The following is a 205,012-nucleotide window of genomic DNA, read 5'->3' on the forward strand; positions in this document are numbered from 1 at the left end:
ATAGATAGATAGATAGATAGATAGATAGATAGATAGATAGATAGATAATCTTTTGTATGAGTATACTCAGGGTTCTATCCTGGACCCACTTATCTTTTCTCTCATTGCAATCTTTCTTTAGGTGAATCATCATCTTTCATGAATTCAACTATCATACAACTAGCCCTCATATTTCTCCTGAGTTCTAGTCTCAATCATTTGTTGCTTCTAGGACTTCTCTACCTGGATTCCCCTGGGTCTAACAAACTCAACATGTACAAAAGGGAACTCATTATCTTTCCTCCTAAAGGCACTCTTCCCAATTTCTCTATTTCTGTTGAGGGCATTACACTTTTTCCAGTCATTCAACTTCTCAACTTTGGAATCATTCTCCACTCTTCATTTTTTCTCACTTCCCCAATTCTTCAATTCATGTTGATTCTTTAAACATTTTTTTAAAAAGGATTTATTGATGCCTTTCATTATCTCCAGAAATGAAAGCTCCACTTCAACAAAGCAAAATACTTTGAGCAAAAATTATTTAAAATAATGACATTCTGCTGAATGTAGTCCCCCTATTTCTTCTCTGAGAGTAAAGAGATTTGTTAAATTATCTGTCCTCTAGAATCAAGATTGTTTACTATAGTTCCTCATAGTTCAACTTCTTTTAGTTATCTTTCCATTTATATTATCACAATCATCATCTATGTTATTCTTTTTTTTTTCTTTTCGGAGAGCAGTTGCAGTTAAGTGACTTTCCCAAAGTCACACAGCTAGTAAGTGTGTCAAGTGTCTGAGGCTGGATTTGAACTCAGGTCTTCCTGACTCCAGGGCTGGTGCTCTATTCACTGAGCCACCTAGCCACCCCTATGTTATTCTTCTGATACTGCTTACTTCACCCTTCATGAATTCATACAGATTTTCATACATTTCTCTGAAGTCCTCTTATTTATCATTTTTACTGAACATCATGTCATTATACTCATATACTAGTTTGGTCAGCCATACCTCAAATGATGAGTACCTATTTGTTTCCAATGTTTTGCTTCCTCAAAAAGTATCACTATAAATATTTTCTTATATATTGGACCTGACCATCTACCTATCTTTGATTTCTTGAGGGTAAATATCCAGTACTGAGAATATTGGGTCAAAAGATATAAACTGTTCAGTCACTTTTCTCATATAACTCTAGATAATTTTTTGGGAAAATTAATTTCAATTCACAGCTTTACCAACAATAAGTGTGCCTCTTTGCCTGTAGTACCTTGTTTCTGTTTTTTTTTTTTTGTCATCTTTACCAATTTTCTGGGTGAGAGGTAAAATCTGAGTTGTTTTATTTGCATTTTTGTTATCATTAGCGATTTTGAACATGATTTAATACACTAATCGATATTTTTCCATTTTTTAGAAAATCATTCTGTATCACCTATCAATTGGGAAATAACTAACATACAGTTGTGTCTATTTCCTATATATTTTAGATATCAGATTTTTATCAGTGATAGCTAATTCAAAGGTTTTTTTTTCCTTTAATTTAATGGCTTCTCTTGCATTGATTTTTTTCTTGCAAAAGCTTTTAAGTTTTATTGTAATTGGATCATATATTTTGTCTTTTATGATCATCTCTATCCCTTGCTTAATTAGCAGTTCTCCCTCTACCTTTAGTTGTGAAAGGTACCACCTTCCTTCCATTCCCCATTTTTTTAAAATCATGTGACCTTTTATATTCAGGTTGAGAATCTACATGGAATTTCTTATGACATATGGTGTATAATGCTGGTCTAAATTTTAATTTCTGCCAAACTTTTTTTTTTTACTTTTCCTAGTAAGACAAGGTAAAAACAAGCATTTATCAAGTGCTTATTTACAATGTTCCAGGCACTCTGCTAAGTGCTAGGGATACAAAGAAATACTAGCAAAAAGAAAGACAGGCACTGCCCTCAAGGAGCTTACATTTTATTAAGGCTACACCCAAAGGGGAGCTGAAAAGTAGAGGGAGAGTAGAAGGGGAGGAAAGAGTGCTCCAGAGCAATTCTTATCAAATTAGAAATTCTTCTAGTAATTTGTGTTCATGGGTTTATTAAACATTGCATTATTGTATTTGTTCACTTCTTGTTCTTGCTTATCTAGTTTGTTCCATTCACGGACTTTTCTGTTTTTCAACTGGTACCATATGGTTTTGATTATGACTAAGTTACAATGCAGTCTGAGGTCTAATAACGTTATGCCTCCTTCATTATTACTTTGTTCATTATTTCCCTTGAGACACTTGTCTTTTTGTTCTTTTAAATGATTTTTTAAAATTTCTTTCTAGCTTTATAAAGTATGTCCTGAAAGTCTTAGTAGTTTTAAGCTTTAATAGTTATTAAAATTAAATCTGTATATTAATTTAGGTAGTGCCATCGTTTTTTATTACATTGGCAAAGCAGCATCACAACCACTGATTATGTCTTCAATTATTTGTTTTCCTTTATGTCTGTAAAGGGTGTTTTGTGATTTATATAAATGGTTCATCCTACTTCTATAATATCTTTAGCATCTGTACCTTTCTCTCTACTCTCCATGGCTTTCCCCACTTTAATTCAGGCCCTCATCAATTCTCAATTGGATTATTGCAATAGCTTTTTAATTTGTCATCTGCTTTCAGTCTCTTCTCTTTATAATTCATGCTTTATACAGCTCCCAAATTGGTATTCCTAAATCAAAGGTCTAATCATGTTATTTCCTTTATCAAGAAATTTCAGTGACTCCCTATTGCCCCTAAGATAAAAGTGAAGATTCTTCTGTTTGACATTTAGCCCTTCACAATCTTGTTCCAGTCTATCTTTCTAGATATTTCACATTAGCCTCCTCATGCCAGTCAAACTGGCCCACTTGCTATTCTTTATATACAACATTCCATCTTCTACCTCTAGACTTTTGCATATACTCTCCCCATGTCTTGTAGGCCCTCATTTACTTCATTGGTTTCTTTCAAGGTCCAGCTCAGGTGCTATTTCCCATTCCCATTTTCCTGATCTCCCATTTGTTAGTGCTCTATCCAATACCCCTCCCCCCTAAATTACTTTATTATTTACCTTTTATACATTTTGTATTTATTTATTTGTATATATGCTTTTTTTCCCCCAGGAGAACATAAGCTTTTTGAGAGCAAGTTCTATTTTATTTTAGTCATAGTACTTGACACAGTACCTTGCATTTATATTATATCTGGGAGTTTTCCTTTGAATAAGTTTGTAAAATTGAAATTTTATTTTAATTCTATTTAGCTAAGATGTAATCAAGCTGGTTTTAATATTCCTTTCACTGTTCCTTCCCCTGATAAACTTTACCCACAAACCACAACCCAGAGAAACTTGATTAAGCTTTTGTCTTGTAATTACCCCTACCTTTGTAACCCCACCCATCACCTACTTTCCAAAGAAACTTGAATAACCTAAAAGGTCAGGTCTCATCCATTTAAACTATTGTAGCTACTATTTCAGAAGAACCTTTGTCTTGTGACTCAAATCACTTATTCTGGCTGTGGTTAAGGGGGCAGCCAGGTGGGCAGGAGGAAGACTCATCTTTCTGAATTCAATTCTGGCCTCAGATACTTACTACCTGTGTGACGCTGGGCAAGTTACTTAATCACACCTGCCTCAGTTTCCTTTATTTGTAAAATGAGCTGGAAAAGAAAATGGCAAACCACTCCAGCACCTTTGTCAAGAAAACTCCAAATGTGATCATAAAGAGTCAAACAAAACTGAGTAACAACCACAAGGGGATTTCAGAAGGGGAGGAAGAAATGATATAATCTCAATTCTATGTCATCAACAGCCAATCAGAAGACATACCTATGTTGCTTAAGATTTTGCTCTGTCATCTTTCTAATTGTTATAAAAACCCTGTCAGTCCTCACTTCAGGACTCTGGTTACTGAGAGGCCATAGACCCAATTTATTGTTTCATGTTAGCTTAACTAATAAACTGATGATGCCTGAAACTTTGTTTCTTAGTTTACCTTAATGTAACAAGTTGAACCAAATGACTTCTGAAATCTGTTGCAACTCCGGGATTTTGTAATTCTATTGATTAAAGTTGGACTTGAAACTGGAAGAGTTTCAAGAATAGATCTTGTGATGGGCTCTATAGTTGTTGTCAGAGAACCAGTTTAGCTAATTTTAGAGAGGTCTATTATCTAGTTGGCCAAAGAGTGATGAATTTTTGGCCATGGTAACTCTGAAATACCATTTATGAAATTATAGAGGTGTAGTGCTCTACAGCAGAGAAGGATATACACACACTGATGAAATTACAGATCTTTGAGGTATTGACTTAAATAGAATCTCCCTTGATTCACATCATCATGGATATGTAAGCATTCAATAGCATACTGGAGCTGCAGCAGGAAAACTTGGATGCAAATTCTGATTCTGACATTTACCAACTATGTGACTCTGGCAGTCACTACCTCTTTCAGCCTCATTTTGTAAAAGTGATAGTGATACCTATATGACACTTATAATTAAATATTTACAAAGCAACACATCAATTAAGATACAAATAGAGTTGTGACAAAGACCAAAAGAGATAATGTATGTAAAATACTTTACAAACTTTGAAGGGTCATGTAAACGCAAGTTATAATAATTATAGCATCTACCTCACAGGTAGGTTGTTGTGAGGATCAAGTGAGATAACATATGTGAAGCACTTTGTGAATCTTAAATACTATGTAACAGCTAATATTGTCATTATAATTGTAGCAGCTGTGCCTAAATAGGCTTCTGTGGTCCCCTAAACTAGGACAGTGCCCTGAAAATGTGTATATGCAAGGAGATAGGACCCCAAAATGGCTGAAAGATTTCTGGGAGAGGGACTCATGAAAGTCCAGTTAAAAAGGCTCAGACTTTGAATGGTAAACAGGAAGCTCTCAGAGGGACGTGCAAAGAAACTAACACATACTTTGATTCCTAGCACCTTCCAGGGGAGCTGAGATTTTATCGCTGTCTAGGATCACAGAGACCCTTCCCTTACTCTTAATTTTTTTTTTTTATCACATGCACTATTTTTTGTGCGTGTAATAGGGTTGGAAGGAGAATTAAATTGGCTGATATTAAGCATATTCTTATCTTTTAGGTTGGGGTGGTAATACTTCTCCAGCACCTTATCTTCCTCCTCTCTCCCCTAACAATCCTGAACTCCAAGAAGTCATACCACTAGACTGCAAATACAATGAAGGATACTAACCATCTTCTAAACAAAAATGGAACTCCATTCTCCCTGAGATGCATTCCTGATCTATCTAGAAATCCCTGCTACATGACTACAGCCTCGGCCCATGTTCCACTGTGTAGAACATGGTGTAGTAGCCACCAGAAAATTGTTTGATTTGGTCACTATTGACGTCTGTTAGTTGTATGACCCCAGCAAGTCTCTCGACCTTCTTGGGTCTCAGTTCCCTTATTTCTAAAAATGAGGAGGGTGGACTAGGTCGTTTAATTCCTTTCCATCTCCAAAAGTCTTTGAATCTAACTAAAGTAGCGCCTATTGTTAAAGCAGCTCAAATCAATGATGTTATCACACAAAACTTTTATAATAGCAGGCGAGATGGGAGAAATGCTTTCTTTTCATCATGTAAAGACTGGGGGGAGGGGGAGGAGGACAGCTTTAACTTCCTCAAGTATCTGCAAAGGAAACGTTTTTTTTTTTTTTTTTCCCGACCTGCAAACAGAAAAACGAGTGCCTCTTGTGGTGCTACCCCTTTAAAGTTAATGTTGCAGGTTGCTGACTGAGGCCAGGTGCTATTGACTTGGGCCGGTTCAGTTCCTAGGGTGCGCTCCTCCTGAGGGGATATGGGTGGAAGGTATGATAAGAAGAGGTTTCAGACACAGTCCTTCTCCCAGGGCCTTGTGTCACGTCCCATTCGTTTCCGTCCAAGAACATTTTCCTTTTCTGCAGCTAAGCTGTGCCTCGGGTTTCTCCAACTCAAGCCAGCATTTTGGCTGACGGACTCGAAAGTCAGAGCCACGACTTTCTCCAGCGCCCTTTCCCAAGTCTCCGGAGTAACTCCGCCCCTTCTCAGGTTCAGAGCCCTTCTCACCTCTCACTACCATTCCTACCCCACTTCCTCCTACCCTCCCGACTGCTGGGGAGACCTGGACAAGTTAAAGCTTTAAATCGTAGCCGTGCCCAGTGGTCGCTTTTGCGCATGCTCAGAGAACCGGCTTCGGGGTCAGGCGGATTTCTCCGCGGTGGCAGTGGCGGTGCTGCGCGCGCTCCCGCAATAACGTGCGCGTCTGTGGGGAGTGGGGGAAGCCTCTGAGCGCGTTACCGAGTATAGTGAAGGGGGGAGTGGATGTGGCGGCGCTGCGCGTGCTCCCGGGCATAGTGACGGGGGAGGGGGGGGGCGGGGGCGCGGCGCCGCGAACGAGGGGACGGCCGGCGCTCGTTCCCGTGGAAGGAGGTGTGGGGTTGGACCCAGGCGGTGTGCGGTTCGGGGTTGAGGGTTGGGGGGGGGGGGGGAAGGGGGCCCCGGAGTCTGCGGTCTCCCCTGCTCGTGGGTCCGTGCGGCTGCAGGCGGCCTGCACCGCTTGGGGGCCGACGCCGGGGCGGCTGCCGCTGGGAGATGGCAATACTCGGCTCAGAGGGGTGAGGAGACCCGCCGCCGGCTACTGAAGGGAGAGGAGGCGCCGCCGCCGCCGCCAACACCACCACCACCACCACCACCTCCTCCTCCTAGGCAGGCGAGCAGGCAGGCGAGGGAGGCGGACTGGCCGCGAGCCTCGGTAAGAACGCGGCGCATCGCGGGGCTCGGGTGGCGGGGCCGGCGTCCCTTCCCGGGCTGGGCTGGGATTCGGGGCTCGGGCCCTCCCCCTTCCCTGGCCGCCCTCGTGCCCCCACCCCCGCCTCCCCGCCAGGCTGGGAGGGGGCGGGAAGGCAGGCTCAGGGCGAAGGGGAGGGCGGTGCTCGTCCTCTTTCTTGGGTGGGTTCGTGGGTCTGGTCCTGAGTGAGACCCGCCGGAGGCCCGTGTTCATGTCCCGGAACGGGGAGAGCGTTTTCGTGACCCCCGCAGTCCCCAGCTGCCTGCCGGCTTCTCTTGCCTCGTCTTCTCCGCTCCAGTTTTAACCTCTCCTCTGACTGCCTCTCCTCCAGTCTCCGGTTTAATAATCTCTCCTAACAATTCTGTCGCCCAGGAGCAGCCAGCCTGAGCAAAGCCTTTTCCGTGGCATGTTCGTGTTGCTCCGTAGACTTCGCCCCGCAGCTGCCCTAGCGCACCCCCCGTTCTGTGACCCTGCCATTCCCCATGACCTTGTAGTTTTTTCCAGTCACTATTCTTCATCTCATCCACAATTTAATCTTCCCTCTTCCCTTCCCCCTCCAAGTTTTTCGTCATTGTCATCTCTCCATCACTTTTTTTTAACCTTCATTGCTATCATTCTTTCCATCACCCCTTTGGTATTGGAGCACTCTTTGCTTTGGATTATCTTCATTTTCGAAGAAACATTGTCCGTTGCTTTGGCGTTTCTACTTCTCTACTTCTAGTAATGTGGTTTTGATTTCTCCTTTTAAAATGTTTTATGTTGTGTAGGCAAACATGAATAAAGTGTGAAGTGATTTCTGTTTCCACATAAGGTACATCAGAAGTATTTGTGAAAAAGAATAGTTACAAAGAAATTATTTGGCCTGCTATAACTTGAAGCATCTAGTGTATACTGCACATATAGGTTTATATTAGTCTATAGCTTCTTGAAAAAAATGGCATACATTGGGAACTATTAATTTAGGTTCATATTGTCTCACTAAGTCCCTGTTTATTTAAACTAAATCAGAAGCTCAGTATATCAAACATTCAAAAGAAAGTGACTTTCAAAAAGGCCTTCTTTGATTTTGGTGATTTTTTTTTTCTTTTTGGAGGGGGGAAGGTAGGGCAATTGGCTTTAAGTGACTTGCCCAAGGTCACACGGCTAGTTGTTGTGTTAAGTGTTTGAGTCCAGGGCCGGTGTTCTATTCACTGTGCCACCCAGCCGCCCCTGATTTTGGTGATTTTAAGTAGCAAATTAATTTTGGTAGAAATGACCTTTATAATAATTCCTAGCTAGTTACATTTTTAAAAATTAAACTTAATAGTGAACTGATAGGACTGCTCATTGGACTCCTTTGTTAGTCTAATAAAGCCTATGGACCTCTTCTCAGAATAATATTTTTAAATGCACAAAATAAATATATATAAGAAAGAGGAACAAGCATTTTAGGCAGTGGGGAGAACAATCATTTATTAAGATCCAACTATGTACTGGGTACTAAGTGCTTTTTAAATGTTTATCATTTAATAAATTAAATGTTTAACATATCATTTAATAAATTAAATGTTTAACATTTAATCTTCAGAACAACCCTCTGAGTTAAGTACTTTTATTATTCTCATTTTACAGTTGAGGAAACTGAGCCAGAAAGAAGTGATTTGCCTAGGATCACACTTGAAATTCAGGACTTCCTGACTCCAAGTACAGTGCCCTATCCCCTGCACCACCTACTGTCTTAAATCAGAAAACCAATTATATTGAAATACAGTTATTTAAAAAAAAATTTTAAGTTTGTGGCTCTTGGAAGAAATGTGAAATAATGCATAAAGTTTTTTGCTTTATTTTCAACATTAATAGTATGATTATGATCTAGTATTTATATGACTGAATATAAAAAAAGATTTTACCTGTCCCCCAAAACCATAATCTGGAGTTACAGTAAATCAGTCAATCAGCAAGTATTTATTCAGGATCAGCCATGTTCCAGCCTCGTGCTGGGTGTTGCGCCCGCTATGTGCCAGGCACTTTGCTAATGCAGAGGATAAAAGGAAAGGCAAGAGACGATTCCTTTGGAGTCCACTGTGTACAAACAGGATAGATGCAGGTAAATTGGAGATTATTAACATAGGGAAGGCACTGGCATTAAAGGTAATCCTTAAAGTCCCCTTGTAGAAGACGGTGGGTGCTTTAGCTGATAACTTGAAGGAAGCCAGGAGGTGTAGTTGAGAAGGAAGCATTAAGGTTGTGGGAGTCAGCCACTGAAAAAACTTGGAATCCAAAAATGGGGTGTCAAGTTCAGAAGGGGAAAAAAGACCAAGGAGGTCAGTGTCACTGGATCTGAGTATGGGGGGGGGGGGAGGTAAGGAATAAAAAAAAATGGAAGGTAGGAAGGGGCTTGGTTATAGAGGGCTTTCTAAGCCAAAAAGAATTTTGTATTTGATTCTAAGGGTGATAGGGAGCCACTGGAGTTAATTAAATGGGGGTGATGACGTATAGGAAGGACAGCTGAGTGGAGGGTAGATTGAAGTGGGGAAAGCCTTGAAACAAGGAGAGCAATCAGCAGGGTTGTTGTGGTTGTGCCTTTTGAAGAGGATTATGGCATTGGAGAAATGATGACATGACTTGCAATTGACTTTGATCTGAGTGAGGAAGGGCTGTGCAAGATCACCAGGCTCACTTTCTCCTCCAGAGCCATCTGTATTCCGTGGCCAGATATCTCCACTATGACTGGAGATGAGCCAGGATACAGTGGGAGACCCTGGACCCTTTAGGCTAAGGCCTTTTCACATACTCACTTAAGAGTGAGGTAACACCTATTCAGTGAATTGGCCTTTAAGAAGTGAGTCTAGGGATGGCCCCTTTAATTAGAAAAAAAGAGAAAAAATACTGCTGGGAGGGGAAGACCCTCAGGGTTGCTGTTCCAAAGAGAAACTATTACCGTTGACATTCACTCTAAGCCTGTAGGGCCCCAAATACAACCATTATGTGGAGCTTGGACCGGGACCTGTTGTGGTCCTATAGAGTGAATTGGGTTTAAAGTTTTGTGAAAGAAGGGAAGAAAGGTAGAAAGAAAGGAAGAAATCTAGCCAGTAAACCCCAAGTTAAGTGGGCGACTTTTGGCCATGAAAATTTACCTTCATTTGGAGAGGAGAATTGGAAGGAGAGGACGGGGGAGAGGGAGATAATGAGTTGAGTTACCCAGCTTGCTGGGTCCCCATTCAGGCAACTCAGTCAACTCCCAGGTTGTATTTGTCCTTTGTTTTGGGAGAGGACCATGGCATCAGGGAAATGATGATGACTTGCAGTTGACTTTGACTTCCTAAAGAGACCCATTCACTGAATGGGTGTTACCTCACTCTTAAGTGAGTATGTGAAAAAGCCTTAGCCCAAAAGGGCCAGGGTCTTCCTTTGCATCCTGGGTCATCTCCAGTCATCCTGGTGAATATCTGGCCACTGGATTCAAATGGCTCTGTAGGAGAAAGTGAGGCTGGTGACCTTGCATAGCCCTCCCTCACTCAAATCAAAGTCAACTGCAAGTCATGTCATCATTTCCCCGATGCCCTGGTCGTCTTCAAAAACAAAGGACAAACACAAACTGTGAGTAGGGTAACTCAGTTTGCCTTCACCGTCTCCCGTCCCCCTCTCTCTTCTCCTCTCCAAATGAAGGTAAATTTTCATTCATCGGGGTATTGTAATAGTAGGTATATGAAGTAATAAGAACATGAACCAGGATGGTGGTAGTGTAGGAGGAGAACAGGGGGCCCATGTGAGAGATGTTATGAAGGTAGAAACAGTACTCTGCAATCAATTAGATATGGGTGAGTGTGGGGGATTCAGGATGACATTAGGAAACCTTGTGACCTGATGATGGTACCTTGGAAAATAATAGGAAGAAGAAAAGGTTTAGGAATAAAGACAAGTTCAGTTTTGGATTTGTTGAGCTTAAGATGTTTACAAGACATGAATTTGAGATGTTCAATAAACAGTTGTATGTAAGCATGCTAGTAAGCATAGATGTGAGAGCTGGATAAATAAGTTTGAGAATCATTTACATAGAGCTTATAATTGAATCCATGGTAGCTTAGATCACTAAGTGAAATATAAGGGAGAAGAGAAGAGGGCTTAGAGCCTTGGGGGAAGCTCAGAGTGCCAAGTGGATGAAGATCTATCAAGGGAGACTGAAGAAGGGGCAGTCAGCCAGATAGGAGAATCAAGAGAAAAGAGTATCTAGGAAATGAGTAGTTGACAGTATCAGGACACAGAAAGGTTCAGAAGGATGAGGATTGAGACAGAGCCACTAGGTTTGGTACTTAAGAGATCACTCTGGAGAAAGCATTTTCTATTAAATGCTGAGGTTGAAAGCCAGACTTTAGAGAGTTAAGAAGAGAGGGAAAGGAAAGGAAATGGAGGTATCTATTGTAGACAGTCTTTTCCATGAGTCTAATCAGACACAAAAGGGAGAAGAGATAGCTAAAGGATGAGAGTTATCAGGTGTAGAAAGATTAAGAAAGGGGTTTTTTGGTTTTGAGGATGGGGTAATGTGGGTGTGTTTATAGTTAGTAGGAAAGCATCCAGTTGGTCGAGGGACAGGCTGAAGATAAATGAGAGCTTGGGAGTGATAGAGGAGGCAGTCTGCTGAAGAAGACAAGAAGGAATGAGGTCATTTGTGAATGTAGAGGTTTGCATTGGCAAAGAGAAAGACCAGCTTTTTGTGTGAGACTGGAGTGAAGAGAAAGTGGTAGAAGGCATCTTAATGACATGAAATGAGAAGAGGGGAAGAGAGAGCTTTCCATAAATGGCCTCAGTTTTTTTCAGTGAAATATGAGGCAACGTTTTCTGCTGAAAGGGTGGAGGGCTGGTGAGCTATGGGAAGTTAGAGGAGAGATGTAAAGGTTTGGAAAAGCTGCCGTATTGAGTGGGATAATGAGTCAATTAGGGAGGTGTAAAAGGATTGCCTTTAATAAAGTAAAGTCTCTTGAGATTAGGTAACATAAATTTGAAGTGGACTCGGACAGCATAGTTTTTAGAGAGCTTACATTTCTTTATATTAAACAATGTGTAAATATATAAGAATATAGAAAATAAATACAAGATAATGAAGGGGCAGGCACTAGTAGGAAGGGGAGGGACTAGGTCATATTGAAAATGGCAATTGAACTGAACTTTGTTAGAAACCCAGGATTCCAAGAAGAAGGACTGCATTTCATACATGGAGAATTCAGTGCAGAGCCAGAGATGGAAGATGAAGTATCATGTGTAGAGTGCATGAAAGGGAATAATGTGTAATAATGCTGGGTTAGACTAGAACAACATTGTGAACAGCTTTAACTGCCAAACAGGAGTTTGTACTTGATTATAGAAGCAGTAGTAACCACTAGAATTGTTTGGTTTATTTTTGTAAACTGGGGGAGTAATGTGTTCAGGCCTGTGCTGTTGGTTCACTTGGCACTGTGTGGAGGATAGATTGGAAAGGGCAGAAATTCTTTTGTTTTATTCTGAACTTAACAAACACCAAATGAAATGGACATTTCCATGCACATAGAACAGAAGATAATTGAATGTGAAACTGTGAATCACTTTTAATATATTATCAATTCAACATGTAATTTTCAAAGCTGTACTGCTTGTCTGTGATTCTTTCTGCCCTCCCCTTTTTTCTTTTTGTGCATTAAAAAGTCTCCAGTGACCCTCTTTTTCATTTTCTTTCTACTTTTTTTTTGTAGGGGGTCCTGTAAGCCCTGTAGCCTACCTTGTCTTTCTCTTTCTCTTTCTACTTTCTCTTTAAAAAAAGTCCTTGTATGGTCCAGCAAAACAATTCCTATATTGGTCATTACTTCTCTGTTGGGAGATGGGTAACATGTTTATGTCCTCAGGAATCATAGTTCATTATCTCAGTGATCAGAGTTCTAGAGTTTTTCAAAGTTGCATTTCTTTGAAATGTTGTTATTGTATAAATTGTTCTCCTGTTTCATATCACTTCACTTTGCATTTAGATCTTGAAGACAGGAGAGACTGAGGCAGAAAGACTAGTTGGGGGTTACTGCAGTTGTCTGGGCCAGAGTTGAGGGCCTAGAATACTGCTCATTTAAGAGAGAAGGTGTGCAATGCAGGAATTGTAGAAGACATAAGACTTGGCAATTAAATTATCTTGATCTGTCAGTTTCTAAATGTTCCTTGGGTGATCAAGTCTTCAGTGATTTTGCATTCAAAATTCAAATCCTAAGCTATTGGTTTTATTTAAAATTTTTGCATACCTGTATGCATGCATGGATTCATTTAATAAACATTTATTGAGTGTCTCTTATAATAACAGGTCACATAATTATAATGTAGAGCTTTAATGAACCTTATAACCACCCTGTGAGATAGGTACTGTTATCTCCATTTTACAAATGAGGAAACTAAGATTCAGAGAGATTAACTGATTTCCCCAGGGTCACATAACTAGTAACTGTCTAAGACAAAATTTGAAACTAGGTCTTTGTAGTGGCAAGCACCCCAGCGTCCCCAGGGTGGCTGCCCATACAGGTTCTTACATCTGCTTTGATGAAGGAAAGCAACTCAAAATGGGTTAATAAGCTTACTTTAATCAGTCAAACATATATCGTTTACCTAGTTCAGGGGGAAAAGGTCAGCACCCCGAACTTCAGAGTATACTCACAGAATTATCAAGACAGAGAAACAGATCAAGTAGACAGTTTCCAAACTGTCCAACCATTACATCCATACCAAATCAACATCTGGGTTTCAAGATCTGTGTTTTTCAAAGCCGGGGGGCTCTCAACGACGGCTTCCCAGAATCCTTTTTCCCAATTCACAGAACACTTCTCAAAGTGAGCCCCAAAACAAAGCTACACATTAGGGCTTATATAGCCTTCTCCTGGCTCAGAGAATGTAACAACCTTATTGACCCACTGGCCAATCAAAAAGTATCTACTGAAAAACAAGCCTCCTACCTGAGGCTCCTGGTGCACTTTAGCCTAGAGGCAGGGAAGATCTTAAAAATTTACATTCCCATTACAGTCTTCTGTCAACATCCATCAGTTTTAGCTGATATAACTGGTACTAATAGCAGATCCATGAAGTAGGTGATACAAATATCCCTATCTTAGAATGGGGTTGAATATATAGATATGGGAGCCATCTGTGGTAGCAAAGAGATGATTGAATAGATAGAAAAACTGATGAGATTTTGGAGTTGAGAGTGAAGAAGGAAAGGGAGAGTCTAGGACAGAATTCTATACATGTGATTGAAAAAGAATGATAATGGTCTTAGAAAGGAGACTTGAGAATGTGAAAAGTAGAAGGAAAATTGAGAGAGCAGTGTCTTAGGAGAGAGTATCCAGGAAGAAGAGGAGGTTAATAGGGTCAAAACTTGTAGAGAGGTCAAGTCGAATGAGGACTGAGGAAAGACCAGTCTGGTGTACTTAACAGTTATGAGATTGTTGGCAAACTTGGAATACACAATTTAATTTGAATTAGGGGTCAGAAATCAGATTGTAAAGGAGTAAGAAGTGAGAGAAATGTGAGGGAATGGAGGTGGTAAGTACAATTCCCTTTTAGTAGGGTAGGCAAACGTTACTAAAAATCTCATTGAGAATATTACTTGTTGCCACATTTTCAAAATTATTTGACCCTGAAGGAATCTTCAGATATGCATGTTGTACAACTTCCAGTTCAGGGACTTGATACTTCACAACTGTACTTTTACAACTAATATTACTCCCTTAGAGAACATAACATCTTCATTCAATTTACCAGTAGTGCCATTGTATAACTTGAGACTAACTCAGTATGTTAATCATTTGAATTTATAAGTTGACTATATTTAAATATTTTGAAGGGAAATCAAAAAAAGATGTTTTCATCACTTCATCCTTCTTATTTGATCACATTTTGCCTCTGTCCCAATAACCTTAAAGCATCATTATGGAAACGACAAAGTTGATTGGGGTTAGTTTGGAGAGAGTGCAAGAAAACTATTCTTAGTCTAAGAGATGTTAAAAAGGAAATGTTGAGCATTGTTGGGAATGCAGGGATATGACACAGTTTCTGCTTTCAGATATTTACCCCTCAAATATATTTGTTATTAAATAGCTACTATGTAAAATATCCTTATAATGTAGAGGGGAGAGGATAATAGCTAACATGCTTGTATATTGATTTAGTAAGGATACATTATTTAATTTGATTCTCACATCAGTGAAGTAGATGAATAGATGATACAGACTGGAACACAGGTTTTCTGATTCCAAGTTAAATTTTTTCTAAACTGTACCATTAAGGTGTATACAAATAGCTTTTGTAAAAGGTAGAATGTATAAATACTATGAGATACCCTCAAGAAAGTGCTTTTGGGGTTCTGCAAAAGAAATATCCCATAAATGTGTTGTGATTAAGAAAGACTTCGTGGAAAAAATAGCATTTAACTGGGCCTTGAGTGATGGGATTATATTCTAGGGTTCAACTCAAGCATTTGTTAAGGTTTAGTATGTAGAGCACTGTTAAGGGAAATACAAAGTTTAGATAAGGTAGTCTTCCTGGAACTTACATACTCTAATAGGGGAATATAGCACAAACATAACTATAATACAAAGTGATAAATCTGTGTGTTAGAGGTAATCTCTGTCATTTGTTCCATAGTCTCCTAACCCCTCAAAAGAAAAAAAAGAAATTCTGAGGGAAAGATCTTTGACAACTTGTAAAAAGGAGCATATTGGACTTGGAGTTAGAAGACCTAAGTTTGAATTTCTGGGCTTCTATTTCTTAGTTATGGGACCTTGGGAATCACCTATGTAAAATGAGGGTAATAATTACCCTGCTTACCTCACAGAGTTGTAAGAATCAAATAAGATGATGAATATAGAGTACTATGTATTTGTGAGTTATAATTATGGTGAGAATTTAAGAAGGCTGAGATATTAGGAAGGAAATTCCAGGCTATAGGTACACCTTGAGTAACCATGTGGAGGCTGACAAAGGGAGATATGCAAGCGGAAAAACTGGAGACCTATTTGGTTGGTTAATGGGGGAAGGGCATTTTAGGTGGAGATAACAAAGCATTGGAAGTGGGAAAGTGGATGGTTTTTTGAGGCCACTAGGTATAGGCCAGAAAAGGGAAATGAGATTGAAAAGGTGGTTTTAGATGAGTATGGAGAACCCTGAATGCTAGGTTTTAGACTATAATAGGCAGTGAGGAGCCACTGAATGTTTTGTTTTGTTTTTTAAACAGTAAACTCTAGTGGTTCTCTATTACTTTCAGAATTAAATATAAAGTCCTCAGTTGGCTTTTAAAGCCTTTTATAACTTGGTCTCTATGTTTCAGTCTTCTGATTTTACTCTACTCCATGTACTTTGCAACCAGGTGACAATCGTTTCCTTACTGTTCCTCACATATGACCCTCCATTTCCTGAGTCTGAACCTTTTCACTGTCTAACTCTCTCATGCCTGGAACTCTCTTCTTCCTCATCTCCACCTTCTGCCTTTCTTCAGTTCCTTCATATCTCAGCTGAAGGCCCACCATCTGCAGTAAACATTTCCCAGTCCTCTTTAATTTTAGTGCCATCTAACTGAGATTTATCCCCAGTTTATATGTTTGTATATTGTCTCCCCCATTAGACTGTGAGCTCCTGGAGATTGGGGATTAATTGTTGTTTTTTTTCCCTTCTTTGCATCCCCAACCCTTAGAGTAGTACTTAGGACACGATAGGCATTCAATCAGTGTTTGTTGCTTGTTTGCTTACTAGGGAAATAACATGATCTGAATCTGTGCTTTTAAAAAAATTGTCTTTGGAGTGGTGGGCTGTATGGTTTGGGATAGAGATTGTAATCTGGGAGAGCAGTTAAAATGAGGGGGACAGGAGACGTGCTCTATGTTCCTTTCCAGCTCTGAATCTATGACCTTATTGTAATGATCCTAGTGAATAGTAAGGATGGACTTAACACAACAATAAAAATGGCATTTACTCTCATTTACATAACTTAATGAAAAAGGAAATGGCAAACTACTTCAGTATCTTTGCTAAGAAAACCCAAGGATAGAAGTCCACTGGTCACACAGAGTCAAACACAAACTGAACAACAACAATGTTATTTAAAGGTTTATAAATACAGTGCTGGTACTATTATCGAACCATGTCCTACTTAAGTTCATTATCAGATTGGTACAAGATGAATTTTTTAGCTTAGGCAACTTTTAAAGACAAATTTACAAAGTTATCTCATGGTAGATCCTTGAAATATTCAAGTAAAGTTTGCAAAGCACAAGTCTTTAACAATACCCACAGAGGTAGGCAGGGCAGCTATTATCTTTCTTTTACAATTGAAGTAACTGAGTCTCTGAAAGGTGTAAAATGACTTGCCAATGATTATATCTAATAAATGTCAGAGTCTGATTTGGAAACCAGACTGAACTATGAGTCCAGTTTCTGATTTACTACTCTCACTTCCTGCTGGTTTCCTGGTGGTGGCAGTGGAAATGGAAAGAAGGCTATGGATGTCAAAGAGGTTTTGGAGATAAAACTGTCAGAATTTAGAGGTGATTACTGTCTATCCATAGGTCAAAGGACTCTGAGGTTTGAAGCCAGGGTACTTAGAAAAAGAATGCTGTCATAACAAATAATAAAGTCAGCAAAAGATCAGGGAGAGAAAACATGAGTTTGGTTTTGTATATATTGGGTTTGGGTTCTAGTTGGTATACCCAAATGAAACTAACTATTGGAAATTGGAAATGTGATCCTGGATATGAAATAGTAGGCTGGGGCTATTGTTTATTATTGTACAATTATTGGAACCACATAGAAGTGATAGTTGAGAGGCGGCTAGGTATAGGACACCAGCCCTGGAGTCAGAAGATGTGCCTATCTTCCCACACCCCTGCCAACATTAACTGTTAGGGTTTTTTGTTTTTTTTTTGTCATTTTGGTCAATTTTGGCAATGTGCCCTTCCTAGTTTTCAAGTCTTCTTATACTTTATTCCCCACTACTCACTCTTCAATCCAGTGACACTAGCCTTCTTGCAGTTCAGTGAACAAAGCTCCAATTCTCTGCTCTGGTCATTTTTTCTGGCTTTCTACCATGCCTAAAGTGCTCTTCCTCAATTCTATGTACTGCCTTCCCTTAAGTCTCAACAAAAATCTCATCTTTTACAAGAATCTTTTCCCAATTCATTTAAATTCAAGTGCCTTCCTTCTCTTAATTATTTCCTGTTTTTTTTTCTATATATGGCTTGTTTATGTATATATTTATCTCCCTCATTAAATTGTAAACGCCTTGAGGACAGGGGCTATCTTTTGCTTTTTTTGTATCCCCAACATTTAGCACAATGTCTGGGAAATAGGTGTTTAATAAATGTTTATTGACTGGTATTTGTTGTCTTAGTCTGCTAGGCAAGTGTGTAAGATCTTATACTAGTGGGCAGTCATGTGTTTCTTTAACTTTTAGAAAAGTTGGGAAAAGGGGTTGTGCTTTGAAGACAAAATTTACAAAGTACAGGGTTTGTTTTTTAACCTCAAAGGGGAACTGTTCTTCATATATGAAGATGAAACTATTCGTTCACCATAAGTATGTGGTAGTATTATATTTGTGTTAGATTACTTCATCTATATACCCTTGTGATTTTTGCTGACCAGCATTAGGTCTAAGATAGGTGACTGTGATACATATATGAATAGCAGATTTGTTGATGGATCTGTGGTACTGTTGATGCCAGTATTCTCTCCAGCCCTGCATATCACAGCCTATCTATGCCTTCTTAACTTTGTTCTTCTTCCAGTTCACCTCAAGGGGTCTACCCAGTTAAGCCCTTTTCTCTGTTTCTCTTGCATTGTGTGGGTACTGGGGCAGCTAGGTGGCACAATAAATAGAGCACCAGCCCTGGAGTCAGGAGGACCTGAGTTCAAATGAGGCCTCAGACAGTTAACCCTTACTAGCTGTGTGACCTTGGGCAAGCCACTTAACCCCACTTGCCCTGCCTTCCCCCCTCCAAAAAGACAAAAAAAAAAAAAAGAAATTGTGTGGGTACTAGAGGAGCATAGATGTCCATCTGTCATCAGCTCTAGGCCTCTGGGACCAATCATATAAGTTGAGTGATTCTGACAGTTACAGGTTAAGACTAGAATAGTATACTGGAGAATGCTGGATTTGGAACCAAAAGACTTGGGTTCAAATTTCGGCTCTTTCACTTATGTTTGTGACCTTAGATTACTTAGGCTCAATTTTTTTCTATAAAAAATGAGGCAAGGATCTCAGCAGAGAAAGTGGGTGGAAAGGGAATCTTGAGAGGTCTGAGGAGGAATGAAAAATTTTGGAAGAGTGATAATGATTTAATTAAGGAGGTGTAAAGCAACTGTTTAGCAGCCGTGAGGGCCCAATTAAGGCTATGTAACATAAATCTTTATTGCAGTCAGAACAGTTATATGATTTTTTCTACATTCATTCAGGAGTATGTATATACAATGAAGGCAGGAGACAGTGAGAGTGATACAAAGCTGAGGCTTGGAAGGGTACAGCTGACAAGAGGATAAGGGAACCAGGGACTCAAGAAGGGGACAAGGTAGAGTTGAATTGGTTCACTAAGTCAAGATGGGCAAAGAAGAGTGTGGCTAGTTTAGGGGTTATGGCCTAAAAGAAAACTGAGGGGTTGAGGAATTGTCTGCAGTGTGGACAAAGAATATTTTGGTATAGGAAGGCAGAGGAAGGGTTGGAAAGCCAATAGTTTGTAATCAAATAAGAGAATTTCAGAGTTCATGAACATGGAGATAGTACATTTTTGAGATGATAGCAAGATCAAGGGCAGGATGGTCTTTGTGTGTGGATTAAGGTAGGATGGAAAAGTAAGGTCAGGGGAAATGAACAGTTTGAGAAGCTGGGAGGTTAGGGTGTTTTAGTATGAGAGCAGGAGTTTAGGAGGAAAGACCATGAAACAGATAATGAACTCAGTGGGCAAGTAAGAGAAGTGTTCTAAAGGTCTATAGATAATAGTTATCAGGACTTTGACTGGGTGGTAGATGTGAATTCCATGAACTTAAAAAAAGGATTGATTGTGATACAAGAAAAACCTCAAAGTGGTAATGGGGAACAAGGAGTATTCCGACTCCCTCACCCTGACAAGGGGAAATCAGTGAAAGTGAAGCCAGTACTAGAAAGTGTTATTCACACTTCTTTTACTTTATCTTTGAAGGTCTTTCTTCTGGTCACTTGTAGAATTTGTCATTTGTCAATGAAACTGTTAAATTTAACTACTATGTGTCTTAGAGTATGCAGTATAAGAGTTTTTCCTGTGTCTTAGAGTATTCAAGATCCAAGTTTTTTCATGAAGACTATATAGAGCTATCAGTTGGTAAGTTCAGAAGTTCTAGGCACTTGTATTGTTTCTTGCATTATATTTGGTTTTTTCAACTTGTGTTCTTCTGGGAGAGCTATAATCCTGGACTTTTCATATTGTCTTTGACATCAGTTTAGTTTACTTGTTAAGAGATCATATTTTCTTTTAACATTGCTGTGTTCTGTGTCTCCTCTTTTAGATTGTCATTCATATGATGTATTCCCAATCATTTGTTTTCTTTTGTTTCTTTGGTGAGATTTGCTATTATGGGTTCAGATTTTTCTGTTCTGCTGATTATTTCTGTTTTGATGGCCACAAGTTCTGCTGTCATAATTCTTCTCTATTAAGCCATTCAGGAGCTTCCTGCTATGCATCTTTTCCCTTGGGAGAATCTACCAGGCCCTCTGGCTCATCAGGTGTTGATTCATTTTCCTTTTTATTGCAGTATTTATTCATGCACGTTTATATTCCTTAGATGATTAGAAGCCATATTCCCTTCTGTTATTAATATCTTCTCTGTTGGTTTATCTTCTTGTGCTCAAGGTTTTTAACTGGATTTTCTTCCTCCTGATATCTGGTCATTTCAGTATTTTTTTTTTAGCTCACTTCTGATTCCTTGTCCTTTGATGGAAGTTTCCCCAGGGATTGGACCTTATAATTCCTCAAGCCTCCTCCCACCCAGGGGAATTCACTTTTTACTAACTTAAGTCTCTGCCCAGGTAACTTCTCTGGGGACAGAGTTTTTTCAGGCCTCATTTAATCATTCATACACACATGCTAGCATGTTCCTCAATTCTCTGAATGAGCATTGTTACAGCACCTAGCATTGCCACACTGATCTCCCAGGAAGAGTAACTTCTTGCTTTTGACTATCTGTGAAAGAGTTCGGTTCTAGGCAGAGTTGAGTTCTGTTGCAATTTCTTATGTCTGTTTATGCAGCCCTGTTAGAACATGGTTTCTGGGGTGGGGAGGAGGAGATGTTGAGTTAGCAAGTTAGGGATTAACTTTCTCTACTCTTGTTTAATAGGGACAGCTACATGGTACAATAGATAGAGTACTGGGCCTGAAGTCAGGAAGACCCATCTTCCTGAGTTTAAACCTGAACTCAGACACTTACTAGCTGTGTAACCCTGAATAAGTCACTTAGCCTTGTTTGGCTTAGTTCCTCATCATAAAATGAGCTAGAGAAGGAAATGGCAAACCACTCTAGTATCTTTGCCAAGAAAAAGGGGTCACGAAGAGCTGGACATGACTGAAATGACTGAATAACGATAACATCGATTAATTCTTTGAGTTTCTACCTCCTTGGGTTTCTTGGGGTTTTAGATCTGAGATACAGAATTGCTTTATCTCTTGCATATGATTCCTGGTTTGGAGAGATCTGAGAGGGCATGAAGGTCAGAAAGTATCTAGTCCTTCACTTTGTTGTTCTGGTTATCTGGAAATCTGTTCCTTGTTTTGCAAAAATACATGGAAATACTTTACAAGAGAGGCCCCTTTATACATCAGTGTTCATATTTTAAAGGTTTTTTATAGTTCTTTCAGAATTTCTGGCTTTCTTTTCCTATTACATTTACCATCTTTTTTCACATAAAGGAGAAGCATTTTAAAGCTTGCTTAGTTAAAAACATGTGACCATAAAAACATTTAGTTAAATGGTAGCTTTATCTTTTGCCTTTTGGTATATTGCATTCTAAGATCTCTTCTTGGTTATGATAGAAGCTACCAACTTTTATTAGATTCTGACCATAATTTCTTGGTATTCAAACTCTGAGTGTTTGTAGCACTTTTTCTTTGATGTGGGAATTCTGGAATTTGACTGAAATTTCTGGGGGGTTTCTTTCAGGAAGTCATTGATGGTTTCCTACCATTGGTACTTTGCCCTCAGGTTCTAACAGACTCAGTTTTTATTTTTGATTTTTTGAAATATGCATTACAGGCTCTTTATTACCATGATTTTCAGGTAGTCCAACCAGCTATCCCTTTTTTTTTTCTTTTTTGGAGGGCAGTTGGGGTTAAGTGACTTGCCCAAGGTCACATGGCTAATAAATGTTAAATGTCTGAGGCCTACTTTGAACTCAGGTCCTCCTGACTCCAGGGCCAGTGCTCTATTCACTGTGCCACCTAGCCACTCCCAACTATCCCTTTTCAACTTATTTTCCAAGTCACTTGTTTTTTTCTATTAGATACCTTACATTTTCTCCTTTTTCCCCCCCTATTGTTTCTTGCTTTCTTATGGAGTCATTAATTTCTGTTTGGTCCATTATGATTATTAGGGAAGCTGTTACTTAAGTTTACTACTTTACGTTCTGAGCTTCTTAGTTTCTTCTCATTTCCTCAACTTTTATTCTATTTTTTAAACTTCCTATTTCATTTTTTGAGATATTCATGTAGTCCTTGTGCAAAAGCCATTTTTTTCCTCTGAGTCTCTCTGCTTATAGAGTTATTCCTTCTGGTTGAATTTTGGGGTATCTCTACATCTGTTATAATTATTTGGTTTTCTCCTCTTTCCAGCCTTAGTTGGGGTAATTGGGGCTTTATGCCAGAGCCAGGCTTCACCTCCTGATATGTTTTTGAACAGCGTGGTTGGACCCTACTTAATCTCAGTCTGGATCCCTCTGTGCTAACCTCCACTTCTTAGGGTTGGTCCTCCGAGATCTTTCAGGTTCAAAGTACTGGATCTTTAGTTCTTTCTATGACATCTCAGAACAGAATGCTAGGGCATTTGGAGCCCATAGTCCTGGACTGTCTTGGACAGGTTGTTCTTGTTCTTACTAGCTTCCAGTTCCCATACTCTGTGGGTTTCTGACCACTTTAAATGAGCTATCTTCACAAGGAGTGAGTCCACTATGGTAGTTTCTCAATCAGAAAATAGCTATCAATTTAAAAGATACATTCTGCTACATATAGTTAAGTATTTTCTATTTAAATGTAATTTATGTTTTTTTCCTCACAACTTGGATTCTGTTGTATATTTTTGGTAACATCTCAGTTAACTTGTTGCTGCAAAAGTAAATAGAGCTTTTGGGGGGGCTATATAGACGTCCCATGCTAATTGGTTTTTCCAAGGCAGATGTTTTAATGTATTTAGCTTTATTAGCATTTAGTTTAATTTCTGAAATGGAATTATGTAAAGTAGGAATGGGATACCATTTTTCTGTTGAGGGTCACTAACAAAAAATATCAATCAGGGATCACATAGGTAATATAACTTCATTCGGTTATGTTGTTTCTAATAGAGGAAATGCTCTTTAAGTCAAAATATAAGCTTCTCTCATGTTTTACAAGTGAACTTGTATTCCAAACCAGTGTTTCACTTGACAAGAAGGTGAAGGGCCAGCTGACTCAGGAAGTTTGGAAGCTCTTTCATCTTGCTGACTGTTCTGTTTTGCATTGGTTAGATTTCTTTAAGAAATAATAAGAATTAATATATACACTTTTGTACATTTCTTACTCTTAGAAGGTGCTTCCTTGCCAGTGTTCTCATTTGGTAGTAATGTTGTCCTTTAACTCTCCTTTGCTTTTGACCTTGCCTCTTGCCTTACTAACACAATTATAGTTGTCTGTTATAAAGCTTCCTTACCTCCTCTCCTCCACACTTTAAATCCTCTCTACATCTCTTCTTTAGAGAGGCAGCGTGGTATAGTGGAAAGAGCACTGGATTTGGAGTCAGGAGAGACCTGGGTTTGAATTCTACCTCCAGTACTTACTGTGTGACCATGGGTAAGTCACTTAACCTCTCTGAGTATAAATTTCTTCATCTATAAAATAGGGGTAGTAGTTTTTATTTCATAGTATTATTGTGAAGATCAGATAAGATAATGTATATGAGTTCTTGCAAACCTTAACACTAGAAGATCCAGACATGTCAACTGACATAAAAATTTTTATTTTGAAATAAACATTTTCATCCTACTATCTCTATTTTCTTTATGGTTAAAAATATATCAATTGATATAGCTTGGTCCTTCAAGATATTCTTAAATTCCTTTTCTTCTAGTGTTAAAATGCTATATAAATGTTGGGGTAGTGGTGATGGTACTGGTAATAAGAGTTACAGTAATTGTTCTCAAAGGATCAGATGGCCCTTCTCGCTAAGTCTATTCTGCCCATTTTTGCCTCAGAACAAGTTTAAGTCCCTTAAAGAAATAGGGGGCCCTCATCTCATTCTATTCTTCATTCTGTCTTTAAAATCCGCAGCAATATGCAATATCACCAGAGTGGTAGAAACCATTATTTTTGAGCAGATAAGAGGTACCTCTCTTACCAACACTCTGACCCTAGTTCTGTTTGCTGACAGTGATTGAGATTAGAGAGGCTTCCTTGATAACTGACCTTCTTGGCTGTCATTGCCTTCAGCCCTTTGGGTCTTTGTACCAACCCCTTTAGAATTATGATAAAGAGTGAAATGATTGCCCCTATCCTATACTACTCAGAATTAGTGGACAGAATTTTGTTGTTTTTTTTTAATTTAAATTGTTTTATAGTATTATTTTCCTGTTCCCTTTATGCCACTTTAAAATCAGAATTTTGTCCATGTGGTTGGGTTTCTTAACATGAATCTCTCAGAAATTCTGCTCACCCCTATTGCCACCCCTCTGCCCTATTGCCTTGTCCTGTCCCATACTCCTTGAAATTACTTTTATTTATATTCTTTCTCTTTATGTTGGGGATTAAAAAAAAATCCTCCATTTTCCAGCCCAAATAAAAGTATGCCAAATCCTCTATCTTTTCATTCTTTTAGTTTAAATATATTCATTTGGAATATCTTGTTTCTAGTAGTCCTTTAAAAAATATTCTTATCTTTTTTCTTACCTTAAAGAATATTCTAGAATTTAGTTTTTCCATTCATGGGTTTTGCTCTTACACATTTCTCCTGTCACTGTTGTACCTAGTATGGCCTCTAACACACTTGAGTTTTTCTTCCCACCCTAGCCTATCTTCTTTTTATTATAGGGTTTAACTTGAGGATCAGAAACTTGTTTTTTTTTAATATTTTGATAATTGTATTTCAGTATAATCAGTTTCCTTTGTAATCCTTTGTATTTCATTTTTACATTTAAAAACATTTTTTCTAAGAAATGTGGCTTTACCAAACTGCCATAGCAGTAAAGGAACAAAGGTAAAAAGATTTAAAATCCCTGTTATAGTGCAATTTCAGATAACCCTCATATTGCTCTTCTCCCTGTCTGTCATTACTGTTATGTTGTTCTTCTTGTCCTTTTTTGATAGGTTCAGGCAAGCTGTCCGAGTAAAAGTTGCTATCCTGATATTCTTTTATATCTAATGGTTGATAGACATTGTGCAGGTAGATGAAACAGATACTTTTTGCAATTGAATGAGTATTGGGATATAAACTTACTTTTTGTAGATTCACTGTGAATATTATCAGGAATAATTCAGTAACACATAGGATAACAAGGATGATGTTTACCTCATCTTGTTCTTACATGGGTTTAATTTCTTCTTCTAAAGTCTATGTATATTAAAAAGCTTTTCATTTTTTGAAGATCATGAATGTTTAGTATCGTTCTAATGATACAAAAATATTTTTGTTATTGTCAGTATTTTAGTGTGAGCAGTATGATTGAATATACTTTTTATTTTTTAAAATATTGCTTTATCACTTTTGGTACACTGATTTGAAAGTGGTTCAAAGTTCAATTTATTTCCTACTTAGTATTAATGAGTATCATAGATGAAAAAGATTCTTAAGATTCTCAGACCAAATAGGAGAATGGATAAGTATATCAGATATACTTACTAAATCATGATACTAATTTTAAATCTAGTCTACCTGTTATAAATTTGTATAATCTATACAGATTATTGTTGAACTTTGTCTAGCTAGTAAATTTCCATTTTATTTTAGTCTATTCTTGCAAACTAATAGGAAACAGTTGGATTTTTAGCAAATTACTTCCAAACTCAGTGAAACTTCATTTAGAAGATTTTTAAACAGGTTAGAAAATTCTATTACAGAGATGAAGTGTGCAGATTTCAGTTTTTAAGTAATACTTTTTTTTCTTTTCAGAAATAAACTGGTTGGTGTTTTTATGCTATCATTAGCTCAAATTAGATCAAATAAAAATATATGTAAAAGTACTTTGCAAACCTTAAAGCATAATGTGAAATGTATTTATTATTTGATGTCTCAAGGCACAATATATGCTAGGTCAGTGCATTATCTAATCTCTCAAAGCACAACGTATACTGGGTGAGTGGATGCAAATCTATATTTCAAATGTTATCATTTCAGTTTTTGCCTAATCTTACTGGATCTGATTGGGTCATCACTATTTTACCTTCTAATGTGACTGATGAATTACTCATAGTAGGAGTAGAAGTATTTTAGGGTTTTTTTTTTTTTGCTGTTCATTTGTTCTTCCTAAGAATTTTATCTTTGTAGAAATCTTTTTAGACTACTTGTCCATTTTGTTAGGATTAGTTTAGTTAAAACTAGGTAATACTTGCAAATCCATTTAGGTAGGCACACATAAACTGTAATACATCTCAGGAAGCTAAAGACAAATAAAAGAATGAGGACTCTTGTTTCTCAGTGATGTAGAACTCACTCTTTATCTCACATAATTGATTTTAGCTGCTACTGTTAATCTTATATTTTAAATATTAGTACTTTTTCTCTTTTTTAGATTAAAAACAGAAGTTGTAATATTTTTTTCTAGGACCCTAGTGCATTGGGATCATTTACTTTGCTTTAGAGAATATATGAGGATTAGTTGAAGAAACTGGGGATGCTTTTTTTGTTGTTGTTCCTCCCAAGATGTATATAATTATGTATTTGTACTAAAAGGAAAAATCTCGGAAGGACATTCTATAAGAAAAATTCAGTAACTTTGAAGACTCTTAATTCTAAAAATATTTAGTCAGGAGTTTGAAAATGCAGGTACCTTCTCACAGCAGTTCCACTTGTCTCCTAAATTAATTACAAACAAAACAGTGGCTAAATTGTTAGCAGCTATAGCCACCAGGTATAGAACAGAGACAAGTATACAAAGAAACATATAACACACATATCAATATTTACAATGTATATGCCTTTATATATGTATAAAGAAGTCCATCTAAATTTGTTTTTCTTTTCCTTTTTGGAGGGCAGTTGGGGTTAAGTGACTTGCCCAAGGTCACACAGCTAGTTTTTGTGTTAAGTGTCTGAGGCCGGATTTGAACTCAGGTCCTCCTGACTCCAGGGTCAGTGCTCTACTCACTGTGCCACCTAGCCACCCCCATCCAAATTTTTTAAATGAAATCCAACCCTGCTGTACTTATCTTTCACATTTCTAACAGCTTAGATAGATCTGAATGAAATTAGGAGCCTTAAAAGTCAAAACCCAAAATGAATCAAAATAGTACTTTGATGTTATTTAATTAAATCTTTATAACAATGCTTAGTAATGTAAATTTTTTAAAATCAGGCCTCTCATGTATTATATTCAAATTTTAAGTAAACAGTTCAGAATTATGGTTACTGTGTTAAAATGATTTTTATATATGAAAAACCATTGTAGTTATCTTGAATGTACAAATAGGAAAACTGTTTCAGTACATGACCAGGTTTATTTAGTAAATATACTTTTTTTTGAAACCATTTAAGTTGTTTTAATGTTTCTCCACAAGTGATGAAAAATACTAAAGAATAGACAAGGAATAATCATAATGTTGTGGCCAGCATTATAAATAAGGAATACATTTTCTCTGGGGGTTTTTATCAGTCTCTGTGCTCCCAACAATGTTTGCCTTTTTCCTTTTTTTCAAGTCCTCCATGCCCTCCTATTTGTTCCATGAGAAGTCCAACAGGACCTCCAAGTCCTTCTCCTCTTCCTCCACCAAAGCCTCCTTACTCCCTCCCACCTCTGCACATTCATCCAAGATTCCCCTTGCCCTGGTTATCAGGGCCAATCATGCTTTGTTTTTTTTCCTGGTCCCAACTCCTACCCATATATACCCTTGCCACTTGGATAGTCCTGCCAGAATGCACTCTTTTGCCCATAATGCTGCTCTTTTGGCTATGTTGATCTGGAGTCTACCTGTAGGATCCATTTTGGGGGGGATAGCTAGTGAAGGGCTTATATCCATAGCTGCTCTATTGACCATAGCAACTCTGCTGTGTCCCTAGGCATTCAGTTGGGTACTTGATCGTAACTACTCATATGGGTAGAAGAATAGTTGGTTGGAGGATTGTTATTGTTGTTGAGCCTTCATTTTTTAAGAGCACCAATGACAGCATGGGGTGGTATCTCAACTTGCTTGTGAATGAGATTTAAGTGAGGTGGTTTCCTTAAGTCACCAGCCTCACTCTCCTAGTGTCATTAAAGTCCAGTGGCAGGACAAAAGTCAAGATGACTGGTGATAATGGCTCAGGATGCAGTAGACCTTGGTGTCTTCAATATCTGACCAAGTTACAAGTGTTCCACAGAACCTGCTTTAACTGCCTTCATGGCCATTGGAACAAATTGTTCTCATCCACTTATTTTGCTGGAGCATAGGATGGAGGTGTAGTGTTTGCCTTTATGGGTTAACTGTTGGGTACCTGTGGATAACTGTAGTTGCTCTGTCTATCCTAGGCTGGCCTGCTCTATTAGATTGAGGCTGACTAGTCTTATTAGCAGCCTTGCTACCATCCTGGGGTTTTACAGGTGTAGCAGCTGCTGCCTGTGAAGCTGGCTGGGTTCCACATGTAGACTTGTTACTTATGGTGCCTGTATGGTTGTAATTGTAGCAGTGGTGGTATCCATATCCTTGGACAGATTGACTAGAAGCCTGAGGTACAACGTAACCAATATTGGAGTCCGTCCAAAAGAGGTTACAATACAGTCTGCCCGTATGTTGCCCATATGTTGTCTGGACCTGTGTATAGCTGACATAAGTGGTCTGCCCATAAGTTCCATGACTTTGTTGCCCATATATCTATGTGGTCTGTGCATATCCTTGAGTTGGCTGGGCTGCTCTAAACACTGTAGCCTTGTTGGGCTGCAGCTTGACTCTAAGTACTATAATTCTAACCTCATTTTAGAGATAAGGAAAAGGTATTCCAGGTTTACTTGGGTGTACTCAGGCTCTAAGCGCAGCATCTCAGCCACAGCTTCCTTCCTTTGAAGCTCAGGCCTCCTTTGACCACCTTCACTACTAAAGCAGCTGATCATCTCCCTTTAGGGAGACCTATCATGGTTGCCTCTATGTAATTCTTTGAGGGCAAAGACTGAGCTTCATTTATCACCCAGAGGTTCGAAGGCAGCCTATCTTAGAGTCTGGAAGACCTGGGCTAAAATCCATCCTCAGACTTTTGCTAGCTGAGTGACCCCTGGCAGGCCATTGCAGTGGCCTGCCTCAGTTTCTTCTGTTGTAAAAGGGAGGATCCAGTATGACAGTAATGTAACCAAATGGGAAGGGACTGAGCAGGGAAGCACTGTGGCTCTGGGCTGGGGGGATGAGGTGACTGTCCTGTGAGACCTCTCTGGCCCACAACTGCTAAACAGGAAGTAGCAGGTTCTTGGCTAGGTATTTTGTTGCCCATATATCTGGGTGGTCTGTGCATATCCTTGAGTTCAGCTAATGAACCAAACCCAGTGCTGCCCTTGAGGAATTAGAGTTCATGAGGGTAGGGAGGCATATAACTGCCTAGGTTAACTAGGGTCAGGGCCCTCCAAGGAGGGTCAGGAGAAGGTTCTTGTAGGGATGCAGAAGAGGGGCTTTTGGGTATTGCTGTTGATTCCTTCACTTGCATTAATTAGGCATGTGATAGGCTCACAGGACCAGGAAGAGCTTGAATTTAGGGTCATGGCTGTGGGCCAGGTGTGGGGATAGTAAATAAACTTTTGACCTAATGGTTGCCGCAAAATTAACAGTGCAAAAAAAAAGGGGCAGGGCAGCTAGGTGGTGCAGTGAATAGAGCACCGGCCCTGAGTTCAAATGCAGCTTCAGACACTTTTCATACTGTGTAACCTTGGGCAAGTCACTTAACCCCAATTACCTAGCCTTACCCTCCTCCCCCCAAAAAATTATCAGTGCAGCAACTGTATTTCTCAAAAATTACCTACTTTTAACAAAGAAATTTTGAAAGATAATTTGCTTTATTCTATGTACATGGATCCAAAAAGACATAAGAAACAAATTAAACATACTGCCATTTTACAGAATTGCAGCATTCTTTGGAATTTTACAAAACAGAAGCATACTATTATGTTAAGGTCAAGGCTTTACTCTATACTGGGATTAAAAGACAAGACTTCTCTGTAGTTAAAAATTTGCTCAGAAGTATATTAAAGATATTTTCTAGTACTGATCATTTTTGTACCTAATTTTGTTCCAACTTTTCAGATCCTAATCCCCCTCCCCCAAATTGAACACAGTACTTTAATTCCATGTTTTATCTTAAAATGTTTGAAGAGATTGTTTATTTTCTAGGATAGTAGTTGTGGGATTTTCATCTTAGGTTTTATTTTTAAAACCATCAAATTACATTTTAAAAATATTTTTTCTTCAATTATAAGTAAAAACAAGTTAAATTATTTTTTTTTTACTTTTAATTTCCAAATTCTGTCCCTCCCTTTACCCTCCTCTCTTCCTGAGTTGGTAAAGAATCTGATCTTTGGATTACATTTTAAAGTACTTCTTATAAAACTATAGACTAATTCAATATTGAGAAAGTTAAAAATGAACTGGATAAATTGCAAAGTGAAAACCTTAAATATGATGGTCTTTTTGTTAATATAAAATGCTTACTTGTCAGTTACTATTTGAGACCTAAAGAAATGTAAAAAGAAATTATCTGAATCAGGGTTTCTTAAACTGGGGTGAATTTTTTTATAACACACAGTTTCAGTAGAATTGGTTTTCTTTGCAATTCTATATATTTTATCTTATTCATTTTAAAACATCATTCTGAGGAGAGGTCCATAGGTTCCACCTGAGTGACTGCCAAAGGGTTCCATGACAAAAAAAAGCCAAAGACTCCTGTTCTATAATCTTTTTTCTTTTTTTGCTTTTTGGAGGGCAGTTGGGGTTAAGTGACTTGTCCAAAGTCACATGGCTAGTTTTTGTGTTAAGTGTCTGAGGCCATATTTGAACTCAAATCTTCCTGACTCCAGGGCTGGTGCTCTACTCACTGAGCCACCTAGCCGCCCCTCCTGTTCTATAATTTTTTATAAGGAAAGATATTTACACATATATGGATGTGATTTAGTTTCTAAGTTGCTTTCAAAAATATTTCCTCCTCATGTTCTTTCATAGGCACTGATTTTCCATTTTTATTTAAAATAACTTGGGTTTTTTTTCTTTTGTTGATAACAGTTGAAAGTGGGAGAATATCTGAACTTATTTCCCATTACTGTATATATATATATATATATGGCAAAACAATTTTGCAAAAGTGAAATAAAGCCATTTCAAATAAAAAATTTCTGTGTCTATAGTACCTTAATCCTTAGCTTAGATTTACCTACATATTTTATGTAATTAACATTATTTTAAAACATTTTGTTCCAGAATTATATGGCATTTTAATTTACTTTCATACCAAAATGTGTAAATAATTAAAGTATCAACATTATTTATTCTCTGTTAAATTTTCTTTTTAAAAAAGCTCTTCAGGGTGACAAGGTGACATAGTGAATAGAGCACCAACCATGGAGTCAGGAGGACCTGAGTTCAAATACGGCCTCAGACTTAACAGAAAGCTAGCTGTGTGACCTTGGGCAAGTCACTTAACCCCAATTGCCCTACCTTCCCCACTCCAAAAAGCAAAATAAAATAAAATAATAAAAAAGCTCTGCTAAATTACCCCCAAATTATATACAAAGGATAATATAGATACATTTAAGCATAAGAAGTTGGAAAGCTATCTGATATATTTACAATAGTATATGTTTGCAGAAGAGTGGAATTACTTTCTATAGAATACAGTGAAGTGCATAGATGGGAAGATTTATGTCTAGAATGAAATTTTTGGACACTACCATTATACATTTTCTACAACTCATATTTCCACAACTCATTTTCATTTCTAAAATACTTCTATGCCCTTAGTCACTATCATCATCTTCATAATTACAAGTATTATTCAGGAGTACTTCAATGACTAGTTATGTTCTGAAACAGTTAAGTTGTCACATAGCCAAGTTTCCTTCAAGAAAGCAGAAATCACACATTTACTCAGGCTTGGATTGGCTAGGAAGACCAAATCTTTTAAGCATTGAGCTTGTGTACAGCAAAGTCATGCTTGTAGCAGTGCTGATGATTAACAAACATACAGTTGCCTTAGAGTCAGGTATTCAGAGAGCAGTATGTTTATCACTGGGAGTCTTCCCACTCTCAAGAGTAAATCAGTAACACTTATTTATGTGATGCATCTGTTCTCTTTTTTCAGTAGCAGTGGCAGTGTAAACAATAAATGATTTATTTGGCATCTTTTTTTTTTTTTTAAAGCAATTAGGGTTAAGAAACTTGCTCAAGGTTACATGGCCAGGTGTTTCTGGGTGGGTGCTAACTGTCTGAGCCTGGATTCTATCCCAGGTCATCCCAACTCTGGGGCCGGTGCTCTTACTCACTGTGCTACCTGGCCGCCCCTGTTTGGTATCTTAATAGGCCATCCTCCATGGTCCCCCTATTCTTGAATCAATAGTGACATTTTCCTGGGGAATTTTCTTAATAATCAATAGAATGGAAGCATAGTAGAAAAAATAACATTTCAAAATTATATTTACTCTTTTAATTAAAAAAAGGCAATCCGTATAAATATAGTATTAATTTAAGTTGTGCTAAAGAACTTAAATAACATTGTAGACTAGAGTTAATAACCTCCAATTACTTGACATCTCAGACTGTATATTAATAACTTCAGTAAATTTTTATAAATAGGTTACAGTTGTCTTTGGACTAGATTGTAAGGGTAATTTTATGGGGTTGCCTGAAGTTTCTTTTTCGATTATTTAGAAACATTAATGAAAGGATGCTACTACCAACTGGAAAAGAATGATTTTAGAACTTGGTAGTAGCAAGTAGCTCTATTTCAATTACAGAACAACAACAACAAGCATTTCTGTGACACAGATATCTCATTTGAACCTCACATCAACCATGGGAGGTAGTGCTATTATTATCATCCCCATTTTACAGTAGAAGAAAATGAGTCAAACAGGTTAAATGACTTGCCCAGGGGTCACACAGCTAGTAAGTGACTAACATCATTTTTGAACTCAGATCTTCCTGACTCCAGGCCCAGGACTTTGTCCACAACACCACCTTTTATACCCCAATGGGCTTTTTAATTTTATGGTAATCATATGATTGTAGATTTTGAATTGAAAAGTACTCTAGAGGCCATATTTAGAGGCTAGACTTCCCATTATACAGATGAGGGGAAGGGTTCAGAAAGTTTATATGATTTGTTTACATACATAATGACTATCACAGTTTAAACCTTGGTCCTTTGACTACAGAACCTACACTCTTTGTACTGTAACATGTTGCCTCACACTTTATACCATTACTTTACAAACGATCTAAATTATAGTTCTAGATAAAAGTTTTGCAAAGCTCAAATCACTAACTAGTTAATTCTGGCAGGCAGGCCCTAACTAATATATGAGCTTTGTAGATTTCAGTATTTGAAATAGGAATTTATGTATTAATAGTAGTTGTAAGTTAATTAGTGCTTTAGAAGCAAGTCAGTATTGTATAAATATATTTTGTTAAATAGTGTCTCAACTACTGACATAGCTAAGATTTGCCAGGCAAGTAAGTTACTTCCAGTTATTCATTTACCAAAGATTCAGAGACATAAATTTTAAAATATTTTAGAAACTCATGTTTAATTATCTTATGCATTTTTCAGATGCCAAATGGTATTTGACCTGCCTTCTTTCCCTTTTTTCAGTTTTAATGAATGAACATTTTCATAGATGAATGTATTTCCCAGGCACAGTGCTAAGCACTAAATTGCAAATAAAAATGTAGATTACCATCTAACTGAAATGATGATGAGAAGTCTGGTGTTAGAGGATCCTTAACTGGGTAGAAAAGACAGGGTGAAACAGATTGCAAGATGCCTGGGGGTGGGTAGATGCTTGTGATGCTTAGATATTTGCATGGAACTGAGGCAAGCAAAGGTTAAATGATTTGCCATGGGTAACAGCTAGTAATATTCTGAGGCTGGATTTGAATTCAGGTCTTCATTATTCAAGACCCAGTACTCTTATCTATCATACCACCTAGCATCATGAGGAACAGCAATTGAAAACTCTAGAATGGAGTGTCATATACAAAAACAAAACAGTAAGGAAGTCAGAATCACTGGATTGCAGAGGACATAGAGGAAATTAAGGTTTAATATGACTAAAAAATTTGGGAAGGGACAGGTTATGAAACTTACATGGCTTTGAAAGCCAGCTGGGATCTTAACATTTGATTCTGGAGGTAATGGGGAGCCACTGAAGTTTAAGTAAGGGTAATGGGGTCACATTGGTGTTTTAGGAAGATCAGTTTCACAGCTGAGAGGGGGATGAATTGGAGCAGAGATAGACTTGCACTAGGGACACCAAGTAGCAAGTTATTGTAATAGGCCAAGCACAGGTGATGAGGGCTTGCTTCACAGTATCAGAGGAGAGAAGGGGGCATATAAGAGATATGTTAAGAGATATGTTCTAAAGGCAGAATAGGCATGACTTGATGAAAAGATTCCATATTGGGGGTAAGAGAGTGAGGAGTTGAGGAGGACTCATGGTGTTCAAGCCTGGGTAACTTAGAACAGGTGGTGTGCTTGGCAGGAATAGGGAAGTTTAGAAAAAGGAGAGGTTTTGAGGAGGAAAAATAATCAGTTTAGTTTTGGATTTGTTAAGTTTAAAACATCTGCCGTTTGAGATGTCTAAAAGGCAGTTGGAGAAGTGAGACTGGAGGTCAAGAGAGAGTTTAACAAGAAGATCTGAGATTCCACAATTTTTATATCTTTAAAAAAAAACTTTTAATATACAATGTGTTCTTTTGCCACAGTCACATGTTTTACATAATTTAGCATTATGTTACAAAATTTTGGATGGTGGAGTAGAAGCAGGACCTCCGAGCAGATCCGGCTCCCACCTTCCCCAATCAGTGTAAAAAGGAGACTCTGAATAAACTTTGGAGCTGCAGAACCCACAAAAAGAAGCTAAACTCCCACTGAGGACAGGCCAGCAGGAATCGGCCAATGCAGCCGAGCCCAGGGCCAAGGGAGCTGGATGTTTTAGCCCCAGGGTGGGTCTGACCAGCCGCCAGCCCAAGGTACTCCAGATCAGCAGCAGCAGTGGTGATCCAGAATTATCAACACAGAGATGCGAAGGACAAAGTTAGAGGTCAGTGCAGTATGCAGTTTGGGACCCCCAGTAAGTGGGAGTGCTTTGGCTTTTGTCCCCAAAGCGAGACAGCAGCTGAGACACCAGGCACAGCCAGCACCACAGCCAGCCAGTGCCACTTGGCAGCTTCAGCTTCTGGCCTGAAGAGTGTAGGGGGACCAAGCGACCAGTCTGAGGGGTAATCGCTCTTGCTTTAACCTGCTTGGATCTGGATTGCAGTCTAGGGTGTAGGTCCTGCAGTGTGACCAGCTTGCCAGAGCGTGTGGAGACTTCACAGAGGGCACCCATCTAATACCTCTGGCAACTGAGAAAACCCCAGCGTTTGGGACAAAAGCTCCCCTCACTGGTAGCAGAGTCCTACTGTGGCAAAAAGCCCAGGGGTCAAGTGACTGAGGGGAGACATGACCAGGCAAAGGAAACAAAGCAGGCAGAAGATTCCAACATTACACTCCTATTTTGGGGACAAAAAGGAGCAAAGCATGGAACAGGAGGAAGACAGTGAAGTCAGAACTCCTGCACCAAAAGCTTCAAAGGAAAATATGAGCTGGTTACAGGCCATAGAGGACCTTAAGAAGCGCAGATAAGAGAAGTGGAGGAAAAATTGGGAAGAGAAATGGGAATGATGCAAGAAAATTATGAAATGAGAGTCAACAGCCTGACTGAGGAAAATAATACCTTAAAAAATAGACTAACTCAAATGGCAAAAGAGTCTCAAAAAGGCAATGAGGAGAAGAATGCCTTAAAAAGACGAATTTGCCAGATGGAAAAAGAATCTCAAAAGTTCACTGAGGAGAATCATTCCTTCAGAATTAGATTGGAGCAAAGGGAAGCTAGTGACTTTATGAGAAATCAAGATGATGTTAAACAGATCCAAACAAATGAAAAAATAGAAGGCAATGTGAAATATCTCATGGGAAAAACCACTGATCTGGAAAATAGATCCAGGAGAGATAATTTTAAAATTTTTGGACTACCAGAAAGCCATGATCAAAGTAAGAACCTAGAAATCATCCCCCAGGAGGTTCTCAAAGAATTACTGCCCTGATGTTTTAGAACCAGAGGGCAAAATAGAGGTTGAAAGAATCCACCGATCACCTCCTGAAAAAGATCCCCAAAAGAAAACTCCTAGAAATATTATAACCAGGTTCTGGAATTCCCAGATTAAGGAGAGAATATTACAAGCAGCTAGGAAGAAACAATTTGAATATTGTCAAAACACAATCAGGATAACCCAGGATCTCGTAGCTTCTACACTGAGGGATTGAAGGGCTTGGAATATGATATTCCGGAGGTCAAAGGAGCTGTGATTAAAACGAAGAATCACCTACCCAGCAAAACTAAGTATCATGTTTCAGGGGAAAATATGCTCATTCAGTGGAATAGAGGACTTTCAAGTATTCTTGATGAAAAAACCAGAGTTGAGGGGCGGCCAGGTAGCACAGCGAGTAAGAGCACCAGCTCCAGTGTTGGGATGACCTGGGGATCAAATCTGGGCTCAGATACTCAGCACCACACCTCAGATACAAGAAGCAAGAGAAGCATGAGAAGGTAAACAGGGAAAAGAAATCCTAAGGAATTTATCAAAGTTGAACTATTTACATTCCTGCATGGAAAAACGATAATTGTAACTTATGAAACTTTTCTCAATATGAAAATAGTTGAAGGAAATAGAAATATATATATATATATATATGTCTATATATAAGGTATATGGACATATGAATACATATGTGAATGTGTGTATATATGTTTACATGTTTACAGGTATACATAGATAAAGGGCACAGGACCAATTTAATAAGAAGGGATGATACTTAAAGATGAAATTAAGAGGTGAGAGAGGAATATGAGAGGAGATGGGGAGAGACAGAATGGGGTAAATTATCTCATATAGAAGAGGCAAGGGAAAATGGTTACAATGGAGGGGAAGAATAGGAAGGCAAAAGAGAATGGGTCAACCTTATTCCCATTGAATTTGGCTTGGGGAGGGAATGAAATACACACTAAATAGGGTATCTCACCCTACAGGAGAGTAGGGGGGAAGGGGGTGAGAGGGGGGATGATCGAAGGGAGGGCTGCCTGGGGGGGAGGGAAGTTGGAAGCACCCACTTTTGAAAAGGGCTGGGATCAAAGTAGAGAATACAACAAGTGGGAAGTAGGATAGGAGGGAGGGAAATATAGTAAGTCTTTTACGATATATCTACTGTGTTATTGTTTTACATTAGCTACACATGTACAATCTATACTGAACTGCTTATCTTCCTACTATGGGTGGGTGACAAGGGAGGAAGAGAATGAATCTGGAAATCAAAGATTTAAAACAAAATGTTCATATATATATATATACACACACACACACACACACACACACACATACTATTATCAATACCATTTTACATGTAATTGGGAAATAAGTTATACAGGCACTGGGACATAGAGATCCACCTTGCCCTACTGGAAAAGTCGACAGGGATATGGGAGAAAATATGGGAGAGAGCAGCTTAGAGTAGGGGATGTCCTGTGGGACTGCTATTTTGGGGTGGTGGGTAGGGGAAAAACGTGGAGAAAATTTGTAAGTCAAAATCTGGCGGAAGTGAAGGATGTAAATCAGAAGTTAATAAAGCATTTGAAAAATGCAACAAGATTTTGATACAATTTGATATTTTTCATCAACAACTACATGTCATATTGGATGTTAACACACTTTTAATGGACAATCTATTTTCTAAGTTTAGCTTTGGTTATAGCCCCAAATCCATTTTCGGTAGGATTTAAATCATGGAAGTTAGCACATGTTTGTCTCTACCTCTTGGATAAATTTCCTAACCTTATGTGAAATGTGGCATGGCATAAAGTTGTTTTGTAGTATTCCATTTCACTTTGGGAATTTCCTTAATTCAAAAACAATTATGCTTCTAAGCATATCATTATATTTATCAGTTTATTATTACCTCATTGGAGATGAGATATCCAGGCTCACTGAAAGTAAAAAATCTCTCAAACATTTTTAGGTTGGTTATTTTGCAGTCTGATATACTCAGATCTTACAGACACACCTGAACTTCTCTCATCTGTTTTGACATAACCTTGAAAAAAGTTTCATCAATAAAAATAACCTTTTGCTAATCTTTATTACTCTGTTATCTTGCCCATGACACATATTTTTTCTTAATAACAGCAAATTGCACATGTGATCTTGTTTTTGTTTTAACTTCAAGAAGCCTGTTCTTGCTATAAAATTTGCTAATTTTTTTAATCTATATCAATATGTTCAGTTTGTCAGGCCCTTCTGAAGGTCTTTGCTTGTTTTAACCAGTTAATTAGACAATTTTGCAGCAGTAGTTTGACAATTCTTGGCATTGTTTTTTTACTTTTGACTACATTTTCCTTCGGACTTTGGTGTGGCTCATCCTGTTTTATTGTGTGTTTGAATGATCCTTGAAATGTTTGCTTTCCTTACACCAATAGCTGCTATGATATCTCTTAACAGGCATTCAAGTGTACATCAAAAGCTACAACTCTTGCACATTTCCTTAGGTCAGTATCCATTCTTTTTTTTTTCCTTTTTTTTTTTTTTTGGAGGGCAGTTGGGGTTAAGTGACTTGCCCAAGTGTCAAGCGTCTGAGGTCGCATTTGAACTCAGGTCCTCCTGACTCCACGGCCGTTGCTCTATTCACTGCTCCACCTAGCCACCCCAAGTATCCATTCTTTAAAACAGAGCAAAAGAAATGTATATATGACATGGAATCTGGCTGTAAACTGGTAGAGAACTAACTAAAGTTTGGGAAAACACCTCAATTCACTTTATTAGGATATGATCACAAAATCAGTTAGCCTAATATTAGTAGCATCACATGCACATAACCACTTTATTTCACAAATAAAACTATATAAAAATTATTGCTTGTCTCAGCGATTTTACATACCACTGTCTATGTAGATATTTAGTATCTTTCTTCCTAAATCTTTTTTTCCTGACACCTATAATTCTGTCAGTGTCACCATCATTTTTCCATTTACCTTTATTCTTTTAAGAGTCATATTTTATTCTTCTCTGCTCCCATATGAGAGTCAATTAATTTAGTCAATTGACTAGATTAAGAGGGATCAAGGAAAGCTTCCTGTAACAGGTGGGATTTTAGTTGGGACTTAAAGGAAACTAGTGAGGTCAGCTGTTGGAGTAGAGAAGAGAGAGCGTTCCAAGCATGGAGTCTAGTCATATCACCAAGTGTTTTCATTTCTGTTTCCACCATGTCTTCCACTAATCTCATCTCTGTGATTTTCACACTTACCCTCACACCTCACTTTCCTTTTAGCTGGACTACTGAGGTAGTTTTCTAACAGGCTTTCTGCTTTGAATGTCTTCTTTCTTCAGTCACATGCTACTGTCAGATTAATTTTCTGACTACACTGGTCTGTTTATATCAGACTAGAGGATCACTATAGTCCTTTCCAGTTGTAAAGCCTAGCCTACCTCATGGCAAGCAGGCCCTAACTAATACATAGGCTTTGTAGATTTCAGTATTTGATATAAGAATTTATATGTTAATAGCAGTTGGAAGTTAATTAGTGCTTTAGAAGCAAGTCAATATTGTATAAATATATTTTGTTAAAATGTCATGGTAGCTCTCTACACAAAATGCTTCATCCCTTTATCCCTTTTGCTTATTGAATAAAGACCACATTTGTTAGTCTAGGATTCAAGACCCTCTATAATATGGCTGTATTGCCTTTTTAGGTACATTTCAACCTATTCCACCTTCTTGAGTCTACTTTTATAGCATATGAAAGAAACTGATCATTGTCAAATGAAGAGTAAAATAAATATTGTGAAAGTTACTTAAGTTAAATAGTAAACTAGGATTTATTAGATGTGTACTATATGACAGGCACTGAGCTAGGCATTGGTGATGATAAATACAAAGAATGAAATGCATAATGTGTATTTGTGTGTGTACATATAACAAATGTAAAATGAATAAATGCAGATGTGTGCAGAGTAGTTAAATACAGAGTAAATGGGAAGTCTGACCATATTACCTCATTTTTTAATGAACTCCAGTGGTTCCCAGTTTCCTCCAGGATCAAATACAAAATTCTCTTTTGCATTCAAAGCCCATCATAACCTAGCCCCCCTCCTACCTTTCCAGGCTTCTTATACCTTACTCCTCAACATTTATTCTTAAGTCTAGTGACACTGACCTCCAAGCTGTTCCGTAAACAAGACTCTTTATCTCTGACTGTCCCCCATGCTTGGAATGCTCTCCCTTCTCTGCTCTAACAGCTGACCTCCCTAGTTTCCTTTAAGTCCCAACTAAAATTCCACCTTCTACGGGAAGCTTTTCTTGATCCCTCTTAATTCCAGTGCCTTCCCCCATTATTATTTCTTATTTAGCTTGTTTATAATATTTTCTTGTAATATCTCTCCCTATTAGATTTGTAAGCTCTTTGAGGACAGGGACTGTCTTGCTTCTTTTTGTGTCCCTAGTACTCGGCACTGTGCCTGGTACATAGTGGGTGCTTATTTTACACGTTTATTGACTTATTTGACTAAACTAGAGGGAAGCAGTTGAGTAGCAGGTGGGAGGGTAAGAAAGGCTTCATGCAGAAGATGGTCTCAACTGTATCTTAAAGGAGCAGAGGGATTCAGGGATATGGAAGTAAAGAAAAAATGCATTCCAGATATGTGGGCAGCCAGTGCAAAATGGAATGTCAGCATGAGGAACAAGGAGAGGGCCTATTTAGCTAGAACACAGGAGGGGGTACATAATGCCCAGTGAGGCTAGAAAGATAGGTTGGGGCCAATTTATGAATGGATTTAAAAGTTAAACAGGAATTTTGTCTTAGAGGCAATAAGAAGCCATTGGAGTTGATTGAGTAAGGGAGGCACATAATCAGATATGTCTTTAAGGTAAATTACTTTTTTTTTTGGAGGGCATTTGGAGTTAAGTAACTTGCCCAAGGTCATACGGCTAGTTTTTGTGTTAAGTGTCTAAGTTCGAATTTGAACTCAGGTCCTCCTGACTTCAGGGCCGGTGCTCTGTTCACTGCACCACCTAGCTGCCCCTGCAGGAAATACTTATTAAACAGTTTGTATGAGGAATTGGTTAGAGAGGGAACTTGGGGCAGTGAGACCATTTGGGACACTGGCAACAATCCAGGTAAGAGGTAGTGACATTTAAAATGAAGTTTCTTAGAAGAAATTAAATACCGTGTTTCCCCGATAATAAGACACTGTCTTATCAAATTTTTTGGACAGAAAAACACCAGAGGGCTTATTTTCAGGGGAGGGCTTATTTTAATGAACATTGACAGCAATTTTAATAAACAGGTAAATGTGAACAAAAAAATGTACCTTTATTCAATAATGAATTCAATAAAGAACAGGATGACACGCTCACTGCTGCAGCTCTGATTGGATGCAGCTCGGCGTGCGTTTCACCCAGTGTAGCAGCAAGCACCCCAGTGTCCCCAGGGTGCCTGCTCACACAGGTTCTTGGATCTGCTTTGTTAAAGGAAAGCAACTCAAAATGGGTTAACAAGCTTACTTTAATCAGTCAGACATATATCGTTTACCTTGTTCAGGAGAAAAGTCAGCACCCTGAACCTCAAAGTATACAGGCATAATTATCAAGACAGAAACATCAAGTAGACAGATTTCCAAACTGTCCAACCATTACATCCATACCCAGTCAACATCTGGGTTTCCACATTCTGGGTTTTTCAAAGCCGGGGGACTCTCAACAACAGCTTCCCAGAATTCAGATCAAATCACAGAACACTTCTCAAAGTGAGTCCCAAAACAAAGCTGCACATCAGGACTTATATAGCCTCCTACTGGCTCAGAGAATGTAACAACCTTTTGGACCCACTGGCCAATCAAAAAGTATCAACTGAAAAACAAGCCTCCCCCACCCCAGGCTTCAGGTGCACATTAGCCTAGGGGCAGGGAAGATCTTTAAAATTTACATTCTTATTACATTCGGCCCCAAGATCTTTCATGCCCATAGCATAGACAATTTACTTTTGAATTAGCTCTGAACATTTCTTAGGTCACATTTTCAAAGTACTGAACTAAAGTTAGCAAAGTGGCCACTGGGCCTTAAACAAATACAAAGTACATATTCAGTTCAAAACAAGAGTTCAAATAAAGTTGGGGGGGGGCGGGGCGGTGTCCTTCCCCTCACACAGCTCCAGCCCCTGCTTCCAAGTACAGAGAGGGGCCTGGGCAACAAAACCAACAAGGTGGGGTCCTTGGGGGTCCAAGGCACTTTAGCCCACCCACCATAGTTACAAGTCCATCCTCCCCCTGGGTCCCAAACTGTGGGATGCAGCCAGGAAACACACTCAGTGCCCCTGCTTTGCTGCTCAGTTCTTATCTTTTCCTGTGGCTGAATTCCGAACTCCTGGGTTCCTTCTCCTCCCGCAGGTGGCAGCCGCTCCTGGCTTCTGCCCAGGTCCCGATGCAGGCAGCTCACCATTCCCGCTCTCAGCTCAGCGAAGTCCGCATGCAGGCCATTCTTCTCTCCTGCTCCACAGCTCCACAGAATCACAGCTACCACAACTGGGAAACAAACAATTATCCCAGTCCCCATACTTTCCTTTTACTCTGCAGATCCTGCTCACAGCGCCATTTTGTAGCAGCAAGCACCCCAAGCGTCCTCAGGGTTTGCCGCCACCACAGGTTCTTGGATCTGCTTTGTTAAAGGAAAGCAACTCAAAATGGGTTAACAAGCTTACTTTAATCAGTCAGACATATATCGTTTACCTTGTTCAGGAGAAAAGTCAGCACCCTGAACCTCAAAGTATACAGGCATAATTATCAAGACAGAAACATCAAGTAGACAGATTTCCAAACTGTCCAACCATGTCCATACCCAGTCAACATCTGGGTTTCCACATTCTGGGTTTTTCAAAGCCGGGGGACTCTCATAGCCTCCTACTGGCTCAGAGAATGTAACAACCTTTTGGACCCACTGGCCAATCAAAAAGTACCAACTGAAAAAGAAGCCTCCCCCACCCCAGGCTTCAGGTGCATATTAGCCTAGGGGCAGGGAAGATCTTTAAAATTTACATTCTTATTACACCCAGGGGGGGGGAGGGTTCATACAGAGGGTACCATAATGTAGTGTGTAGTGCAGGGGATCACCTTCACTACAGTAGCAATCTCAATAGGGCTTATTTTCGGGGGAGGGCTTATTTTAGAGGAATCTTACACAGTAAGGGGAGGGCTTATTTTCGGGATAGGTCTTATTATCGGGGAAACACAGTATACGATAGTGGTAGCACAGAAAAGGAGGTTTAAATTAGATTCAATGTAACAAAATTTGTATCCATTTACTCTTGGATTATTTTCCCGTCATCTGTTTTCTTTACTCCCGGACTTTTCTGAGAATGATCACTTTCTATACCTTCTTGATACTATATGTGATTCAGGAAATATAATTAACTTTATTTTATTATGTTATTAGTTTCTTGGATTGTCAAGTTTTTGTCTACATCTCTTAGTCAAAAACTAGGAGATAGTAGATTTCTTTTCCTTTACTATTATTGCTATTATTGATAAAATTTAGCAGTTGTAGCTCTGATTATAACATTTTTAAAACTTTAAAAGTGAATTTTTGTCACTTAGTCACATACATGGCAGTTCACAGTTTTGGAAAAGCATGTCAATTGAATATAACTTTTCTGTAGCAAACAATACTACCCATAGGAGGTTTCAATTTGGACTTGATGCCCAGGATTTTATAAAATGATCACAGGGCTGGCTAGATGGCACAGTGAATAGAGCACTGGCCCTGGAGTCAGGAGGACCTGAGTTCAAATTCAGCCTCAGACACTTGCCACACTTACTAGCCATGTGACTTTGGGCAAGTCACTTAACCCCAATTGCCCTCCCCCCCCCAAAAAAATGATCACAGACACCATAAGAAATCAACAGTGATATATCTGTACAATATAAATTTTTCTAAATTAAAAATAGATTGATTAAATAGGGCAATACATCCAATCGATCAGTCAACTAGCATTTATTAAGGGTTTACTATAGGTGAGGCACCATGTTAAATGTTAAGAACTCTAGTATTTTATTTTAGTAATGCCAGTATTATTCTGGACTTAGTCCTCAGTCTTATTTCACCTTGCATAGCCATGCAGTTTTCAGATCTTTCTGTTACTACCTTGACAAGATTTCTCAAATTTTACCTCTATTCACTAACCTAACTCCTACCTTGTTCAGGCCTTCTTCACCTCTTGCCTGGATCACTGCAGGCAAGACTGTGATCTGCTAACTTTAACGTCTTTCCCAACTTTAGTACATCCTATACACAGCTGCCTAAATAATTTTCTGAAAACACAAATCTGACCATGGGACTCCTAGACCAAACCAACTCCAGTAGTTTCCTGTTAGACTTAATATTCAAAACAAAACAAAACAACCCTCTTTCCATTAAGCTTTTGAAGCCCAATCTGTCTTTATAGTTTCACCGTATGGAACACCATTTTGTTCTCTCACCCCCACCCCTGCTGATCCAACCAGACTTTTTTCTCCTTTTTTTCCCTTTTTTTCCTTACATACAACATTCCATCTCACACTTATTCTTTTAATAGTATTTTTTCCCCAGTTAAAAGTCAAGACAATTTTTATCATTCACTTTTACAAGATTTTGAGTTCCAAATTTTTCTTCCTACCTCCCCTTCAGAAAATGGTAGGCAATTTGATGTAGGTTATACATGTGCTATCATGTAAAAATATTTCTGTATTAGTCACAATTGTGGAAGAAGAAACAGATCAAAAGGAAAAAAAAACACAAAAAAGAAAGTAAGTGAAAAAATATGCTTCAATCTGTATTCAGAGTCCATCAGTCCTTTATATGGATGTGGATAATATTTTCTTTCATGGGACCTTTGTACTTGTCTTAGATCATTGTGTTGCTGAAAAGAGCTGAGTCATTCATTCTTGATCATCACACAATGTTGCTGATACTGTGTACAATGTTTTCCTAGTTCTGCTCATTTCACTTTGCATCAGTTGTACAAGTCTTTCCAGGTTTTTGTGAAATCTGCCTGTTCATTATTTCTTGATGTGCAATAGTAATCCATTACATTCATATACCACAACTTGTTCAGCCATTCCCCAGTTGATGGGCATCCCCTCATTTCCATTATTTTTCCACCACAAAAAAAAACCTACTATAAATATTTTTGCATATGTAGGTCCTTTTCTTTTTTTTTTTTTTATTATCTCTTTGAGATACAGACCTAGTAGTGGTATTGCTGGGTCCAAGGATATGCAGTTTTATGGCCCTCTGAGCATAGTTCCAAATTGCTTTCCAGAATGGTTAGATCAGTTCCCAACTCTACCAACAGTGTATTAATGTCCCAATTTTCCTACATCCTCTCCAAAATTTATCATTTTCCTTTTTGTCATATTAGCCAATTTTATAGATGTATAGTGATACCTCAGAGTTCATTTTTTTAAAAATAAAGCAATTGGGGTTAAGTAACTTGCTCCAGGTTCCATGGCCAGTTATTTTGTGTGGTGCTGGCACTCTTACTCACTGCCCCACCTGGCCTCCCCTTAATTAGCATTTCTAATCAGAAGTGGTTTAGAGCTCTTTTTCATTTGCTTGTAGATAGCTTTGATTTCTTTGTCTGAAAACTGCCTATTCATGTCCTTTGACTATATATCAGTTAGGTGATGGCTTGTATTCTTATAAATTTGACTCACTTCTCTATATATTTGAGAAATGAGGCCATTATCAGAGACACTTGCTGTAAAGAGTGTTTCCCACCTTTCTGCTCTCCTAATCTTGCTTGCATTGGTTTTGTTTGTACAAAAGCTTTTAAATTTAATATAATCAAAATTATCTGTTTTATATTTCTTAATACTCTCTCTTGGTTATGAATGATTAGTTTTATAATATAGTTTGAAATCTGGCATTGCTCTAGACCACCTTCCTTTGTATTTTTTAAAAATTAATTAGTTCCCTTGATAATCTTGATTTTTTTGTTCTTCCATATAAATTTTGTTGTTATTTTTTCTAGCTCTATCAAATAACTTTTTGGTAGTTTGATGGGTATGACACTGAATAAGTAAATTAGTTTAGAAAGAATTGTCATTTTTATTATTTATTATATTGGCTTGGCCCACCCATGAGCATTTGATATTTTTCCAGTTGTTTAGATCTGACTTTATTTATATAAAAAACATTTTGCAATTGTGCTTATGTAGTTCTAGGTTTGTCTTGGCAAGTAGACTCCCAAGTAATTTATATTGTTTACAATATAAAATTACTGTTGTTTTAAATGGAATTTCTCTTTCTATCTCTAGCTTCTGGGCTTTGTTGGTTATATATAGAAATGCTGATGATTTGTATGGGTTTATCTTATATCCTGTAACTTTTTTTTTAAATCAATTGGGGTTAAGTAACTTGCTCAAGGTTACACAGCCAGTTATTTTTGGGTGTGGTGCTAAGTATCAGAGCTTGGATTCGATTTCAGGTCATCCCGACTCTGGGGCTGGTGCTCTTTGCTCACTGAGCCACCTGGCCGCCCCTAAGCAGTTGGGGTTAAGTAACTTGCTGAAGGTTACAGGGCCAGGTGTTTCTGGGTGGGTGCTAAGTGTCTGAGCCTGGATTCAGTCCCAGGTCATTCTGACTCTGGGGCTGGTGCTCTTACTTGCTGTGCTACCTGGCTACCCCATATCCTGTAACTGCCAAAGTTGTTAATTATTTTACAAGTTTTTTTAGTTGATTCTCTAGGGTTCTTAAGTATGCCATAATATCATCTGCAAAGAGTGATAATTTTGTTTCCTCATTGCATCTTGTAATTCCTTCTATTTTTTTCTCCTCTTATTTATATAGCTAACATTTCTAGTTCCATCTCCACTTCTTTGCTGGCCATCTCCCATGCTTAGAATGTATTCCCTCCTTATATTTGCCTCCCAATCCCTCTCTTCCTTTAGGATGCAGCTCAGATATCATCTTCTGTATGGAACCCTTCTTTTTTTTTTTTTTTTTTTTTAAAGCAATCGGGGTTAAGTAACTTGCTCAAGGTTACATGGCCGGTTATTTTGTGTGGGTGCCAAGTACCTGAGGCCAGAACCGATCCCGGCTCTCCCAACGCCAAGGCCGGCACTTTTACTCACTGCACCACCTGGCCGTCCCCGTATGGAACCCTTCTTGATCCTCCCAACTGCTGGTGGCCTTCCTCCCTAAACTACCTTGTATTTAACTGACGTGTATTTGCTCTCTTTATGTTGTTCATATTTATAAGTGCACTTGCCATTACAGTGTAAACTTTTAAGTAGTGATTGTTTTATTCCATGCAGTGGATAGAGTGTTGGGCCAGGAATCAGGAAGATCCCATATAGGAAACTACAATTTTTTTAACTCAAAAAAGAGGGGAAAAAATCAGTACAACTGATGAATGCATTGAAACTGTGGACCTCTGACTTCCATGAAGGGGTGTATTGGGGGTGGCCATTCATCTCTTTATTCAAGTCATGTTGATTTTTATGATTTTGTTGCATTCACTTTTTATGTTTTTCTTTTGGGTTGTTCTTTCCATTTACATTGCTGTTATGTATGTTGTATTCTTGGCCCTACTTAATTCACTTTGTATTGATTTATATAGATCTTTCCATCTTCTTTGTATTCATATACATCACTTCTTACATTACAATAATATTCCATTACTATTGTGTACCATAATTTGTTTAGTCATTTCTTAGTTGATAGGCATCTACTTTGTTAACAATTCTTTGTTATCACAAAAAAAGTGCTGCTATAAATATTTTAGTGTATATGAGGATTTTATTCTTACCAATGGCTTCCTTGAGGTATAAGCCCAGTGATGAACTTTGTTATTTAAAGGAATATGGAAAGTTTAGTCACTTTATTTAGATAATTCCAATTTGTTTTCCAAAATGGTTGTACCATTTCACAGCTACACCAGTGTATTAGTGTGGCGTGACATTCCCTAATCTCTCCAACATTGATAAATGCAGTAATTTTTGTCATGTTTGCTAATATTCAGGATGTTAGGTGAAACTTCAGGGTTATTTTGATTTCTGTTTCTCTTATTAGTTTCTTTGTAGCATTCTTTCATGTAGTTATGAATATTTTTTGCTTTGCTTTGCTTTTGAAAATTGTTCATATCTTTTGATCAATTATCTATTAGGGAATTATTCTTATACATAGTTATTGTTAATTATGTAACTTTGAAACAAATTCTTATCAGAGAAATTTGCTGCAGATTTTTTTTTTAATGTTCAGCCCCTTCTTTTATCCTAGGTAGATTTTGTGTAGAAGCTTTTCAGTTTTGAGTAATCAAAGTTATCTTTATCATTTATAATTGCCTCTATTTCATATTTGGTTAAGAGTACATCTTCTGCTTCTCATTTTTTTATAGTATGCCTTTTAATATTAAGGTTACCCATCTATTTAGAATATATTATGGAATATGGTAAAAGATGTTGCTCTAGATCTGATTTTTTCCAAATTGCTTAACATTTTCACAACAGTTTTTGTAGAATAAGGAGGTGTTTTTTTCTAAGCAATTTATATTTTTCTATTTAATCAAATACTGGTCACTAATTTCTGTTGTTTGATTTTTCAGTCTTTTTGTTTTATTTAACATTTTATAGCATTTAACTTTTTATGAGAGTTGTGTTTACATTTCCCTTCATTTGTCTCTAATGTTGGGTATTTTTTAAAATTATTTTTTCCCTCTGTTATAACCGCAATACTATGTCTCTTAAGTTACCTTAGCTAATCTTTTTAAAGGTGACTTCTTTCCCCTTCAACTTGTCCTGTCCATTAATTTTTAAAATTTCGTGTTTTTTGTCCCTCCCTACGTTAGCTGAATGGCACCATGGATAGAATGCCAGGCTTGGAGTCAGGAAGATTCCTCTTCTTGAGTTCAGATCTGGCCTCAGACACTTACTAGCTGTGTGACTCTGGGCAAGTCATTTTGCTCTGTTTGCCTCTGTTTCCTCATCTATAAAATGAGCTGGAAAAGGAAATGGCAAAGCACTCTGGTGTCTTTGCCAAGAAAACCCCGAATGGGATCATAAAGAGTTAGACATGACTGGCATGACTGAATGAACTACAACAACAAATCCCTTTCCAGAGGATTTCTCTCTCTGTTGTTGACATTTACTTTCTGGTTTATTACCTATTAACTAGTTGCTTTCTATTACTCATGGAATCAAAACTTCTGAGGTATTCATTCTGAGCTCTTTCCTCTAGGCAGTTTCTGCAACTGCCTTATAGAACTTGAATTCCCATTTTCCATTGTATTCTTGTCCCAGAACACTGCCAATCCTTGCATGTCACAGAGGACCTTGTCCCATAGTAGGACTCCTTTACCATAATCAGGTCCCTGATTATCCAGCTAACCATTGATCTCTACCGTTCTTGCCTCAAAATTTTCCCCCTAGGTCTATGTCCTTCTAGTCCCCCAGGTGCCAGTTGCCTCCCAGGAATTTCTCTTCCCCTTTGGTAGGATGAGTGATCTTTTCAAGCACAAGATTCCCACGAATAACAACCAGTACAACATCTCCATTTCCCTTCACAACCCATGGGAGTATTCATTACTCCCTACCAGCAACAAAACATTACTGCCTACCTGCACCAAAACAAAGCCTTCTTTTTTTCCCTTTCATTTTCACTCCTTCCCTCCTCTTCCTCATTCAGTCCCCTGCAGGCTCTTCTATTCTTGAGAGACCACAGGAGTCACCTTCCTTTCTTTGTTGTGCCTCTATTTGATCTAGGCATATCACACATTCACCTCATCTTCAGACTTACAGGGTAGGTCACTTTGGACTGCATCCTGAATTCCATTGCTCTTTAGAACATATTCCATTTTCTTTTGTGTTTTCTAGTGGGTCCAGAATACTCTTGTGTTATTCAAATGGATTTTCCTTTGTATTTGAAGACCTTTTTCCTAATTACTTCCAGGATTTGTTTTTATCTTAATTGAATTGTTAAATTTATCTACCGTGTGTGCAGTCTTGGGCATTTTTACGGAGGTGAAGGCAATCCATGGTTCTTTCAATTGGTATTTTATCATCTGTGTTTAGAAACTCTGGGCAGTTTTCTTATATTATTTCTTGCATTATAGTGTTCTAGGTTTTTGAATTGTCATTTTCTTTTAGGACACCTCTAATCCATCTGTTGTCTCTAGCCATTGTGTCTTCCAGATCGATACATTTTGCTTGTATAGAGATCATATTTTCTTTTAATGTTACTGTTTTTTACTTCTCATCTTCTAGATTATTTTTGACTTTTGTATTCATTCATTCCTAGTATGTATCTCTTTTGTTTTTTTTGGGTGAGGCTTGTCATTGCAGATATTGTTCAGTCATTTTTCAGTTGTGTCCTATTCTTCCTGGCCCCATTTGGTGTTTTCTTGACAAAGATGCTGGAGTGGTTTGCCATTTCCTTCTCCAGCTCATTTTAAAGATTAGGAAACTGAGGGAAACAGGATTAAGTGACTTGCCCAGGGTCAGACAGCTAGTCAACATTTCAGGCCAGATTTGAGCTAAGAAAAATGAGTTTTCCTGACTCTAGGTCTAACATTCTATCTACTGTACTACCTAGCTGCCCATGTCATTGCAGATAACTATCTTTCTATTCTCTCTCTAATTTTTACTGTGCAGAACATGTATCCTCCTCTTAAAATTCTTATTTCTTTTAAACCACTCTGAAACAAAGTGCTCTGGTTTCATATTCTCCTTGAATTCCATAGGGTCCTGTTTCATTATGTATTGGGTCATTTTCTTATATTTTGCAGTTTATACTTATATATGTCTCAACTTGTTTACTACAGCTGGAGGCATATTTTCTTCTACAGCTAATACTTTCCCTGTTGATTTATCTGCTTATGTTTAATTTGAGTTTTCTTCTTCCTGAAGTCTGGTTATTTTAGTCTTTTTTTTTCTTATGTTCATCAGTTGCTCTCTTTATGTTTCCTTTCTCTCTTATGGTCATTTCCCTGGCGGTTGGTTCTCAAAAAGGCACTGCCTCTTTGCATGCTGGGCCATTCATGGTACATTAATCTACATTTCTGCCCCCAAGCAACTTTTGTGGGTACAGAACTGGCCTCAAGTATTGCTGGGCTCTTTCCCTAAGACTTAGTAGAGTGCCACATAGCCATCCTCCCACAAAGTACCTTTTCCATTCCTACCCATTTCTCTGGTCAAGCACTTCATACTGCTGTCACATTGGTACTATTACAGTTTAGGATGATTTTTATCATTTGGACTTTGGCTCTCTGAGGCTCTGGGAATGGGGTAAGATTGAGCTCTATATCAAGCGTAGAAGCATGTCCTGTCCTATGTCCTATGTTCTTCTGCTCTGTTGTAGAAATGTTTATAGCACAGAACCTTGGTATGGTGATAGCCACCCAAGCAAGCCCCAGCAGACTTCTGCGGATCTAGAGTCAAGATCTTCATGGCATTAGAAAGGGGAAGAAGAGGGATCAGGCTGTGGGGTTTGGTCTTATTGCAAGCCCATAGGTTGGTTCCTTGGTTCTGTTGTGTGTAGCCTTGTTATTGATATCATGGTAGGTGGTAGGGGAGGGGATGTTCAATGGGTTCTTTGTAGGTGTGTATTGGCTTTTTTTGTTTGTTGGTTTTTAAGCTTTCTTTTGGATGTCTAGTTTTCTATTCCATGAAAACAACTAAAGTTGCTTTACTTATACTTTCTGTTTTGGAGATATTTAAAGGCGATATTTAAAATAGTGTAGTACTCTATCTTGGTCATGTGTGACTCAGAAGTCTCCAGGTACCAAACTTTAAACAGCTCATTACCTTGGTTCAACTTTGCTTGACTGCAGCTTGATCCACTGAACAATGTCATAATCTTTTGTTCAAGATACCATTGCTGGAACCCAGCCCCACCCATCAATCCCCTTTGGAAGGCAGGCAGAGGCTTTAGACAGCAAAACGACTGACTCTCCTATTTCCTGTTTTCTTTTTTTAATATGCGTTGTTGAGATTGTGATCTTGTGATTGTAGAAAAGCCTAAAACATCCTTCTCCCTGTCCCCCAGCAGATTAATAAGAATATCAGAAGTAAACAACTACATCCAGTAAAGATCTAAACAAAAAGCCAGGAGCCAGTGGAGGTATAGAAAGAGTTAATACTAAGGAAAGTGTAATGCAAGCCAAGGTAAAGTCTGCAAGTGCTAAAAAAAGGAAGCCCCACCAGATAAATGAGTAAATAAAGTAACAAATATAATTAACAAATTCTGTAGATTAAGAAGATGTATGAGTTATAGAGGACACTAAAAGAAAGCGCAGGAAAAAGTTAACCATTTGGGGAAAAGAAATCAGGAAGAAGAGGGAGAAATTTACTATTTCAATAATTGGTACACACAAAAAGAATATTCAAAAATAGAGAAAGGGTTAGGGGAAGCTGGCATCTTCTAATGATCTGCATTACATGTACACAGGTTTTTGTATAGTGTAGCGCCAATGCAATATTCACAGCTCCCACCATCACTATAAATATACCTGCATGGTGCTCAGTCACAAAATATAACAGACTCTGCATATAACAGACAGAACCAAAACATTCAGACACCAGAAAACCAAATCCCAAATCCAGTAAGCTGATTCCATCATAGTAGCACAGAACTTAATAAGCCACAACATCCTTTAGCCTTCCCACAAGCAAGTATTTACTCACAAGCCTGACTGACTCCCTGGGATGTGTCCTGTCCTCCCAGTCTAGCTAGCTCTGATTACCAGCTTCCTGTGGGCTCTGCTGCACTCTTCAGAAAACTCCTACCACAGGTTCCATGTGACTACATTCAACCTATTGTGGGCAGAGTTTATTTTCAAAGCAGGGAAGATCTTCAAATTCCATTTACCATTATATGTAGACATGCATTAAACTCAATCATGAAACAATATACTATGAAAAGATAAGAGTTTGAGACTAGTGGGAGGGAATTTTCTGAAGTAAATTTCAAAGGCTAGATCACCAAACAGGTTTTATAAAGGGAGAAAAAAAAGCATGAGAACTAGAGATTAGTGTTTATTGGTAAAGATACAAAGTTGTAGTGACCAAATATTATAGTTGCACACTATTAATGTTGATTAGTTGCTTTTCTCCCCCTCCTTTGCAAGAGGGTCTTGGAGCAAAGGAAAGAAAAAATTAGAGGATAGGTTAGAGGAGAATATAATTAACAATCATATCTCTGAATGTGAAAAGTATGAATTCACCCACAAAATAGAAAAGGATAGGAGGGATTAGAACATGAAATCTAACTATATGTTGTTTATAAAAAATATGCTTGAAATATTCAGTTATTATGGAGCAGAATTATTCAGGCAGATTTTTAAAAAAGGAATAGCAATTATTTTCTCTGAAAGGGTAAATAAAAACAAACATAGAAAAATAATTATCAGTTTGACTACAAAGTGCTTAAAGGTTCTATAGATAAGGAAATAATATCAGTGCTCAATGTAATGTGCCATTTCTAAACTTAAAAAACCCATAAGGTTGTAAGATCCAATTTCTTTCCTCTAGAAACAGGTAAAAAACAAACACAAAGAGACAAAGAGTGGAAATCTATACTCCAAGGCCATGTGTTGATCTTGGATAGGAATATTCCAAGACTTCTCGAGAACACTACCATGTAGGGAAGAGACAAAAAGACAAAAAATAAAGGATAGGTTCTTGTCAACTACTTTCACTTGAATATTCCACAGTTCTGGCTATGCAGACAACCAGAGAAGGTCTTCTTTATTATTTGATTAAAAGACCAGAACCATTTACAGAATGTTTGTACCTGCTCTAAGAATTTGATCAGTTAAGTGTTTTCCAAGTGCTCATACCTCCCAGTTTTGGAATCTGAGAAATAGACTACAGACCAGTTAATGGTTATTTTTCCAATAATTACTAAACAGCTCTGGGATTTGGAATACTCTCATTTTGAAACCTCATTGTTCCTCATTCTTTGGCTTAAGGAGAAAAGTAGCAGAGATTGTTCAAGGTCATGGTCATTGCTTATCAACCCATTTTCTGGCCCTTTTATGTGCACATACAGCCAGTCACAGTTTCACAGTGGTTTAAGGCATGCTTTTACAATGTTTTTACTTATCTTGTGAATATGTATCTTCTCAAGAGAATGTAAACTTTCTTGAGGGCAGGGACTTAATCATTTTTATATTAGTTTTCCTAGTACCTAGGAACTTAAATGCTCTGATTGATTGATATGCATAGGCTAATAATTTCAAGGCTTATAAATGGTGCTTTTGAATGGTATTGTTCATATTTAATTTTCCCATGAATTTGCTCCCCCCAAATTCTTCTAATTTCTGTTTCCAAAAAAAACATATCTTTTTTTACACTAGTCCATTTTTTGGGTATCTAATTCCCTGTTATTCGACAAAGAAGAAAAATGAGTGGTAATCTCATAATTCTATGGTTTTTGAATAGAGAAAGTACTTTTCCTGTAGAAAAATGGAAAATACTTAATTAGAAGATGTAGCTGATTTTATATGCATCACCAGCTCCACTTAAGCTCATGGTCAGACATCTTCTGGAATTGTTTCCTTAATGACCGTAGGATTTTTTAAGGTGATGTATTTCATACAGACATGGAGATAGAGTGGTACAGTGGAAAGTTCTAAATTTTCCATCAGAAGCTAGAGGAACTCATTTAAAATACTGGTTCTGCTACTTATTTATCTCTGTGACTTTTGTAGGCCACTTTACTGTCTTTAAAACATAGTTCCTCTTCTGTAAAATAAGGAAATTAGATTAGATGAACTCAGATACCCCTTCCAGCTCCGAATTTATGATCCTATATGAATTTTTATTTTATCTGGTATGTATATAAATTGCCACTTACACATATATGAAAAGAGAGATTATCCTCAGGTATAGATTCTTGCTTACTCTAACTTCAAAGGGTTCAAATAATATGTTGTAAGTTAAATATCACCCAAATATATATTTTATGACAAATGAATACATTCTCTCTCTTTTAAAAACAATAGGCTAAAACTGAATACTAGGAAATGGCCACAGCTTCACCACGGTCTGATACTAGTAATAACCACAATGGAAGATCACAACTTCAGGTGACTGGTAAGTTCACTATATTTATAGCTATTTGTTTAGACTCTGTGACTGTTAGTTCAGATTTGATTCTATTTGAATAATAATATAACCTCAGAAATTTATATGCACTTTAAGGTTTTTACATACCGTGGCAACACTTTGAGGTTAGTATAGTATCTCAGTTTGACAGATTTAGAAATTCAGACCTAGAGTCATAGTGACTTGCCCAGGTTCACATAGAGAGTTAAGTTTGTCAGGCAATATTTGAATACAGGTTTTCTTAACTCTATTTTACAAGGTACCTGTTTCAGTGTATTAGTTTGTATTTGTTGGATATTCCTTACTGTAATCTCTGTAATCAGTACTTGGATAAATATATCTAGATACTATCATAAGCTGTTTATTAAGAACACATCTATATTTAGTACTGTGCAAGTCATACTTCAAAATGAGAGCCACTGAATATGTGAGGGAACTTAAACACCTTTGAAAGATCAGCTCAGTGCTTTTGTATGACTATTGTAAGGGCAAGGCCATGTTCCAACTCTGACCTACTTTAGAGCCCTCTGGGGCATCAAGTTCTACTTTTTCCTGGTGAAAGTGGAGATGCTACCCAAGTACCTGTAGGATTTTTATTTACGCTTAATGATCCATTTTAAAGAATTCTCTCACTATTCTTTGGCACATGTTCAGATCCCTCCCAGTGGTTTAAAGAGTTAGATAGACATTTAGGGGCAGCACACACAGGACTTTAAGAATTGGCCATCCTATAGTAGTGGCTGCACTTGAGCTGAGCCATTCTGAATTTCTTCTACGCAATAGTTGTCCTAGAAAGACTTCTGCAGAACTTAAAGAGTCAAATTTCTTTTATCTACCACTTAATAATTTTGTGACCATAGACATGTCACTTTACTGGGTATTCTTAACCTCAGTTCCTGTAACATTTTCATTTTTGTTTTTAAATAACTATTGCAATGTAATTGGTTTTCTTTGTGAAACTAAATATTTTATTTTCTGTGTTTGAAAATAATCGAAGGAGTTCATACTGTCCAGACTGACAAAGAGATCAAGAACTGCTTTATTTAATTTCTCAACTTCATTTTCCTTCTCTATTAAATGAAAGCATTAGATCACTGTGATTCAGTGATTTTTTTTTTTAATCAGTGACTTTGGTTCTTCACCTCCCTACCCAAATTACCACTTTTGTCCATTTGAACAAATTCAGCTCATTTTCTCTCCTATTTGACTTCCAGATTTTTTATTAAGAATAAACTTTAAACTGAGATGCATGGAACACTTTCTTCACTAGCATATTGTCTCCTCCTCCACCCCCACTTTCTCACTAATTTTCAATCTTTCCCTATGTACTGGTTGCTTACCTACTTACACTTACAAACTCACCCGTGTCTCCCCAGTTCTCAGAAAACCTTTATTTGATCCATACATCCCCACTAATTATTGTCCTATATCTCCCCTCCTTTTCATGATTTCTTCTCATTCTCTTATTAACTTTTTTTAGATTGTCTTCCAACCTCATCATTCAACTGAAACTGCTCTCTTCAAAGTTACTAATGATTTCTCAGTTGCCAAATCTAATGACCTTTTTTCAGTCCTTTTCCTTCTTGACTTCTCTAGTCTTTGGCACTGCCAGTCACCTTGTTCTTGATATTCTTCTCACTAAGCAGGTTTTCTTCACCACTCTCTCCTGATTATCCTACCTATCTGACTGCTCCTTCTCAATCTCATTTAGTGGATCTTTGTCTAGATCATGCATACCAAACACAGATGTGCCCCTCAGGTTGTATTGTGGGCCCTCATTCCTTCTCCTGCCATACTACTTTGCTTGATCTTATCTGCAGGTTAAATTATCATTGCTATGCAGATGATTCTCAAATATATTTATCCAACTATAACCTCTTTGTTGATCTCTGGGTTTGCATCTCCAACTTCTGGTTGGACATCTAGAACTGGATGTCCCATTTATATCTTTAAGTCAATATGTTCAAAATAGAATTTATTCCCTCTCCCCACCACCCAACCAAACTCTCTCCTCTTACTAACTGCCCTATTACTGTGGAGGGCAACACCATTCTTCCCATTGCTCATTCTCACAAACTATGTGTGATCTGGCTTCTTCCAAACACAAAAGCGTTCCATCACCCAATTCATTTTTCCTGGTTGTCCTTTATGACTTGAATTCTTTTCTTCCTTGTTTCCACCACTTCACTCCTTGTTTCCACCTCTTCTCTTCCTTTAGTCTCAGCTAAAATCCCACTTCTGCCAGAAGCCTTCCCCAACCCCTCCCCCCTCAAATCCCAGTACCTTCCCTCTGATATTATCTCTAATTATCCTGTGTTTATCTTGTTTATATATGGTTCTTTTCATGTTGTCTCTACCCATTAGATTGTTAACTCCTTGAGGGCAGGAGAGTGGCAAGAATTTTTGCCATTCTTTTTATCCCAGCACTTAGCACAGTGCTTGGTACACAGCATAGATATTGTTTTCCAACTTTTGGGTCTCAAGATCCCATTATACTCTGAAAAATTGTTGAGGACTTTCGAAGAGATTTTGTTTGTGTAGGTTATTTTTATTGATATTAGCCATATTAGAAATTAAAGCTGATAACTTTTTAATATAAGTATTCATTTAAAAATAATAATTTACCCATGTTACATAGTAACATAAATAGCATTTTTTAAAATTAAAAAATTAACTCTTTTCCAGAACAAAAAAACCCCAACTCTTTTTCACATAATCTGTAATCCACTTATGCTGTTATACTTGCTATTCTTTACAAATAGCACTAGAAGTCTTCATCTCATCTGTCCTCCATCCTTAGAATGATCTTCCTTCTCCTCTTAGTTTTCCTAGCTTCCTTCAAGAATGAGCTTAAATCTCACCTTCTGCAGAAGACCTTTCTCAGTCCATCAGCTACTAGTACTTTCCCCTTTGAGATTATTTCCCATCTGCTCTGTATATATCTTGTTTGTGTCTAGTTATTTACATGTTATTTTTCCCATTAGAATCTAAGTGTCTTGAGGTAAAGAGTTTTGTTACTCCATTGCCTGACATGTAATAAGTGATTAATAAATACTTTTTGATTGCTTAGTAGTGATATGGAGCATTCTTTCATACAGTTGTTAATAACTTGCATTTCTTCTTTTTTTGAAATTGTCTCTTCATATCCTTTGATCACTTATCTTTCAGGGAATGAATGACTTTTATTCATATGTACTTATATTATTTCCCTGTGTATTATATTACACCTTTATCAGAGTGTTTTATTACAAAGATTTTTACCCAGTTAACTGTTTTCCTTCTAATTCTCACACCATTAATTTAGCTTGAACAGAAGCTTTCCAATTTTATGTAATTGAAAACATTCTTCCTTTTTTATCTTTAATTAAGTGTGGTGTTGTTCCCCCTCCTTCTCCTCCCACAGCCATAGTTTGAAAGGTATCTCCTTTATCTATCCTCTTTTTGTTTTTTATGATGTGACGCATTTGGATCATGTAATACATTTAGGGCTTAGTGTTATATGATGATTAAGCGAAGAGTTCAGTAACTTTCAAACCACAGACCAATTTCACTGATTTTTTTTTTTAATGGAAATGAGCACCAGAAACTGCCCATAGGTAGCATAGATCAGGATCAGGTATTTAAGCTAAACTTACATTTCCTTAAGTGTTGAACTGCTGGTATATGTTGGCCTGATTATCACAGCCCTTCTGTAAGTAGGAAAATGGTTGTCGGGTAAGAGTTTAACAATTCTGTAGTGTATTGGTTGTAGTTTCTGTGGTGCTTTTTTCCTTTCTGTCTTCATGGATATTATTGTGTATAACCGTTGTATTCCTGGGCAGGTAGACACTTAGGAGTTTGTATGGCAAGTAGTTTTTTTCCTGTGTTCTTGTATGTGGTTCCTGTCTGGGTCTTACACTGTTTGAGAGCCAGGATGCCCAGTATGGCCAAGAGGGACCTGAGAAATTATGATCTGCCCTGTAGGTGTAATATCAGTTACTTCATGAGTTACTTTAATTTTTCATCAGTGTGTTAATATCTTTGTAGCAGACAACAATATAGAAAAACCTCAAAAGCAAGAGTAGAAACCAAGGTTTGAAGAGAATTTCTATTGTTCTTCATTTGTTTCAATTGTGTCTGATTCTTCAGGACCCCATTTGAGGCTTTCTTGAGAGAAATATGGAGTGGCATGCCATTTCCTTCTCCAGCTCATTTTACAGATGAAGAAACTGAGGCAAACAGGGTTAAGGTTAAGTGATTTGCTCCGGGTCACCTAGCCAGCAAGTTTCTGAGGTTGCATTTGAACTCAGGAAGGTGGTGAGTCTTCTTGTCTTTAGGGAGGGTACTCTATCCACTGAGCCACCCAGCTGTTCCTTGAAGAGAATATTGTTTGCAATTCAGTTCACCTGAAAAGAAACTTATAATTTTAGTGAACTTGAAACTCAATAGGATATGGTGGCTAAGAAAACTAGTATAGTTTAAGGCTACTTTGTGAGTCATGGTTTAGGAAGATGGTAATATCAAAGTGTTCTTCTGGTTAAATCATACCTCATACCTCATTTATAAAAGGATATTGATAAACTTGATAGTATCTGGAGAAAACAAACTTTATGGTAAGTTTATTTAAGCTCAGTTATTTGAAAAAGATATGAATGTTAACTTGGAGAAGAAAAGACATAGGGAGGACACGATAGCTAATTTTGAGTTAAAGAAACCAGAAAAGTGAGCCAGAGGGGACTCTCTAGTGGTAGGTAGTGGGAAGTAAGCTAAATAGAGTGGACACGGCTAGTGGCCAAAGCAAGGTAGAAGTAGGAAGTGGTGCTGAGCTGAAATTATCTTGAGGGATCTGTTTGGACATTTGTATTTTGTAATTTGGTATTGATAAATTGGTAGTGATCATTTGTGGACATGGGACACTTTGGAGCAGTGCTTTTCTTGGTGAGCTAGTTGTATGGTTTCCTACTTAAAATTAATTTTAATTTACTAAATAATTATTGGCAAAGTATGGTTAAGAATGTATCTTTCAAACAATGTCTTAGTCTGCCTATCTTCGATCTTCAGCCTTCTGACATTGATAAATTTCCCTCTTTTGTCATTTTTACAAATTTTCTGGATATGAGGTGAAACCTTACACTTGTTTTGATATTCATTTTTCTTACTACTAATGATTTGGAGCAGTCTTTCATATGGTTGTTAATAGTTTGCGAGTCTTCTTTTGAGAAATATTTATCCATAGCCTTTGACCTCTTCTCCACTGGAGAATAGCTTTTGTTCTTAAATATTTGTGTTATTTCTATGTGTTTGGGATATGAGATGCTTGTCAGAGATATTTAAGGCAAAGATTTATTTTTCCCATTTGGTGACTTTCTTATCCTACCTGTTTTGATTTTATATAAAATTTTTAAAATTTGATACAATTAGAATTATCTTTTTTCTTTTTACTTTTTGTGATCACCTTAATTTCTTGTTTGGTTAATAATTTCTTTCCCTAACCCATAGCTGTGATTTTTTTTTATTAAAAATAAAATGTTATTGATATCTTCTGTTTTTGCATCACTTATATTTCCTAAAAATTCCCTCACCCTTCCCCTCCTAGAAAACTTCTCCCATAACAAAGAATAAAAAGAGAAAAAAGAAAAAAAAACATTTCTCTAAAGGTAAATGACGTCTTAAGAGTACATTTATGATGCTTAATCTGGGTAGGAGGGAATTTGAGGGTGGGAAAAGAGGTTTTTATCTTCCCTGAAAGGAGTCACAGTAGTCAATCCAATTATGCAGACATTTATTAAAAACCTATTACTTGAAAGGAACTTATCTATGTCCTGGGATATGAAGAGAGAATGGAAAACAGAGAAGAGGAAAAAAAATAAGCTCCCCCAAGGAGCTTACAGTTGCTTAACTATTAGATAGATAGGTTGTATAGTGGATAGCATGTTAGACTTAGAGTCAAGAAAGATCTGAATTTGAACCCTGCCACAGATACTTTATAGATGTATGACTCTTGGCAAGTCATGTAATTCTTCATCCTCAGTTTGCTCATCTGTGAAATGGAGAAATGAAAAGCAGTCACTTCACAGGGTTGGTGTGAGCAAATAAGAATAATTTGAGAAGTACTCAGCAAATTTAAAAGTATGCTGTGTTTCTCGAATATATTTCTCTTACTTTGCAACACAACCCCCATCCCCACCCCGGGTTGAAAAAGAAAGAAAAATAAAACCTTTGTAATAAATTTGCATAGTCAAGCAAAACAAAACAAATTTTCTACTTAGCCAAGTCCCAAAACAATAATTTTCAACATGCACCCTGATTATGTTACCTCTTTTTTTTTTTTTTTCAGGAGGTGGGTACCATGTTTCATTCAGAGTTCTTAAGTCTTTCAAATTTATTTGTCTTTACAGTATTGTTGTAATTATATAAATTGTCTTCCTGGTTCTGCTCACTTCATTCTGTACCAGTTCCTATAAGCCTTCCCAGGTTTCTCTGGAGCTGCCCTCCTCTATCATTTCTTAGATCTTATTCATCATATTCACTATAATGTTCACATAACATAATTTGTCCAGCCTTTCTCCACAAGTGGATAGTCCCTTAGTTTTCAGGGAAATGAAGAAATTCGAGAAAAAGACTGCTTTTGCTATTTTTGTGGAGAAAGGCTGAACAGTTTGTGACAAAAATAAATAATTTAGCAAAAACATCTGATACAGTGACTCTCTGGAAATATATATATATATATATATATATAATATTCTATTCTAGTAGTCCCTTGCCTCTCATCTATGAAGAGGGAAGATGTTTGTCTGTTTATTTGTTTTTTAATGTTGTTTGGGACCTTTACTGGTTTTTCAGTTGCTCTGAATTTGGCTTGTTTTTAGTGATCCTTTCATTTACCTTACAATCATTGTGTATATTCTTTTGGTTCTGTTTATTGCATTCTATGTCAATTCACACAGATTTCTTTTAGATTTTGTTTAATTCTTCATATTCATCATTTCATATAGCATGATAATATTTGTTAAAAGTCCTTGAGAAGAGCATTAACCAGCATACTTGTCCTTCTGTCAGATTCTGAGACATATAGGACACTAGTTGCTTTAGAACATATAGTATATACATATTTTTTTTGTAAGATATATACTTTAGTAATTGTAATGTTTTTATCAGTTTCTAGTGCCAAACTGAAAAGAAAAAAGAACTGGTTTGGAACAGCTATCTATGCAGAATTATCTGTAGATGGAGAAATTAAGAAAACAGCAAAATCTAGTAGTTCTTCTAATCCAAAGTGGGATGAACAATTAACCGTGTAAGTATTTGTTTCAGTAACTTATATTTATGTATCATTATTTCACCATCAAATCATACTCTGATTCCTCATTATGACATGGAGGTAACTGTGGATTCTCAAAAACTATACAAGTAGTATATAAATAATAATAGCTCACATTCACATAGTACCAATATGTACCTGGCACTGTGCTAAGTACTTTACAGTTATTATCTCATTCAATGTGCACAAAAATCCTGGGAGGTAGATGCTATTATTATTCCCATTTTATAGATAAAGAAAGTTATACAAACAGAGGTGAAGTAAGTAACTTTACCCAGGGTCACACTAGCTGGTAAGTTTCTAAGACTGGATTTGAACTCAGAGTCTTCCTGATTCTTGGCCCAGTACTTTGTCCATTGCACCACCTAGCTATGCTATACCATGCAGGGAAAAGCGTAGAGTATATTCATTGTGAAATACTTACTATTTTCCAAGGACTAGTCTGCCTAAGCACAAAGAAGATCATTGTCAGTAAGTTGACCATTAGGTGATGAATTCTTTGGCCATAGTAACCATGAAATTAAGAAAAACATGAATTGCATTCAGTTCCATGGACTCTCTTATCTTCTTTTGTGGACATTGTGGCACTGTGCCAGAAAAGGGGCCAGGTAGTGCTAAGAACTGCACAAATTATGTTAAAAGCTACTTAATTGGTACCTTAATTGAAAGATCATTATCCACCAATTTATGGTTCCATGTACTACTGGAGAACTTGAATTATATCAGTATTTGCATTCTCATTGTAAAAGAAACCAGAAGACATAATGCTTACTCATATAGTTTCTATGGAGATAGTCAGATAAAGGAGTTGCTCATTAGTGGAGTTGATTTCATTGTTATCTCCAAAGAAAACAAGAAACTTAATTTAGGGAAACATTTGCTTATCTTGCCTTGCAGTGCTGTTCATAAGCAAAAACATGAAGACTATGAAGATGGTTGGAGTTTATGTTATTGAGGAGATAGATAAATTTTGCGAAGAATTTTTTTTAAAAGGCCCTCTGATTGAAATAATAAATTAAATGCTTTGATAATCTGACAGATATAATAATCAGCATAAGAGATGTTGAAAAATATGGTTCATGATTAAGAAACAAAAGAGACCAAAGGATTAGAATTATAGGATTTCAGAGCCACAGCTGGAAAGGATATTAGAGGCCATTCAGTTCAACCCTCTCATTTTCATGTGATCAGATTGAGACCCAACAAGGGCCTTTCAGTAATTAATTGCTTTGATTACTAAATTAATAATAGGTACTTAATAAATGCCTATTGCTTGACTTGACTTGGTCTGTTTTGCTCACATAAGGCTGCTTATCACGTAAAGGGGAAAGTACTGGACTTTTAGTGAGGACATTACAGGTAAATCGCAGCCCTACTATTCATTAATTATGCAACAACACAGAAACAGCATGACTAAACAAGTCAACAGATATTTTTGTCATCATAAATAAATTACACACACTCACACACGCACGTACACACACACACATCATCATCAAATTCCTGGACATTTCAGACCCCATGCAGTAATGAAGACCTAACAGTAGAGCATCCTTTCCTTTGTGCATTCCTCAAGGACCCCAGATGTCTGTGCCCTATCTGTCTTACTTTGGGAGATGGAAACCTTTCCCCTTGATTTTCCTTTATCCCTCTCATAAGCACCCTTGACTCTGAGACCTCACCAGAGAAGAGATGGGGTAGAGCTTCCCTTTTGTTTACTGGTCCATCTTTCCACTATTCTAGACCACTCTCACCTCATGGGGCAGGTAGGTGGGAATAGCAGTACAGTTGTTCATACTACTTGGAAGAGCTGGGTGTCACCAGTTATAAGCCTTCCTGTGAGATGGAGGAGCAACAGGCCTTAGGATCTGTTCTTTTGCTATGTTCTTAAGTCCTCCCTACTTTACCATCTGCCCTAATGCTGTGCCTTCTAGACCCCTGGACATTATTTGAATATATGCTTAAAAGGAAAATCACACTGGATGTGATAAACATTTTCATAGACAGCCCCTTCTTGTTTTGAAGAAACTTTCCATATAGGAATACTCATTTTATTCAGCCAATAATAATTTTTTTTTTTAGGTGAAAATAGGGGCAGCTAGGTGGCACAGTTCAAATCTGGCCTCAGACACTTTAACACTTATTAGCAGTGTGACCTTGTATAAAGCCAAGCACAAGCAGCTTTCCAGAGGACTGCTACTGTGAACAGCTTCAACATTCTAATTGTGTAGTGTAGTGAACTCTCTATTTATTCAGCAGTAAATTAAGGCAAAACATTCACAGAAATCAAAGTACAGCATTCACAGTGTTATGACATGACAACTCATCACTAAAATAGTCACATAGTTTTCACCAAAGTGGCCACATACTTTTAAACAAAGTACAATCATTTAGTAAATCCTTAATTCAGTCATCCTTAAGGAGGTTTGCGTCCTTAATGGACACAAAGTACAAACGTCAAAGTTCTCCACCCCAGGTCACAGTAAATCATAATCTTCTCAGTCAGCATCAGGTACCCAAGAAGAGATCTTTTCATCTTGACTCAAGGCTGGCTCTCAGCTTCCATGGTTCTTCTTCCATGGTCCCAGCTCCTGCCCAAATCTACAAAACTGTCAGCTGGGTTCAAAGACAGGCAGCTCCCAATTCCTTGTCCAGCTCTTTGTCCAGTTCTTCATCCAGTTCCTTGTCCAGTTCTCATTCCTTATTGAAGCTCACAGTGTCCAGTCCACTCAAGTCCTTCACAGTTCCTGTTTCTGGGAAGACAAAGCTTAACAGAGCCAAAACAACATTCATGCACGTTGCCGGCACCATCATCAGTTCACTATCTGCCTGTGAAATCAACACAGACCCACCAACAAGGTCTGAGAACTCAACACAGATCATCAGTATAGAAATCAACAAAGACCCACAAACAAGGTCCAAGCAATCAATACAAATCATCAGTAAAATCCCAGCACCTCCGAAACCCTCCTTCAGGACTTCTGTAAATAGACAACCAGAAAATCCTCTTTCAGGGCTTCCAGTAAGGTCCCAGGGCTTCTGTAGAAAGTATCACAAACAAACATCAACACAGACAGAACAGACAAATAGAGTGCTGGGATACCACAAGTTTTCTCCTTCCCCACCACAAGTGCTCCCTTCTCAGTTCTTCTGTCTTCTCATTTCTCAGTTCTTCTCAATTCTCTTCTCAGTTCTTCTCAGTTCTCAGATCTCTGTTCTGCCACCACAAGTTCTGTTCTCCATTCTGTTCTCAATTCATACCAGTTCTCAGGATCCTAGCAGTTTTCTTTCTCTCAGCAATTTGGGCTCTCTAGTTTGGGCTTTTCCTTATATATGGTATTAGCTCCTCCCTATTCCGCCCCATCCTGTTATATCAGCGATTTCCTTCCACTGTGGGATTCACAAGTTCTGGATCTTAATACTTGACACAATCATGAACTTGAAACAAGGTGCTAAGTATCTGTCTGTTTGCTTACAAGGGTCAGGGAAGATCTTCAAATCCCCATTAGCGTTACACCTTGGGCAAGTCACTTAACATGGAGATAAATACAGTTTCCTTCATGAGGAAGAGAGAGAAGTCCATTTTGACTGTCATAGAGGTACAGGAAGGGAAATAATGTATAACAAGGCCAGAAAGATTGGTTGGGGCCAACTTCTGAAACACTTTAAAAGCCAAGCAAGTTAATATTTTATCCTAAGGCAGTAGGAACCACTGGAGTTTGTTGAATAGAGGAGTGACAAAGTCACGTCGTCACTTAAGGAAAAGTTAGATTGTTGGAGCATAGATTAGAGTAGGGAGATATTTGAGACAAGGAGACCAATTAGAAGACCTAGTCTAGATAAGAGGTAATAAGTCCCTGATTTCTGGTGGTTACTGTATAATTAGAAGAGTTCAAATGTGAAAAACTTGGTAGATATAGAAAAAGTAAGATTTGTTAGCTAACTGGATATCATTGGTATATGGAAGCAAAAGTGAATGAGGGAAGGACTTGGGAATAATGCCAAAGTTGTGAACCTTGGGGATTGTAAAAATTATGATGACCTTGGGAGAGGAGAGGAAGAAGATAACATGTTTTGGACGTGCTGAGTTTGAGGTGTTTGTGGGACATCATTTGAAATATCCAATATACTGTTGGCAGTGTGGCAGTTGAACTCAGGAGAGAGATGAGCTGGATATACATAGTACAGTATATGTCTTGTATGTATATTTTTGCTCTAACCACAGACACATGCACACTGTGTACTTAAGCATATAATATACATATACACATACATATAGATGCAGGTATGTATAAAAACTCTTTCCTGAGATCCACATCCACATCTTTAGCTGCCTATTAGACACTTCAAACTGGTTGTCCTAAAAATATCTCAAACTCAAAATAACTTATTATCTTTACCTCCAAATTCTCCCCACTTCTAAAGCTGCCATCATTTTTACACCTCACTGATATCCTGTCAGTTGCCACACACGCTCATAGAAGAAAAAACTCCTTAAAAATTAAAATTGGGCAAGTGAAAGCTGATTACTCCATGAGACATCAGGAAACAATAAAACAATCAAAAGAAAGGAAAAATAGAAAACATTAGAAAAACAACTGACCTGGAAAATAGATCAAATAGAGATAATTTAAGAATTGTTGGACTACCTGAAAGCCATAATTAAAAAAAGAACCTGGACATCATCTTTGAAGTAATTATCAAGGGAAACTGCCCTAACATTCTAAAACTAGAGCGTAAAATGAAAATTGAAAGTCTACCAGTCACCTCCTACAAGAGATCTCAAGATGAAAATTCTTGGGAATATTATAGCCAAATTCCAGAGCTCTCAGATCAAGGAGAAAATCTTGCAAAGCAGCCAAAAAGAAGCAGTTCAAACATCATGAACCTAAAGATAACAGAATAATCCAAGATTCAGAAGTTTCTACATTAAAGAACTGGATAGTTTAGAATATGATATTCCAGAGGGTGGAGGAACAAGGATTACAACCAAGAATCACCTACCCAACAAAACTACGGATAAAGCTTCATGGAAAGAAAAATGGATATTCAATGAAATAGAGGATTTTCAAACATTCCTGTTGAAAAGACCAGAGCTGAAAAGAATATCTGGCTTTCAAATACAAGACTCAAGAGAAGCACAAAAGGAAAATAGGGAAGAGAAATCATAAGGGATTCAATAAGGTTAAACTGTTTATATTCCTACATAGGAAGATGATACTTTTGTAACTCCTAAGAATTTTTTCTTTACTGAGGTGATTAGGAGGAATTTTATATATATGTGTATATATATATATATATATATATATATATATATATATATATATATAGACAGAGAACATGGGTCTAAGTTGGAATATGATGGAATGAATGATATCTAAAAAAAAATTGAGGTGGGAGGGACTTCAGGAGAGTGGATCACCAGCAGCTATGGTGGTTTTCAGAATTTTCAACCCATAAATGCCAAAGACAAAGTGAGACGTCAGTGTGGATTGGGAAGAAGGGGTCCGGGAGTGCGGTCCAGCCTCTACCACCAGAGGGAGAAGTGGCTGAGGTGCGGCAGCTGCTACTGAGTGGCTGCTTCAGAGCTCCTGGCCTGAAGATTGTAGGGGGACCAAGCGGCCATTCTGAGCAGTAATCACTCTTGCTTTAACCTGCTTGGATTTGGATGGCTGTCTAGGGTAGAGGTCCTGGGGTGTGTGACCAGGGGCCAGAGCCTGTGGAGGCTTCTGAGAGGGCAGCCAACTAATAGCTCCAGCAGCTGAGAAAACCCCAGTGATTTGGGACAAAGCTCTCCTCTCTGGAAGCAGAGTTCTATTGTGGCAAAAAGCTAAAAAATCAAGTAATTGAGTGGCAACATGAGCAAGCAAAGGAAACAAAGCAATCAAACCTTGGATTCCTATTTTGGGGACAAAAAGGATCAAAGAATGGGATAGGAGGAAGACAATGAAGTCAGAACTCCTACAACAAAACCTTCCAAGAACAATATGAATTGGTTACAGGCCATAGAGGAGCTTAAGAAGGATTTTGAAAACCAAATAAGAGAAGTGAAGGAAAAATTGGGAAGAGAAATGAGAATGATGCAAGAAAATCATGAAAAAGAGAATCAACAACCTGACTGAAGAAAATAACACCTTAAAAAATAGACTAACTCAAATAGCAAAAGAGGCCCAAAAAGCCAACGAGGAGACAAATGCCTTAAAAGCCAATTTTTCCAGGTGGAAAAAGAATCTCAAAAGCTCACTGAAGAGAATCATTCCTTCAGAATTAGATTGGAGCAAATGGAAGCTAGTGACTTTATGAGAAATCAAGATACTATTAAACAGATCCAAAAGAATAAAAAAATAGAAGGCATTGTGAAATATCTCATTGGAAAAACCACTAGCCTGAAAAATAGGTCCAGGAGAGATAATTTAAAAATTATTGGACTCCCTGAAAGCCACAACCACAAAAAGAACCTAGAAATCATCCTTCAAGAAATTCTCAAAGAATATTGCCCTGATGTTTTAGAACCAGAGGGCAAAATGAGGTTGAAATAATCCACTGATCACCTATTTAAAAATATCCTAAAAAGAAAACTCCTAGGAATATTATAGCCAGGTTCCAGAGTTCTCAGATCAAGGAGAAACTATTACATGGGGCCAAGAAGAAACAATTTGAATATTGTGGAAACACAATCAGGATAACACAGGATCTGGCAGCTTCTACACTGAGGGATCGAAGGGCTTGGAATATGATATTCCGGAGGTCAAAGGAGCTGGGTTCAAAACCAAGAAATCACCTACCCAGCAAAACTGAGTATCATGTTTCAGGGGAAAATATGGTCATTCAATGGAATAGAAGACTTTCAAGCATTCTTTTTTTTTTTTTTTTAAAGCAATCAGGGTTAAGTAACTTGCTCAAGGTTACACGGCCAGGTGTTTCTGGGTGGGAGCTAAGTGTCGGAGCCCGGATTCGATCCCCAGGTCGTACCAACAGTGGAGCCGGTGTTCTTACTCACTGTGCTACCTCTTTCAAGCATTCTTGATGAAAAAAACAGTTGAATAGAAAGCTTGACATTCAGATACAAGAAGCAAGAGGAGCATGGGAAGGTAAACAGGAAAAAGAAATCATAAGGAACTTATCAAAGTGAAACTATTTACATTCCTACATGGAAAAACTATAATTGTAACTTATGAAACTTTTCTCAGTATGAGAATAGTTGAAAATATAAATGTGTGTGGTATATTCATACATATACCCTCCTATATAGACATACACACATATGTCTATATAGGAGGGTATATATATGAATACATATGTGAGTGTGTGTATATATGTGTACAGGTATACATAGAGGGCACAGGACCAATTGAATAGGGAGGGATGATATTTAAAAGGTAAAAGTGAGAGGTGAGAGAGGAATTTAATGAGAGGAGATGGGGAGAGACAGAATGGTGTAAATTGTCTCATAGAAGAGGCAAGGGAAAACTGTTACAATGGAGGGGAAGAACAGTAAGGCAAAAGGTTATGGGTCAACCTTACTCTCATTGAATTTGTCTTAAGAAGGGAATGACATACACACTAAATAGGGTATCTCTCTCTACAGGAGAGTAGGGGGGAAGGGGATGAGAGGGGTGGATGATGAAGGGGAGGGTAGTTAGAAGCACATACTTTTGAAAAGGGACAGGGTCAAAGTAGAGAATAGAACAAGTGGTGTTCGGAATAAGATGGAGGGAAATATAGTCAGTCTTTCACAATATATTCACTATGGAAATGTTTTGTGTAGCTACACATGTGCAACCTATATTGAATTGTTTATCTTCCCAGCAAGGGTGGGTGATGAGGGAGGAAGAGAAAGAATCTGGAATTCAAAGTTTTAAAATCAAATGTTTTTAAAAAAATATTATTTTTTTTACATGCAACTGGGAAATAAGATACACAGGTACTGGCGCATAGAGATCCATCTTGCCCTACTGGAAAATCGGAGGGGGGATGGAGTAGGAGATAGGAGAGAGCAGATTGGGGGAGGGGGTATAGAGTGGGATCTCTGTTTTAGGGTGGTGGGTAGGGGAAAGATGGGAGAAAATTTGTGACTCAGAACCTTGTGGAAGTGAATGATGTAAACTAAAAATAAACATAAAATTTAATTAAAAGAAAAAAATTGAGATGAAAAAGAGACTGGGAGAAGGGGAAATGGAAAAATAGAATGTGTTGAATTATCTCACTTAAAAGAGATGCAAAAGAGCTTTTACAGTACAGTAGAGGGAAAGATGGAAGAGATGGGGGGAACACCTGAACCTTACTTTCCCTGGAATTGATAAAAAATATGGTGAAAGATGCTGTCTCCCTTCAGAGAAAGAACTGATGGCAATCTTAATGCAAATTGAAGCATACTTTTTTCTTTTTTTTTTCCTTTTCTTTTTTTTGGGGGAGGGCAAGGGGTTGTGTTTTCTGTCACAACATGATTAATATGGAAATATATTTTGTATGACTGAAAACGTACAACCAAATTGCTTGCCTTCTCAGTGAGGGGGAAAGGAAGGAGGGAGGGAGATGATTTGAAACTCAATTTCTTTTTAAAGTTAAAATTCTTTTTACATGTAATTGGAGGAAAATAAAATGTTAAATATACCAACCCTAGGAAAACTTAGATGAAGTGATGCAAAGTGAAAATTAGGAGAACTGGGAGAACATTATACACAATTCTAACAATATTATACAGTGGTCAATTGTGAATGACTTCGCTATTCTCAGCAACGTAGTAATTTATTTCAGAAGGACTTATGTTAAAATGCTTTGATTACATATAATTAAGAAAAAATAAAAATTAAATGTTAATAAAGAGGAAAATTTGTAGTCAGAGAAGGGAAGCTGAATTTTTAACTTTGAATTATGTAAATTGTAGAGTTGAAAAAAAATATTAGAAATCATATATATATATATATATGTATGTGTGTGTGTGTGTGCGTATGTACACACACACCTACACACCAACCTCATTTTACAGGTGACGAAATTGAGACCCAGATAGGCAAAGAGACATAAGAACTTCATGTTAACACCAGGTCTCCATTCTCACTTCACTTTTTTATCCTCTATAGCAAATAAGGGACTTACTAAGAAATTTAATAGTATAAATAAGACTTTAGGAACTGTCAACCTGGGATTTCCCTTTTTTTTTTTTTTTTACATTTTTCCTCTATTTCTCAGATTGGCTCATAGATTGTAGATTAAACCCTACATAGTTAAATCCTACAGAGCTTAGTTAGTAAAGATTTAAAAACTTATTTTGACATATTCTCAACCAGGTGTGAGCAGTGCATTTGAAGTACTTTATAAGCCCTTACTTATATTGAAATATAGTTGCTGTATAAACATTTTTTAGTCTGTATTTTAACATGATAGTTACAAATCATTCTTATGTATTCATTAGCTCTATCCTTATTTGTCATGTTTGTCCATTTCAACTTCTTGTTTGTAGTTAAGTAACAAGCAATATTTATTTTAAAAATATCCTGTATTCTATAATTCAGGTAATTTATTGATTAAAATTTTTTTTTCCCTGACACAGAATTTGTGGTTTTACTACTAGGAAGGGCAGTTAGATGGTACAGTGGATAGAGTGCCAGGCCAGAGTCAGAAAGACTCCTCTCTCCGAGTTCAAATCCAACTTCAGATGCTTACTAGCTGTGTGACCCTGGGCAAGTCACTTAAACCTCTTTGCCTCAGCTTCCTAATATGTAAAATGAGCTGGAGAAAGAAATGGCAAACAGCTCTAAGTATCTGTGCCAGTAAAACCCCAAATTAGATCATAAAGAGTCAGACACAACTGAATGTGACTGAATAACAACAACAGCTATACTAAGAAATTATGATAATTAATAGCATGGAATGAGCACTGGACTTAAATTCAAGTGGGTCACAGCTTCAGATCTTTTCTTTGCTGCATACAGCCCTGTGCTGTAAAATGGGGAATAGTTATTTTTGCAGTGTCACAGTATGGTTGTGAGGAACATGCTTTATAAACATAAAGCACTATGTTAATGTAAGCTATTGTCATTCCTCATATCTTGTATCTTTTTTGTTCTGATTTTTGACTATAGGAATGTGACACCTCAGACCACATTGGAATTTAGAGTGTGGAGTCATCACACTTTAAAAGCAGATGCATTATTAGGAAGAGCAACAGTAGACTTGAGACAAGCTCTTGAAATACACAATAGAAAATGTAAGTCTTTTGTTCTAATTTCTACTGTTTTACTTTACGTTATTTAAATTTTTAAAAATACATGTTAGCAAAAAGTCAGTTGGTATATTTACTATAAAGCTTTATTATTATATGAAGTAATTTCAGTTTTAAAAAAGTGAATTTAAAAATTAATTGCCCACTTTTATCCATCTCATAAATTTGCTGAATAATTTAAATTGTCTAATAGCATCACTCATTTATCGTTTTTAGATGCAGCTATGAGCAAGCAGGGGAGTGGGGGAAGGGAAGTGGCTAGGTAATGCAGTAGAGAGAGTACTGGGCCTGGAGTCACAAAGACCTGAGTTCAAATCTCTCCTTAGACACTAACTAGCTTTGTGACCCTTGGCAAGTCCCTTAACCTCCATTTGCCTCATATTCCTCAACTGTAAAATAGGGATCATAATAGCACCTACCTCACAGGGTTGTTGTGGAAATCAGGTGAAATAACATTTGTAAAGTGCTTAACAGTTTGGGGGATATAGTAGGCACTTGATAAATGCGTATTCCCTTTCTCTCACTTACTCAGTTTTGATGGGTGTTATTTTTTGCTTTGTGTTCATATCCTTTGCCTTCTAGAATATCATATTCTAAATTCTCTATTCCTTTATGGTGGTGTCAGCTAAATCATGGGTGATACTGATTATGGCTCCATGGTACTTGAATTCTTACTTTCTGGTTACTTGCAGTATTTTTTATTTGACTTGAAATTTCTGGATTTCTGCTGTATTGTTCGTGGAGTTTCATTTTAGGGTTAAGAGGGAACTGATTTTTTTCTGTTTTTACTTTGGCCTCTAGTTCTAAGAGACCTTGATAGTTTCCTTTTAAGAGTTTTTGAAATAAGGAGTTTAGGTTTTTTTGTTTTGTTTTGGTTATTTTTGGTCATGGGATTTAGATAGTCCAATGATTCATAATTTTTTCTTACTGTTTTCGTAGTGTACCTGTATGGGTCTGGGGATGTCTCAATATGAGTCTTAGATCTCCTTTTTTTCCTCTTGTACAGCTTCTGCCTTGTATCTCAAGTGCTGCATGCACCATGTCCAACCCCTGTGACCAATGTTCCAAGTCTTTCCTGTCTTCCTATACTATACTAAGCCAAGCCAGATAAAAGGCTCACTGTGACTTTTTTCTGCATTTCCCCATCAGATTTCAGGCTGGTACAATCTCTAGGTCTGTTAGGAGTAGAGAAGAACTTGTATATATTGCTTCCCATCACTCCACCATCTTGACTCCATTCACCCTGTTAATTTAATATAAATTTATTTTAAATATCTAGTCTTATCTACAGGGAGAATAGTTCTCTATGATGTTATTTGATGGAGACATTTATGTGTCCCAAAATATCTTCCATGTTAGCCTTTTCTTAGAACTAACTTCTTCCTAACCATCCCTAACCTTTCTCTTGTATACAGTTTTATGAATGAACTATATGGATAGTTTTTTCTGGCATACTTCTAGTTGTTCATTAATTTAGTAGCCTTGAGAGGCAGTATAGCAGTGCAATAAAAAGAAAACTGGACTTGGAAGCAAAAAGCCTGTTTTTAAAGGTTGTCTTATCTAAGGGATCACCAACAAGATGTTTAATCTCCCTGAGTCTGTTTCCTCATGTGTAAAATGTAGAGAATAATACTTACCTCTCACTAAGTTGTTTTTGATTCAGATATGGTAGTACAGGTAAAAGAAACTTTGTAAGCCTTACAGTGTAAATAAATGTGAGGTGAATTCTTTAGAAATCATAGTGGGGAAGTGCTGAGTGGCTGTGGACTAGTTAGTGTTAAGCCTTTGTAAGGAGTTCAAAACGAAGATGATGGGTGACTAGGTGAAGAGAATCTTTGTGGTATAATGAGAGAATGCCATCAATACAAAGAGTTCATAGTTGTGTCAAATAATAGCTCTTACTAATTAACTATTGTAACTGAAAAACTGTATGTAAGAATCTCTCATATGTATTTCTCTGTTTTATGTTTCTTTATTATATTGATTCATAGAATTTTCAAGCTGCGAAGATGCCTTTGAGCGACAGTTTAAACCGTTTTTAATTTGTAACTGAAAAATAATGCCCAGAGAGTCTCAGACTTACTCAGAGTCATGTAGCTCATCAACTAAGAATAGAAGCCAAGTCTCTTGACTTCCAGTTCAGTTCCAAGGAAAGAGAATGGAGAGCTAAATTTGTAGTTAGAAGAAACCTGGGTTCAAATCCTACCTCTAAAACTGAAGTAATTCACTTATAGGGCTGTTGCAATGATCAAATTAATTAATATTTGTAAAGCTCTTGGCAGACTTTAAAGTGCAATAGAAATTTAAGCTACTACTTAATGTTTTCATCATACCATGCTTCCTTCCATTGCTGTTACTCCTCACATATAGTATAATATAATAGAAGTCCTTTAATAATAGTTATAGCTATTCCCATCATTTTGGGATATGATCTTAGTACCTTTGGGAAACCAGTACTGCAGAGTTTTCAAGGAGGTCATAGTAGAGGGTCACTGCATTTCTGAATTTTTAATATTTCTCTACCTCCTTCCCATACAGTTCTACTTTTGGAAAATTTTATTTTCTAAGACTGATGGAAGAAAATAAAGATTTCTCAAGAAGAAAGAAAAAGTTAAGACAGTGATAATGGTTGAAAATAGTATCACTTCACTCTCTCACCAGGACAGGGGAACAAGTTCTGTAATTGGAACTACTTGGAGATCCCTATTAGTGAATTGTTAACTTTATTTTGTTTTTGGAAACTAGTGACTTTTACTTAGCACAATAAGCATGCTCCTTGGTAACTAAGTAAAATTAAGTTTGCACATTTGGTTCCTAGCTCATTGGAAGTAAAGGAAGGGAAGAACTCTGTTGGTAACTGGAGTATACACATGATAAGTATCAAGTTCATGAACTTGATCACAATCATCAGATCTAGTTGATACTTTCAACAGATTTCACCTTTGCTCATATGGAAATTTTAATTCAAGACAAATATTTCAGAAGAGCCTATATCCAGATACATTTGCTATTGTCTATGCTCTTGGGCTTCCACATGCTGCCTGCTCATTGACCTGCTTATATTCTACAGGGATAAACTTGATGGAAAATGGATAGATGAAAGATGGAATGGTTAAGATGGGAGAGGGATGGCCAGTGATTTTTAGCTAGTAAGTCAGAATTTGGATCTTATAATACTAATAATAAGCTTGTGTGGGGTTTTTTTTTTTTAGAAATCTCATTTTTATTTAAAAATGTCATTTCTGGTCAAAAGCTTCTGAATTTGAATGTTTCTCTTTTTGTAGTGGAAAGAGTGAAAGAACAATTAAAACTCTCCTTGGAAAACAAGAGTGGAATCGTACAAACTGGTGAACTCACAGTGGTGCTAGATGGATTGGTGGTTGAGCAAGAAACAGTAACAAATTGCCCTTCAGCAGCAGCCCGTAAGCAAATTTATATGCCTTTTAAATAAATAAACAATATATGCAATTTTATTGCGGGAGAAAAAAGCCCTATTTTATTTGTTTCTTATTATTTAGTAGAAGTACAGCAGAATGGTGATGCCATGTATGAAAACAGAGAAACTTCAGCAAGCACTGCAACCAGGTTAGAAATATTTAATTTTATATTTGTGCCAGTGAGAAGAAGCACATTTCTAATATTTGGAACTTTTAAAATTTAATATTTATGCTTATACAATTGAAGGTTTCTTATCCAAATATAATTTAAAATTTCCCAAGAAAATAGTAACTTTTTTTCCTTATGAAAATATTCCTTAGACACTTTAGGCATATGTTAAATTTGTAACATATACAATTTAGTTCTGAATATTAGAAAGTGAAAACATGGATCTTTATATAGCTGTCTAAAATATATTGGTCCCATGCTCTGGAAAATATTAAAATAAATAGTTCTATAGAAAATATGATCTTTCTTGCAAGGATTCTTACCCTTTTTTGTGTCATGAATATCTTCTCAGAATACTGTTTTTAATTACATAAAAGAGCATAAATAGTATTACAAATAAAACAAATTATATTGAAATGCCGTTCACAATATTTTTTAAAATAAGTTCTTAGACTTCCAGGTTAAGACCTTCTGGTCTAAGATAATTTTACGTGTATGAAAGATTCTAAAAGACATAATTTAGTGGAACAAAAGCCTAGAAATATAAGAATTAGTAGATTTTTAATTAACTTGTTTATTTTTTAAAGTAGCCCATGAAGAAATTCTGACATTTGTTGAGCTATAGTTATTAATGGTTCTAGTATCCCTATGTAAAAATCTGAAAAGTTAGTGTTAGAGAAATGAGATATTATCTAATGAAAACATTTACCTTAGTTATGATGATACTCAGTGTTGAGAAAATCAAGGCAAGACTACAAAACAAGTTGGAATGGAAAAAAAGTTATTCACCAAAGTAACAATTTATTCTGGTGGTACTATGAATTTTAAAAATTGTTTATAATAAACAGAGAGGCCTTATATGTCATTTTGCTGAAATTCATTATGTTTAGTAGATTTGGTATAAGATAGGTTAGGAACTGAGGATTTTCTTTTTTGAAATATAAAAAAATACCAGGGTGGCAGTGAATAGAGCACCAGCCCTGGAGTCAGGAAGACCTGAGTTCAAATACAGCCTCAGACACTTAACACAAAAAAACTAGGCATGTGACCTTGGGCAAGTCACTTAACCCCAATTGCTCTACCTTCCCCCCTCCAAAAAAAGCAAAAAAGAAAAGAAATATAAAAAATACTTCATAAAGATGTTAGATATCTAACATGTACTCTATTTCAAGGTGTTAATTTGAGGTAACATATGTGCCATATGTTAACATAACTCTTTTGTATATTGTTGTGGAAATCAAAGATTTTGTCATTTAAGTTTTTACCATAGTTTTTTAAAACATGGTGCTTGCTCAATAAATATTTGTTAATTTAATCTCTAGTGTCTTCTTACTAGAATATTTTAAAAGAATTCAATATTGATGTTATTTTTCATAAAGATATAGACACTGGAAAAAGTTTTTACATTTTTCTCCTTCTCTACAACTTATTGTTGATGTGCTTTTATGAGTTTTGTGAGAAATGTATACCCTATGTATTATTTTGCATTGTTATATCTAAATGTTAGAATTGCTAATACTTTTATACTTGCTACTTTTCTTCTGGTTGAAAAATTGAATTTGTAATATAACTAGATACACATTTCTGTTATTTTATGTCTGTGTTTTAAGATAAAAAAAGTTTTGAATCTAAGTATCCTTTTAAGATATCTTATGCCTAATGATTCTTATGTCAGGTTCTTTTATTTGTGTAATGCAATTTTTTTTTAAGATCTACCATCGAAGTTGCTAATGGAGTAGATAACCATACACCTTCAGACTCAATAGTGCAAAATTCATTCTGCATACATGTACTTAATGGAGACAGCACACCCTCATCTCCTTCTCATGTTGCAACCAGACCTAAAAATACACCAGCTTCAAAACCACTTACATCTCAGTCTGCCAATAACACTGGTAAGAAAGGAAAAACATTGAAAGATGGTCTTAATGAAAATCTGTAAAGTTTGAGAGATAATTCAATTTTTAATTTGTCTACTGGTTTCTTGACTTCATTTGCTGAGTATCGTTTATATAAGAGTTTGGAGTTTAAAAATACGGAAAGAAAATCGAGTTGCATTTTCTCATGTTACTTAAATGTTTTGCCCCTTTTGTAATTCTCTTAGAGAAGCTTTGTGTTATAGTGGATAAAAAGCTGCATTTGAGTAAGGAATTCTGCTTTTAAATCCTATTTCTGATATATAGCAACTGTGTGACTCTGGACCAGTCACTTATTTCCCCAGACAGCTCTCTAAATTTTAAGTCACAGAACAGCTGCTGATCTGCACTGATAGAGGGAGCTTTGTCACCAAAAGATTCTTACAGTGGTGAAATCATAGGTCCATACCAAAAAACATTGAAAGAAGATTCTTTTTATTTGAAGTTTTTCTTGATTACAAGAATATTTAAGTCTTTTACTTGTGTTTTCAAATTCTCGTATTAAAAGAAATGTTTAAAATTGTGATTAATTTCCTGAGATATCTTGAGAAAGCTAATTAATCCAGAAATGTATATTTGATATTATTATACACTTGGAATAAAAAATAGTAGAGACCAGGACTGTGTAATGTGAGTAGCCAGGCCAGAAAAAAATTTTTTTTATAAGAATTTCAAAAAATATTTCTTGAATGTGAATTAGGAAAGATATGTTTTGAAAGAAGATCAAAGTGGTAGAATTTTTCTCAAAATTCTGGATGGAATTCTTGGGTGCTACCAAGTGATTTAAAAGTTGATACTCATCTTAAAAATGAAAACTTTCTTGCAGTAGCAGTATAGTTACCTTTTTCTAAAGATGTATTTTCATAGTCACTCATACACACATATAGAGTCCTGCAGGGAGGCAGGCAGGTATGTAGAGACAGCATGACATAATAGATAAGGTGCTAGAGTTGAAATAGGGGAGACCTGATTTTAAATCCTGATTCTGACACAAGGTATGACTGGCAAAATCATTAACCTCTTTGTGCCTTAGGCAACTCCCTAGGACGTATCTACTCTGTGATAGATGGGTTGTAGTCTGTATCACTAGAGGGATTTCCCAGTACTGACAAAATCAGTTTGACAGATCTCATTTTGTGTTAGTAAACATCATTTTAACACCTGAGGTTATTTAGAACCACTCTGAAAGATGTTACAAATGTTTGAGAAGTGAGCTGTCATGTTTGAGAAGATCAAATTTTACTTGTCCAGCAATGCTGTGGCCCCTCAGTCTTCCTATAACTTTGATGTGTTTGTTTAGTTGAGAGTTTTGTCTTCTCACTTCCTTTTATGTTTCTCATAGTATATACTCTTACTGTCCTGGGGGGAAATGTAGAATGAGGCAAAATAAAAACACATAATCTTTAGGTCTCTCTTTGTGCTGTCTATAGCACTTTTCCCATTTCTGCTTCCAAATCTGAGAGGTGTCAACTACACACAGCTGTGACCTTTCATGCCTCCAGACTAGGAAAATGTATCAGGGAAACTGGGGACTTCAAAGAAGCTTTTTCAGGAAACTACTGGTCCTATCACATACTACCCCTTAACAGAAAAGTCCTAATGATCTTCAAAATCAGCGCTTCCTAAACTGGCAAAATTTGGCAACAGTAAAGTATCTGAACATGCAGAGACTAATTAATTTAAAATGAAACTCGTTATGAATCTGAGGCGTTTCTGGCATTTTTTGCCCTTGTTACTTAGGGCAATTTCACTTTAGCCTTGGTTCTGAATACAAAGCATGCACACTTTACACAGTGCGTGCCCTCAGGCTATGCAGAGTGAAGGGGGGGGGGTTTAAGAAACTCTGTGCTAAGGGACAGCACACCATTTAAGTGACTAGACAGCTCTCCTGTCACAAGGGAAAGAACAAAAAAATATGCGGGAGTCTAGATCTTTGCTCCTCCCCATTGGAAAGACTCAAGACTCAAATCCTTATAGTTTAGTCCACATGATCGATCATGCCATGTCTTTGAAGTTCACAGAAGGTGTCCTAATGCATAGTGGTGGTGATGAACCAGAGAAGCTCCAAGAACATCAGAGCCACTGTACAGATGATTACACTTCAGGGTAGCCATACATTTCATCTCCTGATATGAGATGGTAACAGTGGGCAGGAGCAGCTTGAGGAATACAAGAGCCTCTGCGTGGATACTTTAGACATAATTGACAATTGTTTTCTTGCACTATATTGGAATCATCTGTAGTAAAATGGCTAAGAAGTCATAAACTTCTTACATGCAACTTATTTTGGGTTCTAAGTTGATACCAAAGCTCTCCCTTTGCTGTCTAAACCTTTCCCTCCCTAAGAGCTTCATTAAGAGAATGACAAAATCTTTGCTCCCTTAGAGGCCTCTATGGAAGGGTACCCCATTCTTCTACAGTCGCTAAATAAAAACTCTCCCTTACTCGAACTCAGAATTACAATCAAGCCAACTTCGGGTTCTCCTTTCTTCCTAATAAAAATACACCTACTGTAATTATATACCAAATTTTACCTCTTGCTGAGAAAACTAGACACCTTCCCCTTGGTCCCCTAAGCCTTTTCTGGGAAGAGTTCACTGAATCATCCAAAAGGAAAGGAAGTTACCAATTTAGGAGGACCTAACCTACTTCTCCCATGAAGCCCAGAGGGGATTAGCTAGAACTATGTTCAAAAACAGTCACTTCTTATGTACCAAGTGCCTGGTGCTTAATTTTCTGGTTCAGTTTTATAAGTATATTTATGGTTGTTGTTCAGTTATTTTTCAGTTATGTTTGACTCTCTGTGACCCCATTTGTATGATACTGGAGTGGTGTGCCATTAAGTACTTTATTATAAACCTTTTAGGAGACACATTCAGATCTCATTCCTGGGGATATCAACCTGCTTTGCCTACTTAGCAAGGTGGGCTGGGACTCTATAATTTCTCTCATTCCCAGAGTATGTATTTACACTGAAAGCAGTATTTTCCTAAGCCCCAAACTGCCCCAGCATCCTTCTCAAGTTCCAACAGTTGATCAGCCCACACATGTATGATTGTGTGGTGGGGGAGGCCCATAGCTAAGGACTGAAGTCAGTCTGGTGGGGCTTCACCCAGAAGGGAGCCTCTAATTTTGCCCCTCAGATATGCATGAGATATGATAGACCTTGGCTAGGAGAATGATAGACAAAAGAGGAATAAATCCAATCTATCAAACCCATTTCTTTTAGGAATTCCATCCTTTCTCTTGCAAATCTCCATCTTTGAGCTGGCTGCAAGGGGAATTCTTTATAAAGTGAGGTTCAAATAACTCCCCATCTCAGCCACCTAAAAGCATATGCCTTCTAGATACTCTAACAAATGTAATTGGCTCTATAAAAGGATGTCCTAGTAGAGAACCTCCAGGCCTCCAGTGTAAGACAGAGGACTCTTCTGCATTGGTTCCATTAAACCACACCCTTAGGAGCCATTGCTCCAAGGACTCCATAGGTTTCTGTTTGAACTTCTCAGTTCTGCCTCCCCAGTCTTAACTTCTATGCTTACCTCTCAAATTTTCAAGTTCCTTTGAAACATTTCTAACTGCATGGCCAGGATACATCTTAAACTGAACGTGTCCAAAACTGTATTCATCTTTCCCTCTAACTTATTACCCTACCTTCCCTGTATCCTATTCTCTCCCCTGCCCTCCCCCAGCACCACACATATACCAGTTTCCCTATTACTGTCTAGGCTAAAGCTCCTTAAACTTTTTCTACTCTTGACCCCTTCAGACCCCATGTAGGGTCTCAGCCCACAGTTTAAGAAGCTCTGGTCTACACTACTACCATCCTCCCAGCCTCTCAGGCTTATAGCCTAGATGTCATTCTTAACTCCTTACTATCTTTCAACCACCACTCCCCAACCCCATATCCAATCTCTTGGCCAAGAAAACCCTTTGCCCTTTGTTAAGATTTCACCTTTACAACATCTTTTGAATATGCCCCCTTCTCTCCTTTGTTACTACCACCATGCTGGTGCTGGCCCTCATCATTGCATGCAGTAGCCTGCTGGTTGGTCTGCCTTCCATAAGTGTCTCCACATTCCAGGTCATCTTCCATTTAGCCACCAAAATGATTTCCTAAAGAACAAGCCTGACCATGTAAGCCCTCTACTCAATAAACTAGTGACTTTCTATTGCCTCCAGGATCAAATCATCTGTTTAGCATTCAAAACCCTTTATCAACTTTATCAACTTGAAGTAAAGACTTACCAAAGTATCAAAAACTAAGGTCTTTAATGGAGGCAAGGAAATTGCTGTTCAGAGTCAGCATACAGCACTGTGGTACTGGAGTGCCCAAGAGGAGCAGAGGGGGTCAGGGTTAAATACATTTCAAAGAGGAGGGAGTCTCATGTGAGGTACAGCCTAGAGAAGCTGTTATAGAAGTTGTTTGGCATAACAACTGAAAGTCCATAAGGCCTGGGGAGGCTGGGCATGGATGGGCTGATATCTGGTAGGACCAGCAGACTTAGGTTTCTAGTATATAGCTGGGGAAACCAGTTTGGATCTGCTCTAGTCTTGGGTTAGTTGGCATAAAAGTCTGGTAGTCCCTTCTCACGTCTGCCTTCTACGGTCTTTTTTTAAACTAGTTTCCATCTCCCTCTGGCAGTTCACAGCTCTGAGTTCAATTGCATTCATCACTTTCATAAACTATTCCTTTTCCTTCTACCCCACCACCCCTTCTTATTCCCCACATACTCTTCAATCCAGTGACACTGTTTCCCTGGCTATTTCACAGACAATCCATTCTATCTCCCTCAGCTCTGAGCTTTTTCAGTTGTCCTCAGTTCCTGGGATGCTTTCCTTCCTCATATCTGACAACCAGATTTTCTGGCTTCCTTCAAGTCTTAAATAAAATCCCAGTTTCTGCAAAAAGGCTTTCCCATCCTTAGTTCTGGTGCCTTCTCTCTTTTAATTATTTCCTGTTTAAATATATACAGTTTGTATAGTGTTAGTCTGCTTGTTGTCTTTTCCATTAGATTGGGAGCTCCTTGGGGACAGGAACTATCTTTTGCCTTTCTATCCTCTCAGAGGTTAGTATAATACCTGGCACATCACAGATGTTTAATAAATGCTTATTGATTTAATGACTGATCTTGAGTACTTCAGAATTTGCCTGGACTCTTGTTTCTTTTCCCTCAATTAGCCTATAAACAATTAGTCCTTACTTAGGCTCTTCCAACTCATCAGATATCTGTACTTTAGTCTGTTTTTCTTTACTCTTGGATTTCAAAGTGTCTGCTCAGTTCTGGCCTTTTCACAATAATGCTTGGAAATATTCAAATTTTGTTAAAGGTTTCCTTACCTGTGGTAATTACTATACCCAATTTTGTCAGGTTATTCTTGATTGTATCTTTTTTTTTTTTTTTTAGAATATCATTTTCAAAGCTCTCCTCTCTTTCATAGTTGCAGCTTCCAAATCTTGTGTGATTTCTGACTCTGACTGCTTGGTACGTCATCAGTTACTTTTTGGTGATTTCCAGTATTTTTGATTTACCTTGGAAGCTGTAGATTTTGGCTATGACATTACTGGAAGGTCATATGGCTTCTTTCAATAGGTGACTGGTGGATTTTTTTTTTCCTTTTACTTTGCCCTTTGGGTCTAACAGATTGGGCAGTTTTTAATTCTGACCCTTGGAAATAAAGTATCCACATGTTTGAGGGTGACTGGTTATGATTTTCAGGTAGTCCTGTGACTCTTTCCACTTGTTTGACATTGTCATTTAAAAAAATATATTTTCTATCTTCTAATCTTTTGATTTTTTTTTTTGTTTTGTTTTGTTTTGTTTTTTAAAGCAATTGGGGTTAAGTAACTTGCTCAAGGTTACACGGCCAGTTATTATTTCTGGGTGTGGTGCTGAGTATCTGAACCCGGATTTGATCCAGGTCATCCCAACACTGGAGCCGGTGCTCTTACTCGCTGAGCCACCTGGCCGCCTCTAAGCAATTGGGGTTAAGTAACTTGCTCAAGGTTACACGGCCAGGTGTTTCTGGGTGGGTGCTAAGTGTCTGAGCCTGGATTCGGTCCCAGGTCATTCTGACTCTATGGCTGGTGCTCTTACTCGCTGTGCTACCTGGCCACCCCTTGATTTTGTTTTAATATTTTGGTTGTCTCATGGAATAATTTTCTGTTTGGCTCATCCTTATTTTCAGAGGTCAGTTCCTGGGTAAGGGTTTCCCACTTTCTGTTCTAAAGTATTAATTCTTTTTGCCATTCTTTCATCCATTACTATTCCACTTTGTATCTATTTCATTTCTTCCAGATACACTTGTATCCAGGACATTCTTTTTTTCCGTTTACTTATATGACCTTGTTCTTCACTTCCTTTCTTCTTCTGGGTTTACAACTTGGGTTTTTCTTATTCCAAAGTATTCACTATACTTGATGTTTTCTTCTTTTTACTTATTTCTCTAGCTGAGAGTTTCTCGATTGTGGATTTTGTTTGTATTACACTTTGATCTTTTGTACCTGAGCTCAGTGGCTAAGACTAGACGTCACCTTTTATAAGAGTTCTGTGGCCTTGTCTCATTCTGTTGTCCAGGTTCAGACTCACTGGACTCTAGATTGGCCTGTATCTGCTTGGATTATGATCTGTCATTGTTTCCTGCTGCTGCTGAAGCCATTAGGTCACCCCCTGCTAATTGCTGCTTTCTTCCTTTCTCCCTGCCTGGGAGGGGGCAGAGACTTGCCCTAACACAAATTTCTAATCCATAAATAATAATAGCTGGTATTTATGTAGTGCTTTAAGGTTTATGAAATTCTTTACAAATATTATCCCATCTTCACAACAACACTGGAAGGTATGTATTATTTTCTCCATTTTACACTTGAGAAAATTGAGGCAATCAGATTAAGTGACTTTCCCAGAATCACCGAGCCAGTAAATATCTAAGACCGGATTTGAAATCAGGTCTAGCACTCTATCCATTGTACCACCTTGGAAATAAGAACAGGTTTAAGAAAATGTTAAATATAATGAATAAATTCTGTGGACCAAAAGAAGCCCAAGAAAGAAACCCAGAAGAAAGGACATAACTTAAAGAGTTTCATAGAAAAGAATGACCTGACCAAAAAGACCCTTGAAAATTGCTAAAAGGAATGAAATAAGTATTGTTATTGTTCTTGTTTTTAGTGAAATTGGAACTCTTTGAGGAAAAAAAATGGAAGAATAAATAGCTTACAACATAAGTTAGTGGACTCCCAGAAAACAGAATAGGGGACTGGCTACAAAAAGACTCAGGGTCAGCACAAGAAACCTTATGTGCAAGAAGGCCAGTTATGCTCGATTATAAGAGAGGATTAAAAGTCAGGGAGCCTGGAAAGCTAATAGACATGTGCTTTAGATCTAGGTTGCTTCCCTAGAGGTCATATCAAGGATTCCTCTCTTTTGATACTACAGTAGGAAGGCATGGCAACACAATTCCTTTGATGTTTGCTGTCAGACAGAAGAGGGGGGGCCGGCTTCATAGGTTATAATCAAGATGTTTGGTCCCTCCCCAGGTGAAAAACCTTCATGTTACTATTTTTGTAAATCGATGCCAAATGTTTCAAGTTTTTAAAGTCCAAAATTCTGCTTTCTCAATTTCTAGACAATTATGTGTTGCTTAAATATTCTGGCAGTCATTATTTTTTTACCAAGATGTACATCATTGAAGAGATGATCTTTGTTTTATATGTACATGCATTCTTCCTTGTTACTTAATATGATATTTAGCATAAATTGAGTATTTGATAAGAGGTAGTATTTGTCTTAAACATACTGTTGCATTATCATTGCTTGATACAGTTTTATTAATTTTTGTTTTTCAGTCAATGGAGAATCATCTTCATCTGCAGCAGTTGATAACACACCTACTCTTCAGACTGTAGTAGGATCTGAAGAAACTCCCATATCTACTGATTGCACTAATACTACTACTACTACAGATCCTATAATTCAAGAAATTCCTGAGTGCTCTGAAAATAGTGCATACTTTGCTTCAGCCAGTGCAGAAATGGTACATGATGCTTTAAATACTATAGACTCTGCCTCTAATTTAAAAGATAGTTCTACTATTGAAGCCGCCAAACCAAGACAATCTTCTAATGTACCTGAAGAACCTATAAGGCAACAGCCTGGAAATTCCATTACAGAACCTTTGCCACCAGGGTATGTTGCATATTTTTGATAATAATGTATGTGATGTTGTTTGATGTTAAGTATCAAGTGTTTATACTACATCACATATTTAAAACATGGATTCTAAATAGTTTGATACAGACTTTGTTGTTCAATCGAGCAGTTACTTTTAAAACTAAGAATAGTTGTTGACTCAATTGTACAGTTGAAATATATGGTAGTCATCAGACCACAGTCAGATTTATTTGATAGGTCTTTTTTTTTTGGCCTTTTTGGAGGGGAGTTGGGGTTAAGTAACTTGCCCAAGGTTACATGGCTAGTTTTTTTGTGTGGGTGTTAAGTGTCTGAGGCCAGAACCGAACTCAGGTCCTCCTGACTCTAGGGCTGATGCTTTACTCACTGCGCCACCTAGCCGCCTCCCTTGATAGGTTTTTTCATAAAGATAAAGTACTTTTGAGGGGTAATATTTTGGCAAAAGGGAATCTTGAGAATAAGGGTACCAGAAAGACTATAATTTTATAACTCTTAACTTTTCTGGGTCAAATGATAAAAAATAATGGCTAGAAGCAATTTGTCCTAGATAATGTTAATGCCTTGAATTTAGTACTGTAGTACTAGAAATGATGAGTTTTTAGCACTTATAAATCCTCTGCATTTTATGTTAGTGTAATTCTTTTAATCCTAGTCTATTTAATACCAAAATATAGTTAGCCAGTTTAGAAGAAAAGTAGTAAAATAGCTATTTGGAATTTTAGAAGTTAAATCACAACAGAAATAACAATTACTAATGATTCATTTGAGATGAAAAATGAAAAACCTCCAGGAATATTCCTGAGGGTCAGTATATCAACCTATTCTTCTACAACTTTTATATCTTCATTCTTTTATAGTGAAAATTTATGTTCCAAATGAACTGGAACTATGGCAAAATTCTCAATTGGCAAAGAAACATTCATTCACGTTTATTATACTCTACCAAATATAGTGGGAAAATACTTTTTAGGAACATACTGTTTTCATCAAAAATTGAAACTTTAATTCTCAGTTAGGTTTAAAACTAAACTAACCAAAACATAATATCGTTGTTGGAAATTTTACCAAATAGATCAATTGAATCTCTTGCTTTATAGATGGTCCTATGGAATATATCCCCAAAGTTGTCTACAAAGTAAATTCTGCTTCCCCATTGATTTTCTTTAAAATTAATTGTCGGGGCAGCCAGGTAGCACAGCAAGTAAGAGCACCGGCTCCAGTGTCAGGATGACCTAGTGATCGAATCCCGGGCTCAGACACTTAGCACCCACCCAGAAACACCTGGCTCTGTAACCTTGAGCAAGTTACTTAGCCCCAATTGCTTAGGAGCGGCCAGGTGGCTCAGCAAGTGAGAGCACCGGCTCCAGTGTCGGGATGACCTGGGGATCAAATCTGGTCTCAGTTACTCAGCACTAACCCAGAAACACCTGGCTCTGTGACCTTGAGCAAGTTATTTAACCCTGATTGCTTTAAAAAAAAATTTAATTATAAAAAAATTAAATGTTATCATTTTGAGCTGTTTTATTAGGTGACTATAGTAGCAATATTTCCAACATCTAATAGGTTTTTCAAGCCTTTATCTTTTGGAAATTTTGCTTTCTTCATTTTAAGTATATTCTTTATCTAATATAACTAGGCAGGCAATATCCTTTTTTATTATAGGTTCTGGTTTCTTATAGAAGCTTCTTATAGAATATTAGAGTTACCATAGATTGGTTTATTTGAAGAGACATTTTGAAAGCTGCACAAAGGGTGTAGCTTAGGCTAATAGACACAATTTATAAGGGAGGTAGATTTCAGTTGAACAAAGTGAAAACGTTCCAAACAATTAGAAATCAGAAAATGGAATGGAATGTTTTAGAAGGTAGTGAGTTCTTTGACACTGGAGGTTTTCAAGGGGAGGGTTGATGATTGACTCCAACCAAGAGTGTAATAGTTAAGATTCATGTTATGTGTAAAGATGAGTATAGAAATCCTCTGATGTCCCTTCTTACTCTAAAGTTCTAGGATTCTAGTCCAACCACTTCATTTATAAATGAGACCCAAAGAGGTGAAGTGATTTACCCTAAAGCCATAACTCTGATTAGTTCAGAGTTATAATGTAAGTCCCCTAACTTTTGGTATCAGTTGGTTTGTTTGTTTTTTTCACTGTATCACAGAATCCCAGACTTTGAGAGTTTAAAGGGACCTCAGTGATCATTTAGTACAACCCACCACCAGAAGAAATCCTCACTTTAATATACTCCCAAATTGATCATCTTGTCACCCAAGTATAGACATTCTACTTCCTGACTAATAGGTAATGTCTTCTATTATAAAAATTACTTTAATTATGAGTTTTAGGTTATAAAGAATGGATTAGTTTTGTGGTATTAATTTACAACTTAAAAGTCTATAAATTATTGGGTGGTATGTATATAGACACTAGGTTTTTTTTTCTTCTACTTAATTTTCTACCAAGATTTTTTACATAATGAATTTCATCGCATTCCAAATGAAAAATAGCTCAGTTGGGAAGGGCTCAGTTCAAAGGTGGTCTCAGGCACTAGCAGTGTCATCCTGGGCAAGTCATTTAACCCTGTTTGCCTTAGTTTCTTCCTCTGTAAAATAAGCTAGAGAAGGAAATTGCAAACCACCTTAGTATCTTCACTTAGAAAACCCTAAATGCTGACACGAAAAGTTGGACACAACTGAAATGACTCTGCAACAACTGAAAAGGCTAAACCACAGTCTGTTGAAAATGTCAAACCTATGATATTATGAACTTGACTGGAAAAAATTTTAGGCATTTTACTGTTTTTGTTAGACATGTGGAGTTAGAATTTTAGAATATAAATTTTTAAAATATTAGTAATTGTAACTTTTTATGTCTGGCCTCTTGACTTAGGGAATGCTTACATTCCTGAGAAAAATGGCTATAAAGTGAAACATCTTTTAAACTTTTTCCACTTATTTATCTTTTTTAAATAAGACCTATCAAAATACTGTGGAAATGACTTTTAAGGAATTAATTTTCCTTTCTTTGATTACCATTTTCTGTTGTTCCTAATATAGTCGTTGTTTGGCTTGCACTGACTGAAGCTAATGAACTACTAGGCATAAGAGAGAATTTGGTCCCTCTGTTGCCTTGACTATCTATTATTGCCATCTGTTTATCTCCTACTAAGTCATTCTTTAGCTTTCTCCTTTGGGCTTCTTTTTCTTTTCCAGTTTATAAAATCTAAATGTTCAGAGAACAGTTTATTTATGTACAGTGTTGTAAGGAGATAATAATGGGAAAGGACACTTTGTAGTGTGATTTTCTTAAAGCACAAGTCCAGTCGTGTCAGTATCCCTCCCAAATCCCCCAAACTTGGATTCCCTTCAAAACTCCATTGGCTTTCTATTGACTCCACAATCAAATACAAAATGTTTTGTTTGGCATTCAAAGCCTATCATAACCTAGGCCCCTCCTACATTTCCAGTCTTCTTATACCTTACTCTCTGACATGTACTCTAATCCAGTGACATTGGCCTCCTGGTTGTTACATGAACAAGACATTTATTTCATGTCTTGACTCTAGGCAATCTCTCTTGCTTTCCCTCATGCCTGGAATGTTGTTCCTCCTTCATTCTCTGTACTGATCTCCCTGGCATTCTTTAAGGCCATTTAATATCTCATCTTTATTGGAAATCTTCATCAACCTCTCTTAATTCTAATGCCTTCCCTCTGTTAATTATTTCCTTTTTATCTCGTATATCACTTACTTGGTATGTTTATATATTGCCTCCACCATTAAATTTTAGTCTCCTTTAGAGCAGAGACTGTATTTTTGCCCATTTCTTGGATCTCCAGGACTTAGCATGGTGTCTGGCACACAGTAGGCATTTAATAAATGTTAAGTTACTAATTGTTACCAACATGAAAAAATTATGTGCTTCATTGTAATAAAGCAGAATATAAAGTAGAGGGGCAGCTAGGTAGCACAGTGAGTAAGAGCACCAGCCCTAGAGTTGGGATGACCTGGGATTGAATCCCGGGCTCAGACACTTAGCACCCACCCAGAAACACCTGGCCATGTAATCTTGAGCAAGTTACTTAACCCCAATTGTTTAAAAAAAAAAAAAAGAATATAAAGTAGAAAGAGCACTAGACTTAAGATTTTAAAGAACCAGATATAAGTCTTGACCCTGGTGACCTTGATAAATTAAAGCCTCATCTCTCTGGGCCTCTTTGGCATGAAGATGATTTCTGATTCTGTGATACAATGGGAAAGGAAAGAAATGGGAGGAAACTCAATGAGCAAGTTCAGGCACTCACAGAAAGGTAAAGAGAGCATAGACTGAGAAAGAGTGACACTGACAAGAACACTCCTACATACTCAGAGGAATGAATTTTCATGGAGCAGCACCCCCATCTTGTGATGTTTTAGATTATTGCTGCTAAAGGCATTTAAGTCAGTGTCAGATTTTTCAGCTCCAGCCTTAAATGACAATATAATCTCTAGGTATTTAGTGGTTGAAAATAAGCCAAATGGGGGCAGCTAGGAGTCAGGAGGATTTGAATTCAAATGTAGCCTCAGACACTTGACACTTAACTAGCTATGTGACCTTAGGCAAGTCACTCAATCCCAAATTGCCTTGCCTTCCCCCTCAAAAAAAAAAAAAAAGAAATTAAGCCAAATGTCAGGTTTGACATAAGGGTTAGAAGCATTTGATCAAATCTCATCATTTCCATATTATTTTGAATTCTTTTATTGTTCAGTTTTGTATATACTACTGTTTCCTACCTAGTAAATTTGGGGCACTAAATTTTGAGTCAAAGTTCTGAGTTTCAATACTGACCCCGTTGTGACATTGGGCAAGTCTCTTAATTTCACTGAGCATCTATTTCCCCTACTGTAAAATAAGGATAGTGGTATTTGCAGTCCCATTTCACAAATGAGATGATACATAAACTCTATAAAAAGAACCTTATTATTGTGAGTTTCCTATTCTTTCAACTTAGGCAATAGATATTAATGGAAAAGAAATATTTAAGAATGAGCTATAACTGAGGAATTTACAAGAAAAAATATAAATAAAATGTTTAGGTTTTTGTGGTAGATCATTTGTATTGTTAATTCTTTTAGGTAAATATTTTTTGTGTCAATTATATTACAAGATGATGTTTTCTCTTATTTAAAGGTGGGAACAGAGGAAAGATCCTCATGATAGGACCTATTATGTTGATCATAACACACGAACTACAACATGGGAGAGACCACAGCCTTTACCACCAGGGTAATGTAGATCCTTTACATATTTTTAATGGTGTTTAATAACATGGATATTCACATTTTGTAGTAAAAAAATTTTTTTATTTTTTACTCTTCCTATAAGGTTTCATTAATAAACCATTGTGTAGGATGAAGTAGTTTAAGTTTCAAGACAAACTAAATGATTTCTAAAGTTTTTCTGAGATTGAGCATTAGGAGAACTTTTTTTTAAACAACATTTTTCAAACATTTTAAAGGAATACTGCCCTGGTTACTTTAAATTGATGATAGCCCTCTATTTAATATTATCTGGATTTAATCCATTTTCAGAGAGAGGCTAGATGATTTTACAGCTCACATTTACAAGTACCAAACTGAGTCAAATCAGTGTTTAATTTAGTCAGATATGGGTAAAATTCTTTTACCACAAATGTAACCATAAGTTAACTGACAACACAATTCTCATTCTCCTCATTGTCCACAGAATGACATGCAAATTCATTGACTTGATATTCAAGACCATCCACTATCTGACCCACACCATTCCACCTTAATTCCTGTTCTAATTTTACTGTACCTTTACATATTCCTAGCTTACCTTGTGCTATTTTACCATAATTTTAATGCTGTGCCTTACGCATAGAATTCTTTTCAGCCCTCAGCTCAACTGCTACTTCTGTCATGAAAGAGCATAGAATTTAGAGTTAGCAGACTTGGATTCAAATCCTAATTTTTCCACTAAATTCCTATATGATATTGAGGAGGTTAGACTTCTCAGAGCCAGTTTCCTCATTTGTGAAATGATGGGTTGAAGTCTCTTCCATATCTAAATTTTGCTAACTATATTTCATTAATTGGTTTCCTTTGTAATCTGATGTATTTAATTTTATGCATTAAAAACAAACTGAGAAAGGTCCCATAAGCTTTGCCAGATTGTCAAAGGTGAGTTCCATGACATAAGGTTAAGAATCCCGGACACAACGAAAGTGTTATCTCCTTTTTCCTAAATCCTATTATAGGATGCAGGTCCTACCTGCATGTTTGTTGTTTGTTGCATTTGTGATATTTGTCATATACTCTCCTGTATTTTGTCTAATTACATGCCTGTCTCCTCTTCCTCGCTCAGATGATGTTCATTTTTGTATCTTTCATAGTGCCTAGCAAAATTTCTTTCTTGTAGACATTAAAATATATGTTTAAAAGAATAATTATATTACCCTGGTAGATGACCTATAGAAACAATGCTTTTGCCCATGCTGATTATTGAAAATCCCGCACAATTGTTTTTCCTAGACCATATAATGATCATGCTTTAAGGAGGTCATCTGACTGGTTGTTGTTTATACTACTAGTGAAAGAAGAACTGGGTTTTTTTCCTGACCTCAAGTAACACATTCCTTCAGATCTTTTCTTTGTTGAGCACCATTCTTATCTAATTAACAAAACTGCCTAAGCTTCCAAATAATTACCAGTACAAAACATCACATAAACTAGGAGCTCAAAAGAGCTCAGGGATTGGAAGGAGATATGGGTGAACAGTATATGAATGAAACCTCCCCATTTTCTCTATTAGGTTAATTAATTGTTCCCCTTAGAATTAGCTTCTTTAGTGAATATTACTCAGTCCCCTGATGATTGAGATTATGTTAGATATTTGATGTCACAAGAAGTCTTTAAACAGCAGATACTACTAGGTGCTATGGGAACCTAGCCCATCGAGGAAAGTGGTCTTAGGGTCATAAATTTAGAGATGGAAGGCACTTCAGAATCCTTCATCTAGTTCCACCCCTTAATTCTGCAGATGAAGAAATTGAGTTCAGGAGAGGTAAAATGAATTATCCAAGGTCACACAGAGATGGCATCAAGAAAGATTTGAAATATGAGTATAGTAAGTCCCCAGTATGATATTTGTCTCAAAAGGTTACTTCACTTTCTTCTTGGGAATTCACTCTCAATCTGACATCCATGAATTTTCTTAAGCAGTAGTGTCAAACTCAAATAGAAGTGCATTCCTGCCTTGCCATGTTGACTTAGAATGCCACAGATTAACATTATATTTGTTGTATTTTATTTTTATTTATTTTGTTAAACATTTGTTACTTTTTAATCTGGTTTGGGTTACCTGCAAGATTTATAGACTGAGTTTGACACCTCTGCTCCACAGCATTTTTTAACATATTTGTATATTTAGCCAGTAATTTCATTCTTCTTTCTTCAGTTTGAGGAGAAAAGAATGGGACATTAAATTGGTAATGTCTTGTTGCTTCTACAGTATAACATGGCTAGGTTAATCTAAATTTTGATTTGTTGTTGAAATGTTAATCAGTTTGTTCTTATAGGCACCTTTATTCTGTCATTTACAGTTTTTTTTTGTTTGTTTTTATGTCCCCTGTACCTGCTTAGACTAAATCCACTCAAAAGATTATTAAACAAAATTATCCTGTAACTCTCTTTTTAGCCTAGAACAGTTTTCTTTATGACTGTGGATTTTCAAATATGTGAAATTTACAAAGCATAATTGAACTAAGTATTGATAGTTATCTCTTTAAATAAGGTAGAACCTTCTACATATAACACAGTAGTTGCTCAGGACATCCTTATTATCTTCTTTAATGTGTGAAAATAATGATTAAATCAAAGTGACTCTAGGACTAGTGCATATGGTGTCCTAGAAAATCTTGATATATACTTAGTAAGAAAACTATTATAATAATAATGGTAGCACAAGATAAGCAAGGTCTCACTACAAATACCAAGTTAATCTTTACCAATTTTTATGAGGGATATATAATTTTGGAAATTTTGTGTTTCATTAATTCTTTAAACTTTAGCTTGAATTTAAATGCTTTAAGTGCAACATAAGCCACAAAATTTTTAAGAATAAAGGATTTTGTTTCTCATATTATGGGGGGATTGGGGCTTTTTTGTTTTGTTTTGGGGGCAAGTTGGGAGAGAAGAGTTGATGATCGTGGAAGAGTTTATTATGTGGACCATAACACCAGAACAACAACATGGCAGCGACCTACTATGGAATCAGTCAGAAACTTTGAACAGTGGAAGTCTCAGCGTAACCAACTTCAAGGAGCTATGCAACAATTTAACCAACGATACCTCTATTCGGTAATTAGAATATTATAAAATAATGTTTACCCAGGTATTTTGTTTCTTGAGTCTGATGTATTGCCTCAGTAAGCTTGCTAGATATTAGTGAACAATAACTAATTGAATAATAATCCATATTTTAGGTATTTGAATTCTGGTGAAAGAGTGTGTGTGTGTGTGTGTGTGTGTGTGTGAGAGAGAGAGAGAGAGAGAGAGAGAGAGAGAGAGAGAGATGTAGACATGCATAGATTGCTTCTTTAAAAATGTGGGTGGTCTTTATTTTTTGTTTCCTAACCATATTTATTTGTTTTAACAAATTATGGTCACTACATCATATTTGGAGTATTTGTTGTAAAAAATAAGTTCTTTTATGTTGTATCTGTCCTTTACAATACAAAAATGATTTTGTTTCTTCATAAGGGCATATCTTTTTTCTAGTAATGGTAATGCCTTGTCACAGGTATTTTAATTCTAGGTTCAGTAGAATGCCATTTAGAAAATTATTGTACTGCATAAAAAATAGTGGAACTCTTTTTCAATATTAGTGTGAGAATAAATATTCCCTCTATTATTGATGTATAAATAACTGACCTTGTTACATAAGCAGCAAGAAAAAAGATCCTATAGGAAATTACTTAATATTGCAGTACTATTTCGACAGAATTAAATCTAACACATTTTAAAGAAGCATTACTTTAAAACTTAGTAAACACCAAGGATAAATCATCAAGTAAATATATAAAATAAAGGGTGAAATCTTAGGTAAGTCCCTTAGCAATAAAACTAAATAAGCAACCAAAAATTACATTTTCTCTATGGCCTTTATGAAGCCACATAAGGTTCTGCTACCTTTGACTTTGTTTACTGTTAAAAAAAAATTTTTTTCTTCCATTAATGTTGACAACTTAGTTACTTTGATATCCATTCTAGGTACTAATAAACAATGTCTTTGTCTGATAGGACCTACATAAACAGGATCTGGAGACAGTTTTTCTAGGCTTAGGTCTTGATTTCATTTTGCTTTGTGGCCTAGGAAAGTACAGAAATCTGGAACCAACACTATTCAGAGAGTCACAGATAGCATAGTTTATGAGTCTAGTAGAATGGATAAAATACTGGAGTTTAGGAAGAGTTGAGTTTGAATTTTACTTCTGATATTTAATCATCAGCTAATTTTGGTTCTCCAAATTCTTAGTTTTTTAGTTATAAAGTAAGCATTAATAATTCCTAATGTACTTCTCAGTCTTTTTGTGAGGCTTATATGAAAAATAGTTTATATAAAACTTTTTAAAACTTTATAGAAATGTTAGATATTTTGATAAAAGCATGACTAGACTAAGTGCTATTAACCCAGTCTTACCCCTTTTATCACTTGTTTTGTTGTGTTAACTTTGGGCTAGACTTTTTACACATCTTGTATCAGTCCTTTTCTCTTCATTTACATAGCCACCAGCCATGTTCAGTTCCTCTTTATCTCTTATCTCTTGCCTAAACTATTGCAGTAGCTTCCTAATTGGTCTCTCTTTATCTTCCCCGAGATTCCAGCTACCAAAGTGATTTTCCTATAGTATAGGTTTGACCATGGTCAGCCCCATGCTCAGCAAATTCTAGCAACTTCCTATTACCTCTAAGATTAAATATAAACTCCTGTTTGAAATCTAAAGTTCTTCATAACCTGAACCCATCTATCTTTCCAGCTTTGTTGCACATTACTCCTTTGTATGAACTTTCACATCTAACCTTCTTGCTGTTCATCATGCACAACATATTCTGTTTCCATGACTTTGTGCTCACTTTTCCCCCACCTGGAATGCTTACGCTCCTCACTTCTTGTAATTTTTTTATTTCCTTTTCCTCAGCTTAAGCAGTACTTTCTATTTGACCTTTCTTGTTCCCCTGAATTGCTAGTACCATCCCCTGCAAGGTTACCTTTTATCTGTTTTGTCTTTTGGGGGGGAGTTGTGGGGGTATGTACATGTGTACATATATCTGTTAGAATGTAAACTCTTTGAAGGCAGAATCTATTTTACTTTGGATTTTTATACCTGTTGCCTGATAATGTAGTAGGCACTTAATACAACTATACTTGTGTGGTTGATTGGTCTGTAGAAGGAGGGGATTTAACTGCATAATTTTAAGATCTCTTTCAGAACTGTGATTCTATGACTTCTGGCAGCTGAACCCCAGGATAACAAAGGAGCAAGATAGCCTGGGAAGTGAATGGAAAAACTGCAGGACTCAGGGTGGGGAAGGCATTGATTGCTATATCAACTTGTAAGATGAGGGAAGAAAGAAGACAGAAGGAAAGAAGCTACTTTGAAGGTTCTAGGCAGTTAGGCCTCTATTTCTGTAGCAGAAAAGATCTAGTGGCCTTGTGTCATAACAACTGGCTTTTAACTTGCAGGGAAATGAATGTTTTTGTTAAGTTGTTCCAGTCTTGTCTGACTCTTCATGACCCCATTTGGGTTATTCTTGTCAAAGACATTGGAATGGTTTGCCATTTCCTTCTCCAGCTCATTTTTATGGATGAGAAAACTGAGGCAACCAATCCCTTGGAATCGAAGACGCAGAGTCTCAGGAAATACTTGGTTAATTTGGGGACAGGTCCTATTCATGAGAGTTGTGCCCACTTGTTAAGAAATTAATAAGGACCTCAGGCTCCAGATAGGGAGTTTGGTAGAAGAGAAACAATACTATGGCCTATTCTCTTCCTAGGAAAGTTTTTCAGTCAGCGAGCATTCATTCAGTTTCTGCTATTTACCAGGCATGTTTGAGTGCTAAGGTTACAAAGAAAGGCCAAAAAGCCTAAGTCCTTGCTTTGGAGGTGTTCACAGTCTAATGGGGGAGACAACATACAAACAACCAGATACAAACAAGCCAAGAGGTAACGGGAAAAGTCCTGGCATTGAGGAAGATTGGGAAAGGCTTCTTGGAGAAAGGACTGAGTGTCACCAAAAGAAAACTGCTTTTTGCTCCTCTTTAAACTCTTTTAAAGTACTGACTTTAGTACATAAGTATAGTTGTAGTTAGACTGAAGACAATAGAGCAGGAAAAACCACAGTGGATCTGAAGTCAGAATTTGAGTCCTGGGTCTGTGTGATCATTTATCATCTCTGGAGCTCATTCTCTCACTTGCAAAGGGTTGGACCAGAAGTCCTCTTCTCAGGTGATTTCCAGTACTAAATCTATGATCTTGTCTTCCTCTCAGGTTAAACAAAAGATTCCCTTCCACCCATCTATATCACATAATACATGAAATTCCAATGTAGATTTTTACTAATCAATCAATTTATTAATCACTATGTTTATGCTAGGTACTACACTATCCCCTGGGGATTCACAGACAAAAGTAAGGTTAAGTAGACCTTTATTTGGAAAGCAAATGTCTATTTAGAGTTATGTCTTTAACACAATGTTAAAGTTGTGTTACATTCTATTAGGTACATATACTATCTAACATGTACATATACAAATGTATGTGGAATACACACAAAATAAGTTTGCATTTAATGCCTTAAGATTTGCCAGACACTTTATATATAGTCTCTTATTTGATCCTCACAATGCCACTGTGAGGTTGCTGGTGTTATTATCTCCATTTTATAGATGAGTAAATTAATGCCAAGAGAGGTTAAGTGACTTGTCCAGGATCATACAGCTAGTAAATATCTGAGGTGGGATTTTAACCCAGATCTTCCTGATTCCACATCTAGTATGCTTACCTTCTGGGCCATCTATATATAATAAGTTATAATTACCATCCAGGTATTTAAGGTGGAGAGACAGTAGCATCTGGGGTGCATAAGAATGGATCTCATGTAGAAGGCTGCATTTGAGCCAAGTATTGAAGGAAACTAAAGATTCTTCTCAAAGGCAGATTTGAGGAGGGAGTGCATTCTAAGTATGGGGGAAGATGACCCCATAATTCCCTAAAAATAATAAGAAAAAAGGATATATTCACATCTTGGTTTGAATTAGGGCCACTCTGATTTCTTCCTGTTATCTGGATGAGATATGCTTTATTAGGATCTTAGGAATTTTGACTGGGTACTAAGTTAGTAAACATTTATTAAGACCCTGCCATGTGCCAGGCACTGTGCTAAATGCCACGGATACAAAGAATGGCAAAAAGAGCCCCTCCTCTCAGGAGCTCACAGTCTCAGTTCCTTTTAATAGAAAGACAGTATATAAAAAGGAGCTTAAATTTGAGGGCATAAGCTTGTAGAGGGTAGGGAGGAATGAAGGTCAAGAGGGTACCAACACTGGAGCATGAAATCCAGAGTGCTTCATCCTTGGGAATATGAAAGCAAAGGCTGCCCACTGCCTTCTCCTTAAATGCAGGGTCTGGGAGGAACTCTCTACTTTCTCTCCTCTCCAAACAGAGGGAGGAAGGTATTCCAGGGGAAGGGAGTCCTGAGGAGGTGTGAGTTTCAAGGTTGGTAATGGAGGGGTGAATTCAGTGCTTTTGGGCAACACAAAAACACTGAGAATCTGAAAGTTATGGGGAGAGGGTATCCATAAGCAGCAAAAGACAATAGGTGATTGGGTGGAACAGTCTTTTTTCTCTTAACCAATTTCCTTCTGATTCTACAGAAGGGAGAAAGACATCTACTCTCATAGCCCCCATGCCTCACCTGGCCGGTGATGTGAATAGAAACATACCTAAGATTGGCAGTGTACATGCGAAATTTTTGTTGTTTTTAGTCATTGCTGTTAATAACATTAATAATTACTCACATTTAAATCCTTTCTAACTTTTGCCCACATCCTTTTCTTGCAATAATCCTATGAAGTAGGTGGTTCAGGCATTACTATCCCTGTTTTTCAGGAGAATAAAATGAGGCCTCAATGGCTTAGCACCTTAATAGTGTTCAAACCAAGTTTTCTGATTTCGTGTCCAATATTCTTTGCCCTATGCCACGTGTATGAACCAGACTTATGCCAGTGTTTGTGTGTGTATACACATGGCTTTTATAAATGATTTTTATTTATAGTACCACTTAGTAAAGGCTAGAAAGAATGAATAAAAAGCCTGAATAATATAATATTTTGAAAGAAATGTAAGTTAACATTTAAGCCTCACTATTCTCATCTGAAAATGAGGAAAATTGTCAGTGGTTTTTAAGATCACTCCCAAATTTAACATTGTGTTAAAGACATAACTCTAAATAGATATTTGCTTTTCAAATAAAAGTCTGGTTGACCTTATTGAATGACTAGATAACTCAAATGTAATTAGCATCCATTTATTTATAGTCCGTGCCTATAGTCCTTAAAATAACTTACTTTTGTTCTTTGAGCTAAGTATGTCTCTTGAAATTTTATTTAGGCTGCTTCTTGAACATTTTTTTTTCATAAATAACTGCTTAGTTAAACTTCAGGCCATCCCAGATTGCATTATCAGAGTCTGGATTAATAATATTTTTACAATGCTTGTATTTGAAAGAAAAACTATTTGAGCCATGGAATATCTATTTGGAGTTCTGAAATGTTCTAGCAATATATAAAACTAAAAATATCTCTGACAATACTTTACCTACTCCTAGATAATAATGTTACACCATGGAAAAATGAGAATTTGGTTGAATGTTCATTTTCACTACTTGCTAGTTTTATATAGAATCATTCACATATTGGAGTTATTTAATACTTGTTTTATTTGAATTAAATTAAATTACTTCCAAGCATATAGTTCCATGTGACCAAAAATGTTATATGTAGGGCAATTACTAAATCTTTGAATGAATGAATATGTGAATAAATAATAGATGATAAACATTAACCAGAAGCAACTGTCACTAAGAATATTAAATCAAAAATATTTAGAGAGAATAATTTCCAGAAAAAAATATAAATTTAGTACAGGAAAAAAGTAGGAGAGAAGATCGGTAAATTTTTCTAAGTCCAACTTTTTCAATTAAAATATTTCTTTATTTTTTTTATATTTCTTTTATGTAAATTCCTATATTATTAATTTAGTTTTTTTTCTTCTTGTACTTGTGTTACTGCAATCCTTTAAAGGATTAGATATTCCTTTGGTATGGCTATTCCCTCCTTTGATAAAAATCATCACCTCTCCATCCCTTAGCTGTTGGTGTTGGTGAGTTATTTTGGCCAAAATAATTTAACTCTAGATGATGGGCCTCCCCACTTAGCTAGGCCAATCACTATCTGTTGCTAAGTTAGTTTTTTGATTTGGAAATATTTTGGATCATATTTGCTTCTCCATAAATAGTGTGTCTTATAGACAGTTTTACTACAATTTCAAAAATTCATTTAGTTTTTAATTTAAAGTAAGTGATTAAAATCTAAATTATTCAGATGTAAGGGAGATAGAGCTTGTAATTATTAAATATTCCTTTTCAGTTTTCTTTAGCTGTATTCTATTTCTTTAGTAGTTGTCTTTATAACAACTGGAAATAAGTCTGTTTAAAAGCATATCTTCCCCTTAACTTATGAATTTGAACAGGTTTGCCTGGAATTTAATAGCAAAATAATGATTAACAATTCACTGCCAAATTTGCAATTCAGGAATGCATTATTGTTCACTTCAAAGTTTCATGTGTACTTCAGAGCTTTGAGGTTAGGGAGATATTGTGGTAGACTAGGAAGAACACTGTTTAAAATTAGAAACCTTAGCCTCAAACACTTGCTTTACCAAATGTTTTGCTTACTTTGGATTTTAGTTTCCTGATTTGCAGAATGACATGATTGGACCAGATGGTCTCTAAGGTGCTTTCTGGCTCCAAATTTGTGATTCTTTGCCTTTCAGAAGAAAAAAGAGGTTCCTTTTGTTCAAGCATAGATAATAAGCTAATCCAAATTTTTGCAGTTGCTTTGAAAAATGGTGATTTGAAGGAAAAATTTATATCAATCAACTGAGGAAAGAGTTTTTCATGATGTTCTCAAAGGTTAGCTGAAGATAGTATTGTGGGACTAACAATATGTTAACTTATCCTACGTATCCTTGATTAACATTAGCAGAAGCACTGCTTTAATTTTTCTATGCTTGCAGTGGTTACTGAACTTTCAATGAGGTGTCTTAAAGGCCTCCAGGAAGTCTGAGGGAAGATTCTGAACACAGAGGTAGTGTCTCATTAGCGCCTCTCAGAAATATCTGAAAACCTTAGTTGTCTTTCAGATATGATAAATCTATTTAATTCTTTATTCAGATTTTCTAAGGCAGAACTTTGGACATTTCCAAAGTAATATATTAAGGTAGTAAGGTGGTGTAATGGATAGAATGCTGGACCTAGAGTCAGGAAGGTCTGAGTTCAAATTATACTTCATACATTAGCCATGTGACTTGGTAAATCACTTAACCTCTTCCTGCTTCAATTTCCACGTCTATAAAAAGGAGGTAAAAATAGTAACCACCCACCTCAGGGTTGTTGTGAGGATCAAATGAGATTAATATTTGTGAAGCACTTTACAAACCTTAAAGTGTTATATAAATGTTATTATTACGGGGAGAATTTTGATCCTATTAGCTTATTGGTGGCATATATTTCCTTTAATTCCCCAGATAATTATGATTGCAACATGACCGATTATCTTTGTTTTTTAAAATTTGAAATAGAGTACTAAAGGTATTTTGTGTTTTTTTCCTCCAATCTTGACTTAAACACAGAGTTAATTTTTAATGAGTGCTTCTATAAAATGGACTTTTAGAAAGCAAGATTTGTCTGCTTGGCCACTTAGAATATAGTGCTTTACATAACAATTCAAGTTTAAGGCTCGATAATCTTCATAAATCTCAGTGATTTCTATGTGAATCTTGATTTACACTAAACATATATACACACATATACAATTAAATCTAGTAAGCATTTATTAAGTGCCTATTACGTGCCAGACACTGTGCTCAGGGTCAGGGATTCAAAGAAGGGCAAAAGAAGGTCCTTGCCCCCGAGGAGCTTACAATCTAATGGAGGAAACAACATGCTAATAAATCTATACAAAGCAAACTTTATACAGAATAAATAAGAAGTAATTAAGAGAAAGAAAGCAATAGAATTAAGAAGTGTTAGGTACATATCTAGATGAATACAAGTACATACATATTTACGGAATTTTTAGAAAAGTAATTTAAAATATACTATGAACCCTTACTATTTTAAGGAATTTCCTGTAAAATAAAAACACATTTCACAAAAATGAACACTACTCATCTACATAGCTTCTTGTTTGCTCATTTAGAGATAGCTAGATGACACATTGGATAATTTGCTTGGCACATGATAAACATTTATTTAAATGCTTATTCCCCTCTCCTAACTCTTCCCCTAGTTTTTTTTTTTCCTCCTGAATATATCAAGTTTACTTAAAGCAGGAAAAAAAGACCTGTTTTAAAGGAGCTAAATCACTTGTATTTTTATATATTAATGTTTAGGGTACTGCCTTAAAGATTTATTTTTTTCCAAGCTAGTTAATTTTTGAAGGCTGGAAATTATGCTGAAAGTTATTGTATAGCAAAGTCCTACTTATCTGGCATCTAGAATTGGAACAGCTTCAGCCTTATGATTTGCAACCTTAAAAGTAAGAGAAATTATTCTGATTAGAAAAAAGAATAACATAAAGTCCATGTACATAAAAACATGTTGACTTAAGTATTGTGAATACAATTGAGATTACTCATTTAATAATCTCTGTTATCTGATTTCCTCTAGATTTTTTCAGTTTTTTCTAGGTTACAACAGGAAGCTTGGGAGGGATTCCTAACAGCAGACTGCAGTAACAAATTAACAACTGGTATCAGATAGTAAAGATAAAAGAAATAATCAGAAAAGCCTAGGAATTTGGGACCATTCAGTATAAGGGCAGACAGTTCTACACATCTTAAAATTTCATGGGTATATCACTGAATTACAGCACAATGTAATAATTTTCATAATCAACATAATAGTATGAACCTGAGTCATCAAGAAAAGGTTGGAATTATGTTCCAAATTATCTGTTTAAAATGGCAAAACATGTATTATTTGCATTAGAAAATTCTTCATCAAAGTATTTTAATTTTTTAAAATTTCATTACTTGAAGGGGCATACTTTCTCCCCAGGGAAAATTTAATTCATCCAGGAAGTTCAATTCACTGCAAATATTGGTCAAAGGAAACACTCCTATATGAGGTGACAGATATATCCAGTTAACGTTTTATTGTTGTAATTATATTCTTTAGGTGAAAATTTGTCAAAAGGAGTCTTTAGAATCACTTCTACTGAATTATTTGAATGTCACTTAAGTATTTCCACTTTTTTTAAATTAAACTAGTTCTAACTTTAGTGCCTTTATGATTTAAAAGTTGTAGAAACTTTTGAAGATAATTGGACTAGTGTGCCTTTTTTTGGATTATAAATTATTAAACAAAATAACAAATTTTTAAAATCTATTAGTCATGTGTAACAATAAATTGTCTATATTTTCCATTTCCAATACCAAACATTTCCCTTTTTGTGTAAAAATTTAATAGACTGATACAGCATAATTTGAGAATTCCTTTTATTTTTTTTGGAGGGCAATTGAGGTTAAGTAACTTGCCCAAGGTTACACGGCGTGTGTGTGTGTGTGTGTGTGTGTGTGTGTGTGTGTGTGTGTTAAGTGTTTGAAGCCAGTTCCAAACCCAGGTCCTCCTGACTCAGGGGCCGGTGCTTTACTCTCTGCGCCACCTACCCGCCCCATACAGTATAATTTGAAAGACAACCCATTTCTGGTTCTACTTAGACATCTGGAATTCAGCAGATATTGTTCATCTTGAGAGTCAGTAGAATTTTATATCTTTCTCCAGGCAAATGAATTTAAAGAATTTTGTATCATAGAAGTTAGCACATTTGTGAAACTTTGAGACACACATAAAAGAAATTTTTATAAGTCAGTTATGTCCTTATGACTTCCGGGATTAAGACATTTTTATTAGATTCTTTTTTAACATTTAACATTCAACTTGCAATGTTTTCCAGATTTGTTATCTAGTACAAGATATTTTTCCATAAAGTTCTTATTAGCAACTTGATTTTTTTTAAAAAAATCATTTTTCTAAATGTTTAAGAATGCTTAGCCTTTTGGTTCCATAATACTCATTAGAATACTTATTTTAAATTATCCTAATAGTCATAAAGGCATTCTTTGAATAAAAGATTTAGTACTAATACACCAACTTGTATATGTTCCTGAATAATTTTCATGTAAATAAATATAATATTCTGAGATGGTAGTATGGAAAGCACTGTAACAAATTCTAATAGTTTCATCAGAGAGCATTGTGTTAATAGTATAATATATGCAGTAAGCTTGAAAAAGAAAAAATTTCCAAAGTATTTAGCAAGTTTCAGAAGAATCATCTACCAGCAATGCTAGAAGTAACAAATTCCTACATTGACCATGTAAAAAAAGTCTCAATTTATACTTTTGAGTCCATCCATTCTGTATCTGAAATTAGCATAATTCATCATGGGTCCTCTGAAATAGTGGTGGGTCATTTCATTGATGATTATTCCTAAGTTTTTCAAAGTTCTTTGTCTATAAAATATTGTTATTGTTAATCAAATGGGATAATATTTATAAGGCACTTAGCATAATGTTGGCCACCTTTTTCCCCTTATTTAAATTGTTCTCCCACTTCTGATCATTTTACTTTGCCTCAATTCATCCAAGTTTTCCCAGATCTCTCTGAACCAACCTCTTTCATTATTTCTCATAGCACAATAGTATTGTTTCATGTTCCTATACCATAATTTGTTCAGCTACACTTTGCCATCACAAAAAAATAATAGCTGCTATTAATGTTTTTATACATATGGATCCTTTTCCTCTTTGTTCTCTTTGGAATACAGCTCTCATAATGGTATCACTAGGTCAAGAGTAGGCACAATTGAATAGCATTTTGGGCAGAGTTCCAAATTGCTTTCCAGAGTGTATGGACCAGCTAACTGCTTCATTAATAGTGCATTAATGTACCTGCTATTCCACAGTCCTTTCAGTATTTGCCATTTCCTTTTTTTTTTTAAACAACTTTGTCAATCTGATATGATGGATGTGATATGCAACCTTAATGTTGTTTTAATTGGAATTTCTCTATTAGTGACTTGGAACATTTTTTTGTATGACTATTTACAGCTTGGATTTCTTCCTCTGAAAAAGACCATTTATCAATTGGAAATTCTAATCCCATATTTGTAGTTGAATAGAATTGTTTGTAGGTCAGAAGAATTTTGTAAACTGTTCACAAGGCTTTATTTTTATTAGGAGTCTCTCTGGAGCCCTTAAAAAGCAGTACTGATGCTAATGGAAATCTTTCTTCATAACCTCTAATGAAGGGAAACATAAAATTATCTAATCCAATCATTCCATCTTTTCTATTTTTTTTTTTTTAAGCAATTGGGGTTAAGTAACTTGCTCAAGGTTACCCGGCCAGTTATTTCTGGGTGTGGTGCTGAGTGTCTGAGCCCGGGATTCGATCTCCAGGTCTATCTCAACACTGGAACCGGTGCTCTTACTCGCTGAGCCACCTGGCCGCCCCTCATTCCATCTTTTCTACAAGAAAAATAAGTGAAGTTTCGTCAAATGTTTTGCTAAAATTTATGCTAGTTATTTAGCTTTCCCCTGGTCTACCTAGTAATAGCCCTATCGCAAAAGGACATAAGTCTCATCTGGCATAACCTTTTGAAAAAAAATTATTTAGTATTTTATTTTTTCTCCAGTTACATGTAAAAACAATTTTTAACATTTAAAAAAAAAAGTTGAGTTCCAATTTCTCTCCACCCCCACCACCTTGTTGAGAAGGCAAGCAATTCAGTAGAGGTTATACATGTGAAATGATACAAAACATATCCATAATAGTTATGTTGTAAAAGAAAACAGACCAAAAAAAACTCAAGAAAAATAAAGTTTAAAAAAAAAGTATGCTTCAGTCTATATTCTGTCACCATCAATTCTTTCTCTGTGGATTGGTAGCATTTTTCAACATAAGACCATCAGGTTTGTCTTGGATCGTTGTAATGCTGAGAACAGCTAAGTCATTCATATCTTACAATATTGCTGTTACTTTGTATATAATATATTTCATTTTGCACCAGCCCATGGCAAGTCTTTTCAGGTTTTTCTGAGAGTACCCTGTTCATCATTTCTTAGAGTACAATCATAATCACATACCACAGCTTGTTCAGTCTTTCCCCAATTGATGGGTATCCCCTCAGTTTCTAATTCTTTGCCCATGGAAAAGAGCTGCTATAAATATTTTTGTGCATATATGTCCTTTTCCTTTTTTTTTTTTTAATCTCTTTTGGAATACAGACCTAGTAGTGGTATTGCTAGGTCAAAAGGTATGCATGCTTATAGCATTTGTGCATAGTTCCAAATTGCTCTATGAAATGGTTGAATCAGTTCACAACTCCAACAGCAATGCATATTAATGTCTCATTTTTCCCATATCCTCTCCAACATTTGTCATTTACCGTTTCTGTTCCATTAGCCAATCTAATAGGTATGAGCTAGTACCTCAGAATTGTTTTAGTTTGCATTTTTTCAGTCACCAGTGAGAGTACTTTTTCATAGACAGCTATAGATAGCTTTGATTACTTCATCTGGAAACTGATCATATCTTTTGATCATTTATCAATTGGAGAATGGCTCTTTTTTGTAAATTTGACTCAGTTCACTATATGTTTGAGAAATGAGGCCTTTATCAGAGAAACTTGCTTCAGAAATTTTTTTCATTGTTACTATTGCTACCTATATTTCTCTCCATCTTATTTACCACCACTCCATTTATTCTATTTTCTTTCCTTGCACCCTGTACTTCCTGAAAAGTGTTTTGCTTCTGATTTCCCCTTTCATTCTAACACACACACACACTCTGTCTTTCTCTTATCCCCTTCCTCTCCTACTTTCCTGTAGGGTAAAATAGACTCCTCTGCCCAATTGCATGTGTATATTATTCCATCTTTGATCCAATTCTGATGAAGAGTAAGGTTCACTCACTTCCCCTCCCCTCCCCTCTCCCTCTTTTGTAAAATCTTTTTTTTCAAGTGAGATAATTTATCCCATTCTACCTCTCCATTTCTCTTTCTCCAAGTACATGCCTCTCTTACCCTGTAAATTTTATTTTTTAGATTATCATCCCTTTATATTCAGCTCACACCTGTGCCCTCTGACTATAGAAATTCCTTCTGACTACCCTAATAATGCTAAAAGTCTTAGGAGTTGCAAATATCATCTCCCCATCTAGGAATATAAACAGTTTAAACTTATTAAGTCCCTTATTATTTTCCTTTCCTGTTTACCTTTTTCTGCTTTTCGTGAGTCTTGTATTTGAAAGTCAAATTTCCTGTTTAGCTTTGGTCTTTTCATCAAGAATGCTTGAAAGTCTTCTGTCTCATTTGAAGGATTATATTCAGTTTTGCTGAGTAGGTGATTCTTGATTATAATCCTAGCTTCTTTGCTCTCTGGAATATCATATTCCAAGCACTCTCATCCTTTAATGTAGAAACTGCTAAATTTTGTGTTGTCCTAACTTTGACTCCACCATACTTGAATTACTTATTTCTGGCTGCTTGCAATATTTTCTCCTTGACTTGGAAACTCTGGAATTTGACTATAATATTCCTGGCAGTTTTCATTTTAGGATCTCTTTCAGGAGGTGATCAGTGGATTCTTCCCATTTCTATTTTATCCTCGGTTTCTTGAATATCAGGGCAGTTTTCCTTGATAATTTCTTGAAAGATGATGATGTCTAGACTTTTTTTTTTAATCATGGTTTTCAGGTAGTCCAATAATCTTTAAATTTTCTCCTGGTTTTATTTTCCAGGCTACTTCTTTTTCCAGTGAGATATTTCACATTGTTATAATTTCGTGATTTCTCATAGAGCTTCCATTTGCTCCATTCTAATTTTTAAGGAATTGTTTTTCATTGAACTTTTGTACTCCTTTTGACTCTTTTGGACCTCCTTTTCCATTTGGCCAGACCTGCTTTTTTAAAACATTCTTCTCCTCGTTGGCCTTTTGGACCTCTTTTACCATTTGGCATAGTCTGTTTTTAAGGTGCTATTTTTTTTTTTTTGTATTTTTTTGTCTCTTTACCATAATGTTCACTCTTTTTCATTTTCTTGCATCACTCTCATTTCTCTTCCCAGTTTTTCTTCTGCCTCCCTTACTTGATTTTCAAAATCCTTTTTGAGCTCTTCCATAGCTTAAAACCAATTCATATTTTTTTTTTTTGGAGACTTTGAATGCAGGAACTTTGCCTTTGTTGTCTTTTGAGTATGTGTTTTAATCCTCCTTGTCACCATAAGAACTTTCTCTAGTCAGAGGTGGGTTTTTTCCCCATTGTTTGCTCATTTTCCCAGCTTATTTTTGGGCTCTTAACTGTTTCTTGTTAAAGTCGGGCACTGTTTCCAGGGTGGAGGACACACTGTCCCAAGCTTCAGGGTTTTTTTGCAGCTGTTTTTAGAGTTACTTCTAGGAACCTGTAAGTTTTCAGTTCTTCCAAAAGGTATGATCTAAGGAGAGGTGTTTACTACTCTCCTGACCTGTGCTGTGGTCTGTGAGTGACCACAAGTGCTCTTTTCTGTCCTAGAACTGTGAGGAAGATCCCACCCCACTCCATTCTGGTCACAAGTTTTGCTATGCTAGTATACCTCTTTGCCCTGGGACTGCCACCCAGGACTGTGACCTGGATCTGAGTGTGACCAAAGCAACAGAGTCCTGCCTCAGTGATAGCAAGAAGACCCCTGTAATCTCCTTCTGACCAGTTGTTTGACCTCTTTACCATCTGTGGACTGAGAGCTCCAGAAGCAGCCACTGCCACTGCTGAATCAGTCACTTCTAAGGCCTGTTCCTTTGTTGGGGCCAGGGCAGTGCTGGCACAGCCTTCACTGGACTGTACTCCACTCTGATTCAGTTGTGACAGGCATATCCACAAGAGTCTGCCTGTCATGTTATCAGTCTGAATTGGTTGATAAGCAAAAAGAAATTTTCTTCTATGTAAATTCAGATTCTGTGTCCAGCTCTACTAGTCTAGAAATTTACTTTAGAACTTCATCCCAGCTGATTCTATTTAGCTAAGAGGTAGGCTTCTCAGGTCATAATTTTCTTTTTTCCCTGAGTATGAGTGATTTGAGAAGTCAGTTGTAAGGAGGAACAGAAAAGCTACATTGTAACAATAATCTTAACTTTCTAATTGACAGGCAGGTAATTTCAGTAGTGCAGGTTGGTTTCTATCTTACCTCCTCCACATAGACATATAAAAAAGTACCCTTGTGAATAACATGGATGTCATCCAAACAGAAATTACTATAAGGTTTTCCCCCTTTCTAAGCAGTTGATTAATAAATTTCAATTTAGAAATTTTCCTTTTTTAATAGTAAGTTTGTTTTGTGAAAACTATGATATAAGTAAGATCTATACCTAAATCAGAACATTAATGTTTTAATATTGCTTGATTAACATTGTGATGTTTAATGAAGGCTGTTAATATGATGTTGGATGATTGGGGCCTTTAGTGCTTTTAACAGTATATATGGATATAAGTATGTAAATGTAATATGACACATAATACATAGGTAGCTTTTTAAACATTGAGGGACATAATTGAGAAATTTCTCATTGATTAGAATCATGCTGTAAAGATATTTAGTATCTTTTGATTTTAAAGTATTCTCGATATTCCATGGGTACCAAAAAAGGACAAAAACTAAAACCATTATGCATCTTGATTACTTTGATTTTGTGAGCTCTTCAGGGACAAATGAAAAATTTCTAATTTATATTAACAATCTATTATAAAATATTATTTTTAGTAAATTGTTAAAAAAAATTTTAATAGGAAGTTAAATACCAAAGTGCTTAACTATAAAATATCCTATAATCAAAAAATGAATTTTCAAATAACAGTTCTAGATTTATTGCATTCTTTTAAATTTTGGTTTTATGAATTGAACCTTTTTTTTTTCTCCCAGTAAGGATCCATCCCATTCACAGTAGTTAATATTTAGAGGCTTTAATTCATTGAAATGCTCATCTCAAATATAGCACCTTAATCCTAAATTTTCCTCTGTGTGTGTGTGTATACTCTTAAGATTTTAATGCAGCACTTGGGGTTTTTTTTGCATTAATTCTCTCCAGGCCCATATTTGTCACTGAGTTGGTGCCCATTCTGCCCCCCCCGTATTATGTTAATTTTAGATGTAAGATATTGAAAAAAAAACAGTATGAATTTACTGAGTTCAAATAATCTTGTATTTTTAATGATCATTAAGGTAATTATTTTAAATTATTATTTTTTAATAACTGTCTTCTAAAGATTTTACTTTTTAAAAACTATTTTCTTTTAAACATTACAATATTTTCTCAAGTATCTACCTTTCCTACTTCCATTTGGTTTTTGCAGAAGGATCTTTTGGTAGTTTTGTTGCCTGCATATTATGTTTTCTGTTAGGGAAATGAAAATTGTGAAAGCAAGTCTCTACAACTAGTCAACCATTCTTACCACAAATAACATATTTTTATGAGAATCTTCACTTTCAAATTCATTGCTCTGTCCAAATGCATATTTGGATTAAAAAGACCATAGTTACTATGAAATTAAATAGTATTTCTAGATTTCATGATTTTTTAGTTCTTTTTTAAATAAAGAACACCTTCAGATACTTGGCCTTTTGTTGTTGTTGTTCTAAATCAGGCTTCAATGCTGTCTGCAGAAAATGATCCTCTTGGTCCTTTACCACCAGGTTGGGGTAAGTTAACATACTATTTCTAAAGGTAAATAAAGATACTATATGACATAGGACTCAAAGTAAATGCTTATTATTTTATTATTCTCCCTTTTTCTAGAAAAAAGAGTAGATTCAAATGACAGAGTTTACTTTGTCAATCATAACACAAAAACAACACAGTGGGAAGACCCAAGAACTCAAGGGTAAGAGTACACTGTGTTCAGTTTGTATTACATTTAGCTTGCCTATGTTCATTGCAAATATACTAAAATAGAAGATATTTTTAATGTTCAAAAATCATGTTTAACTTCTTTTAATAAATTTATCTTGCAGTTTATTGCCTGAAAGTCCCCTTCCAGAAGGCTGGGAAATCAGATATACTAGAGAAGGTCTTAAGTATTTTGTTGATCATAACACGAAGACAACAACATTTAAAGATCCTCGGACTGGGAAATCCTCTGTGTAAGTGATAAACTAGATTTCTTTTAAAATACTACTTTTTGTTTTGGGGAAAGCATCTAATTTAGTACCTGGCAGTGTTTAAAGTAGGTTTTAGTTATGTTTGTGATATAAAATCTATAGCATTATAAATCTATAGCTTTATATAAATCTATATTAACATATTATAAATCTGTAGTTTTATTAATTCATTATTGATAAGGAATAAGATACAGATTTTTACAGCTAACTAAAGCTAAATTCATCAATAAATATTTGACTATCTATATACAAAGTAGTTTATCAAGTGGTATAAAGGTTAAATAGAATAATGAGAGAAACAGTACCTGCCTTCAGGGACCTTACTTAACGACCTTTTTTTTTATATCAGAATATAGGATAAAATAAACACATGAATTTCTTTTACATAGTTATCCTGGGTCCTCTTTGTTCTGACCTTGTGACTTAACTGTAGGCACCCCCTGAATGTTATACTGGCCTCTCCCTCTAATCCTCAGGTTTTATATTCCTTTATAATCCGGAGTAACCAAGCAACTCAGTGACACTTCTAAAATGCTACACTTAAGGGTATGAAAACCCCATGAATTTGTGAATGTAAAAATTAACAGAAATCCAAATAATAATGTATACCTAGTTTGGTACAGTTTCTTTGGTATCTAGTATTTACATTTCTAGGGGGCAGCTAGGTGGCACAGTACACAGAGTGCTAGGCCTGGAGTCAGGAAGACTCAATTATCTCCCTGAGTTCAAATCTGTCTTCAGACACTTACTAGCTATGTGACCCTGGGCAAATCACTGATCCCTGTTTGCCTTGATTTCCTCATCTGTAAAATGAGCTGGAGAAGGAAATGGCAAACCACTCCAGTATCTTTGCCAAGAAAACCCCAAATGGGCTCACAAAGAGTTGTATGTGACTGGAATGACTCAACAACAACTCCATGACAATAAAATGACAAGTATCCAGATTATTGACATGTCTCTTAATCTAGCTAATTTGGCTAACCTATATCTGAGCAAAACTTTTTTCTACAACAACTCCAAGTGGTAAACCAACTTTGTTTGAAGACTTTGAATAAGAAAAACTCAGAGTACCTGTCCAGACATCCTGTCCTTTGAGATAGCTCTATTTTAGGGGTTTTTTCATAAAATTAGACTAAATCAGATTCTTTGTACTTCTTTTAGTTGTATGTTGTTCTACCCTCTGGACACTACAGAATAGGTCTAGTCCCTCTTCCATATGACTTTAAATATTTGACAATAGTTATCATATTCTGATAAATCTTCTTTTATACTCATCCCCACTTAAAAGAAAGCAGCCAAAGATTTCTTGAGGTTTCAAAGGTGGCTAAGTAGAGTGCTCACACTTTTGACAGTTAATAGCCTCCATGGGGGGGGGAATACAGTTTTGAGGAAGATGAGTTCAGTTTGACCTACTGATTTGGGGTAGTCAGGTGAAAGTGTACAGCTGTCAGTTGGCACTAAAACTTCTAAAATTTTATAAAGATATGTAATATGTATTTCAAATTCCCAAGACATTGCTTGCACATTACCTGAATTTCTTAAACTTAGTATAATGAATTTGATTTAGCCTTTCTTTTCAACTAATTACTGTGATTATAGATTTTTCCTTCTCTCACTCCCAAATTTATTGTCTCTTTTGAGAAAGAAGGTAGTACATCAGAATGTCTTATCTTAGAAATAAAGTCGACTTCTTGCTATTTCTTTATCATCAATGTCCTGATGGTTTGACTAATTGAGTCAAACATTCAATTTTTTTAATCTCCTGACAGCATTACATGAGCAAAGCCCCATAACACAGAATCCTGAGTGCAGAGAAAATGCAACAGAGCTATAGTAAGGGTCAGCATTAGCTGACTCAGTTTCAGGCTAGAAAATACAGATTTCACAGCACTAGAAAAAAAGACATTGATGGAGGCTGGGTAGTATGCTTAACTTTGATTACCATCATAATTCAAGATTTTATTATTAAAAAGATGATTTGTAAGCATCTAGAAAACTAAATAGTTAACTCCAAGAGACAATACAACTTCATCAAAAACATTCAAGACTTTTTTTTTTTGCTTTTTTTTTTTTTTTGAGTGGAGAGGGCAGGGCAATTGGGGTTAAGTAACTTGCCCGTGGTCACACGGCTAGTAAGTGTGTCAAGTGTCTGAGGCCAGATTTGAGCTCAGGTCCTCCTAACTCCAGGGCCAATGTTCCATTCACTGCGCCACCTAGCCACCCCTCTTTTTAATAATAAGTGCAGACTTGGTATACTTATTAGCAAAACATTTGTCAAAGTCTTTTATACTGTTTTGATGGATAAGATGGAGAAATGTGCTAGGTGGCTTCAGAACTGGTTAAATAATCATACCCAAAGTGTAATCTTTAAAGGATCCATGTCAACATGAAAAGATGTCTCTGCAACATGCCCCACTGATCTGTCTTTAGCTATGTCATGTTTATTTTTGGGAAGAAAGGCAGTGTAATATAGTGGAAGTATGGCAACCTTGGATTCAGGAATCATTTAACTATTAAGTACTGACTATGTGCAAGGCAGGATGCTAAGTGCTGTGGATATAAACACAAAAATGGAACAATTCCTGTTCTCAAAGAACTTGTATCTTAATAGGGGTATAGCATATAGATATATGCTATACACACATACACACACGTATATATACGTATATAATATATGTATATAGTATAATATATACAATAATATGGTATATAATATATACATGTATATAATATATATTAACCTTGAAAGTGAAGGCATTCACAGCTGTAAGGACCAGAGAAGGCCTTTTGTAGAAGGTAAAGATTGAGCTCAGTCTTTAAGGCAGCCAGAGATTCCAAGAGGCAGAGTTGAAGAAAAAGAGCATTCTACAAAGGGGGAACATTCATTATAAACACTCAGAAGTAGAAGCGGACATATCCTATGTGAAAGACAAGTAGACCAATGTGGCTGGTCCATTGAGTACAAGGAGAGTAAAAAGGTAGGATAGGGCCAGGTTATATGAAGAGCTTTGAATGCCAAAGGTAGCAGACACTGTAACTCAGACACTGGAATTTATTAAGTAGGGAGTGACATGGCCAGATCTGTACTTTCAAAAAATACTTTGGCAGCTCTGTGAAGGATGAGGAGAAACCTGAGGCAAGGCGATCAGTTAGAAGTCTGTTGCAACAGTCTAGTTAGAAAGTTCCCTGGGCCTGAATTTGGATACTAACAATGTGAGTGAGGAAAGGGAGACCTGTACAAAAGATATTATGGATATAGAAATAATAACTTTGACAACCAATTGAATAAGTAGAGTGAGTGAGTGAGTGAATAATAAATGGTGACATCTAGGTTGCAAACCTGGTTAACTGGAAGGATGGGATAGATTTAGTAGAAGAGATGACAAGCTTTGTTTTGGATGTGTTGAGTTTATGAAACCTTGGGGATATACAGTTTGACATGTTCATTAGATAATTGTTCATATATACCTGGAGCTTAGAAGAGGAAGTAGAAAGAAATATGTGGATCTTGGAATCTTCTGCATAGAGATGATAATTGAACCTATGAGAGTTTATGAGATCAAGTGAGAGTGTGTAGTAAGAAGAGGTCATAAGATACAACTTTGGGATACACTCATAATTAGTGGCTTTGACATGGGTGCAGAAGTAGTGAAGTTGACTAAGGAGAAGCCATAAAGGTAGGAAGAAAAAGAAGAAAAAACACTTGCAAGGGAAACCTAGAGAAGAGAAAGTATTTAGAAGGTAGTAAATAGTACTAGGTGATGCAGGGATGTCAAGAAGGATAAATATTGAGGAAAGGCCATTATATTTGACAATTAAGAGGTTATTGGTACCTTCAGTGAGTGCTAGAAGCTAGAATTCAGAGGGTTTAGAAGTAAGAGTGAGTAATGGAAATGGTGGCACCAAATAGAGAGCTTTTTCAAAGAGTATGGTTAAGAAGGTGAGGCATGCTATAGAACAGGGATGCACAACATAAGGCCTGCGGGCTACTTTCAGCTAGCCAAAGGATTTTGGCTGTCTGATGTCTCATGACCCATAGCAGCCAGCCATCATCATCTGTCTCTAATCTATTTGCAGCCTGAAGAAATTTAACTTATTTTAACTGATCCCTCCCTGTTGCCAAGTTATGCAGATATGGTATAGAATGATTGTGAGTATGAATGATAGGATCTAGTGAGGGTTTTTTAAGGAAGGAGAATCAGTTGATAGAGACTAAAGATGATCAAAGAGAAGAAAGGGAAGAAGGAAAAAGGAGGATGATAGTAGATGTAATCTGTTGGAGAATACATGAAGGGATGGGATCAAGTATGAAACCTTGTCATCAGACTGGAGAGAAAGTAGGGGGTGATGTCAGAGATATACAAGATGAAAAGAGGCGGCTCATCACAGATGGCTTTTATTTTCTCAGTAAAAATATGAAGTAAGGCCCTGGGGAGCAGGGGGCTGCAGGTTCTGTGTGACACTTGAAGAGAGAAGAGGAGATTTGAAATAGTCATTGTGGTGAATGGCAATTGTCTTCTTACAGGAAGTTGTGATTGGTTAATATAAATTTATAGTATTAGCAGTGTTGCATGATGTCTTTTAGCTGTGTTCGGTGTGTGTGTAGGAGCAAACAAGGTAGATGGTAGAAGTAATGCAGGATTGGAATTTCACAAGATCTGTATGACAGTAGGACAAGGGATTTGAGAGTACATAATTGAACCACTCCAATGAGAAGTTGAAATTGAGAAGGAAAGAGTATAACCAGAGCAGGAGTAATTTCCTAGGAAAGTACTGAGGTCACAGTGAAGGCAAAGAATAGGTTTAGGAGTAGTAAGGCTTGGGAAGTTATGTAATAATAGAAATTCAGATTGAAAAAATTTAGAATTGTAGACAATGAAAGTTGCATTATTGTGACTGACCTTTGTGACTTTCCCTCTGGTGGAATAAAGGAGGTCACACAAGTTGAATAGATTAAAGAATTAGAATATTTGAGGCAACATCCGCATATATGTCAGAACCCCACATTCTGAGGTGAGGTCAGGAGTTGGGATGGGAAGGGAAACTGTTTCAGAGGAGAAATAGAAAGTTGTATTTGAGGGACAGCAGTGTAGTTGGATCATAAAATGCATGGAGAGTAGAGTATAAGCAGGTTGAAAATAGAGAAAAGGACAAATGTGTGAAGTTTTAAATGCCAAAACAGGAGTAGCTATTTTATCTGTCATGAGGAGCCCCAGGAGCTTGTTGAGCAGGAAGGCTAACATGGTCCAAGAAAAATTTTCTTACCAGCTTAAAGAGGATGGATTGGAGTGGGGAGAGACTTAAGAATAAGAGCCTATTTAGAAAGCTATTGTAGTAATCCAGGTGAGAAGCAAAAGAGTTGTTGGATATATGAGTCCAAAGAAAGGGAATGTATTTGAGAAATGTCACAAAGAACAATAAGATTTGTTAATGTATTCTATATGTGGGGTAAGGCTCTTATGATTGAAGTCAGAAGGCAGAACAAAATTAATGGTTCACAGGTTCTTCATGATGGTACAAATAAGAGTTAGTGGAATTGGTTTTGTGATATACCCAAAAGCAGCAAGAGATAAACATTTCATTGAACCTTTGACCATCTTGCATTGTAGTACTCGTGATAAACATGAAAAAAAAGCAAACACAAACTTCCCACCCCCACCCCCCAGTCACTGTACAACAACATGGAAATGATTAGAGCTTATATGTCAGCATCTCTTGTAGACAAAGAGAATCAGAGGAATTCTAGAAGTAAATAAATAGATCCTCCAAATTGAGTCAAAATATACTTTAATATTCTGTAACTTTAATGTAAAAGTGAGCATCAGAAGAAAATTTTTAAAAAGTCGCTTAACATGGAGAGAAAAATGTGCATCCAGAGAAAGAACTACAAAGAACTAAGTTTATATCCAGGTGGAAGCAAAATACCTGATCTTTTTCGTTCTCTTATTTGGTTTTATGTCCTCTTTACCATTTTTCATGCCAGCTGGTACAATCCGTCCTTATAACCTGACCAATGTATAATGTCAAAGTATTTACAGATCCTATACTTGACTATAAGCCACCATGGGGGGAGGGAATTTCACAAAATGTGAAATTCAAGGAATTGTGGAATTGAATCCTGTAAACTAAAAGGAAACAAACAAATTAATAAAGAAAAAAAAAGTCGCTTAACCCCAGTTACCCTCAAAAAAAAGAGGGGGGAATAAGAAATGAAAGAGGCCAAAAACTTGTAGACCATATTAAAATCTCCTTTCTGTGGGGCAGCTAGGTGGCGCAGTGAGTAAGAGCTGGGATCAGATACTTAACACCCAAACAAAAAAAACTGGCCATGTAACCTTGGGCAAGTTACTTAACCCCAATTGCTTTAAAAAAATAAAGTAAAATAAAATCTCTTTTCTGTGTATTTTCAAGGGGACTGTCAGGTGATGAACATATGAGGCAATGAATAATGTCACAAAATGAAATTAATTATATTATAATAGGTAGGAAACAAAAAATCTCTGGAGTCATTTTGAATAAACAGTGTACAGGTCTGTCTGTGTTCAGGTTAACCATTGAATTATTGAAGCAAAAATCTACATCTGTGCCAAATCAGTAGAAGGAATAAAAATTAAAAACATGGTATGCAGCTCTAATCACACCTGACTGATTAAAACAAACTGCTGACATCAAAAAGAACAAGAGGTAAAAGAACAGATGCTGACACAGACATTCTATTTCCTAAAAAGTTTCTGTGTAAATCACTCACAGCAAGAAAATTAAAAACCTAGAAATTGCCTCTTCCAAACACTGGCCCCTCAAAAAGTACAGATAGATGGCAGCTGTGATTAATGCTAGTTTATAACAAAAACTATATAAGCGAAGATAAAAATCATCATCACCCAATGAAACTGAGAAACAATGGGTATAAAAATAAGTGTATAGAAAGGTGACAAATAGGAAATTTCTCAGAGGCTCTCTAAAATTAGATCACATCCCTAGAGCATTTAATAACATCAGTAAGGAAAGCTGGCATTTATATAGTGCTTTTAAGGTTTGCAAAGCACTTCACAAATATCTTACTTGATTGTCATGATAACCCCTAGAGGGAGGTATTACTGGCATCCCAATTTTATAGATGTAGAAACTGAGGCAGACAAAGTTTAAGTCACTTGCACAAAATCACACAGCCAGTCCTGTGACTGACTCTGAACTTGGGTCTTTCTGACTCAAGGTCCAATGCTTTATTCACTGTGCCATAAGACAACAAATATATCCTCCAAAAGAGAAAAGAGTTTCCAAGATTTCTATAACAAATTATTTTCCATCACTAACAATGGAGCTACCATATTAGGAGTCTTTAATATGTTCCATAAGGAGGTAGAAATGGCACTAAAGAAATCAAAGTTTAAACCATGTTAGATGCCAGGGATATCCAAGCTGCTTGCAACCCAGTTTTGAGGGTGTTAAGAGTTAATTTTCAAGATACAAAGAGGGAAAGATGCCAGATGATCAGAAATAAACATGGACATTAATGAAAAAAAAACCATTAAAGAAAATATCAGTAAATGCCAATAAATACTTATTTTTCCCATCTTTGTAAGATTTTTAAAACTAACATGTACTTGTATTGCAGGAATTCTTTGTAAGAGGGGTATAGATGTGCTTTTTCCAATGATATTTAACAGCAGTTGTTGTTCAGTCGTTTTTCAGTTGTGTCTGACTCTTCGTGACCCCATTTGGAGTTTTCTGGGCAGAGTTACTGGAGTGCTTTGCCATTTCCTTCTCTAGCTCATTTTACAAATGAGGAACTGAGGCAAACAGGGTTAAGTGACTTGCCAAAGAGTCACACAGCTAGTAAGTGTCTAAGGCTGGATTTGAACTCAGGAAGATGAACTTTCCTGATTCCAAGCCTAGTGTTCTATCCACGGCACGACCTCATTGCCTGCTTAAAAGCAGACCACTGCTTTAAAAGTCATATGGTTGACTGAAAAATGAAGAGAAGACAAACTTCCTGTTCTTGTTAGTTGCAAAAAAGCATTTCATTTGGGCATGACATTAATGTATTCCTAAAGGCTTTTTCTCCAGATGGCTCATGCATGTCAATTTTCCTTGAAAAATATAATGCAAGGGGTGGCTAGGTGATGCAGTGAATAGAGCACTGGCCCTGGAGTCAGGAGGACCTGAGTTCAAATTCGGCCTCAGACACTTAACACTAGCTGTGTGACCTTGGGCAAGTCACTTAACCCCAGTTGCTCCTCCAAAAGGAGGTGGAGGGGAAGAAAAATATAATGCAGAAATTACTTTGATTCTTTGCAACCATCATGGAGGAAATGCATAGTAAATTACAAACAGAAGAGGTTTTTCTTCAGATGTTCCTGTTCATGTTCATCACATCAAGCCCGTGAATATTTCAGAGCCTTTTAAGTGAGGCCTAATTAGCCATGCAGGAAAAACTAAGTGAATGAAGAATGCTTATTGTCCATACTGTGATACACAGTTGCATGACAGCCCTTCAGAACTGGACCATCAGTAAATATATCTTGGACAGACAATGCAAATAGACATCGAAGTAGACCCAGAGTTGAATGGAAGGAGAAAAGGTTGGGTTGTCTTTGCAAGCTATTTTAAATGACCCTGACCTCTCTGAAACAAAAGCCCATTTTTAAAAACATTAATATTCTTCTAGTGTATGGTTGAATAAAATCATAGAATATTATAGTTTCCACAAAACTAAAGCTAAGGTGTCATTGAAAAAGCAGTGGTGAGTAAGTCCTGTGGTGGGCATGAACCAACCTAACATAATACTAATGAAATGTTACATGTGAGTAGCATAAAAAATGTCAGAGAGATAAAGAACTGAAAAAGGAGTTGGGCCAGTTTAAGGGGGCAGACTGTCCTGCCCACTATGCCAAATGTAAGGGGGCAGACCATCCTGCCCTGATTATGCCAGTTGTAGGGTAGCATACTCTACAAGAGAATCCTAAGATAACCAAAGAAAGAGGGGGTTATTCCAGCTTGGTTATTAATAGGGTTAATTTTGTTAATTGGGTTGTTTAAGGAGATTTACTCACAAGTTGTCCTGTGTAGCAGCAGGACAAAATAACATCGTGGATTCGTCTCCCAACCCTAGGCCAACTAGCCAAGTGTGATAGAAATAGAACAAAGAAGGCATAGTGCCAGGATGACCCTGGGTCACATGCAAGTTTTCCCATGAGATAATTGGAACTTCTTTTTCTGTTTACATTTACTCGAGGAAGTTTACATTCTTTTTTTTTTTTTTCAGATTTTTAATTTATTTATTTTTAGTTTTCAACATTCATTTCCACAAGATTTTGAGTTATAATTTTTTCTCTCCCTATCTTTCAGAAGTTTACATTCTTTCTGTGAAGTCAGAAGTCACCTTCCCATTTTGACCTACTGTCCTACTGCTAGATTTAGTGTAAAACTACAGGACAGCCCACTTTCACCCTTGGTGTCCCCTCAGTATCTGGAAGCACTGTACAAACTTGAGTTGTTATTGTGAATTAAAACCATTGTACTGTAATACAGTGGTGCCTTCAGGATCTCTTGAGATATATAAAGCTATTCCCTAATATATTAAATACCTCTCTGCTTTTAGAGTTTCTTCACTATCTTTCTTCTACTGCCATGTTCTCCTCTTATTGCCACTACTAGCTCTGCCCTGAATCACTTAAGCAATGGTCTAAATGTCACTCTACTTAGAGAATAAAGTTCATGGATTAACGATCTTATTTTGTTATTTCTCAAAGTTCTTGTTCTTTTTGGTATTTAGAATTGTGTGGGTTTAAGGAAAGAACTGGCTGCTAAAAAATCTGACCATAGCATTGTTATTGTATTTTGTTAATAGGGTTTTTTTTCCTCCCCTAATTTAATATTGTTCCTTCAGTGTAAACTGCTCACTGCACATTTAACCAGTAATCTGTTCATTACTAAATCCAGTTACCTTTTTCAAGGTTTCATTCTTATTCTTTTGTTATTATTGGACTCCTTGTCTCTCTGTTACCCTTTTCTTCCAGGGTTTTCCTGGTGCTACTCTCTTCTGGTTCTCTTCCTGCCTAAAGCTCCTTAGTCTCATTTTTAGGTCATTATCCATGTCCCACCTTCCATATGTGGGTCTATACCAACTGTTTGGGGCTGTTTGGGGCTATCCTAGGTAAAAAATGCCTTTGACTATTCAGAACTAAAAGGGATTATGGGGGCCATCTGGTCCATGTCTCATTTTGTAGATGACAAAATTGAAGCCCAGAGAAGTTAATTAACTTAATTTAAGTTCGCATAGGAACTAAGTGACAGAAATGAGATGCCCAATTTAGAGAACTTGGGGTTTCTTCCAATTTTTTCTCTTGCCTTTCCTTTTCTCCCTTCTCTAAACTCTCTTGAGTTGAACTCCGAAATTAATATATTCAGTACTTATATCCAACCTGAGTTATAATCCTTCCTCACCCCTACTTGGCTCTATCTCTTGGACTTCTCCATCTGGATGTCTCATAGACATCTTAAACGGAACTCATTGTCTTTTCCCCCAGGTCCATCCTTCCTCCTAAGGTTCCATATTTTTAAGTCACCACATTTTTAAATCATTTATCCATTTTCAGAGCCATATTTGACTTCACTCTTTCTCACTCCCTATACCCCATTATTTGCCAAGTCTTATCAGTTCTGCACAAGAAATCTCCCATTCATCTCCTTCCCTATCCTTAACTTAGTCATCACTTTAGTTCAGGCCTTCATCATCTCTTGCAAGGAGCTGCTGAAATAGCTTCCTATTATTCCCCCCACCTCCATTTTCTTTTCTTTCCCAATATATTTTCTGTACAGATGCCAAATCAATACTCCTGAAGAGTAGGTTTAATCATATAGCATTTCTGTAGACTCTCATGTAAATGTAAACTCCTTTGTTTGGCATTTAAAGTCTTTCACAGTATGGCTCTAGCCTATTTTTCCACATTTATTACACATTAGAATTCCCATGTACTCTAAATTCCAACCAAAGTGGTCTACTTGTGAGTTCCTCATTACTAAAGGTCTTCAAGTAGAAGTTAAGTGGGGTTGGACTAGATGAATTTTGAGGTTTATTCAAACTCTTGAGTTTATATGATTCTACTAATTTATTTTCTATTTCATTTAGAACTAAAGGCCCACAAATTGCTTATGAACGCAGCTTTAGGTGGAAACTTGCACACTTCCGTTATTTGTGCCAGGTACTAAAAATATGGCATTCATAAAGATATTTGTTTTTGTCTTTATATAAAATATGTATATTAAGTGATATTACTTATATTTCTAGTCTAATGCACTACCCAGCCATGTGAAAATCAATGTATCCCGGCAGACATTGTTTGAAGACTCTTTCCAACAGGTAAGAGTATATTCAATATTACTAATTTTTACAAAAAAAAAATACAAAAATGGTATTGCCTTATTGTACAGTAAATATTTTAAATATTGAAGTATTCCTTTTTATTAACTTATAAATCATATAGCAGACGTTTACTTGAAAATTTTATTTGGCTTAATTTGCAACACTCGATCTATACCAATACTAATAGTGATTTAGAGTAGCTATACAATGTATTTTGATTCATCATCCAAACACTTTGAGATGTAGTGCTGGGAACCTCCATGAAAATTTCTCTTCTTCGGATGGAATAAGAAATGTAACTTATAGGGCTGCTAGGTGGCACAGGGAATAGAGCACTGGCCCAGGAGTCAGGAGGACCTGAGTTCAAATATGGCCTCAGACACTTAACACTTACTAGCCAGGTGACCTTGGGCAAGTCACTTAACCCCAATTGCCCTGCCTTCCCCCCTCCCAAAAAGACCAAAAAAATATTGTAATTTATATTAAAATACTACTATATTCAGATATTTAATAAGTAACATTTCTCTTTCCCTTTTCCATCACATGTTAAAAAAAAAACTATTAAAGCAGCCTGCAGATTATAATCCTTACTTTTAAATTGGTTGAATTTGGCAAAACTACTATGTTCAGTTCTTTCCCTCTGATTGGTTTTGTAAACTCTAGGACTCTAGCCAAGAAAACAAAAGGAAAATGGTAGAATTTTGCCTAAATATGGTCTGAGGCTCTGCAAATATGTTGCTAATTTTACAAGGGAAGAAATTTTTCCCTTTAAATCGTGACAAGATATTATCATTCTCAAAATAACAGCTATACTCCTTACTGGACATTTTATCATTTGTGGTATTTTGCCTTTTGTGTTTATAGAGATGTGTTTTTAATAATAGTGTAAATATAATTTTAAATATTTGTTTTTAAAACTTTGAATTCCAGATTCATTCCCGTCCTCCCTTGTCACCCACCCTTACTGGGAACATAAGCAGTTCAGTATAGGTTGTACATGTGTAGCTAATGCAAAACATTAACATAGTAGATATATTGTAAAAGACTGACTATATTTCCCTCCCTCCTATCCCACCACCCACTTGTTCTATTCTCTACTTTGATCCTGGCCCTTTTCAAAAATGAGTGCTTCTAACTTCCCTCCCCCCCAGCTTGCCCTCCCTTCCATTATCCCCCCTCTCAGCCCCCTCTCCCCTACTATCCTGTAGGGTGAGATACCCTATTTAGTGTGTATATCATTCCCTCCCCAAGCCAAATTCAATGAGAATAAGGTTGAGCCATTCCCTTTTGCCTTCCTATTCTTCCCCTCCATTGTAACCATTTTCCCTTGCCTCTTATATATGATAGTTTACCCCATTCTGTCTCTCCCCATCTCCTCTCATTATATTCCTCTCTTACCTCTTAATTTCACCATTTAAGTGTCATCCCTTCCTATAAGTTGGTCCAGTGCCCTCTATCTATGTATACCTGTAAACACATATACACACATTCACATATGTATTTATACGCCTGTATACCCTCTGATATAGACACACACACACACACACATATATATATTTCTGTTCCCTTCAACTATTATCATACTGAGAAAAGTTTCATCAGTTACAGTTATCGTTTTTCCCTGTAGGATTGTTAATAGTTCAACTTTGGTAAGTGGCTTATGATTTCTTTTCCCTGTTTACCTTCTCAAGCTTGTCTTACTTCTTGTTTCTGAATGTCAAATTTTCTGTTCAGCTCTGGTTTTTTCATTAAGAATGCTTGAAAGTCCTCTATTCCACTGAATGACAATATTTTCCCCTGAAACATGATACTCAATTTTGCTGGGTAGGTGATTCTTGGTTTTAATCCCAGCTCCTCTGCCCTCCAGAATATCATATTCCAAGCCCTTCGATCCCTCAGTGTAGAAGCTGCCAGATTCTGGGTTATCCTGATTGTGTTTCCACAATATTCAAATTGTTTCTTCCTGGCTGCTTATAATATTTTCTACTTGATCTGGGAATTCCAGAACCTAGCTATAATATTCTTGGGAGTTTTCTTTTTGGGATCCTTTTCAGGAGGTGATCAGTAGATTCTTTCAACCTCTATTTTGCCTTCTGGTTCTAAAACATCAGGGCAGTTTTCCTTGAGAATTTCTTGGAGGATGATTTCTAGATTCCTTCTTTGATCATGGCTTTCAGGTAGTCCAATAATTTTTAAATTATCTCTGCAGGATCTATTTTCCAGGTCAGTGGTTTTTCCCATGAGATATATTACATTGCCTTCTATTCTTTCATTTGTTTGGATCTGTTTAACATCATCTTGATTTCTCATAAAGTCATTAGCTTCCATTTGCTCCAATCTAATTCTGAAGCAATGATTCTCCTCAGTGAGCTTTTGAGATTCTTTTTCCATCTGGCAAATTTGGCTTTTTAAGGCATTCTTCTACTCATTGCCTTTTTGAGCCTCTTTTGCCATTTGAGTTAGTCCATTTTTTAAGGTTTGATTTTCCTCAGTCAGGCTGTTGACTCTCATTTCATAATTTTCTTGCATCGTTCTCATTTTTCTTCCCAATTTTTCTTCCACTTATCTGCTTCTTAAGATCCTCTATGGCTTGTAACCAGCTCGTATTTTCCTTTGAAGCTTTTGGTGCAGGAGTTCTGACTTCATTGTCTTCCCCCTGTTTCTTTTTGTCCCCAAAATAGGACTCTAATGTTAGAATCTTCTGTTTGCTTTGTTTCCTTTGCCTGGTCATGTCTCCCCTCAGTCACTTGACCCCTGGGCTTTTTGCCACAGTAGGACTCTGCCACCAGACAGGGAAGCTTCCGTCCCAAACACTGGGGTTTTCTCAGCTGCCAGAGGTATTAGTTGGGTGCCCTCTCTGAAGCCTCCACACACTCTGGCAAGCTGGTCACACACCCCAGACTTCCACCCTAGACTGCAATCCAGATCCAAGCAGGTTAAAGCCAGAGTGATTACCTCTCAGACTGGTTGTTTGGTCCCCCTTCAGTCTGCAGGCCAGGAGCTGAAGCTGCAAGGTGACACTGGCTGATTCTTCTTGCCCTGGGGGCAAAAGCCGACACACTCCCAGCTACTGGTCCCAAAGTCCACACTGCACTCACCTCTCACTTTGTCCTTCGCATCTATGTGTTGATAAATCTGGAAACGGCCACAGCTGCTGGTGATCTGCATTCCCTCCAGCCGGTGGCTGGTCAGACCCGCCCTAGGGCTAAAACCTCTGGCTCATGGGGCCTTGGCTCAGCTCCCAGAGCACTTCACTGGCCAATTCCTGCTGGCCTGCCAGGCTGTCCTCAGCAGGAGGTTAGCTTCTCTGTGTCATTTTGTGGGTTCTGGAGCTCCAAAATTTGTTCAGAGTCCCCTTTTACATGGATTGGGGAACGTGGAAGCTGGAGCCGCACAGAGGTTGTGTTTCTACTCCATCTTGACTCCACCGCCCCCCCCCTTTTATAGAGATTTGTGTGTATATGCGTCCATTATTTTTTAAGAAAAAAAAATTTTTTTTTTACACATTGTACTGAGTATGCATTGTAAGGCATTAGTATTGAATGAAAACATACTGATAACAAAATATCTTCCCTCATGTCCACAAACATACTCAGATATCAGCTATGTTTAAAAGTTTTTCCCTTGGGACGGCTAGGTGGTACAGTGAATAGAGCACCTGCCCTGGAGTCAGGAGTACCTGAGTTCAAATCTGGCCTCAGACACTTAACACAAAAACTAGCCATGTGACCTTGGGTGAGTCACTTAACCCCAGTTGCCCTCCAAAAAGCAAAAAAAAAAAAGTTTTTCCCTTCTCCTTGATTCCCTCAACATATCATACTATGTATCTCTTCCTTTAGAGTGCCAAATGCCTAGACTCTCTACCTAGACTACCTCTTTATAACTGTCTCATCACTTCTTCCTTTGTAGGATTAATTTTTGCTTGGGAAATTAGTTTTAGTTGTTCACCTATATCTTTTCCCTTTTTAATATTTTATTTCATTATTTTTATTTATTTTTAGAGGAAGCTACTAAATCTTGTGTGATACTCATTATGGTTCCTTGGTGCTTAAAATTCCTGCATTCTTTCAATATTTTTTTTTATATGGGTATTCTAGATTTCAACCTTCCTGTGACTATTTATTTTGAATTTGCTTTCAGGGAGTTATCAGTGGATTCTTTCTATTTTTTCCTTTCCTTATTCTAATAAATGTGAATCATTTCATTTCTGATTTCTTGAAAAATTATATCAAGGTTCTTTTTTCATCTGGATTTTCAGTGATTCTAATGATTCTTAAATGATCTCTCCTTTAACATGAAATCAAGAAGGCAAGAAAAATATTACAATATGTATGGTTATGCGAAACATTTCCACATTAGCTGTGGTTTACCCACCCCCAAAAAGAAAATATACTTAAGTCTGTACACTGTAGTGTACCATTTCTTCTCTAACTAGAGGTGTTGATAGCATGTTCCATCATGAGGCCTTTGGACTTGTGTCTGTTCATTGTGTTGATCAGTTATTATGTCTTTCACAGCTGATTATCTTTACAATATTTCTGTTACTTTATAAATTGTTTTCTTGTTTCTGCTTACTTCACTCTCCACCAGTGCATATAAGTCTTCCCAGGTTTTTATGAAACTACCCCCTTCTTTATTTTTTTTACTGTACATCTGAACTCATGCAAAACATTTCCATATTAACCGTATTTCCTCAGAAAAGCAAGAAAAATAAAGTGAGAAAACTATACTAAAAGTTCATCAGTTCTCTCTGTGAAGTTGGATAGCAATTTTTTTTTTCATTAGTCCTTTGAAATTGTCTTGGATCATTGTATTGACCAGAGTACCCAAGTCTTTCACAGTTGGTCATCATTACAACATTGCTGTTACTGTGCACAGTGATCTTCAGGTTCTTCTCATCTTACTTTGCATCATTTCACATAATTCTTGCCACGATTTTTTGAAGCCACTGGCATAATACTATATTACAGTCATATGCCACAACTTGTTCAGCTATTCCCCACTTGATGAGCATCCATTCGATTTCTAATTCTTTGCCACTCCAAAAAGAAATGTTATAAATATTTTTGTGCATATAGGTCCTTTTCCTATTTGTTTGATCTCTGTGATATAGAAATAGTAGTGGTATTGTGATATGTGACTATAATTGGATGCAGTAAGGGCAGGAGTTCTATATATGAATCTTGGATGAAGGCTGAGACCCAAAGAAAGAATCTCCTTATCTTTTGCTAGTTGAAAATTCAGGAATACCAAAGCAAGAACCAGTTCTTTGTGATGAGTATTGTCTATTAAATCCTGTAGAAATTCATTTTAAAAAGTAAAGGTCACTGTGGAATTGAGAGAAATTTAACAAAGTAGGTATAGGTCTTAAATTGTGTCTTAAAGGAAGGAAGCCTTAACATAGGATTGTGATTAGTAGAGCAATTTTGGTATTGTACTATGTTGCTAAATATAGTATATTTGTTTAGTCATTTCAGTTGTATCTTACTTTTTGTTTTCCTCAGTTAGCTTTTGTATCTTCTCTTCTACCTGGCCACTTGTACTCTTCAAGGAGTTGTTTTCTTTAGTGGATTTCTGTTTTTCCCTTTCCACTTAGCCAACTCTACCTTTTCAAGAAGTTTTCCAAGCTGTTGACTCTTTTTTTCATATTTCTCTTGCATTACGCTCATTTCTTTTCTCATTTTTTCCTCTACTTTTCTTATATGATTTTTAAGCTCCTTTGTGAGTTCTTCTATGAGTTCTTTCTGGGCTTGAGAGTACTTCCCTTTTTTTTTTTTTAAAGAGTTTCACCCATGGGTGTTTTGACATTGTTGTCCTTTTCAGAGTTCGTATCTTGGTCTTCCATGTTACCATAATGGTTTTCTTTGGTTGAATTCTTTTTTATTGTTGTTTTTTGCTTTGGGGGACAGGGGTCCTTTCTTTTAAATTTGAGCTCTGCACCTGGGGTGGAAGAGTCCATGTCTCAGGCTTCTTGTGCCAGTGTCTTCAGACCCTGGCTATTTACCAGGCATTACGTTGATGTTGCCCTGAGGCCCCCTGGGGACCCTCATGTCTAGAGCTGTGCTGGGGGTTGGGGAGTGTCTGGCACTGCTGTAGGCCATAGGGGTCTCTCAGCTTACCTGGTGCTCAGCCAAGGTCCTAGTGTTGGTGTCTGGTGGGGTGTTTCTGTTTCCCCATGGCTACACTGAAACACATGGAGGTCTGGCCTACTTTCTTATCATGCTAGCGGATGCCTGTTTGCCCAGGGCTACACTGAAGCACATGGTGGTGCCAGGCTATGCTAAGGCACATGTAGGTCCTGGTGTTGGCATTTGCCTGCTCCAACACACTGCAGCTTAGAATCTCCTGCTAGTTTGCAGAGGTGGGGCTTGGCTACTGGTTTTCTGGGATGCTTCCTCTCCTAGAATGTGCTCCTCTTTTACCCAAGTGAGATAAACCTTTCTTGCCAATCTTCCAAGTTTTTGGGGGCTAAAAGATTTTTCCATTTCATCTTTTTTGCTTGTTCTGCTGTTCCAGGATTTGTCTTGGGATGCTATGTTATGGTTATTTGGAGATGAATATGGGAGAGTTACAGCAATGTACTGCTTACTCTGCTATCTTGGCTCCTGGAAGTCCTGTGTCTTTACTTTTTGTAGCCCCATTTTGGGGGTTTTCTTGGCAAAAAATACTGGAGTGGTGTTTGCCATGTTCTTCCCCATTTCCTTCTACAGTTGAGGAAACTTGAGGTAAATATTGTTAAGCAATTTGTCCAGGGTCACATAGCTAGTAAGTGTCTAAAGTCAGATTTGAATTCAGGTTTTCCTGACACTCCAGGCCTGACACTCCATCCAGTACACCATTTAGCTGTCCAAAATGTAATATATACTTTAAGGAAAAAAAATGCATAATACAAGTTTTGTTTCCTTATACAATCCTCTTTCTTGTTTTTCTTTGTATATTGAAATGTTTGTGTTTGTATTGCTTTTTAAATTTTTTTTATTATGGTTTTAACAAAGATCGGGATTGATCTTCCAAAAGGAGAAATAACATGAACAAAAAATATAGGTAGATGGTGTCACAGTGAGAAGATTGTCTTGCCCATGTTAGCAAAAAGTTCAGCAAATATATAGTTTTATACTTGACTATACTGCCTAGTGCACTTTTCAGTTTTCTAGATGGATATATATTCTTTTGAGCTAGACTAAAAATTCCTCAGACACAGGCTACGTCTCCTATTTCTTCTGTCTCTCCCTGAAGTGTCAAGCATAGTACACAAACTGTTACTCTCAGTATAACATTTATATGTAAGGATTTTCTTTATTAGAATATTAGATTGATTCTGCTGAGCACAAAATAGTCCTTTGACTATTTGCAATTGGTGATTCTAAATATGATTTCAGAATTGCACAACTTTGAATACTACTGATTTAAAGAAGGTTTATAAGATACAGAATTAGGTGAATTTGATCATCTAGGTCAGTGGTTACAAACTAAAATAGAATGAAGATCTGCCTATTGACTTAGAACACAACATAGTAACATTATCTATGTTATATTGTATTTTTATGTATTTTGTTAACTATTTCCCAATTATATTTTAATCTTGTTTGGGCAACATTGCCTACATGTTTGAAACATTTAATCTAGATAAATGTTAAACAATTTGGTTACATGGGTGTATGTTGAAGATTGTAGCTTTTTATGTTTCTGAATTTATTTGCTTTTTCACCAGATCATGGCTCTAAAACCCTATGACTTGAGGAGGAGATTGTATGTAATTTTCAGAGGAGAAGAAGGACTTGATTATGGTGGCCTGGCAAGGTAAAAAGACAAAACAAATGATTTCTTTTCAAATCCCAAGGTTGCATCATTTTGTGAAATAGATACATATTTTTAAAAGAACAAATGAGTTAAAATAATAATATGAAAAAAAAATTGTTCCTTAGCCCTGACATGAGTTAATTTGTAATTATAATTTATCTTTCCTGTACATTCAGAAATTTTTATTTTAGGTTTCATTAAAATGAGATACTCCTATATTTTTAATGAAGTTTTTTTGAAGTTCTAACCTAAAGGAAACCTTCCTTTTCCCTCCCACTCAAATTATGACTTTGCTCATAACTTTTATTCATTTCTCTATCATTTATTCATTTTGTAATGAAATTATTTTTCTATATGCCTTGCTTCTCCCACTAGATTCTTGTTCCTTCCCAATCACCTAACAGAAATTTGTAGGGCATTCATAGGAAATATTGACTGATAAAAGGTGATCAGAGTTGCTTTGTGGAGAAGGTAGAATGTGAACTGGAGCTTGAAAATCCCCTCTCCTACCTCCCCCCCCCCAAAAAAAAGGCATTTTGACATAGTCCCTATGAACAAAAGGTGTGGAGATAGAACTGTATACATATTCTGTTTGAAAAACAAAGAGTAGACTTCATGCAAAACTTATACATATAGGGGTGGCTAGGTGGTGCAGTGAATAGTGCACCAGCCCTGGAGTCAAGAGGACGTGGGTTCAGATCTAGCCTCAGACACTTAACACAAAAAATAGCCATCTGTCCTTGGGCAAGTCACTTAAACCCGATTGCCCTCCAAAAAAAAACCACTTATCATATACAAGATCAGTGAGAAGTAGGTTTGGAGAGTTAAGAACTTGCATGCTAGACAGACAAGTTTGTAATTTATCCTGCACCCATTAAAAGGATACATGAAGCTTGTATGGCAAGAGGTATGTTTGTTTAATTTATAACTATTGACCTGTACATTTAGTAAATGAAGACACAAAATGACCCAAATCTTGTTTTCTTTCTTGTAGAGAATGGTTTTTTTTGCTTTCCCATGAAGTGCTGAATCCTATGTATTGTTTGTTTGAGTATGCTGGAAAAAGCAATTATTGCCTTCAGATTAATCCAGCATCAACAATCAATCCAGATCATCTTTCGTATTTCTGTTTCATTGGACGCTTTATTGCTATGGTTAGTTCATGATTTTTTATATTAGCATTTTGTTAATTGAATTTAGAATTTGCTGATATCAAATATATGACATTTTTGCTTATCTGAAAGCCATTATTTCCTATTAGGAATACATTTTACATTTAATGGTAGATGTATTTTGTTCTAGAATATTAATAAAACTATTTAATCAAGAAAGAAAGTTTGTACTAAAAAATCAATTCTTTATATAATAAAAGGCTTTTTAAGAAAAGATATTTGCTCCTCATCACTTAATATCAAGCTTAGTCAACAAAATGTATGTAGCTGTTGAATTATTTAATTTTCCAGAAAAAGCATTCAAAAATGAGAGAGACCAAATCAGGCAGTACTGGATAGACTTCTGTTTTATTACACAGAGCTACTAAACCCTGTAGGAATTTAAAAAAAGGTGATTAATTGTAGGGTAGAATTAATATGTAGGGAAAGGCAATCTGGTTTTAATGGACTATTGGATTGGGAGTCAGAAGATCCCAGCTTCAGTCTTACTTCATATGCTTATTAGCTCCATGTCCACAAGCAAGTCATTTAAACCCTTTGAACCTCAGTTTCCTTTTGTTTCTTTTCTTCATAATGCCTCTCAAGTAGAGATTCCTGGTGCCTGTCCTACTTGTGTCACAGGATTGTTGTGAGGATCAAATGAGATAATATGTAATAAGGCACTTTAAAAACCTTAAAGCGCCATACAGATATCAGTTATTATCATATATTTATATATTCAAAACATATGGATCAGCAAAAATGTGTGCTTTCTTAGCAATAAGGACTAAATGGTAATAGTATGCTATATTCTGAAATATTTGAATGGCCAGACTCCAAAAGTGTAGTCATAATGAATCATTGTTATTATAGAAAAAGACCTTTGCTGTTGAGATTTATCTTTGACCATGTACCCATTACATTTTCATTATTGACATACATGATTTGTTCTTAAATTTGTAGATTACACAAAGCTGAGAGGGATAGTTATCATTTTGGATTCCCTTTCTACCTACTGTTTCTTTTTTTTTTCCTGCATACACATTTAAAGATGAACATGTTGTTTTACCCACCCATAGATTATAAGCTCTTTAACAGTAGACATTGTCTTAATTTGTCTTTGTATACCTTGTATCTGGAATGTTACCTGAGAAACACAGTAAAAATTTGCTAAATGCTTGTAAATTGAGTCCAGACCTGTTTTCTTCATTGCATAGTACTTCATAAGTTTTTTCCAAGTTTCTTTTTAATCCCTATTTATTATTTGTAATAATGTTGTTAATATTCCATTGCATTGACATGCCATTGGGTTATTCAGCTACTCATCAACTAAAAAGTTTTTTAATTTATCAGTTATTGTGTTCTGAAAAAATAGTAGTTATTATGTAAATCTCAACCTTTTTATTTTTCTCACAGGCACTGTTTCATGGAAAGTTTATTGATACTGGTTTTTCTTTGCCATTCTACAAGCGTATGCTAAGTAAGAAGCTTACTATTAAAGATTTGGAATCTATTGATACAGAATTCTATAACTCCCTCATCTGGATAAGGTTTGTAGGTTTCTATTTTCAGTACCTCATTTACTTGAAATTTGTGTTTTTGGTTAATATTATCATTATTCTTAATCCAGAGACAACAACATTGAAGAATGTGGCCTGGAAATGTATTTTTCAGTTGACATGGAGATTTTGGGAAAAGTGACTTCACATGATCTGAAGTTGGGAGGTTCTAATATCCTGGTGACTGAGGAGAACAAGGAAGAGTACATTGGGTAGGATGATGCAGTTCCTAGAATAAGACAGGGAGAACCTTCATTGAAATCAGCTGTCTGGAGGAAAGGGAACATTCTCATCTCCCAAAATTTCATTGCAAGATGATTAAGAACTTTTTGCATGTTGTCACAAAATGCTTTATGTAAAATTTGACACCAAATAAGATTTAAAATATTAATTACTTATGATTTTTGCCTATCTTATTTCTGTAGTCTGAGAACATAATTTCTCTTGATCTTCAAGGTTATTTTTAATGCTATTATTTTAATTTATTATTAATACATGTGTATCTGAACATAAGCACTCTTCATAATGATGTTGGAATCTTGGCTGATATATACTGCGCTATATATAGAAAACTGGTAAGAAAGTAATAATGAGTTAGACCAACCACTGACAAGGTCTAGACTTTTGGAAGTTACTAATTTCCTCGTATCTTGTTTTTCTTAAATTTTAGCAATATCTTTAGCTTTATACTACATAGGAATGTTTTAAAGAATAATTTGTCACATAGTTTTGGGATGTCCATCTATGTGAAAAGCACTGTTTGGGTGCTATAGACATTTAAAAATATCTTAAACATTATTTACAGTAAAAACATTTAAAACACTATTCTTGTCCTTGAGGAGTTTAGACATACAAAGGTAAAAGGATAACTTAGCTATCATATAATATTTGCCTTTTTATTATTACATAATTATTGCCAAATGAATCACCCATACCTTTACCAAAGGGAGAATAGAAAAGGTAGGGAGAGATTACTTTACTGGGGAAAACTTCCTGGAGGAAGTGGAACTTGAGGAACAGTTACATTTTGGATAGGGAGAGGAAGAGGATGTTCTAGTAAAGGTCTGTAAAAATATTTAAGTTTCTTGATGAGGAAAGTATTAAAGAAGCAAGAGTATAATATATTTTGATGCTAAGTTAAACTTTATTTTGTTTGTCTTTGTTATTATTTTAATTCCTGTACCTTAGCAATTGAAGGAACAGCTTGACTTATTTTGTAATATGAAACCTTTAAATATATGTAATTTTCTACTTGTTATTTTGGACAGTGATTATAATGCTTTCTATCTAGGATGACAGGATTGTACATCATTGTTTTTTTACATGTTTTTCTTAGCTACAGTTCATCCTCTAGATAATAGAAGTCTATTTTGCTCCTGCTCAAATTATGTCTTTAATATGTAACATTAAGCTTTGAAGTGTAGCAGTTTTTATCATCTTGTGATTTGTTCTTGAGCATATAATTATTTTTGGATTAAAATGTTGTCATCACTGTTTTAAATAAGTCTAATTTGGGGCTTACATATGTTGCTTTGTGTAGCATCTTCTTTATAGTGAATATGCTCATTTAATAGCTAAAAAATAAATATCTATAGTTTATTGGAAAATTGAGGGTTGAAGAAAGTAAATGAAAATGGTAATAGAAGATGCCAGGATTTTTTAGCATTTTCCTTAACACAGAGATATTCGTTTTTAAAATATCTCCTTTATTTTCAGTTTGATGGCAGAATGGCGTTTTTCTCGAGGAGTACAAGACCAGACCAAAGCTTTCCTTGATGGTTTTAATGAAGTTGTTCCACTTCAATGGCTTCAGTACTTTGATGAAAAAGAATTGGAGGTCAGGTTCTTTTAAAAAGATATTCTAGGAAATGATAAATTTATAGGGCTTTTTCTTTCCAGAGGAGTACCTATATACATTGTATTAAACAATATAATTTTGAATCCTGCCATTTGTTTACCATCTAAGGCAGGGATTTTGCTTGAGGCCTTCTCCTTGCACTAGTTAAAAATGTTTTTTGTTGTTTTTTTTTTCTTTTGGGGGGGGTGGGAAGGAAGGGTATTTGGGGGTTAAGTGATTTGCCCAAGGTCACATGGCTAGTAAGTATTAAGTTGCAGGTTTTTATTTTCTTAAATACAACTTTATTTTACCATTCTTAGCTCTCCCATACAAAAACAGTTTTACCCAATAGCCATGGTTTGCTGAAGATATTTGTCTTGGGCAATAGTCTCAACTGTTGTTTCCCTAAGTTAGTGGGAGTAGAATTCTGGACAAATAGCTGTGATCAAGGTATTGATTATTTTGTTTAATCTGCTGTGCTATATACATTGTAGGGATATAAAAAAATCTAAGATATGACCCCAGCTTTCATGGAGTTCACAGTCTGCTTGTAGATATAAAATACAAAAAAAAAAAAATAATAAATAATGAAATAATATAAAAGCCATTGAAGAAAAGTCTCAGGGAAGAATAGAAATTCAGGAAGATTTGGTTTAAGTTCTAAAATGGAAAAGACTTAGAGTTCTCAGTTGACCTCTTCAAAATTTCTGAGATTGAAGAACTTTTCCCTGTGTTTACTTTCTCTCCACTTACTCTCATTAAAGATGCAGGAGTGGAGGGAAGAGTCTGAATTTTTCCTTGGATTATTCCCACCGCTTTCCTTACTTGCTTGTATGTCTTTGCCCTTGAATCTAGTTATTCCATCTGTGTTATACTTTGTTAATTGGAGCTACAGCTAATGACCATCTCACTTTGTCATCAGTCATAACCCTAGGAAGCCTTCCTAGCAGGAGAATTAAGCCATTAGGACAGAGGCAGATCAACAAATGCTTATTCAGTGGTCCATAAAGCAATAAAAAGAAAGTACATCAGCTTTAAGATATCCCCTGAACTTCCTTCTCATAGCTTTATTTCCTCTAATTTTGAGACTTTCTTCTCCCCTTGAATTCCTTTTGTAATATAATTCCTATTACTACAATACTATAAATCTCTATGTTCATTTTTTTATAAATTTATTTATTTTTAGTTTACAACATTCAGTTCCACAAGCTTTTGAGTTCCAAATTTTCTCCTCCTCCATCTCTTCCTCTCTCTCCCCAAGGCAGCATGCAATCTAATATAGGTTCTACAGATATGTTCACATTAAACATGTTTTCACTTTAGTCATATTGTAAAGAATTATAACCAATGGAATAAACCCCAAGAAAGAAGAAACAAAAAGAAAAGAGAGAGCAAATAGTTTGTTTCAGTCTGCATTCAGCCTCTATAATTCTTTCTTTGGATGCGGATGAATCTTTTGGAGTTGTCTTGGAACCTTGTATTACTGAGAGAGGAGCCAAGTCTGTCAAAGTTAGTCATCATAGATACAGTGTGTCTGTAATTGTGTACAGTGATCTCCTGGTTCTGCTCCTCTCACTCAGCATCAATTCATATAAGTCTTTCCAGGTTATTCTGAAGTCTATCTGCTCATTGTTTCTTATAGCGCAGTAGTATTCGATTACATTCATATACCACAATTTGTTCAGGCATCCAATTCTTTGCCACCACAAAAAGAGCTGCTATGAATATTTTTGTACATATGGGTTCTGTGTTCATTTTTTTGTTAGTCATCATCTCTACTGGTAAAAAGATTTTAAGCCTGTGCCCCCCCCATTTTTTTTTAAATTATACACATGCACTACTATATTAACATTTTGTACATTACAAAACACAAAATAAAAATGGAAAAGTATGGAATAGAAATGGCAAAATAAATTAAAATTTATTAATGATGCAAAAATGCCCTTTTGCTCACTCAAATTATTAATAAGTAAGAGCAATATGACTGAAAATTTTACTTTATTTTTTTTGGAGGGCAATTGGGGTTAAGTAACTTGCCCAAGGTTACATGGCTAGTTTTTTTGTGTGGGTGTTGTGTCTGAGGCCGGAACCGAACTCATGTCCTCCTGACTCCAGGGCTGGCGCTTTACTCACTGCATCACCTAGCCACCCCCAGGTATCACAATTTGCAAAGCAGTTAAACATACATTAACTCATTTAATCCTCATAACTACGCTTAAATGTATGTAGGACAGATAATAATATCCCTTATTTATTAATGAGAATATTTTGACCCTATATGATTGTCCATGTTCACATCTCTTGATAAAAAACAAAGGGTGTTTTTTTTTGACACAGTACAGTAATGCATGTTACTCTGAATTATCAAATAGTTTAATTTTCTCTACATTGTGTTCAAGAAGGTAGGTTCATATCTAACACATTTTAAAAAATAATTCCCCAAAAATGTGAAAATGAAAAAGTTTGGTGCTTTAAAAGAGTAAATGATCTACCTATTTTTGTGTCATATTTTCTCCCCATTTCCAGTGTTATTCATTTATCTAGAATAGTCACTGATGTGGAACATCTTATTCACTAATGATGCCAGATAAATGAGGAATTACTCATAGTGGATAGAGTTCTAGTCTTGGAATTAGGAAGAACAGTGTTCAGATCCTGCCTCTGAGATTAACCTTGTGACCATGGACAAGTACCTTAAACCCTATAAGTCTGTTTCCTCATCCATTAAAATGGAGAAAATAATTCTATAATACCTCTCTCACATTTATTAAAAGACTTACATGTTTTATGTAAATTACATACAGACTTAAAGTACTTTAAAACTTAATTTTTTAAAAAATGAATAAAAATGTAAAAAGTTTACATTTATATGGAGCTTTACAACTTATAAATTATTTTTCTGACAACCTAGCATCTACGATTATCTTAATTTTACAGATGAGGAAACTGAGGTTCATGGTTAGTAATATGTAAAGATTTATAAAAGATCCAGGTCTTTTGACTCCAGGTCCAGTAATCTTTCCATTGCATTTTTACCTCCCTATATTTATCCTATCAAATATTTTTTTGTTATTTTAACAGAATTTTATATCTATTTTTAAGAATATCATCAAGTGTTTCTATTTTAGTTCTCTTAAGTTTGCATGTTTGTATATTACTGTATTCTTTTTTGGTCACCATAGTAGTAATGTTTCCTCATTACATATGGCTTAATTTGCTTCTTTCTCTTAGGGGAAATAAGTAGTTCTGGCCATTTCAATTTTCATAGTCCTCTATAGTGTTAATATTATTTGTCAATGAGAAATGTAAAGCACTGAAAAAGTATCTACTTCTAAAAGGTCATATACTATAAAGTATATATTGTGATCTTATTTCCCACTCCTCTCCCATGCACCATGATTTGTCGAATCTTACTCAGAATTTCACAAGGTGTTTTTTGTTCATGTACCAAGTTGTCATCTTAGAGTCATTTAACACAGCCATTCTTTTGCTTAATTCTCAGGTGATGTTGTGTGGCATGCAAGAAGTTGATTTAGCAGACTGGCAGAGAAATACTGTATATCGACATTACACAAGAAATAGCAAACAGATCATTTGGTTCTGGCAGGTATTGATCTTTATATTTTTAAATTTAGATGTGAAAATATATTCTGTGCAAAAAAAAAAAATGATATCTTAGGTATTAGCCGTTTTTTTATTTGTTAAGTACTTTTACATCATAGGAGGCAGAGCTGAAAGGGACATTAGAATCCAGATCTCTCATAATACGATTGAGGAAACTGAGGCCTAAGAGGTTTGGTGACTTTCTCTGCAATTCAACAAGCATTTGATAAGTCTCTGTTATGTACAAAGTACTGAAGATACAGAAACAAAAATCAAATAGTCTCTGTTCTCAGAGAGCTTACATTCTGCTAATTTGCTCAAGTTTACACAGGTAGTATATAGTAGATCCAAAATTTAGACCAAAGCTTCCAAGCTTCTACTAAGTTCCGCTTCAGTCACACAATTACTGAAGATGTAGATGGTGTAAGATCCCACTTTGCTTATTGTTTATTGACGATAAGAAAGCAAATAATTCTGTAGAGCAGAATGCTGTCATAGATGGTATTCCTTGGAGGAATGCCTTTAAAAGTCAAAATCATATAATTCTCAGGCTTAGAACCTAGAAGTCATCCTCCATTTCGTTACCAAGGTCTATTCATTTCACCTCTGCAACATCTCTCAAATGCCCCTCTTCCCTCATCTGACATTGCTACCTCCTTAGTGCATAGCCCGTATCATTTCACACATGGCCCATTTTGCAATAACCTGCTGGTGAGCCTGCCTGCCTCACGTCTCTCTCCATTCAATTCCATCCTCCATTCAACAATTAAAGTGATTTTCTGAAAGTATCATTTCAACCATGTCACCCCCTTTCTTAGTAAACTCCAGTGGCTCCTTATCTCCTCCAGGATCAAATGCAAAATTCTCGGTTTGACATTCAAAGCTCTTTGTAAACCTAGCCCACTCCTGCCTTTCCAGTTTTCTTATCAGTTCTGTGATACTGGCATCCTGACTGTTCTACAAACAAGACACTCCATCTCTCTGCTCTGGGCATTTATTCTGACTACTCCAGATGCCTGGAATGCTCTCTCTCAACTCTGCCTTCTAACTTACTATGGCTTCCTTTATTTCCTATCTTTTACCTGAAGCTTTTCCCAACCACTTTTTTTTTTTTTGCCCTTTTGGAGGGCAGTTGGGGTTCAGTGACTTGCCCAAGGTTGCACAGCTAGTTTTTTTATGTGGGTGTTAAGTATCTGAGGCCGGAACTGACCTCGGGTCCTCCTGACTGCAGGGCCAGCACTTTACTCACTGCACCACCTAGCCGCCCCTCCAAACACTCTTAATTCAAATATATGTATATATCTTGCTTTGTATATATTTGTTTGCATGTTTTTTTTCCCTTTTAGATTATAAGTTCCTTGAGGACAAGGATTGACTTTGATCTTTCTTTGTATCCCAGCAGTTTAGCACACTGACTGGCTCTTAGTAAGTACTTAGTACATGTTTATTGATTGATTGAAAAATAATAACAAGGGCGGTGAGGTGGCGCAGTGAATCACTGGCCCTGGAGTCAGGAGGACCTAAGTTCAAATCCAGCCTCAGGCACTTAACACAAAAATTAGCAGTGTGACCTTGGGCAAGTCACTTAACCCCAAATTGCCCTCCAAAAAGAAAACAACAACAACAACAAAAGACATACTTTTGGAGGCAGAGCCAAGATGGTGGAGTAAAGCAGAAACTTGCTTTAGCTCCTGCTCCAACCACCTCCAATACCTGTAAAAAAAAAAAATAACTAAACAAATTTTAGTACTACAGAACCCACAAAGTGACAGAAACAAATTGTCTATTGCATGGGGCTAGGAACAGAGCATAGTCCTCTCTGGGCCTGCTGTGTCACAGATCAGCCAGAGCAGACTTCAGGAGAGTGAATCTGGCAGCTTTGGCAGCTTCCAGACTTCTCAACCCATGAATGCCAAAAAGAAAGTAAAAGGTCAGTGGGGAAATCTATTGATCCTGGGTGAGAGAAGAGTGCAGTCTGGCCCCTGCCCCCAGGTATTGGTGGCTGCAACTGCTTCCAAAGCTGTAAGCCCACAGATCTTTGGAACACCAAGCGATTGTCCAGAGGGTAATCATTGGACTCTAGTGCTGAGGGGATTCTCTTGCTTTATACTACTTGGATCTGGGTCGTCATCTTGGGTGGTAGTCCTGGGGTGAGGAACACTAGTGTGGCAGAGCTTGTTGGGGCTGTGGAGAGGCAGTCCTCCTCAGAGTTCTGAGGCAGTTGCCCAGAAAATGCTCCCATACAGCTGCACAAAACCCCAGAAATTTGGGACACAGCGCTCTCTACTGTGGAAACAGAGTTCTTCTGTGGCAAAGAAGTCAAAAAGGCAAGTAATTGACTGGCAAGATAAGCAAACAGAGGAAGCAAAATCAAACCATAGAATCATTTTTTGGTGACAGAGAATATCAAAACATAGAACCAGAAGAAGACAACAAAGTAAAAACTCCTGCATCAAAAGCCTTCAAGAAAAATATGAATTGGTCACAGGCCATGGAGGAACTCAAGAAGGATTTTGAAAATCAAGTAAGAGAAGTAGAGGAAAAGTTGGAAAGAGAAATGAGAATGATGCAAGAAGATCATGAAAAATGAATCAACAGCCTGACTGAAGAAAATAGCACCTTAAAAAATAGACTAACTCAATTGTCAAAAGAGGTCCAAAAAGCCAATGAGGAGAATGCCTTAAAAAGTAGAATTGGCCCGATGGAAAAAGAATTTCAAAAGCTTGCTGAAGAAAATAATTCCTTTAAAATTAGATAGGAACAAATGGAAGCTAATGACTATGAGAAATCAAGATACTATAAAACTGATCCAAACAAATGAAAAAATAGAATATAATGTGAAATATCTCATTGGAAAAACCACTGACCTGGAAAATAGATCCAAGAGAGATAATTTTAAAATTATTGGACTACCTAAAAGCAATGATCAAAAAAAGCACCTAGATATCATCTTTCAAGAAATCTCAAGGAAAAATTGCTCTGATGTTCTAGAACCAGGGGGCAAAGTAGAAATTGAAAGAATTCACCGATTGGGGTGCCTAGGTGGTGCAGTGAATAGAGCGCAGGCCCTACAATCAGGAGGACCTGAGTTCAAATCCAGCCTCAGATACTTGGCACAAAACTAGCCGTGTGACCTTGGGCAAGTCACTTAACCCCAATTGCCTTGCCTTCTCCCCTCCAAAAAAAAAAAAAAAAAGAATTCACCTCTTGAAAATGATCCCTGAAAGAAAATTCTAGGAATATTATAGCCAAATTCCAGAGTTCCTAGGTCAAGGAGAAAATATTACAAGCAGTCAGGAAGAAACAATTGGAATATTGTAGAAACACAATCAGGATAACACAAGATCTAGCAGTTTCTACATTAAGGGATAGAAGGGCTCAGAATATGATTTTCCAGAGGTCAAAGGAGCTAGGATTGGAGTGGCTAGGTGGCGCAGTAAATAGAGCACGGGCCCTTGAGTCAGGAGGACCTGAATTCAAATCCGGCCACAGACACTTAACACTTACTAGCCTCGTGACCTTGGGCAAGTCGTTTAACCCCAACTGCCCTCCCAAAAAAAGCCAAAAAAAAAAAAAAAAAAAGAGCTAGGATTGAAACCAAGAATCACCTAAACAGCAAAACTGAGTATAATACTTCAAGAAAAAATATGTACATTCAGTGAAAGAGAGGACTTTTAAGCATTATTGATGAAAAAAAATAGAGCTGAACAGAAATTTTGACTTTCAAATATAAGAAGCAAGAGAAGCATGAGAAGGTAAACAGGAAAGAGAAATCATAAACTTATTAAAGTTGAACTATTTACATTCCTACATCAAGAGATATTTGTAACTCAGCCTTTTCTTACTATGAGGATAGTTGAAGGAAATATATATGTATGTATGTGTGTGTATGTATGCATATGTGTGTATGCATGTATACATAGAGGACACAGGGTGAGTTGAATGTGGAGGGATGATATCAAAAAATAAAATTAAGAGGTGAGAGAAGAATATATTGGGGGAAGAGATAGAATGGGGTGGATTCTGTCAAGTAAAGGAGACAGTAGAAGGTTGTTACAATGGAGGGGAAGAGCAGGAAGGTGAAAATTAATCATACTCATTGGATTTGGCTTAAGGAGGGAATAACATACACACTCAATTGGGTATCTTACTCTACGGGAAAGTAGGGAGGAAGGGGATAAGAGGGGGGAGGATAGAAGGGAGGGCAGATTGGAGGAGAGGGTAGTTAGAAGCAAACACTTTTGAAAAGGGACAGGGTCAAAGGAGAAAATAGAATAAATAGGGAACAAGATAGGATGGAGGGAAATACAGTTAGTTTTTCACAATATGACTACTATGGAAATAAATGTTTTGTATAACTACACATGTATAACCTATATTGAATTGCTTGTCTTCCCAGTGGGGTGGGTGAGGAGGGGAGAAGGGAAAGAATCTGGAACTCAAAGTTTTCAAAGCAAATGTTAAAAAAATAAATAAATGAAGTGTGTATGGGGGGGGGTTTACATGCAAAAAAAACCATACTTTTCTTCATTGATCATTTCATTAATAATATAAAATGAGGCACAAAACAAAGAAAAACTTGCCTACCAGAGATAATTTTTACCATATAAAGGAAGCTTATGATAAAATAAAAATGAAACAAGCATTTTCCTATGGATAAAAATCTTCTCTTACTGATTATATCAAGCCTTGGAACACTGCTGAACTTCCTAAATGAGACCCATGATCATTGAGTGTGCCTTAACTAACCACTTTGTTATCTTTGAGTTGTTTATTCAAGACCCATGGACTTATCCATGGGGTTTCCTTGGCAAAGATAATGGAGTGGGTTGCCATTTCCTTTGGCAGTCCCTATTTTATAGATGAGGGACTAAGGCAAATAGGGGTTGAGTGACTTGCCCAGGGTCACATAGCTAGTGTCTGAGACTGGATTTTAAATCAGATCTTCTAACTCTAGGCCCTTTGCTCTATCCATTGCCCTAACTAACCACATAGGAAAGATAAATGGGTGAAAAATACCAGTTGTCTCAGTTGTAATATGCACATAGCTGACCAGCCCATAAGCAGGGTTCATACGTTGCATATGCCTTGAATGGACTGGACTGTGCTTATGGATAGTAAAGTGATCAGAGTTAAATAAGAGGACAAGATGAAGTTATAGTCTTTGAAAAAAATTCAGAGTTTTTTAATGACCCCTAAAGTGTTGAAAACAAATTGGAAACAAAAAATCAAGTCTTCAGAGATATCCAAAGGATAATGTAAAGGCTTATGATGGATACAGACAGGATGTAATATATTACCAATAGAGAATTATGCAGGAAAATGATTGGTAAAAGATATTATCAGAGAGTTCCATGACTAGGAGAAAAAAAATAGGGTCAGTAAGGTAGACAGCATGAGGGATAATTGATGGTAAATTTATAGAATTCCTTGTTCCCCTGCATTGTCAAGAGCTCTTGAGGAAAGTTCTCAATACATAAGATGGCCCCTGACAGTGAACCTATATGGAAGAACATGGATGGACAAGACTTTGGACAGGATGGGGTGGATGGGGAGTTTATGGTCTGTATCACTAAACCATATCAGTAAAAACATAGATTCTTAAAAGTATTAGAAGTACATTTTCTTTTTTTTGTTGTTGTTTTCTAGGAACAGTACGGGTTGTAACTTGACCACAGTTACATAACTAATAAGTGTTTGAGGCTGTAAAGTGTATTTCCATCATTGCCTCTAACATGAACATTTTAATAGCTTGTCAGAATTACTCTGGTCTCTTATCCTAGAGATTTAAAGGACTAATTTTGAAGTTTTAAATTATTTTTAAAATGTTATCCATCAAGGAGGAAGCACTGCATAATGGATAGGTCATTGTACTTGGAATCAAGACTACCAGTGGTTCCCATTTTTCCTTAATCTTATCAGCTATGTTTTGCTGGGCAAGTCAGTTAATCTATGGGCCTCAGTTTGCTCATCTGTAAAGCAAGCAAGTTGGATTCAATGACCTCTTAAGGTACTTTCCAACTCTATACATGATCTCATTGAGTCTTTACTCTGCAATTGATTAATCTTTCACTGAGAGCACATCATCAGTTAACTCATCTTTTTAAAAAAATTTTCCATTCATTTTTAACTTAAATATAAAAAGAAAAAAAAGCATTTTCAGGTATACAACACAACACAAAAAAGGATTCAATATAAAACCATTAATTTCCATTTCACTGTTTATTTTTATTTTTTGACAACTGTGTAATTAATACTACACATCACTTTAAAAATTACCTTGCTGAGGCAGACTCAACATGGCGGAGTAGAAGCAGGACCTCCAAGTGACTCCGGCTTCCACCTTCCCCAATCAGTGTGTAAAAAGGGGACTCTGAACAAACTTAGGAGCTACAGAACCCACAAAATGACACAGAGAAGCTAATGTCCCTCTGAGGACAGCCCGGCAGGCCAGCAAGAATAGGCACAGCACTCTGGGAGCTGAGCCTAGGCCCGTGAGTGGGAGGTTTTAACTCCAGGGCAGGCCTTACCAGCGGCTGGCCAGAGGGACTTCAGATCAGCAGCAGCTGTGGCCTTTTCCAGAATTATCAACACATAGATGGACAAAGTGAGATATCAGTGCAGTATGGACTTTTGGACCCAGTAAGTGGGAGTGCCTCGGCTTTTGCCCCCAGGGCGAGAAGCTGCTGGGACACCTTGTACAGCCAGCCAGCACCACGTGGCAGCTTCAGCTCCTGGCCTGCAGACTGAAGGGGGACCAAGTGACCAGTCTGAGGGGTAATCACTCTGGCTTTAACCTGTTTGGATCTGGATTGCAGTCTAGGGTGGAGGTCCTTGGGTGTGTGTCCAGCTTGCCAGAGCATATGGAGGCCTCGGAGAGGGCACCCATCTAATACCTTCGGCAGCTGAGAAAATCCCAGCATTTGGGACGGAAGCTCCCATCTGGTGGCAGAGTCCTACTGTGGCAAAAAGCCCAGGGGTCAAGTGACTGAGGGGCAACATGACCAGGCAAAGGAAACAAAGCAGACAGAAGATTCCAACATTAGACTACTATTTTGGGGACAAAAAGGAGCAAAGCATGGAACAGGAGGAAGACAGTGAAGTTAGAACTCCTGCACCAAAAGCTTCAAAGGAAAATATGAGCTGGTTACAGGCCATAAAGGACCTTGAGAAGTGGAGGAAAAATTGGGAAGAGAAACGATGCAAGAAAATTATGAAATGAGAGTCAACAGCCTGACTGAGGAAAATAACACCTTAAAAAATAGACTGACTCAAATGGCAAAAGAGGCTCAAAAAGGCAATGAGGAGAAGAATGCCTTGAAAAGCCAAATTTGCCAGATGAAATTTTTCCAGAATCATTGCTTCAGAATTAGATTGGAGCAAATGGAAGCTAATGACTTTATGAGAAATCAAGATGCTGTTAAACAGATCCAAACAAATGACAGGATAGAAGGCAATGTGATATATCTCATGGGAAAAACCACTGATCTAGAAAATAGATCCAGGAGAGATAATTTAAAATTTATTGTACTACCTGAAAGCCATGATCAAAGTAAGAACCTAGAAATCATCCTCCAAGAAGTTCTCAAGGACAACTTCTCAAGGAGAACCAGAAGGCAAAATAGAGGTTGAAAGAATCCACCAATCACCTCCTGAAAAAGATCCCCAAAAGAAAACTCCTAGGAATATTATAGCCAGGTTCCGGAATTCCCAGATTAAGGAGAGAATATTACAAGCAGCCAGGAAGAAACAATTTGAATATTGTGGAAACACAATCGGGATAACCCAGGATCTCGCAGCTTCTACACTGAGGGATCAAAGGGTTTGCAATATGATATTCCGGAGGTCAAAGGAGCTGGGATTAAAAGCAAGAGTCACCTACCCAGCAAAACTGAGTATCATGTTTCAGGGGAAAATATTGTCATTCAGTGGAATAGAGGACTTTCAAGCATTCTTGCTGAAAAAACCAGAGTTGAATAGAAAATCTGACATTCAGATACAAGAAGCAAGAGAAGCATGAGAAAGTAAACAGGGAAAAGAAATCCTAAGGAATTTATCAAAGTTGAACTATTTACATTCCTGCATGGAAAAACGATAATTGTAACTTATGAAACTTTTCTCAGTATGAAAATAGTTGAAGGAAATATATATATATATATATATATATATATATATATATATGTCTGTATATAAGGTATATGGACATATGAATACATATGTGAATGTGTGTATATATGTTTACAGGTATACATAGATAAAGGGCACAGGACTAATTTAATAGGAAGGGATGATACTTAAAAGGTGAAATTAAAAGGTGAGAGAGGAATATAATGAGAGGAGGTAGGGAGAGACAGAATGGGGTAAGCTATCATATATAAGAGGCAAGGGAAAATGGTTACAATGGAAGGGAAGAATAGGAAGGCAAAAGGGAATGGCTCAACCTTATTCTCATTGAATTTGGCTTGGGGAGGGAATGAAATACACACTAAATAGAGTATCTCACCCTATAGGAGAGTAGGGGGAAGGGGATGAAAGGAGGGATGATGAAAGGGAGGGCAGGCTGAGGGGGAGGGAAGTTGGAAGCACCCACTTTTGTAAAGGTACAGGATCAAAGTAGAGAATAGAACAAGTGGGAGGTGGGATAGGAGGGAGGGAAATATAGTCAGTCTTTTACAGTATATCTACTATGTTATTGTTTTGCATTAGTTACACATGTACAACCTATACTGAACTGCTTATCTTCCCAGTAAGGGTGGGTGACAAGGGAGGAAGAGAATGACTCTGGAATTCAAAGTTTTGAAATCAAATGTTCATATAGATATAGATTTAGATATATACACACACTATTATTAATACCATTTTACATGTAATTGGGAAATAAGATATACAGGCACTGGGGCATAGAGATCCACCATGCCCTACTGGAAAAGTCAAAAGGGGTATGGGAGAGAACAGATTGGAGGAGGGGATATCCTGTGGGACTGCTATTTTGGGGCACTGGGTAGGGGGAAAATGGGGAGAAAATTTGTAACTCAAAATCCAGGGGAAATGAATACTGTAAATCAGAAGTTAATAAAGCATTTGAAAAATGGAAAAAAAAAATTACCTTGCTTTTCTGTGCTTTCTTCTGAGTTTTCTTTATTTCTTTGCTGTGTACTTTTTAATTTTTTTCTCCCTCAACCCTCCATGTTAGAGAAGCCCACCATTTGAGGCAGATATATATATATATATATACACATACATATATACACACATATACATATATATATATATATACACACACATATATATATGTTAAACATACTACTCACACTTCTGTTTACCAGTTTTCTCTGGAGGTTGATAACATCTTCCTTTATAGGTCCTTTGTAGTTGATTTGAGTAATCATAATACTCTTAACTTACTTGTTCATAGTTATACTTTTAATAGTGTTGCGGTTACTATGTACAATGTTCTCATGGTTCTGCTTATTTCACTCTTCATTATTTCATGCAAGTCTTCCTGTGTTTTTCTAAAATTAACTAGCTTATTTTTTATAATACAGTAGTATTCCATCATAGTCATTTACCACAACTTGTTTAGTCATTCCCCAGTTGATGTGCATCCCCTCAACTTCCAGTTCTTTGCCACTACAAAGAAAGCTACTGTAAATATTTTAGAACATATATTTAGAGCATATTTTCCTTTTTCCCCAGTCACCTTGAGAAAAAGACCTAATAATGCTCATCTCTTAAATGGAAGGAATATCACCATTTAGAAGGTTGAGCTTCTTGAATATTTGTTAACTTTGAAACCATCTACTGAAATCTGCTTTTAGATTCATTGAATTCTAATTATGTGAAGAAACTATTTGTCTGAGTGTAGAAAAACAACTAGTTCCATAAGTATTAAAAATCTTGGTAAGAATTTTGTCTTTTAAAAAATGCCTGCTATTTTTTTTTTTGCTTTTTGGAGGGCAATTGGGTTTAAGTGACTTGCCCAAGGTCACACGGCTATTTTTTGTGTTAAGTGTCTGAGGCCGGATTTGAACTCAGGTCCTCCTGACTCCAGGGCCGGGGCTCTATTCACCGCGCCACTTAGCCATCCCTGCTATACCTTTAAAATAGAAATTTTATCAATAATTTTCTTTAGCATATAACTGAAAATAACATTAAAATTCATACTGGCATTTTTTTCTGTTCATTATTACATACTGCTGTTTCCAGGCTATATGATTTTCCAGATAGTTTCATTGTTTTATTTTGATGTTTTAAATATTTCAGGCCCCAGCAATTTGTTATTGGTTTTGTGTTGATTTAAGTTGCAATAATTTTTGTTTTATAGTTTGTGAAAGAGACAGACAATGAAGTTAGAATGCGTCTAATGCAGTTTGTCACTGGAACCTGCCGACTACCCTTAGGAGGATTTGCTGAGCTCATGGGTATGCATAATTCATTACAGTTGCTTTGTAGGTTCATTTATAATTATGAATGGGCAGTGCAATTGTTAGATTTCTCTTTCTTTGGAAATAACATTTTGACTAGCAATGTGCCTTAGATTAACTAAATCTGTGTTCTTTGAAGCTTAAATGGGGTCATTTGCCAGAGCTAAGACTTAGAATTGGTGCCAGGTAGATGTAAGAAAAGGGTGAAAAAACTAATTGAATTACTAATAATTTGAGCAAAACTCTTGGCTCAACTACATTATAATCATTCAGAAATTTAACTGCTTGCTAAGTATAAACATATTTGCCAAACATTTAAATCTTATTTCCCTAATTCAGGAAGTAATGGTCCTCAGAAGTTTTGCATTGAAAAAGTAGGCAAAGAAACCTGGTTACCACGAAGTCATACATGGTAAGTTTAATGATTTTTTTTAATGGAAGGGAGCTTTAAGCATCTCTTGGTTCTGAGGTGTAATCCTCTGTTTACAGCATATAAATATGTTTCTGATACGTCATAAACTAGTATCAAACATCTCATAATCGGATTCTACCATGAGGCATGCCTGGAAATACCTACTTTTGAGTTTATTTAATAAGTATTACATTAATTATGTTAATAAGTATTTATTTAGTAAGTATTACAATTCAGTATTTTAAATATTTTTTTAATGTAATTAGGACCAAACAAGATGAAGAGAAGAGGCAATGGAACCCACATTTTCTGGTTCCTAACTAATGCTCTTTTCTTGCAGTGTCATGCCTCCTATATAGACATTCATCATCCTCAGCTACTGTTGTGACCAGAAAAATTGTTCTTTTGCTCTTTTAGGAATATTAACATTTGAGATTTTGTATATAGTTAAATATTCATTAAATATCAAGGAGGTAAACTCCTTTAAAGCATAGAAAGTTATTTTGGGGCATAGAGTTTGCAGGGGCATGTAGGAGGAGAGGGCAGAGAAGTGGAATGCTTTGAATGGATAAAGAAATATATATGCATATACACGTGAGTGTGTATGTACCAAGACAAAGAACTAGAGGTGTCATAAGAAACTGGAACATAGGCAAACATAGGCAGACAAATATTTGCACAATTTTGGAATGCAGGTAATTGAATAATTTTCTTTTAATATGCATGATCTTCATCTACCCTATGTGGCTATAAAGACACTGTTCTCACTTTACAGAAATTCACGTTACACAAATTCAGCTCCCCAGTGGCTAGGCAGTAGGAGCCGGCCCCAACCCAGGAGGACCCCATGCCATCTTGAGCTCTGGCTCCTGGGATGGGAGTGGGATGAGGTAGGGTGAGGAACCAGTGTAGCCCCAGGCCAGGGATCCTCCCCTCTAGGCAGAGCAGGGCAACAGAGCTATGGAGGAGGCAGGGCTGCCTAAAGATCCAGTTACATTAAGCAAGTACTGACTATTTTCAATTTTCTGTGGGAATTCTTTGATATATTTGTATTTATATCTATATCTAGACAATAAGATTTTAAAAGCTTAATACTATTAATAATAACTAATGCTTTATAGTATTATAAGGTTTGCAAAACAGTTTACAAAAAATTATTTGATCTTTATAACAGTTCTGGGAGGTAGTTACTTTTATTATCCCCATTTTACAAATGAGGAAACAAGCAAACAGTGATGAAGTGACCAAAGTCACTAAGCTAGTACGTGTCTGCAGCCAGATTTTAATTTGTGTCTTCCTCAGTCTGGGTCCACAGCTTTAGTTAGTGAATCACCTTACTGCCTCTAGATATGTAGATAATTCAGTGACTTTACAACAGTATTAATTATACAAGCAAAGAAATTAGCTATTTTCAAAATGCTTTTGGTTACAACAAATAACTATTTAGCAAACTCAATACATACATTTTATCAGTGTATCAAACTTGGGTTTGAAAATTTAATTCTCTTAAATATGGTTCTGTACAATACATATGATTCATTTTATCTCTTCTTATTCAGCTTTAATCGTTTGGATCTACCACCATATAAAAGCTATGAACAACTAAAGGAGAAACTGCTTTTTGCAATAGAAGAGACAGAGGGATTTGGACAAGAATAACTCTGTCTTCTTGACCAAGAGGAGCTCTTGCATTAAAATACTCAGCCAAGTAAAATGCACAGATGTTGTACATAAGCTGTTCAGTTCATACAGTGACCTTTCTGGAACTCTAAAAGTGTAAATGTTCTACATTCTTCCACAAAAATATGCAAAACAGTTCAGCCTTTTTTACTTTTATTTATTGCCCCCTTGAGATGACTGACCAGTAAAAAAACAAACCACCCTTAAATTTTAAAGCAGACAAGAGGCTTTATTTAAAGTATATATGTACATATACTTATATACTAGTGGCTCTAGTTTTATAGAGCTCTAAGTATATGAAACATTGCAACCATTGAAAAAGACCTGGATTTGCTTTACCTTGGCTATATTATCCAGAAACAAAAATGTGCAAACTGCTCCATGTTCTACCTTACACAATATCTCCCAAGGTTGTTTAATTGCATGGCTGTTCAGGATGGTATTAAAGTCTTAGGTCAAAACTTACCTAGAATACATAGAAAAATTCTGTTGGCTTTTCTGAAGACAGATGCCTAATTCTGTCAGTTTATTTTTAAATAAGTATAATAGTTGAGGTTAACCCCTCTCTGCTACTTTAATGATGTAGCAAAATTAATGAATGAAACCTTTACCTACATAAAGTCACATACAATAAAGTGAATGCTATACAACTGATGCCACTTAACAGTTTATTATAGGAACTGGACGCAACTCATTGAGCAGCATAAAGGTTTGTTTACATATTACCTTGGGATACTAGGTAATTTTCAATTTTTTTAAAAGAAATTCTCTTATTCCTAGATTTTTGTTTTGTTTCATTTTAATCTTTGATTATACTTCAAATTAGGTTCATGGAAAACAGATGTAATTTGATATTTAGAAATGTGTGAAAGGTAATGTGAACTTTCACTACTTTTTTATGTTCCAAGTTTCGGTTACATAAATCCAAATCAATCAACAGTTACATAAGCTTTTGAACACTTAAACTACAAAACTAATGATTTTCTATTACTCTTTAAATATTTTCATCCCTCTTTAAGTTCATGTAAAATTCTATATACCTGAATTAAATAAGTATATATTAAAATCTTGTCATTTTTTTAATGTAGACAAAGTTATTTTCTGTCCTAAGTGAACAATATTTTAGAATTGTTTTTACCAGTATTGAGGGCATTTGCTGAACTGCAAAGATGTGTAACAAATTATAAATTTGATGTGAATTATGTTAAGTGCTACCTGTAGCAATCTGTGCTTCCTTATTAATATAAGAAAATTAAAATTACCATTTGTATCATGCTTTCAATATGCACTGTAAATTCCATTAAATTAACTTATACAAAATTTTATATACCCATGAAACTGATTTCTTAAAATATTATATCTGTAACATATTTCACTGCTAGGTGAGTACAGAAAATACTAGCATACTACTTATTTTCCCAATATAACAGTTTTTACTTTGCCAAAATTTTATTTTTCTACATATTAACTTAGATTGTGTTCTGCCTTTTTATTCAAAATTCGCAATTTATTCTGTACAGGTTAAATAAAAGCAGTGATCCCATTGGCTACATAGACTCTTTTCCCATATTCTTGACTCTGATATACCAGGATAATTTCACAACTAAACAATTTTTTAAATTATGTGTATGAAGGATTATGCGATAGATGGTAATTAAATTGTTCTATGTTTCTAAAAACACTAGAATGTATATGTGCTTAAACTACAACAGGAGACATTCATATCAGACATGAAAGATAATATCCACATTATATGATTTCAAGGCTAACAAATGTGACAGTAGTGTATGTTTCTTTGTAGATATTAAAAACTGAAAAATATTTTGACTAGGGTAATTCTTTTAAATTCTGAAAAAAATCCATATTTCATTGAAAATCACCTTAGAGAACATTGAAATCACTTTAGAAAGCATGGATTTCTGAAAGAACCAGTGAAGCTTATCAAATATGAGAAAATCTAGCATATTCTAAAAATGAGAAATAGCTACTAAGATAGTTTGTAGAAAGGTTTTTTTAAAAATTATTTTCCCATGTCATGATTCTCAATTAACAGAAAGACATAATTTAGAAATATATGTTAGGTACATAAGTTAAAATTAAATTACACAAGCATATATTACCCCAGTCACTGTCCTAGGGTTTGAAGATAGACAAAAATGTAAATATTCCAGCCCTTGAGGAACTTGAATTATTGGAGGGGGAGGAAGACATGTGTAATAACTAACGTGTGTGTGTGTGTACATACATACACACATAAATATATATATCACTCTAAGGTTAAACCCTTTACAAATAATACCTTATTTTCTCCTCACAACCCTGAAATGTAGGTGCTATTATTGTCCCCCTTTTACATATAAGGAATCTGAGACTAGCTAAGTGACCTGCCAGGGTCATACAGATAGATAGTGCCTGAGGCACGTTTGTATTCAGGTCTTCACTACTCCAGGTGCAGCCCTCCATCTACTGTTTCTGTCCACTGTATTCAGGTAAGTAGATGAAACAAAAGACAAATTCTAGGAAAGGACTAACAATTGAGCTATGTCTCCTGTAGGAAGCATCATTTTAGGTAAATCTTGAAGGGATCTAGAGAGTTGAAGAGGTAAAAGTGAGACAAAGGTGTGGAGTTAGGGGAGTTGAATGTTCTATATTGGGTACAGCAAGTAGATCAGTTTGCCTGTAGTATACAGTGTGTAATGGTAGAAAATGTGAAATCAGTATGGAAAGATATGTTAGAAGTTGGGAAATGTTACGATGATTAAAAAGAGGAATTGGCATTTTATCCTAGACACAATAGGGAACTACTGACGCTTCTTGAGCATGGGAGATTTGACAACTGTGGGCAATGAGTTAATAAAAAGGCAAGACTTGAGGCAGGTATGCCAGTTAGGAGACTTTTGCAATAGTCTTTGTAGGAGGTACCGAGGAGCTGAAATTGCATGGTTTCCATGTGACTTGAAAGAAGACTTTAGGCAAGAGGTGTAGAGGTAGAATTGGTGAGACTTGGCGCTAGTTGGATATGTGGGATAAGGATGAGGAGGAAGTTGTTAAAGTGTCTGAAAATTTGCAAGCCTATGTACCTAGAAGGATGTTGGTGCCTTGCATGGGAAAGATTGGACGTGGGGTATGTTTGAAAGCATAGTATTGATAGTGAGTTACATTTTGCACATCTTAAGTTTGAGATTTCCATAGGACATCTAGTTAGAAATATCCAGTAGGCAGTTGCAGATCTGTAATTGGAGCTTAGAGAGACTTGTGCTGAATATAGTGATTTTCAAGTTAGCTCCATTGAAATCATCATTAAGTGACCATTAAATGATAGTATAGAGAAGAGAACCCATGATAGAGCCTTGGAATTACACAGGAAAGGAGTGAAATAGATGATCCAGCTAAGAAACTGAGGAGTAATTACATAGGAGAAGAACCAAGAGTGCAATGTCATGAAAAACCAGAAAAGAGAAAGGGAGGAAAGAGTGGTTAGCAGTGTCATGCAGAGAGTTCTAGGAAGATCAGAAGAAAGGAAAAGTTATCAGTTTGTTGAGATCATTGGTAACTTAGGTTAGAGCAATTTTATTTGTACTGTGGGATCTGGAACCAGATTGCCAAGGACTGAGAGGCAAGTGTGTAAAGAAAATGAGAATAAACAGCATTAGTTGACCAGAAGAAGAGATATTGAATGATAGCTTAAATGCTTGGTAAAAAGTTTAAAAGGGTTTTTTGGTTTGGGTTTTGTTGGGTTTTTTTTCTAAAGACTGGAAAATCTTATCATGTAGATAGTAGAAAAGAGAGTAGTTGAAAAGTAAAACTGGAGGGGTGGGTTGGTGTAGTCTGCCAAAGGAGATGGGATTAATAATAGTTCTTGTTTTATAGCACTTTAAAATTTGCAAAACTTTATATATATTTATTTGCTTTATATTATACCAAATATGAGTGGTTGGTGCTATGGTTATTTCTTTTATAAATATGTGAAAACTAAAGCAAATAGGGTTTAGATTATTTGTCCAGGGTCATATACCAAGGAGGATTTGAACTCAGATCTTCCTGATTCTACATCCTGTACTAGTTACTGTAGTACCTACCTGCCTTAACATGGTTCTAAGTAGGTTTGACCTGGTCAGGCAAAAGCTGGACTTCATCAGAGACTTGAGTAAAGAAAGAAGATTGAGGGGGCGGCTAGGTGGCGCAGTGAGTAAAGTGCCGGCCTCGGAATCAGGAGGACCCGAGTTCAGTTCCGGCCTCAAACACTTAACACCCACACAAAAAAACTAGCTGTGTAACCTTGGGCAAGTTACTTATCCCTAATTGCCCTCCAAAAGGCAAAAAAAGAAAAAGAAAGAAGATTGGGGAATGATGCTAAGTGCTTTGGAGATGTAAAAAAGAAAAGGAAGTTTGTGGTGAATATAGTCCCTCCACTGAGAAACTAGAGGAAATTTGAGGAGATGGGAGCTTCTGTGAGAAGGGTGATAGAAAATTAATTAAGGCCTAAAAAGAATACCTTGCTGCAATGAGGGCCTGGCTATTTGGAATGGACCTAGTCAATACATTTTAGCAGCATGTGAAGTAAGAGTGAAGAAGCTGAATGATCAGATTTGTGAAATGATGCATGGCAAAAGGCAAGAAGACACAAATTTTTTTAGTTACTAGGCTGAACTAAAGGGGCAAGACTTGGAAAAGAATAAAGTTTGGCTAGGTCCTGGGAAAGTACTGAGAAAGGTAATAGTGAGAATGAAGAAAAGGTTAAGGGAGAATAAGACTTAAAGAGACAGAAGGATAGGAAATAATTATTGTACAAAGAAATTTAAAAATTCTTGATCATCAAACTCTTATGGTATTGCTGAAATCAAGAGCATAACTATCACTTTATGTTGGCTGAATGAAGGTGAGGTATGAATGAGTCTTGTGTGTTGAGACTGAGGAGAGAGTATTTGAGAAAACAGTATCTGTGTTAAAATCCCCTACTATGAGGGTGGGGGGAAATCTAGTATTCTTTTACTGAAATATGCCAGTTGCAATATGTAAAGCATTTAAATATGATAGATGTGAGTTAATTCATTAATAGAACAGTAAAAATAAATTCTATAAATGTAAGTTTAAATATGTGAAAACATGCCAACAAAACATGCTGAAAAGGAACCATAAACAGTAAACCAACATCAGTATTGAACTGAATGTCCTTCACGTGCATTTAGCAACAATGACAAGTAAAATAATAATGCAAAAAGACAATAAAATAGCAGTATCATATTTCAGTGGCTCTTCATTTTGGATTGACAAATTCAAAGATAAACAAAGAGAAAATAGAGAACCATTGCTGTAGAAACTAGAGTTTAAAACACTCGATGCATCTTCTAAATGGGTCTACAAAAGAATATATGTATTTCTCAGCACCATATAGAATTTTTACAAAAATTGACCATTATGGCACAGAGATATTGCAAATAAGTATAAAGAAGAAAAAACAATAAATACATCCATAATGCAATAAAAATAGTAATAAATTCCAGGGTCACAAAAAGCATAGATCCAAATGGAAATAATAATGAGTGGTTTGGGAGGTGGAGCCAAGATGGAGGAGAAACAAAGAAGTGTTTGAAGCTTTCCCCACCAAAAATTTTTAAGCAGATGTAGAAAGCAAATTAGTTTAAATCCTGATTGGTAAATTGAAGGAAAAGTTAGCCATTTTCCCATCCCCTCTGGGCATAGGGAGACAGAAGTCTGTGACACTGAGGAAGAAGTATGGCCAGGAATGTGCTATGTAGGGTACTCCAGTATAAGGAAATCACAGTGTACCAGGGCAAGAGGAGGTCTGAGACCCACACTAAGAGCATCATAAGGGGAACAGGTGCCAGCTAGTAGTTTCGTTTTGTTACCCATTATCTAGTTCTGGGTCACAGATCCAGAATGGACTGAAAAGTGCCTAAGGGTGGTGTTCTTAGATAAGGAGTGCTTACAGGGTCTAAACCAGAGGTTCCCAAATTTATTTGGCCTACCACTCCTTTTGAAAAAAAAAAATTGCTCAGCATCCCCCTGGAAATCTACTTTCTTTAATCCTTTAACAGTTTTTTGAAATCTGCATCATTTCAAAATATATATATATATATTTTTTTTAAATGACACATCTTTAATAATTTGTTGTAAATTTTTGAGGGGGTTTCCTGTATTGAAATTCTTATGACACAATATTGCATCATGTAACTGTATAGTACGATATTGTAAAAAGTCATTACACAAATATATTCCAGCTGATGCTTGCTAGATTTCCTGACAATGTGCAACAGGTTCTCCTGCCAACACTTGCTTGTCAAGACACTGATCAGTTATAATTTGCATTTTATGTGTTTATTTGGAAAATAATATAAGCACTATGAATTTAACTTTGTTACACAACAGATAAAATATGTATGAATGGTTTTTCAAATTTTTCTTCTTTATGCTTATACTATACCCTTATTTTATTCAATGGCCCACCCCAGTTACACCTTAGACTACTGCTGCTCTCCTGCATCTTTCAAGAGACCCCCAGGGGGTGGTATTGCCCACTTTGGGAACCTCTGGACTCTAAACAATGTATAGAAGAGCAAGTTTGGAAGCAAGCAGTAGGAGTGTGGGTCAGATCCTAGAAACAGGAGGTCTTACAGTTTCTAGCCCATTCTGAAGATTCCAAAGGATTAACCAGGGCAGAAATCTCAGACCAAAGAGGATCCTACAATTTTGTCATTCTGAACCAACAGAATTTTCCAGCTGGCTGATCAGGGCTGAGTCCAGCAGTAGTCAAACTTGGCCCTGGATCAAACCACATTGGGAACACTAAAGGTTTGCAGGTCTCTGATCTGTTGTCACTGAAATCCTAGAATAACCAATCTGTATCTTCCCTCCAAAAATGTGCAGAGCCTAGACCTAACATCAAGTCCAAAGTCAGCGAGTAGGCTGGAACAGTAAGCAAACAAGAAAAGACTCTCATAGTAAAAAGCTATCATGGTGAAAGGTCCACTCAAGACAAAAAGCCAGAAGAGAACGTCTGCAACCAAAATATCTGCAAACCAAACCTCAAAGAAAACACAGATTCAACTAGAATTCCTAGAAAAGATGAAGCAAAGGGCAGCTAGGTGGTGCAGTGAATAGAGCACCAGCCCCAGAGTCAGGAGGACCCGAGTTCAAATCCAGTCTCTGACACTTAACACTTACTAGCCATGTGACCTTGGGCAAGTCACTTAACCCCAATTGCCTTGCCTTCCCCTTTTCAAAAAGAAAAAAAAATTTTTAATGTTTTTATAAATGAGCATTGGAGGGGGGGAAATGGAAAAGAAATGAGAATTGTGGAAAAAAGAATTGTAAAAGGAAATTAGCAACTTGGCACAAGAAGCCTAGAACCTTAACCAAGCAACAAAATAACAAATGGGTCAAGGAACAAATCATAGAAGCAATTAATGATTATGTTTAAGGAAAGAGCTATGATCAGAAGCAGAGTGGCTATAGTGATCCACCAAAGCCAATTGTGTGTGTGTGTGTGTGTGTGGGGGAGTGTGAAGGGGAGAAAGCCAAGGCTACAAGAGGGCTTGAATGGGCCAAGCCCAACTCTTTAAGTCTAAGATCATGCAAACCTTTAAGAGACTTGAGCATTTTGAACTAGGACGAAACAAAGAAGAGAAAGGGCCAAGCCTAATCTTAAAAAAAAAAACAAAACACTTGACACTTTAATAACATTCCTTGATCTCATAGTTGCTCTTTTGGAAAGGAAGAGGCTTAGCCCAGTATTATATGAAGCTTTACTCATACTGGAAAAAATGTGGCTGGGTCTCTTTAATTAATCAGTTACTTTTAATTATTTTTTTTTAAGCTATTGGGGTTAACTTGCTCAAGGTTACATGGCCAGTTTTATTTTTTTGTGGGTGTGAAGTATCTGAGGCTGGAACTGATCCCAGGTCTCCCAACTCTGGGGCCTGCACTCTTACTGCGCCACCTGGCTGCCCCTTAATTATGTTTTCTAATCAATCTTAGCTCAAAATCTTGTCATTCCGAAATGTCCAACTGGGGATTTCTAGAGGACCATGGCTATTAGAACTCTTGTTAAAAATCAGTTACTTATGTGTTTTTTTGACACCTTTTATTTTTGCCTAGCCACAAACTGAAGATAATGGAGAAGATACAAGTGAAAATAGGAACAGCTAACCCTAACATATAGGCTTTCAGCAAATGAGTGCTGAATTCATCATTTTCTGGGGTTGCCTTGTTTCTTAGAATTAATCTTAATGACAGCTTCCCATATGTTTTTGGGTTGAGTAATCTGAGAAACTGATGATGATTGAAATACCTGGATCAACTATTACTTGAGAACTGCTGCTGGTAATGATGTTGGGGGTGGGGAAGAGATAGTAACAGCTGTTTTTTTTAAAAAAAAAAGATATAATAGTGAAAACTTGAATGGGGATCACTGATTCTGATATGAATATGATATTATCTATATTTTGTTTTACCCATCTGTAAGTCCTATGAGAGGGCAGGATGTTAAACTTTGTGTTTCTCAGTACCTAGTACCATGTACTTCACACAAGAACTTGATAAATGTTCTTTATTAGTAGCTTGATAAAAGAGGAACTTTATAAAGGATAGAAGGAATGGAAGGGGGAAAAGAATCATTGGATCCCATGAAAAACCATGACCAAGAAAAAAAGTTTACATATTCACAGAATACAAAAAAAGAATTGCATATGAAACCATGAATCTCCATATCATTTCCTTTAAATATATGTTTCACACATTACTTTCAAAAGTGTCCTACTTGTCTATACCTGCCTTCTACTTGTGCATTTCGGAAAATGTTTCCAGATGACCAATCCCCTTTTTTTGCATCACTATTGCTAATTTCTTTCCAAATAAACACCACCTCCCATTAAAAATAAAAACACTTTGAACAAATAAGCATAGTCAAGCAAAACAAATCTACAGAGTTTCCATGTTCAAAAAATTTGTATCTCTGAACCTGGAGTCTGTCAGTTCTGTCAGGAGGTGAACTGATGGGTCTTATAGAGACATGGTTATTGCTTTTATGAGAGTTCATCTCTTTCATCATTTCTTACTGTTATAACCTTATTTTATCAGGAATACCAGTTTGTTCAACCATTCCTCAATTGGCAGACACCTTTTCTTAGATTCTAGTTCTTTCATTTTCCCCCTTCAGGATTAGGAAGTTTGTTTTGCTTCTTTTTATTCCTTCACTCTTAATCTCCCCTCCCCTCCCATTCCTATTTGTTTCACTCTTAAATGAATTTGTGATGAATTTATTCTTCATGTTATGTCAGTCTGTGTGGAAATCCTTTGTCCAGATAAGATAAAAAGTTAATCTAATGTCCTTTTCCCCTACCCTTTCATTCATGGTTGTGTACTCTTCTCATGCACCCAAATAATGAGAAATAAAGTGCACCCTTTTTCTTCCTTGCTATACTAGTGTATTACATTTATCCTCTCTCTTTTAACCCTAAGAATAGAAACAACCCTCTCTCAACTCTCTAAGAAGGTCCTTTGTTTTTCTTATTTAACTCCTTAAAGTTTTGAAGGAACACGTTTCATTTTTCCCTCTTACGATGTTAGCACTAAATCTCATACAACCTTTGTCCAATTGCTCAAATAAACTTTTCTATGTTTCTCTTGAATCTTGTGCTTGTATTTCAGTTTTTTAGTCAGTGCTTGGAAGTCCTCTACTCTATTAAAGGTCTGAGATTTTCCCCCTGTAGGATAATATTTAGCTTTGAGAGATGTTACTCTTGATTGTATGCCTCTTCTCTTGCCTTTTGGAATATAGTATTCTGTTATTTAATTCACAGTAGACTTTCCCAAGATCTTGATGCTGATTCCTTGGTACTTAAATTCCTTCTCTCTGGATACTTGCAATATTTTTTTTTCTTTAACATGGAAACTCTGGATTTTGGCTTTGGCATTCCTGGGACTTTTCATTTTGGAGTTGCTCTCTAGAGGTGATTGGTGGATTTTTTGTATTTTCATTTTGCCCTCTGGTTCTAATAGACCTTGGCACTTTGCATTGATTATGTCTTGAAATATAGTGTTGAGAATTTTTTTACCATGGTTTTAATGGTGTCTAGTACTAAATTTTAGCTATTTAATGGAGTCTAGCAAATCTCTCAAAAATTTTTGTTATATACAGTTTTTTTAGTTGGGGGCTTTTTTTCTAATATTTTTTGGTATCTCTTAAGAATCAGCGATTTCTATTTGCTCTGTTCTAATTTTCTGGGAAGCTTACTGGATAAGGTTTACCACTTTTTATTTTAAGTTATTCTCCCAATTATTCCCTCCAGAGTTTTTATCTAATTTTTATTATCTCTAGCATAAATTCTTCCAGGTAATCATGTAGCATTTGCATGAATTCAATTTTTTTGCAAAGAATTCATTTTTCCTTTGAGTATCTATCTGCAGTTGTTATGGCATTATGTTTTCTTTCTAAAATGTATTTGGGAGCATTTCTATGTGTACGTATAGTGGTTAGTATCTTCAGTTTGCTCATCCTACTTTCTGAATTGAGGCTTTCTTTCAGGAGCACCCTTTGTACCCTGCTGTGCTATTGGATTGGGTGGATGACCCTCTTTGATCTTGACCTAAGACACCTGAATTCCTGTACAATCTTCACTTCTTGGGCTTATATACATACTACACACATCCACGAGGTTCAGGGTGCTAGGAACTTTAGAATGCTGAGATGTCTTATCCGCTATGGTTACTGCCCCTTTTGGTGACTTCTAAGGCATGCATAAGTTTCCAACCACTTTGGGGCTTTCTAATGGTAGCCTTGAACTCTTGATACCTCCTGAAATAGAGTCCTATAGGCTTCATATGTCACTGACCCATCTCTGGTTGTGCTGGGAAGATGATAGGTTATTTACCTGTGCTGGCCCTGATTTTGACAATGGTGCCCTTTTCAATTGCTCATCAACTTCAGGCTTACTTTTGTGGAGTACTACAGTAGAAGTTATTGTAATTTTTCACTGTATTTTTTTTATCATTATTTGTCCTGTGCAATTTTAAGCTTTTTGTGAAGTAGGTGTAGGGGCAATCAATGATCCACCTGTTCAGGCAGCTATCTTGGCTAGAACTCTTCTACTTAATAAACTCCAATAGCAGCCTATTGTCGAGGATCAGATAGAAGCTCTTTTGTTTCCAGTCTACCTTTCCAACCTAATCATACATAACTACTCTTCCCAAATGCTGTGCTTCAGCCAAACTGATTTTCTTGATATTTGTCACACAAGAAACTCCATCTCCAATTTCCACACCTTTGTACTGGCTGTCCCCATGCCTGGAATGCAATATTACTTCAACTCCATTACTCTATTCAAGTAACACTTTCTATATAAAGCCTTTTCTGATGTCTCTAGCTGTTAGTGTCCTACCTTTTCCCCAAAAAAATTACTTTTAATTTATTTTGCATAAATTTTGCATAGGTTCTCTAGTTGTCATAGTGGATAGAGTGTTCGACTTGGGGTTTGGAAGACCTGAGTGCAGATTTTGCCTTAGACACTTACTGTCTGTGTTGTGACCCTGGGCAAGTCATTTAACCTCTACCTCAGTTACCCCATCTGTAAAGTGGGGATAATAATAATACCCACCTTGCAAGGCTATTACGAAGACCAAATAAGAACATGGAAAGCACTTTGCAAACCTTAATGTAATATGTAAGTTATGTAACTATTGTCTCTCCCAATAGAATGTAAGGTCCTTGATGACAGAGACAATTTAATTTTTGTCTTTGAATCCCCAGAGCCATTATAGTATTTAGCACATACTAGGGACTTAAAAAGTACTTACTGATTGATTTTAAAGCCACCAAATGAGAGGGCATAACTCTTTAGAAAGTACCTTCACTAATTGGGATTGGTTGTCTCATTGTGAAAGAGGACCAAAATGGGATCACTATGTTGGGGTCAAGGTACATTGTTTCCAACTGTGGTTGATCAGACCAATATGATCTTCGAAGGTTATACCACAGGTGAGGCACAAATAAAATAGTCCATATGAACATTTGGAGTGGGGATAGCTCTAAATTTGTGCTTCTCATGTTTCTTTTGAGCTACTCCAACAAAGCACCTTCTTTGATACAGACACACTATGCTGGGTGGTCCTGTGCCAAGTATCTTCCATGTCTTATAATATATTCCAAAGTTCTTCAGAGAGACCTTGAGAGTGTTATTGCATTGCTTCTTCTGACCTCCATGCAAGAATGTGTCTTGTATGATTTCTCCATATGATTTCATTGATAGTGGGACTTCCTCCACCAGTGCAGCTCAAAAATCCTTCTGTAACAAGAGTTCCTAGTCTTTTTTTATGCTAATAACTAGATTTCAATATAACAGGATTCTTTGGTAATACTAGATATTTTCATTTTAGGCACTTAAAGTTATTCTGAGAATGGGTCTATGGGCTTCACTGGATTGTCAAAGGAGTCCATGACACAAAAAGAGGTTAAGAATGCTTTCTAAAACCTAGTGGTCTTCAAGAATTGCTATGGCAGAAAAACTGATACTCAGCAGCCTACTAGGAAATAAGCCTCTCCAAGTACTTGCTGAATTAAATTGAATTGAATGTAGTTAAGCTGGTCCTTGAATGTGAAAACACATAACCACATCACTGGGCCCACACTTTCCCCATTGAACAAAACCTGTTGTAGTATACTGAGATGGCAAGCAAAGTAATACTTTGCTGCTTGTTTCAGTTATTCAAGTACCTTTGAGCCTCGCCTTTGTGTCAAGTCTTTGTTGGAAACAGTATACATTGTATTGCCCTTAATAGACCTAAGAAAGTTTGGAGACCTTCCCTACCCTTAACAGGCCTAATATCTTCACATGGAGCCTACAGTGGGAGGAGCTTGCTGAAAGAGCAGAAAAGGAAGGGTGGAACAGGAAAGAGCAGAGCAGATAAAAGTTTGAACGTGAGCTGGGACCAAGCAGAAATGAGACAGAGAATTCTTGTGGTGCTGGCCCTCTGTCCATTTATTCTGTCTGTGTTGATATTACTTTGTTAGACAGAAGCATTCTGTTTATTGATTTGTGCTACTTTGTTAGAAGCATTCTGTGTGTTGCTTTGTGTACTTTGTCAGATAGAAGCATTTTGTTGATTTGTGTTGATTTCTCAGAAAGTTAATTGAGATGATAGTGCCAGCAATGTGTGTAAATATTGTTGTAGCACTGTTGAGCTTTGTTTTCCTAGAAACAGAAACTGAAGCTTGGAGTGGAGCAGTCCCCATGAGCTGTGATGTGAGCTGTGAAATGGAACAGGAGTAAAGAGCTGCCTATCTGTGAATCCAGGCAACAGTTAGGTGAATCCAGGAAAGAGCTGGGAGCAGTCAGCCTGTGGAAGAGGAACTGTGGGGTTTGGAAGCCAACCTTGAGTCAAGATGAAAGAGAACTTTACTTGAGTACTCAGTAGTGACTGGTGATATTGTAACTTACTGGGGTGGATGGTCTTTGTACTTTTCACTACCCCCTTAAGGATGATTGGCTTAAGGATGATTGGAAGCCAACCTGAAATCAAGATCAAAAAAGACTTTAGATGGGTACTTTTTATTGATTGAGGGGAGTTTGACTTACTAAATGATATATTTTAAGACTATATAGCCACCTTAGTAATAAGTTATTATGTTATATTGTTGTGAATGCTGTGTTTAGTTTCTTGAATGTTTTGCTTTAGTTTATTGTTGAATAAATATAGAGTTCACTATACTATGTGATTAGATTCTTAAAGTTATTCATAGCAGCAGTCCTCAGGAAAGCTGCTTGTGATTGGATTTATACATGCATTCTACTGGCATAACAGCCTTTGTGCACCAAACAACTCTACGCCACAAAATGGTGTTGGGGAGCACTTTCAGAAAAGAACTTTAGTAAAGGTGTTGGGTTAACATCAATACCAAAAAAAAAAGCCACTTTTGGCATAACATACTAAAGCAAAATAGCCCATAAAGCTGGGGAAGAATATACATTTTAAGGGGCTAGGACCATGTAGTACATATATATATATAGTTATTTTTTTATGGACCCTCACATAGTACTTGTCATATTTTGGGTAGACTCTGGCAGGTAATGGCTGTTCTCTTTCTGCCTCATGTAGTATATTACTTGCACTTCTCTAATGTCCTTATTTAATATCATGAATTGCAATTATCTATATTAGCAGCTTATTCCTTAATAGACTGTAAACACAGGATGGCAAGGACTGCATTTTATTTATCTTCATTTCAGTGCTAAGCCCCTAACAGTGCTTTGAAAGCAGTAGATGTTTAGAAAACATTTGTCAAATGCATGGTCTGATAATATATGTGAATGCTTTGCCTGGAAAGGCCAGGTGGCACCATTATTTGTATGTACATGTGTATGTGTGTCTTTGAAAGAGCAGAGAACAACATGGAAAGTTAATGTGTCACAGTCTCTCCAATAATTAATGCAGTCACTCTGTTTTTGAAGTACCTTTTCATTTAAAAAAAAACAAGTCTGGGCAACTAGGTGGCATAGTGAATAGAGCACTGGCCCTGGAGTCAGGAGGACCTGAGTTCAAATCCATATTCAGACACTTACTAGCTGTGTGACCTTGGGCAAGTCACTTAACCCCAACTGCCCTGACACTCCCCTCCAAAACAAATGCTCTTCTGGGAGCCAGAATGGCAGAGTAAGCAGTATATCTCCCTAATTCTCCCATATTTACCTCTATAACTACCATAAAACCGTTCCCCAAAACAAATTCTGGAAGACCAGAACCAGCAAAAAAAAAATGGGGTGAAAATTTTTGAGTCCAAGAAACTTGGAAGATTAGGAAGAAAGGGATGTCTCATTTAGGTAAAGGGGGAGCACAGTCCAGGACAGGAAGCATCTCAAAAAGCCAGTAGTAAGCCCCGCCTCAGCAAACCAGCAGATCCTGAGACCCAGAGTGATGGAGCAAGTGATCTCTAACACCAGGACCTTCCACGTGCCTCGGCATAGTCAAGATGGGCAGACTCCAACTCTTAAGAACTACCCTGCTTCAGTGTAGCCCCAGAAAAACAGGCAACCTGTCACTGCCAGACTTCCATGAGTTTCAGTGTAACCCTGGGCAAACAGGTAAACACCAACTTTACAGTTGCCTAAACAAATAGGCAGCCACCAACACCCAGACCTCTACATGCTTCAGTGAAGCCATGGGGAAACACAGAAACACCCTGCCAGCCTCACACATGCCAGACATCACCACTAGGACCCTGGCTTAGTAGCAGATAAGCTACCAGACCCCTACAACCTCCACCAGTGCCAGCCACCCCTCATCCCACCATTTAGCACAACACCAGGCATAAGAGTACCCCAGGGCAACATCAGCACAACACCAGACAAATAACCAGGGCCTGCAACCACTGGCACAAGAAGCCTGAGACATGACCTCTTCTAGGAGCAGAGCTCAAATTTAAAAGAAAGGAAAAAGACCAAAATATATGAGAAAACAAACAAATAAAAAGAATCTGACCATAGAAAGTTATTATGGTGATAGGGAAGATCCAGACACAAAGTCAGAAGAGGACATCTATATGCAAAATTCTAAAGAAAAATGAGAAGTGGTCTCAAGCCCAGAAAGCTCATGGAAGAGCTCAAAAGGGAGCTTAAAAAATCATACAAATGGGGTGGCTAGGTGGCACAGTGAATAGAGCACCAGCCCTGGAGTCAGGAGGACCTGAATTCAAATCTGGCCTCAGACACTTAACACAAAAACTAGTCATGTGACCTTGGGCAAGTCACTTAACCCCAATTGCCCTGCCATATCCCCTCCAAAAAGAAAAAAAAAATAATTACGTAAGAGAGACAGAAGAAAAATTGGGAAAAGAAATGAGAGTGATGCAAGAGAATTATGAAAAAAAGAGTCAACAACTTGGAATAAGAAAACTGCTTAAAAAGTAGCATTGGTGAAATGGAAAAGGAGATACAAAAATCCACTGGAAAAAAAATAAGTCAAAGTACAATTGATCAAATGGAAAAGAAAATACATAAATGAATCGAGGAAAACAAGTCTTTAAAAGTTAGGATTAGACAAGTGGAAGCTAATGACTCTATGAGACATCAAGAATCAAATTTAAAAGAATGAAAAAATGGAAGAAAATGTAAAATACCTCATGGGAAAAATAACTGACCTAGAAAATAGATCCAGGAGAAGCAATATCACAACCACTGGGTTATCTGAAAACCATAATCAAAAGGATGCCTGCACAATATCTTTCAAAAAATTGTCAAGGAAAACTTGCCCTGATATCCTAGAACCAGAGGGCAAAATAGGCATTGAAAGAATCCATTGATCACCTTAGGAAGCAGATCCCAAAATAAAAACTCCAAGGAACATCATAGTCAAATTTTAGAACTATCAAGTCAAGGAAAAAAATACTAACAAGTAGCCACAAAGAAACAATTCAAATATTAGGGAGCCACAATCAGGGTTATACAAATCTTGGTACCTGAAGCATTAAAAGATCAGTGGTGAGGGAACATGATATTCCAGAAGGCAAAGGAGTTAGGACTACAACCAAGAGCCACTTACCTGGCAAAATTAAGCATAATACATCAAGGGAAGAACTGGTCATTCAATGAAATAGAAGGATTTCAAGCTTTCAAAAGAAAAAGGCCAGAATTAAACCAAAAATTTTATCTCCAATATCGATCCCCAAGCACAAACAGGTAATAAGGGAAAAGGAAACGTAAGGGATTCAATAAAGCTAAACTGAAAAGCTATGAAAGACCTATTAGAGTGGGGGGGAAGATGGGAGGGGGTGTGATGAGCATTGCTTGAACCTCACTCTCATCAGTATTGGCTCAAAGAGGGAATAATATACACAATCAGTTGAATATAGAAATCTATTTTAACTGACAGGGAAGTAGGAGTGGAGGAGATTGAGTAAAGGGGGTTGGGAGCACTAACAGAAGGGAGGCCAAATCTGGGGAGGTATTAGTAGACAGAAGCAAAATACTGGAGAAAATGGAAGGAGAGAGAAGAAAAACAGGGAAAAGAATAGGATGGAGAGAAATACACAGGTAGTAATCATAATGGTGAATGTGATGAATTCTCCCATGAAACAGAATTGGATAGCAGAGTGGATCAAAAACCAGAATTCTACCACATGTTGTTTACGAGATACAGTTGAAGCAGAGACACACAGTAAAGGGAAGGGACTGGAGCAGAATCTATTATGTTTCAGCTGAAGCAAAAAACAGGAGTAACAACCCTGATCTCAGACATAGTGAAAGCAAAATAGACCTAATTAAAAGAGATAAGGAAGAAAACTACATCTTGCTATAAGGTACTATAGACAATAAAGTAATATCAATACTAAACATATGTACCAAGTGGTATAGCATACAGATTCTTAAAGGAGAAGTTAAGTGAGTTACAGGAAGAAATAAACAGCAAAACTATAGTAGTGGGAGACTTCAACTGTCCCCTCTCAGAGCTCGATAAATCCAACCAAAAAAGTAAACAAGAAACTAAGGAGGCAAATAGAATATTTAAAAAAAAAAAAAAAAAGATATGACAGACCTGTGAAGAAAACTAAATGAAAACAAAAAGGAACATGCATTTCTCATCAGCATATGGTACCTATACAAAAATTGACCATGTAATAATAGGGTATAAAAACCTCAAAATCAAATGTAGAAAGGCAGAAATATTAAATGTATTCTTTTCCAGTCACAAAATACAATAAAAAATAATTTGTAAAAAAATAAAATGCAATAAAAATTACATTTAAAAAAGGGCAGTGGAGAATAGATTAAAAATTAGAGTAGGGGTGGCCAGATAGCACAGCGAGTAAGAGCACCGGCTCCAGTGTCGGGATAACCTGGAGATCGAATCCTGGGCTCAGACACTTAGCAACCACCCAGAAACACCTGGCCATGTAACCTTGAGCAAGTTACTTAACCCAAATTGCTTAGGGGTGGCCAGGTGGCTCAGTGAGTAAGAGCACCGGCTCCAGTGTCGGGATGACCTGGGGATCAAATCTGGGCAGATACTCAGCACCCCACCCAGAAATAACTCACTGTGTAACCTTGAGCAAGTTACTTAATCTCGATTGCTTTAAAAAAAATTAATTAGAAACTAATTTAATCCTAAAGAATGAATGGGTCAAAGAACAAATCATAGAAACAATCAATAATTTCCTTAAAGAGAATGACAGCAATACCAAAATTTATGGGATGCAGCCAAAGAAGTACTCAGAAAATTTTATTTCTCTAAATTCTTGCATCAACAAAATGGAAAGAGAACAGATCAATGAATTGGGCATACAATAAAAAAAAAAACTAAAAAAGAACAAATTTAAAATCCCCAAATGAGCACAAAATTGGAAATCTTGAAAATCAAAGGTGAGATTAATGACTGAAAGTTTAAAAAAAAAACACCTATTGAGCTAATAAATAAATATAGGAGCTGGTTTTATGAAAAGAAAATTAAGATAGTTAAGTCATTGGTTAATTTGATTTAAAACAAAGAAAGGAAAAAAAACCAAATATCTAGTATCAAAAATGAAAAGGGTGAAGTCACCAATGAAGAAGTTAAAGCAATCATTAGGAAATATTTTCCCCAATTATATGGCAACAAATCTGACAATCTAAGCAAAATTTATTAATATTTACGAAAATGTAAATTATTTAGATTAAAAGACCAGGAAATAGAATGCCTAAATAGCCCCATCTTAAAAAAAAAAAATTGAACAAGCTATTAATGAACCCCCTAAGAAAAAAAATCCCCAGGGCCAGATGGGTTCATGAGAGAGTTCTACCAAACATTTAAAGAACAATTAATTCCAATACTATATATACTATTTGGAAAAATAGACGGAGTCCCACCAAACTCATTTTATTACACAAATATGGTACCCATAACTAAATCAGGAAGAGCTAAAAGAGAGAAACACAATTGTAGAACAATTTCCCTAGTGAATATCAATGCAAAAACTTTGAACAAAATACTAGCAAGGTGATTACAGCAATATATCACAAGGATTATACACTATGACTAGGTGGGATTTATACTAGGAATCCAGGGTTGGTTAAATATTATGAAATCTATTGATATAATTTACCAAATCGATAAGAAAACCAACAGAAATCACATGGTTATCTCAATAGATGGTGGAAAAAACTTGACAAAATACAGCACCCATTCCTATTAAAAACACCAGAGAATATAGGAATTAAAGGAGTGTTCCTTAAAATGATAAGCAGTATGAATCTAAACTCATCAGCAAACATTATCTGTAATGGGGGTAAGGCAAGGATCTCATTATCACACTGTTACCCAATATAGTACTATAAATGTAAGTTATAGTAATAAGAGAAGAAAAACAAATCCAAGGAATTAGAATAGGCAAGGAGGATACAAAACTCACTATTTGCAGATGATATGGGGTTATACTTAGAGAATCAACTAAAAAATTATATGAAATAGCAAAGTTGCAGGATATAAAATAAACCTACATAAATCATCAGCATCTCTTTATATGACAATAAAGCCCAGCAGCAAGAGATAGAAATTCCATTTAAAATAACTGTAAAGGGGGGTGGGGTAGAAACAGGACTTCCATGGGGCTCCAGCTATCAGCTCCTCCAATTCATGTAAAAGGTGATTCTGAAGAAACTTTGGAGCTACAGAACCCACAAAATGACACAGAGAAGCTAACCTCCCACTGAGGACAGCCCGGCAGGGTGACAGCAATTGGCCAGTGCAGTGCTCTGGGAGCCTACCCCAGCCCCACGGAACCCAAGGTTTTAGCCCCAGAGCAGGCCTGACCAGCCGCTGGCTGGAGGGACTTGAAATCACCAGCAGCTGTGGAAGTTTCCAGAATTATCAACACATAGATGCTAAGGACACAGTGAGAGTTCAGTGCAGTGTGGATTTTGAGATCCAATAGTTGGGAGTGTGGTGGGCCTTTGCCCCTGGGGCGACAAGCCGATGAGGTGCCGCAGCCATGCAGCCGCCACCACATGGCTTGTTCAGAGCTCCTGGCCTGTAGATTGTAGGGGAATCAAGCAACCAGTCTGAGGTGTAGTAGCTCTTGCTTTAATCTGCTTGTATCTGAATTGCATTCTAGGGTGGAGGTCCTGGGGTGTAAGACCAGCTTGCCAGAGTGTGTGGAAGCTTCAGAGAGGGCACCCAACTAATACCTTCAACAGCTAAAAAAAGCCCAAAAGTAAAGTAATTGAGTGGCAACGTGAGCAAATGAGGGAAGCAAAATATACAGAGCAACCCTATTTTGGGGACAAAAAGGATCAAACCATGGAATAGGAGGAAGATAGTGAATTCAGAACTTCTACACTAAAAGCTTCCAAGAAAAATATGACATGGTTACAGGCCATAGAGGACCTTAAGAAGGATTTTGAAAAGCAAATAAGAGAAATGAAGGAAAAATTGGGAAGAGAAATGTGAATGATGCAAGAAAATTATAAAATGAGAGTCAACAACATGACTGAAGAAAATACACCTTAAAAAATAGACTAACTCAAATGGCAAAAGATGCTCAAAAAGGCAATAGGAGAAGAATGCCTTAAAAAGTTGAATTTTCTAGATGGAAAAAGAATCTCAAAAGCTCACTGAAGAGAATCATTCCTTCAGAATTAGACTGAAGGAAATGGAAGCTAGTGACTTTATGAGAAATCAAGATACTATTAAACAGATCCAAACAAATGAAAAAATAGAAGGCAATGTGAAATATCTCATTGGGAAAACCACTAACCTGAAAAAGTAGATCCAGGAGAGATAATTAAAAAATTATTGGATTACCTGAAAACCATGATAAAAAAAAGAACCTAGAAATCATCCTTCAAGAAATTCTCAAGGAAAATTGCCCTGATGTTTTAGAATCAGAGGACAAAATAGAGGTTGAAAGAATCCACTGATCAGCTCCTGAAAAAGATCCCAAAAAGAAAACTTCTAGGAATATTATAGGCAGGTTCCAGAATTCCCAGATCAAGGAGAAAATATTACAACCAGCCAGGAAGAAGCAATTTGAATATTGTGGAAACACAATCAGGATAACACAGTATCTGGCAGCTTCTATACTGAGGGATTGGAGGGCTTGGAATATGATATTCCAGAGGAGGTCAAAGGAGCTGGGATTAAAACCAAGAATCACCTACCCAGTAAAACTGAGTATAATATTTCAGGGGAAAATATGGTCATTCAGTGGAATAGAGGACTTTCAAGCATTCTTGAGGAAAAAAACAGTTGAATAGAAAATTTGACATTCAGATACAAGAAGCAAGAGAAGCTTGAGAAGGTACCGTGTTTTCCCGATAATAAGACCTATCCCCAAAATAAGCCCTCCCCTTACTGTGTAAAATTCCTCTAAAATAAGCCCTCCCCTGAAAATACGCCCATTGAGATCGCTACTGTAGTGAAGGTGATCCCCTGTGCTACACGCTACATTACGGTACCTGTATGCACTGTCCCCCCCCCCCCCCGGGTGAAACGCACGCCACGCTCCAAGCTGCATCCAATCAGAGCTGCAGCAGTGAGTGCGTCATCCTGTTCTTTATTGAATTCATTATTGAATAAAGGTACATTTTTTTATTCACATTTACCTGTTTATTAAAATTGCTGTCAATGTTCATTAAAATAAGCCCTCCCCTGAAAATAAGCCCTCTGGTGTTTTTCTGTCCAAAAAAATTAATAAGACAGTGTCTTATTATCGGGGAAACATGGTAAATAGGGAAAAGAAATCCTAAAGAACTTATCAAAGTTGAACTATTTACATTCCTACATGGAAAAACGATAATTTTAACTTATGAAACTTTTCTCAGGATGATAATAGTTGAAGGGAATAGACATATATATATATATATGTGTGTGTGTGTGTGTGTGTAAAATACATATATATGTCTATATAGGAGGGTATGTGGGCATATGAATACATATGTAAATGGGTATATATATGTGTACAGGTATACATAGATAGAGGGCACAGGACCAATTTAATAGGAAGGGATGATATTAAAAGGGGAAATTAAGAGGTGAGAGAGTAATATAATGAGAGGAGATGGGGAGAGACAGAATGGGATAAACTATCTCATATAGAAGAGGCAAGGAAAATGGTTACAATGGAGCAGAAAAACAAGAAGGCAAAAGGGAATGGGTCAATCTTATTCTCATTGAATTTGGCTTAGGGAGGGAATCACATACACACTAAATAGGGTATCTCACCCTACAGGACAGTAAGGGAGAAGGGGATGAGAGGGGGGATGATGGAAGGGAGGGCAGGCGGGGGGGGCAAGGAATTTGGAAGCACCCACTTTTGAAAAGGGACAGGATCAAAGTAGAGAATAGAACAAGTGGGAGGTGGGATAGGAGGGAGGAAAATATAGTTAGTCTTTTGCAATATATCCACTATGGAAATGTTTTGCATAGATACACGTGTACAACCTATACTGAATTGCTTATCTTCTCAGTAAAGGTGGGTAACAAGGGAGGAAGGGAATGAATCTGGAATTGAAAGTTTTCAAATCAAATGTTAAAAAACAATATATACTATTATTAATATTACTTTACATGTAACTGGGAAATAAGACATACAGGCTCTGGGGCATAGAGATCCACAGTGCCTTACGGGAAAGTTGGAGGGAGTATGGGAGAAGATATGGGAGAGAGCAGATTGGAGGAGGGAATATTTTGGGGTGGTGGGTAAGGGAAAAATGGGGAGAAAAGTTGTAACTCAAAATCTTGCAAAAATGAATGATGTAAACAAGAAGTTAAAAAAATAAAATAACTGTAAGCAATATAAAATACTTGGGAGTCTACCTGCCAAGACAAACCCAGGAACTACATGAACACAATAACAAAATACGAATAAAGTCAGATCTAAACAATTGGAAAAAATATCAATTATTCATAAGTAGGCTGAGCCAATATAATGAAAAATTATATTTCTGCCTAAACTAATGTACTTATATTCAGTGCCATACCAATTAAACGACCAAAAAATTATTTGATAGAGCTAGAAAAAAATAACAGAAATCATTGGGAAGAACAAAAGATCAGGAATATCAAAGAACTTAATGAAAAGAATACAAAGGAAAGTGGCCTAGCAATACCACATCTCAAACTATATTATAAAGCATTAATCATCAAAACTATTTGGTACTGGCTAAGAAATACAGTGGTAGATCAGTGGAATAGATTGGTACACAAGACACAGTAGTCAATGACCATAGTAACCTAATGTTTGATAAACCCAAAGACACCAGCTTTTGGGATAAGAACTCACTATTTGACAAAAGCTGCTGGGAAAACTGGAAAACAATAGACATAAACTAGATATTAACCAGTATCTCACACTGTATACCAAGATAAGGTCAAAATGGGTGCATGATTCAGACATGAGTGATACCATAAGCAAATTAGGAGAGTGAATGTTTTGTTCCTTTAAAAAAAATTTTTTTTGCAGGGGGGAAGATAAGGCAATTGGGATTAAGTGACTTGTCCAAGGTCACATGGCTAGTAAGTGTTAAGTGTCTGAGGCTGGATTTGAACTCAGGTCCTCCTGACTCCAGGGCCAGTGTTCTATTCACTGCACCACCTAGCCACCCCTAAAAAGTTTTACTTTATGTTGTTTCAAGGTAAGAGATGAATAGTTGGTTGGGAAAGGAGATGGACACATTTAGAAATTAAGGTGATATAAAAATGAAAGATATCAATAAAATTTTAAAATAAGTAAATGATGTGTACAAAGTTAAAAAAAAAAATGGAGACATTCCTTAACAGCTTGGGGGATTCAGGAAAGCCTTACTTGGGAGATGGCATTTGAGCTCAACTTTCAAGTAAGTTAGAGGTTCTAAGAGGCAGACATACACAGGGAGGACATTCTAGTGGGGAGACAGTCTGTACAAAGATTTGGAAATAGGACATGCTACACCAAGCATAAGGAATAATGAGGCCAGTTTTGCTGGAATGTGAATGTGCTGAAGGAGAATAATGTAAAATAAGTCTGAAAAGATATGGAGCCAAATTGTGAAGGACATTAAATACCAAACAGAAACATTTGTATTTTATCCTAAAGGCAAGGGAGCCGCTGTGGAGTGTCATGGTTAGACTTGTGTTTTAGGAATATCGCATTAATACACAGGAAGAGTATTTGGATTGGAGTCAAGCATACTTTATGGAAATTAATGCTGGAGACTACGCAACTGTGGAGATATTTGGGTATCAATTCTCAAGGTATCTATCTGAAAGTGGAGGATAAGAATGACTTGGAAAAAAACCCTAAGATCCTAACATCTTCACAATAACCCTGGGAGCAAGGTACCGTTATTCACATTTTATGAATAAGGAAACTGAGGCAGGAAGAAGTTGTTATTTGCCCAGGGTGACACAGCTACTAAGTGACTTAGGAACAATTTGAACTCAAGTCTTCCTGACTCCAAATCCAATAGTCTATCTACTATAACACCAAGACGACATGAAACAAGGAGATGCCCAACAAAGGTGTCTATGCTATAATGGAGCATTCCCAGGGCAGAGTTCAAATCAAAGAGAAACTCTTTAGATTTCGAGTTCCTCCAAACATTCCTGTTTGTGTATGGTGTGTTCATTTCATCAAGCCCTAGAACTCTGCAGTCTCCTAAATGAGGTTAAAAAAACAAACAAACAAGCTGATGAGGAATGTTACTATCTCACTCATCCAGAAGTGTCAGCTGGTGCCTTCCCCATTCAGCACTGATTGCTTTCCTGCTCACGGGGCTTAGATGAATTGGGAGTCAACAACTCTATTCTTTATTTTTTTTTTAAATTTTATTTTAGACTCAAAGGCCAGAACACAAATACAGAATAAAGAAACAAAAATATATCATAAACTTAAATATTGGAACGTAAAAACAAAGGAGAAAAAAGCACGTCATGTGCATAGCAGAACATAAAAGAGGATTCAAAATATGTAACAAATTTTCACTTCAAGAAAATCTGTATGATAAATACACGTTGTGTTTCAGAACTGTCCATCTTTGCTTCCTTTTAAGTTTTCTTGTGTTCTCTGCTGTGCACTTTTTACTTTGTTCTTTTTTCCCCTTCCCCTCCCCCAGAAGGCTACAATTAAATTTGGAAATGTTTTTCTATAGCTATAGCTATATAAATATATACATACATATATAGATATGTACTTTCCCAGACAAATTCTACTCCTAATCTTTGTTTCTACATTTGTGCGTATCTCTTGTTTTCTATCCCTCTTGCCTCCTCTACTTTACTTCTACCTGTTACCTTGCCCTCCTATTACTTGTCTACTCTCCTCCAAGACCCCCCCATCCTCCCATTCCCATAAATCTAAAAACCCTTCTATACCCCCTTTTACCTATTCCCTCACCCTCCCCTCTAAAGATCCCTCCCAAGGGGTGGCTAGGTGGTACAGTGAATAGAGCACCGGCCCTGGAGTCAGGAGGACCCGAGTTCAAATCTGGCCTTACACCCTTAACACAAAAACTAGCTGTGTAACCTTGGGCAAGTCACTTAACCCCAATTGCCCTCCAAAAATAAAAATAAAATAAAATAAAGATCCCTCCCTTGTCCTCTCCTACCTCCCTATGTGCCCTTACCATTTTATTTCTTCTGAATTTACAAGACTTATACTCTTCTAAATATATATTATTGTTCCCTCTTAAACCCCTTCCCAATAAAAGTAGGTTACAACTACCAGCCCTCCTCCCCCATCTAATTCCTCTGTATTGATTCTTCCTCTTGCACCTTATTTGTATAAAATAACAACTCTTTTTTAGCTGTTTTAAATGATTTTACCTTATAAATTCATCCTATCCAGATTTAACCCAATCTTTCTTATAAGCTACCCAATTATTAAGAACCTGAGACCTAAGTTTTACATTTTACATATATAAAAAGTAAATAGTCTATCCTTACGAATCCCTTATAATAAGTCTTTGGTATGTATCTTATATTTATCTTGGCTCTTGTATATCAAATCTTCTATTAAATCCAGGTTTTGTTTTTTTTTAGCAAAGTCTTAAAAGTCTAAGAGTTGATCAAGTATCAATTTTTTTTCCACTAAAGATTATGTTTAACTTTGCTGGGTATAATATTTTTGGCTAGAGTTCCAGTTTTTTGCTCTTTGATATAGCGTTGCAAGATCTAATGTCTCCACTGCTAGGTCTTGTATGATTCTAATCACGACACCATCATATTTTAATTGTTTAAATATTAATGCTTTTAATATTTTATCCTTGAGCTGGGAGTTTCAGAATTTGACTATGATATTCCTATGAATTTTCCTCATAGGATCCCTTTTAAGTGTGATCAATGGAATTTTTTTTCTATTTCTATTTTCCTCCTTGTTCTAATGCTTCAGTACAATTTTCCTTAATTATTTCTTGTATTATTGCATCAAGATTTTTTTGTATCATAACTTTCAGTTATTCCAGTTTTCTCTTCTTGATCTATTCTCCAAATCTGTTTTCTTATGTTTCACTCTCTTCTATTTTTTCATTATTCATATTTTAATTATTTCTTGATTTCTTATAATTTCATTGGCTTCACCTTGCCCAATTCTAATTTTCAAGGTGTCATTTTCTTCTTTAAGATTCTGAATCTCCTTTTCTAATTAGTTTACTTTCATTTCATAATCTTGTTTTTCTTGGGTTGTTTTCTTTTTTAAGTTTTTCCTCCATCTCTGTCATTTGATTTTTAAAGTCTTTTAAAAGATCTTCTATGAATTCTTTTTGGGCAAGTGACCATTTGACATTACCTTTTGTTTTTTTTTTTTTAACTTCAATATCCTTCTCTGAAGATGAACACCAGTCTTTTCTATTCCCATAATAGCTTTCTACGGTTGGATTCTTTCTCCTTCGCCTATGCATTTTCTTGTGGTAATAGCTTAATTTTGATAATCAACCTGGGGTAAGGGAGATGGTGCCACTTGCCCCAGTCTTTGGTATGTATCTTATATTTATATCTACCCTCTAGCCTGGAACCAAAGCCAAACCTCCAACCTCCTGTAAGCTCCCACAGTCAGGGGCTTTCTGCCCCACTGCTTCTGCACTCACCAGGGTATGTGCTGGTTCCTTCTCACCTCCACCTTTTCACAGCACAGACAGGTCCAGCATTCCTTGTCAGCAGAGATTCCTTCAATCTTTCTGGACTCAGACAGCCAATCCCCCTCACTATTTGGGGGTAAAAATTCCTGTAGCTGGGGCAGGGGCAACTTCTCAAACCAACTAACCTTAGGGCTTGCCTCTTGCTGTTAAATTGGCCGCTATCCTGGAGGTGTTTACTATTCACAGTGACCAAACTTCAGTCCTGGGATTTTTGTTCTGATCTTCTCAAATTGTCCCAGGAAGACCTTGGTTGTGCCCCTACTCTTTATTTTGACTCCACATTTTGTTCACTCTATGGTCCTATTTTATCTCTTTTGTGGGAAAATCTTGAGAAATTGAAATTTTCTGACCTACTCTGCCATCTTTCCATAATCCTCTGACTGTTCTTTCTGATAATGGAGGAACACCAAGCCTTTCTATCACTCTGTCATTGCATTGTAAGGTCCTCCCCATCTTACTAGCTGCCTTACAGTCCCCTGAAATGTCATCTGACCTATTTATATAACCTAAGGATCTCTAGGCCTTGTCATCTGCCCCTCATAGTAAGCAATTAATAAATGCTTTTTCATTCTTTCTTTGTTCAGAATAGTGCTGGTCCATTAGTGAATGTATCTTGGACAAATAGACCAAATGGCAATGATATAATCCCACAATTGAACAGGAGGAAGAGAGCAAGCTGGATTGAATCTGGGAAACTACAGCAATTTTAAGCTTAAGCTTCTCACTGAAACAAAGATATACCAATATTTCTCCAGTGATACTGTAAGACTAGGAGTCATGAAATAGGGTGATCTTCAAGGAATTCAAATTGCAGTTAAACCAAAAGAAGCACATGATGGACTTGAGTTGGCTGGAACATACTACTAGCAAAGGAGAAGTGGTATAAAGTCATGGTGTACAAATGAGAGAGAAATGGATTCCTGTTGCCAAATACTTAGAAAACCACACATTACTATTATCTATGTTGTATTTTTGTTGAACATTTCTCAATTACGTTTTATGGTTCTGTCATATTACTTGGTGGATGTAGTTTGACACTTTTGGTGTAAATGATGCCATTAAAGATGTGTTATCAGAACAGGGGCCACTGGGGCAGCTGATTGTTCAGTGGATAGAGCATTGGCCTTGGAGTCCACGAGGATCAGAGTTTAAATCCAGCCTCATATGCTTACCAGCTATGTGACCCTGGGTAAGTCACTTAACCCCAATTTATTAAAAGAACAAAAAGAAAGAAAAGGGGGCCATTCATGGGGCAAGAACAAAGAAAAAGCAATGTTGAGTTTATTTATTCCACTGGCATCTGTGCAATGGCAAGAAATTTCAAAAAGGGGCTTCCATGTTAGGTGGACCCCTTTAGAAAATCTAAGAAGTCATGGACAAGAATAACACAGGATGAGATGGTATGGGTGGGTTATGCTCTTCTCTGGTAAGGGGATGCTCATGGTTGTATCACAGATATACTGAAAGAGCCCAGTCTCATCTAGTAACCATCAATCAAACACTGGAAATTAGCCCTGTTAGATAAAGGGAACCAAAACCCAGGTAGGGAAAATCAAAGACAAAGGCCTTCACTGTAAAACATTTTCTAAGCTCTAGTCTACACAAACTCTTATCTCATTGTCTTTATATTCTCACAGACTTAACGTGTGACTCTTAAGCCAAGTTGTAGCCAAAAGAAATACAATGTTTGCAGGACTGTCAGGGGGAATTATTAGATCTTAATGTGACCAACAGAGATTGTAGGGGTTGTCTGTATAGGAAGCTACTCTGATACACTTAGGACTTTTTTAGGATACCTGCCTGGCTTTTTGAGTAACTGTATATCCCAATCAATCTTGGGCTAAGTGGTGGTTTCTTCACATTTATTCCAGAAGGGCATTGCTTCCCTTTTCAGTAATTCCCTAGAGCCTCTTGGGTTGGTTAGAGTGGGGGAGGATGAAAAATCTCTGGATGTAAGGAATCCTGAAGTGTTCACAATTTAGGATAGGACCTAGGAATTTTTAAAGAGTCCTAAAGCTGACATTTTCTATGAGGAGACACCATAATGACTGAGAGAAAAGGATACAAATTGATTTGGCACTGAATTCTATGATTTTGGACAAGTCTCAACTTCTCTGGGTCTGTTTTCATGTATGTAAAATGAGAGGGTCGAACTAGATTGTACAATCATAGATTTAGAGCTGGAAGGGAACTCAGAATTAATGCAGACAACCCCCCCCCCCCATTCTACAGATAAGGAAACAGACAGAAAATTAAGAGGCTTGTTCAAGGTCACACAAGTAGTAAATGGCAGGTCTGGGATTTGAACCTATATCCAAATCTAGTTCTCCTGCCAAAATATCCCTTTAAGCTCTAAAAGTGAATGTAAAACAAAGCATTCCAGGCCTGCTCCTTGGTGCCTCAAAAACAGCAGTTTTGGAAAAATGAAAATATGAAGTAAAGACATCATGAAGATGATACAACTTTATTAGCAAAATGTATTTTAATGGCTACACGTGGGTTAAATAGTTTTACACTATCAATTTTATAGGATTATTTATCAAAATAAATCAAAGCACTATAAAAATGGCTTACCTGACAAAACCTTTTTGGAAATACTTTTAAGTTAGAACCTTTCCTATACCTTCCCAGCAGGCATTAATAGAATATATAACCACCCTAGCCTTGGTCTTATCTCCTGAGTTTTCCCTTTCCCTTAGCTCCCACACAGAATGGGTCTGCACACCCAGGTGTTTCCCTATCCACAATCACACACACAATCCTCAATTCCTACAACCACCGCAGATCATTGTCACAACTGGTCTGGACTATTGTGTTAGCTTATGAACAAAGTTTTCCTTGCTTCCACATCTCCAATATTTCCTTTTTACTGCTGACAGAATAATCTTGGTCATGGAGGTGGTCATATCTGTTCAAGAGTCTTCCATGATTCTTTATTGCCTCAAAATTTGAGACAGGGCAGCTGGGTGGTGCAGTGGATAGAGTACTGGGCTCGGAGTTAGGAAGACTCATCTTCCTGAGATCAAACCTAGCCTCAGACACTTACTAGCTGTGTGGTCCTGGGCTGGTCATTAAGCCCTATTTGCCTCAGTTTCCTCATCTGTAAAATGAGCTGGGGAAGGAAATAGCAAACCAGTCCCGTACTTTTGCCAAGAATACTCCAAATGGGGTCACAAACAGTTGGACATAAGTGAAAGTTACTGTACAATAACTACAAAGGCATGCATGTAGCTATGTGTATTATAATTAACAAAGGATCAAGGTGTACATGTACCCAATACCATTATCAGACTATAAACTACAATTATCCCTTCCATATTGCAGGGCTTAGGGATGCAACACCCTTGCAATCTGGAAAATCCGCACAAAATTTTTTGGTCCTCCCTTCATACCAGAGAAGTCTAAGTTTTTTCTTTTCCTTTTATGGACTATTTACAGTGCCTTACTATAAATTTGGGGTTAAGTATTTGGTCAGGGGTGGGGAATCTGTAGTCTCAAGGTCACATGTGGCCCTCTAGGTGCTCAAGTGTGGCCCTTGACTGAATCCAACAGCTATTTGTGCTGTGAAGTTTGGTTTCAAAGGGCCACACTTGAAGGCCTAGAGGGGCATATGTGACCTCAAGGTCACAGGTTTCCCACTCCCCATCACAGGCTATATGTAGGTCAATGTTAAGTAAGAACACTAGCCTTTGTGTGTCATCTGCTGGCTTTCACATTCTTTTTTGTAAACTTTTAACTTTTGACTTATTTTGACTTTAAAAAGAAACTGTATAGGGGTGGCCAGGTGGCTCAGTGACTAAAAGCACCAATTCCGGCTGCCACTGACGCTTCCTCCATAGACAACCGAGCGGCTCGCGGATCAGGAGGTTTCTGAGCAGTAGCTGGAGCTGTTGCGGTCGCCGTCTCCCTGGCCCTCTGAGGACCGGAGGTCGGTGACTGGCCGAGGGCTGCTATGGTGCTGAGTTCTCCCGTAGAGCCGACCGAGGAGAGGCGGTTGCGGCCATGAAGGCGGGTGCCACATCAATGTGGGCTTCATGCTGTGGGCTGCTGAATGAAGTCATGGGGACTGGAGCAGTAAGAGGCCAACAGCCTGGATTTGGGGGAGGTACTGGCCCATTCCAATTTGCACCAAACACTGACTTTTCCACATACCCACCAGCAGCTACAGGAGGAGCTAATATAATTTGCAAAGCCTGTGGACTTTCATTTTCAGTTTTTAGAAAAAAGCATGTATGTTGTGACTGCAAGAAGGATTTTTGTTCTGTCTGTTCAGTCATACAAGAAAATTTCTGAAGATGTTGTACTTGTCACTTGTTACAAGAAACTGCCTTTCATCGCCCTCAGCTAATGCGACTGAAAGTCAGAGATCTGAGGCAGTATCTCATTCTTCAAAACATACCAATAGACACTTGCCGAGAGAAAGCAGACTTGGTTGATCTTGTGCTGTGCCATCATGGATTGGGCTCCGAGGAAAACTTAGACACGCACAGCCTGAATTCTTCAAGATCACAGACTTCTGGCTTTTTTACACACCCATTTTTTTCAACATACCCAGTCCCTTCTTCAACAGTGTCTTCATCGCAGGGAGACCTTGCAAGCCAAAGAGGAAACTCAGGCCCTGCAGCACTTTCACAGGGACAAGGTGAAACCCCTTCAACAAACACAGAAGATGATGAAGAAAATGCTGAAGAGATCCCTGGACTCTCTAGAAAGCGGATGAGAGCTTCATTATCTGATCTATCAAGTCTTGAAGATGTTGAAGGGATGAGTGTCCGACAGTTGAAGGAAATCCTTGCTCGAAATTTTGTCAACTATTCTGGCTGTTGTGAAAAGTGGGAGCTGGTAGAAAGAGTGAACAGACTATACAAAGAAAATGAGGAAAATCAAAAATCATACGGAGATAAGATGCAGCTCAATGATGAGGAAGAAGACAACCTGTGTCGGATCTGCATGGATGCAGTCATTGACTGTGTTCTCCTGGAATGTGGCCACATGGTCACCTGCACCAAGTGTGGCAAGCGCATGAGCGAGTGTCCCATCTGCCGGCAGTACGTGGTCCGAGCTGTGCATGTCTTTAAGTCATAGAAAGGCTCCTCTTCGGCCCCACAGGTTTATTTCAGAAGCATTTCAATAAGCAGACGGGGTTTGAAACCATTACGGTTCAAAGGCTGGACTTTTTTGTTTTGTTTTTATTTTAAAAAAATTTTCATTATGATTTGTAGAAAGAAGAGTTGATCTTGCTCAGTTTGATGTGGAAACACTTTCTCTGTGTGACATTTCCTTGGAAATCTGGGAGGGAATTTAGGGGTGGGAAAAGACCCTTCCCATTGACAAGAGCTTCCAGATTGGTTCAAACAGCGTATGCTCTCTTGACAATGCTGCCCCTCCTCCCTTTCACAGCTGCCCCCTTCCAACAAGGTCAGCGTCTGTAAGTAGAGCGCACGGTGCGCTCTAAGCGTGGTCTTGCAGATTATTTACTCCTTTAGTCGAGTGTATTTAAATGCTCATTGATAAATGTCAAGTTTCCACATTGTTGCTCTTATTCAATATAATTGGAGACAAATGAGTCTACATAGAAAACTGCCAGCGCCTTAGAATAAACATGTCAATTTATGTTCTGATTAAGCATTTCCTACCAATGGCTGCATCAAGAGTATTTGTTATTACAGAAGTTTGTATGTTAAGGACTTTTTTTTAAGCCTGTAACATTTTACTTCCTTGTATAGTAAAGGTGTTTTTGTTTTTTTTCCCCTCAATGCTATCCTGCTAACTTTCAAGCTTAGGAATAAATTACAGATTTTAAACAAAACAAACAAAAAAAAAAGCACCAATTCCAGTGTTGGGATGACCTGGTATTGAATCCGGGCTCAGATACTTAGCACCACACCCAGAAATAACTGGCCATGTAACCTTGAGCAAGTTACTTAACCCCAACTGTTTAAAAAAAAAAAAAAGAAACTGTATGCTTATGGTAGTCAAAGATAAAATATGTTGAAATTATTCAAATACTATACATGTATTTTATGAATTTTTGAGTTTCTAAACTTTTTGTGTGTTGTTCATTGGCCTTCACACGTTATCTGTCACTTCCACAAAAGTACCCCAAATTCCCATTTAATTTCGTATGCTGACCCTGAAATATATCAAAACTGCAATGGGGAAAGTCACAATATGCAAAGGATAACTGTAAAAAGGACAGTTACCATGTCTTAACTTCATATTTAACCTAGTACTAATTATAGCAGTGTGCACACAGTAGGTGACTAATAACTGCTGAAGTGGTTAAAAAAATCACTAAACTACTAGAGAATTAAAAGTTCTGGTTTCTAGTCATTGTTACTGGTGGTCCATATTTCATAAAAATAAGTGGAAACTATACAACGAAAATGTTAAGTGATAATTCATAAATATGGTATGCATTTTGACAGCAGCCTGTTTGGAATTTGATAAAGCAGTTCAGGTTTATACCAAGTTTAATTATCTTTCCATTTCCTCCATTTAGGGCAGTTACTAAATTCTTTTCATTTCTCCTGTAGTATGCATAGGGAAAAAAAAAACAGCTACTGAATTAAAGTATATTTCTAATTAATGCTAAATAAGAATTCAATCTTTATCTAATGAAACTTGATTTATTAATGGACAATGTGTTGAATGGGTTACACAATTAAGGTTATATACTTAAAATGGCAGAGACAAGCAGGATAATTAATACTTGTTGACAAAAGTCTTGAGCATCAAAAGCACAACCCGTGCTTAGCACAGTGCCTGGCACACAGCTGGTACTTAATAAATGTTTACTGATTATTATTATTATTTTCAAGACCTTGTGGTTATATGGTTATATCCCAAGCTGCTTCTTACATGGCACTTCTCATACCTGTCCCCTCCCCTAAATGATCACGGATGGAGTTTCCACTGAAAAACCATTACTTGGACAGTGAGCACTTTCACTCTGTCTCAGTACCTTCCCCTCCTCAAGGACTGATTTTCCTCAAGACTGGAAGCTGGAATGCCTCAATACTTTCCTTGCTCACTAGCTAGTGGTAGCAGCTGGGCTGGTTCTGACACAATTAAGTCAATGAAAAAACATGTATTAGAAATCTTTCATGTGCTGCTTTATTCTTAGTAAAGTTCTCAATCCTTGTCGCCAACAGTTTTGAGCAGCTGGGCGGCTTCTTTTTGTACCTAAAATGGGGAATAGCAAAACAACTCAACATTCTGAGCCCAACACTCTTCTTTCACGAATATATCATTAATACATCTAGTAACTGTTTCTCTTTTGGCCAGGAACCCTAAGAGCCTTCCCTCCCAGTTTGATTTTTTTCTTTTTTTGATTAAAGGGACCATCCCTTGAGCAACTACTTAAAGAGGGCTATTCACTGAATGGGTCTTATGTCACTCAAAGTGAGAACTCGAAAAGACCTTAACCTAAAAGGGCCAGTGTCTCTCATTGCATCCTAGGCCATCTCCGGCCATCCTGATGAATATCTGGCCACTGGATCCAGATGGCTCTGGAGGAGAAAGTGAAGCTGGTGACCTTGTACAGTCTTCCCTGACTCAAAATAAAAATCAACTGCAAGGCACGTCATCACCTCCCTGATGTCATGGTCTTCTTTGAGAACAAAGGACAAACACAGCAACAACCCTATGGCTTCTTTCTAGGGAAGCTCCTTATACCAACACAGATTACAACTGGTTTGTACATATAATTAACAGGTTCACAGAATTTCCTTAGGTTCAGAAAGACTGAGTGACTTGTCCAGAGTACAACTAATATGTAAACTTCAATCTTGTTCACTTTAAAGTCAATATAACACTTTGTTATGTCCCGCCTCTTTTAACTCTTTCACAAATAACTGGTGAAAATTATTTAAATTCACAATGGTCAATTATATTCCAAGAGTTTTCATATTAACAGAATCTATTATTTCATTCTGTCTCTTGGAAATGAATAAATACGACTCCTTCAAAAAACTTTCTACTTTCTATGGTAGTACATGGCTATGACACCTCATTCATATCCTATTACTACTTGTTCCTTTATTTTAATAAAATAGTACTCTAAATAGTGAAACTATCCTATCCTATATCAAGTAATTTGGGGGGAGGGGTTAAAATATGTTCAATCATAACAACTAAAGATTTTTCATATAGAAACCAGAGTGTAAAAGGCCACTAAATATAACTTATGAAATGAGTACCATGGTTACTTTAAGGCTCAGTTCTAATTCATTCCTGTGAATACCTGATGTGTAATTGGCTCTAACCTATTAGTCATATTCTACATTTTCTTTTCTTCTTCCAAAGTCAGCTCTTTAGCTTTTTTACCTGCTTGTCCTCCTCTGTGTGAGCTGGGTAGTCCTTGGCTTTCAATAACCAGAAGGCAGCAAGCTTTTTGTTTTTTAACTTCAGATAAGTCTTTCCCAAGTAGAGCAAATTTTTGCTGTAGAAGTTTGGATGCACTGAAGACAGAAGAAAGAATATATTTACCTCAGTTTGGTAGCAGTTATACTGTTCTAATTTGTAAAGACTATGGATTTTCTGTCTAAATTTCATGAACAGGCTAATGACTTTCATGTGCAAGAAGCTTACTGCTGAAGTTCTTTTTTATTCAACTGTTCACATGAAATGCATTTCTGGGAAAATTATAATTTTGGCCAAAATATCCACAACAGTTATGTTAGAAATGTTGTGACCAAATGGGATAACACAGTATGTGAAACAAACCAAACCAAATTCTAATCTCCACCTAGTCCTTCTCAGGTGACCACCACTGAGACCAAGGTGGTTTTGAGTGTGACCAGAGAGGAGTTTTATTACTTCATGCTCTCTCGTCTTTCTGTCCTGAACTGAATATTCCATTTTCAGGGTGAATATTACAGACATAATTTCAAGTGCTGCAGTGGTTAGAAAGGAAAATATTATACAAGTTTAAAGAAGTACAAATGAGGCAACAAAATGCTTGAGGAAGTTAAGTGATTGGCTTAAGGCTACAGATGGTCAGTTTGTGACAGCTGAAACCAAAACAAGATTTACTGGTTCCTGGTCCATTGCCCTTCCTAGTACTTAACACTGGCTCTGATTTATGTCAGCACATTATACTAAGTGATAGTATAAGTAAAGATGGGTATTACACAATTTTTCTTTTATTGGGATTATCATGCATAAGGAGTCATACCTTCCAAGTCTAGCTAACTTTATTATTTCTTGATTTGAAACTCATGCTCAAGGTGCTAAACTAATTCACTGTAACCCTGAATTCTTCATCACATGAACAATTTACTAATTTCCACCTCTGTGTTGCTATATAATCTTCTTAACAATGAGTCCCTCCCTTATACTACACTCCAAACCAACCTCTGGAAATAAATCTATGATTGATCCCATTTGCTCTGTACTCTATGAGTGATCTGGAATTATATCTGCATTAGTTATCTCAAGTTATCTACACATTTCCACTTAAAGATTCTTTAGTTTACAGTTGTGTTGTACATTCCACGGCAGTAAAATGTTACTATCATGAGAACAATTTGTAAGTTTGAAGTTTGTCATAATTTTACAGCTAATTTTCCTCCATTCTTTTTAGAGTATAACATAATCTTCTGGAGGGCAGAAACTGGTTTTTGTCTTTATCTCTCTAGAACTAACACAATACCTTGATGACAGTAGGCTTTTAATAAATCTTTAACTGACTTTTAAATAAAGTTTTTAAAAATATTTATATTTCAAAAAGAAATCAGAATTGTTTAAGTGGGAAAAGCATTAGCCAGGATACCAAAAGACCTGGTTTCTGGTATGAGCTCTGCATGTGACTTACTTAAGTAAGGACATTTGCACCTTTGCTTCCTCATTTATAAAATGAGAAGCTGGAAGTGTTGATGTTTAAGTACCTTCAAACTTTAAAATTCCTGATTCCTAATTCAATAGAAGTGTGTTTTCCACTCATGCATTTTCTGTAAGTTTAAACTTAAAGCCATAAAACATTTTGAACAAAAAACAAACAAAAAACTAGTGAAATGCATCAAATATGGTGAACGAATTTTTAAAGAAATCACCACATGCATTTTTACATATTCCCATAATTCAAAACATTATTATATTTAAATCTCTAACATACATACATGTATGTATATACCTGACCAAAAATGTTACCTTGTTCTGCCATTTGAAAGTATTTTAGAGCCTGTTAAAGGGAAAAAAAAAAGTTTAAGGAGAAAAATATTTTAAATGTTGTTTTAAAGGCACTCTTCATTAAAAATCTGTCTCTATTCTTACAGCAATGAAATAGTCTTATATTCCAATTTTTCTTCTTAGAATGGACTGTTCTCTGTATTTTTATTTTCAGTTCCAAATTCTCTTTTCTCCTGCACCTTCCTTACCCATTGAGAAGATAAGAAATATAATACCCATTATAATACGAAGTCATACAAAATATATTTCTTCAACAGCCATGGTCTGGCGGGGGGAAGAGGAAAGAGGACATGGGAAGAGGAAAGAGGATATGGGAGGAAGCAAGAAAAATAAAAGAAAAAAATGCTTCAATTCACACTCTGAATCCATTACTTCTCTCTCTGGAGGTGGACAGCATTTTACATCATGAGTCCTTTGGGTTGTGGTAGATCACTGCACTGATCAGTTAATAAGTATTTCATGATAGTTTCATATTGTAACTTTTTTTTTTTTGCTTTTTGGAGGGGGGAAGGTAGGGCAATTGGGGTTAAGTGACTTGCCCAAGGTCACACGGCTAGATTTTGTGTGTGTGTGTGTGTGTGTGTGTTAAGTGTCTGAGGCTGGATTTGAACTGAGGTCCTCCTGACTCCAGGGCCGGTGCTCTATTCACTGTGCCACCTAGCCACCCCATAACAATCTTTATAATATTGCTGTCTGCTGAGTATACTGTTCTCCTGGTTCTGCTTATTTCACTTTGCAAGAGTTCATATAAGTCTTCCCGAGTTTTTCTGAAACCATCCCCTTTATCATTTCTTATAGCAAAATAGTATTCCATCACATTAATATAGAATAATCTGTTCAGTCATTCCCCAATTGATAGGCACCTCTCAGTTTCTAGTTCTTTGCTACCACAAAAATAGTTACTATAAATATTTTTGTACACTTGGGTCCTTTTCCTTTGATTTCTTTTGAGGTGCAGACCCAGTAGTGCTATAGTTTGGTCAAAGGTTATGCACAGTTTTATATATAGCTATTTGGACTTAGCTACAAATTGTTCTCCAGAATGGTCAGACAAGTTCACAGATCTACCAATGAACCACTTTTCCCACAATGCTTCCAGCATCTGTCATTTTCATTTTCTGTCATCATAGCCAATGTAAAGGATGTGAGGTGGTAACTAAGAGTTGTTTTAATTTTCATTTCTCTATTAATTAGTGAAATAGAGAATTTTTTTTTTCATGACTATTGGTAGCTTTAATTTCTTCTTCTGAAAACTGGCTGTTCATGTCCTTTGACTAATCAATTGGCTATTTTGTTTTGTTTTATAATTTTAGCTTAGTTCTTTACATATCTGAGAAATGAGACCTTTATTGGAGAAATTTGCTATAAAATTTTCCACCCCACCCCCCAAGTCCTCTAATTTTTAATTGTATTGGTGTTGTTTGTGCAAAAACTTTTTAATTTTATGTAATTAAAGTTATTCAATTTTACCTCCCATGAACTTATCTCATTTGGTCATGAATTCTTCCCCTATCCATAGAACTCTCAGGTAATTTCTTCCATGCTCCCCTAATTTGCTTATAATCACCCTTTATGTCTAAACCCTTTAGCCATTTTCAGCACATCTTGGAATGCAGTGTGAAATAATGATCTACAACTAGTTTCTACCAAACTACTTAACAGTTTTCCCAGCAATTTTCATCGAAATTAAGTTCTTGCCCTAGTAATTTTGATCTTTGAGTTTCTCAAACACTAGGCTACTGTCCTCATTTGCTTCTGTATAGTATGGATATAGTCTATTCCATTGATCAATCGCTCTGATTCTTATCCAGAACCAAATTATTTTGATTACTACCTCTTTGTAGTATAGTTTGGGATCTGGTACTGCTAGGTTCCCTTCTTTCACATTATTTTTTCACTGATTCCCTTGATAGTCTTGACCTTTTGTTCTTCCAGATGAATTTTGTTATTATTTTTTCCTAGTTCTACAAGCTAATTCACCGGTAATTTGATTGACATAGCACTGAATAAGTAAATTAACTTACACAGTATTGTCATTTTTATTATATTGGCTTGGCCTACCTATAAGCAATGAACATTTCTCCAATTATTCAGATCTGTCTTTGCGTGACATGTGTTTTATAATTGTGTTCACAGTGCTGTGTATCTTGACAAACAGAGTCCCAAGTATTTTATAATATCAGTAGCTATTTTAAATGGAATTTCTTTCTCAATCCCTTCCTGCTAGGTTTTGTTGGAAATACATAGAAATGTTGATGACTTCTATGTATTTATTTTATATCTTTCAACTTTGCTAAAACTATTCATTGTTTCAACTAATTTTTTAGTTGACTTCATAGGGTTCTCTAAAGTATACTATAATATTATCTGCAAAAAGTGATAATTTTGCTTTCTTATTGCCTATGCTTATTCCTTTATTCTTCTTGTCTTACTGCTATAGCTAGCATTTCTAATCAATGTTAAATAATAATGGAGATAAGGGAAATGCTTGCTTTACCAATGATCATATTAGAAACCTAGTTTATACTCATTACAGATGTTTGCTCTTGATTTTATATACTACTTATTTTTTTTAAATCTCCATTTATTCCTGTTTTCTAGCATTTTTATTAACAGGAATGAGTGTTCTATTTTGTCAAAGGCTTTTCCTACATCTACTGATAAAATCACATGACTTATGTTTTTGGTACTGATATGGTCAATCATGCTTCCAGTTTTCCTAATTCTGAATTAGCTCAGAATTCCTGCTATAAATCTAGACCACTCATAGTTTATATTTGAGATATATTACTTTAGTCTCCTTGGTAGTATTTTATTTAAAATTTTTGTATCAATATTCATTAGGGAAAGTGGTCTATAATGTTCTTTCTCTGTTTTGGTTGAGTTATCAAAATCATATTTGTCATAGAGAAATTTGGTACAACTCCATCTTGACAAATTTTTTTCAAACAGTGTATATAATATTGGAATTAATTGTTCTCTAAATGCTCAGTAGAATTCATTTGCAAATCCGTATCATTCTAGGTTTTTTCCTTTCTTAAAGAGCTCACTTATTGCTTGTTCATTCCCCCCCCCCAATATAGGGTTATTTAAATATTCTATTTCCTCTTCTGTTAATCTGGGCAATTCATATTTTTGTAAATATTCATCCCCTTCAGTTTGATTATCAGTTTTACTAGCATATAATTGTGTAAAAAGGCTCCTAATAATTGTTTTAATTCCATCTTCATTAGTTTTGCATTCACCCTTTACATTTTTGATAGTAGTAATTTTTTAAAAATCAAATTAGTCAATGGTTTATCTATTTTGTCTTTTTATAAACCCAGTTCCTAATTTTATTTGAGTTCAATTTTTTTTGTTTCTTTGTCTTTTACTTTCTCTCTCTTTTTTTTTTTTAAAGCAATCAGGGTTAAGTAACTTACTCAAGGTTACACGGCCAGTTATTTCTGAGGGTGGTGCTAAGTATCTGAGCCCGGATTTGATCCCCAGGTCATCCTGACACTGGGGCCGGTGCTCTAACTTGCTGAGCCATCTGGCCGCCCCTTGTCTTTTACTTTCAGTTTCATTAATATCACCTTTGATTTTTCAGGATATCTATTTTAGTATTTAATTAGGGATTTAAAATTTGTTTTTCTAGCTTTTTTTTTCAGTTGCATGCCCAACTCATTCATCTGTTCTTTTTCCCTTTTACTGACATAAGAACTTAGAGATATAAATTTCCCCTTGCTTTGACTTATATGCCACAAATTTTGGTATGTTGTCTCACTGTTGTCATTGTCTTAAATGAAATTATTGTTTCTATGATTTGTTCTCTCACTCACTCATTCTTTAGAATTAAAATGTTTAGTTTTCAGTTCATTTTCTTCATTCATATTTTAAATGTCCTTTATTGAAAGTAATTTTACTGCATCAATTCATATTTTTGTCTGAAAAGAGTACATTTAATATTTTTGCTTTTCTGCATTTATTTGTGAGGTTTTTAATGGTCATCAAAACTGACATGGTCAGTTTTTTGTGCGAAAGTATGATTTACGGATGAGAAAAAGGTACATTCCTTTCTATTCCCATTCAATATCCTCCAGAAGTCTAGCACAGCCAACTTTTATAAAATTTTCATCTCCTTAATTTCTTTCTTATCTTATGGTTGTAATTATCTAGGTCTGAGAGGGGTGAACTGAAATCCCCCAGTACTATAATATCCAGTTTTTTCTCTACTCAAAATTTAACTTTCCTTCAAGAATGTAGATCCTATGCCATTGGTGCACACACATATGTTCAATACTGATATTAATTGTCTATAGTACCTTTCAGCAAAATATGGTTTTGCTGATTATCCTTTTAATTAGGTCTGTTTTGCTTTTGTTTTGTCTGAGATCATGATCTCTACTTCTTGCCTTTTCTATGTCAGCTAAAGTATAATAGATTCTGCTCCAGCCTCTTATTTTAACTTGACCTGCATCTTTTTTGTTTCAAGGATGTCTTCTAAACGATATATTGTTGGATTCTGGTTTCTAATCTATTCTGCTATCCTCTTGTGTTTTATGGGTGAGTTCATCCCATTCACATTCAGTTAAGATTGCCATTTAATTCCTTCCATTCTATTCTATTTATTCTTTTCTTTTTGTACTCTGTCCCCATCTCAGAAGTCTGTTTTGCTTCTAACCACCGCCTTCCTTAGTCTACTTTTCCTCTTATCATCCCACTCTTTTCTCTTAGTCCCTTCCCCTCCCACTTCCCTAATGAGTAAGATAAATTTCAATACTCTGTGTATGTATATGTATATGTATGTTTGCATGTAGGTAGGTATATATGTATGTGTTTGTGCATGTGCATTTTCTTTCCTTCTTTGAACTAGTTTAAATGAGTGTGAATTTTAAGCACTATCTGCTCCTCACTCCCCAATTTTTCTCTCCTTGCATGCCTCTTTTATGTGATAATTTTCTCCTTTCTTCTTCTCCCTACCCCATTCTCCCAATACATCCCTCTTTTTCACCCTTCCATTTTTCTTTTGAGACCATCCCAGCTTAACAGACTCGCACCCACACCCTCTGTTAAAGTTTTTGGGGTTAAACTTATCTTCCCATAAAAGAATGTAAATAGTTCAACCTTACTGAGGCCCTTATGATTTCTCTTTCATGTTTTCCTTTCTATGCTTCTCGAGTCTTGTTTGAATGTCAAATTTTCTATTCAGATTTTGTCTTTCCATCAGGAATGCTTGACAGTCCTCTATTTCATTAAATATCCATTTTTCCCCTGTAGGATTATACTCAATTTTGCTGGGTAGGTTATTCTTCGTTGTAATCCTAGTTCTTTTACCTTCTGGAATATCCTATTGTAAACCCTTTGCTGCTTCATAATAGTAGCTGCTAAATCTTGTGTGATTCCAATTGTGACTCCACAGGAACTGAACTTTTTAGTTTGTTTTTGTTTTTATTTTCTGGCTGCTTACAGTATTTTCTCCTTGACCTGGGAGCTTTGAAATATAGCTATAACATTCTGAGTTTTTATTATGAATCTTTCTCAGGAGGTAAACAGAGGATTCTTTCAATTTTTATTTCTCCATCTGGTACTAAGATACCTGGGCAGTTTTTCTTTATAATTTGTTGAAATATGTCTAGGCTGTTTTTTTTTAATCATAGCTTTCAGGTAGGATCAATCAGTTGTTGTTCCTATGTGATCTCACATTTCCTCCAAAATGTTTGCGCCTCTTTTACCATTTGTCCAATTCTGATTCTCAAGGTGTTATTTTCTTCAGGATTTTTTTGTTCCTTTTTCCAAGCTATTCTCTCTACATAATCTGCTTGCAATGCTCTTTTCTTTTGCCAGTTTTTCCTTTATCACTCTTACTTAATTTTTTTTTCCCATTAAAAAAAAGCTCTCCTAAGGTCATCTAGGAATTCTTTTTGGGCTTGTATTCAATCTACATTTTTCTTGGAGAATTTGCTTGTAAGTGTTTTCAAGTGATTTTTCTTATAAGTTTGTATCTTGAACTTCTCTGCTACCACAACAGCTTTTTATGATCAAGTACTTTTTTGGACTTTATGTTACAATTGGGTTCTGCTCACCTTAGGGATAGAAGAATATCTGGCCTAACCATCTGACTTTTATACCCAGCTATTTTCATAATTAAGTCTGAGAGTCTGTAAACTTTCAGTGCTTCCAAGGCAGTGTCATTTGGATAGAGTTCTGGTTACTTCCTTCCTAGTCTGTGTTCTGGCCCTTAACCAGGTAGGGCCACCTTCTCCCCCACAATTACAACTGCTCCTTTCTACCTTTGAACTGTGACCTATACCCAGGTAGGGCCCCTGCTCTCTTAAAACTGTAACCATTCCTTTCCATCCTGGAACTGCAACCCAGAACTATATAATGAGCAATGGAATTGCCGAATGGTGCCTGATCCTGCAGCGACCTCTGCCTGTATCTGATTATGGTGTAGTGAGAATACTTTTTCAGGTATGATTGTAACTAGGTCATCTTTGAAGCTCCTTCCAACTCTGGGGATTTTGTGATTCTGTAATCTGTGTATCCTCTAGAATGAAGATATAAGTAAGAATTCTATGATAAATGAATTGAACAAAAGACATTATTATTACCTCCTCGTATGTAGAAGTGGGAGGAGTTGCAAACAACACTTTAGCAATGTTTCTTTGGTACCAAGGCAACTCAGCAAATGAATAACACCTAGAGGGGGAAAAAAAAACATTGAAAAGTAACCAATTTGGGGCAGCCAGGTGGCGCAGTGAGTAAGAGTGCCAGCCCCGGAGTCAGGAGACCCAGGATCGGTTCCGGCCTCAGATACTTAGCACCCACACAAAATAACTGGCCGTGTAACCTTGAGCAAGTTACTTAACCCCAATTGCTTAAAAAAAAAAAAGTAACCAAATTACTTTATAGTATCATTTTTGCCCCAAAATCTAATGCATCTTAAAGATTATATTGTATAAATTCAAATTTTATTTTCCCTCAAGTGATTTGTTTGCATCATTTATTATTCTTCACACACTCCTAGTAAGTTAACACTGGTACTGATGATAAAAGTATCAAGCAAATTCAGCAATGGACCAAAATCAACCCATAAAGTCCTTTTTCCTACCTTTCATCATAATATGAAAATAAATGATAGTATCCAGTCTTTACTGTTGTTGTGAATTGTGGTAGAAGGATATGAAATTTTTGAGAGAAAATACTAAAAATTAAACCAAGTGGTCAAGTTGGAAATAATTTTGTAGAGATGATGAAAATCTCTATTTTTGCAAGGAAATAGATAATATAAACAATAGCACTGTCAAATAAGATTCATATATAGCAAATCATTGGATATGATAGGTGAATGAAAGTAAGAAGTCAAAGATAACATAGAAGTTATAAGCCTGAGGGACTGGAAGGATGATGGTGTCCTTAACATAAATGTTCAGGAGGCAATTGACAAAGTAGGGGTAGAGGTCAGTAAAGATATGAAGTTCAGATATATAAATTTGACAATCATTTGCACAGAGATAAGTAAACCCATGGAAACCAATGAGGTCACCAACTGAGAATGTAGAGTGAAAAGGGGGCTCGAACTGTGCTTTGGGAATACATTTACAATAAAGGAACATGATATAGATGATGAGTCAGCAAAAGAGACTAAGAAATAGAGGTCAATCAGATAGGAGAACCAGAGACAGCAGGGTCACAAAAACCCATAGGAGACGGCATCCAGGAAAAGAGGTCAACAAGCATGAAAACTTGGAAAAAGGTCATTAGATCTAGCAATTAAGAAGTGAATGAGAGTAGAAAACAGATGGCCAAGGGTTGAGAAGTGAGCAAGAGACCAAATGAAGACAAATATTTTTTGAGGTTTGGCTGTGAAAAAAATGAGACACACAAACAATTGCTTAAAGGGAATGAGAGGTCATAGTGAGGGTTTCCTAAAGATAGGGAAGATTAAGGATTGCTTACAGGAAAGGAACCAGTAGAAAGGAAGAAACCCAAATTAGAGAAGAGGGAGAATGACTGTGGAGGCAATTTGCTGGAGAAAACAGGAAGAAACCACATGATTTTATAACGAAATTTAGTATTTCTCTAGAAGCTAACCTGTACATATTGAATCATTTTTTAAAGCACTTTCAAATTATGCTTTTGATATACTTCAGAATATGGAATTTGCTCACAACATACACCAAAAAAAAAAAGGGTCTTTAAATAAAAAAGCTTTGGGACAAGGGGTAGTCAGAAGCAAAACACTTTTGAGGAGGGACAAAGTGAAAGGAGAGAGATAATAGAATAAATGGGGTGGGGTAGACAGATGAGATGGAGGGAAATACAGTCAGCAACAGTAACTGAAAAAAATTTTGAAGCAGGTTTCTCTGATAAAGGCCTCGTTTCTCAAATATATAGAAAACTGAGTCAAATTTATAAAAATAAGAGATATTCCCCAATTGATAAATGATCAAAAGATATGATCAGTTTTCAGATGAAGTAATCAAAACTATGGATAACCATATGAAAAAATACTCTCACTATTAATTAGAGAAATGCAAATTGAAACAATTCTGAGGTTCTACCTCATACTATTAGACTGGCTAATAGGCCAGAAAAGGTAAATGACAAATGCTGGAGAGGATGTGGTAAAAATGGGACTTTAATGCACTCTTGGTAAAGCTGTGAAATGATTCAACCATTCTGTAGAGCAATTTGGAACTATGCCAAAAGGGCTATAAAATTCATAGCTGCCCTTTGACCTAGCAATACCACTGCTAGGTCTGTATCCCAAAAAAAGAAAGAACCCATATGTACAAAAATATTTATAGTAGATCTTTTCTGGGTGTAAAGACTTAGAAACTGAGGGGATGCCCATCAATTGGGGAATAAGTGAACAAGTTGTGGTATGTGGTTATGATGGAATATTATTGTACTATAAGAAATGATGAGCAGGATGCTCTTAGAAAAACTTGGAAAGACCTGTATGGGCTGATGCAAAGTGAAATGTACTGTGTACAAAGTAACAGCAACAATGTAAGATGATCAGCTGTGAATAACTTAGCTATTCTCAGCAATACAATGATCCAAGACAACTCTGAAGGACTTATGATGAAAAATGCTATCCATCCACAGAAAAAGAATTGATGGTGACAGAATACAGAATGAAGCATGCTTTTTTCCACTTTATTTTTCTTGGTTTTTTTGTCTGTTTTCTTTCACAACATGACTATTACGGATATGTTTTACAAGACTACACATGTATAATCTATATTGAACTGCTTGCCTTCTCAATGAGGAGGTGTGAGGAGGGAAGAGGGGAGATACTTTGGAACTCAAAGTTTAAAAACTAATGTTAAAAAATTGTCTTTACATGTAACTAGGAAAAAATAAAATACTAAATAAAAGCTAAAAAAAGAAAAAATCTCAATAAATTAAAAAAAAAATAAAATATAAAAAAGCTTACCAAACACCAATAAGGTGAATTGAGGTGGCATCTTTAGGATTCAGTTCAACTGCTTTCTAGGAAGAAACAAGAATTATATCAATCAAAATTTATTTACGAATACCTACTATTTTTATTTATAAATTTTGCCTAGTAAATCAGGAAAAGTACATAACTAAAAAGTAGCAAAAGCAAAAAAAAAAAAACCAAACACCTTATAATTCAGTTCCTCTTTGAGAACCGAAACTTTCCCTCATTCTTATAACTCAAAATGAACTGACAAAATTCATTTAAATGTATACCTGAAATAGTGACTACAACTACCAGGCGAGGGTGCCTTCATGCTTGAAGCTCAGAAACTGATGGCTGAGGCTAGCCAGGTAAATAATAAACACAAGCAGTCTAGCAGATGATGCTTCTATGTCCTTAGCTGTCACTCTTTGCCTGTCATCACCTTTTCTGCTGTTAGAATGTAAGAACACAAGGAAATCTTTTGAAGTTGCAAAGTACTCTTTTCATCCACAGATTAATTTATAGAGATATCAGACAGTGTGCTGTAGGGGAACGAGTACACTAGAAACAGGCAGAACTGCGCTTGAATGCCATTTCTGCTACTTAGAATCGCGTGGCAATTCAAATCAAATCAACAAACATTTACTAAGCATCTGTTTATGTGCAAGGTACTGTGTTGGGTGCCAGAGATACAAAGGAAAAGGTGAAACAATAAACATTTATCCATGCCAGGCACTGCGCTAGGTGATGGGGACACAAAGACAAAAATGAAATAATCCGTACTTGCAAGAAGCTTACATTCTAATAGAGGAGACAAAAAGTATACTCACACATATTTCATTTTACATTATGACATATATATTATATAATATATAATATGCTGCTCAGTCGTTTTTCAGTTGTGTCTGACTGCTCGTGATCCCTTTTGGGGTTTTCTTGGCAAAGATACTGGAGTGGTTTGCCATTTCCTTGTCCAGCTCATTTTACAAATGAGTAAACTGAGGCAAGCAGGGTTAAGTGACTTGTCCAGGGTCACACAGCTACTAAGTGGCTGAGGTCAGATTTGAACTCAGAAAGACGAAGTCTTCCTGACTCCAGGCCCAGGGCTCTATCCACTATACCACCTAACAACCCCAATGTATATAATATATACATACAATATAATATATAGTATGTATTATACAATACATAATATATGTGTGTAGATGAGGTAATATATCTAATATGATAAATGTAAAGTCAATAAATACATACGACTATACATGCATATTTACATACAGATATACAAATAAAAAGGAAGTTTGAGAGACAAGGCACTAACAGTTGGGAGGGATCAGGAAAAGTTTCATCTACTAGACGGTATTTGAGTGTGTGTCTTGAAGAAAGGGACTCTGAGTAAGAGAATCCATTTAAAAAGCAAAGAATCATTTTGTAAATTTAGTAAACACACCAGTTTATCTATTTTTATTTATCAGATTTGCTTAAATTAGCATGCATCTGCTTTCCTGTAAATAACTAGGATCATCAAATTTCAAGTTAAAATGCCCTTTAAATATTATTCAGTCCAAACCTCTTGTTTTATAAATGAGGAAACAGGTCCAGAAAGATGAAATGACTTGGCCAAGGCCATAAAGCAAATAAGTAATAGAGTCTGACAGGTTCTAATGTACTGATCCTTTAAATCCAAACTCAGTGCTTCTATCAACATGCTATTGCACCTCAAAAACTAAGTTAAATCAATATTTATTGGTAGAAGACCTGCTTTAATAAATGGTTAAGAAATATTAGCAGGGGCGGCCGGATGGCTCAGCGAGTAAGGGCGCACCGGCTCCAGTGTCGGGATGACCTGGATCAAATCCGGGCTCAGATACTCAGCACCACACCCAGAAATAACTGGCCGTGTAACCTTGAACAAGTTACTTAACCCCTATTGCTTTAAAACAAACAAAAAAAAGAAATATTAGCATGTTGAAAACTTGGTAATTAAATTATTTACAGTAATTGTTTATTTCTAAAATACAGTATGTCTATTTGTAATGGGAATGTAAATTTTGAAGATCTTCCCTGCCCCTAGGTTAAAGTGCCCCTGAAGCCTGGGGTGGGAGGCTTGTTTTTCAGTAAGTACTTTTTTTTTTTTAAAGCAATTGGGGTTAAGTAACTTGCTCATGGTTACACGGCCAGGTGTTTCTGGGTGGGTGCTAAGTGTCTGAGCCCGGGATTCGATCTCCAGGTCTTCTCAACACTGGAGCCGGTGCTCTTACTCGATGTGCTACCTGGCCGCCCCTCAGTAAATACTTCTTGATTGGCCAGTGAGTCAATAAGATTGTTACATTCTCTGAGCCAGGAGAAGGCTATATAAGCCCTGATAGGTAGCTTTGTTTTGGGGTTCACTTTGAGAAGTGTTCTGTGATTTGATCAGATGAAACTCTGGGAAGCCGTTGTCCAGAGTCCCCTGGCTTTGAAACCCAGATGTTGTTTGGTATGGGTGTAATGGTTGGGCAGTTTGGAAATCTGTCTACTTGATCTGTTTCTGTCTTGATAATTCTGTCTGTATATTCTGAAGTTCGGGGAGCTGACCTCTTTCCCCTGAACTAGGTAAACGATACATCTATGACTGATTAAAGTAAGCTTGTTAACCCATTTTGAGTTGCTTTCCTTTATCAAAGCAGATCTAAGAAACTGTATTGGCAGCAAACCCTGAGGACGTTTGGGGTGCTTGCTGCTACACTATTCTATTAAGTAGGTAAATATTCTCTTCATAATCTTGCTTATATAATTTATTTGTTCAAGACCATTTTTAAAAGAGCAAATTTAGCCATAGCCCTAGTTTAGGGTCTCATCACTTTTCCTTTTACTTCAATAGGCTCCCAACTGGTTTCTGTCTCATACCTTTTCCTACTCTAATCCATCCTGAAAAAAGACAGGAGTGGGGTGAAGGAAGAAAACTTGGTAAGACCACTAGGAGGAATCACAGAGACTTAGGTTCCAGCAAGATAAGGTGAACACTTATCTATAAGAGTTGGGGGGGCCCTGGGGTAGACTGAATTTCAGGATAGGTAGAGATGATTAGGAAGTAGGGCCAAAGTAGAGATGGTTAGGAAATGTCATGTAGGTTTACTAAATACTTGTTGAATGACTAGTATAGCATTTAAGGTACATGAAGCCTTTTATACAGATAATCTCATTAGATCCTCACAGCAAGCCTGTGAAGTAGGAACTATTATTATTATTTGTCCCTCATCTTATGGATCAGGAAACTGAAGCTGAGAGGAAATATATTCTAACAATATTTAATGGAAAGCAAAGTGGTACTTTGCTCCTTGTTTCAGTTATTATAATGGCAAGCAGAGTACTACTTTGCTATTTGTTTCAGCTATTCAAGTGCCTTTGAGGCCACCTGTAATTACATTAAATCTTTGTTGGAAACAGTACACATTGTGTTGCCCTTAAAAGGCCTAAGGGAGTTTGGAGACCTTCCTTGCCCTTAATAGGCCTAATCATCACATGGAGCCCACAGTGGGAGAAACTTGAAGGAAAGAGTGGAATAGGAAGGATCAGAGCAGATAAAAGCTTGAGCATGAGCTGGGACCAAGAAGAACTAAGAGCAAGAATGCTTGTGATTTCAGCATTCTGTAGCACTCTGTCTGTTGGACAAAAGTCGTCTGTTGTTTTTGGACAGAAGTCCTGAAAGAGGGCTTTACAGCTGTTTACAGAAGTCCTGAGACTGGGGTGGCTAGGTGGTGCAATGAATAGAGCACCAGCCCTAGAGTCAAGAGGACCCAAGTTCAAATCCAGCCTCAGACACTTAACACTTAACAGCTATGTGATCTTGGGCAAGTCACTTAACCCCAATTGCCCTGCCTTCCACCCTCCAAAAAGCGAAAGAAAAAAAAAAGTCTTGGAACTTTACTGATTTGTTTGATTTCTCAGAAAGAAGCTTTGTCTGTTGGTCTGTGTTACTTGTCAGACAGAAAGTGAATTGAGATGATAGTGCCGGGAATGTGTGTGAATATTATTGTAACTCTGCTAAGGTTAATGTGTGTGAATATTGTTGTGACTCGGTTAAGCTTTGCCTTCCCAGAAACAGAAACTGCAAAGGGCTTGGAGCAGACTAGTCACTGTGAGTTGCGATTAGAGAGCTGCCTACCTGTGAATCCAGGCAAGGTTGGGAGCTGGAAGAGGAGTCATGGAGTTTGGGAAGACAGTCTCAGTTAAGATGAAAGGACCTTTACTTGGGTACTTAGTGCGGGCTGATGAGATTATGACTTACTGAAACCTGGGAGTAGATGGCCTTGGTACTTTCCACTTCCCCTTAAGGATGATTAGCTTAAATGATTGGAAACCAGCCTCTACTTAAGGATGAAAGGAGACTTCACTTGGGTACTTTATATAGATTGATGAGATTGTGACTTACTGAATGATATGTTTTGCTTAAGACCATGTGGCCACCTTAGTAATAAGTTGCTGTTATACTGTTGTGAATGTTTTGTTTTTAGTTTACTGCAGAATGTTTTTAGTTTACTGCAGAACAGAGTTAACTATACTATGTGATCAGAACCTTAAAGTTATTCACAGCAGCAGTCCTCAGGAGAGCTACTCAGGAGAGTTGCTTATGACTGGCTTTATCAAGTGGCCCAAGAAAATAGTAGAGAATACTTTTTTGGGGGTAGGAATTTACACACATGGATACGTGTACAAGCGTGTTTGTGCACACATAAACATGGTTGTGGGAATGTATCATCTGCGTCCATTCCTTTCCCCTACACATGTATGCAAGTATATACACATATGCATGTATTGTGAGTATGAGGTCCTTTCTTTCTTCCAAAGTAAGACTCATATGTGTGTACATACTTCAGTGGTACCTTAAAAGAATCATACTTTTGTCAGTGTGGGTACTTGCTCTCCTTGTTATACTGAAACCCATCCATGCTTTCTTCTTATCTTTATAAGTTTAATTTTTTTACCCATTACAAGCAAGGTTTTATTCAAGGTCATGTGGAGGGATATAAAAAATAAATAAAACATAGACCTTTTCCTCAAGGTCCTTGGCTCAGTAGAGAAAATAATATGTATAAATAATACAACGCTAGAAGTCAGTTTAAGATTAAAAAGTAAACCACTGATACTTTCATGCCTTCTTGTCCTAATACATCTATGATCTTCCAAATGTAGTTATTTCCCCAACGATGTAAATTGCAATCCATTCATGCCTTACCATCCTGTGTGGCTGCTGTACTCATTCATTCATAAATTCACTAAAGGCAATCCATGCAATGTACTGGGGTGAGTCTTCCTACTCTCCACTCTGACATTTTGGGGAACATGAGCTATTCATGTTTGTCCTACACTCTTGCAATGTAACTAATTCCATTTTTTTTGTCCATTTCTCAGATATCTTTCTCATTACTTCTCCTGCATAATACTTCATTTGTAATATTTTTATAATCTCCTCATACAGCCATGTCATTGCTGCCATGACCTTTATCACTGTTCTCTGGACGATCCACAAAATCAGTTTTTTGTAAACTGTAGTGTTCCATGACTTGCAACCATACAGTAACACAAAGAAGAAAACTGGTGTTAAAGACTGACCAATGATTAAAGGAGAAGTATGAAATCATTAAAAGCACTGACCAATTTCCTGAAAGTAATCTAGTCTGCTCCCCCTTCACCTATTTAATTCTGAATCCAGCTTACTGTCCATTTGCAAAGTCTGTCCCAGATACATGTACTGATGAATGAGCTCTACAAGCTGTCCATCAAACTGTCTATCAAAGTCTAGAAAATAGGCATGCTATGTCCATTCAGGTTTTCCTATGAGGACAGTTAACCCAAACTGTTTTTAGACTTCATGACTCTTATTTAGGAAGCTCTGAAATGCAGGGCTTAATGCAACTAACATGATGTCATCTACTACCGTGTTTCCCCGATAATAAGACCTATCCCGAAAATAAGCCCTCCCCTTACTGTGTAAGATTCCTCTAAAATAAGCCCTCCCCCCAAAATAAGCCCTATTGAGATTGCTACTGTAGTGAAGGTGATCCCCTGTGCTACACGCTACATTACGGTACCCTCTGTATGCACCATCCCCCCCCCAGTGAAACGCACGCCGCGCTCCGAGCTGCATCCAATCAGAGCTGCAGCAGTGAGCGCGTCAT

At 36.7% G+C, this 205,012-nt stretch overlaps 2 protein-coding genes and 2 pseudogenes across 12 annotated transcripts in view; 2 read left to right on the forward strand and 2 right to left on the reverse strand.

The window, feature by feature from the left end:
- The first annotated feature begins 6,393 nt into the window (after positions 1 to 6,393).
- WWP1 (WW domain containing E3 ubiquitin protein ligase 1) lies at positions 6,394 to 153,704 on the forward strand. 8 transcript variants are annotated; one of them, XM_069103611.1, is made up of 26 exons: positions 6,395 to 6,751; positions 8,399 to 8,470; positions 23,723 to 23,817; positions 55,455 to 55,545; positions 62,695 to 62,833; positions 72,943 to 73,067; positions 76,367 to 76,504; positions 76,601 to 76,667; positions 78,399 to 78,583; positions 86,451 to 86,790; positions 91,960 to 92,055; positions 94,976 to 95,150; positions 111,806 to 111,860; positions 111,958 to 112,042; positions 112,173 to 112,301; positions 123,451 to 123,523; positions 123,610 to 123,681; positions 131,396 to 131,484; positions 132,479 to 132,638; positions 134,052 to 134,185; positions 134,266 to 134,406; positions 135,911 to 136,031; positions 139,534 to 139,638; positions 149,959 to 150,055; positions 150,398 to 150,470; positions 152,030 to 153,704. In XM_069103611.1, the coding sequence occupies exons 4-26, from the start codon at positions 55,476 to 55,478 to the stop codon at positions 152,127 to 152,129; spliced, it is 2,769 nt and encodes a 922-aa protein (XP_068959712.1). In that variant the 5' UTR covers positions 6,395 to 6,751; positions 8,399 to 8,470; positions 23,723 to 23,817; positions 55,455 to 55,475; the 3' UTR covers positions 152,130 to 153,704. The 8 variants fall into 8 exon arrangements, with proteins under 8 accessions (XP_068959717.1, XP_068959712.1, XP_068959713.1 ...); XM_069103612.1 differs by lacking the exon at positions 8,399 to 8,470 and adding an exon at positions 38,929 to 38,975; XM_069103614.1 differs by lacking the exon at positions 23,723 to 23,817.
- Positions 28,583 to 29,258, reverse strand: LOC138173470 (RNA-binding protein EWS-like; annotated as a pseudogene).
- A 28,938-nt stretch (positions 153,705 to 182,642) lies between the features above and the next one.
- Positions 182,643 to 184,590, forward strand: LOC138173574 (E3 ubiquitin-protein ligase RNF34 pseudogene; annotated as a pseudogene).
- A 1,261-nt stretch (positions 184,591 to 185,851) lies between these two features.
- Positions 185,852 to 205,012, reverse strand: part of RMDN1 (regulator of microtubule dynamics 1) — a 40,276-nt gene continuing 21,115 nt past the window's right edge. For 3 of the 4 annotated variants that reach the window (XM_069103620.1, XM_069103618.1, XM_069103619.1), the window contains 5 exons: positions 198,861 to 198,916; positions 196,027 to 196,114; positions 189,395 to 189,425; positions 187,571 to 187,704; positions 186,336 to 186,427 (listed from right to left, as the gene is read on the reverse strand). In XM_069103620.1, coding sequence (XP_068959721.1) covers positions 186,377 to 186,427; positions 187,571 to 187,704; positions 189,395 to 189,425; positions 196,027 to 196,114; positions 198,861 to 198,916 — 360 coding nt within the window. In that variant the 3' untranslated portion in view covers positions 186,336 to 186,376. Of the gene's footprint in view, positions 186,110 to 186,335; positions 186,428 to 187,570; positions 187,705 to 189,394; positions 189,426 to 196,026; positions 196,115 to 198,860; positions 198,917 to 205,012 lie in introns of those variants that run through there. The other variant, XM_069103621.1, reaches the window with a different exon arrangement.

Source organism: Petaurus breviceps, unplaced genomic scaffold (genome assembly GCF_028583685.1).
Source record: "Petaurus breviceps papuanus isolate PSGF00001 unplaced genomic scaffold, PetGlider_PUasm1.0 582, whole genome shotgun sequence".
Lineage (NCBI taxonomy): Eukaryota > Metazoa > Chordata > Mammalia > Diprotodontia > Petauridae > Petaurus > Petaurus breviceps.

Bases quoted from the DNA above. Each gene is read 5' to 3' on its own strand.
- WWP1 (XM_069103611.1), top strand. From the start codon at position 55,476: ATGGCCACAGCTTCACCACGGTCTGATACTAGTAATAACCACAATGGA. The intron at 134,407-135,910 runs GTAGGATGATGC...CTTTATTTTCAG, and splicing joins AACAAGGAAGAGTACATTGG to TTTGATGGCAGAATGGCGTT. The intron at 139,639-149,958 runs GTATTGATCTTT...TTTGTTTTATAG, and splicing joins AGATCATTTGGTTCTGGCAG to TTTGTGAAAGAGACAGACAA.